Source organism: Coloeus monedula (assembly GCF_965178545.1).
Source record: "Coloeus monedula genome assembly, chromosome: 5".
Lineage (NCBI taxonomy): Eukaryota > Metazoa > Chordata > Aves > Passeriformes > Corvidae > Coloeus > Coloeus monedula.
This window is the reverse complement of record NC_138785.1, coordinates 35,332,731-35,621,088: the sequence shown is the minus strand read 5'-3', so window position 1 is coordinate 35,621,088 and position 288,358 is coordinate 35,332,731. Positions and strand designations below refer to the sequence as shown.

General features: G+C 38.3%; 5 protein-coding genes across 8 annotated transcripts; 1 reads left to right on the top strand and 4 right to left on the bottom strand.

Annotated features, from left to right (window-relative positions):
• Positions 1-88,957: 88,957 nt before the first annotated feature.
• On the bottom strand, positions 88,958-142,780 carry CPE (carboxypeptidase E; the record flags this gene model as incomplete). The annotated part of the gene is made up of 9 exons (XM_082281919.1): positions 88,958-89,056; positions 90,213-90,331; positions 92,672-92,771; positions 94,394-94,533; positions 100,778-100,956; positions 101,994-102,115; positions 103,053-103,220; positions 104,975-105,171; positions 142,498-142,780. The coding sequence occupies 9 exons, from the start codon at positions 142,778-142,780 to the stop codon at positions 88,958-88,960; spliced, it is 1,407 nt and encodes a 468-aa protein (XP_082138045.1).
• A 7,223-nt stretch (positions 142,781-150,003) lies between these two features.
• MSMO1 (methylsterol monooxygenase 1) lies at positions 150,004-158,585 on the bottom strand. The gene is made up of 6 exons (XM_082282433.1): positions 158,521-158,585; positions 156,571-156,880; positions 155,396-155,544; positions 154,347-154,473; positions 152,470-152,624; positions 150,004-150,954 (listed from the first exon to the last, which is right to left on the bottom strand). Exons 2-6 carry the CDS (start codon positions 156,823-156,825, stop codon positions 150,747-150,749), a joined length of 894 nt encoding a protein of 297 aa, XP_082138559.1. The 5' UTR covers positions 156,826-156,880; positions 158,521-158,585; the 3' UTR covers positions 150,004-150,746.
• Positions 158,586-159,542: 957 nt separating this feature from the next.
• Positions 159,543-216,542, bottom strand: KLHL2 (kelch like family member 2). Of its 4 annotated transcripts, XM_082282454.1 has the most exons (15): positions 216,376-216,542; positions 213,369-213,494; positions 209,097-209,203; positions 204,550-204,671; positions 180,482-180,644; positions 172,867-172,976; positions 171,486-171,602; positions 170,326-170,475; positions 168,678-168,795; positions 167,852-168,049; positions 167,004-167,105; positions 165,959-166,087; positions 161,526-161,666; positions 161,243-161,386; positions 159,543-160,588 (listed from the first exon to the last, which is right to left on the bottom strand). In XM_082282454.1, the coding sequence occupies exons 1-15, from the start codon at positions 216,396-216,398 to the stop codon at positions 160,560-160,562; spliced, it is 1,779 nt and encodes a 592-aa protein (XP_082138580.1). In that variant the 5' UTR covers positions 216,399-216,542; the 3' UTR covers positions 159,543-160,559. The 4 variants fall into 4 exon arrangements, with proteins under 4 accessions (XP_082138580.1, XP_082138582.1, XP_082138583.1 ...); XM_082282456.1 differs by lacking the exon at positions 165,959-166,087; XM_082282457.1 differs by lacking the exon at positions 167,852-168,049.
• Positions 216,543-228,265: 11,723 nt separating this feature from the next.
• TMEM192 (transmembrane protein 192) lies at positions 228,266-245,814 on the top strand. Its single transcript, XM_082281249.1, has 6 exons — positions 228,266-228,386; positions 231,560-231,706; positions 235,737-236,001; positions 237,950-238,084; positions 241,815-241,917; positions 244,193-245,814. Exons 1-6 carry the CDS (start codon positions 228,345-228,347, stop codon positions 244,314-244,316), a joined length of 816 nt encoding a protein of 271 aa, XP_082137375.1. The 5' UTR covers positions 228,266-228,344; the 3' UTR covers positions 244,317-245,814.
• Positions 245,815-253,485: 7,671 nt separating this feature from the next.
• Positions 253,486-254,065, bottom strand: APELA (apelin receptor early endogenous ligand; the record flags this gene model as incomplete). The annotated part of the gene is made up of 2 exons (XM_082281531.1): positions 253,486-253,574; positions 253,990-254,065. 2 exons carry the CDS (start codon positions 254,063-254,065, stop codon positions 253,486-253,488), a joined length of 165 nt encoding a protein of 54 aa, XP_082137657.1.
• Positions 254,066-288,358: the final 34,293 nt, after the last annotated feature.

Here is a 288,358-nt window from a genome sequence, read left to right as displayed (position 1 = left end):
GCATGTCTTTCCCTGTCTATTGCTGTATCTCCTCATTTGTTGAAGCTCACTAAACAAAAGGGAAATGAGACTGGAATAACTCCACCTCCAGTTATGAACTGTGATTCCTCTTTTTTGTGGTTACTGTGTGACTAGACAGATGAGCAGAAGAACTGCAGCTCTACAATAAAAAACATCATTTCCAGCTCGGCCAAGAAGTGACATTTGAATGAGCAGATGTGCAACCTTGCTAAAGCAAATTAAATCATAAGTATAGCTTGCCAATCAGAGTAGTCTTCAAAGACCTATGTTAGTCACTCCAGTTGTCTCACAGACATTACAAGTAACGGTCATGGCACAAATCACAGCATATTTTCTACTCTAGATCAACAGAAAATGACGTAGGCTCAAAAGTTTGAATTCAGTATGACTAAACAGTGAATGTATTGAGTTACTCAAACACAGTGAGCTAAATTATAAATGAGATAAAAGTTATCCTCTAGGTTCAACTGGGAAAAAAACCCCAGATACTGTGATTTATTCCAACAACCAAGCATAATCTCAAGTGGAAGTATCTGGTCTACTAAGCCACTTAGACATATTTATTTTTCCTGTTCCTGTAGTAAATCACCTTGACTTCAAAAGGGAGGGAAGGTGAGAGTGGCAGACAACAATGAGGGTCTTGCTGTCATACCATCTTTTCTGCAGATGTCATAGTCTTATCAACCAAAACAAAGGTAAAAACAACTGAGTTACTACTTTTCATTAAATGCACCCGAATTTATTTGCCAACATAAATTTTCTGCAAGTTCTGCAGAAATATAGGTGGCCCAAACCCCAGCTTTATGGTTCTTTCATGCAGTGTTCTATTGTACTTCTATGCAGTGTCAGCTGCCAGTGTGTAACGCTTACAGAACTGCGTTGTGAGGGGAGTTCACTCCTGGCAGGCTTGCTGGAAGCCTGTTAACCAAGCACATTTGGCATGAGTGTCTCTGCTTGACTCATTACTCAGAGCAAACAAGGGACATCTGAAATACAAGTTTGGGGTGAAACCCTGGATTCAGTGAATTCAAAGGTGAAATGCACATGGACTAGAGCGTTGCTATGATTCCTCTCTCCTAACATCTTTCTCCACTCCAATAACAGGAATGTCCCCTTTCTGAGGACAGATTTAGCACAGATCCTTTTTGCAACTATCAGTTAGAAGCATCAGATTCTTATCATTAGAGACATGACCACACAAGTTATGATGCAAAGTCAGAGCACATCTGCTACATGATGTTATCATCCCATATGCACATTTTTCACCATTAGTAAATGAAATAAAATAATTTATTCCTTGCTGGAAAATCAGCATTTTTTATTGACTCAGAGAGTATAAATGGGCTGTTATCTTAGCTCACTGATTTTCTACAACTATTACTACTGCATGGTAGTAAGAGAATGCATGTAGATTATTATTATAACGTATTTGATGTGATGCAAATTTATATTCTTACTAAATTGTAACATTTTCATTTGCTCAAAAATGCTGAATTCACATTATTTTGTAAGCCAATCCTATTTTATAAAATAATTGTATCTATGTAATTATAAACCTTTACTTAAAAAAAAAAAAAAGTTATTTTTGATTTGGAAATCTGTCGTTAACTGTTTCCAATTGTATTCTAGTGGAATTCTTGTTCACAAAAATAATTCCAATAATATTTTCAGTGATACTTTTCTGGTGAAAATGGAATACATTTACAACACAAAGAAAGCCCACTCTTACCACATAGCTAGTGGGATATGTCCAAAGGAATAACCTTAAACAAGACGGAAACTGAGAAACAAGACAAAGGAAACAGGTACTAGAATATTTCATTTAGCGACTATATGACAAGTCCATCATGGACCATTATTTATAGGTCACTTTCCTGTCAGCTGTAGGATTTCTGGCCCTAATCATGAGAGTCAACACAGACTTCCGAATAAAAACTTCCAACATGATAGAGATAATTCCGAGCAAGACAAAAGATACATATGGCCATGATTTGTTTCCTCTCTTACATTTAGAATGATATTTCTATAATAATTCCTTGTCATTAATACTACTGTTTTCTGTTGTCACAGACAACAGAAGAAAAAAACATTTCTTCAGCAAGATCTTGAGCCTTGCTGAAGCTGAAATTCAAGTCAGCAAGCAGCTTAAAGAAACTATGTGGTTAAATATATAATTTTGTTGTAATACCTTGTTTCTACTCTGTGCAAATTTGGAGGACTATTTACCTCTCCCTCAGTTTTTGCTCTTCAACACACACAAATTTCATTTGCCCTTCTTCTATCTTTGTTGGAATTAAAAGAGAAAAAATCTCTTTCTTTTGTTCCTGGTTTTGTTTGATGTGAAGATACTTGAAAAATAGCAGGCTGACTGGGAATATGGTCCAAGCAAACTGGCTCATGCTTCTGTTCTGGTATAGGGTTACACAAAGAGGGCTGGGCTGTGAGGCAGGTCTGGAAAGGACTTTGTTTTGGGCAGTGTTTGGGCAGAAAACTGAAAACATCCTAGGTCAGCCTGAAACAAACTAACAAACAAACAGAGAAATCCTTTTGTTCCCCAGACAGGCAAAAATTGTGTAAGATCCTAACAAAGGCAATCCAGAACCTCCCACCTACACTCACCAAAGGGGGCATTTTAAACTTATTTTTAAAAATAAAAGAAGAAATTTAAAGATGAAAACCAGATGCCTATAAACCAAATCAAGAAGCTGGCCAACCTCTCCCTACTCCAAATGAAAGCCAAGTTTTGCCACCTTCACTGGTTGGTCATACTGTACTCTGATTTTCAACCTTAAATGTCTTTTAAGTATCCGGTTTCCTGTATACCCAAGCAATACTGCAGGTCTGATACAGATTGCCTCTGAAATATGGTTTATCCAAATATTATGTTGCTCACTAAGAACAGTAAAAATTTTATTTCATTCTTTTCTCTGAGCTAGACAAATGTGAAGAAAGCAACCTTTCCTACCTCCAGTGTAAGCCCTAAAAGCCATGACACTATCTAAGGGGCAGCACGCCTGAATTAGTACATCTTTTTTTTATATGTACAAGCTCATTATAGTTAGACATCAGGGAGAAAGAGAGATAAAAAAGAGACAAAGTAGAAAAGTGCCATTCAGTTCTGACATTTCAAAAAAAGGAAACACAGCAAACTTGCATTAGGATTTCTTAATTATTTCTTTGTTCACTTGTTCCTTGTGGTCTGGCTTTAGATTTGGACTTGGGCAATGTGCCTTACAATATTATGTTTCCTCCTACTGTGACACCATCTCTAGGTCACTGGGGAAACTTATCCTCTGGCCATGCTCTGATGACTATTTTGCATGACTTCTGAAAAAACTCACTTCTAAGACCCTCTAATTACAAATGGAAAAACTCAGTGGACAATCTACAACTTCGACAGTCAATGATTTTTTTAAAAAATTCTAATTAATGGCTGAATGCAGAGATTCACAATGTTGTTATTTTAAAAGCACTTGAGAACTTGAGAATAAATTTACACAGTGAAATAAACCATACAGAAGTTTTTATACTAAGCTTTAGAGTAAAGACCTTTTACGTTTACTATCCCCTATAAATTCTGTAACAAGCATTCTGTAAAACAAAGCCAAATGCCCGTTTAAGGAAATGTACTGCTTCCATATGACAGTGTTATGTTGGTGCAACACCCAGATGTTCTCACACAACATCAAACAACTCTGCTAACTTCTCTTCTTAGTGCCCTGTAAACTCACTCTTGTAAGCTGGATAACTTCTGAAAACTTTTGCAGTATAAGGACCTAGCATGAAAGTGCTAATGTTCAGATCAATATTAATTTAATCCATTGGCTTTAAAAAAACAAAATCCACACAAAATCCTAAAAGTTACAGAAGTGTAAGATGTGTAAGAAACTACTTATAAGCCAGCACTTTATGTTTTAACCAAATAACTGGATAACAGTAAAATAAAAAATAAATTAATTAATTTCTTGAACGAAGACAGTTTGTCAGCTTTAGTGCTCACCACCATCTTCGTTATAAAGCAACTAAGCAGTATATCTGGAAAACTGCTGGTAGACCTATACCTTCTGACTAATAAATGTGATTAGAGTAACTAAAGAAACTGTCAGATATTAGAAAATAGTTAATTTTTGACAGTAGCAAAATAATGCAGTGTGAACTAATGTAAGCCCATGTTTAAGCTACCAATTTTTGCTCATAGACCTGGATTGCTCAGAGACAACAGGAGAAATGAACCTTAACTTAGCAGGTGCCTTTTAAAAACATTTATTCAGGCCCAGTTATGCTGACTGAATGTTGTGCCTTTACTACTGGGGCAGTTTCTTGCACTTGCAGAATGCGGCTTAACTCTACCCAAATGAAAGCATTCTTCAAAACACATTTATGTCCACAAGAGTTGTTATAACATGCATTCTTAGTAAATATTTGTTCGGAAAAAGAGATCTAACTCATGTGTGAAATGGCTCCATGATTAAAAATAAGACCCAAGAGTTGTTTTTAGTTTTTCATCAAAGATGGCCCTGCAGAGATCCAATGCTCATAATGCACATAAAAAAGTGACAGAAATTTAAACAAAGTTTATTCAGGAGAAGAGTTTGACCACACAAGAATTTGAATAAAAATAATATAAAATTTTCAAATAAACTTGTTTACTTGAAAAGATTAATTTCAAATGTTGGCTACAGTAATCATTAAAAGAAAAATCCCATTTAGCCATCAAAGGCCATAATGAAAAACAATCGTACAGAACATGGATGTTCTACATTTGGGTTCAGTTTCCTTTGGAAAATCACACTAGATATAAGATTTTTAAATAAAAGGATTTATCTATGTTGTCTCAAGGTTCTTTAATTCATTAAGTGATAATTTCAAATAAGACTTTTCCTCAAAAACTCTTATTAGAAGTTAGGAACAGGTGATTCAACAAGAACAAAAGAGACTCAATTTTGTTATCCAAGAAATACCACATACAATGTGTACTCTGTAAAATACCTACACCACTTACTAGCCCAAGCACTTACAAAGATGCACCAAGCATCATGGAATTATTCCTGGAAATGTTTCATCACATAAAATAATTATTTATGATGGCTGAATTATTTTCCAGTAGAGCTCTAGATGCTGAAAAACAATGTGCATTATTTACCAGCTTTCATAATAACAAGCTGCCTCTTGAAAGTGGGAGAAGGTCCAAGCTCATAAAATAGGGCATTCCTAATCATAGCCATCTCCAAGGCAAGGTGACAAGAATAAGTCCCTCAGGCAGGAGCAAGACAACGCCTTTCTGTTCCAATTGCCCTTCCATATCAATCTATCAGAAGAGAAAAACTTAGTATTTTCTGACCTACATTCTAAGGCCCTCAGTTTTACCTGGAAAATAACTTAAAATTATGGGTTTGCACTCAGGAATATGCTGTAATTTCATTAAAACTTCTCATTTATTATAGGAATTACTTGTTTATATTATATTAGATCAAACAAGAGCAAAACATCTAGAACATTAAGGCCCTTCAGACACAACCTCTCTGCAGCCAGATTTAAATCTCTCTCTCCTACCTAGCTGCTCTTTGGTTACAACACACAGACTCGGCTTCTATACTGAAACACAAAAATGTGAAAATCCCCACTAATAGTTTTGTAATGGGCACCTAATTGAACACTACTCACCAGCCTTGCCCATGACTGCTATTGAATACATCTGTGATCAATGTTGGTATTCTAGTGCAGAGTCCTCCAAATTTCAAGAGAAAAGTAGAGAAGGAAGAACAATAGTACCATCTTCCATAAGATAGACTGGATGTTTGATTGATGTTAACAAGGTGATAAAATAGAATCTCTTGCCTGCCCATCCTTCTAGTTAAGCTTCACGTGATAACAGGCTGAAAGAAATTTCCGAGGAAAAAGTTTCATTGGATAGGAACATGTGTGCAGACTCTTTGAGACCATCAGAAGAATGACAGGAGAGCACAATTGGGAGAAACTGCCCAGGGAAGCAAAGATGTTCTAAAAATATTAGGTGCTAACAGCATCCTGAAGAGTTTATAGAAAAAGGCAAAAAATGAGCTGCTATAGGCAAAGGATGGAGAAAAGAACAACCAATATATTCTGCAGGTAAAAGGCAAGTAACTAGTATTGAGAACACTCAAGGTATTCTATGCTTAATGGTTTGTTATTTCAGGGATTGTGGGGGATTTCCTGGTTTGGTTTGGGGGGTTTTTTTATCTAGTGAACTTCATTAGCCTGTTTTAGGGGCTTTGTTGCACTTGGCTCCGCAAGAAAGAAATTCCCTACTTTACGCCTTTTGTTTCTAGAGAATTTCTCCTTCTGATTCTTTCTGGTACAATTTATATTGAGGTCACTTTCTCAGAAGCACAATGTTGAGTTTCTAATGCTAAATAGAAAGTCTAATGACTTCATTAAATTATTTATAATGGCTTAATCCCCTTTTAAAGTTAGAAATATGTTTTTAAATCCTGAAAGTACTGATTGGTAGGCTAGTAGAAAATAAACCGCAGTCCTGTTGCAACAGGTATTTTGCAGGAGAACTGCTACTGATTTTATTCTATGTCCTAAATGCAAAAAAGCTTAGAGACAAAATAAACTATTTCCCATAAGTGTAATTTATAGGGAGTATCTCCATTGAGTAAGAGATAAAGAATATCTAAAAAAAACATCAGTTCAACAAGTTTTTCCAGACACATCTTATTTAAATTTAAATTTTAGACAGATTTAAAATAACAACTTGAGTGGAAAGCAAATGTTTTCATCTGGGCATCAGTGAAAATTTAATGGTCCCCTTGGGTTTGCTAATAATGACAGCAGCTTTTTGTTGTTGGTGATGGTGGTTTTTTTGACTGGATCAAAGCCAAGTTAAATTTTTTTCAGAAACTGTGGGGTTTTTTCTTGTTCTGTAACAAAAATTTTCCCCATCTGGGACAAAAAGCCCCAACAAATGTTGTATACATTACTGTCAAATTCAAGGGCAAATACACAAGATAAAAATTGTTAAAGTAATAATTATGTAAAACCATCAAAGCTAAACAGCAGTGAAGATAGCACACAAAGCCACTCCTCAAGTTTTCTTTTGCAATTCCAAATGCCTGTGCCACATTAACATATTCCCAGCAAGCTGCAAAGACAATTTCTAGTTATAAGGCAAAGATTCAAGATGCGATGTGTTCTCAGCTGCACTATAGGGGGAAATTTTTGTTCTGTTACCGTTCAAGAGTAAAACCCAGCTCTCAGCTTGAGTGGCTATCTCATGGGCTTCAGAAGGAATTGTACCTGTTAATGCCAAAGCTTCCTATGGCCAGGGACATTACAGACGTCAGAGAAGCAATTGTAACTATGAATCAAAAAACCCAGGGGAACCTCAGTTGAATGCACTGGGCAGGAAAGGACTCTGTTGGAAAGTTCTTAAACTGAAATATTACACCAGCTAAATCATAACATTTGCTACAGTCAGCAGTGGTAGCTAAGATAATAAAATAACTCCTTATTAAAATAACCAACCAACCTTTTTCTTGTGTCAATGTCCTTCCAGCCTTTAAAAAAATCATATTTGCTCGTGTGAGTATAATCACTTTTATGAAAGCAAATTATGTCTGATGTCCTATCCAAGAATTTGAAAAGATTCCTGTCTGAAGAAAAATGGCTTTCTGCTTTACAGTAGTTTTTTGCAAAAGAGCACATATCACGTTCAATTGGAAAAGGCATTACTACCTTCAGTTTTCCCATAGTCCAGCCCTACATGCAGATCATAGTCACATCCATGCTGGCAATGTTTCTGGTTACGGGTGAATTTCTGTCATAGGAGTCTGGCCATGCTCAGAAAAGTCTCCTGAACTTATATTTAATCCATATTCAGAATATCATTCCACAATATGATATCTCCAGCAAAGGAATTCCTGTAAGCATTTCCCAAGTTAAACCCATTAATACTCCTTCAGATACTAATTTTCTTCTGCCCTTCAACTTTCTACACCTTACCTGTGACGGAGCAGGGGCACATAACACCATATCTAAAACATGTGACTGACACAATACAGAAATGACAACTACGTGTGCCTGCAGCTGCAAGGTGCCTTGGAAGCATTCCAGAAGCATAACCAATCACAAATGCTACTTGGGCAAGCAGCAGTTTTCAAGCCACAAAACACAAAGCTCCACTATAGGTAAAAGGCTGGTGGCCATGGATCCATCAGCCATCACACTCCCAGGCTCCACACAGAGCCAGCCAAAGCTGTGGATGGCACACAGCTGCCTGCACTGCCTTACTATCCCCAGTGAACATTTACAGGCAAGGGAGAACAATCTCTTTAGGTTGCTTCTCTTCCATGACAGCCACCTTGACGTCTTCTGCCTATCAGCTCATGACACGCCTACTGTCCAATTTCATTCTTATAGTCACCATGAAAAGAGCTCTTCATAATCTTTTAATAACTGAATATAAATTACCAGCTTAGGCTTCTCAGTATAGTATCTTCACCTAAAACTTGTCATTTCTTTACCTCAGCAAAATACAGACAAATTTATCCGACAAAATTAGGTGAAGAGCTATTTCAGCTTTATTTCTGGCAACAAAGCATGAGCCATGAGGGATTACAGAGTACCTCTCAGTGGCTCCAAAAGACATGGCAGGCAGGCATGAAAAGGCATGAAACCTTTACAGTAGAAATAAAGTTTAGCAGTAGTTCTTCATGCTGAATAGAGGCTCAATAGCAAGAACATCCTTTTATTATAAAATATAGGAAGGTCAGGACCTAAGCACAAAATAGCAGGGATATTTCTGGCTGAAATGACTAGAAATGGAGAGGAGACTCCTGTGGCATGAATATATTTCTAAAGGTTTTTTTTATTTTATTTAGTAATGCAATAAACAGATTTAAAATTTTTTTCCTGACTGAAACACAACGAACAGAACCCGTGATCTTAGATCATATTTATTTCTCCTACAGGAGACTTCACTTCCAGCCTAACAACTCATGGAAGAAATTAATATAATTTGCGTAAAATGCTACCTCTAGAAAGGGTATTCACATGGGTTGAATCCAACAAAAGCATACTGCTGTCTGAGCAGTGATATATTTGAGCAGCTGTATAATGCATTGGGATACGTTTGATCACGGACTTTAAGGATGTTATGGCAAAGCTTCAATTAAATACAGTGACTTCATCTCAATCTTTGCCAATTTAGCACTTCCACAACTTTTATTAGGGGTTTGTGATCTGACATCTGCTAACTAGTTATGGTTCACTGGCCAATGGAAACCAATGTCTCAGTTCTGAAATGATGTAGGAAATTCTCCAGCTTCAGATCAAATAAATTAAACTCCCCCATTCCCCAGCCCTAAAATAGTCCTAGAACAGAATGGTAAGTTAATATGAAACTTATTGAAGGATGATCAAGTACAGAGAAGTTCATGAAACTGACCTATCCTACTCATCCCTCAACCACGTGGAGCAATAGCCCTCAATGGATGGGATAGATGTAACTGTCGCAGCGGGGATTACTGCAACAAGTATATTTCAAACCAGGAGTCCCGTGGAAACCGAAGTAGATATGGACAGATTCGTGGTAGATGTTTCAGAGATGTTTATTTCTCCAGCCGCATGGCCGGGGCTCAGCTCAGGAACTCTCCAGTCACGGGACCCGAGGGTCCTTGGTGTTATCAGGGAACACAAACCAACCAATGGGGAATGAGACCGACCAGGGGCAGGGAGACCCCGTGTCTCCTCCCCAGGGCCCATCTCGCAGGGCTACACGGCAGGGGAGGGACCCCAACATGTAACCATAAAATAAGTATGTTTTGTAGTTCTCAATAAAATTTCCTTAGAATAACTTGTCCTAAAAAAGAAATAGATACCCAGAATCTGGCACTGGACTAAAGGATAAACAAAATAATAGTCTAATAACTTACAAGGTTTGCAAAAAAAAAAAAAAACCCAACAAATATTGGTTTCTCTTGTGACTCTGTGAGCTCTTTTAGTGTATTTGAGAGTTAGTTATTGATTGGGAGACAGTGGGAGGGGAAACAAGATACTATTTTATTCTCTCCTCTCCCACAAGAGGTAAGCTTTAAAATTGTTTTAAAATGCAATTCTATTCCATAAATTTTTGATACCTGCAGCTTACTTCCAAATACAGAATAGGGATAAGTATCGACTATATTTTGCATTGATGATTCTTGATTTTACCACCTGCATCTAGAAATTTAATTCCTGCTTTTTTTTATTTGCCTTTTAAATGTTTTTCTGATTGTCTTGGTATGAATCTGCATTTAAGTTTCTTGTTAGCCAGACACATTTTTAAACTTGTAAGTTATAGTCATTGACATTAATTATTTCAGTTCATCAGAACACTTGTTTAGCTTTTTCTGCTATTTTGCAATACCGTTTTAACACTTCCTTACAACCAGACTATTTTCTGCCCAGCATAATTTCTTCATGTCTTTTTGCACTTCTTATGAGTTGTCTAACTGGACACCAGTTTCCATTAATATTTTCTCTTTTGAATTCATGATCCTTGTCACTTACAGCAACAAGGCATAAAATTTTGGGAAACTGTTCCTTTTAAAGTTCCAAATATATAAACTGATTTGCATGAAATGCAGTCACTAGTACCTGGGTGACTGTTACTTCTAAGTCAGCGATTAACTCTTTTCCATCTTCCTGAGTGAGGTCAAGCATTTGGTAACACCCTGGTGGATACCAATACACAGAATATCAATATTTAGAGAATATCAAAGGAAAATTGGCTTCTAGTCAATACAGGACCTAATACAACACCTATATTTAATTCACTACTCAGAGGAGTTAGCTGAAAATTTTCCCAGAGAAAAAAAATTGAGAAAATTTTTAAAAACCAACCAATGAACCAAAAAAAAAAAAAAAAAAACAAACCCCAACCAATCCTAAAAACCCCAACAACTTTCCAGGATTAAAGTGTTTTACTCTGAAGAATTAAGGCACAGTGGATACAGGACAGGGCTCAAGAAAACCATTGCTCAAGCTACTCTTGGGCTCTGACTCTTGAGCAGCCTAGACATTCCTTCTGGCCTGCTTTTCTTTGATTTTTTTACAGGTTATTTCACTTGAGGCTATCTGTTGCCAAGTTAAGATTCAGAATCTGAAAAGTCCAGGACTAGCTTGAAGCTCTGTATCTCTGGTGGGCAAGAATTTTTGCTTGACAGTGGACATGCCACAAATTCTCCTTGAACAAGATCACCCAGGACTTGAAGTGAAAGATTTCAGGACTTCCTACTGCCCATTGAAAAGTTCACAGAGATAAACCAGATGAGAATGCCAGTTTAATAGAACTATTACTGCAGATAGCTGGATAGCCAGAGTGTATAACAACTTTCCTTTAGGGAAGACCATGCATGCTAGATGTTTTCAAAACAAAGTTTTTTTGGAACTTCTGGCTAATTTCTAGAAGAAATCAGAAAAACCATGGCATCCATACAGTTCAATCTAAAACCACCTGAGCAAAATTTTAATGAAAATTAGAAGATTAGAAAATCTACCTTGCATCTCTCAACAAGACTGCAAGATCCAAGATGCTTGTTTGTCGCTTTTTTCCCCTAGACATTGATGGTAGGTCTTTCAGAATCAAATTTTCCTATTTTCTAGTGACCTTCTGTGTGCCCGTTCTTAAGCAGCCAAACTTGAGACATGTGCTTTAAATACCAACAGCCAATCGATCTCCATTTTTCCTGAAAAACAAAACTCTGAGTTATCAGGGTTACTTGTAGCCCTGAAGTCCAGAAGCTCTGCTGTTCATTGTTCAGTCAGAGGCAGATTTTAAGGCTAGGTGAAATATAACTGATGGAAAATCTTTTTCAATAACGTGGATACAGTTATCTTCCTATCACCTTTTAAGTCTTGGTTTTATACTTCATGACCTGGTCACATGTCAGACTGGCATGGTGGGGCATAACTGATAACAAAAAAAGGAATTTCCTAGGAGTTTTTAAAACTCCTTTCCTGTGGAGAGCAAGAATAACCCAGACATTTCTGAATGGGAAAGATGACCATCTATTTCATGCAAGATATAAATACTTGAGTTGCATTAAACATGAAAATTTAATGTAGAAGTGCCAGCAATTTATTGTTGAAATAATCACATACATGCTTATTACTAATAGAAAGTTAGTACAAAAATAGTTGTCTATTATTTCAAATAGGTAGGCACACTTTATCCTGAGACATCTGCAGTGACAAATGAATTCTTACATTTGTGTAGTGATTGTTGGATAGTGAACTGAGATTTAAGTGTTTGCTGAGATAAGCTGACATGTGAATCTGAGGCTGTACATGTGCAATTCATTTATGAGGCCTCAAATTTTCAAGGGAGAATTATTCAGGGAAAAACTGCCTGAAAAACATTCTTCAGACAATCATTTTAGTTCCTTGGGAATACATAAATGATACCATAATGTTCAGATATTATTGTTCAGATGGCCTAGAATTACTGATCCAGCATGTAAGGCTTTATAGTAAAAAGAAAGAGTTATGTCTGTCTGACCTAGAAGCAGAAGCTCCTTAAAACTGAATAGACTTGAAAAATTCTCTTTTACCAAGTTACACAAACACAGATGATTTGGCTTCTGTACAGCGAAGGACAGCCAAAGAATACTGTACTCAGGGACTTCTGAGTGGGGTGGAGTTAAATATACAGAATACTGCTTTTGCACTGTAGTGGAGCTAGCTTTGCATGGGAAGATGGCCCTGCTGAATTCTGCCGGAAGAGATAAGGCTTACTTGCATTGAAATTCTGGGAAAGATGTTGCCATTTTGCATGAGTTTTATGGCTGCTTTCAACTTTTGATCCATATGTCTTCAAAATCCAATGGAATGACCAAAAATGTCAGTAACATATTCATTTCTGAATGTCTTAAGGGAGACTTTTTTCTAGTCAAAACTAAGCACAATGTAAGTGGTCAATATTGGCCACTGCACATTCATTTGCTATTTAAGTTCCTAATAACATGCTACATTTCTAACATCCTACATTGCAATACCTAAATGTGGACAGAATTTTCTTAAGACTTAATGTATGAAGTAGCTTTAGAAACTAAACTAAAAAAAAATAATTCAGGCTAAATGAGCAAAAAAACTTCATGATAAACAAAACACAAGAGTCCCTGATTCCTCAGAGAAAATAATTTGCATTTTGTGAAACAAAGTAAGAGACTGAAAAAGCTTTCCTCATCCCAACTAAGCAGCTAACACCACTTCAAAAGCTGTATCAAGTGTCAGTACACCACATTAATAGGCTGCTTAAAAAGAGACATGGACAAGTTACACAGTTCCTTGTGGTCTTCTCTTGTCAGAAAAAAAAAGCGCGTCTTCAAAATTTTTGAGACTGTCTGGCAGAAATAAATTTCAGTTATTTATCTCTTTGTTGTGTCCTGCTATGAAGCCAAATAGAATTTATTTCATGGCGCATAAACCATTACTCAGCTAAGTTTTCCATGGGAATAATTAATTTCTTGGGTGTTCTATGTTACAACATATTTAATTTTACTGCGAGGTTCTCCAGTGGTAACAAGAATAAAACCTGTTCATAGCTGCTAGTGACAGGCACTAAATGTAGGTCAGATCAGCAGCTGGGGTAGATTTCTATAACTTAATTGATATAAATGGAGCTATTTTACTGAGTGGTCACTGCTGAGTACTTCCTGGTCTTTGAAGAATTGAACCTGACAACACTGACAAGGTGATCAAGTTAAGCTCATAGCTAATGATCTTAACATGGTTCCTGTTCATCTACAACTCGTTAAGTTTTTGCAAAACTATTTAGAAAATACTTGCAAATTTTAAAGCTAGGTACTCTTTTTCAAACAACAGTTTTCAAGAAATTCCAAAACACCGAAATCACAAATGTTTAAATATCAGACTTCTAAATTTGCATTGTACTCCCTTTGCTTTGATACTAGCTACAATAAAATGAATAATGTTCATATTTCCCCCTTCCCTTTGTATTTTCAAAATCTCTCCATACTTTCAGTACACAATGGCAAAGTTTCAAAAGCAGGATTTTTTCACTTTTTCCCATAATTATTTTTCTAAGCTTGGCAAAGTTTTCAAAAGTCAAAATAAAAGGCAACAAATACACAACAGTCCCAGATGACATAATTCCTTCTTTTTTCAATGAGGGAAGAAAGGGTAAACAAAATTTAAAACTGAAAACACAGGGCTTTAATGAAAAAATAAAATTCTATACATTCTACTGTAGTTTCCCATTAAAAAATAGAATGAAAAGTGGTATTTATCAAGGTATATCCAAAAAATATGCCTCTACTCTTCCATGAAAAAAATGCTGTTACTTTTTCAATTTGATGTAATTTAGCCTGAATTATTCCTTATCTACTCCTATCAGGAAAATATTCCTGAGTTGCTGTGAAAACCAACCACATGTACCAGAAAAACTGAAAATTAAGACTATATCAGTGTCAAAATGCAGTGGCAATCTGTGAACAAGATACTAGTCAGTCGGGTAGTTGATCAAATTGAGTGCTTGATCCCTTCATTGTTTGAATTTTAGTTCTCACTTGCTTAATTAATGATAAGATGAAAGGAGACCAAATAACATTTCCTTAACTCCAACAGAAATAAATGTTTTACTTCTAGTTGTACATAAAACATTCCCCATTTTAATTCTAAGGGCAGCATCTTTATGACTCTTCCTGAATTTTAGGCACTTGCCTCAGTTGCACTACTGGCAATTAAGAAAATACCCATTCTTTGGCTTGGAAATGGAACACGATCTGTCTGCCAGGCATTTCAATTTCCATTGCTGAAAGACACCATGCCTTTTTTACAGCAACCCAGTACAGAACTTCAGTTTGTGACCAGTCTACTCTGCAATGAAGGGTTTATACTGGGATTTATTCAGAAGAGAGCTCAAGGAATTTTGACACTTCATCTGCTGTGACACCACATACGGATGTGTCACCTGCATACCATTACAGATGCGTTATTTTCTGTTTGAACATCACAAGTACCCAATGTGTATACACAAAAATTATATATGTCCTACCCTAAAGACCTAGTAACACAGGTGATTTGTGGTGTTTGAAATACATTTCAGATTTGTCAAGGTACTAGTAAAGCTGTGTTGAGGAAAAAAGCAACATCTTTCATAGTCATCAAGTGAGCTGATAATAGAATTACCAAAAAAAGCACAAGACCATCCTTTCTTTCCAGTCTAGGCCCAAACTGAAGTAACACTACGTTATCTTTCTGTCCAGAATTCTGTTATTAAAAATGAGAACTGTATTAAAAGAGGACAGCACTTGCCCTCATTTGGACAGCAGATTTAAATTAAAAACCAGTTATTGTTATAGAGCATAGAGCCATCAGCATCTCTGGAACTATTTATACAGATTGGAAGAGGAACAGTAAGCTGCTATCCACCTCTTCTGCTCAAACATTTATCAAATGGTGAGCTAAATGCCTAACAACATGCTTGTCTTCCCTGTAGCAAATGTGGAGATTGTGTTTTCCAGATGCACGAGTGTGAGCTAGAGAGGAGACTCAGCTCTCAGGCTGTTGTAGAGGAGACTGAATCTTTTGTCTGGGGCAGTGCTTAACTCCTCTCTGCAAAGGAAAACAGTTACATTCTCTACACAGAAATGTTGAGACCTTCACCAGCCATTTCTAAGCACGGCAGCAAAAACCTGGTGATGCTAGCTCTACATTTTCTGACAGAATGTTGTTCTAAACAAAAATGCCAGTTCCTTGAAAATTAACTACCTCCCAGGAATATGTCTTTCCAACAAAATTCCTGTGAAAAACAGACAGGTCTGATCATAAATGTACCTGGTTTCCATCTAGATTACCTCCTCAAATGCTCTGGCAAATAACTCAAGACTCCAAAGTCTACAAACAAGTTTCTAGCTTTGGGGCTTCAGAACTGCTCAAAAAAAGGGCTCTCTAATATCAAAAGTGCTCCATAAGGAGACCATTGTTCAAACCCTTCCTGTACTGGTCCTGTTTTCCCAAAATCTTGTAAAAGCAGCTGAAAAAAAAGGTTTTGATTTCCTCAAAACAAAATCTTGGACCTTCTACTCCTGTTGAAATGTCACCACCTTATTCCACAGTTTGGTTTGAGAAGAATTTTTTGTGCATATGTGTATAATTCAGAAAACTATTATTCCAGTTCTGAATTAGCCTAGAATCCTAGACCATTCTTAAAATGACTGGGAGTGTTTAAAATATGTCTCGATAGAGTGAAAAAAAAAATCCCTAATTCATATGTTAAAAAATCTGAAATGTAACTTTCATAGAAATCCTGGGGCCTGGAAGACTTCAACTGCAGGCTCTCAGCATACTAAAGACCTCAGAGAAATATAAAAGTTGCCTTCAAAATTTGTTCATGCTTCAGTGAATTATAAATGCCTCTTGTTCCTCAAAATAACAATGCAGCAGAGGTTTTTAGGCATAAATCCAGACTGAAGCTGCAACAAAAAGTCAATGTTTGTATAATACTCTGTCAATTCTTGATAAGCACATTTCTTAGGGATTCTTGACAATGTGTAGGAACACAGAAATACGAGATTGGTTCAATGCACATTTTATTTTTAATCATTGTCCAACTATAAAGCTATTTTATATATGCCATATATCATAGCTCTTTTCTGTATAGATGATCCTGTCCCTTTTATTTCAGGAAAAGTTATATAGTGCACTCTGTAGGATACAAATTGAATGTGCAGCAAGACAAAAACAAAAGGATCAATATTGTCATTTCCCACAGATTTATAAGGATTTAAAAGTAATAGTTCTTTCAAAACTGGAACAGACTTTAATAGCTTAGAGCAAAATGCCTACATGTTATCTGAAACCTTGCTGGTTTGTGAATATTGATCCAATATAATTTTTGTATGTGCTTCTATGAATAATTTATAAACGCCTCAAGCAGTAGCTAGATGCTTCTGATGAAGAAAAATAAGACTGTGAAATATATTTTAAATTGATTGGATGCTGAAGTTCAAGGTTAGCTCCAAGTGTGTTCAAAGCTTGGGAATACACAAATAGAGTGTCACAGAATATTCATTTTATATGTGATATCATTAAAAATATGGTAGCAGAGAGTCTAAAGGCATTAAGATGCAAATGAGGGGTTTTGAAACCTCTTGCCTGTCTGTTTAGGAGTGCAAGGACAAAGCATTCCCAAGAGCAACCTTCAGTGATGTAGTGATGAGAACTGCATCTGTAGTGATGACAGCAAAACCTGCCTTCAATGAGCACACTTTATAGAATTAAATATTTCAATAAACCCCGAAAGGCTCACAGCCTTTTAAGCACTTCTGCACTGATCAAAACATAGAGGGACAAATTTACTAAACATAGGAAGTGGGACTGCCTTCCTTAGCCTAGATGCTCTATCTGCACTGTACAATGCTGTGTGATGGGAGACTCTCTCAGCTGTACTGGGAGTATATTCTGGTGTTCCTGCATGGCTCATACAACAGCCAGCTACCTCTGTCTGACTCCCCACCAGCATTACCAAACTGCTGTGCTATGCTGGGGGACCAAATGCTTACTGTCAGGCTAGTGTTGCTTTCTATGATATTTGTTCCAGTTTAAGGCAAAATGGCTGGTGAAAATCAGTTCAGGAACCTAATAACTATAAAATTTTCCTAAGCATCTGATGCAAAACAAAAAAAACTAGGCAGAATCCTACCAAGTGCTGACCTGAACCACTGTTCAGGTGCTGCCTGTGCCTACATTTGTTGAGACGCTGTAGTAGTTTTGAGCTGCATTTACACTGCCACAGTGGAGCATCACTTGTCCATCTCCACAGCCACCCAATGTATTTCTCTTCCTTTTTTGTCTAGACTCCACTCTGAGGGGAAATACAGAGGTAGCATGTTAAGGAAATGCAGGTGCTAACAAGAGGATAATACATGCTGGTGTCCTAAACATACAGAAGCTGTCAAGACAACCTGCTGCAATTTTTTTTTTCCAGCCTGCCCAAAATTAATATGCCAGTGTGTCTTAAAACTTGCTACATCCTTCATGTCCCAGTGCAACAGCATGTGACCACAAGACCTACCCGCCAGGTTCCTTCCCCTCACATGCACCGTGTATCATGACTTCCGGAGACCAGAATCCTGCCCAACAGCCCTACCTGCATCTATAGGTTTCCTTTTAGGAGCATTTCCAAGTGGCAAAATGAGAAGACAACAGCAAAGCTGACATACACAGGCTACTTCAACAATGCTGGTGCAAGTCTGAAGCTGAAAGACTCATGTTGGCAAGGGGTATCAGTCAGCAGTGGGGTGCAGCTCAAAATTTCCAAGAATTCCTGTGGTAGAGATGCAGCTTGTCATAATCTATGAGCATTTGTGTTGAGGCTAGAGGCCCACATGCCAACATCATGGCCTGGAAGACAGAGCTCTCTGGTTATTTCACCACTGAACCAGAAAATACATTTTTCCATTGGTAGAAAGCCACCTTCCTGTCATTCCAATCCGAAACAATTTACGAGCAAGCTGATGGCCAAAAGCACCAGAGCCAATGGGGCTGAATTCTGTGCTTATAAAATGAGGCTTTCAGAGACTCCCTGGGCTCTCCCACAGCCTTGTCAGTCTCTGCAGGGGGCAGGACCTGAGGGTACACACCTCCGACACATCCTTGAGCTCTCACTGTCGTGGTCAGCCCACCGAAGGCAAGAACTGCTCAGTCCTGGCGGAGCTGAGGTGCAGGTAAGGATCTCCACTGCTGCTGTGGCACCACAGGAAAAAGGGAAGGAAAGGGTATATTTCTTGCTTGTCATACAGAAGGATACTGATTTTCCCTGTGTGCTGTTGTCCCTTATGAGGGAAGGTACTACAACAAGAAAACTGTTCCTCTCATAACTTCCGTTTGACTAACACTTCTATGAGTGGCCTCCTCACAGAGTTGGAAACTAAATTTACTAAGGTTTCAAATTTTATCATAACAACTACTTTGAGTTGGGTTTTAAAGAGGAAGAAATAACACAGAATAGGAAAATAAATATTACTCCATTTTCCAGCTGGAGTGGGTTTTAGACAATCAAATTTCAATCAAAACCACAACTTGTATCTATAAGACTAAAAATATATATATATATATCAGACCTGTGTAGGTAAAAATACAATAATAGAGAATAAAGAAACATGGTATTTTGGATCCCAAATGACTTGGTTCTAATTGTAAATAACGCAAGAGTCATGCATGGCTCGGTGCAAATGGAATTATTACGGAGCAATTTTTAAAACCCTACCAGCAAAACTATGTGCAAAGGAAATGTTGACAGTATTTAGCTAGCCAATGAACTTTTTCTACACCCATCAGCCAGAATCCCTATTGGCCACACTCTGGTTGCCAAAATGATTATGTACTGGTGAAAGAATATGCCAATAATAATAGCTTGAGTAGGGCTAGAAACCATTACTATGCCCTGTCTGCTGCTGAATGCACAAATACCATGAAAAGACTAATCAACTTACAAAACAGTAAATATTCATCTTTTAAAGGTGCAATATCACACACATCTAACTGAAGTTTGAAATTCGCTTTCATTTCAGCAAATTTTCCACTAAAGAGACCATAGTTTGACAAGGTCAGGTGTTGTGAATGTGTATAGATTGCCACACATGCCTACTCTATTTGTTTCTCCTCATGAGCTCTATCTTTATCTACTCCAGAGACACACTTTCCTGTGATTTATTGCTTCTACTGTGTTCCAGAAACCTGCGCGTCTCCCAGGACACTAGGTTTCTAGATTCTAAACCTCAGAAAACAATATTTATCAAATATGGATATAGAACAAAGAATTCTGAATGTAGCATCAGCGGAGCTTAGCAGGTATTTCTCATTAGCAGCTTTAGAAGAGTGGAAAGGGAAATATGATTTGTGTTCAATATTTACTCTTATATAAGCACCTTCTAATATAGTTTCCTTCTACCATATATTTGTCTTGATAATCTCAGTAGAGAAAGGAGTGTGTTCAAAGATGATTGTTTTAATTCCTCATAAATTTAGGTGGGTTTTGATCTTCTTTTCCTCGATGTAAGCATGCAATTGAAGAGAAACGTAGGCTGGCAGGTCACTGGCCAGCTCATGTATTGATTGCATGTTTGAAAACAAGATTGAAAAGGGATTACTTTTAGACTCTCAGACAAGAGGTATTGTAATGGAGGGGTCATGTTTCAACTGCACTCTTGTTTACATCCCTCCAGAGAGATCCAACCACCACCTGTAATGCTCACTCGACCTCCAAGAACACAGGAATTTCTTATCAACAACAGCTGCTGCAGAGAAAGCCGAGAGACAGAGAAGGGATGTTTACTTCTGTGCTCTGCAAAACTACCTGTGAACTATTCACTGGCACTGGTGTCCGGGTAGCACTACCACTCCAGCTAGTTCCACAGCTGCACAGAGGCTGCTGAGAAATGTAGGGCAGGACACACTAAATGCTGGTCTTTGCTTAGTGCTTGAGGTAATTTCCTTCTGCCTTTGCAGAAGGGCTGGAGTGTTTCTATTAGCCAGCTTAATGTCCATGATAAGGAAATTTTAAAAGCCATATGCTGTCAAAGCTACCAAGGACAGTCTGCAATGACAGGCTGACCAGTGCCATTTATATTTAGGGGCTTTGAAGACATGGTGCTTCAGCCCCCATATTACCAACCATGACTATTTGCACAAGTGCTCTTAATAAAACTCTACCTACAAGTTCACAACAGCAGCTAATAAATTAATAACAAAACATCTGTGTTATTTTTGGGCCTTTTCTACAAAGCACTGTTCCTATAAACATGGTTGTAAGCCATTCTCACTAAGGCTAACATAAGAAAGAAAACAGGCACAAGTAATTATGGAGAGACATCTGAAAAAAGTGCCAAATGCTGTTGCAGCCCAGCATGCCTCTGTGGGAGAAGGTAACAGAGAGGGAAGTGCTGCTGAAGCCATTTTGCCTCAGTTAGGAAAGAACATGGAGTTACTGGTTGAAAAGTTGCACAGATGGGCTTCCATAATGGGAAAACCTGCACTGAACAGGGGGAACATTCAGGGACCAAAGTGCAGTGGACTTCTTCAGGGGGCAGGGAGAAAGAAGAAGAGTTCTAAAAAGGAAGTTCAGTGCAACATTTAGATTTTTTTTTTTTAATTAGAATACAGGAAATAATTGCACATCCTCCTTCTCTTTTAATCATGCAACACAACATTAAAGAAATTAGATTCAAAGTTGTACTAAGGGTTTTCTCACTTTTTCTTCCTTGTTTTTCATTGTGTCTTCAGTAAAAATATGATTTCAATCATACAGTAAGCTTTCCTCTCAGAAGTGCTATTAAATATGGTATGGTTAGGAAACATATCAGACACTGGTATTTCCACAGAAATAAATACATACTGAAGTAGTATCACAGAGCATTAGAAGGGATAAACTAATAGTTTAAGCAAGCTTCTGAATGTTTTTTGAGTTTGGGTCTCTTTTCCTCACCTAATCTGTGTCAATAATGTTAACTAAAAACAGATCTACAAATATTTACTATGTAAAGCAGAAACACATGCAAGACACTTCAGAAAGCTCTGTTCAGCAATCCAATATTTGTTTTATTCAGTTCAACACCGATACGCTGGGATCCGTGCCAAGGTTATGCATGTTGTTGAATGAATCCCAAAGTGTCCTTTTCCGCTATGTTTTGAATCCCCATTAGTATAGTTCACTGCAACAATAAACCTCACCCGCTTCTCACCCGTCTGGCTCCCTGTGGAGCAATACACACTTTGCTTAAGAACCTACATCTACACAGAAACACACTGATGATGCATCCCCAGCAGAAGACTGGCAATCATATCAGGCAAAAATTAATTAATGAAAGTCATTTCAGATGGAAACAAGATTGCAAACACATGCAGCAGATAGGTTCTCTCTTTCATAACACGAGCAAACCCATCATGTAGGCAGGACTGCTACCAAGAGGAGATTTTGTTGCAATTACTATAACCTTGGGGAAACCCAAGGCTGATCAGTTTTCCCAAGTTTCAGAAAATACAGGTGAAACCCATTTCATTAGCAGAATGGGATAGTTCTAGTAAGAATGATTTTACAGGCAGATTTCATCAGCACAGAGGCAAATCCTGCCTCTTTCACACAGAAATAAAAGCAGCAGAACTAGTAGAGCTCATCTTTTCAAGATGAGTATGTGTATATCACATAGTCTATCTCATGCTCTGCTATTTTCACCACAAAATACACAATCACTGATGAGTTGCCAAGCAGCCTGGGGGCAAGGATTACCCTCTCCCAGGTCAGGCCATCCAGAAGTCCTAAGGAATCTTGAATGTTACAAGTCCTACAATAGCAGAATAAGTTCATGCTTGCTCCACTCAAAAAATCTGCTCAGAGAGGTTTATTTGCCTGCTATAAATAAGAACACTTCATTCACCCAGTATGTTTCTGTCTTATCATCACTTGTATCAATACATGACACATAAAAAAAAACTTCACCTGTTGATAAAAAAATTAACTGTCATAAAACAAACACACTGCAAAATCTGCTTTCTTTATATTAAAGAGAAACTCCACCCTCACCCATCCCTAACTTGCAACTTTTTTGTTCTTTCATTTGAGAACATATGAGCTCCGGTACTCTCATGCCCTGTGTGAGTTCACCATCCAATTACCTATCATCACCCAGTAGTGATTCACACCCTGAAGTTAGATTTAGTAGCCTGAAAATTCATTTCCAGCAAAGTTCAAATGAAACAGGTCAAAGGGACACACCACTGGTAACTCTGAAAGCACAGATGTTTAGCAGAGACAAGTTTAAATTTCATTCTGGCAATAGTTTAGCCTTTGAACTCACAAAGACCGTAATCTGTTTAGCAAGAGAATATTTGGGACAATTTCATTTTCATACATTTGTTTGAGTCAGTAACACTTAAAACATGAGCACTGTGTTATTTTAAAAAAAACCCTGAGAAATTACTTTGTAAAAGTAATATAGGAAATTAGTATTTTAATCTGTGTGATGTGTTCTATTGAGCAAACCAGATAGGGTGAAAGAATTCAGTTATTTTTATCTTCAAAACATTAATACCAATACCCTTCCATACTTCTGTGTCAGAACAAGACTTAAGTACCTGCTCATGTTTCTCAGCAAACGAAATAAGTTAGAAACATGCCTTTGTCAGGAGACCAATAGGAAGTTGTAAATTAGAATGCAGAATAAAATATAAATATTAGTCACACTGAATAATTTTACTATGCTAATACCATAAGTCAAAGTGTTAAAGACACCCCTATAAAGCTACAGAAATTAAACCACACTATGACCTTCTGTGTTCTACAGACCCTAACACTAAAAGCATTATGACATCTACTCTCTTGTCTGTTCCTTGATCTGTGGCTAAGGAGCAGGGCTGGGTTTGAGAGACCCGCATCATATACCAGAAGATGACATACAATTCTTTGGGGATCATGCCAGGTCTCCTTTAACGTTCTTCTCACCCATTAATTGCAGCCCTCATTGAAATATTGCAGTGCTAAATCTCTTGTGAACCGCATTTAGTTCCTGTGGAGAAGTGTTATTATAAGTAAAAGATGCCCCTTCAAGGACTGATATTAATGAAACAGGAGAAGCCAAATTGAGGTAAAATTGTCCTTGCCAGAGGAGCATTTAGTCCACTTTATAAATAATGAACTCTTCAATAAGCTCAAATAAAAAGCAAAGGATCCTTCTGCTATTGTTCTGCATGTTTAAAAGGTCTGGTTTGCATAACACAGTGAGTTTGCTATTACCTTTTTTCTCCAATTAAAAACATATTATAATGTCATGTACATGAGATCAAAAATAATTCAACTTCATTTGAAAGTACTTATCTCATAGAAAATTGCAAAACATCTTCTTATACATGGTGGGAAAAGTAGATGACTTATAAGGAAAATATTGAGTGTATTTAGTGTATTTACAAAAGAGGTCCCAGATTGTCTGATCTTTCTATTTTGTTGTGAACATACAAAGAAATAGATTAGCATGATTCACTTCCCAAATAATTCAGGAGAGGATAAAGGGCAGGATAATGCTTTTTTTCCTCTAGAAACATAACCAGTGGAAAGGGTACAGCACTGATCATTAACTCAATTCAAACTCAGGTTTGAATTGAAGCAGTTAGAATATTAAATTGGAAGATATATTCTTAGAAAGTAAATTCAAATTTTAAATCATTAGAGGACTACTACTAATGGAAGAAACAGCTATGTCTTAGTACTCTAAAATCTGGAAATTGGAATGCCTTCCTCACTCACACACTTGTGTTCAGATATCTACTCTGGTATGTATACTGCCTAAGAATTTAAAGGATATAAACACATCTTATGCCTTATGCCTCACCTTGTGAATGGCACCTAAGTTCTTTTGTGATTTCAGGCAGAAAATTGAAACATCTGTTGGACAGAGCCAAATTAGTTTCAATATTTTCTATTTAATTTTGATTGTACTCCAAAACTCTCCTTCAATAACAGAAATATTTTATAACATCCTGGAAAAGCATTACTCTGGTTTAGGGGACGGGAAGAAGGGGAAGGAGAGAAGGCAGGTTTGGCAAACAAGGTTAGGTCAGTTTCTGGATAAAAATACTATGGGGACAAAACTTTAAGCAAGGACTGTTGAAATAGGTGAAGGGGCAATTATAAAATGAAGATGGGTTGCTTTAGACTAAATAAAAATAATACATTTTTCTACAGTGAGGGTGGTGGAATACTGGAATAGGTTGCCCAGAGAGGTAGTAGATGTGCATCCCTGGAAACATTTAAGCTGGGTCTTGCAGTGCTCTGAGCAACCTGATGTAGTTGAAGATGGCCCTGCTCCCTGTAGAGGGTTTGGACCTTTAAAGGTCCCTTCCAACCCAAACTATTCTATGATTTTGTGCTATGCTGTGAATGTAAATTTATAGCCAGTGACAAACAAGCTAATGGATAACTTAGTGTCCTCAGAGCAAAGTGACCAGGCACAAACATTCATATGGTGTCTCAGTCTTTGGATTTTTATCATAGGGTGCAGTGAGATTCCAGGAAGACATCCTATGAGCTGGACAGGAGGGTATTTGATTCAGTGCTTTTGAAGATGAAGTCTGCTTTCATGAGTAGCTTTTCTATGGGAGATTATTTCTATCTGCTATAAATTGCAGTAAAAGAAGTATTTCTCTTCAGTTCTTGTGTTGAAATGGCATGAGGTTGGCTGAAAGTGTTACAAATCCTGTGTTGGTAAGCAGAGGTGGAAGTTAGATATTTTCCTGAGTTTCACCATTTTAGTGGTTAAACATGAAGAAACACAGAGGCCCCATGGTAATAGTTAATTTCTGACCAGTACTAATTTAACATGTATCTTATTTCACAAGATGTTAATGTAAACCTGAGGGTGCAATTATACCCTTTAAAATGTTTTCCTTAAAATGAGATACTATTTAAACAAATGAATATTAACCATCAAAATTAGATTAAACTGAACTGTTAAAGGGTATTAAGAAAAAAATGCCAAAAAGCCAGCATAAATCTGATCCAGGGAAAAATGAAGTTCTATGGCCACCAACCAATAAAAACTCTTTGGACTGTATATTTTTTACGAGTATTCTGGATTTAGAAGAATAATTCTGTTTCTTCTCTGCAGCCCAGATACTAATTGGAGATCATTACCACTTTTTTCAACAGGAACACTACAATGCCTTCAAAATGAAAATCAAGCTCTTGAAAGTTTCACATTTCGTTGTCGCTTTGTAGTGTGGCTTCAAATCCCATTGCATGAAAGGCAAAACCATAAATATTAAAATGGAGCAATAAAATGTTTTCATATATTCCATTACAGTCCTGGGCGGCAATGAAAATGCTGGACTTTGCTGGTGTCAAGGAAATTTTACACCATACAGCACCTTGAAAGACCTGCTCCTTCCTTTCTATACAAGTGGTAATTAACTGCACAAATCTAGTAGCCAATGGAAAATAGCTGAACATATCAAATCTCATTAATATATATCATGATAAACAAGAAAAACAGTGAAACCAATAACTCTAAAAGAATACTTGTAGTTATGTGAATAAATTATCTGCTCATTGACCTAGTTTCAGTCTAGTAGGGAAATTCAGTCATATCCAAGGGGAAAAAAATTAAAATCAGGCCTTAAATATAGTCAGAACAATTTTTAGCTATGCGATCTTTCATCTCATGACTTCTTACCAACAGTAATCCTACACGTGAGTACTTATTCATTTTTCGATGGAAAAAATATATACAGGCACACTAAGAACAGTAAATACAGCTGCCAGTATCCAGGCCATGACTGAACTATTTCAAGCATGAATAAAATTTTCTCAGTTACAATGTGCTAGGAACTCATTCTTTGAAGTTTCTACCACTACCTCAGTGAATTGATTCCCCCTTTTCCGAGGGACTAGGAGACAGGATATACAGAGTCCTACAAAGTTGTCAGAGAAAACTGGAGAAAAAAATAATGTAAAGCCCTTAACTTTTCTTTATCTAATCAGAAGATCTACTTCTTAAAAAAAAAACCAAAACAAAACAAACAAAAACCGAACAACTCGAACAGATTTGGCTGAGGATGATATAAGAACATATTACAGAGGTTACACCAGTTACAGTGGTTTACAGTACACCATCTCTTAATCGCAGAACTATCCTTTTCTCATGAAGATGTTTTACCTCCTCAGAAAAATAAAATTAGAAAAAAGGCCCACAAAGTCAGAAAACTTTTGAATACAATGGGATTCTAGCACTTCAGAAGTGATCTGTGACTACCTATGTGAGTAACCTATAGAGGAGCAATACCTCTAACATGGTGCACAGCAAAGTACTCAGAAACCATCAACCTAACAGGTCTAACCTAATAAATAAAATCCCATACACAGTGAAAAATAGACCCCACAAGATTGAATTGAGTGCTATATTTCTGAATTTTGCAAATACAATTGATAAGAAGACTGATTTTAAATGCAAATATCTGGGTATAATATTCAACAATGCTGGCACTTCTACAAAATAGTGTCACCAGCTGAGAGCACTGATCAAAATGTAACTTGATTTCTTTTGAGGTACTTACTAGAGTGACAATTCCCTCTAAATGGGCATTAGTTTGGAAAACTGAAGTTTGAATTAAAAAAAATAATAAAACTCAGTCTGGGATCATTTTAAAATGATCCACTGTTGAAAAATCTCTTGTAGATTAGAAACAGAGAGGGAAGTCTGAGAGAATACCAAAGTGTTAGAGGCCAGTTGTTTAAGTTTAATCTATCACATAACAGATGAAAATTCAGATGTCAACATAATACATAAGAAAGAAAATGGGCTGATTAGATAAACAGATTAATAGATCATTTAGACTCAGATGAGATGAAAACATTTCAATTTATGTTCCTAAGAGAATTATTTATCTTGGCAAAGGGCTGACAAAAGTTTCTAGAGGAACAATATAGAAAACCTGACATAGCCCCAGTATCAAGAGAAAAAAATAAGACCAGATCTAGAGTCTGTTCAGTGGAAAGCAAAATTATTACTAAATGGCATCAGAACTTCATACCAAGGCCATAAAACATGAGGAAATGCCATTAACCAGAGCAGGCTATTCTGGCATGCCATTCACTTTCTGACAAGAGAACTCATTCCATCTAGTTAAAGCCCAAGCACTCCGAGCTGAGTGGGAGCTAATGTTGAAGATGAGAGCTTCAATACCACTTGAGGATTTGGTTTTAATGTTCAACTACCTGGCAGGCCCTGGAATCCACATCTCCTTGCCAGAAGCCCTGATCAGTAATACAAGACTGGTGAGGACAAGATGCTAAGGAAAACATGGTGTGTTAAATCCCACCAGTCCTCCAGACTGGAAGAAGTTGTAAGAGAATAACTCAGAAAAAAATCCTGCAACAGTATTTTTGTGGGAAAGTCAAGGGCTGAAAAAAGGGTGAATTTATATTAATTCAGGCCCTGAACTATAGAATACTATGTGGGAGACATGGTCAGACTGAAACCAAGGGAATATTTTTTGAAGTTTATTTTTAAAAAATAAAAAACCCCAGAATTTGTCTTCCATAACTTCAATATTATGTACAAAATTTAAATCCCATTTTTATTTACAATAATTAGTGTTCATTTTAAAAGTAAATTATACTTTCAAAACAAATACTTCAAAGACACTAAATCAGAAAAAGACAGAATAAAATACAAAGGCTTTACTGATATTGCATATTTTCTGTGGGATGTTGTTTTAATATTCTTATAAACTACCCGTAGAGTAACTACATCCTTTAGCACAGACTTTGTTACACGTGCTTTCCTATGACACTGTCATTTCAATATAATAGCACTTCAGAGGCATTTTTCACAACAATGTGTGGCAGAATACAAACTATAAATTAACGTAATCCAAGCCTTCACTGCTGACAGTAAATGACTCAGGTTTTTTCCCAAAGCAGAGTTTTTATCCTGAAAACAAAGATTAACTTCTGACCTTTATAATTAATCAGTCTTTAAAACTCTGGTAGTACTAGGCATCCTTAAGAAAATATATTTCTTTCATCTCTGTGTGCTGGTGTTACATAGTTTTTCCTGGACAAATTGGCAACTTCTGACTCACTCATATTTATGAGAAAGACTCTGAGTAGGCAACTTCTAGCACTGGTTCTCAGCATTATATTTCCTCCTCTATGAAAATAAGGAAGTATATTACGTAAGAAAACAACAAAAGGGGAATAACTTATTGCCCTTTTGGGTAGTCTGGGATATTTACAAATCTACATCCTTGCTGACGCAGTAAAAATACAAACTAGTAATCTTGAGAGACTTACTGTCCCCAGGGCAGCACTGTTTTTAATTCTTTTATTGTTATTTATCTAGTCATGGGAGAACCGCAGACTGGAAGGACTCACTTCAGTTAATTCATGTTCCATCCATAAATGAGCAGATAAAAGTTACAGTGAGACTTATGAAACATTTGCCTCACTTTTTGGAGGACTGTCAGCTGTTGCATATGCAACAGCGGTACCGAAAAGACACAGATGCCATTTTGTTTCCTGCAAGTTCTTCCATTTATTAAAAGGAATATTCCCCCTGTTTCTGTGCTGGAGGAGCACTTTCATTCCCAGCCAGAGAAGAGCTCTAGGTAGGGCTCAGCACCTTCTCTGGCTGCAGGGTCCTCACAGCCAAGGGTTTCCTCCCTCTGTTTGTTGCCATGTTGCAATAGTGATTAGTATTTTGCAAACATCTTCAGGAAGTGGGTATTTAAACCAGGAGATTTTATTAAAATCAAACAAAGCAAAAGCAGCCACTCCCCAACCCTTGCCCATCCTAGAACTCACAATTAAAAATCTAGAAACCATGAAACTGATAAAAAAACAGGAGACAGCAAGGATTCTATAATACTTTTACAGTAAAGCTCTTTGGTTTTTTAAGCAAGTTGGATTATTCTGAAGGCGCTGTGACATTCAAAATCAGAATCCATCTTTCTTGAAAAGTGACAGAAAGACACAAGTCCCACTGATGGTTCAAGCCCCTGTCTGTCTGGCCACTTCCACCACTATTCACTCAGATGCTATATTTGATTTTGTACATCTAAGTCACGATTATAACATATGTGTGAGATGAAAAGGTCAGTGTGAGTCATGAACGTTTTAAAGTGTGGTTAGAGTTTTATACAAAAATTGTTGCACAAGTCTTTATTTTAGAAACCCCAAAAGGGCAAAAGCTGCCATAATACTAGCAACAATTATTTCAGTTTTGCTCATTTCAGTGATAAGAGTTTTCATGTGTAGGACTGAATCGTGGATGTGTGCTAGCTTTTATAGACTTGAGATTAGAATTTAATTTTTAACTTTATAATTGTGTATTGAATAAAACACTTACTAACTTAATCCTATACTAAAATAATAATAATAATAATAATAAAGAGAATCCTGGATAAAAGAATACACACCCTTTCCCTTTAGAATTGGCCACACCTAACTATTTTTGAGCAAAACCAAATGCAGCGCAAAATGCTTTCCCAGACAACCGAATTTCCCTAACTCTGTACCAACGAAATTACAATGCCCTTTTCTATTTAGAGAGTAATAGCCTAGAACTATCTGAAATAAGCAGAATTGTTCATGATCATATCACAGATATGATGCTAAACTTTTGTTGCTTGTGCTCCAAATGCACACAAAGCAAATTCACAGCTTTTGCAAGCAGCAGCACAGCTCAACTCCTATCCTCCAGTCTCAGAAATGATGTAGGTGATTTCCATGCTATTATTAAGCACAACGAATTTAGCAAATCTGAATTTGCTGTTATGAAAAAGTACTGATAAACCAAAACTTCAAATTCTGATACTGTTTTTCATTTCCTTCAAAGTTTAAAGTATTCAAACCACTAAGGATACAATGGCTATTCACAAACTTGGCTCTAGAGGAAATATTTCTGCCTTTAACACTTAGAAATTTATTCGTATCTGAATAAGACAATCTGACATTTCAGAGACACCTCTGACAACACCTGTAGTTTTATAGCATTACTCTACATACCACAAATAAGAGCTGATCCAGTCAGTGAAGAAGAAAAAAATAAACAAACAACCCCAAAAAACTAAACCTGCTACTTACACCACTGGTAAATGAATGGGGGTGCCCTTTGACTGTTCTATATAAGCTCTGTTAAAAATCTTCACTCAGCAAAACTCTCATTAATCAAGCCACAATCTAAAAATAACAGATGATATACTTGAGAAATGTTGTGCTCTCAAGTTAATCCATATTCCCAGTAAGATATATTCAAACATAATTCAAACTCGCTAAGATATATCCAAACATATCCATAACCCACTTTTTATTGATACCTTTTAAAGGAAATGAAAATATTTTCCTTATACTCATGTTTATGCAACTACAGTACTTTTGATGTCCAGCTTAACTGGAAAAGGTGAACAGTGCCAGAACAAAAATATCTACAAAAACCTTCTATGATTTTGAAATGCCAGGTTAGAAATATAATTTCTGAGATTTTCTTGTCCAAATAGATTGGATATTAATACCTAGAAACGTTAACCTGTGGAACATACTGCTTGATATTAAATTTATGTACATTTTTTTTCACAAGCAAGAGAACAAAATTATATTAGTCCAAAAAAAGAACCCTTTGGCTTTTCATTTCCTTCATTTACTTTAACTGTCTTTTCAAAAATTGTTTCTATTCCCCCTTTATAGTAATAAGATTGGGATTTCCTGAATAAACAGTGAACTTACATATTTCCTTATTTATAGCTCAGGCATAATCAGCATAAGATCAAGGTGTCTGGCCCTTAAAATAGTTTTTATATAGTACTTTATTTTCCTAAGAGCAACTCCAAGTTATTCATATGTTTTCTTATCTTCGGAATGAATTAATTAATAAGACAGAAGTCTTGGAAATAATCAGATGATAAAATACTAAGAATTAATTAAATACGTGTAGAACTGATTTCACAGAAAGAGTGAGAATCAGCCATTATGACACATTCATCAACTTTTAAGCATTATATTTCATAATGATTCATTTTAGTACACCTACGATGTAAAATGGGTAGAAGATTTCAGGGTCAGAACTTGTTATATAGCCCATCAAGTCAAAAATACGTTGCGCAATCTTACCTCAAAAGTGTAAAAAGTCAAGAAGATTGACTTGTGAAATTATGACAATTAATAAATTGCCAAAATATACAAAGTATAACAGATTGATTTACTTAGGGCACATCCAGTAGTTCAAAGATGCTTGTAATGGCTGCATTTATCCATTTACCAAAACCTTTGAAAATATTGCCTTCTTCCCTTCAGGTTTTTTTCATTTCTTTAAGTTATGCCACTCTATTATTGCTAAGAAATATCACAACTCATTCATTTTCAGAGAATTAGGATGGTGAGGAAAACTCACAATGACCCTGATGATGAAAATGTCAATAGTATTACAGAGGAGAATATTCTCTCTTTTGCTATGGCATTCTTCTATACTAATCTTACTTTATCTGACACCTAGCTGTGTCTACAAATACCCTTAAGTTTGACCATTTCCTTTACTTCTTAAAGTATTTCTTCAGCATTCTTCTGCTTTCCTGGTGTTCAGAACCAAATGTGTTCATGTAGCTATTATCACATTTAATGATACAGAAATTAATATCATCATTGCAGCTAAATAAATCCTGTCCTACTTTTCACAGGTCAAAGTTCAGTTCTTATATGGGCACTAATCTCTACATTGTATCATAAATTTTTCTTTCACTAGAAAAGTTTATGTTGACTTGCATTTTCCCAGACTAACTCCACCACCTCTATACTACCAAGAAATTGTTACATTTCCCAGATCTCATTGTATAATTCCCTAGTGCTCCAGGTTTTTTGCCAGGAAAAGCATTTAATTTTCTTACTGCCTCAGTAAGAAAACTACTGCCCAGATCATTACTAGTTTCACTGACTGCACAGTAATAAATAAACTTTCATCAGCATTGTAGATTTGTAGGTTGCTTCAGCTTGTAGATGGCACTAATAAACATAGATTTCTCCTTTGTTAACCATTTTTCTCTCCCTGTTTTTTGTAACACTTGGAGAAGTATGTGATGGTGTCATGTACTGCTACACGCAGACAAGCGGCCATGCAATTGCAAGTCTTATATTCAAATTTGCACAATGAAAACATCCAGATTTTAAAATATGTGAGCTTGCTGAAAAGTGCTAGATGAAAGAATTATTTTAAAAAAATTTTGAAAAAAATAGAACCAAGAAAAAAAAAAAGGGAAACAACCAAATAATAAAAACCCCACAAACCTCAAAGCTTTTTTTTCTGATACCTGTCTGAATCCATTCTGAGTAAGATGGAAAAATTTGACTGATTGGAATGCAGCCACCTATAAAGCCTCTTCCAACCAACAAACAGTTCTAATGAGATGTTTATTCCACTTTTAACAGAGTCAATTTAGCAGAAACCCCTAGTAACCTGAAAAAGTTGCATTTAATCTGGATGAAGGTATGTTTTAATGTGGAGGTATTTTCTTTAGCTGGCAGCCATATAAAATTGCACGTTGCAAAGAAGATTTTTGTACAGTTAACTTAGACTTTCACTGACTGAAGAATAAAACTGGACCTTTCTTTCTGTGTAGATTAAATTTAGACAAATGAATAATAGTAGTTTAGCAAGAAGTAGAAGTAATTAAAATCCAAATCCTGATCCTTTCCTTTACCTCTCCTCCCCTCCCCATTCCCCCACTGAAAAACAAAAAAAATTCAGGCAGTTATGTTTCTACTTTCCAGATGCGAACAACTGGATTAAATTCTATGGAGAGCTTTTAAAAAATCATAACAAGTCAATGGGTCACGGTCTTCACAGCATAAAGGGAAAAACGCTAAGGCCTCATTGCTGAGATGAAGCAACATGGCTGCAGCAGCTGCAAGGTCACAGAGATTGAAACAGAACTATGGAACAGAAACCACAGCCACAAGAATGACAACAGAAATCACTTGTAATTTTTTTTTCCATCATAGGGACTGGAGAACTGCATTCCTTTCTACAGCAAAGCTGGCTCAATTGCTATACCAGCAAATTTTTTTCCCTGGTTTGGGAACGAAAAGGTTTTCCCCACTTCTGTGAAGAGTTTTTGCTATTTGAGTCAAGATCATTGAGAAGGTTCAACAGTACAAATAATGCTCTCTGAAACTTGTGAAGATTATTTATTGTGACAGTTAGTCATGTTGAAAATAAAAGTGCCTGGGATGAAAGAACAAGATAGACAACATAGGAGATGTTACCCAGAAATTTCAAAAGCAGTTTTCCCTCACCAGCTTGGATTCCTTCTGCAAGTTCTGTGAAAGGTAGCAAGATGAAAAAAGCCTATACTCTCAGCAGAAAAGTCTGATCCCTCTCCCCTCAACTCTTTTGAGAAGGCTAAATAAAGCTAAGGCATGAGCAGCAGCCTTAAGCTCCAGAGTAAAGCTGCATGAACACCACAAAAAGCTTTGTGTAAAGGAATTTGAAGAGGAAGCACAAACTCACTTAACATTTATGACTTGGGCTTTCTGTGAACAGTCTTAATAATAAAATTGCCAATTTTATCCATACAGACACTTTTGATAAACACTAAATTTCTTTACAAGATTAACTATATAAATAATGCAATGCTTTTTAAGTAAATCAGCATATACGATCAAATCTAAATGCAATTTTTTTCAAGTAGAAGTCAGCTGAATTGCTAAAACCTAAGTAGCAATATGTTCAATGGTTTTTATATATATAACTGTATAAACTTTTTATACAGTTTCTGAGAGTTAAAGACAAGAAAGACATTTCACAAGCCCTTTTATTGTTTTGTACTGAATAAAGTTAAGAAATACAGAATGCACCACTGAGTAACTGATTGTTTTTAAATCCTTTGGTTTCTTAAGGAACTTTGTATGCCTAAATTCATACAAAAGTATAAAGGTATAAAAAGTACCAAAGATGCACATTTCTTTATCTAGAATTGTATCTTTCTAATAAGATACTAAATTAAGTAGACTAACAAATCACACTGGCTTTGAGTAACATTTTGTTGTATATTAACTTTCATTCAGTGCACAAAGAAATAAATGCTTCCTGGATGTACTTTCTGTTTCTGCAATGAAATTCTGTGATTGCATACACCTAATATGTTTATTGTTATTAGCAATAAGAATTTTATGTAAAAAAATTACACTTCACATCAATTAACTGTTGGACTTGACCATGTTAGTGATCTTTTCCAATCTAAATTATTCTGTGGTCCTATAATAATTAATCCTGTTGAGAAGATATATATATCAGCAACACTATTTCATACTAAGCACTTCAATTTTTGAGCAGGCTGCAGGGAGAAATGGCTAAAACCATAATCACTCCCACACGTTCTTTCCATAAAGCTTTTCCTTTAGATGCCTGCTGTGTGCAGTACCTGAGTGCTTTGCCACCCCTGGCATGTCCACCCCGCAAGCACCGCAGAGGCCGTGATGGTCCCACATAAGCCCAGCACTGGTGCCTGTGGAGACAGACAGGTACAGTCACACATGAGCAGGGGGGGCCTGACAGCAGCACAACCACCCTTGGGAAAAGGACAAGGGATGGGTGTGGACGGGCTAGGCCAGCAAAGTGCAACTGGGGGCAGCTTGTGCTGAACCCTCAAGACTTGGGTAGAAAAAACAGGCCCAGGACCTTGCCAGGCTTTCTACTATAGCATGAGACTTCTTTTGGCTTTTAGTTATACCCATTTTTTTTTGTCAACACAGGGGTGTAGAGCAGACAAAACTGTCTGGCTTTACCAAACCAGAGAGAAATCACTGGGCTTTTCCCATTTGAGGAAAGAGTTCTTCTCTTACAGGTAGAAAATAGACAAGAAATTTTGTCCTTGGTGATTCTGCATTTAAAATGCTAGAGGCTTTCTCATGATTACAATAAGAAGGCTTTCTGATTATTTCTCTAGGAGACAGAAATCACCTACTGAGCTTTTAAATTCTTAAATTGTAATTCAAGTTTTAAGCTAGTTACCCACATCTAAGGCCATATCTGTACATAGGTCACAACTCACTGCCAGCAGCCAGACTCACTTGTATTTTACGCCTCTGTCCTGATCTAAGAATTCATCCTAATTTTTTTTAAATTGCATTTCTAAAATATAGTATGCCTAGTAATTTTGCTGTGCTCAACTCCATTAGCATGCTCATTCCTCAGAAATCTTTGATCATGTAAAACTGGCAACACCTGGTTTACAGAAGATCAGTACCAGTGGTACTAAATGAAAATAATTCACTGTCCATAACAGTCTTATTTTCAGAAGCATTTGCTTCTTGATTGACCAAAATATTCTTGCTATGCATCATTCATGCTTGGGCATTAAGATGTTCAAAGCTCTCCAGGATACAAGGTCAGGAAAAGTGACATGTGGCAATGTGATAGACTTGCTGAGCCTCAAGCAAGGGATAGAAATGAAGGGATACCTAAGATTTATTCACATTTTCATGGTAACAAATGTGAACTGCATGTATTTGCTGGCAAGTAATTGAAGCGGAGACAGATAGCTATGGGGCAAAGTAGAGCATCCTACTGCAGAATCACATACAGCTCTTCTGATATAGGAATTCAGTCTTTCCTCATCTGACTTAATCTGGCTTATCTTTTAAAAACTCGGCCAAGAAATATGATAATGAGATGCAACAGGAACTCATTTTTAATTGTAAAGGTTGTACTGTGTTACATTTTTTGGATTTACTACTTAAAATTAGAAGGAAACCTGAGTATGATCCAACAGCATCCATACAACCATAACAACTGTAAGTATTTAGCCCACTGTCCATTGAAGCTGGAGGATAAAGATACATAGCAAGTTTTTAACTCCTAACAGAAATTGAACTGTGATTTAGGGAAATAGAACCCCGATGCAGAGTCAGTCCCAAATAATATCAGGAGCTTGAGAAGAAACAATACTTTTCTGGCAGAAAGCTTGCTCATAACATGATCCGTACACAGTACATTGTTTAGAGATTTTTGAAAAATCAGCTTTGATTTAAAAATATGTGTAAATGTTGGTTCTGTGTGAGACACATAAGTTAGTGTTTTACCCTCTGGCAAGAATTTAAAGTCCTGTAAGACTAGAATTCCATCTGTAAAAGAAACATTTATTCAGTGTAAAGGTAACAGCCAGTCCTCCATCATCACCTTCATCATCCTTCAACTTCAGTAAGGTGTATTCTGAGAATAATTCAATCACACAGAAAATTATACTGGTCTGTTATTTTGATTTACTTTTTAAATTTGTGAATTACCTTTCAAATACTGTATTTTCAGGAGCACCCTTACAACTATTGTGACACTTAGGATTGAGTTCAGGTCTAGCACTAGCAAGCAAATACCACAGACATCAGTTCAAGCATAAGTTTAGAGTCAAATTTTAATTTGATATGGATGCTAATCTTTAAGTCAGCCTCATGCTAAGCCACTGGGAGAGCAGGCACGCTGCAAAAAACCAGTATTGCGCTGGCCTTGCTTCCGAATTAATACCTTTTTTCACTAATAATCTACTCTTGAATCCCATGCTAAAAATATTTTCTTTACATTTCGCTTCTCTCCCTTTTTGAATGAACTTTCCACCTGTTTTCTGCATATTACAGTAGTAGAGTTAAGCTAAAATGTTATTTCACTTTGGCAGTTTTATTAAGAGAGATGAAAATGTCATGTGAGATTGTGAACCCTTGTGGTTGGGCTCTGGCAGATGTTTTTAGATCTTAGACCAAAAAACTCATAAGAAGGTCGTTAACAGAACTAACGATTTTAAAGCAACTTGCTTCCATATGTCTGATGCAGGAAAACTTTATGACAATATTGGAAAGTTAATCTTTCTTGGCTCTCTTCATCTTCAGCAGAAGGTTCTGACTGCAGATCAATGAAGCTCAAACTTGCATTAAGCTGCCCAGCAGCACGGTATAGTTGAACCAGTAGCACAAAGAGAGGCTATTCTTACTTTCAGCTCTGTGAGGAATCAGCTGGAATCATTCCTTTGACTCTTGATTGCTCTGACATTTAAAGGATATTTACCACTTTCTTGACAAAGATCTTGACAAAAAGATTGACAATACGTACAGCAAGCGCTTAGGATCCAGAAATTCACTGACAGAACTAACACTGAACAAGTATGAAGTGACCCTTTAATTTTCTTTCCTACTTAAATAATTATTTTTACAGACTTTCTCACAACTCACAAGATACTTGTCAGTGTCTTGAGGTATTGAAGGTTTAGAGTTTTGTATCTAATAGTCTTGCTAGTCAGTGTTAAACTGAATTTCTGGTACCCTGAAGTTTGATCTTTCATGACAAGATCCTCCAGCTGAGTACAGATTAGATGACAGGATAGGAATCAAACTTCAGAATTATTTCAACAGCATTAATGTCAGATTTGTCTTTAAGGTGACATACAAATTACATAGAAGAGACTTGATTGTACACATCTTAAGCAGAAACTTTCTTTCCTGAAACAAAATGGTCTCTAACAGCCTGCTGGTAAAGGCAAGTATATGCCTTAAAGCGATGTCAAAAACGTCAAGAAAATTTTGAGTTCTTGCTAGAGTTAATTTGATTTTAGATGGTTGCCTTGGATTTAGTTATACACTAGCTACCACCAGTAGATGCATGAATGTCAAGTGGAATGAAAAGATCTTTTAATGAGAGTATTTTGGGTAAGTCCTTTTCTTCAGGCAGTTATTCTGCTCACTGTCAGCTTTCCAGCAAGAGAAAAATGTCCTTGCTTTAACTTTCGACGGTCAGCTATTTTCTCTGTATTCAACAGACAGCTGGATTGCAGTGCTGAAGAAAGGGAAGGAAGAGGTCCATTGGACACGACTATAATTTACCAGAACAGTGAGGACTCTCATTGGGGGAAATGGAAGGTAGCCATCAGCACCAAACTAAACAATATCAGCTAGATCTGCAACTTCACTTTAGCACCAAGTACAGAGGTTGTACTTCCTATCAACAGTTAGGCAGATAAAAAGAATGAGGGAAAATAGCAAGCATATGTCTTAACAAATACAGTGTGATCACATTTCTGCTAAGTATCTGGGTGGAAATGTGTAACTGAGAGAATTTCACAAGAATGTTCAGAGACTGCTTCTGTTCCAGCTTTTCCAGCTCTTTGCTTCCAGGTCTCCTTTTTCATTCTTCCATCTTTTCCTATTTTTCATTCATCACCACTTTTTTGTTGCTAGTCAAAAGTAGTTTGTTTTGTTTTGCTTGGGTTTTTTTCAACAAAATAATAAGAAAAAAAGGTTGAACAGAAATTTTCCTGAGTATTTCAAGAAATTATAAACAGCTCCAGTCATTTCCAGGCTGATAGTCAAATAGGTACAGCTGGTCTTCCCTCAGATATCAATCTTTTCAATTTCATGCAACCTTGCTGTAAACCACTAGCCCAAGTAAATAATAAATGAATGCATTTGCCACCAGGAAGAATAAGTGGTATAATCTTGAAGTATGGAAACTGTGGAATGGATAAGGAAAAAGCAACATCACAGAAATACTTTGTGTCCTTAGTATCATCACCTATAAGAAGATGCTAATTTTTGGAAATTTTAGAACGGAAGAAATTAGAAATGCTGTGGGAAAAAATGATATATTTTGCCATTGAGAAATAGCTAGCTTATTGAAGTAAACTTATGTCCTTCAGGAGAAAGTATGCAGATACAGTTGGTAGAAACAGAACTCTTAATAAATCCAAAGACTGGACAAAATTTAGTTCCAAACTTGAAAATCTCAAATATGGTAATTTTAAAATTGATTCATTGCAGAGTTAAAATCTTCTATTCTTCTGTTCTTCGGACCTCAATTTATCTCAGCTAGCAATCTTTTTCCCCTAACACTTGGATAATTAGAGCTTGCTGATTAGAGAAGCCACCTTTTCTGCATGCCAAAAGCACTGGGCACCTTGGGGCATCTGCTCTGTGTTCACAGTTATTAGAGTCACTAATCTACAAACAATAGACTCCAACTGCAACACAGACACAGAACCAAAGTGAGCTCTGCACTAATGTGATGACTCTATTTGTGTGATAATAACATATAACCATAGCAATGGGAACCTTAAAAAATACCTCTACATTATCTATTTCTGTTTTCTTCTACTAATGTCAGCTATCACAGTCATTCATTTCTAATTCAGTATTACTCCCAAAGTGGGGTTTCACAGGCAAGAAGGACCAAGTCAATCAAAAAACGCTCAAGGCTCAAGAAACTCCCTTTTACCAAAATACCAAAGAAACAAGGTTTTCATATTTGACATTAGGAAAATTATTGCCTTCTCTTGCTCTGAGGTCTCAGGTGTTCTAGTTACTTGCAATGTAGGAGCATGGCATATACTAGTGTATAATACCATATAGGGTAATATCTTTGAATTAAAATTGGTGGATACAAGGTATTCAATATTTCTGTGGAGGTTTGTGCAACAAACCAGAACTTCCTAAAATGAAGAAAAAAGCATCTGGGGAAAAAAGTATTATATTCACTGTAGATAAGGGGAAAGACAAAGAACATTGTCCTCATCTTCCTGGCTATACCCCAATTTCACTGTAAATTTATTGCAGTTTCCCATCCCTTCTTGGTACTAAAACACCACTGATGCTTTTTATTTCTCTGACTCTCTTCCTTTCTCATTGCCCTTTTAGCCTTGCTAATAGAGTGTAATTACTCAGGTGAGTTTTAATGTTGTAAAATATTACCATGGTCTAGTTGCAAACCAAAAGTAAAGCAACATTAGATAAGTGGAAATTAAATGTTTTCCATCCACTAACTGATAAAGAACAATAGCCCTGTGCTAATGGCAGTCAGTCATGTGATTTACAATCCCTACAAACAATCTCATTAGGGCATTTTTGTTGTGTGTCTGTTGGGGGTTTTGGTTTATTTCCTTCTCTTCTTTTGCACTCCCAATCTGTATACCAAGCTCTTGAGAGTAAATGGTAAAATCTGAGAGCAAACATCGCCAAAGAGAATGGCTTTTCTATACCTATCCTTCCTGCCAAGAGCACTTAAAACCACAAAACACAGTATCTACAAAAATCTTTTTCTTATTTAAAAAAGTATATAGAATGATATTAGCTGAAAATTGGCCAGAATAAGTACTTGATCCAGTGACTGTTTATTTTCCTTTCTAAACAGCCAAACTAAATACAATTTGGAAAATAATTGTTTTGTTGATAACATACAAATAATAAAATTCCTCTTCTGTTAAAAATTTATTGTACATTTGGTGGGAAAAGTTTCTGATCCTTAACAGTAACAATCCCTTTTTATAATTTTTAATATAACTATCAGGGTAGTTTCACTCTAAAAAGTTAGACTTAAGTAATTTCCATCTTGCTTCAGTGCAGACAGTACTACTAGCAAAAGCTTCAGGTGAATTCCTTTAGGCACACTCAGATGGACTCACCCCACCATCAGAAAAAAAGTACAAAAAGTAGGAAAAAATCTGCATGTTTAAAGAGTCACATAAGATGATAGTGGCACCCTTGTATGAGATCTACAGTATCTCTGACAGCCCCCCAGATTTTTCAATGCAATTCTGTAGCTTGGAATCACAATATCAAGGCTTGACTTCACATGGAATCTCAAGAAGTGTTTTGTAAGCACGGCAAGCATCTCAACTTTTTATAGGCAAAAGTTTAAAGACGTTATAAACAAGCAAACTCCAATTGTTTATACCCTGCATTCCTGTGCATTTAATAATATTTTTAAAGCATTTATGATCATCAGTAGACATGACCTTTTGAATTTTGACTGCTGTACAGACAGTTTTCTCCTAAATGGAAGAGGTCAAGCTGTCCCCATTTACATCACTAGTTATCCCACAGACTTTTCAGCTTCTCATCTGGAAGTAAGGCTGTGTTCATTTCTTAAAGCAGTGTTGTCCTCAGGCCTTATCTGAGATATGAAGCGCTGTCAGAAATATCATCTTAAGCACTGCCCTATGATAGCCCTGACCCTTTCCATGACTGCCCATTTTTTTCCACTGTTCTACAGCATTTAACTGCAGTTAACTGCAACTCCATTGTCCCAACCAGCCACGTTGAGCCTGCATGGTGAACCAGATGAGTAACCCCAGAACAGAATTTATTAAATAACACTTACTAAATTTTTTTCACCCTGAGGTCTTTCACTACACAACTGAACAAACAATTGTGTCAGCACTGCTGAAGAGGTAGCAATGCAGGAGGGTTGTGGACATTAATGAGGTAGTAGATATTGGCCAAGCTAGTATTGCATCTAATATCTCTGATCACCCAAATGTGTGTGGTGACCTGTCTGGAGAAGTAAATGGATAGTTAAGTACCAGAAGGGCAGAGGATGAGAAGTCAAATCTGTGAGGAGGAAGATAAAAAGGCAAGGACATTTGCGAAGAAGAAATAGAACAGGGAAGAAGAAACAAGACACGCAAGCTTAGATTTTTTCTCCTTTTATGGCAAAAGAACATCCCTTAGCACATGTGTGTGTCATGCTAATACCTGAGAAGTCATATCAGCATTTCTAGATTTACACTGTCAAAGTGAGACACTTGCTTAAGAACCCTGTTGAAACAAAGTCACAGCACGTATGTTTAGAAAATGGAACATAATGCTACACTGCTTTTTCTTCCTAAACTGGCTCCTAAGGAAATTACACAGGCATTTTACATTAATTTTTTTTATTTCTTAAAGGCTCAGTGTTCGAAGTTGAAATAGAAAATTCACAGTTCCTGCTTTGAGGAATAATTTTCTTAGAAAAAACAGGGGATACAATGTACCAGTTTTTCTGTAATAAAGGTAGTATCCCCCATTAGCCTGTAATGCTGTAATGTATTATTAAACACTTAAAGGTACTGTTGATGGAATGTACTACAATAATAGCATAGCTGGAAAAGACTTCTACTTCTTTTTCAGGATAATTTATTCCATATTGGGCCAACTGGAAAGCTTTTCAAAGACTGTCAGTACCATTAGCTCTTTTCTGTTGAGGCAAAAGCAAAAGTATTGGATGTGTATTGATTTGATGTTATTCTGAGACTGCACAAGATTTGGAAGCTGGACAGAACTAGATACGTGGGTGTACCAGGAAAAAAAATAAGAAAAACTAAAACACCCTTCATCCACACCAAAGCAATGCAGAAAGCTTATCCAGGCTCTGAATGCAATTTGATTGGGGATTTCTTATCAGCATATTGATTTAATTCTTTCTCTTATTTGTATATCTGGATGAAAGCTCCATTGATGCTCAAAAACAAACAGAAAAAACCCAAATGAATGAGAATCTAATATTATTTCTATTTTATTCATATTTATTTGATATGTTGTCTCTTGTATATTCAGAGGTCTTAGATTTACAGCACAGAGGTAATCACTGTTAGAATTTACTTGCAAAGAATATTTTCCAAGAATACTTTTTTTCTCCAACACAGATTTTAGCTGTGGTTGCCTCATACACATTATAGTCCAGCAGTGTTTAATTACTGATATGTTTCAGCTAAGTTAACAGCATGTTTTGGGTGCATACATTAATCTCATCTAGATGTGTATATAAAGTATTTTTTACAATTTATAGGCTTTCAGTTAAAGTTTCAGATGATGGAGACCCTTTGCACTGAACATACACACTTTATAAAGAAATTACGCCATTGAATAACAACACATTGAGGAGTTTACTCTTAAACTGAGCTATTTTGTGAATCTATTTTAGAACACATCCACACAAAAAGCTGTAACTACAACTGAGATGACAGCAAAGCAAAAGTTCTGTATGAATGATTCCAATAACCAACAAAAGCCTCTCACATCAGTTCTTCCTTGAAAGAGAAGATACCTGCAGACAGTGACAAGAAGATCAGGCCTTCCTTCCAGTCACAGTCACCTGCTAGCTAGCCAAATACATAGGACAAAGACAGGTCTGGAGACATGACTTTTACATACAAAGCAAAGACAGACTCCTAGTAATTTAATGGGAAATAGATCAAAATCTTCCACCAAAAATTCAGAGAGAAACAGGAAAGAAAATCTGGATTGGAATCCCTGGAAGGCTCCAAGAAAGAATTTGGCTATAAAAGCAAGCACATTTCACAGGGAGTTGGATACTTCCATGGAAGGCAGTCACAGAATAAGATAGAATTCCAACCCCAAGCAGCCAGAAAGCAGCTAGCAGAGAATTAGACCTCATGAGACATCAGTTTGGATTGATCTGTCACTAGGTAGATCATAACAGTGGGGTTTTCTTTCCCTTTGTTACCTATCTGAACAAAATTTTTGAACTATATTTTTAGTATATATGTAAGGTGATAATGTATTTTTACTGTATTTTATCTTACAGTAGATTACCATAATATCCAAGCAAGTGGTCAGTGTCAAGCTATTCTTCACCCAGAATGAAGTGAACCTACAAAGGTAGGCTTCCAAATAGCTTCCCTGTATATTTTTTTCTTCCACAATAGAAAGAGTACAGACCTGTTTGAGAGCAGTCTTTTCCAAGACAGGGAACAAAGAAAAATAGCAAGAGAGAGGCATGTCTAATTTCCCAAAATCTCAAGGGAGGTGAAAGTAGACTAGATTCTTCTTTAGAGAAATAACTCTGTTTCATGCAACTATTAATATTGCTTCAGAAAAGAAAACTTATTGTAATAAATATCCATCAGCATTTCGATCATAATTTTATCTTTGAAATGCCAGCATCATCACATGCTTTTTATTTTTATTTGATCAGCAGTGCAGAATCTGGCCCACGTTAGGAAGATCAAATTTTATTATTGACAGAAAAATGAGCTGTCAGGAAATTCTCAGTCCTATCAGGAATGACATCTTGATTTGTTCATTGTTAAACAAGAAGTTCAGAGGTTTGGTAGACGAAAGAAAGCATGTTCAGCACTTTACATTAAGGACCTAGCATGTAAGAAAGACATTAAAAATTAATCCTGAAATAGGAACATGAATTTCACTAGAGTATTTCTGGTACATTTTCCCAAAAATGCAGGGATATCAGATTTTGAAAACCAGGCAAAACTAGATGTTTATGACTGTTCAGTTTATTTAACTTTCAGGAGTTCTTACTAAATGTATCCTATAGAGTTGAATTTACTTCTTTACCTGCTTTATTCAAGAGTCAGCTTCCATTTCTAAATGAAATTTGACTTTTCTGTCCATGTTACAGTAAACAGCCTTGACTGCTGTCATGCAAATCAATAAAAAAAATTCATACACAGATTTTTTAAATGGGTTTCAAAACTGTCAGATACTATTTTGCAGCTTTACAGAATTTAAGCATTTTGCTGAAACACTTAGAAAGGAAAGCTCTGCATCTTTAATGCCACATCCATGAGGGTTTTAGAGACTTAAAGACCACATAAGTGAGAAATTGACAGCTGGTTGATAATCATGCACGGTGACATTTTTCTAACCTGATGGCCCACCAAATATATATTAATCTATTTTACGTATCTCAACCCCTATAGGCATAAGGCAGAGTGTGAGCCAAAGGTCACTGATCTCAACAGATGCATTTCATTCACTGAAATGGTTTTGGACATGACTCAAAATGAGCACTGGTTTGCTCTTTTGCTGATGTTGCAGTTTCAAATGTAGAAAGCCAAATTAGATTACCAATTTTGAAAAGAGGGTCCTGTAGATTATAGTTCTAATTTTTTTTTCAAATTGGTATTTTTTTATAAAATTTTATACTCTAAGCTGATTTTACACTCTAAATTTACGTTTCCATAATTAACAAGCATAGACCTATGTGCGATTACTGCCCATGTAATATCATACATACCCATGGGACCTGAAACAGAAATGTAAGGATAATGGGGTATGGATTTATTGACATCAAAGGGAACCATGTCATTAAAGTAACCAATATCACCATGGCTCCTACTTTTTAATCTAAAATTCGACCAGAAGCGTAACAAAATAATGAGTGAATGTCATTGGACAGCAATGGTAAGGAAACAGACCTACTACTGATTGGAGTAAGTTCCTGCAGAAAATAGTACTTAAATCTTACTGCAAGTCTACAGCTATTTCTATTAATTACTTAATTTGCAATCATGAATTGATAGCATTATTCTGTGATATCTCAATATTAAACACCATGTTCTAATGAACTAGACATTTTGAATATATAGTCCAGTTCTGTTGTTCATATAACTTATGGTTTGTAAACATGCTAAGGACTTTTTAATAGATTGCCTCAGAATTTAAACTACAGTCAGTCAATGGAATCTGTTTTTTAGGTTCAATAATATGTGGTTTGGGCCCCTGGCACTTTGGTAGAATTGCACTAGATCAGATATATCTTCTCCTTCAATAAAAAGAACACTTAGATAAATCTGAAACCAGAAGCCTGTGAGTACTTTGGTCTTCCAAATGGCTCCTCCCTAAAAGAACTGGACTTACACATATTTAATAAACTATTTGCTTTATCACGCTGCCAGGAATAGCATCTTCCCATGCACAGAAATAGACATTTGATAACGTACTTACATTATCAAATGTTACAACCTTTCATTCTAACCAAAGATGTATTGAAAAAGAAAGTGAAACTGTGATTTATTAAAATAGTATTGCTAAATTTTTAGATAAATCTGAAGGAAGAGTCAGGTAGATATTTGGTAGAACTAAATACCAGTGATAAATAGAAAGGAAACCGCCTATGAGTGGGAAACTGGATGGATGTCAATATCTGTGCATGAGCTGGCAAGCTATCTTGAAAAACAATGAATTTCAGTAGTTCCCCTGGTAGTCCTGTAAACAATTATACAATAATTAGCCATGCATACCTGAAAAAGAAAAACACTATATTTTTCAAAGCTAAAGGTCACATGGATAAGTTGATGGCTTTCTGACAGCAGATTACTAGCAACCAACAAAACTCATTTCTGATCTATGGTTAAACACGGTTTCATCATGTTTATTCATCATACAAACTTAAAAAAAAAACAGAGCATGAAATATTTTTTACATGGGGGATGGGCATTTATCTGACCCTTTATGAGCAGATGAATTCATTATGCAAATGCACAATCACATGTTTGGCACAAGGAATTTACTAATTTCCTTAGCTTCTCACATTGTGCAATTTGTTTTTCAATGCAGACTTCTGCTTACTATTAATAATAAATAAATCAAAAGTTCTGTTTTGTGAATGTCTCGCAGCTGGCCCTTCATAAATCTAAAATGCCAATAACTATCAAGTATTGCAGATACGCCTTAGTGGGAACATTCCAACTGTTTTGGTCATACTGTAATTTTTGTTTCAGAAATATGGTTTTAATAGGGTTTTACTAGGGAAAATGTGCACAGAAATGCTTGAACTTTTTTAAACTCAGACTTGAAATTACAAACCAAATGTGGGAAAATAGGTGGAATCTATGTTTGCTAAACATTCCCCATAAAGTTCACACTCTTGAGAATATTTATAGTACCACAAAAATATTCTCACAAGTGAAATAATATTTCTTTGTTGCATGTTAATCAAAAACCTCCAAGGGAGCAGTTTCTATAGATGAAGGGGGGGAAAAGATCTTTGTCAAACATCAGCCACTCCATAAATCAGAAAATACTATGGTATTATGGAGAAGAGTCACCCTAATTGGTAGCATATTAGAGAAAAAGAGACAGATGTCTTCTAAAGGTTGCATGGGCCCATCTTTAAATTTTCTTGGATCTTGTCAAACAACCTTCACATATGCCTACTTTCAAAATGTGATTTTCAGCTCTGCAAAACATTCTCCACTGACTGAAATATAAAGCTATCTTTTTGCTCCGGAATCTTTTTTCTTATCACAAAATCTCAAAACATAAAGCTGGAAGGGAAACCAAAAGGTCCTTCATTAAGCTCTTTACCTCCACCAAGCAGGATCAAACTGCATGTCAGAGGTCCCTGGCAGATAAGTACTTCTCTAACTTCACTGTTCAGGCCCTTAGTAGTGAAAGCCTTTTCCAAGAAGCTATCCCAATACTTACTTAGCCTTATGAGTAGCCATCACATTTTGCTAAAATCTAACAGAAACCTTTCATGGCACAGTTAATTAATTTCTTCTTGTTTTATCCAGCTTTAGTGGAAACATTTTATTTATGTGAAGACTTAACATGCTTCCTTCTTGTCTTCTCTAGACTCACCAATGTTTACCCAGTTTCACAGGTTCTGATAATTTCCGCTGCTCAGCCACTGACCGTCTCCAAGAGCCAGTCCCTGCAGAAAGAGTAGTGTCCCAAGGCTGACCCCACAAACCAGCTCCAAGGCTCTCCCACCTCTGAGTGGAAACTATTGCATTCCTTGTCACATCTCCAGCACTCTGCACTGACAGATCTCAGTGTGACATTAGCGTGAACCAGGCTCGTGTGTGGGCACTGCCTGCCAAGCTGACCTCTTGCGAAAGACAGTGGTTCTGTCCTGTGCCCGAGGCACAACGCCGTGATCCTCCCCACGCCAGCGCTTATCTCAAAGCCCAACCCCTGCCTCAAAGTGCTTGCTGAGTCTCCCAGGAGAATGCCACTTACAAAGATAATAAGAACACTCTCTAACCTACTATCCAGATAGCTAATTAAAGAATTGACACTGGACTGCACAGAACTGCTGAGTCTGAATTCATCCTCTAATGATTCATCTTGTGTCTAGGCTGTATCTCCTTTGCTTATGAAAACATCCACACCTCTAATGTAACAATGTTTAATACCTTTTCTCTACTGAAAAGGGGTATTAGCCAGTCCTGGTTGGAAATTAATTAGATTTAATGTATTTTTGACAGGTCTGTATTGGCTACAACTTACCTCCTTTTGTTACCCTCCTTTTTCAAAGTACTTACAAATACTTAGCTTAATTTTTAGTTCCAGTATTTTTCCATGCATTGAAGCAAAGCTGACTCATCCATAATAACTCTTTTTCAGTCCATTTCAAGGTAGACACTAGCTTTATCATTTTCATAGAATATGCTGGGTTGGAAGGGACACATCAGGATCATGGAGTCCAGCTCCCAGCCCTGCACAGCACCATCCCCGAGTCACACCATGTGCCTGAGAGCAGTGTCCAACAAACACTTCCTGAAACTCAGACAAGGCTTAGTGCTCTGATCACTTCCCTGGGGAACCTATTCCAGTGCCCAACCCTCCTCTGAACGAAAAGCTTCTCCTGCTATCCAGCCTAAACCTCCCCTGACTCAGCATCATGCCATTTCCTGGAGTCCTGTCACTGGTCGTGAGAGAGGAGAGATCCTTCTGGAGTAATATCCAATGTCCTGATAACAAGAAAAAACCTTTCCGTTTTTCTGGTAGGCAAATTGCAAGTAATGGCAAATCCTCTGCTTGAATCTCTTACAGTATGTCAGTTAACTCTTCCTGTTCTGTGAGATCATGTCAAAAATAACTTATTTAATTTTTCACTTAAATCAGAATTAGATATATGGGCATAATTATATATATTCTACGTAGCTACACATCAATTAATTATTTTAAAAGAGAGTTTAAAAGGTAAAATAATGATAATAGTTATGTTTTAGGAGTTCCCAGGTAAAATGAAACTAAGAAAAGAAATAATATTGGGAAAGAGGAATAAATTTGTAAGATAGAAGAGGAAAACAGAAAAAAAAACCCCAGCATAAAAAAAAAACAAAGAACACCTGAACAAATCCAAAACAAACAACAACAAAAAACCCAACCGAAGACAAAGACAGATGAGAGTAAATAGAACAAACAAACTGTTATTGAATCTGGATTTAAAGTGGCTCTTCAACTTAATCATATTCAAGATTTATTCTTTAGGGTAAAACTACTAAGAAAAATGTTCCAAAATGTATTAAAAATAATTTGAACAACTTCAAAAGTATTTCATTTCTGTTTTGCAGCTTTAGCTAGTACATTATTTATCATTTGGATCACAATAAGACAAATTCCCCAAATTAGCACAGCTTCACCAAAACAGAGAAGAAAAACAAAGAAATATTTAAAGATGCCAAGGTCACTCTTCCTTATGTTCCTTGGCCACACACTGCTTGTGAATCTCTTACACCAGCAGAGCTGATGGAAATATTCTGCTTAGCTTCTCATTAAGCAAAGGACAACTACTGGTTTACAAAACTTTTTCTACAGGAGAACCAAGCCCTATGTTCATTCTTACTTTTTTCTTTGCTGCAGCAATATTTTAAATAAAGGGAATTCTTATCTGAAATGAAGGAGGCAGTCCAGTTTACACTTAAAATATGACACGCAATAGAAACTTTACATACATATGTAAATATAATTGTGCATTAAAAACCCCAACTGTTTTTTGTATTTCAGGCATCACATACTGTGACATTGTCTTATGTTCTTTTTGTGGAAAGCTTCCCTATAGATCCACAAAACATTACTAATCCATTTATTTTATAACCCGCAATGTTTTTAGGGGTTGCGTGGGTGTGGGGCTTTTTTCACATCCCGCTTGTTTTGTGGAAATTTCCATTAGTCCTGAAATAGTGTTTTGTTTTGTACACTCCAACAGTCATTGCACTTGGCAGGTCTTTAATGACCTTGCTGTTGATACTTTGAAGACCATCCAATGGCTTTTGCAGAGTGTCTCTGTATCCCAGAGGGAATGGGATACAGCACCCTCTCTGTGGGGTACTCTGATAGTACTGCACCCTCCTCGCTCCTTGATACAGCAGCACCAAGCAGAGCAGAGTCTTATGCCAGATTCTCTTTCTCTTAGTTTTACTTATTCTATAAATAAACAAGACAAGACAGAATCCAGCTCTTTAAAAGACCAGTTAAGAAAACATAAAACAGTAATTGGAAGATAGAGGTTATGAAGTTAAACTGAAGTTCTCCTAGATCACATTTGCCAATCTGATAAACCGACATGGTTCCTCCCCTGCCACCAACGAATGTGAAAATAATGTCTGCAGAGCACAATTTTTCTTGCTGTGATGAGAAAACTGATCAGCAAGTGCCCAGTAAAATTAAGAACACAAGTGAGATTTTTCAAGAAATAAGTAAATAAAGCAATAGAGAGGATATGAAGCTGCTGACACTGAACTTTTTCATCCAGCACTCCTTTTGGTTGAGCCAAAAAGCTATTTGTGGAAAAATAATAAATGCATAAAGCCAAGTAATAAGTGTCATGTCATGATGCTGTTACATTGCTTTCTTGTGTGAAGCAAAATTCTTTGCAAATGTTAGCTATAGTTCAGGAATCCTTTACAAAAATTTTACTTTTAAACAAACTCTAGGGAGGGAAGAATACTATGACATGGAAGTAAAACAATAAAAGGTCAATCAGCAAGCCAGTGAAGTGTCTGGTCACCCAGTCAGTTCCCCTGGTCCTGAATTACACAGTGGTTTCCCCAAGATATCTCAGAGTGATATCAACAGGAGTATCAAAAAGGAAAAAAACTAAAAGTAGCCTCTCAGTCCTCATTTCTACCAAGCTTCTCCACTTTGGCATTCTGCAGAGGACTTTGGCAATGCTCATTTTAACAATTCTTACATATTCACATTCCCCCTTCTCTATTTTCCATCTGTACCACCTTGAACGTTCAGATTCAATACTGAGGACTCACAGAGGAGCTGGGAAAAAAATCTTCAGGGGTATTGCCAGCAGCTCTTCAGATGGATGTTAACACAGTACTTGGGAGACTGCTTGCAAAAATGAATGTAATGGAGATTAAAAAAAGATAGAAACGGTGAAATTAATTTAACGTATACTGAAAAATAAACCATTCACATTTTCCAACAGAACTTCATTTGTCCTACGACAGATTTGTGATTGGATGTTCTGAAAGTGGAATAGCTTGCTGCTAAAACAGGGGAGTTAGGACACCGGTCATCATGGCAGCAGTTTCCATGGCAGCAGTCACCGTGCCACTTAGCACAGAGCCAGCGCCGTCTGGGAGAGCATGCTGTGTGCTGCACGGCACTGGCTGGCTCAGAGCTTGACACCTCATTCTTCCATCCTTGCACAAAAGAAGTTGCTTTAAATGAATTAGGAGCTGTGCACCAGCCGGCCAGACTGAACCCACAGCCGTGACAGAGAACAGAAAACTGCACATGATATCTGCCCAGTTTTGTGACTACCTGATTCAGCCTGCACATGGGAGATCTGTACACTGGGCAGAGGACCTGCCATGGAGCTATGTGGGATGCTTATACTGGCCAGTCAACACAGTCTAGTTCATCTACTCCCAAATACAAACCAAAATGCAGTGGGAGGATTACCAGAAGATTCCCTTTGAGAGGATATGCTTGATCCAAACAAAAAATATAGTACAAGCACATCATCAGATCTAGAGAAGTTGGAGATTAAATTGCATTAAAATCGTATGAACTAGCATATTGGAAACATTGTGAAGAAATCCCAAAACTCTGTGATGGCAACATTTTACAATCAATTTAAGGTAATAAAAACTGTGGTGACTTTACAGCGTAAGCATAGTGAGGCAAACAAATGCTTTAAGGGCTGTCAGATGCACTTTATACTCTTTCCAGTTTCAGATTCTCCTGAGCTGGGTGCCTAAAGGAGACAAATAATTTTGCTGCTACAAACTTTTGATGAAACTTTGTCCCTGTACTCCAAATTAACTAACAAGATACACACCCTGTGATTACAAGTCTTCTTACTGGAATGACTCGCACCACAGTTCCTCCAAGCCTGTTACCCCCACAGTCTGTGACAAAGAGTCAGATAAAAATAGAACAACTTTTCTGTATTCCTTTACGTGTAATTTCGTGGGTTTTTTAGGGATCAGTGCAAACTTGGGTGTGTCTGAAAATTTAATTCTGGAGGAGGGAGGTCAAGATAGGAAGAGAGAAACAAATTTCTAGTGCACACATACTCTGGTATATACGATCTATGTCAGTGCCTTCACCAGAACCATTTGACTGCAGACAGACATTGCACAGCATTAAAAATTATGCTAGTGATGGAAAATCACTAGAAGCTAATCATCTTTTAGAGTAGGTGGAAACTCCTACATCTGAACTGCATTAAGTAGGATGAGATGGACCTCCACAATCTGCTCAAGTCTAGTCCTTGGGAACTCTCTTCTATCCCCTTTTATAGGAGCTGAAAATTGATGGGCCAATTTCCCAAGGGACACAAGCAGAAACAGTTCTCTACTTCCATTAAGATTTTAAAGAATGTCTGCTAGACTTTTTAAAACAAAAATAAAAAAACCCCACCAAAACCCACAAACCAATAACTAATCATCACATTTAGATTAGAAAACATTGAAATGAATGTTTATAGTTTATTAACTGCTACAAGGACATAGCTTGCTATTTATGACATACCAGGTTTGTACAAATACAGATTTGGCAGTTATGAGGAGCAATCATTTCCCTTTTCTTCCCAGTTCCGATCCTGACATGTTGAGGTGCTGAATGCTCAGGCATCTTGTGGAAAGCTTGAACTAACTTTCACAATTAGATTCTTCCAGGGTCAGACTGAATGAAAATTGCCAAGTAATCTTCCTATCTTACCCTCTTTACCCTCTGTAATTACTATGAAGCTGCAGGGCTGCTCCACAGAGCCTGTTTCACCTCAGCAGCCACACACCAGATCCCTCCTACCAAAACTTACAATGTAAGCTTGGGCTGGGTCAGTGCCACCTGCCTGCTACACTCTGCTGGTCTCGCAGCCCATGGATGAAGAACCCTTCTCAACAGCCAGACATCTCCACTCTTTTTCCTCTCTGGACAGGGGGAAGAAAAAGGCAGCACTGTCCCACTAGATACGTCAATAGACGTTGAGGTAGGGCTTCAGATCCCTCCCACTGCAGGTTATGGGAGTAGGTATTTAAATGGACATTAAATAAATAAGCAAATAGTCTCACTAAAGCACTGCAGAAAGCCTGCTGGTTATTTTTGCTTCTTTAAAGCTTACTTTTAAGTTAAGGGAGAGCGCTTCAGGCTTTATTATTCCCTGCCCCAGAACAACCAGTGTGGGGAAATCAGCTTTCCTGTCAGAAAGGAACAAAAAATCTTTAGGACAAAGAAGACAATGGGAAAATATACTACAAAGAAATATATGTGATGTTTCCTATAATCCCTCGGAAACCAAAAATGACAGTATCAAGTCAGATAGTGACTTCTCTTTGTGAAGTAGTACCCTTTAGCATCAAGGGGCAAAAGTGCCTGCTTTGAGTTGGGATTTAGAAAGGGAGGCAGAGTCTGTTGTGTGAGGGGAAAAGAATCATCCTGGCTTCTTTAAAGGCCATCCTTACTGAGCTTTTTATCAACAGGCTACATTCTAAAAATAATGCAGCACGTAGGATCGCTATTAGAGAAAGGTGGAAAATAACCCTGACATCCACATATCCTGCTCAGAAAGTCATTCCTAGATGCACTTAATTTATTGTGTCATTGGACACACTGAGGTCTTTTAATTAATCAGCAAAACACTGAGAATGTGATAGTAGTTATCAACAACCTGCATGACTTCAGTCCTGGGCTGTTTTGGTTTTGATTTTTTTTTTTTTTTTTTAATTATTTACATAGACATCTTTAAATAAAATCAAATCCAAAAGATGTGGAAAGATATGGCAAAGAGTGACTTTGCCTCTCAGGCACAGATATTTTCTTAGATACAACAAATTACTGATGACCTGAAATTTTTGGTTTAAAAGCTTCACAACTTCAGATTCCACCTGTTTCATTTGGAGTTTGCAATGCATACTTTTAAAAATCCAAAGTAGGCAGACAACTACAAAGATTTGCTTGTGAGAATGGGAGAAAAACCCAGACATATCAGCTACAAAAAATGTGGACTAAAACCAATTCCAGAACAGCTAGTCACAGACACCTCAAACACTGTCTTCACTGAAGTTTTACTTTGCTTTACAATATATATATGTATGTATTTATATTGAGTTGTAAATAGAAACCATTCTGGCAACATGCTGTGAAATGGATTCTTAGATTTCAGAAGATAAGGCTGATCATTCAGTTAAATTGTTTCGGAAATGCAGGGATATTGTACCAATTCTAGTTGAAAACCAAGATTAATGATAGATTAGATTCTCAAACTGGACATCCAGGTTGACTCTTAAGGGGGAGGTACTTATAGGATGTTTTCAAGCACAGTATTAAAATAATTTTCTGATTATACTTTTGTTAGGATCTATTTTTCTTTTTTATGTCTTCAAGATCAAACTCACAGTTGGTTGTTGGGGTATTTCTGTTTTTCTTTTTTTTTTTGCAAATAGGGCACAGTTTTAAATAATACAGCTTTATAGGTGAAAACCAGACCTGCAATATGCTTTAGGCTAAAATGTGGTTTGCTTTGCATTATTAAGTTCTAGTTATAACAAAGGTGGCTTTAAAGGGTTGCTTGCCCTGAATGTGGGAGGCTCTGCCAAAAGTTAATTTTTGTTGTAATACCCAGTTCCTGCTGTGAAGGATCTACAAAACACACTGTACAGAACTGACATAGATGAAATCTCTCTGAAAAAGCATTTGCTAGCTCAGCCAATGAGCCCTTCATGTTCCATGAGCTTCAAATATTCTAAATACAGAACTACTCTGGATCTCCAGAGCAATTTATCCAAGGAGACTGTAGCAGATGAGCTAAATCTTGAGAAGAGTCTCCTTTTTATCACTTCTCTCACTTTTAGAAGTCAGTTTGGGGGTTTTTTAATTTTTTTTTTTAATATACAGTCACAGAGAAACATTTGAATGCAAAAATAATTCCAATGCTGAATGGCAAATTGCCCATAAATGCAAGTGAAAAATAGACAAGGTCCTGCAAGTAGTTTCCATGGAATCAGTGACAACTACTGATGTAGAAAATAAAATTCAGTTCCAAAAAGTAAAGTCATTTTACCCAAGGGCATTGAAGACTTTGTTCATGCCAAAGAGCATCAGGAGGTGGTGACCACACCATTCTAGGAAGTCCTGAGTAAGGACACAGCATCAAGTGGTAAGACTGGGGGGGGTAAAAATGTTTGAGATTGTATTGGCTTTTATATCCCATGAATCACCAAGGAGCTGATTTGTTATCAGCAAAAACAGCCTCTGTCCCTAAGAGAGGGGAATGATACAGGAAGCATATGCTCCAGGCTATTTATGAGGATGTTGCCAGAAACGGGTGTAACGTTTCGAACATGATGACCTGCACTTTTAGATGATAATTGTATGTGAAGTCATAAACTAGGCAGAAGGGACATATAAGAGGGACATGGAAAGGAAATATAATTAAAACCATTAATATGTGATCGTTTCCAATCCATTATTTTCTGAGGAAAAGAATAAAACAGCATAGTGCAGAGCTCTTGGACTCCACCTTTTAGTTCCTTTAGTGAGGAACAACTATATTCAGCTCAAGATTCTGTTTTATCTGTGGTAATGACAAACATCTCCTCTAGCAGCAGAGTTATTTGCTCCTAGACATAGCTGTGTATCTCTGGCAATGATTAGGGAATGACTGGGATACTGCACTGGTGGGTTCTGTGTCAAAAAGGGCAGCCAATGCTTGCTTTCTGACACCTATGGACTGTACATCCATTTCTAGGATCACTCGGAACAAACTGTCAGTGAATTGGTGCCAATTTCTCCATAACTTAGAGAATGAGCGTCAATAACTTGAGAATGAGCAGATGTAAGGTGGCTGAAATGCAATACCATTTAAGACTCAGCTCACATTCTCCTCAGTTATATCAGACATACAAAAGTATTTCAGTACAATATTCATTACCAATTTCCTTTGTCTTTACTCTGATACATGCCAGATCTACTTCTACCACTGCCCCAGGGGTCACCAGAGCTCTGGGTATTCAACACCCATGACTGCAGTTTCTTAGAGGTTATTTTCTGTATTACCCTTCTATCTATATCCAAGTAATAGAACTGACTATTGTATTAGATAGAGTTTCTAATGACAGATGGGCTTCAACATCCAAATGCTAACATTTAGGTCCTTTCAGAAAACATTTTTTACTTGTCTTGCAGATCAGCAGTAAGCACAATGTAAAACAAAATAATAAAAAAAGTTGGACAGAAAAACCTGAAAGAGTCTAATCTATGAAAGAATGAGAAACATTTTAATAAACCAATAGAGATTTCTGGATGACTGTGTCACAATTAAAATGCTCATTAGAGAGACCTGAAATTCTCATTCATACAACTTTCCATATAAAACTCTTGATGTCCATATAAAATTGCCTTGATGTACCAGTAAAAAAATCCAAAAGCTGTTACACAGTAGAAATGGCTGTGTGTTTTTTAACCAGATTGGATGATCAGCTGTCACTGCTGTCTGATCATACAGACTTCTGCATAGGAAAGCAGTTTTTCTTTGCCCAAATACATTAAGGTAGAATTTCAGACATAAAACAACAAATAGCATTGATGTGGTGTTTAGCAAGGGGGAGTTCTTTGTTAACACCTTCATTCCTGTTACTTACTATGCAAGAAACAGATGGAATTCAATTTTATGTCCAACTGTTATGAATGATGAATATCTTTTCAGTCAGTGCTGAGGAAGTACAAGGGTGTGACAAAACAGTCTGAAGACCAAAATATAAAATATAATTCAACATGCAGGATAAATACAAATGTCTCCTGATTTGTTGACTCCCCCATGACTTCTTCACACATAGTAGGCCACCAGCTTGCAAAAACCTAGTTTTAGACCTTTACTGCTATAGGTGTTCTGGCCTAATAATTTCAATCCAATTAAAAGCCTGAATTCAAAGCCACTGAAATCAACCAGCACATCTCCTTTGATTTGAAAGATTTTATTTGCCCCAAGAAATCTGATCTTCAGGTCTTTGATTTTAACATCTCACAGATGGTCTTTTTAAACTTCAGTTTCCTTGCCCTTTATACTGTTTTGCCACAATCAGTTTTTCTTCCAAGCCTTTCCTCTAACTGAAGATACAAGCTTTCTTGTTTACTTCTAATGGTTGAAACTTGCCCCTCATAGTTAATATATATATTTTTTTTTTGGGGGGGGGTGGGTGGTGAGGTGGTATTGTAGCTTCTAGTATTGTCTAAGTAGTTGCAACACCACTGGATGCTTTTCATATTATCTGTGAAAACCATTTGCATTAAATGTGGTTTATGTTTTCAGTCATTTAAAAGGGGAGGTGGACAGAATAAGCTAAAAAATATGTTCATAGTCTGTTTTTCTCAATGCTGAATCTTTCTCTGAAGCCACTTGGAAGTTTGCCACTGATTTAAATAGGAGACTGATAGGGCTCTAAATTCACTTTTCAGAGATGTGCCCCCATTTTTTAAACATCACCCTGATTATTTTCCAACATTCTCTTCTTCCATTCTAGAATAGAACATAAATCAGAGAACTTTCTCTTTGTTGTTTGTCCCATGTTTTCCTGGAAAATTCATAATGGGGATTTAAAGGAAGAAGATCAGCAATACATGCAAGATGTGTATACACAATTTTCTTTTGAACTCGCATCTAAGGTGGTCTTCAGTGCTCTATGATTTTTCCTATTGTATGCAGAGTGACTCATTCGGACTTTGGCTCTGTTCAGTATTTTCCTGCTGTTTGAAATTAAAAAGAAGTGAGTGTGAAGAGGCTGATGCAGACTGGCTCCATCTGCACTTCCTCACTGGCTCCCAGGCTGTCAGAAAGTCAAGGGCGGCTATGGTCCCCTTGTTCCAGCACCACTTACCCTTAACAGGGCATTGTTCCTAAACACTATTATTGTTTCAGGTTGTCACTTAAAGGAGATGTTACATGTACAGTTACTTCAGAAATGATGGGCTGTTCTGCCCTCAGAAGCCATGTTTATAGCTTTACCCTTTGCAGAGGATGGCCGGCTGCCACTGCTGCTGGCTGCACTTTGGAGGATAGCTGCAAAAAGCTCTTCTTTGACCTAGTGGCTTTTAAAGTTTGTATTTCCCCTCATGCTCCATGCTAAGCTGTGAAGTTTGCACAGCCATCGCCACCACTATAAAGAGGAATGCTGAGTTCCTTTATAAATTAAAGGGTGTTTCATAGCTGAGGTTTAGAGGAGACAGGAGCGGAAATTTCTGTGAAGCTACAGCAGGGTTTCCATCAGGAGTAGACAATGAGAGCAAAAAGATTTTTGTCAAATTGCTGTATAAATCATTAGTTAATTATATGCCTTAATCATCTGCATATTGTAGGAAACAGTCGTGCTGCAAATCAGATCCACTCAGCCAGCTCACAGACTGGCACAGAACTGAGAACTAAATGTATGGGGAGTTCATAATCATAATAATCTCTTTAATCTGGTGGCATTGCTGCACATAATGATATTCTGAAAGCAAATCTGATGCAACTTTAAAAACACTAGGGAAAACAAAATACAGATGTTCCTAAAGTAAAGGAATTTACAAACAAATGTACAGAACATTAAAAAGTAAGATTAAAAAGAATTTACCATCTGCACTAACCTAAAAGAGTAATAAATCTGACAACCTGAGCCAAACATTTAGAATGCATTTGAATATTTTCAGAACTGCTGTGCTGTTATGAAAAACAAAAAATGTTGAACTATCGTATATTCATCAACCTCTCTCATTATTTAAGGCTCTCACCACACTTGGCTCACAGGTGCCAGACCACAACACAAGCCAGCAGTTGGAGTCCTTCACCCAAGGACTTTCAGCTGCTGTGGAGCACCCATTACAGCAAATTTAGTTTTCTGACACTTACATTCATCCTCAGAGTAAAAAAAAAATATGCAAATTCATCCTACATGAAAGATAAAATAATAAAAAAAGAATTAAATTCAGTTCCTATTCTGGGAGATTCAAAGAATGCTCAAGGTACAACTTTATAAAGAAGTTTCACGTACAAATGTCCTCATCCAACATGTTAGTGGGATCAGGGAGGATTCTTCCACTCAGGGACAGTCTTGTTCAGATTAAATCACTGCTGTGCAAATCTCATGCAGGTCATTAGCAGCCTTCTAACGATGCCATTTCTTTCCCTTTATTTTTGTTAAGCAAGTTGTTTCTACTCAGTAGGGCTGTGTAGCCTATTACACAATGGAGATATTAAATAAGGCTAAGAATTGTTTGCTCCCTACTGGAGGGGCTGTGTCACTACCAACTACAAAAGGGTAACAATAAATAAACACTATCTGTGCACCACATTCAGTGAAAAAATCCAGCAAACATTTAATTTGAATTAACTCATGTCCACAAAAAGTGGACCACTAAAAAGTGTGCAGCTGACCAACCCACCCATGCAACTGAGCAGTGCAAAGCTGTCAGTAAGACAAGAATAGGCAACAGATAATAACAAAATTTTTTCCTTAAGTAACTATGAAACAAGCTTCTGGAACTGGACTAGTGACAAAAAGATAGAAAGCCAGCCCAGCCAGCTGCTGGTAACATCCTGTGACAGCAGGGCTGTATGACAGCTACTGTCTTCATCATCACTGGGATGACTCCACTTGTCCTTGCAGCAGTCGCAGTGGGCCCTCTCAAACTTGTTCTGCATTTCTGTCGTCCTCCTGCAAAATAGTGTGCTCCAGAGCTAAGAGGGGAAAAGTGTATGAACACATTCACTATGGTGTTTTTCCTTGGACCAGGCTTCACAAGCTCAAAAAGAGATGGATTTTTGGTTCCAAAACTGTTAAGGCCCCCTCTGTTGAACTCAGATCCAATAAACAGAGGAAGACATGTTGTATAATATGAAGAAGATGGAACATTGGCTTTCCAGAAGTAGAAGTATTCTGCACTTGGAGCAATTTCCAGGACCCTGTAGCACTGCAAACATAGAGGTACTATGCCCAAAAGCCTTCTGTTCTCAGTTGCACTTGTCAGCCTGATCCAGGTGATACTCTGGTCTATGCAGAAGCTGTCAGTTTTCTTTACTGAACTACCCACTTCCATCTTTCTCCACTTTTACTGCGGCTCAAGAAGTTTCTTTGTGTTTCATGACTGCCATATCTGCTCATTTTTCATCATCTATTTAGATGCTTAATGTTTTATGGGAGGAAGCATCTGTTTGCTGTGAAGAATAGCTAAAGAAACAGGCATCCCATCACTAACAGACATCTGATTGTTACTATTATTTAGAAAGATGAAGTCTTGCTTTAAAAAAGCTGGCTTTAATTTTGGTTTGTGTTGCTTTTGTGTTTTATTTTAAAGATCTCTCATGAGAAAAACAGCTCACCTTTACAGAATGGTAGTAGAAAAGAAGCTTCTTTACCTTCTTCAAAAGCACATTTATATTCTTACACTGCTGGATATTACATATTTAAAATTCAGCAGGTGACAGGAATCCAAGATCAACACTGAAAATTGAACTGCTTTGTGAACCCTTCTTCTTGCTTAAATGTCTTTGCATCATGTCTTAGAATCAAGAAAGTCTGATGAATGCTTTCCAGTTGTGAAGAGGCACTATATTCCTGAGGAAGTCAGGGTTTCTTGTCTGAGTAAAGTAATTGGTAATGGGGAATAGGACAGATATCTGAATAGGAAGTGATTAGAAGACTAATAGCAAGAAGAAAAAAAAGAAAGGAAAATAGGAAATATGGGGCAGAGCGGGAAAGGAAATATGTATTCTGGTCCAAACAACATGTTCCTGCAAATTTACACAGTCTAGCTGATTCACTAGAATTAGATTAACACAACATTGCTCATTTCCAAGTGCAAAGTCTGCGTGCAGAAAATGCTTAATGACAATACTAAGAGGAAAGTTGCTGAAGCAGTAAGACACAGATGGCCAGAATAAAGTACTGAAACACCACAGGAGTCAAGTTGTGCTGGGGCTGAGATGAGATTTCCCTGTGCACTGATCTGCTCTGTAGAGGACAAAGAGTGACTGTGCCTACTCTGGATAAAAAAGGAAACATTAGAACAGCTATGTGCAGCAGATTTAGGGATGGAGACGTGCCAGAAGAAGTTTCAAAATTTGTTTCTCTTGCCAATAATGAGTAAGCAGATTGAACATTTTAACATATAGATAGCATCCAACATGTAGGTAAAAGAAGAATGTAAAAAAACCCTTAATCCCTGTATCAAAGACCCTGGGGACAAGGAACACATCAATAAGCTATCAGGTATTGCAGGATTTATACTGTCAAACCTTTGGGCATTCTCTGCAGATTAATAGGATGTCCCTGTCAAGATGCAAAGATTTCTTTTGTTCTCTCTTGATATGAACAGGATTTAGGGATTGTTTTAAAATAACGAATATTGTGAAGGAAGGGTGGGGTTAAGCATTAGGGAAATCAAAATCATCTTCTTGTCTTTACTAGAAAAAAATTTGGATTACATTGGGGCAAGTCATTCAGTTTCAGTGGATTGGTTCTTCATGCATTTAATAATGAGATTAGAATAATACTACTTTCTCCCTTCTGCTTTTGTGTGACTTGTATATTTCACTCCCTTGAAGACTGCATTTTCTGCTATACTGGCTTCTACCAGCATAAAAGATTCTTCATCTAAACTCAAGACTTTAGGAATCATAATTCTAACAAGAGGCATGTTTGTAAACCTATCATTTGCCAGTAGATTAGTTGTACAGCAGAAGGAAAATAGCTCAGAGTTGAGCATAATTATAACACACAGGGATTCATTTAACATTTTTATATGAACACTGCTATTTCCATACAGAACTATCTGCAATATCATTAAATAATGCCCTGCATGTAGATGTTACATGTTTATCCTTACAGAATGATGGATTGAGGCATTGTAGGTAATATAAAGCAAAAATGTTTTGGATTATAGACATTCATACTAAAGATTGAAATAGTTCCCTGAAATCGAGGTTGATGAGTAAGTTTGCCCTGCCATAAATCTTGAATACAAGGTACAACTACTGCCACTTCAGAGCAACAGGTATCACCCTTTAATGTCATTTTAGGATATTGGATGCCTTTTTTCAACTCTGATCAGCGAAATAAGGTCTGAAGCAGGCAGAGAAGAAACAGCACATTTACTCCGAAATGGAGAAGTAGAGACAAGACAAAGTGTTTGAGCAGCACTTTCTAAACAGCAGACTGTTACACCTGCCATCAGCACATTTTCAAAAGTGTTCCTGAGCAAGGGAAGATAGTACATTATGTCAGAAGCACCTTAATCAAGCCACTTTTAAACGAGTGGCATGTCAATGTTTAACTTTTTTATTTACTAAAGAGAGAGAGAAAACTACTTTGGTTCCACTCATGTAGACAGCAATATCCAAGAGACATTCTAGAAGTTTCAAATGAGACAAACTTTCTGAAGCTTTCTTGTCAGTTTGGTCAAGAAGTTATTCAGAAATACTTTAAAGTGTTACTCAAAATCCCATTAAAGTCACTGCTCTACTACATTCAAAAGACTTCTCCCAACACTAAATTAAAACCTATATTTACATACCTATTCTGGGTGATGTAGATTAATGATATTTCACCACAGGAACTTTCACAAATTCTACAGCCCTACAGATTTAAATTGGACACAGTTAAAATGAAACATGGAATTAAACTCATAATCCATACATGATTGGATTTTTCAGAATTGCAGAATTTTGCAACTCTTATTCATCATGCTGAGCTTTCCAGTGCTAGACCACAGAATATGCTGGGGACAGTCAGCTTTACAATCAAGCACCCAGACACACAATCCCAGACACTGACAATTCATATGTGTCTTTAAGATCTGTGATTTAGGTCTCATTCAAATCCCACCAAAATTCATAATCAGTCTTTTGTCAGTACTGGCATACACTCAGCTAGCTGAAGTCTCTGTCAGCATTAATGAGGTCAAGTGTTTAATAAATGTAACAGAGAAAAGTAGCATTTAAGGAGATTTAAAGATGGATGTATCTATCTAAATTATAGACCTTTGTAGCTCATATTGAGCTGGAAAAAGAGAAACGTTCTCAGAAATTAACATAATAAGTAAACACCAAATAAGGTTTTCAATAATGCAAAAATAATCATCTCTGTCAACAGATTTGTCCTTCAAGCTATTACTCTCCTCCAGTGCCCACTTTCTCACAAACTCAGTGCTCTGCTTGGCTACCAGCAGATCCTCCCATTCCCAGGGATCTTCATCTTCTTTGCAAATACAACTTCAGCAAGCTTCATGTGGATACTATCTCTGCCCTTTGGTTACATAAATACATGATCTCCCTATATGAAAATAGCCTATAAAATCTATACCTATTATGAAGCACTTTAAAAACATGAAGAATTTATGTGGATGGGCATTTAAAAGCCAGGGACAGAACAAGACAGAAGTGTATGTTATTAACACATTATAAACATGATGATAACTGGAGAATTTTGAGTTTCAATATCTAAGCCGAAAGGTAACAGTTTTTCAAATGCAGAGAACTAACTGGATAGTAATTATTATAATTAGACAAGCATATATAATCATTGATCCTGAACACATATTAATGCATAATATATGCACTTTTGTAATGATTAATAATGCAGTTTCCTTGCTCCTCAAGGTGGCTCAAGTCATTTTACTGCACTGCAAGTTCTAAGACAAAAAAATTAAATCATAGTTAACACTAAATAATCTCTACTGAAATTCTACTGAAAAGCCAAGGTTACCAAAGCTGCAACCTTCAAATTCTTTTTATGGTGTTTATACATGAACCTTTCAACTGTGGTGGACCTCAGCAGAACCTGCTGCTTACCACAGCTGCTGCAGCCACCAAGTCCCTCCCAGAACTGCCAGAAATGAGGATCTGCACTATGATCAGTCTCAGAGACAACATATCACATCTGGCAGTAGGGGTGGTGAGAGCCCACTCTACCAGACAGAGAGGATATGCCAGCTGCTGGCAGAGATAACAGATATTCTGCCTGATGCATGACCTGCAAACCAAGAACAGTCAAGAAAGCCCAGTTGCCATCTCTCTGATAAAGAAGAGGGAGGCCAGGGCTGCTGATACCATCCCAGACATCAGTGTTTGGCTGTGACAGCAACTGAGCTGCATAGGAAAGTTCTTCCCACATATATTCTGAAACAGGATTTATCTAATACTAGGAAAAACTAGTATTTATATAAACTAGGATTTATCTAGTTGGCATTCACCAACTGCTCTGATGAAGAGCAAAGCCAGGTGCCAGAGACAGAAAGTTGCTGCCTGCAATAACAGTTAGAAATTTCAGCTGTATTAGTCCCTCTCAATGTTTCATTCAGTAATGGTGCTGAATTCTCCCCTGCATACAAACATCCTGTAACTGACTTGGAACAAAAAGTTACTATGGCACAGATTATTTTTATTATAAGGCCCTTATTTTAAGTCCAAACTATTAGGTACAGTCCATAAAAATAACTCTGGGAACTGCTGCTCAGAATTAAAAATCCATTCAATAAAAAATTCTTGTTTCCTATGTCTAAGCACTTTTAAATATAATTATAAACAGTTCATAGTGCTGTGACTATGAACAATTGAATTTTAGAAGTAAACTAATCCAAGACCTTTTCTGGTTATGGATCACTGAATCCAGAATCATGAAATCTAATAAAGAAAATTGTATATACCACTGAATGTAACTATACCACATAATAACAAAGACCACACCACTTTCTCCACTATTCATAAAGCCTTCCTTTAAGTAGTCCCATATCTCAAGATAGCATCAAGCAACGTGTTTCATAACCTCTTAATCAGAACACTTTCTGTTTCCACTTTTTCTGTGATTCAGATTTTTCTACTGAAAAAAAATAGAGTGATAATTTCAGTACAGATCAGGTTGGCTTCTTTTTAACCTGTTTTTGAGATTTCCCCTCTTCTGCATAATGTGCATAGCTTATTTGCAGTCAGGTACTGTCAGACACAGCTCAGAGGCTAAAAATATCTTGAAGACATATTCACCAATATATTGCAAATTGAACAACTTAAGACATGCTCTCTGATGGCTTTGAACAGACCGAGAGAGCTGTGGTTTGAGCATGAAAACTGAAGTTATTCTCCTACTGAAATGATAACTTTCAAAATAGATATCACATAGTGAACCCCACCAGTCTTGTTTAGATGTCCTTAAGTCAATATTAAAAGACCATTTTTAGAGGAAAGAGAATTAACCAAATTTAAGGACACATAAATAGCCTGAAGAGACAAAATCAGAGTGTACATTTGTCTGATGACCTATTCTTCCCTAAGGAGGAATAAGAGACTACTGTCTTACGTTCATCGTTGCTAGAAGCATCTACACAGCATAACTCATAGTTTTCCTAAAGCATCACGGTCATCCAACAAATAACAGGCATGCTGTTCTGAGCCATGGTAGCTCACAAGAGTTAACACTTGGACATTTACTTAGGTAGATGCAGAGGACAGAACAGGAGTTCTTTAAAGCAGTTCTACCTTTGTTTGTAGTCGCATTCCGTTGGTCAGTAAGATAGAATAAGATTATTATTATTAATAAATCACTGTTTTCTGTTGGCTGGCTCCTGAAAAGTTTGCATTGTTCAGTGTTGCTGTTCTCCAATATTTTCATTACTATTTTGCCCCTCTACAATCTCTCTCTCTCTTTTTTTTTTTCTGGATACCCTGGGAAATGTCTGGATTCTGCATGATTAAAGTTAATGGGAGCTTTGCCATCAGCTTCACTAAATGCGAGATAATGCTCTGTGCCAAATTCCATAAACCTTCTAGTAAGCCACAACACCTGTTTTCCTTCTCCTCCCATGCCCCATTTCTCTTCATTGCACATTTTTTCTCTGCTCTGACACTTATTAATCCATGCACTCTATCCAATCAATCACATTCATCTTTCTTCACCAGTTATGTTGTTGTAGTTCTGTGGCTGAAATTAACAGGGCAGTGTGAACTCACTTATAAAAGTGCTACTTTTCATATTGCCAAAATAATGTCAGTGTATCACAGAACACCAGTCTAAAATGGTATGCAATACCTTTTCATGCATCTTGATCTGATTTTAACTTTCAGTCCCACTTGGAAAATCACCACCCTATACATTTATTTCTAAAATGTTCTTATACCCAAGTGTTAAATCTTTTCCATTGTTCAGCTTGTTGAATTCCAGTCTCCCCTTCGTAGCAAATGTAATGAACACACTTTATTATTTCTGCCAAAATGTTTCAACATTTAAACTTTAGCAGTTCTTCATTCTTTGTGCTAAAACCCTTCCTGGAATTTTTAGTTTAACTCCTCTTGAGCTTAATTAAAGACATATCTTCTAAAAACACCTATTGAGACAAGCAGAACAAGTGGAACTATCTTAGGAAAGCATAGAGCCTCAGCTTTAGAATAATAATGACCAAGCAGAGCGGAAGCAAAGACGATCATTTGGGAATGATCACTCGGGTCAACAGTCTCAAATGTGGATTAATCACGGGGGAAAGGGACAAAAAAAAAAAGCACTTTGGGAACAGTTGGTTTCTTACTGAAGCCAGACCTACTGCCCTGTCTCTTTAGCATATTCTCTCATTTGTTAAGACCTTTCATTAGCTGTGTGAATGTAATCCACTACTTCATCTCCAAAATGTGCAACAGACCAAGCAGCAGGTGAAGGGCATCCTTTATTCAGTTCTGTCTGACTTTGACTCTATTAGAATGATACATCATTCAGGATTCAAATTAATGTCTATCTCAAGAGACGTATTGTATGGCTTGATATTTACTCTAAGTGTTCTTTGAATTTGCTGTCTACAGAAGCAAAGTGCAATACCATTATCAGAAAATTTACTTTCTCCTACTAGAGACTGCTCTGTGAAAGCCAGGCTTCTACACCTGGTAGTTTATAAGATGTAATTGTTTTGCCCTCCCATATTTTTCTTGGGAAAAAATAAAGCCTGAGCAGAGCAAAATACTGTATGTTCATTCAAAATCTAGCTAAACACACATAGTTCAGAGTGCAACTGCTAAATGCCTACAGCTCACTCCCAGCTTTTACAAGAAGTTGTAACACTGCCCAAAGGGAGGTAACGACATAAAATATTTCACAGTAGCACCATTGGAGCTGATTTTTACATCTTTATCATTAATTCTCAAATACAGAATCAATCAACTTAATCCAATTCAACATCAGTCCCAGGTTGCTGGGGTGTCTGGGAAAGGAACCTGAACTGATGTGTCTCAGAGAAATCGCATTTCAACCTTGTTGCTTTCAGTGTAACATACTTAATTTTTAATCATTATTGCTGCTGCTTCTGAAGATAAGACTCAAGATTAAAAGAAGCAAAGTAGCTTTGAAACACTTGCATCAGAGCCCAAGGTTTAAACAGCAGTATCCATAGAAATAGAAAACCAGGTAGGGAGATTCTTTTCAATTTCCAGCAGGTAGATGTAAAAGCAAATTATGGAAGCACCTCCCTCAAATGCAGAAAAGAAAATTTCTGCCTGAGCAGCACAAGCACACTAGAGACAGAAAAGAGATATTAGTGCTTTCACAGCCATCCCCCTCACCATTCACTGTCTTCCAGAGCTGCTGCTCATTCCCTAATGTCCAGATCGGGGCAAAATTCACTGCAGATGCCCTGATGTAACTACATGTGTTATTCTGTGGGCTTTATTTTTTTTTTAATTTCCTTATTTTACTTCTATTAGCAATTCTTCTTTTCAGTCCTCTCTTAGGACTTTATTCTTTTCAGTACCTAATATGCTTAAAATTGAATAGTAGTTTAAACCCTTGGGAAATTTGAAAGTATGTAAGTATGTTAGTAGTATTGAAGTTCTTTTATGGGTACAGAGAGTAGGAACCATGTTTTTACTATATTGTTTCATCCAAATAATTCCTTTTTAGAAAAATAATATATTTTTAGGTACTTCTCACCCTATTTATAAGTTGGGGGGTGGGGGAAGTCAGTACTCCAAATGTTAAACAACTTTCTCAGCTTTTCCCCCCCGCCCCCTTTTTTTTTTTAAACAATTCAGAAAGATTCAGATTTAGATGGTTTTAAATCGTGGAATTACTTGCTTCAGAGTAGGTTTTAATCTGGGTCACCATGCTGCAAAATAGTACTTGGAATATTTCTTATCTAAGTTTCTTTCTATTTTGAAGGTTTGTTCTGTACAGCAATCAACATCAGTGTAATTGATATTCTGCCAACCCCTTAATCCACATTTGTGCACACACACACTATAAACCTGCGAGTTTATGGCAGTGCAATTTACTTCAGTGTCAACTGAATTGTATAAAACCCACTTGCACATCAATGGGATCACCCGTTGTGCATTGGTTTTGTGTAGACAGGGAGTAAATCACCTGATAATCTGATGGGGATGGATTGTGTAAATAGTGCCACAAAGAGCAAATGTGCATAGATAGGGCAATAAACTGGAATGATCGATGGGACAAGCACCATGGTAAGATCAAAGACAGGAGGCTGCAGCAAGCTTTTTAATCACTAGACCTTGCACTCCCATTAGCCACTTCCTGTAAATGCTCTCTCAGCACTCTGAATTGGAGGTTTTCCACTTTTTTTTGCCTTACACCATTCAAGTTCAGTAGGATACAGCCTCGAGCAGCACCAGAAACCAGTTGAAGTGCAAACAAGATCTCTGAAGATGCGTTTGCTTGAGTTAGGCAGCTCTGCACTTTGCCACCTGGGGGCTATGCCACCCTGGCTTCCTCCCGAGTTTGTCTGCTGCAGAGTCCTTCACAGAAGTTATTAGCTAAAATTGTGACTGCATTCTTGGGGGATAGGGGCACCAGGAGCTGACACCTCCCCATCCCCAAACCCTCGATGCTGTACCATGCTTTGTTTCACAAACCAGCAGAGCAGTTTTGCCAGAAGAGCTCAGCACGCAGAATGAGCACAGGCTGCTCCTTCCCCACCTCACAGTCTTATCTGAGCTGTGCTTATACTGCTGCCTCTACTCTTGAATTTGTTGTTGGTCTAAGTTTCCAAGTTCTCTCTCCCTCTTGAAAAGCTACTCTCCATCTTCCCTCCTCAGCTAGTACCTCCACCTCTGCTGTACCCTTCTCACATAATAATCCATTGACAATTTAAATCCATATTTTCAGGGTTTCTTTCCTCCTCCTTCAGTTTGCAATATCACTGCCTTATTACCCACCGCCTTATCTTCCTAAACCCAAGCTCCCTTCCCAGGTGCCCTCCATTATTTCATCTTCCCCAGATATTTGTTTCTTTTCTCAACAGTAGTTGGCTGGAATAGCAACTGCTTCTTTCTCATCTAATTATTGCAATGAATCTGTACAAGATACCAGAACAGAGCTCTGAAATGCAATGAGAAATGTTTGAGTACTCACTGCTCTTTTTTCACCAGATTGAAAGTAGTTTAATTACCTGGAGATTTACAAATACTCAAATTATCTCCTCTTGTTCTCAAATTTTTCATAATTCTACAGCTGTTTCAGCTACCAGCAGACACAAAATGTGGCTTTTTAGAGAGGCGAGAGAAAAAAAAAAACAAACAAGCAAGAAAAAATTGCTCTTTTCACCTAATTCATCCATATTACATCACAACTTGATCAACATTTAATATTTTATTGTTTATTTTTACCATCTCTAGTACTTTTTCTTTGCATTTTGATTTCCTTCCTTGAAAGAAAGGAAGCTTCACAGCATGCTGGCTGTGCCTCTTCAGAACAAGGCCAGTTTAGCTTTTGGTGCAGCATAAGTACAAACATTGCTTAGGATGAGGGAGAGGGAATTCAGCATGAAACTTAGGCATAATGTAATTTCAATAACCTTTTGTTTTTATGTATCAGTCTGGTACATATACAAAAACATTAAAGAAATTTTATACCTTAGAAAACAGCCACGTATTTGTATACTGAAGAAAAAGGAACGTATTTTCTCTGTGTTGGTGGGCAGTGGGGTTTTTTTTGTTTCATCCTCTTCCCTCCAGTGTTTAAGGCATGAAGATCAAAGATTGTCAATGAGACTTTTAAGATAATCCTGAATGCCTTTTTCACTTTGAGAGCATAACCATTACCATCGGCTCAACAAGGTGGGGTATTTTTAAGAACCGTTTTGGAAAAAGCTTCAAAAAACCCCATACTTCTTCACAACCCACGTGGTATCCTCAGGCACATTTAATGGAAGTCTGGCTTCCAGATACCATAGCTTTTGATGAGCTCATTCACAAAGCAGGCTCTCTGAATAAGCCAAGACGTCAAGGCAAATGCAAATGTTTAAAGAAACAATTGCTCAACAAAGGATTGCAAGATTTTTTCCAAAACACACAGGTCAAATAACTGGAAATGTGAACATGAAAATTATTACTACTTAGAGTTTTTGGACATGTCTTGTTTTCAAGGTAAAGTCATATGGCTTTTCTCTTCGGGAATTCCAGTCAGCTGCTGCGTTCACTCAACTTAAGACCTTTGCACAGCACCATAAGTACTGTGGGCATTTCTTGCTAAATTTATCAAGATTATTTTTTAACTCACTCCATAGTGAATGCATTTTAACCTAGAAAACAAAGTCATATAGCAAAGCTGTCCAGTCTGAACATTGTAACTAGACAAAAGATGCAGATTTGCAGTGAGAATTATCTCTACAACTGTTTTTGTCTTAGGAACTAGAACCTCATAATTAAATAAAAACCCTTACGGGGAAGGCTTTGAACTTAAAGGAAGGAAAATACATCACCAACCAACCCTAACACTTGAGGGGCCAGTGTAAATCCGGCCTAAACAGAAAACAAATACATGCCACTGCAATAATCACCACAGTCTGAGTATCTAACTTACAACAAAGAAAGAGACAATTCACATCAGATTCGTTTGTTTCACATAACAAACTTTAAATAGCAACAAAACGAAAACGGAATTTCCACTAGAAATTGCAAAGCACTAAATGGGCTGAGATTCTGTAAGTGCCCCAGAGACGAGCTGACATTCCTCTGCAAAACAGTTATTTTAGCATTTCATTCATCCATGACTTATTAGATGCTTCTTAATTTTGATTTATCTTGGGAATTTTTGATCAAAGAGGGACACATACAAGTTTTCATTTTTATCTCAATAACTCAGTAATTCTGGAATCAAATCAGTTTACCAGTGAAGCAATCTTCTTTCCCCCTCTTGCTTAAGAAAGCCACTTTGCAGAATAAGCTAGTAAGAACTGTGTAAATTACTTATATAGGAGACTTATGTCTTGAGGCTAAACCAATTACACAGACCTTTCACTCCTTACCTAATACACATTTTTTATATGTTAAAATAGAATAACATATGGAATGGCTTCTGCTCTTTTCCAACACCTGGAACTGTGCAGTAGCTTATAAAGCAAGGAAATTTATCTGATATAGAATATTCTGATGACATGAGATTATAGCTCCAAAATTATAGAGTGAAACAATCGGTTTATGCAGGTTGCCTTGCTTTTCCACACTCAAGTGAAGACTGCTGTTCACATGTGTGAAAAACTTAATTGTGTAAAATTAATTCCTTTAATATCTTCTGCTCTATATGCAGGTATGAAGACATCTTTTACCCAAGGCTGCTAACTTTATACCCCAAAGGAATCTCTCACTCAGAAAGCAAAAGGACAAACATCTTTGTGTCAAATCAAAATATAAATCAAATAACAGATGCTAAAATACATTCCCTAACCAGCTGTGGTCAAAGCAGAGATATTTTTAATATTTACATAATAGGCTTTAAAAATTAATATTTTTAGCTTGCTGACAATATGACAGTAACAAAATGTCTCCAACGAAAGATGTGCGACGGTAGGTGCAGCATTAGGAAGGGAGGAATTTATTCTACGGTCCCGTCAGCAATCAAAAACACCAAAAGGATTTCACAGAGAATTTTCAACTGACTTTTATCTAAGGCCATACTAGCAGGCTAGGGAAGGCATTTTCCATAAATTAATGAATTAATTCAGTTTTCACTTTCCCTTTATCTTTCACCTTAAAAGAAAGCCCTGAGGCAAGCAATGCTGCAGCACAACACTAACTCATGTTGCTTTGTAACAGAGGTCCCTGTTCAAGGATTGGTCCACTGTCAACCTCAACTGCAAGAGCAGGTTCTTGCTGGAAAAGAGGCTAAGGAAGGAAGCATAGCACAGGAGCTCTCATCACGTTAGACAACAAGAAGGAAGATACTCTATCCCTGTTCAAGGCCAGGCTGGATGTGACTTTAAGCAACCTGGTCCAGTGGAAGGTGTCTCTGTCCATGGCAGGAGGCTTGGAAGGAGATGTTTAAGGCCCTTTCCAACCCATTGCATGATGGTATGGCAGGTACAGTCAGGATAAATACAAGACAACAATTAGTCATGCATGAAATGCAGCATTGTACATTTCTGCATTTTAATGTGTGTGCTTACATTCATATGCTCTGTTGAGAAAACAGTCAACTGAACTTGTGACAGGGATAAAGCACAGATATAAAGAAATAGTAATACCAAACAAAGACATCCCAGGACTAAAAAAAATCTAAATATTTCTGTTAATTCCCTTTAAGCCAATATATATGTTCCTGTTCCCTGTATGTTCTATACAATGAGACAGGAGGAAGGAAAAGGTAGCTAAAAAAAGCAGATGTGTGGATGGAACAGAAAGAATAAGCTGAGAGAGAGAGGGGGACTGGTCTAGTGGGGGGAACACTAGAAGAATTAATTGGGAGATAGAAAATGGAAATCTGAAAAACAAATTTGAGCAGCTCTTTGGGATATAGACTGATATTCGACAGGGTGGATCCTTGAGGGACATGTGGGATTACTGATGGCTGCCTTCTCTTACTGCAGCTCTTCGTACACAGACACCAAACTGAAGAAAACCACCTGGAGTGTCCCACTAATATTTCATTGACTGAAAGCAACATCAAGAATTTCACTAACTAAGAAGCATTTAATTCTGATGACACAACAAAGCTAGATGCAAAGGGGATGAATTGAATCTAAATTTAAAGTTCAACATGTTATAATTGCAGTATTAACTTTTTCTGTTATCATTCAAAAGCTGCAACACAATTTCCCTGTTTGATTCTTAATGACAGCAGTGCAACAAAAGAATCAATCAGAATTTCTGCTATGAGCTCAGGAGAGCAGATCTCCCTTAAATTTTATTTAAATAGTATAAGAAACAAATAGATAGTAACAACTGAAAAAAAACAAAACAAAACAAATGAACAAACAAACAAAAAACCCCACAAAACAGTTGAGAAGAAGCTTCTCACTACAGTACAAAGCCTTACTGAGTATTCAGCACTGGTTCTAGATGAATGAGGCAATCACCTAAATATATGAAAAGCTAATGTACAGTACAGAACATGTTAAATCAAATATTATCATAGGTTTATCCATGCCTGGGCGAAATCCAGAAAGGCACAGCAAAGCCTGAGAAAGAGATGAACCTGAGATATACATGCAACAGGGCTTCCTTATGTCCCAGAAACATTACCAAGCTATTACACAGGCTTTTGTGCATTGGAGAAAAAAAAAGAAAAAAAAAAAAAAGAAAAAAAAAAAGGAGGAAATGAAAATGGAACATCTGCAGTGTCTAAAGTATTCTAAAGGGAATATACGGGAAGGATGTTTCAAAGCTATTTGAGCTAGGGTCAAACAGGGATAGGAGATGCAAAACCTAACAAAGGTCAAACTACATACTAACAGAGTTTATATTCTGAAATAATTATTAAGCTCTGTGACAAATAAATACACTGTTCTGAAAATTATTAAACAAACAAGAACAAGCAAGAATCAAATTCAGCAGTCCTCTACTGAGCGAAATTGCTCCTAGGTTTTACCCCGTGTTAGAATATTTGCTCACTGTAAAAGAGTTAAGGTAAAGCCATTACTTGGAAAGAGCTCGTAGTGCCTACCTGAAAGCACTTTTTGTTGCATTTGGGGGTAACCTCTTTATGCAGGTATTACATTGCCATCTAGTGTACGCAGTATATATTGTAATTCTGCTTCCTGGGCTTTACATCACATAAAGAAGCTGAATTTTCCCCTTAGTTGGCTTTCCTCAATGCATTTTATCTTGAAGCGTAACAGATTTCCTCCAGGCTACTCAATCCTAAGAATCGTGCAAGTGGTGTTACTGAGAGATTCAGCACCATAAAAAAGCACTATTCCAGAAGCAGCCATTTGCTGAATCTTTGGCAGGTACATCCACTGACTGTTGAAATTCCTAAAACTTTTCTCATGCAGCAACAGGTGCTTTGGATTCAATGGTCCTCCCCTGGAGATGATGTGGACTCTCATCCCTGACAGCAACACAACTACCCCACTCCGGAGAGGGGAACAATCCCAGTCCTTCTGATGCCACTTTCAGTAACTAATTAAACTGTTATCAAGACAAGGACAGTGGCTCAACTGCATGGCCAAGTCCTTGGATGGCAGGGAGGCAGAGTCCACTTTGTGCAGGTAAAAGACTGTTTCACTCCATAGTTGCAGGGTTGTTCCTACCATGCACCCCAAGCCATGAGTCACTGCTCCAGGCAGACACATGGGAGTTTCCCAATCCTGTTCCAAGAAAGTTTGGGAGACTGGTGTTTCCCACAGCTCACCACTCTGTGTGAACTGGTAGCAGCTACATATCCCACCTTTGAGCACTATCCTTCCCTGCATTACTTGGTAATAGTCTCTGAATTCCCCAGCTGTGAACACTGCTGGAGGCACAGCACACCCAAATTAAAACAGGAGACATTTAGGTGCTTGTAAAAGTGGAGCTTCGAATCTTGAAGTCTTGCAACAAATGAGCACTGCCCACCACTTTGAACATTCCAGCCTCACTCCTGTTTAAGAATCTGAGCTTTTAAACTCAGACCTCTGAAGCACATTTCCCCAATGTTTATGGTAAGATCTATCTATTCTGGAAGAGCTCTTTCAAGACACAAACTGACCCAGGTCCACAATGCAAAGGTTAACTTATAAGACAGTGAAAACTACAAAGGAAAACATAATTGCATAGTACATGAGAGGCCCTGGCCACCAGGTTCTCCAGGAAGTCACTCTCACCAAGCACTCCTACCTTCCACCCATTCCTTCCTTGGCTACAAGGTGCTGCAGTGAATGCTGAGTGCAAAAGGAAGAAAAATGGTTTCACACTCACCCCATCTGCCAGTGCACCTGAGAGAGAAACAGGCTCTTCACTGGAAAGAAAGAACAGTAAAAAATCCTTACTATTACCAGAAAAGGAAGTGGCCTCTGCTTTCAAAATCCAGCTTCTATATGATGGAACTGAGAAAGCTCCTTTAAGCCCCAATATCAGTTACAAATAGCAAGTTACACAAGAACTGGCTACAGCTGGTTTTTTTTCAGTGTCTTGACATCCTAACAATATAGCAAGGACCTAATTTTATGCATAAATAAAGATATTTTAATGCATAATATTTTATGCATAAATAAACCATATTTTACCTTCTTTTTTTGCTAGCTGTTGGGGCTTAAATTACTACTGGTTCTCCTTGTTAACACATTTGCTCACTTTACGACTCTTGTCATATGATATTTTGCACTGGGTGTAGTAACAAAAGATGCATTTAATAGACTGTAGCCTTTTTTTTGGCCACTGCTTTACCCACTTGTATTTGTTGTTACTATAATTAATATTCAAAATATATCCTTTATCAAATTCAGTTTTGTTTGTTATTGACCCACAGATATTACTTACACTGCGTTTCAGGATGTGAACACACATGGAGCCCATAAGCAGCTGGCCTAAGAGGTGGAGGTTGGCGAGCACCCTAATTAATTTCAGTCTAAAAGAGTCAAGTTAGCAAAACCCCACTGTTTAAGCTAACCAATGCCCTTTAAAATGAAACACTACACGGGCTCTGTCAGCAGATCAGTCCCTTCCAGCAGGGAGGGAGGTGAAGGACAATTAGGGCTGATAATGTCTCCTGTTAGTGCAGCTGTTGGGCATTAGGCCATGAGAAAAGGTAGCAAGTGTAAATAGACTTCCAGGGTGATAATAATTTCTTTTTCTCTCTAAATATGTTAAACACTAATTCAGCAAGATACTGATACTGTACAATCACCAACTGTGTAAATATTTCCATTCTCTTCAATAGGACAGCAACTCAGCTAAGTTTTTAATGTTAAAAGTCTGTAATAATCTATAGATACAGAAGTAGCAAAAGATTCTAATACATCTCTTCCATCCCTTCCTATGGAATGTTTTCCTCATTCTATAGCTATCCTTAAACTTATATCAGCCCTAAATTCACAACTTGTCACAGACAGGCACAGCATCATCCAAGTTACTTCAGACATATCCATAGCCTTTGGTTTGTAGTTAGTAAAAGCTGCCGTTGCTGTAACTGGAGTTAAGTTCTTCACCCATTTACCAGAAATAAAAGCACTTACAAATTATTACCTGATCACCAGCTTACTACATGATGAGTTAATAAAATTAATGGAGATTTCCTTCAGAGAGCAAGATATAAAAACAAAGTAATTATTTTTATAATAAGTTGTAGTATCTGCCTTATTTTTCAAAAGAGAAGTAAATTTTTGTTCACTGAAGAAAAAAATACTATAAATAGAATAGATTGTATATAAGTAGATCCTTGATCATTTTCTAATAAATTTTAATGAGTTGGTTGGGTTTTTTTATCCAAAGTGGAAATAGTGTGATGTTTAAAATTCAGAGGAGAAAGAACTCCTCTTGATAGAAGCCTAATAACACAGAGAATTCAATGGCATACAATTGATGAGCCTCAATTTGTTTGCTAGCTCTAACAAGGCTACTTGTTGGGACCCAGGGAAAAACGAAATTAGAGAAAATTAGCAGCTACTCAGCATTTAAGTTTGCAGCCAGCCTCTCATTTGCACTCTGCTGGAATGGTAAAAATGTTATTCTAAGCAAGCAGAGGAGAGTCAAGAAATTTCCGAAGACACTGTTCTACTAATTCCTAAGAACAGAGGTTGAAGCTTGTACTAAGAGCCTTTCAGTGTGCCAGTTTGATGTCAAACATCAGTAGGCTGAAGTCAAAAAACAGGTTTCTCAAGCTGTTCACACTATAACTTTACAAGAAAATGTTTGGTGATCATATGTCCACACACAAATTTTCACAGTAAAAGTATACAGAAAAACATTATTTCTATCCATCTACAGAACTGTTTCCCAAAGGCCATAACCTGTCACTGAGCATTCACCACTGTGGATGGCAAACTCTACCACTGAATTTAGCTGTGAGAGATGTATGTTCTCACCTGGAAGAAGAGAATTTTACATCCTTGTCCTGAAAATAACATTTTTCATTTAAGCTTCTGCAGTGTTTTTCATGGATACTATAAAATTTATTTATTAATAAATGAAGCAGTAAAATACTGGAGGCAAAATTTTAACATAGAGGGGAAAAACTTACTGGAATTTCCTATGGCAGTTGTGAGGGTTTTATTCACAGAAGGGGCAGCCATCTCGAATCTAATAACCAGATGTGTCCAGAACTCAGTGTTTCCAAATGTTTCAGGTATGTGAGGTCTCAGAACATGACATGTTGTGCCAAAAATGCACAGAGGAGAGGAAATGGGTAATTGGGAGGGAAATGTGCAGTAGTAGCACGTGCCAATCTATCCTTGCTCAACATGGGAAAGCTGGAAAAAGGAACTTTGTGGTGGAAAGAAAAGGGACACAAGGTCATTTTCTACTCCCGAGGATGACATTTATAATCCAGAGTGATTCCACTGAATTCAATGGTTTTAAAACCAGAGTGGATAATGGACTCTGGCAGTTATCTCTTTTTAATCACAGTGGGAAGCCGACAGTTAGTTCAGCACATATTTAGTCTCTCCTCCTCTCTAGGGACACCTAGGATAAGGGCCAAACAGGTGCTTAAATACCTGGATTTGATGACTTGCAAAACATTAGATTAGGGTGATACAGAAGATAATCATCTCATCATTCCAATTGTCCCATCTCTCCAGCACAGGATGCTGCCCAGCAGGAGGAGTGGTTTGAGACACAACATATTTCTCCCTTCACAGAATTTCAAGGTGGAAACATAATAGCATAGATATCCAGACTCTCTTTTAGTTTTGGTCTTCAAGTAATAATTAAAAGGTATTTAGGGATTTACAGAGTTCTTAATTTTATGATTAGATATTCCACATACTTATAATCCAAGTTCCAAGGGGTTTTTTAGCTTATTGTTTGTTTGGTTTTTAGTTATTCAAGGCTAAGTTTTCAAATATTAAAATCTTTAGGGGAAAAAAGAAGCTGTAACAGGAAATGCTTGCACAACTCGATTTTTATCTTTTGGTTATTTTGATCAGCAGCTTTCTAAAGGGAAAACATTCTTTGGAAAAGTATGACATGCAAATAATTGAGATACATTCCTTGAGCTTGAACACAGATGAGAGCTGCAAGATTGTACGGGTAAGGCCTGTCACCTCCACACAGCTATTTCCCATTTTGTCTCTTTGTGTTGCCTCTTTGTAATGTCATTGTGAACAAATCATTATGGGCATATACGTTACACAGAGGTAGAAATTATACTGTTGGTATAAGCAAAATGAATGTGAGCTATTGCCTCAAAATATTCCAGCAAGTTCCTGTTTGGCTGCACAGAACACAGATTCACAGCTGGTACATATCAGAAAATCTCTGCTACCCTCCCCACAGCAGTGCCACTGATGACCATTGTGGCCTTCAGCCTAATCTCAGTATCCCAAAGTTTCAATTCATAATCAGGTTTCAAGGTTTCAACATCATTTCTAAAAGAAATATTTGGAAAACATCAAATGAAAATATATGCTGGAGAATGGCAGAATCTAAGCAACCGAAGTTGTGACTGATATTAGAGGAAATATTGCTATGGAGTATTAGTTACTTAGCTGATGACAGAGAAGTGTAAAGAAGAGTAAATCAAACAGAATCCCCTCTTTAAGCTTCCCGTTCTCCCCACCAATAATCTAGTCAGGTGTGAAAATTCACAGTACAATTGTGCCCAGAGAAGGGACATAAAATGATGTAGCTTAAAGTATAAAGTGTGGTATGACTTGCTATTTTCCTTCCCTGTACATTCAGTGCTTCCAAAAACACACAGCCTTCCAGTTCTCAGCTCCAGCTGTAGGGAAGAAAGAGTTGCACTGGATGTGCTCCTGGATGTTTGTGTTCTTAGCTGCTCGCCTACAGTTAATGAAGCTGATCCTGATATTTCCTCTCATTACCAAGCATGGTTTTGATTCTAAGATTAAGACTATCCAGGTCGTAATCCAAGACTATAAAACAATAAAGCACCAGTTCCAACTATTTGGAAGAATAAGTTTATTAAGCATTGAATTGTTGTGGTGGGGATTAGGGTAGGTCAAGCAAAGTCATTACATGGGTCATCCTCCCTTGGAGGAAAAATATGCCTTGCAAGGCAAAATGAGAAATTGAATAAAACCATGAGAATCAACTACAATTGACTGTAATATGCCAAAAGTGCTGGGCCTTGCACCCCTCTAAAAGTCTTTGTTTCCCTTTTGTGAGTGCTTTTTCATGGTTTACACAGTATCCCCCTAAGCAGCCACTTGTCTAAAAGAAATTGTAAGGTGTCATGGAGTAGTTTGCTTTAATATAAGTGGAATATGAGGAATTGAACTGCATTCTATGATCACTCCTTTCTAGCCTCATCTTCAAGAAGAAAAATTCCTGAGTGAAAATCTGATAGAACATGAAGTGTAATGCCTACTCATTGCCTTCAAAAATTTCCATCTAAAAGCCCAGAATAACAATGTTATTCAACAAAAACAAGAGAGCAATGCATGCTCTGTGACTCTATGACTTTCTATTACCAGCAGCAGCTTAGTTTCACCTTTTAGGCAATAGATTTCATTGTATCATAATCTCTTTCACATTTACTGACTTGGAAACTAGCACCTTTTGCAGTACACAGGCCTTATCAGTGTTTTAGCATCCATCCTGAGGGGGCCTTAGAGTGAAAAAATGAGGGTATGGAGAAAGAAAAATTACAAACTATCGAAGTGGGGGAGATAAAATGTATGGCTTTGACATCTCATCCCTCCCCATGGAAGTAGATGTATTTCAGAGGAATGCAGACTTGCAATACAAAGTATTTTCTTGGATATTACAGGAGCAAGCCTGCTGACATTAAAAATATCATGCAAGCAAGCCAGTCTTTATTTATTAAATACTAGGAATAGTGTAATTCCAAGAAAACTGAGAAATATGTAAGACTGAAGGAGGAGAGAGAATGTTTTGATCAATCTGAAAATCAAAAACATTTCTACAACACTTCAGCAGGTTCTGTTGTGTCTGAAAATTCAGTTCAGAATCAAAGCTTAAAAATATCTAACTCAGCTTCATTCAGATCACAGATAGTGAGGGAAGTAACTCAAAAGCAAGCACGGAAAATCAATACTCAGATATTTTTAACGACATACAGATACTGCCCACAGAATCCAAGACTGAATTTTCAGAACCTTGTAATTAGTGAATCCAAAAATGCTCTTAGATTAATGAAGCAGAAGCGCAAAGGGATGTGTGATTATCTAAAGTCTCAGGAAACAATTAAACCAGGTGGGACAATCAACTGAAAGGGCGTACCCCATGAAGAATACAGTAGTTCAGCCAAGGAATACAAAAGCATTTAAACAGCTTTTTAAAAGGGCAACAGCCTTACTGTAAAAAAAATTAATGCAATGAAAAATCTACTGCACAGTTACATGAACTATCTCAAAGGTAAATTAGCCTCACTAAGAAAATACTGAACATTAGTTCTGCTTCTAAGTTTGCCTACTTTCAGCTCCCAACTATTTGATCTTGTTCAGTCTTTCTTTGCTAGACTGTGGTTTCAATTATACAGCTACATTAATAAAAACTATGAAACTAGTAAAAATGCTTTTAAGTGTAAACATTATACTATAAAATAGCAAAAATCTGAATTGTCATTTTTATAAATGAAAGAATCAAGTTGAAGCAAAATAGTATGGTTTTCAAAATTTTACTCTTTACCTTTCAATAACCCTTTTAAAAAATTATTTTTCAACCTACAGTTTTCAAAGGTACCTAAGGCATCTAGGAAGCTTTATCATAAATGAATCCTTTAGATACACAAATATTCATTGCAATATTTTTCTATTTTTAAAAAATTTGTATTTATTGTATTTTTATTTTGAAATTCAGTGTTTTCTATTTTTATCTTGGTTCCAATTTTCTTAAATTTTAAATAAGGGGTTTGAGATTAATTACTTTGGAAACAGTCTGTGAATACATCTCCATATTTAATTGCTTTGTTGAAAAATTTCACTGAATAAAAATTTCATTCTTCTCTGCCACTTGTTCAAGTGTATTATATATAATTACTATTTTTTTCCTTTGAACTTTGTTTTCCTGGCAACTATTTATCTGAGAATTCTTAACATATTGTGCCAGCAACTTATGTAAACCCACAACCAACATGACTACATATTTTTCATGTTAATTTGAATTTATCTTGGCATCTTATAATACCATCCAGTGCATTGGCAAACAAATATTGAATGACTTAACTTGGGGTGTCCTCCAAATTTTGTTTCTTTTCAGTGGAAATTCCCTGCAAGCTATGTCTAACTTTTCAGACATTACAAAAATGATCAGAAGATTTTGCAGATGTTTAACATCTTGCATGTTACCACATATGTCAACAAGCATCTGATGTTGAGTCCTGTCAGATGCATGTGGAAATAGAAAGATGAAGACAGAATCTGTATTTATTTGGAAGGGCATCTATCATGTCCTGGTATAACAAGAAGTTTCTTTTCATTTAGTCTTTCAGATTCCAGAAAAAGGCATAAGAAAGCAGTCCATTTAGAAGTTCTTTTGCAAAAGCCCTGCTAAAACAGCTAGTAAGATTTTTCAGTCAAAACGCAGTAAAAGATTCAGGTCTACAGGCTTCAGCACGGTGCATGACAGGCACCTGGTGCCTCAGAGGCAATGCAGGGCAGCCACACAGTTTGACACAGTCATAGCTACAGCAGAACTGTATGATACAAATTTTAAAACATTCTTGGAAGCACCAGCTGGATTCCAGGCTTCTGTAGCCCTTTTTTGAGGTGGCTGCCTGGCTCTCCCCAGTCAGGCGCACCTTGTTTGCCCTCTGAGGGCACCCAGCCCCCTAACACAAGGGTCAGCCTGGGGTTCACTTGCCTGCCACAGGCGCCTAATTTAGACATGATTCATAAAACCAGGAGTCTGCATTCCCTTTATGGGAAACAGAATAGGTGCCTTTAAGGATTTCTGGGCAGTTAAATGACTAAAATAGCCTAGGGAAGATGACGTACGTTCCTGCCCTGCTCCCTTGCTCCCACACACACTTATGTACGTATGCACGCAGTGAATCCAAAAGATAAACTTTGCAGCATTACTCTTCTTTGCAGTAAGATATTTCTGGGCCCTAAGTTTTTATGCATTAAATGTGTGCAGAAAAAGACCTCCAAAACTTTTATTTATGTCAATTGAAACCTAGCAGCACTGGGACTGGAGTGAATGCCCTCCTTTGCCACACATTAATAATAAATGCTGTGCAGCACAAGCCAGTCAGTTGTTTTTCAGTGTATTCCTGTTCCCAAAGCTGCTTCTGTATTTTATCCAAAACTTCTTTAAACTGAAAAGCATTCAGTTCCCCACAGGAAACACAAAGCAGATATGCTGATATTTGCATATACAGGGATAGATATGAATAACATGATAAACCTTCAAATACATTACCTGAATCCGAAGTGGAAAGCAGTTGGTATTACATTTGCTGACATTCCTTTTCAGATTTGAGTTTCTTCAGCCACTTCTCAGAAACCATGTCTCAATCATGTCTAACCTATGGGATCCAGGAGCACTTTCCAGCTTCCAAGTCTTAATGTGTGCCTCCCACACACCCGAGTCAGAGGCATACGCCAGCTCATCCCTCCTGTACCACCAGGGAAGTGTAGCAGCTGTGTTCTGCTGAAGGAAACCCAAGCATGCAGGCCAAAAGCAAGCTACAGGTGGGGTCCCTGTTCTGGAGACCTGAAGATTCACGATGCCAGGCCATGCCAGGGCACCTGACTGAACAGCAAGCTGCAGCACCCCAATAAATTCAGCTGTGCCAATTATGGCGTGGGCAGTGGACAGGAAGTTGTGAATGCCCCACCCCTGGAAGTGTTCAAAGCCAGGCTGGATGCGGCTTGGAGCAACCTGGCCTAGTGGAAGGTTCCCTGCCCATTGCAGAGGGGTTGGAACTAGATGATCTTTGAGGTTCTTCCAACCCAAACCATTCTGTGATTTTTGTGATACCAAGTGCAAACTTAGGGTCTTTACAGACACCAGAAAGCCCTGTAATCCAGTCCTGATGGGTCTTGGCACAAGTGATCCTTGAGCTGCTCAGGCTGGGCTAGTTTTTGACACACCCTGCAAGAGAACTGGAAGCAGCCAAGAAAAGCCTCATGAACGGATATTTAGTGAGCTGAAGGGAGGGAAGTCAGACTGTAATTTCATACTGTTCTTGGCAGCCAAGTCCTCTCTTGAGTGTTGTCCATAGTTTCTGAAATGTGTTTAATTTACCTTTTGTGCAAGGGGTGCTGGAATATGGGGGAAGGATGTTGGTTCTACACCCCTGGATACCAGCACATGCACCACAGCACACTGCAGAGCTGAGGCTCTGCTCAGCTCATGGACTGGACTCTCCCAATACTGGATCATCTTGTAACACTTTGGACTATTGCTGCCATGCTACTGGCAGGTGAGATGTTCATCTAGCTCTATATTTTGTCTCTAAATTAGGGCCCTGATCACATTCTTAGTGGGTGAACGTAACAAAAATGGCAACCAGATTTACCTTCCAGTCTTTCACTGAGCAGCAGTTCAAAGGCTTAAGTGTGCTGTAGGTTGCAACTCATCCAGCTCATCTCCATTATTTCTATTTTGTGTCTTGCAATGAGTTTCAAGTTCCATAACCAATTCTGCACATTGTGAAAGTGGATCTCATTTCTTGTTTATTATTTTGCGTCTTTCTCCTAGAAAAGACGACAAACAACTACTGCTAATGCAGAATGAGCAGTCCTGACAGCAGATAGTTCTGACTACTCAGATTCTAGGCTTGAGGGTCTGGTAATAACAGGGACCTTTCCAGAAAAACTTTACCTTAACAGTAAAGACACAGACATAGTGTACTCCTAGAATCCCACAGCCATATAACCCTATTCAGCCTTTACTAACGAACAATTAGAAAAAAGGGTCTGTAAAATCCACTTATTTCACAACACCAGACTGCTTCCAGTGCATTTCCAGATGTCGAATTCCCCCTACATTCCCAATGAAAGAGCCAAATTCTTCAGCTTCTCTCTTTGACAATTTCCACTGTGCACAGGGATGTGTGATTGCAAAAATCTGTAGTGGCTTAACTGAATATGAAAAGAGAACCAAGATAAAATAACATGGATTATTAACCATTAATTCAGGGAAAATGTAGCACAGTGATAAATGATACCTAATTTTGCACGTGTTTAAGTCATTGCTGAAATAGAGTGCCTGGGGCACAGAGAGGTAAAATAAGGAGGGATGAAGAAAGATCAGCATTGCAAGACCATTTAACTCAATTAATATAGTCCCATTATAACAGTTAATAAAAGCAAACAGCGGTTATTTCTAAGTATCTTATTTTTATACTGCTGATCCAATACTTGTTTTTACTGCTGAAAACTTTGGTCTCTGGATGCATAGGATTACATTAACTTCCCAGTTGTCATCCACTTCTCTCCCTAAAACAGGCTTTAAAAAGGAAAAACTTGAAGCAAGCTCAAGCAACCCTCAAAGCCAGGAGGCAAACAAACCCACTGTTTTGGGGCTTTTAATGCCATGAATTTCAGAAAATCTCCTGAGTGTTTTTGATTTCTGGATTTAATTATCTAAGTCAGAAATAATGGAAGGGAGGCTGTGTCAATGACCAAACCTATGAGCCAAATTAACAAGCAGTAAATTATTCATAACAGTCATAGATCTACACAAACAGAAATAACATACACAGGGAATAAAATACCTGCCAGGAGACTATCAGAACAAGTATTTTGCAAGATTCAGGAAGGAAGAAAGCAAGCACTACAGTGGCATTTCTCAGTCCTGCATTTCCAGAGCTAACTACAAGCAGGAAACAACGCACTCCTCCACTGAAGCAGGTTTACTGAGAAGTTGTAGAGAGCTGCTCTAACTCAGAGAAGCTATCATTAAACTGCTGATATTGTACAGGCTCCACAGGCCAGAGTCAAATTAAACTCAGATATGGGAGAAAATCAGGCTCCTTGGAACTGCATCTCTTAACTTTAAATTCAAGCTCCTCTAACCTTTCATCCTTCTCTGAAATCTCTTCCATTCCTCTAGTTATTAAGTGTTCCTAAGACACATGTTATATCTGTTAAAAAAACTCAGAGAAACTTGGTAGTAATTCTTTCTAACATACCATCTCAGTTTTAATTTACACTTTAATTATGTTATTAGCAGCTCAGGACTAGCCAAGACTATATGTGAATTCACATATATGGATGTGAACACCACAACCTAGCTGGGAAACAGTTCAGATGCAGTGATTTTATTTGACTGACTTCCTTTTTTCTATAATCCTGGCCACTGCAGTTAAAAGGAATGCTTATTAATAAGGAATGTGTAGTACCACAGATTTGCAAACACACTGCACCCTGTGCTTTCTAATCCTAAGGATCAATATGGAAAAAGATTTGTAAATACCGAAAGAGAGACATGCAAAAGTGTATGCCCTGTCCCCTCCAACCCTGCATGGAGGCAGGGCACCTCATTACTATCCCTTACTTGACTTGAAAGCCTCCATGGGAGAAGTGCTTAGAAAGACATACACTCCAAAAGGAGGATGTTCTGGCACAAAGTTAAGGGACTGTGGATGGCTCCCAATGGGATGTCAGCATTAATCCCGCTCTCCTTTCTCTGTTCAAACAGCAAATTAATCGCCCCATGCACCCACTCTGGATGTTTATGGCATCCTGTGCAGACATGCACAGCCAAAGAGGTCACATTTTGAACCTGCAAATTACTCACACATTTTACATTTTAAATAAAACTGTAGATTTATTGTACAATAGTACAGCATGTACCTTTTTAACCAAAAGCTCAGCATCACATAACACTTTAATCTTCCATTAAACATACACAGTCCTACAACACAGCTCAGCTCAGCTAGAAAAGCTACATAATGAAATTAATTTATCGAGAGTCCTGGCTACGCTGTTCTCAGGGATGTTTACCTAGACCAAGAACAGTGGCAGTGGTTCTGGTGTTGTAACATTTAATCACTTTAACCTGTTCCCAACACAGTAATAGCAAGCAGTCATTTAGAGCACAACAAAGATCACTTAAGGGACACCACATTTAATCGCAAAGGTATGAAACAGTAGATCAGAGATCTCACACACATCATACAGGTATGGATTAGAACCCTGTTATGAGATCACTTTGATGTAATGGCTGCAGTAACTGTGCCACAGGAAGACTGGATGAATGACCAGCATCGTACCATGAAGTGTCACTTGGACTGAAATTCTTCGGTTTGAAAGAGGCAGACCAGGGTGTTCTGTACAAATATACACTTGCCTAATTACATTAGTTTACACTCCTGTAGCCATTTGCCCACATGCCAGCAGCATCTTGTTATAACTCATTTTTATACCATTTGCTTAAATTTTACCTGGTTCAGTTAAAAACAAGATCATTACTTCCAGACACAGGATGTGTTCTGTGCTACATCTTGGCCTTTCAAATTGTCATAGACACCCAGGTTGGTGTAACCAGGCATCCTTTATGCACACTCTTGTGCACAGCTAGCCACAAGGTGTTTTTAAGACACATTGAGATAAGATTCTTTATTTGCCACTGGGGTTTCTCATTGCAATGCAGATTCAAAGATCGTCACTATATAATCACTTACAGTAAGCAAATTTCCTCTGAAATTTGGAATTAAACATCTACAACCCAAATGAGCTACAGGTTACATCACAAACTCTTGATCAGAGAGAGAAAGTTTATGCCTTTTTGTTGCTGTTCAGTTTACCAATGTGTGTCAAACCTTAAGCCTGTTCCATAAAATGATCAAGTGCTATTTTTATTAAAGAATCTTAAATTCTCAGAAAACAGTATTTGCAGGAAATTTTTAAATACCCAAAGGAGGTAAATTTGGATCCTACACCTGAATGTGTGATTTTTCACTTACGGCAGGAGCGTGATAGTGCACTCTTGATTGGTTCTGAACCAGCATCAGCTAAAGTAATACGCTAATCAAAACACAGACAGTGGTATTAAAGAAACAGAGGAAGGAAATCTATATCAAATATCTGACCTTGAATTAAAATAGACTAATAATATTTGTAAGCTTTCAAACAGACGAGATGCTTAGCTTATCTCAAGTAGCACACCAGGAGTCATTTCAGAAGAATTATACCAAACTTGCACCTCCTATGGTCCATGTGTAATCTCTGGCTCAGCAAATTTCACTCAGCCAAAATACAACAGTATGTTAATTAAAGTATAAAAAACCAAAAAGGGACCATGAAGGATTGTTTTAAATCAAAGCTATTTTTGTATAATTGTCGATAATTTTGTGAAAATTTCACCACACTGAAAAAAATTTCTCTTATCTGTCTTGTTTCTAGTTTTGATAAGACTAGCCAGAAGAAGAAACAGAGCTCAAAACAAATCCTTTCTTGACTTGCCAGACTAAAAACACAATCTCAGTAGACTTCCAGTTCATCGTCTAAACTGTAGTATTTTGATAGACTTCAGTGAACAGAAGAACTTTTGGCTGATTATCTAGACATCACTGATACAAGTAAAGATTGTTGAAAAGGTAATTATTTAATTAAAACAGATGTCACCTGAAATGATTTTTTTCCTTCCTGCAAAACAAACACAAGCAGCATATTAATGAGATGCACTAGCTCTTCTTCCACTCAGAATCTCTAATTTGCTTAACAAGTAACGAGAAGTAATTAAAACCTGATCTTCAAACATTATCAACTGTTTAGGAATACAGCTCTGTTATTTCCTGAATTCATTCTACACCATCTTTAATAACAGAGTTTACGCAGATTCTTTCTGCTTACTAAAATGAAGTCAGCTTATGTTTCTTATATATTTAAATAGCCCCAACACCAGAGACATACAAAGTGTTATACTGAATTTTAATCCTTGTAAAACATTATTACACCACACACTGTTATAATGAATCTTTTCAATAACATCCATTATAGAACTCAGTAAAGAGCACTGTCTACTACTACGCACTGTCAAATATTTCTGGCAGTATCGGTAATTGACTACAGCATATTTCTTTTTTAAAATCAAGTGTTAACCTACATATTCTGAACTTGCAAATAATACACAACAGATTTTACTGTCATACAGGCTGCATATTCAATTCATTTTTTCTGATTTTTATAGAAGAGTAAATTTTCTATAACAGTATGAAAGAAAATTAATAACTCATTTATCTACCTAGGAGGCTAGTAGTTATTTGTAATCATATTAATCAAAAGATGACTGGAAAAATTCAAAGTTAGTTATTGTGAAGTGCACAAAATCTAGAATATAGGGAGTTTCCACAGTACATTATACTAAGTCAACATATAATAGATTAAAAGCTGTAAAGCCAAAACCCTCATTTAAAAATTTAGTGTTTCTGACATCATCTTCCACCATTCCATCAACTCTTCTTTTTCCTCTTCTTTTCTTTCAGACAATGACTCCAGTTCAAAATCAACCTGATTAAGGGAAACAATCAAAAACACCAGTAAGACTTAGAGATAGAGAATAGTGTGCTTAACACAAACACAGGACTTAGGGAGGTACCTTCTGGTTTAGGCTGGGTTTATTCCAAAGTGTCTCAAAGATGATTTAAATATGAGCAATACTAGTATATCGTACTATAACTTATCTAAAAATACACAGAGGTGAGCAAAATTTCCTAAAGAACCAGATATCTGTCCAGTCTTTGTCTTGACTAAAAATTTCAAAAAGCATGGGCCAATGAAATTAAAATTCAGTAATAGCCAGCCACATAAATCATATAGCATATTATAAAAAGTATCATCAGCATATTGCTAACACAGATCACAGAATATCCTGAGCTGGAAGGGACCCACAAAGGTTATCAAGTCCATCTCTTATGAGCACTGTTCTCTAACCAACTGAGCTAATCTCAGGGTAACAACAACTGCAAAACCCCAGCATATCAAAACATGTATTCAGTTTTATGCCATCAAAAATATCCAGGGAGCTTTTCCTAACACATGGCTCATTAATGTAGATACAATGTGCTAGTTTAGTATATCTTAACATGTGAGCCACACTAGTGAAATAGCATTTATTTTCATTAAGAGACATCCACATCTGTATAGAATTAAAAATGCTTCTGAAACCTTAGATGCAGTCTAGGTCTTATTAACCACATATACTGGATATCTACACAAAGCAGTGGCCCATTGCTACCTTTCAGCATGGAGCTGAACGCTGGTTTTAACCTAAGCAGGTACTCATTTGACAAATTAAATTTAAAATATCTCTCAATCAAAACCTCAACATCTCTTACTTTTTACGTTTTGCTATTTAAAGATATTCTGTAATCTTCTGATTGGCTATTCAGACATGAACCAATAACATGTTTAAGTATCTCAATATTACCCTTCTCTCTGTCTTTTTATTTTAAATAAGACTGGAAAGAGATTAAATGAGTTTACAGTGAGATTACTCTCAGTGGCTGGTGCATCAAGTGCTAGAAGAGTGATTTCCAGACTTTCTAAATCAGCATATTCTGCAATATTCTGAAAAATCACCTCCTACTTACATGTATACCATGAGGGGAAAAAGGGACTTTTTAAATGTATAATAGATGATAAACCAACACATGTGAGCACTTACCACAACGGCAGGGCTGAAGGGCACAGCCACTTTTTTAGTTATTGCTAGATAGCCTGGTGCTGAGGCCGTAACTTTGTAATTTCCAGGCACAAGCAATCTCCAGTAATCACCATCCTTGGCTGTAGAGAAGAAGAAAAGAATCCCAGTAAATATATATAAGACTAATTATGCAGCTAAGAGGAAAGGCTCATATGTCAGTCTTTCATATTCCTGTCAGGGCTTTCCTTTTGACTGCCTGAAAGGATTCTTCCTTCTTTCTTCCTTCTTTTTTCTTTCAGTAAGAGCTGTATATATATCATATTTGCTTCCTTTCAGGTAATCAAAAAAAAGATTTAAACTTTGAAGTTGTGCTGTAGGCTCCATGAAAGATTTGCCTGCTGAGGCTGAAGATTCTCCATCACACAGAAGAAAACAACAATATGGGACATTATTCCACTTTAGAAGCACCCCCCGAGCAATGTAAAGCCCCTGTTAAGTGTCTGAGATTCAGTTTGCAGTGTGATATGGATTTTTAATGTTCCTCAGGATTCTGATAATCCAAGTGTAAATAAATTTTATTCTCATCAAATTTAAATAAATGGGACTACCATTCTCATCTTTCAGAAAAACCTATAAATCATAATTTCCTAGAATATTCCATGTGTATCACCCTTGAAGCATCATTACCTACATGTTTCAGCATCCAGGCATTGTCTAGGGCTTTTTTCTTTGGTTCAGATAAACAAACAAATAGAAGCTTGATCCACTCAGGTCAAAGAAAGCTTCCTACTGCACTGTTACTGCAGATTATCTTTTTCAGTCACAGAATCAAAATGCAGCATCATCTTCTCTATAAATGATCCTATCCCAGTTTCACAAAGGCTCAGATCTTCTCTGCACCAGCAGTGGGCAATTATCTAATTTGTCACAGGCTAATAATTTGAATTTCTCTACCTCCAGAAAAAATTGCAGGGCTGTTCTAAAGTTCAGCTAGCAGTGCCTTTAAAAGACTTGGCCATGCTCTATCTACTAGTCCCTTAAATGCTTTTTCACCACATCTGCAGCTACACAGTGTACAAAGGGAAATATAACTTAAATGTCTGCTATTTGCATGGTCAAAAAAAAGTCAGTAGTCAGTCCAGTTATTCCCACATTTTTCTCTTCACAAAACAGAACGGGAAAAAAAATACTGCTATATTTTACAGTAATTACAGCTGTATAATACAGTAATTATCTACTCTTCATGAATGAAGAAGCAGAAGAAAAGCCAAAGAACATTTCTTCTTCATTTTGACTGTGCTAATATTCAAGTACTTGTTTTCCTCACTGTTTTGACAATACATGACTTTGAGTCTTATATATCTTTCACAATGATGTGAAAGAATTTATGATTAGATGCAATTTTTGTATCATAGAAGCATGAGCTTCTCTCTCACATACCTCATGCTCTCGTACGTCAAAATTCCTCTTTGCGCAGTTTATTCCCTTTTTATTATGCCTGAAAATTTACATCCAGTCTCTATACATTTTGCCTTCTTGTTTACAGTGACATAAAATAACTAATGTTTTCACAGACTGTTCTCCTGCTTGGCAGAAGTGCTGGCAGACTCTTTGAGGGTGATGTGCAAACACAAATCAGAGGTGCTTGAAGATTCTACCAACCCTGTGTCATAGTATTCTGCATTTCTGTGACAGTATAGTGAGACATATCATTGAGAAAATGACCATAATGTAAGCTCATGCATAAAGCAACGACATTTACTTATTGCTTTTCTAACCAGTATCTTGTGCAAGTAACAAAAATGTCATTCAGGATAGGACAGCATAAGCGTACAGGAAAGGCTGAAAGCTGGCACACTGTGAGCTACCTTTTGAACTCGTTCCTAGAACAAAGCAAAACATCACTGAAGAGGTGACACGTCATTTTCTGTGAACACCAACCAACACAATGCTTTCATCTTTTAGAATCACTCTTCTGAAAAAACATCATATAATTGTAAACAGCAGAGAGAATTTATCTTTGCTGAAGGAAGTTCTGCAAATTGAAAACCTTTCAAGAATTTACATACCAAAAGGCATGATCGCGTTGTAAAAAATGTAACACTTCTGGACTAAAATTTAGCCTTCAAACTCAAAACAGCACTGTTGACAGGGCATCAAATCCCGGCAGAGCTGTGAAACACTATTTGTTCCACAAATCAGAAGACAGACTAGAGCATAAATAATCAAGAGCCACCAAAATCAATTTACACCAGAGACCCATGAAGTCACAAAAACCAGTCTCAGCTACTTTGAGAGCAAAATACAAGTGAAGGATTCATGAAATCCTGCAGGCAATAACCTTCTTAAGGCACAACGTTCCATCCTGGCTTCAAAATTTTGCTCCCTGAAAGCTTCAGTTAAAAAGATGTGAAATGGCTCCAGGTTGCTAAGCCAAGCAGAAGCAGTATATCCCAACCCTGCTGAGGCACCAGACTCACCTGATGTAACATCATGGCTTATTCCCTCCACAGAAATTGTGGCATTTGCTATTGGATTACCCTGAAGATCTTTAACAAACCCCTTCACTCCTCGATGAATCTAAAATAAATAAGGTCACCAACACATGGTAAGTAAAAAATTCTTAAGAAAAGATGGCATTTTTGGCAATGGCATACCTAGTGATATATCTAACAAAGCATGCCATGAACCCCACAGTCTACAGGCTGACCACTATCAATGATAAATACTGAATACCCTAGTGGACACAGAATGAAGAGGAAAAATAATTCAGCAGGCAGTTATAATAAGTTATCTGTGCAATGCAAGTAATTCTCAGAAATACACAGAAAATCATATAATACATGCGAACATAGACTTGAAAATCTTTGTCATGTTGGGGATTAATGAATGCACTGAAAAGCTTTCAAAGAACAGCCTACAGAATTTTTTTTTTTTTTTTAAGTTTCATCAACTGTAAGAATGTAGAGCTAAACAATGGACATAATTGCTTAAAAGTGAAGCATTAGCAAAGGAAATGCAGTGGACTTCAATGGGCAATCCCTCTGTGAGATGCTTGAGCTTTCTACTGCACACCCAAAACATCCAGTTCTGTGAGCTGGGACCACAGAGAGTCACAACACTCCCCTCATGGCCTGTGGGAGAAAGGCAGTGTTGGGTCATGTCCTTGTTCCTTCTTGCCTCGTAGGCAACACACTCCAGGTAACAGCCCCAGCAGTACCTCATCTCTCTGCTCCCACCATATGTGGAATTAAAGCAGTGATTTCATCGCAGTGTATCTTAAGCATTGTCTGAAAGCAAACTCCTCAGAAGCAAGAGACTGAGGATCAACTGCCTTTTCATGCCCAGAAACAGGGAACTCTCGGTGCTGGGGAAAAGGGGATGTTGGGAACCTGTGCACCTCATTGGGAGCCTGGATATAAAGCAGCAAAGTACTGTGAAGTTCAGGCTTCTCTCAGATCCCACGTCCTTTGAAAAGACTTGTGGATCTCACGTTTTATTTTGAGATACTGATGTTCCCCTTTATGAACCTATATGGTGTATTCAGCTGCTATAGTTCAGTTCCAATTCCTCTAATATACACTGTGGGAGAAGCCTTAGAAAAGCAGAAATTATGTATTTGTACTGTCCTCAGCACTCACAGGGCAGCTGGAGCACAGACCTGGTCATCTTATCCTGCAAGAAGATAAAAACTGATGCCAAACAGACCACCTGAAAAGCCAGTAGATCTGCAGGAGCAAAGGAAGTTGGCAAAATAGTATCTTATACATGAGCAATTTTGAAAATGCAGTGACAACGTAGTTCTCCATGAGTCAGAAAAAATTAACCCCTGTGCAAAGGAGCTGAACAATTTGAGATGGATCCCATAAAGAATGGGTAAAAACCTACAGGACAGGAACAACTTTTTCCTCCGCCTGCAGATAACATTTTAACAGAACAGTATAACACTTCAAATATTCAAGTATTTCAGATTTCTGGCTAACTAAAGCATTTCTGCATAAATAATCCTTAAAGAAATTAATGTATTAATTTATCAATTCTGCTAACAAAGTGTGTTTTTCATTTCACAGTCTCAGGTGTGTAACCACTAATGATATCAGATATATTTATTATTAATATTATTATTAATTAGATGTTCACAAAGCACAAAATTTAGAAGTTTTATGCACAATAACTAGTTTTGCCATCCTCTTCTGTATTACCTGCTCAATGTAATTTATAAGAGAGTTCTTGTTGTCCTCCCAGTAGCCCTTCAGAGTTTCTTCAGGTGGGAATTTTTCACAGCTAAGCTCCACTGTGATTTCAAAGCAGTTGCTGCTGAGGTAATTGAAATCCTGCATTCCTGCAATGCCAGAAGAGAGCATTAGTGATGCATTTTGCACTACTCTGAAGTAAATAAGGGGGAACACATGAAATACTGGGACTATTAAGAAAAGAACAGCTATCAATACAGTTGATGTAGCTCCATTTCATCTGCTTAATTTTGAATTTAGAAGCTTTAAATCAGACAAACCAATAAGTCAATTAATTCCAAAATACATTCTCTTCCCAGGGAAAGTTTAGAAAAGCCTTGATAAATAGCCTGTATACTTCTACTTGATGCTGTATGTGGCCTGTATACTTTTAGCTCTCACATTTTTGGATAGCTGAGATATAAATTACATTTCTTCTCCTTGGGAACAGAAAATTATTTCAGATTATGGCTAAAATATTTCCATGGAAAAAAAAACAACAAAAAAAGGAAGATCACTTTGTAAACCAAGAAGAATGACAATTAATTCTAAAGCAAATTAGACATAATAAAGTGACATTGAAAAAAGAGATTTATAAGATGGGTCAAAAAGGTGTTGGGTTTTTTTTCTAAAAACATAATGTCTCAAGTTATTAACATTTCACATGGAAAACGTCTTCTTGTCAAGATTTTCTGCATAGATTTCAAATATTCTCCACCAAAAAAACCGCACAAAATAAAACTTCCTATAAAATTAATTTACATGGAAATTTTTCTATGGATAGGTTTTCTCCAACTCAATGCCTCTGCAAAATCAAGACTGGATAGCCTTTGAAAGAGAAGAGAAACATCGCTATAAATGCAACTTTAATAACTGAAATTTGAAAACATAAGTAGCATAGTAGCATCATCACTAGGAAAAAAACTTGATGGGGAATATGCATTCTTTTACATTTTTGAGCCCGTCCTCTTACTACAGGGATATATTGGCTATATTCTTAAATTGGTCAACCAAAAGCCAAGGAGGTTTCCAGTTTCGTAACTGGATCAGCCAACTGCAGAGGGATAGTGGCCATCCCCAGGAGGGCCATAAATAAATGCTTTGCAGAAGCTGATGTAGAACTATCCCTCGCCTTCCCAGTCTGCCTAGCTGGCAGAGTCAGTGGATTCTCAAATGGAGGCCTGAAAAGAAAGCGGCCATCGAGCCTTTTGAGCCACTCCCATGGAGGTCCCTGAGGGATTTAGAAGTGCTTCTAAGACAGCTAATTCATTCAGCCCTGTGTTCCTCTATGCAAGCTACAGATGAGACCCGATGCAGTCTCTTCACTGCAGCATCAGGTTGATCACGGGTCCATAACTGCCCAGAGAGCTGATGTCATATCCCAAAGAAAACCCCGAGGGCAGTAAACAGACGGAGTCAGGTGGGATTCTGCCAACACACTAGGGTGAAGAGGCTCTTTTCTGCCAGCCAGGCAACAAGACTCCCAGCTACTGATAGGCACGGGGATTTTTCTGATTGCTAAAAGAACCTTTTTATTTCTAAACCTTTTTTTAGAAAAATGAGGACACAGAAGGCAAAGGCTCCTGAGAAGGATGGCTCTGATGTTCCAGCAGGCAGACCTCTTAGATGGACCATTCAGCAGCACACAGCAAGAGAGGAGTGGAGTCATGAGTAAAATCCTCACAGCAGTGCTGATTATCATGCATCTGTTCTGGACACTAGATAAAGCTGCTTTTGTTGATTTTTGTACTTCTTCTAACAGAAAGAAAGAAAGAATGCATGAAGAGGAGAACAGGGAGCCAAATGGCACCATGTAATTTTACCGTGGTGACAGCAATTCTTGACCATTACTGTTCCAATTCTCAGGAAATTTGTCCTTCCTTCCAAAGCATTACTCAGGGATGCCCTAGTTTCTCAAGAACAGAATAAAGAAGCAATATATTTTCCAGTTTTGTGCACAATATCCATATCCTACAGTTTGTTTCCCAGGTCCTGGCCTTGTCCAAAGTTCCTGTGTTGCTGAAAAAATTCAGCTTTTGTATCACTGAAGTGCAGGAGGTGATCTGAATCTCTGGGACAGAGAATGGGGTGAAGCTGGCCAAGATCTAAACTGTGGCCTACCATATACGTAATCTGGAGTGCATTGGACTGTGCACTCTTTACCTCCTTGTTCACTGTGGTGATTAGGTGCAATACCCAAGAAGCCAAAACATTTCTAAAGATTTATTCAATATTGCAGCAACTTTGCTGCCACTGGTCAAGTCCTCTAAGTGCCCTATCCCTTCTCCTCATGAACACGGCATGTATCACATGCATGCACATCACCACACCCCCAGAGCCTCTCACTGTGACAAAGTGTACCCCTTTCTTATATTTTAACAGGAGCCACTCTCTGAAGACCAGAAAGGCTTAGATACCGCAGACACAACTGAGATTCAGGGATGAATGCCCTTTATTGCTGACCATGGTGAGGACTTTGAGAACAAAAACTTCTCTGTTTCACTACTCCAGTGACCTGAGGGACTCTGTGTTAGCATTTACAAAAATAAGTTTAGAATAAGGGAAAAAAATTAATTTCTTCACATTTTAATAAAGGCACACCAAGCATCATAAATCAAGTGGAATGCAGCATGGGTCCCTGGCATCCAGGCCTCAGAATTACTTAAGACTTTGAATTACAAGCCACAGCACTAAGTTAGTTCAGCTTCTACACATAGAAAAGACAGTAACCTTGAGCTGGACAGGATGTACTTGAACAGGGACAACATGTGCCTCCTACATGTGATCAATGAAATCCTAAAAAAAAACCTAACGTTGCTTCCAAAACTGGTAATTCAAGTTAGGAATTAGTTGAGTGCCAAGAGTGATTTGAGAGAATCTGAAAATTAAAAAAAGACACTTAAACAATAGCCTAATAGTACATCAGTATAAGCTGCTTTGAAAAGCTATTTTTGTAATGACATGAATCTGATTAGACTCAGGTGACTCTGTAATGACAGAAAAATCAGAACAGGCATGTGGCTAGGTAGTAATTGATTACTATCTGTTCTTCTCATTTATGGTTCCAAATAGGTAGTCCAAACAAAAGGTACATTAAGAAATCATTAAGGAAGTTGAAAAGTTATACAGTCAACAGCTAAGGAAATGCCAAAATTAAAGCTGTTTGTGCAAATTTAATTTGGCTTTCTTGTGCATGAGTGAAATCATTAATTACATGTTGATAGGGACAAGGCCGCTGTTAAAAACAACGTGGTTTTTATGTACAAACTTGTTTCTCCCCAGAGTCTGATGGCCAAAAGAGCCATTCCTGAACACAGAAGAATGACCTCCTTGCCTTTGCTTGCTGCCTCTGAAAAACCTACACGGATCAACTAACTACAGAAGACAACTCCTACAAGTGTAAGAGACATCATGGCCTTAGACTTAGTGCAAAGATGCACTTGGGAGGAACTTTTCTCTGTACCCCTGCTCTACAGAAGGAAGTAACTAGTAAACAGTAATGTTCAGAAGAACCTCACAGAAAAGTGTATTAGGAGAGAGAATCAACAGTCAAATATTCCCCTACATCATCCACTCTCTCCAACCCAAAAGCCTGAAAGGGGAATTGCCATGTTGCACGAGGTTGGTGAGGAAATACTGAGGACAGACAAAAGGGAAGGAAAGAACATGAATGCAATGGAGGGCTCCTCTGCACTTCCAGTTAGACCCAAGGACTGTTACCAGATGTCTCTGCCACAGACATTCAGTCTTCTTATTGAAAGAATCCAGGTGTTCAGAAAGACATGAAAAGCAGCCCACAGTCACATGAGAACCATCCATATACTACCCCTGCAGAACCAGTGAAGATTGCTGCTGGCTCACCCTGCAGGGTTGTCTTTTACAGAAGGTACAAGTCCCTGAGGATCAATTATACAGGCAAAGAATTGATGTTGCACAAGTGGGGGCATCATAATAAGCTCTGTAGGGCAACAGCACCTACAGTAACTCATTAGAATGAGAAATCCTTTCCTAGGTCAGGGCTCTTGGTCTGATAAGGTCTTGTCAAAGGCAGAATCTATGAGATGATCAGGAATAGAGACAGAAAATGGGCAGGAGTGGATAATGGAGCTGTGTTTGGTGGAAAGAGGAATGTGTGGCTTTAGTACAAGAGTGAGAAAGGAAGGGAAAAGGGGAAAAGTGGGGGACAAAAGCCCAGAGGAACCTGAGGGTGCAAAGGCAGAGAAGCACCACCTCAGCTCCAAGAGGAGCAGATACAACGGAGACAAAGTCTTCAGAGTTTCTTTTGATAACTTCCTAACTCTGGTAAGGATGTACAGTGGAATACTTTTCCTAAAGCAACATAAATGGCTTTTCAACAGCTTATGCTGCTGCTAACTTTGAGTTCATTACCATATGGGTGGCAAAAGATCACTGATACCATCAACAACTTAATTGCCACATTTTGGTTTTCAGTAGGAGCTTTTCAGAATAAAACTTCCAAGGAAAGTTTCACTTGAACTGAGCAGTGTTTAGTTATTTTCCTTAGCACTAGACATAGAAAAAGCAGAACTGTTTTCACTGAATTATATTTGGTTTTTTAAGCCAGCAAACACTACCATGGAGGTTTTGTTCAAAAGTCACAGCTTGCCAGCTGATTTCTACACTTGGAAAAAAAAAGCCCCAAAACCAATAACAGATTTATTCTGTATGGTCCAAAGTATATTGTTGTGTCTCTCTTTTTTATTAGCTGCACCACATTAGGATGACAGATCCTGCTTAGCACTAGGATTCTTGCCTACTAATGTCTGTACAAATATGAGAAAAAGAAAGGCCTCACTTGGGGAATTAGCAATCTAACTTAAAATAAGATCCAAAAAGAGGAAATCAAACTTTCCAAAAAGTTTTTCCAATGGAAAAATGTGTCTTTGCCATGTGCAGTTTAATCAGAATCAAAGCATTTCATCAAAACAATGAAAGGACTGCTTTTCATAGCATTTTCTTAAAGAAAAATAAGCTGAAATTAAATACATCCACGTTTTTGTAGCTAATATTTAATATTTCATTAAGATAAATTTTAACTGAATTGAAACAAACTTTAACTATTAAACTTCTCAATATTTTGTTTATATTAATTTTTCTTCAGCTTTTGCAAAGTTCCATTTTCAAGGGTGTTTTAATGGTTCCAATTCAAAGTCTGGAAAGCCTTACACAAAGGGATATTTTGGGGTTTTAGCTATATCCAGAAATTTCAATATGGTACTTCACACTCAACCCCTGGTGATCACTGGCTATGTGAGCACTACCAGTCATTGTTCTGTTTCTAATTTCTTCACAGGAGCTTAAATATTTTCTTCTTTTCATACCACCTTTACTGTAAGAGAAGCAGAGTTAGGCTACCACTTAGGCTCTCTAATGTTTTTAAGAGATTCCTACTCACTTCAGGTAAAAATTTAAAATTCATTCAGAGACTGTAATTGGATATCAAGAGAAAAGCAAACAATAAAAGAGTTATGTGCGTTCAAAGTTATCCAGTATAAATCAACAAAGCCAAAGCACAGGCAAATCACTCCAACACAAGCTGGGTTGCTAGCTCAGAAACCTTCAGCACAGTTGTCACTCCAAGTTTAGCAGAGGCAGAACACTCTAAGATTTAGATATCCCAAGACCTGTTTGCCTCAGTTTACAAAGATACCCAAATTCTCAGTAGAAAGGAATGAAATGTCTCATTTGAATGACATGTCTCATTTCAGGCTACTCTTCTAGACTTCTGGAATATGAGTCTGGACATGCCCATAGTAGCTCTGCTGCTCCTCTTAGCACAGAAGGCTCTGCCAAAGTCTAGGGAAACAGCACCTGGGCAGGAATCAGGCACTAACCAAGCCACAAAGCATGGAGATGCAAGTATCCTCATGGCTGCTTTCTTTCCCATTAAAACCCAAGGCCAAACTCCCATTTTCTATAATACTGCAAAATCAGCCAACCAGGCTTCCCCACTTCTTTCAGCTTGGATGCCTTCGTTGTTGCGGTTTAAATGAACCATCAGCAGCCTGCTCTAATGAGGGTTTGTCTGGGGATTTTCACTCTTTTCTTAACCCCTCCCCCCCACCCCCAAAACTCCCTTAATATTTCATGATAGCAGAGCAATCACTCACCCACTGTAGAACTATTAAATTTGCAGAGACCTGAACCCTGAAGAAACACCGTAGAAAAAGCAATAAAAAGGAATATTTTAATAGTTATCACAGTGAGCTTTATGGGATTTTATAGATGTACTGTGGTGAGTAATCAGCCTTTGATTAAGCCTTAACCAGGCCAAAAGTTGTGGATAACATAACTCAAGCTCAGAGTAGCCAGTGACATGGACCCCGGGCTCACCTCCTGGGACACTGTACCATGCACCACCATTAGTTGTTCCATCCACAAAGCTGCTGTCATCATCATTTTTACGACACGGTGGTCTGTTTGGATCAGACATAGCAGGGTTAAAAGAAGAATAACTGCGAGCCAGGCTTTGAAAAATAGCATCATCTGGGCAGGAGCTGTACTCATGAGCACTGCCTGGGGAGGAAAAAGTTCCAGGAACAAGGATTACTGAAAGGGCAGTCATAGCATCTGGGCTCACAACTTAGATTATCAGCATTGCAGAGCAGAACTGTGCCTGAAAATTCCATGTACACAGGTAAGTGTCCTATAGCACCACAAGTTAATATAGCATTATCTTAATAATGTTAACATTTCCCCAATGCTTCATCAATTGTTGCCCTATCACTAAAGCGACTAATCACAACAGTCTCAATATTTATGAAAATACTGCTTTAAAAGTACACCACAAAACCTAAGGTATTCTAGGCTTTAGACATTGTTTTAGAAGAACACACAGTACAAAAACACAGGCATCTCCCAAAGAGTTTTATAGTAGGATATTAACAGGATTTGCAATTTAACTGTGATAAAGTCAACTGAAAGAATAGAATCACAAACAATATCATCATTTCATGAAACTTCAGTCGTGTGTTCATCCCATAGCAGCAAAAAACTCAAATATTGCTTTATACCATAAGATAACATCTCTGCCACAATGTGATCCTTCTTATAAGGGACCAATACTGAAATCAGAAACAGTGATAGTTGTTTCTGTCAGCACACTACTGCTTTCAGAAATTCATTTTTTACAGGTCCAAGAAACCTTAACCTAGACACATCTTTCTCATTTCATTTAAACTGGTACAAACATCTCCAGCTAATTTAAGAGCTAAGGTGCCTTGATTAATATATCTCAGGGACTATGATTCCCTCAGGTATTACATCATTTTTGTCATGTAAATCTACCTAAACAAACTATCATCTTCAAAACTAGAAAATATGCTCATACTGTGACTAGCTTTAAACACATGATTAATATGATAAAATAAATCATTATAATGGAATGACTATAAATAATGTTTATAAATGGTTTTTTGCAACGTTTGTATGTTTTTGGATTGTTTTTTGGTTTTGCCTGCAAGGCTTATAAAGTGGATCTTAGCTAGCAGTGAAATAAGCATAGAATGAAATTTCTATCTCCTACTGTTTCATGCTAACTTCTATTTACATACCACTCCGAGTCTCATCGTAAGGATAATTGGCAACAAGGTCTCCTCCATGAAGATTGGCAGAGAGCACAAAGGGAATATCCATAATCCAGTGAATGACACCTTTCGTTTCAGGAGCAAGCTACAACAAAATAGCATCACCAGCAGTTACAAATCGATAATCCAATGTAGAAACATTCCATTAAATACAGTGGGCTTAATTATTATCACATACACTGTGCAAGACAGTTAAATGAACAGCAGTTTCATTCTGGCTTCAGAGAAAATTAAATCAGTACTTTACATTAGATTTATAATTGTATTACGTGGATTAATACAAATCCAAAACTGGTGTCAGCTATCTCAGAATAAGACTACAAAAAAAGGCAATCTCAGTCTTTTACTTCTTCCCATTATGGATAAAAAAGCCTACCCAATTTTAAACAAAGGAAAATAAAATAATTAGAAATAACTGTTGGTAGGGTGCTGTCTTTTCTCTGCATAGAAAGTAAAATTACTTCATTAATATTTTGAATTTGATGACAGAACACAGCTATTAAGGCCACAGTCCTATGGGACTGCAGTTACAACACCATTTTCTAGAACGTCCTCTGGGGGTAAACACAAGAAGATAAAAATCCCTCCAGATATACAGCTGCATATTAAAGGCTTAAACCTAACAAAAATGCATCTGTTCTATGTGAGAATAGCTATCTAGCTAGCAATAAAATTAAGCACAATACACAAGTGGATTTCTGGCAATGGTAAAAATGCAGAATATTTGCAAAAATAGCTTAAAATCAAGAGAGAAGGCTACACAAGAAAAAAACCCCACATCTTTTGACTGAGGAATTGTCAATGGATTAAGCAAGATGGATCATAAGAGTTTACTACAGCAATCCATTTTGAGGAAAAATTCAAGAAGCATCAGATGGATAAATTTAACAAAATGAACAAAATATTCAGAATAACATGAATCATAAGGACCATACACACAGCTCTTAGAGGTCACTGCTGTTTGCTTACATAAAAGGGAAGAGGTGAGCATGTAAGTGACCCTACAGTCAGCCCCTATTTACCTTGGGATTCTGGTCCACAGCTTTTTTCATGTTCTTCAGAAGATGGTTGTTTGGGCCACCCTCCTTCTCATTAACGTAAACTATTCTATCAAGATCGGGAAAATTTCGGTTTAGATCTATCCCTTGGGCATTGCTTCGACCAACGAACCAGTCTTTAAGTTCACCAGGCTAAATGAGGAAAGGGAACAGAAAGAGAAGGGAGATGAGTAGATTCAGGAGATAACATACCAAGCTTTATATGGGTATGTTTACTTCTCGTGTGCCTGAGAATAAGACGGGATCATGCGTGAGTAAAAACTCCTGAGGTACCAAGAGCTGAGTCAATCACACCTATTCCTTCCTAGAGCTCTGCTGGGGAAAAATCAACCTCTATTTCACTGACGGGCTTGCAGAACAGGCTTACTCTCATATGGCACACTTGGATTAAGGATGAGTAAAATTAGCAGCAGTAGCAGATTTTTCAGTGCCAGCTGTGTCTTCCCCTAAGACTTGGCCTTTCCCCGTTGCCTCATGCCCTGACTGTGAATTACAGATCTCACTGTAATGAGACTCAGAACACCTGTAGATTTATCTTCCAGCCACAAGGAATGTTTGCACTTGTTTCAAAGTTCCTCTAAATAACTTCAGGCTAAAGAAGGACCTTAATATTTACTTGAATCTTTTATTTTTATTGTGTCTGTTAACCTTGTTCACTGAAATGGTAGCAATGAGAATTTTTGCAAAATTATTTCTTTAAAATGATTCTCTAAAATAAGTTCTGGGTTTCATTGAGAAAATGTCTTCAGAATGCATAGTTTTCCCTAGCTTCCCTCTGTAAGATTTCAGTACTCTTTAATGTAGGTTTAGTCAGGTTACTGGTTTTAATCTTGGGGTATATTGAATTTACTGTCACACTGTGTATGCAAGATCAAGATACTTCTAAATTAGAACAGCAGTACTAAATTGAATCTTATTATTTACATATTTAAATTGTAATGCAACCATATAAAAGCAGGGGTACTTTGGCTAAGGAGCAAAAGTTTCAAATAATATTACAGAACCTCTACAGAGAGAAATTTCAAAGTAGTAAAATGCTACACCAATCTGAGGACAGCTTCTGCTTCACTACCACGAGAGGGAGATGTATGACAGAATATAAACAGCCTGTGCGCTTTTTTTAAATACTTCATGAGAATCAGTTTAATAAAGATCTTAATAAGGTTTGACTTATTTAATCATATAGTCACATGAGAACTTTCAACATTTCAATATTAATTTTAAAAATAAATATATCTTATAAGCAAGGAAGTTCTTGTTTTTGTTTGTAATACACACCAGAATCTTTATAACAGGGTTACTATTTGACTTCCATTTGCTAACTATGCATTAATGAATATGTTTCTTGACTGAGTCATCACCCTAAAATGCATACTAAATTTTCTTGACTAATACCTTAATTAAAGTACCTCATGCATGAAATTCAGAGTCAAAGTTACTCGTATTAAAAAGATGGCTCACAAAGTTTGTTGCCTTGGGACCAAGCTCTGATGAGCGTGAATAATTTTTGAAAGTGTATTTGCATGGGAAGATCCTTAAAGAAAACAAACTTCCCTCTTCTAGCATTTTGAAACATCATGTTTTACTAGAAGTTACTTGTTTAGGAAGCAGTTCAGTCAGTGAACTTAGATAAAAATATGCATGAAACATAATCATTATCTTTTAACATCACAAGAAAGAAGGCTACTTGTTGAAAAGTCATGCATAAAATCCTCCTTGTTAAACATCACAAGCCTACTGTACTATTAGGAAACACTTTGGTTTTGTTGTTCCATTCAACAATCACCACCAAGAGTCCCTGTATCTGTAAAACTGTTAGTCCAAGTGCCGTTCTGATAAGGCTGACAGACACTGGTAACTGTTCTTACACACACAGCCTTACAAACCTGGGATGCTGCCTTCTCAAAGCCATCTGGGTTCAAAGATGGCATGATATGGATACGTGTGCTATGGATCAAGTTGATAATAGTGTCATTTCCTTTCTGGTATTCATTACACAAGTACTGCGCCAAGAAGATGAGTAACTCCCTTCCAACAGCTTCATTGCCATGCATATTCCCAACATATTTAAATTCTGGCTCTCCTGCAAGAGAAAGGAAGAACATGTATTAGAACAACATATAAGAATCACCTGTGGACTGGATCACACAGCACACCTGAGATGTGGGTATGACTATTACTACAAATGGGCATGATATTCCCAGGAAACTTCAAACCTCCTTCAGAAAAGTGGATTAAGGGCTTTTTTAAACTCTGGCTTAACAAATGCTAATTAATATTCAGCTCTTTGCCAAAGGCAGAGCAAGAAGAATAGAGGACAGCACAGTGTGCCAAAATAAAGGCTAAGCACCAACATTAACATTACTGCTGTTGAGATCTAATGCAGTTGATACATCAATACTACAGAAGTGTGTCTTGATTACATAGTTTTAAAATATATAAACTGACACTAACAGAGCTTCTTATCTTTAATGTTCTCTTCAAGATTAGGTTAAGTTTATTGCACTACACATGCATTAAACTGCAAGTTTTTCATGAAAGCAACACCAGTGAGCAGCTGTTGATCACAGCGATCCGAGAAATCTTACTCAGCAGGTGTTTTGGATATTCAGCTCAGACTTTATGAACCAAGTGCAGCAACCTAATTCATAAAATTAATAATTTCCATTTAACATTCTAATAAACAGAATTAAATGTATGCCTAACTATTCCATATATATAATCTATATTGAATGTTTATGTGTATATTTATTGTAAATTTTATACATATTACGTAGACACAAAATACACATATTAAATGTGTAACATATATTCAATATATAGTCTCTGTATAAAAAAAGCCATCCAGTATTCCCAACTGCAAAATAGTCTCATTCTCACAACCATGGACATTAAAACCACACAACATATGTCTTGTGGAGCAGTGAAGGATTGACCTTTTAAAAGAATGCATTTTGGGCCCTCATTCCAGAGAGGTTTTAGTGTACATGTAAATTAACTGAGTGAGATTAAGAGGGGTGCCCTGGAACTAAAGTGAGGAATATGCTGTTTTCTAGGCTGAAGCTCCTTTTCCCTTATGCTTTTCCTTTTAAAATGCAGTTCTGTTTCAACTGCTTTAATTAAACATTCAGCTAATTATAGGCTCTGAATAGTCTTCAACCACATTTTGTGATAGCCTTTTGCACTATTAGAGGGGCAAATTCAAGCCAGGCAAAGTGTTACACAAACAAGACCTAAGTAATTGCTAATCAAGCATGCAGCCATATCTACTTACAACCCTTCAGTCTGTGCTTGTTAACCTTAATCCGGTGATAAGATGCTAGCAGACACAGGGCTATTAATACCATGACTTCCTTTCCTTCCAGCTAAATTAGTTTTATAAATATGGATTCATCCCTGAAATGTTTTGCCGGACAGGTTTAAAAGTCTTCTAATTTGAATGAAACAGTTTCATTTTATCTGACAGACACAATGCCATTACTGTGACTAAGCCCTTCCATTTCCTCTTTTGGCACTGAGATCCTATTTACCATTTCTTCCTATCTGCTAATACTAGGGAATGCAAGAGGTTTAATCATCAAGAGTAATCAGACCATGCAATCAACCTGATCCCAGGAAAACAGATGGGTAGAATATAATGAAATATGCAGCACTGCACATCACATGTACTGAGAATACTCACACACATGTATATTGGCGTGTTACTTATGGGGAAAATGCTTCCCAAACTACAGGCAAAATGTTACTTCTGTAAATGTGAACTCGGCTGCATTTTGCACCTGTGCTTTTCCCTAGGACACACCTAAGGAAGCCTAAAGGAGACACATTTTCTCCTTATTCCCAGACCTGTGCATTAATCCCCCAGCTTTCTCACCCACTTGAATTTCACAGGCCTGGTGCAAATGGGTAAACAGAAACATAAGTTTCCCATAGGGTTTTACTTGGCTTTCCCCCCAAAGAATCGTTGTTCAGAAGGGTTCATGGAAACAGTCACACAGGGTCCACAGTGAGCCAAGAGTACAGCCTTGTGCCTTCAGTGGTAATGACCCGTCCCAAATGAGCCAGGAAGAGGTAACGAGTCACTGGAAGTATAGAAAGTGTTTCCTATGAAAAGTGATTGAAGAGGTCAGCCCCATTTTCCTTAGGTCAAATATACCAATCATCATGTCACAGAGGACTTGGGCAGGAGAACAGTACTTCCCAATACCACAAAGAGGAGAGTGATTTTCAGTGAAAGGGAACAAGACAGTTTCTGGAGCAATAAAGAAAAATTACATAACTCATAACACAAATTGTGAAACCAGTATTCAGAGAATCCTCTTAGCACTGAGGTGTCAGCACAACTCCCAAGTTTTGCTAGCAAATCAAGAGTTAAAGAAACTATCTAAAAGCAAATGCAAAAAGAACAAAAAGGGAAAGATAACAGAGAGCTGAATAACAACCCCACTTCAAAATGTAAATTCTATGATTATATTTTAGCTCCCTTGGGCATTTTCTTATCCCTGTCTCTGAAGCAAAGAAACCCATCTCCTATCCATCCTCTGGCTGCAGAGAACAAGGCTGCCTGGTCCACATCTGTCCACACCTCTGTCAGCTCTCAGCCCTACCCATTTTCTTAATTCTAGGCACAGCAACCAAAGAAATATTGCATTTCTGCTCAATATAAGCAAGTATTGGATTTCATACTGTATCCAAAAATCTTAAGAAAACACATCCATTTCATCAGTGTAACGCAGCCAGCATTCCACGCCCACTACTGCGCCAGAAAGAACCAGCTGCTGCTGCTGCTCCTCCTCTGCATGGGCTAACAGTTACCTCAAAAGCCAAGGATGCCAGCCATCAGGTCACTCAGCCTCAGCACTTTATGGGTTCCATGGTCTATTCATAGAGTATGTCCTGCCACACCATTTCTGCAAGTTTCAGCCTTCTCTGGAAAACAGCCCAGCCCATGGAGAGAACAGCCTCTGGGTCACCTGTTGCCAGCATGCTACTTAGCTAAAGGAAGAGCTCCTCTTCCCATGAATCCTTTATGAGCCATTTAATGCAGACCTTAATCACCCTTAATAAGGTTCTCTAACTGCAATTGACTCACAGAATTTTTAAAAATATTTTTTAATTAAAAGACTCTGTAAATATCAATTTGATGAAGAACTTTGAAGTGTCTTCAAACCAGTAGAAAAACTTCTGTTCCACTGCAGAACTGGAAATGGCTTTAAAGAAGAAGCTGCTTGAAGAAATAATAACTGCCTTTTCTCATTTGTTTGATCCCCACAGAAAAAAGTAAAATTGTTTTCATGGATTCCCAAGGTCTAAGCTAAAATAAACACAAAGGAACATTTATATTGTCTGAGTATTTAAAATTCTTCTTTAATGAATTATATTAATTTTCTGATGCTATATCTTGACAAATGATAGCCTGTCATCAGCAATAGCAAAAGTATGTCTTGCAAACAATGTAATGGCATTTATAAATGCTTACACCTAATTTCAGTTCAGATCCAGAGGTTCGTGATAAGGAATGAATGAGTGAATTCTAACATAAGAAATGAAATGCAGCAATCAAGTTCATAAATATCTTAGTATTTCTGGTGAAACCTAAGCCATCACATCATCACGGCTTTTAGAAGGCTTTTACTTCCCTCTTAGACAGACTATATGTGGTGCATTCATTACAACCTGATAAACGATTGAGGAAAAAAGTGTTTTAAAATGTCATGATTTTCTGGTGCCTGGCATACATTGTGAATGTCACCATTGGCTTCTGCAGTTACTGTCAGCAAAGATCTTCCACAGTTTCCTAGGAACAGCTTGTACATCATTAATGCTCGACAGGTCATCCAATTAACAGTGACTAACCATTGCCATTTTCAGGTCAGGCTGTATTTGTACAGTAAAGACAGTAATTTTCTAAAACACAGGGACAAAAAGTTTAGCACTTTCTAATTACATATGCTACGAGTCAAGGCAACGTCATGCCACTAGCCATGGTCTAATGTCAAGGAGTTAGCCTTAAAATGTACAGTATTCCACTCATGGAACTGAAAGCCATATGGGAGAAAAACAAGTCCTGGGAAGTTTAAGCACTTAAGGAACTCATTTGCAAACCAGCCTCAAATATCCTTAAAAATCGAGTCCTCCTGCTTTCCTGTATTTCTTATGGAAAAGCCAACAACATTCCTGAAATAACAGATTTAGTGTTTCTGATTACTTACAGTTGTTTGTCATTTTTAATATGGCAACCAGCAAACTTCTCTTGTAGATAAATGGCAGAAAAAAATCTCAGAACCCTTGCTGGCAAGAAATTAATTCATTAAATGTTATTGAAGACTTTCTTATGCTACAAATTTTTATTAGTATTTCAAAGAGAAAAAAAATTATCAGGAGATCAACTACATGGAAAACAAAAGATTATAAAATGGGTTTCTCCTTCAAATATGAAAATAAAGAGAAGAAAAGAAGAAAATAAATGAAGATGCAAGATAGAAAACTGAACGAATTAGAAAATTTAATTTCCAATACCCTGTAAACTAAATGTCTTGAACCTGCCTCAAAACTGCATTTCAATGGAAATGTTGATCTCCACACTTGTGCAAAAATGGCATTGAAAGCCAGAGCCACAATGCAGTATTTGTTTCCAAATCATTGGATAGGCCTTACGTAATTTTAGTACAACACTTACTAAGACTATTGGTCTAACCTTGCCGAAAGAGAAACTACTGGAATTTTCACAGGTGGCTTACATGAAAGCAGAAACAGGTCAAAAGTCAACACCAAGGATTTCAGAAAAAAGTAGTATTTCCCTTCCTTGCCATTAACTGCAAGAAAATACACTGGAAGAAAACAAAATGAAAACAAAATCAGTATCTTCTGGCAATCTCTTGCTTTAAAAAAAGCACATGCACTTTTCACAGCTGTGATTTAAAATCAGTTTCAAGCTCTTTCTGGAAATATTCATAATTACTTGAACACTACTGCTTAAAATCAAAGTTAACAATAAATTCCGTACAACACATTAAATTTGGAGTGAAAGTTCACGCTGGCCTTGGCATGTACAAATTAAGATGCAATCTCCATTCTACTGAGTACAAAGTGTGTCAGTTGGGCTTCAAACTAGGATCTTACGTGTCTTTGCATTGGAAATTAAATCCTCCAGACAGATTACCTCATGCCCAAGACAGCTATTTCCACCAGAAAAGTTCTGGATGACTCAGTGCTTTCTCCAGGTTTCCAACAGCCCACTCTCACCCTGGCAGCTACAGGACTTGGCACAGCCTCCCACAAAAAGTGGGCAAAGCATCTGCTCGTCTCCTGCAGTGCCCACCTACAGCTCTTTGCTGGCACATCCCTGTGATCTTTCCACAATATGCTGCACTTACACTGAAGTGTTGCACAATGTAGCACTGCATCTAGCATTCTGGGAAAAGCCCACCTGCTGTACCACAAAATACAACAATTTTTGCTTACTAGATTGGTGTTACTGCGCACAGACTGATGGTTCTATTCAATGCAGGTGGTGATGATTCTTTGAATCATAACAAATCACTTGTAAAGCAAAACAAGTTTAGTTATTTAATCAAACCCTTCTAACTTAATAAGAAACACTGAAATGTGATATGCACAAACCCCTCATTTTGTGCAAATGTGTTAAAAAAGCCTCTTTTAAATTTGAAGCAGATTTTAAAAATTGTCAGAAATTTAGAAGAAACAAAGAACATTTTATATATACACCTGGATTAACCAAATTAGTTTCACAACAGATTGGATTTTTCATGCCTTAAATAGGACTTTGTGTTTGCAGAATTCATTAGTGTTACGGCAGCGAGTATTGTTAGGTCGGCACTGAAGAGGAGGTTCCTAAGAAACCAAGCATGAAACTGGTTTTCACCCTTACCAGTCTGTGAACCACCCTTACCAGTCTGTGGCAGAGTATGAAACAGGGGTTTTTACCTACCAGTTTTTGCTCTCCCTGCTAGGAAAAACACAAACCAAAATGTACCCTGGCGTTCTTTGTAAATGACACCGGCACTACAGAGATGTCATGACTCTGTACTCTGTGATGCTGGCTGTGGGATTCATCTCTTCCACTGTGCTCAGTAGGAGAGGAGGATTTTCCATTTATAACAAGTGAATTTTCATTTCAAAAGCATTCGTATCCCTCAAGTTTTGGTTGGCAGATAGAGCAAAGATTTTTTTTATTTTCACTCCATCAATTTATCACTGAAATAGACCCAATTATGAGAAAGTTGATACATAATTTAGACATGTATTCATGATGGTTTCTCATCAAGTTCACTTCAACAAGCTTTCTCTCTTCATCAAACTCTAGAATCAGCTTTTTCATTTCAGTTACGAAGGTACTTGCCAGTTATCAGAGCACTTCAAAAGGACCAGGCTCAACTATCTCATTCCTTTTGCATGTAACAAATATATGGCAAATTTCAAAGCTAAACTAGTTCAAACGCTTGCTGCCAGCAGGAGACACATCTGGACTCTGCTTTTCCTCATTCTCATTTTGTGAAGAGAAGAAATAAAAAATCAGGGGAAAAAAAAAAAAATCTAGATTCCAGGTTCTAAAGGCAAAGAACTGGGCAGGAATGTTGGACAAATAATTGAAGAAATCACAGTGAGGTCTCCCTTATTACTGAAAACAAAGAAACAGTCAATGAAAACATGTGAATAGTTCTTTTTCAGTAAATTATACAGGCCCAATAAACATTGCTATGTAGATTTAGATTAGAAGAAGTTCTTTACTCTGAGGGTGGTGATGCACGGGAACAGGTTGCCCAGAGAAGCTGTGGATGCCCCATCCCTGGAAGTGTCCAGGGCCAGGTTGGATGGGGCTTTGAGCAACCTGTAAGGATCCCTGCCCACATCAGGGGAGCTGGAACTAGATAATCTTTAAGGTTCCTTCAAATCCAAACCGTTCTACAATTCCCCCCTGCCATATGGGTGGCCAAAAGCACAGAAGTACAGCCACGAGCTTGTGCAGTAGCAATTCCCAGGCTGGAAATGATGGACACTGTGATTTTCCCAGCAGTGCCCAGAGCATAAAGCAAATCTGAAAAGTGCTGAGGGAGTGAAGTCAGGACAGGGCTCCTCCTCTGTAGCATCATTCCCCAGAACTCAATGCAAGGCCATTTTCCAGGAGGAAAGCAAGCTTGGGCAGCATTCAGGGCTGTACTGCCTTGGGCCCTGGGCTGCACCAGCACGTGCCAGGGAAGCCCAGAGTTCATCTGCACCCAGCAAAACTCCTTCCATTGCTCTTGCCATAGAGCAGAGCTATTTCTGACTGAAAAGTATTACAATTTCTGTCACAAGGATGTTCTGGGTCCTTGGGAAATACACTTTCTCTGCTTAAGAGAAATAACTAGTGGTAAGCCTCCAGACTTGCTTCCTGGATTTCCAGGAGGCTTTCTGAGGCATCGCAGTGGCACTGTTACTCCACTACCTCCTGGTACTGGACGTTCCTTCTTGATTGGTAACAGGAACATTCTTTTATTCCACTGCTATTTTGTCACAATCTGACACTGTGTGAAAAAACCTGTGGGCTGCAGATCTGTGATTCAGGCAGATGATGCTGAAGTACACTGGTCATTGCTAACAGAGGGAAAGGGATAAAATTTCCTCATAAATGTACCCCGGTAACAAGTCCCTTGTGTAGACAGCATGGTACAGAATAAGAGTTCTTTTTGCACTGGCGTATTTATTCAGCTTCCCTTGCTTCTATGAGCCCTAATACTTACTGATCTTAGCTTCTGTGATTATTGGCCATGGAGTTTACAGAAGGTGTTATAAAGTGACCTTTTATAAAAATGACAGTAAGAAGGACAATGACAGTGCAAAAAATTAATTATGCTGTTAATTTGCTCCTATGTGGAGAAACTTATGAAAAATCAACATGTGATGACTAACAGGGGACACCATTTACATCAGAACACAACCAACCTGATTTATGTCAATATTCTCAGAAACCAACAAATTCCCAGATAGCTTCTTTTAGTCTTAAAAATTATTTTACTATCACCCTTTTGATAGAAATAATTTTTAACAACAGAGTTCTGTCATTTTAGATGCTACAGGGGTTGTTGGTTGCTTTTTGTGCTGTTTTGGGGTTTTTTTCCCAGAAAAAATACATCTGCTTGTAGGCTTCAAAGCCTGGCAAACTCTGTGAAGTCCTGATGGGAAAGTGCCTGCTTTTAGCAGCTAATACTCTCTCAAGTTTCTGCCTTTAAGGTATGAACTCTATGTGATAACCAGCAGTACATCTCAATTGTGCTTTAGTCAGCAATGGTTAAATCATGTCAGTATAAAGCAGAAGAAAATAAAGGTTAAATGGGTAGAGAGTGGTCAACATTGGTAAAGCAACACTACATATTCAAATGTTGCAACACTGGCTTCAGAAATTGTCAATGTTATGTAAAAATTTTAAATAAAAATTGGTATTGTACCTTAGTTATTTATTTATAGTCAGGTAGAAATGCAGACCTGTATGCTGAAGAAGGTCTGTCTCTTCACCCTCACATATGTTTGAAATACAGATACTCTTTAGAAAATGCCCCTCTTATCATCTTGCGTATCAAAAAGAAAAGAAAAGAAGTGACTACTATTCCTAGCAAGATAGCAGAATGGTTTAAGGAGAGGAGGCTAAACTGGTGCAGAGGCTAATAAAATCAAACTTCATGCGTAAGAGGAAGAAGTGAATCATACAACAGCTTTATGACTCAGTAATAATGATGGAGGTAACTGAACCAGACAAATCCTTTGTCTCCACAGCAGATGTGAGTGAATCCAGAAGGCTTTCAAGAGATGTTTTACCTTTAAATAAGGGAGCTCCAGACAAAAAAAATCGCATATGGACATTGACCCTGACTCTGCAAACCACAGCACAGCTGTCAAGCTGAAATGCAGAACAGCCTTCGTAACATAGAAATGGTTAAGAAAAAAACCTGTAATGGCTTTTAGGTCTGCTCAGAGCACACACTACAGTGTCCTAAAACCAGGTATTTTTCCTCACATAGGGAACAAACTTAATGCTTTTCATCTTCTCAGCTTTCCTCAGAGCTTCCACTGGGTTTTCCCTCCAAAAAGCAGTAAGACATTCCTGCATTTACAGAAAGGACCTGTGCATATGGTCTCAGTCAAGAACAGAAATTGCAATCCTGACCTTGAACAGCACCTTAAGTGCAGAAAGTCAACCAGCAGCTGAGCAACCACCTATTTTATAATGAGCCCTATGTAGGGCAATAGAGCTCTGTGCAATTTGGTATAAAATGAACCTACCTCGGGTTTATTCTAAGTGCACGCAGAAAGGCTGCTTCAAAGTAACAAGGCACGTTCCTCACAAAAGGGCAAATAGCCATGTTCTACCATTATACCCACTATGCCTCCAGTATGCCAAGGACATTAAAGGGCAATGACCAGCAGGGTCAGTAACCAAGGAGTAATTCCTAGCACCGTCTAATTACTGTTTCCTCTGAGCAATACAAAGCAGCTACAGAAAATCCATCTTTTGTGGTGCCTTTCATCTCACTTGAAACTTCCTTTCTCTTTTATGTTACTAGCAGTACATCAGACAAGCTCTTCTTGGACAATGCAGAGGAAACATCATGTTAGTGAAAAGGTACATCTTATCCAAGGACAAATTTGTTCACTAATAAAAGTCCAAAGGGCTTTTGTTACTTCTATCAGTGGTATCTGGCATCAGCCTGAGCATTTGCACCACAATTCCTGTGTAGTCATTTACATTTTTTAGTGAGTGTAATAAAACACCAGGAGATGAGATTTTGCCACACTTCTGAAATTCAGACCAGTATTAAAGCACTGAAACCAGGAGGAAAACAATGCCCTATCTTCCAGATTTATTGCATTTTATTTCAATTTTATGCAGGTGTAGAAGGCTGGCAAAGTATAACAAAGAGGTATAATAAAATCTGGCATGGTTTAAAGTCTGGATTTATACACTTTGTACCTTTATTCAAAATATTCTGGAATTTGTGAAATTACTTTTCTCATACATACTGCCATTATTCATGTCTAGAGAGCCCATGAAGTAGCTAACTAGTCAGCCCACAGAAGAGAGCATAAGACAGCCAGAAGGCATCTCCTGAAAAGCCCTAGAGCAGCATTTTCACTTGAGGCATTTGGGGCATTTTGAGAAGAAAAACTTCTCTAAACAAAGAAAAAAGGGAACCTAGGAAATAATAATGCAAATCAAATAGGAAGATGATGTGGTACCTGAATCAAAATGCATCTATCAAGCTCTTAATTCATGAACAGGAATTCAACAAACAGCAGAGGAGCAGTGCTGAGTAATGTGGATGCAAAATCTTTTCTAACTGTATACAAGCACTTCTCTACCACTGTGTTTGTATGTGGACACGTAGGCCTTATAAAAAGGCAGGAACATCCCTCACTGAGAGACTCAGGCAACAAGGAGGTCATTCCCAGGTCACGAAAATTATTTTTGTGTTTCTTTTCAGCAACATTGTCTTTGATCTAAAGCACACTTCTAATTTTAACTAAAGAAATTGCATTTGCAGATACTCAAAATCTTATGAAAAGACAGATTTGGCACAGTTCACAAACAAAATGAAAACCACATGATTACAAGGGAGACAGAGAAAAAACCTTTTGGGAAGTGACCCAGTATTCCCTGTTTTTATTAACCCTGTTACACCTTATGATTCAGTAGCCCATTCTTATTTAATTAAACAATCTGAAAGAAAATCCTTTTTATGAAATGATTATATTTTTGCATTGAAAGACAAAGCTGTTTGGATTGTTTCATGAAATATTAGGTATCCAGTCTTTGACACATTTTCTACTTCTTTTTTTTATATGTACTTCACTGTTTCTTTCAACCTGGTTTTAACTTTCATGATCATAGTGTGATGACTGCCAAAAGCAGACTTCAGGATATTTTTTCCAGCAGTCTGCTAAACCATAAAGAAAAAAAGAAATAGTTACAAAATGTAACTTATCTAAAAAAATGTGTTCAGATTTTAGGAACACAGAAACAGAAGGCAAAGGGACCGAAGATTACTACATTGACCATTAAAAACTGCACCTAATAAAAGGCAACAAATTTGGGAAACACCAGCCAACACATAAAACTCACCAAGACACAGTACTAACCCAACACAAAAGATCTGTACTTTTCTCCCCAAAACAACTCCGTGACATTTGACCTGGTTCTAACCACAGAAACATTCTTCTTCTGTATGTATACAACAAGGACATTTTCCCTTTCAGCTATAGCAAAAACTACCACTGAAATTGCACTGAGAGCTCAGTTTTATCTTGTTTTCCTTTATGTAGGACTCAAACCATTAAACATATATGCACCTTCAGCATATTAGCACCAGAGGGGTTAGGCTGGAATATCAAGTCAAGTACATACTCAGGAGTTTGACAGAACAAGGCATTACAGACTCAAGCAAAAGCCAACTTTGAGAAAAAATTTTCCACTGACTCCTCTAAATTCTCAATCAAGTTTTTATTTCTGAAATAGTTTCTTTCTGGATGCAATTTTTCTATCCACATTTAAAAATGTTTTTGTTTTTTTTTTTAAGGAGAAGCTTTTCACCTATTAATAAGTTATCTGGTGGTAAAAAAATATAGCCCCCGTTAAAAGTTCTTTTATTTTCAAATAAGTTTTCTTTGCATTTGTGTACCTAGAAAAATTAATTTTTCATATTAGAATTCTCCAGGTGGTTTGTTTTCACTGAGGCCTTCTCTTCAAACCAGGTATGAACCAAAAAATTTTACAAAGCTTGACAACACCATCTGGCAATATGAAATTTAGACTCCTGACACCATTTGAAAAGCTACTAGAAAAAGTGTGCATAAGGTATCGGTGTGGGGCACACAGGTGTAGTGGGGTGTCAATGCTTGACTGCCTGATTTTGCTTAAAAAGGATGACAGAAAGTAAAATCACATCTATGTTACACTACTGCTGTGCTAAGGCAACTATTTCAAACTCTCCCATGCTAGAGAATTACCCTTTTTTCACAGAAGGAAACCAAAGCAGCACTTAGCAGTAAGGCCATGCAGGGGCCAAATGCATTCCAGGATGCCAGGGTAAGCTTTATGTTCCCCACTGGACCTGGTAGTCTAGTACTGCAACCCCATGAAAGTGACAAACTCAAACCCAGGGTTTGCTCATAAAATATTTCACACTGGGAACAATGCTGTTATCACGTCTTAAACTATTCAGAAGGCCCCATTAGATCTAAATAATCTACTCAACATGTCAAAGGAAGCAGGATGTGAGGGAAAACCTAAGTAAAAAAAAAAAAAGAAAACACAAAGTCCAAGAGATAATTTCAGGAACTGGGAGTTTCCTGACTAGGAACAGCTTCCAGACTTCCATCTAGATGTTGTTCTGTCACGGCTGCATAACTTACAAACTACCAAGCTAAAAGATAACACTGTAATGTAGGAAACCAGCTTTATCAGGCTTTCTGAGCTATGTATTATACATGCCTGCTATGAGCATTTCATGCTTTGGCTTACAGCTTTTTCAAATAGGCAAAAATAGTCCAACCATGGTGTTTTTCCCCCAGAAAAAGAAAGGCTCCTATTTAAGATTGCTTGTCAATGGAAAGTGGCTTGAGTCCTATAAAGAAATATGAAAAATCACTTTACTGTACTGATCACTAAACAACAGACATTAAAAAAAACCAAATAAAAAACACCAAAAAAACCCAAAACCACACACCATAAAAACCAACACATCAGTGAGAGCTGATAGACCCTCCTTGCCAACCTGCACACAAGCACGATTACAAGAGATAGGCACAGCCATTCTGGGATTTTAACCAAGGTTTACTCGAGGCTGCCACTCCAGCAGTGCAAGACTTCCCATCCACTGATTCCACTGTCACAAAGCCTGGACCAGCCTCCAGGACAGGACAGACACCACTGTGCCATCGCTGAACAAAGGCTGTACCTGCTCTCAGAGTGTCTGCTATGTAAGCAAAAAAAGGAAAAAATAAAGGAGAATAGAACCATATGGCAAGCACAGGGCAGGCCATGATCTTACCACAGATCACATTAACCCCTTTTCCTCCCTTACCTTTAAGAACTGCTGTGAAAAAAGTAAATATTAAGGAGAGGTCTGAGGAAGGATACCAAGCATGGCCTCTGACAGTGCTGTGGGGAATTTATTTGCTACCAAAGAAGTCACAAGAGCAAGTGCAAGAAAGGCAGTTTGAAAATTTGCTCAGTAGACAACAGAAGCAATCATTAATAGATCAGAAGTACGAATTAATATTTTAATCTTACACTGAGGTTGTAACATTCACTAATATTTTGTCTGTTAATGTTTCAACAGGAACAAAATCAAGTACCAATCCTAAATGATGCTCCAAGCCTTTGGGCTCAAAGAAACCTCCAAAACATGCAGAATAAGCAATATTCAGCTCAAATAGACAATGATTATGAGTGTGTTTTTTTTAAGGAACAGTTCAAAATGAAGAAACAGACAGGATGGTGTAAGAAAAGCAAGACTGAGCAAAATGAAATCACTTCACTGAACAGTTAGAATAAAAGCAAGTGAATACTGGCAGAGAAAAAAATACATAGCACTCACTTCTCATTGCACTGAAATTTTTCTTGAGTATATTGCTAATATGGTTCCACTAAAAAAAAAAAAAAATAAAGAGCCTTATGATATATTTGAAAGTCTGGGCAGCTGTACTGCAGCACTCTTTCTTCATGGATTTTTACTGCAGAAATATCCTAAAAGATGTAGTTTTGGTATCACATCGATGCACACGAGGGAAAGCAGGATGACGTGTGATGTTCAGCTGCTATTTGCTTATCATTTAGCTTTATAGCTACATATTTCTATTTAAATGAGGGAAAGAAATGTCCTATCTTATGGTTTTATTTTAGAATTGCTGGATTGGGATTACAGTCACAGAAATACACCTACAAAGGAAAACACAAGTTTTGTGAAAACAATGTCACACCTTGTGAACATAACATTTTTCAGGTAAATTACACTAAATTAGAGAAGAAACTGCATTTTTATCATGCCCTTCCTGTGTAGTGTAGGCTCATTTAAATCTCATGAATGTTCTAAATCAACATACAAGAGTGAAAGACAGCTATTTCTTTAACCAGTTAAGTGAGGAAGCCAGAGAAGCTGACAATATCTGCATGGAAATTTTGTCTCCTCCCCCTGCCTGAAGATTTTGCTTTAACTAGACAAAGTTTCTTTTTCCCACAACTGAAAGATGGAAGAGACTGCAAGCATCCTGGAGAGCGAGCATCCAAGCACCTGTCACAGGCAATGGTCCATGCCACAATAATTTTATTTTTAAAGTGAATATGGCTGTTAAATTCATCAGTAGGAGAGCAGATGCTGATATTCAAATGTATTATGATAGTTCAGACTCACATCTTTATTGATATAGAGATTAGAGTGTTGTGGCTCCTCTTTGAGCATGCAAACTCAAAAAGCACTTCTGGCTTTTGTGAAGGGCTGAAAACATTAAGTCATGAAAAACCAAAATTCTACAGAATACGGAAATGCTTTAGAACTTCTGAGATTTGATAAAATAGTATCAAGCCACATTACTCCAAATCCTGGGCCAAATTGTCTACGAATTGCAACAGGATTATTGTCAGAAGTGATCAGACTACACTACAATACTACACTTAAATGTGTTGCTGATAGTGAGCAGAAAAGTAGCCTGAAGTTTGAAGGCTGGCACAAAGATCACCATACTGATTTACAGTGTGATTTACTTATCTGTGTATTTATTCTAACTTCAGTACCCACATTTTAATAAAAGGCAGGCCCAGATGTCTGAAAGTGCAAAACCTCCACACTTAAATGCATAAGGACGTACGAAAGAAACAAGTGTTAAGATCTGGACAAGTAACATTTTCTGGTTTTTATTGTTTCCTTTTTTTTCCCATTACACATGGTCCTAGCTATATTATTTCATACAGAAAGAGAACTTTGCTCTTTAAAATTATTCTGTGCTGGACTTTTTGTTATTGTTTAGTTTGGTGGGCTTACTTATTCAGTTCTGTAGTATGGGATTACTCTATTACTCCTAGATTCGACTGCAATTAGTTATAAAGGAATAACAGATGTAAAGAGATGGGCACAGCCAAGTATGGGTGGCAGCAATCCACAGCAGCAGCCCACTAACTGTTCTAATGAGCACCACGTAACACAGATGTGCATTCCACAAATAATGCACTCTGCAGATACACTGCTTTCAGTGACTCTGTGCCTTTCAGAGGTCTAAAGAGACACGAGAGATTCCCCTCAGAGCACATTTTCTGTTAGATGTACTTTTTCTGTCAAATATAGGAAATTGAGATTTCACTTTGGCATCAATATTATCTGCCTGGAGATACTGGATACTGAGCCTGACACATTCGGCTGGCAAAAATTCCTAGTGCTAGTTTTTTCTGATAGAAACTTTGATGTAGGTAATTTCAAAGAATTATTCTGGAAGCAGAATCCTGGGTAGCAGACCAAGTTAAACCCCACTTCTTTGTAAGTTCAAATCTCTCCACTGGATCTGTACATTGCAAAAATTATCCAAAAAGCAATGAAACAAGCTAAAAGCATCCAATCAGGGTTTACATAGCAGAGCTATAAATCCTATTTTACATCACAGTGCACAAAAACTTCATTTCCCATCATACAGGCTTGAAGAGGAGATAGAAAAACACACTTTTTCTCCTTCAAAATTTTTAAGGCTATGGCATTGTAATTATTTTCATCAACCTATATCCTATACGTAAGGTATAGCATTAAGACAAAGTTTCTTTTTTCCATGAACTTCCAAGAGCTTATCTTCATTCAGAAACCCTTGTGCATTTTTAATTTATCTTACCATTTACAGAACGTTAGAAATGGAAGACAGATAGGCATTTTTAAACTACTTACTCAGAAGAAAAGTTTATTTAAAAAAACGAAGAAAACACTTATACATGCGAAGATTTCCTCTGGAAATCACTGTGGAAATACAAATGATGCCATGCTCCTGTAGCCCTTACATGTCCTTCATTCAGGGGAACAGGAGGCCAGGATTTCCTGAGGTTAAAATACAATACAGAAGATAATCACTCTTGAGTTCTTCCACCGAATCAAAATATTTCAGAAGTTATTGTGGATTTTAGGGTGAGTTAAGAGCTAAGCTGCCTTAAGAGGTCAAATAATAAAGGCAATTATAGAGAAGAATACAAGACCAGTGTAAGCTACCCTAAGCAGACCATAAGATGAAATATGAAATAATATACCATGTCAGCCTCTGAAAGGAACAAGCTGCAAGGCTTGTAAGTGAACAAAGGCAGCAGTCTCACAGCATTGCAGCACTTTGAAATTCAGTTGCTTGCCCAGAAGGCTATTCCATGACTCAAGGTGATGTTTTTGAGAACAGCAGAGAAATGCTTTGAAGAAACTGGAGGTTCTCTAAAGTAAAGGGTGAAGGAGAAGGGATTTTTATTACATGGGACCCAGAAGGAGAGAGGACAACAGGCAAAAGGTGTAAACCTGGCAGCCTGAGCTCAAACAGTGTTCTCTGAAGCCTGAGAAACAGAGGTGCCAGATGCTGAGCCCCCCAGACCACAGCCCTCAGACAGGCAGTGCCTCAGTGCTGAGTGTTCCTGGAGATGGAACACGGCCAGTTGCCCCCAGGAGCTGTGCTCAGAGTCGGAGACAGGCAGCACTGGGCCACCACGTTAATGTTTCCCTGGCCTTGCTGTAAGGTAACAATCAGCTTTTCATCACCACTCACCCTGTGAGACCAAGAGCTCAGACCAACCACCCATTGCATCCAGCTGTTTTCACATCATCTAAAATTGCAAAGAGTTACCATGCAATAAGAAGGACAAAAAGGAGAGGAGGGGGGTTTCTCATGCCACAGACAACACCAACCACCACTGGACTAAGAACAAGGAGAGAATGAACACTTCTGGGGATTTGTTCATATTTTTTTCATAATTTAACTTTCTAGCTTCAATCCTACTAGATTTTTTTTCCTGCAGGCTTTTTTTACACTACTGCTTGCTTACTTCATGTCTTCACCTTTTTTCTTATAAACCAACTCCTCTCTACTAAGTTTACACAGTTAATTACTTTCTCTCTGATGGGGTATTCCACACCAAATAGTAGTTTCTACATGTGACCTCACCACTGCTTAATCCCTACCCTCTGCTTTCTGTCCATCCATCCTGCAAAATATTCAATTTGGCACAGTAACAGCACCAATGCACTGGAGACTTGTTGGACACCCAAGGCAGCAGCAGTAGTTATGTGTCGTGGGTTACTGCCAGATTAATATATTTGCATTTATACTCTTTATGGCCTTGAAAAGCACTGAAGTAAAACCAGTGCTCGGCCTCTCAGAGGACCATAACACTGGGGTTGTTTCTTCAAGTACTTGGAACTGATAGAACATCACATGCATTGGAACAGTGCTGGGATGTGCCCTTCCCAGTCTGTGTCAAAAGGTGACATTATTTTAGCTGCTGCCTCTACAGGCTCAGTGCTTTAAAACTTAGTGCTCCCTCTGAGTCACTTTTTAACCTTCCTCTCTTACATTTTTCCATTTTATCCATCATCACAGTATTCTTATCCCTGGAAAATATCTTGTAACCAGTTTCTACTTTCACTTAAATCAGTGAAAAGCAGTGCACTGCATAACTGTTCATACAAAACCCAGCTCATTTCTTCCACTGCTGTGTTGACTTTACTATCCAGGAACAAAGCAGTCATCTTTGTTGTAAGTGAAATAAATTTGAATTAAGTAAAAAGTATCCTGAACAGTGATGTTTTGGTCCATGATATGGACCAAAATTGCATTTCAATTATAGATTATTCTCAAAAGTCAAATTAATACAAAAATTCTATATACTGTGATTTCACTTTTACTAGAATTATGAAAAGTTTTGCCTAGTTCTTTCTCTTCTGATCATTCTAAAAATGGTAACACTTGATAATTGACTAAGAACACTTCTTAATTCATTGTTTGCATTCCACTTATCAGTGAAATTTAATTCCAGAGTCTATCTACAAACACTGCTTATGATTCATGGTTCCTGAGGAAATTTCTCAGAGACACAGGTCTGAAACCATAATTATAACATTATGACAACTTTATGAGTTGACATGTCAAATGCCATTCAGCATTTCCATGGGAAAAATGAAAAGGGCAGGAATTTCCCTCCAGAGTTGTGATTAAAAAAAAAAAAAAAAAAAAAAAACATAAAAACAATGCAAAGAAGAAAAGAACAGAGAAAGAACTTTGGAAATTAGTATAAAAATTATAATTTTAAAGTGTTCCTTGAAGAAACAAAGTATGTTTTATGAAGAAATCATAATAGCTATATTCAATTTGACTTCTTTAATAAATTATATTTATTTTATTAGGGAAACGTGAAAAAAAGTCCATTTCAAGAAGTCTAATAACACAGGGTATCAAAAAGAATTAGAACAATCAACTTCATTTTTGTGATATCAGCTAGAGACATCATTTCACACAAAAATATCAAGGAAAACCTAATAACAATAATGTCATCATCATTTCAACAAAGATTTCTTTCCCTGCCTCTTTTCACAGAACATCTGATATTACAACACCTCCTATCCCATTGGAAATTAATGTCTCACACTGTTGAAGATCATCTCCTTCTGACGCTGCCAACCTCCAGATTGCTAGGAAATAATAAATAATTCATATCTGATAATAAATTCATATCTGTCCTCACTAAAAATTCTATGACATTTCCTTTAATGAATGGATTGTTTATCCTGGTCCTTTCTTCAGCTTTCCATTTGAATAGCCCCCCCTGCACAAGAAAATCTTCTCAATGGAGGTGTGAAAGCAACATGGACAAGTTTAACCTACTTAAGTGGGTGACAACAGTGATGAAGATGCAGTTTTAAGCACAGGCTAGCACTACAAATAAGCACCCAAAAATCCCAGTTAAAACACCCTCTGGAAGAGTTCTTTTAATAGAGAGGGAAACCTCTGGTAACATAGTTCCTCTCTACCGCTGGATTCAGGCACTTGACTAAACAAAGTATACTTTCTGATACAACTGCAGTTTTAGTTATTTAGTGGACACCCTACAAAGGGATGGTTTTGTGCCTCTCTCTTCTGAATAAATTTGTCCTCCACACATATAATTAGCCATATATCAATAATTTAAAAGAATGAAACTGTCCTTGAATGTCTTCTTAACTATCGAGCAATTTTAGAGTCTGTTTGAGTCTTGGTAAATTGGCTTGCCATGATTTTTCAGAGTAAATGCAACTGAACAGATCTCAAAACAGACAGATCTTTTTAGCTGGCATCAAAACACTTCTTTCTCTTTTGATATAGCCTACAGAAAATCCTTCCTAGAATAATGGGCACTCAGTAAACATTTTCTGCTACCACACTATAATTGTTCACATAGCAACACATTAGCACTCTTGGGAGAATTCTGTTTCTTTTTATCTAAAGAACTTTCACAGACTTTAACATTAGCTAGACTCTTTCATGTCTTTTCTCTATTTGCAGAGAACTAAATAAAACAGTTATTCAGGATGCATCATACCCCTCTAACCTATCTGCTCTTACCCCTTCAATACATGAGAAAGTTTTAGAAAGTTACCTTTGGTACTTTTGTTCCCATTCTCTAAGACCACTTCCTTTTTAAAGTTATTTATGTTTTTCCCCTTTGAAATTATTGAATTGCAGACAAAGCAAGCTCTTGACTTGAACGTAGTTGAAGCGCAGCAGATCTTTGAAGCTTTAGAGCCTAATGTGAACATTTGAAACACTGTTTTCTGGGGTATCTTTCATTTGGCCACCTACCAATGGTATTCTGGCTTGCCTTGATCCTCTGGTGAGACAGGGTCATTGTGTCCACAGTGTTACAGATACTGACCTCACTCCTGCAAGTCAAGCAAACAGGCTGGCCTGAGAAACCGTCCCTGAGTCCGCTGTAACTTTTTACAGAGTTGATAAAAAGTTCAAAAGATCTTTTTCTATAACATGTAATAATGCTTCAAGTTTTGAAAAATGGGTCAACATATGCCAGGAAATCACCTGAAAAAAGACTTCATAAACAACTGGTGAATTTCAATGTACCATGTAAGAATGGCAAACTGAGACTTGAATTTCACCTGTACCTTCATGTTCCAAACAGATTCATAATTGGGTAATTTTATGAGTTTATTCATTTTTATTAAAACTTATATAATCAAGATATATAATCAAATATAATCAAATTATATTAGGGGAAAAAAAAAAAATCTTTGTTCAAGTGAAACATTGCCACTGAAGAATTATGACTGTTCCAGGAAAGACCACTCCACAGCATCTTGACTGAACCAGGAAATCAAGGAATACAAACACAAGGCAGCAGACTTTTGATTTTTGACACTTCATATTTCAAAAAAAATTTTTTTTTAAACATACAAGACTGTCATTTTTTTTAGGCAGATATTGTTCCTCTTTTCCTTTTGGGTAATTTGGTAATTTTTCACAGAACAATATCCAAAGAAATTTTGAGAATACATTTTTGCTTTTCAAAGCTTTAAAAATAAAAAGTGTTTTGGAAATGCTTTCCAAACTGCTTTTTATTTTTAAAGCTTTGAAAAGCGTTTCTCGTTTGGTTTTGGAGTTTGGTTTTCAGTTGTTGGGGTTTTTTTAACCCCCCCCAAGAGCTTAGCAAAAAAGCCTGGTCTTGGAAGTAGGCTGAAATTTCAACTATTATTAGGGATAGCCAAGCATATAGGAAAGAAAATAATCAGAGTATCAATTTTGCACATGAAAGCTTTGCTAATAACATCAGTAAAGGCAAAATGTCCCAATTTATTGTGTATGTCACAATGGTCACAACTGCCTGTGTGTGACTAGAAATGGGAAAAGCATGGGTTTCACATATTGTACCCATCATTAAACCTTTTACTGTGCACACTTAAAAATACAAAACATCTTACAACACAAGATCAGGTATAATGATGTGTTAATTTTGATCTGAACATTATATTCAGATGATCTGGGATTCATTTGTTTATCAAAGAGAAGTATTGACAAAATCTCACAGCTGTTGGTGCTGTGCTTCTTTTCAGATTTTCATAGCACTGCTTTATGAAAAGGTAATTGCAGCATGAATATGAAGGGCTGGAAAGTTTGCCAGGTATCTGTTTTAAGGTTGACTCCCATCCAAGATAAGGACTAGAGTAAGTCTTTCCAGTCTTTTAATTTTACTTTCTCTTACTGAGTATTCAGGAGCTTTAAAGATCAGCTCAGCAATTACCCCACGGATTGATGCACCTTCACTTCCACACTGATAAGCTTCTGCTACAGCTCCCAAGAAACAGATTCTCTACAACCAGTAGTTGAGAGATTTGATTTTCCCTTTCTATGAGGACCTTTTGGAAGATTTCTGGTATAAAATGTGCACAGACACATGAACGTGTACACACAATCACATAATTTTAATTTATAGTAAATTATTTCATATTATTATTATTAATGGCTTATGAAGACACCTATACCCCACCCTTGAGTCTTGCTTTCACAGTAGTTAATACTTTAAGGAATATATCAAACCCTGGTGTGGATACAAAAATGCTGCTAGCAAGGAGTTTCTTGCTATTTTCTAAGTCTGTGAGAGAATTTTCTCTCTCACAGAAGAGGTAGCAGGGAACGTAAACAACCAAACACCTGCAACCTTGGAAAGTCTTGTTTATGGTATAGTAGAAAAATATTTTGACAATGAATGTTTTAGGATTTTAGCCAATCACCCCAAGGGGTGGCTGATCCTTTGTCCAATTAGACTATGAAGAAAAGTCTATAAAAGAGTTTGTAAAATAATTAAATCAATCAATCTTGCTGCACAATTCCTGCCTGCTGGATCTTCTCTCCTCCCCCTCCCTATGGCTGCAGGACACGGTGATATACCGCAGGAACCAGGCCTGCAGTAATACTCTGGATCCCTTGGTGTCACTGGCAAAGCTTCAACTGATTTTATTGCATGCAGAACTGAATCCCATATGGATTTTCATGCTATTTAATTTTGACTTCTTTCCTAGAAGTTGCATTCATCATTGTACACCAGTTAATGGGAAAGCTGGAAGAAGCAACTCTTGACATACATTTCTTGAAAGGCACTTATGCATGTCCGATAAACTGCTTCAAAAATTAAACAAGGGCTACCCAATTTGCCAAGTAAACATGAAGAGAAATTATTCTGCATTAATATCAATGAATTTTTAAACAGCAAAGTAACAAGGGTAACCAAAGGGAAAGTAACAGAAAAGCAGGATGCCTGAATTTAAACAGACCTATCTCTAAAGTTAAGCAATCACAGGGAAGAGCTTGATCCCCACTCCTGTTGACTCTGCACATGGAAATCTCAACAAATAAACCAGTGTTTTTCTGTAGAAGGATTAATGATGAAATTATCACAATATTTTGTTTGCTTGCTTCCATTCCTAGACACTAGGTTGGACCCTGTACACTTACTATCTCTTGTAATCCCATTCTCTTTTGCTCAAAGGTTGCATTTAGACAATAACTGCAATGACAGATCCCAGTTCATAAGGGACTGCAGCAATCATCTCGCCATCTGCTGAACCACTGATGTCATCATTTGTGTATTCCTTTTATGTATCTGAATGTAAATGTGATTTCTATCTCTGTTCAAAGCTTTGAAAGGGACGTTTAATGACAGAGCTATAAATAGCAGAGGAGGATCCCTATCTGTGGTTTCTCTCTGGCCTTTTTAATGTACATTTCCTTTTACAGCTGCAGCTGCTTCCATTTTCCTGAGATTCTGCTGGAGAATCTTCTACAGAAAGGGTTTCTGCTCTAAACCACAACGTTATAAACAGATTGGTGACTAATGTGCCATGTTCTTGTTGTGCATTACAACTACAGCTTCCTTCTAGACAGTACAATCTTGATACACCCTATAATGAGGTCTTAAGGGCTGGAGAAAACAAAGTCTACAGAATCTGCAGCAAAGCCACATTTTTTTTTAGTCTTCTCTGTTTCCTCTCCTCTCTTTCACCCTTGCTGTATTTTGAGAGTCTGCTTTTAAAAGACAACTGCAGTGACTAAAAAAAAAAAAAGGGTTAAAAGGATAGAAATAACAGAAAAAAAAAGGAGGAAGAAAAAAAGAAAGAGAAAAACGTTTTAAATTAATCTTTGTATAAAAAAATATACACACCATTCACAGCTTCCTAGGGTATAATGAGTCTAAATTATAACTGAAAGCTTGCAGAGGTTTCAACCTACATTTTTTACATCAGCAATAGGGTAAGGTGTATCTAGCTCAATGATCATATATTTAATTTTAATACAAATGATCTGGGAAGTTCTCCCAGGTTACAGGCACTGGCAATAAGCAAATTTTAATTTGTTCAATTGTGGATGATCACTTGTCCTTTGCAAAATGCAGCTCTCTCCCTAACTCCGGTTAGTAGCATGATGCTCAATGTCCTTCCTCACACCAATCTATTTCATGATGGAGAAAAAAAGTTAAAACCGACATGAGATCTGTAATTTATATTTAAAGGTACTTAAAGTAAATTTTGATACCAAGTGAATAAGGAACTCATAGAGACACCATATTCTGTGCTAGCAAGTCTGTACAGAGTGGGTGACTATGAGCAGAAGACTATGCCACTACGTCATTGGAGAGGACACTAAGGAACTTTTTTTCTTGTTTAGATTATCCTCATCCTTTCAGTTCCTAGGAAAGCAAAAATGAAGAATGGGTTGGACTGCACTAGACAGTACCTCCAGTTTCTGTGGTGTCTGGCCAACTCAGATACCAAATGATTCCCTACCACAGGTTGCTAAAAGCTGTGCAAGCCCTACAGCCCCAGGGCTCCAGAGGGTGAGCTGCAGCTCAGGCACAACAAACACACTCTGCAGCTTCGAGGAGGAAGTCAGAGGTATACATGGGCACTAAATCTTTGTCTCATCTTCAGATCAAATAACTGAGCACTCCAGATTGACCTCATATTGTGATTCCACTGGGGTTACAGGAGCAGCACTGGAACGCTATCCAAAGATGCAATTTTCCTGGGACAAACCTTAGGAAGCATACTTCTAATAACAGCTCTGTTTATAGTTAAACAAAGTATTTTTGGACCCTTTTATTGATTCTTCTTACAGGACACATTTCACCTTCTGATGATTCAGCTGTTTTTAACTACAAGTTTCTGAAATTGCCCCCATCATATGAACTGATTTTTGTAATCCACTGAATATAGAAAATGTATAATGTATTGTTAAAATAAATCTATTGTATCTACAGAGCTATTGCAGTGGTATTTTGAGAACAACATGTTATTAGCCACCTATGGCTGGTTGTTTCAAAAGCACATTTCCATATCATTAGTTTTCAGGGCTACGGGTATCACAAAACTTATGATACATTCATCTGTGTTCATTCCACTCCACTTAATATTAAATTTAAAGAATTGTGTTGGACACTCCAGACAAGAAAGCCTCTTTGCAACTATTTCAATTTCAGATGGTCAAGTCACCAGACTTTGCAACTCAGCAGAATGTTATGTAGCACAACCAATGCTACTTCAGATGCTATCGTTTCTCAATCCTATCACCTTTTCTCACACTGAAATATTCAGTGAATAGCTTAATCAGCTGCAGTCAGCTCATTTAAATGTTATGGAATTGCAGCATTCTATCCCTGGAAATGAACGGAATGGAGAAAAAACACAAAAGTTCATTCCTAGACTATAAATATTGGTATGTCAAATGTCAGTGTCTGGAGAACTGAAACAAATGAAATAATGTGAAGGAATGAAGTAGCATCTGGCCAAAATCAGCAGCTTGAGAAATGAAGTTTTTAAACGCAAATAATAAAACTGAAAACCAACAATTATGCCTACACTGCCTAAGGGCGCCCAGAAGATCCCTGCACCAAGCAGTGTAGGTGGCTTACACCCTGGCTCCTTCCCCATGGATGGAGAAGGCTACTCCTGGTCCCACAGGGTCTTCAAGAAGTAATTACCTGTGAGTTTATCTAGGTCAACGGGCCCACAATGATGCAGGGGTAGTATCACAGCCTCTCAGGCTGATTTTAAGAGTTTTGCACACTTTGGAAGCGTGCAGCATACCCTGGATGTGCTGTGAGAGTAGGTAGATGAACGGAATGCTGCAAGACATGACAAGGTAATGCAGGAAGACTGCTCAGGGTAACAGCAGCAAACAGCTCTGTGGCAGTAACATCTGTATCACCACAAGCTGGGTCTTGGGGGGAGCTGGCACCCAAAACTGCACCCAAGCTTTGTTTCAGAGAGAACTGAATGACAGCGTTAAAAATGAGCAAACAAAACAGGGAGCAAACTGACTTGCAAACTAGGAACTGGGGGTTGGGAGCAGGCTGGGAAGACAAGTTCCTTGGCTTTCATCCTGTGGCCTATATTCATTTTGACAGAGTTAAAACAGAACTAAGCTGTAAAAACATTAAGCATCAAACGTAATCATTCTAAAGCTATTTGAAGGAGTGAGGACATCCACAGCTATGTATTTCTTGGGTCTTGCATTTGAAGCAAAATTATGTGAAGAATTTGTTTTGGCACCAAAGTCAGAGCTCCAGAATAAAAGCTTAAAACCTAAAGATTTGTGGAGCGGACCCCATGCCCTTGTTTAATTTTATTATTGTACTACACACCAGTATCAAAAAATATCAATCACATCAATATCTGGGGACAAGTGTTACACCCTTGCAGAACACCATTAGAAATGCTTTCCATCAGTAGTTTCAGAACATCAGTAAGCTGAACACGTAAAAATGCCTATCAAGCTTATTGATAATTACCGAGATTTGACTTCAAATTCCATCCAGTTTTAAGTCTATCCAGGAGAAAAAAGCATCCAGCAAGTTCTCCTTCTAGCCACTTTTCCTACCATGCTCAGCCTGATGCCTTAAGAGGCCTCCTAGACACAGAGACTAGACAGAAGTAAAGGAATAAAAGTAGGTATTTATCCGTCTTGGGGTCCATCTTGGCAATAGCCTCTGGCCCCCAGGGGGTACCTTTGAAGGCCTTTCAAATAAATACCTACTTTTATTCCCTTACTCCTGTCTAGTCTCTGTGTCTAGGAGGCCTCTTAAGGCATCAAGCCTACAGAAAGGTCTCCACACTGGAACTCATAAATTCAGACAGGAATATTTTCTGGCTCTTATTTGGTCACTCTTTAACCATTCATCTCTGTCTGGGGAAAAAGTCCTGAGAATAATTAAGTATCATGATGATAATAATAATCAGAGAACGAAATAGTGAAAATTTATAAGCATCTGAGCAATGTCAGCACTGTCATATAAGCTCCTTTGGAAGATAATTCCCACTCCAGAGCGGTATTAAGGAAAGCAGATGAAGACTGACTGATATAAATAGATCAAAGATAGGGTTTATCTTAGTCTCTACAACCTTTCTCATCAAATCCTTTGCTAAAAATACATTTTCAAAGGTATATAGTCAAACTAAAAGAAAATATTTTGTCTTGAAATCATGGACTATGAAGTAAACTAAAGGGACTCTGTTTAGTTAGACCTTAATTTCTTCATTTAACACTGCAACATTACAACATACTTTTCCTTAATACACAATATGATCTTGTGTTTGTTCAAGGTGGTGGAGCCGTAGTTCCCAAGCAGCTTTGCAGTGAAAAGGCTTATTTTTGAAAAAATGTGGCTGCCTTCACATACGCACCTGAAGAAACAGGCAAAAGTGCGTATTTGTGCAGAGAATATTTCAAATATGTGCTGACTGAGTATAAAGCAAACTTCTGAAATTCCTCGTGCTGCTTCCCAAAGCCCCACTTCATCTCTGTACGAGCTGTGATTTTTCAGAATATTTTTGTGCACAAGACAGCTTTTCAAAGACCCCATAACTCTTCCAGCTCGTCTTACAAACATAAATCAAACCATGTTGGCCAACTCTTTCCATAACAGAACTGCACCTTTAAATATCACTAACGCCAGATGGTCTCAGCATATAAAGCAGCATGAGACAACATATTAATGCTACTCAAACAAGCAACTTGTGCTAGCAGCAGACCAATGAAATCAGTCTCAGGCTGCTAATCCTATCTGTCTCCATGGCAACATCTATTTCAGACAACTCTTCAATTTTCAAGTCAGATGAGCGTCCTGGCCCCTAAACTTCCCTATTCAGGAAGTGTTCCACTGTCAGGTACTTTTTCATCTTGTATTGGCTACTGTTATAATACAGATTTCATTTTTATCAGCTGCCTCATGGAGTATCAAGGAACAGATGCTCCTCTGTTTCTGTTTATTTACATGATTTTCCACTAAAGATTTGTACTGAAAGATTTCCAGTGAAGGTTTGTACTATTTATTTCAACTATGGATTTGTTCCCCTAACTGCAACACATGGAAACCTTGCAAATATTGATGTGTCTGTTGTGACTCTCCCTATCAGCACCGGAAGAAAAGGAATTGGATCCTTCTTTATACTTATCTACTACCAAGGCAGATCTTTAAGCAAACAAAAAACTGTATCTGCAGCAGGCAAATAGGGAGAGAAACTCTTGCCAACTCCTCACCATATGTTCATCAGCATAGCTAAGTCAACACACATATTGGGGCTACTTGCTACTAGGAAAAATCTGACAAGAAGCAGGTAGGAACTGCCTTTTAAAGGCAGATCAAATGCTGAACTACATGCTATCTCTCAAGTACCTGTACACTGGGTCCATGGCACAGCCACACGTAAACCTAGCATGGAAGCTGAGAACCTAGGCATGGAGACAAAAACCTGAGACACAGGGAGAGGCTGTCCTTACCCAAAACCACAAAAAATTCCCAGCAGAGCCAGGAAAGCAGCCAGACATCTTTTACCACAAAACAGCTTTTCCTCTCTGTGAAACAAATTCTTACAATGGCAATGTTTAAAATTTAAGCATGTGAAAGCCCAACTCCTAACCCCATAGCTTTTTTTTTTCTCTCTATCCCTCTGTATACTGATGTCACCAAAGAGAAGTATGACATTTCATCCAGAAAGGTGTAAACTTGGACCATTTATTCCTTAAGTGTAGGCTATTACATAATCAAAATCAAATTTAGCTTTCTTTTTTTAGGGTACACACACAAGTTGGCTTAAATATTTAGGATTTATTATTATTAGGATTTATAAGCCTCCTGCTTAAATTCAGATGTACAGCTCCCACTGACTTCAGTTTGATTTGTGGATGCTCAGCAGCTGGGTGGGAGGAAAAATTTAAGCATTGTCTAGTCTTACCAGGTGAAGACCTGACATGGGGAGTCAGCTTACCATAATCATAAGGTTTCCTTTGAAATACCATTTTTCAGGTGTGTATAAAGTGTCTATTTATGTCTTAGACTCACCCCAGGTTTGCTTATATTTCGAGAATTTTGCTTTTATGCAATAAGCCAAGTGCTCCCAAAACTGCAAAATATTCAGTTTAGCACAGGAAAAAAGGCTCATTTTGAATGATCAGTGTGCAAGGAATGCACCACTCACAACACTGAAGGACAACGAAGTGTAACTGAAGGACAGTCACACTGAGGGCTCCCTTTACTTTTGAGGGACACAAAAATAAAAGGGCATTCAAATGAATGTTTTGCAGCCAGAAATGTCAGGGGATGAGCATGTGGTAAGTCACACGTGTTATCCAGTTATCTCTAATATGATGGTATAGGAAACACAACTATGCAGAAAGTTTTAACCTTTGAAATGTCTCACTGTCCTTTCACTTTTTGTATCTTTCAACTCCTAGTTATATTTCTCATAGCAAAGTACTGTATGATTTCTTTTTTGTTTGGAGGACTAGTATGACAAACATCAGGGCCACACTTTCTAGATACCTACCAGATCATTAGACTAAGAGGGATTTCTTTGCCAAGAGAACAGCTCAATAAACCTTGGCCAGTCTGATGTCTCCCCTGATCAAACAACTCATTTCATTTGTCTCTAAGGCAAATCCATACCTAAGCATAAGTATTCAAAATGTCATTCAGGTTGTTCTTGCTTTGGGCAGGCTCTGCAGCCAGAGCAGTATCTTTCTTCGATCATAAATCAGGCAGCTCCATGCAAAGAATGGCTGTCTCCACGTGACTTCATTTGCAAGCAAACAAGGATGTGAGGTTTTGCTCATAATTCAGTATGAAAAACTACCAGGAAGCAGCTACCAGCTTATGCAGTTATAAATGTCTCGCTTTGGAAATTAATTAAAAACAAATGTTTACTGCCTTTGAACTGCCAGCCACAGGTTTATGATTCAAGATTCTCTCTTGCCATCTTAGGTACAGACACATCTCTAACATATGGCTTCATATTGGCCCAAACCTCACAGTGCTTTGACAATACTGGCTGATGTGGCCAATGCCAATTCAGCTAGCACAACACTGGGACCCTGCAAGAAACCTCCATTTCAAAGGGAAGGGCACTGTGGACCAAGACCTCACCTATAGTCTACTGTCCTTGTCCCCAGCAGGGCCCCTGAAAGCAGCGAGAGAGGCAGCACTTCACTGCTAGGGGAAGCTACTGCACCTCGGCACATACAGTCATTTCCTCACAGTATGGCAGAACTTCTGTTCCAAAATCTGAAACCCCAGCACGTCAAGCTGGGACTAGCTCAGTTTCAGCGCTGTTGTTCTGCAGAGCTCCTAACCCGCTCCCAACACACCACCAGCTTTCACCCTTATCCTGAGATGATAGAAGCTGATGTGTGGCAGACAAAAGAGCTCCATTTCCCGTCACACAGCAAACCAAACCCGCCTACTCTGCTACTGTTTTACTGATAAGGATTTTTTTTTCCAGCCTTTTCACTACATAGACCCTTGATGTCTTTATTTAGCCCCAGTATACCAGAAAATAACCTTCATATATAACATCCTATTCCTACTGAATGCATTGAATCCTGGCTTTTGATGTGCACCTTACTCCAAAATGGAGTTTACACCCTTTACTCCGCTCCTTGTAACTCTAGCAATCATTTCAATTACCTTACCCAGAAGCCTTAAAGTACATACTGTGGTTTTCACTTTTTTTTGATTCCACAAAATTTTAAGAAAATTCAGTTACAAGTCTTCTTCACAGTTTAATTCCCAATTCAATTGGAGGGAAAAGAAAAAAAAGAAAACAAAACAGCAAGGCTCTATGGTAATACATGCATGAGACTTTAGTTTAAAAAGAAAATGCAGACCAAAAAAAGATGTGACACGATGTTTTGATTTTGGGGTTTTTTTTCTTTTGGAGGAACATGAATTAAAATAGATACAAGGACTTAAGAAAATTAATTAATCTGCTGAAAAAAGCTCAGACAGGGTCCATAAACTGTATGTTTTGCACAGACAGCACATAAAGCACAACACGGTACATTAGATGATGACACATGAAGGCTGGCATTCACCAGATCTTAACCATAAGCTCTTGTACACATCCCTAAGTCAGAAGCCTACCCAATGTTAGCTCCTCTTACAGTCAGTAGAGAAAATAGATGTATTCAGAGGGCACTGCAGCCTAGCCAAGAAGTGTTGCTGGTGACCAGGAAAAGGGAGATTACAGCATGAATATGCATGCCCAGTATGTAGGCTTCTAAATCACACGTCACCTTTGAAAACAAAAATCAGGTGTAATGAACACGGAACTAATTCCAAACAAGTTTTAATACTAAATGATCAGTTCAGTCTAGCAGCAACTCCACTGTTACAACCAAAAATTTGTGTTTATTCTGAAATCGGAGGACCTCTCTTGTGTTTTTCACCCTCCATGTAATTTAAAGGCTTGAGATATTCATTACTAAATTACAGAATAATAAACAGCTTCTCTGGAAAAAATTAAAAGTATTTTAATAATGAGGTCATTTTAGATAAATCACACAGCTACAACTTACTGGCTTTAACAAAACATGTCACAAAATCTTGGGAAATACCCATGCTTTATAGACTTCTCACTAATTCTCTGGAGTTCACATTAATGTCACCCTAATAAAACATCACTTTAAGCCAAAACAACAACAAAACGAGCCCCCCTTCTGTTTTCTTTGGGAACTGTTAAGGCATTCTGAAGGTGTGGGAGGTGAAGACAACTCTTCTCTTTGAAAGAAATTAAAGTAATTAACTCTTTCAAAAGAAGTGGGATTGTCAAAAGCAGTCTGGGTCAGATCAACAAACTCTGAATATTCTGCATACTCAGACTCATTTTAAGCCTGAAAAGTAAAACAACTGCCTTCTGTAGTCATGTTTATTCTTAATGACTGCAGACCTTTTTACCCCAGCTTGTTTACCGTTTGTGTTATTCCAGTAAATAAAAGATAAACCGCTGAGATGCAGTAGCTGGGATCCAGAGTGTTTTTGAAGGTTGCACACAGCCTCTATTAACCCTTTTTAAAATGTTCTAACAAAAAGGGAATTCTTTAAGTAGCTCAGTCAGTGAAGGCATTTGGAGTGAGAGCGTTGTATCTCTCGAGAACGCTGCAGACTGCCTAGCGCAGCTGCCTAACCACACTTACTGGGAATTTGCATTGACTTCAATGGGAACGTGAACGGCATCAACAACGAGCTGCGAATGGATCTGTAAACGTGTCTGCCTCTCCTGGATTTGCACCAGTTCTGTGAGACATTTTTCGCTTTGTATTCTACACCTCTGTTTTTAGCTGAACATGAAAACTGAGATAAGATGAAATCAGAACTCTTAAGAAAATACTATTTAAGGATGATAAAATTAAGGAAGAAAAATCTAAAAATCTAAAAAATTCACTCAACCCGTACATCCAGCCATCTTCCTGCAGCTACAGCCCTCCCAAGACCTGCACAAGCTCCACGGTCTGTGAAGGACACCGAACATCCCACTCTGAACGCAGGCAGCATTAAAATCATCCTGCCAGAGACTACCCCAGGCCAAATCCTGGCTGGGTGACTTCAAGGGGAACACCCTACCTAGCACAAAAACCCATAAGGGATTTTGCTGGAAAGGTAATTAAGCTTCTCAGCCTTCTGTAGAATGCAGGAGGTACAGCCCGCCCCAGATCTGCACTCCCAGCAGGCGAGTAAGTAGCATATCCCTGACAGTGTTTGATGAGAAAGCCAGAACATCCTCACAAGCTCAAAGAAAATCTGTTCCCTGATGCACAAAGCGAAGAAAAATTCCAGATGCAGAAGTAGCAAGTTCAACCACGTTTTACTCTGCATTTCCTATCGATCCCTGTAGAGACAGCAGCAGCTGCCCTGCTCCCACTCGTCTGGTGCTGCAGGTGCCCTTGTTAGCCTGCTGCCCAGACAGCAGCTCACCTTTAAAGGGGTTGCAAACCTAAGCCAGGGGAGCAGCTAAACCACAGCTGACAGAAAGGGTAAAAGCATAGAGCGGTCAGCATAGCATCTCCTGTATTCCTGATACAAAGTGTTCTGCTGACATGACCTATTTACAGCCCCTACCTTTATGCGGGGCTGCTGGATGAGCATGAGCTCAGTGCGTGCACATTTACCAGCCCTGTACCCTTCAACATCTCCCTTCAAAAAGGGAACACTGCATGAGGGGCCCTTGATAAAAACTGGTGTTTGCTTAAACCTCAAGCACACAAAAATTAGGCTTGCTCTCTAACATCTAGATTCAATAACAAGCTCTTGCCATACGCAATTTGTATTGAACATCAACAGGTCCAATCAAAGAGCTCACAAGATATTTATGTGCAGATTTGGAGCGCAAGGAAAAGAAGCTTTAGAAAATCAAGTGCAATTAACTGTAGATAATGAAACAGCTGTATCTGATGACATCACCATAACCAAGAGATGAGCTGTGTGCTTTCTGACATCACCAGTGATACAAGACTCTGCCACCAAACCCAGCACTGCACTTACCCATCTGAAGCAGGGCAGCCCAGAAGACCCACAGGTGGCAGCCAGTTGTCTCCCCACTCAGGCTGCCATGCTACAGCGGCACAGCTGATCCCTGCCCATGCTGGGCTGAAACCCCAGCAGCCTCCTACACGTTTGCTTGTTCTTCTTCCCGCTCTCTCTTTTGAAAAACAGCAGCACTGGCTCATGGTTCTCTTAAATGGCTGCAGAGTCATTTAGATTAAAATAAATCAAGAAATATTTTAAAACGGTTTTTGTGCAACAGTGACAAAGATATTATGAGAAACAATTTTTCTCCTTGTAAATTCATCAGCTTTACTTATTGCACCTTCTTACCACTGAAAGTACCAGCTCACATGGCTGATGCCACAGCTGAATACAGGAGCACTTCACTGATGGAATAAAAACCTGTCTGTATTAGCAGACAGATCTTGGATTTCTCCATTCATCAATATAGAGCCATATTTTCACTTCTCTCTTAGTCACCCTCTAATTATTTTTTTGCAGGAGGAAATGGTTCTAGCACTGCAGGGCTGGGATGTGAGAAAACGAGAGCCTCACGCCTGGGGGCTTTGGGGGGACTATTACAGGAGCTACCATTTCGGAAGCCTGGAAGCTTATTTAGGCTCAGTGCCAGCAGTGACCAACCCAACTCATTTCCTCACCCTCGCCAAGTGGAGTCTTTGATAAAGTGATGGGTCCAAGGATTATTGTAGCTGAGTTGCACCTCATAAAATTGACTGAGGTCACACCCACAGGGCCCTGCAAATGTTCCAAGTCACAACTGTACTGCTCAATTCACACATGGTGTGCTCCTGCCTCACCAGTTCATGATGCTATGTTGTTTGAAACTCCAAAACCCAAGGTATGTCATTTTCTAGAAAATCAGTCGTTTCACTCAAGTACCAAGTAACCATTTCCTTCTGTTTGAAGTATTTTAAAAGAAGCTTGTGGGGAAAAGGATGAGCAATAAAATCATTAACATTCTGTTCAACAGACCATCAGACATCCAAAGCAAAAGCCTATTTCCTCTCTCAGGAGTAGTCAGTATTTTCCTGCACCTGAACTGAGGCAAAGTGTTGCCCAGTTTATCCCTGAAAAAAACCCAAATCTGTGCTTTACCATGAAATGTCCTGTTTTCCCTTGGTCCACCATCAACTCCCCACAGCCTCTTTCTCCTCATTTTACCTGACCTTACCACCCACCGCCTTCTGTCAACTTTGCCGATCTTTGGTGAGCACAGGGACAAAACTGTATTTTCTCATGCAATCAAAGCTACTCCAAAACATTTTGATCACTTCCCGTCTACGTTCATTCAACACCTTCTACACGTAACCACTGACACAGTCTCATTCAAGTCTTCCTCCACCTGAGCTGCTTTGCCCTCAACAGCTCAAAGTGAGGTTTTCTGCCTTGGTATAAAACTTGGTAAAGTTCAAATGTCTTCATCTCCAATTTGTGCTTTTCCTTATTTAAGGGCTTCTTTTCCATCAGTGATTGTAGGCTCTAATCTCCCATACAAGTGCATGATCAGCCTAAAGAAATTGTTGCCACAAAAAAACCCCAAACAAACATTAAAAAAAAAAAAAACAACAGAAAAAAAACCACCACAAAATGCACAAAACTACAAATGTTAGCCCAAGCCCTGTTTGGCATGAAGCACAGTTGAAGCTCAGGTAGTGTAGTGTTCAAGTTTGCAGAGAAGACAGCACACTCTCTAAGTGTTTAATGTAGCATCAGAAACTTCCAGCAGTCTCACGCTTCTGGCATTTACCATGGCCCCAGGAAGAGCTCAGTGAAGGCTCAGCTCGCAGCGCCCGAGTTACTAATCTGGGTTTCCAAGATTTGCAAAGACACTTTGTATGATTATGCGAGAAACCAGACTGGCTCATGTGAAGTCATTCTGACTTCCAATGCAGTATCAGGACTTTAAGAAAATCCTCCTATAATGAATATTTACCCCAGGAAAAATGAGGCCTTTACAATTTGTTCCAGCTTCTTCATTCACTGAGGATTTTTTCCAGTTGCCTAGGAGGTCTAAAGCACATTTCTGAAGTTTTCATATTCTCTCAAGTATTTTTTTTTTCCAAGCATTGCGCATATATTACAAATTAATTTTCAAAATTAGCTGATACTCTAAAACTGAAGTTGATTTACATGCTTGTGTATGATGAAACACATTCACACAAGGCTACACAGCCATGCAATACAGGTGATTATGCAATGGTTGCATGTACATGCAGCATTTGATTTACTCAGTACAAAGCCTCTTTTCTCATTACAAAGAGTCTTTACTGATGCCCTGCTGACACTTTCCTGATCTATTTTGTCATCAACTTGCTCACTAAGAGAACACACACAATTTTTTTGTTTCACAGCTGTTCACTAGATGAGTCAGGTATCATCCCTGCATACTCACCAGCCTTCTAGAAGCATGAGCTCTCTACAGACTGTAAATCTATGAGCCACAGCATGTATTTTGTTCACACTTCCCTATATTTAAAAAATAAACCCTGTGACACACAGGTTATCTTGCAGGAATAGATTATGTTCAGAACTTAGGACTTCTTGGCTGTCTGGGATAAATGAAAAGTAACTCTATGTATGTATATACATGTGTCTGTAGTGCTGTCTATAATTTTTTTAATAATAACAGATGAAGATAAGTAAGATTCCGATCCTGCAGGCTTTACCACACAAAATATCCTTATTCTGGTTGTTGCCCTAGGAATCAAGCATGGATGCTCAGAGTGAGCAGGGTTCCCCCTTCAGGTATGAACAGAATCAGTCTCACATTTCCTGCCAAGGCTGGTACAAGGCTCCACTTCTTTTACTGCACAGCTTAAAAAGACTCCCATGGAAAAATAAACAGTGCTACCTTTTATTACACAGTAGAAGAAAGGGTGCATTTTTTAGAAGAAAACACCTCTAATGTAGCCATTGGCACAATATATAGGTGTTTAGGCTCTGTAACAAGGAAGCAGGGGTGGTATCAATGCTTTTACAGTTCTTCCTAAGGAGTGCAAGGATAACTAAGAATGAGGTCTGTCTTGCTGCCCTTCCCAAAAAGATGCCGAGTTTCTCCCATGTGCCACTGCAGAGAGTAGTAGCTCTCCAGTTTCTGAGAAATGTTCAGAACCTCACAGAATGAAAGTGAGGATTGAAATAAAACAATGAATTTGCTCTGGTTCAAACCCTGATTAATCCCCTTCAAAAACCAGCTTTTTCAGCATCCACCACTAAAGATTGCCAGGACTCATCACATTCCCTGACATGTGATTTGGGCATTGCAACATGTGGCATTTTTGTCTATAGGGCTCCCTTAGTAAGGGGCCGAGCACGTTCCAGGAAATGTTTGACACTGTCTGTAGCTTGTATGTGGATGCAATCCATAGAAATTTTTCTTTTTTGCAGTTTGTTATTCATATACTGCTGCATTCCATCTTGCTTGGGCTCAGTGACAAACCCTTTCTCACATCACTGACACCAAGAGAAGTGTGTCTCCAGGAAGAGCCATAGCCCCATCTCAGAAGGCACAGCGTGCTCTTTTTGTCCCTTTCACCTGGCTTGACACAACCGTCACATAAACGAGAGGTAGCGATTGTCCCCTGGCAGCAATGCAAAATCCCAGTAATAGCTCTCATCATTCTAGTGCACAAATTACACAGCGGCAATGGATTCATTCTTAGCTTCAGGATCCTCACCTCCTCTTATCAAGATGGCAACACACCACAAAGAAATTTTTCAAATTTCACTTCAATCCCTATGTTTTTCATTCCAAGACAATGCTTTACTACCGTGCATTCCTCTTACATCCTCCTTATGTCCAGTATCCTATAACACCCATCTGTAGCCCTAACATTAAGTCTCTTCAGGATATAAAGCAAGGTTATATTCAGGTCATAAAGCAGAATATTAAGCACTAATTGTATTGGCCAAATCCCCGGAGAGCCACAGAAGCCACACCTCCACCTAGAAGTCACTGACTTCCAGACCTGTGCTGTAACCGAGTGAGGGAAATGTGAGGACCTGGCTGCAGGAGGCTCACGGCTGGGCCAAAGGTACCAGGCAGCTTTCACGGATAAGCCCTTTCACATACAGACATTAGCGACACTATCGATTCTGAAATCGGAAACAATGAAATAGACACAGTCGTAGGTGTAAAACAAGTGCACGGCATCAATCACATTCCCTTCGATAAAAAATGTCCCAAACTCTTAAGTACAGGCAACCACGCATCCCGTGCCGCGGTGGGTGCCAGCCCCCGGGGACAGCCTGCCCGTGCCACGCCGCTCCCCCGGGCGCGCTCCTGCCTCACGCCGCTCCCCGAGCGCTGCGGTTCGTGCGGGGAAGGGCGGTCAGCGCCTGCCCCGCCTGCCAGCCCGCGCCGGGTGCCCGCTCCTCACATTTTATGGGGAATTCAGGCGTTTCTTGCCGCTACGGGCGCTAATTCCAGCGCTGGCAGCCGGTGCCGGTGCCGCAGCGAGTGTCGGGGGCAGCGCCCGCAGCAGCCGCGCCCGCGCCGCTCCCTGCGCACAGGTGCGCGCAGCCCAACCCCCTTACCGGGCTCGTGCTCGCCGGGGCGGTCCGAGATCTCGATGACCAGGAGCTCCCGGCCCTCGGCGCTGCGCCCCACCGTGTAGATCCGGCTGATGGCGGGGCACTGCAGCCACACGGCCACCAGCGCCTCCCGCAGCTCGGCGTAGCGGTGGTACTCGAAGGAGATGCCCTCCTCGGCGCTCAGCCGCCGCCGCCGGCTGGCGGCCCCCGGCTCTGCCGCCGCTGCCCGGCAGGCAGCGAGCACCGCGCACAGCGCCAGCAGCAGCACCCGCAGCCGCGCCGCCATCCCGCCCGCCTGCTGCTCCGCCAGCGCCGGCGGCACCCGGGCACGGAGCGAGGGAAGGAGGGAGCGGGAGGGAGCCCGGGGGCGGCGGGGCGGGGCGGGACCGGCCGCTCCGCCCCGATCCGCGTCCCGAGCGCTCCCGCGGAGGGCGGGGGCCGCGGCCGCACGATGCGGGCGAAAGCCGCTAAAGCTGTTGTCATCAACCAGATGCGAAAAAAAAACGCTGCGAGAATCCGGGTGCGCGTTTTCCGCACCGCCTCATCATTTTATGGGGTCCCAGCGGGTTAATCCACCGCCACAAACCTAAAGTAACAGAGTGCTCCATGAATGATTCAGTGCTATTGCAGGGCAACGCAAATGCATTTGATTGACAGGGAAAACTATAAACCGTCATCTGTAAGGTCGCTTTGCTCCTCGTTTTCAAGGCATCTTTGCTGCATCACAGAAGGGAAAGGATAAAGCAAGACGTAGTTGTGATACCGAGAGTACTTAGCATGCCCCAATCTGTTCAAAGCGAATGCTCGTGTGAAGAACCCTTCACCCTATATTAACAGACCATTTATTCTAGACCGCAGATACTACAGGACTTCTGAAGCCGTGTTTTTCAACTTGTCTTCATAGGCATAGCTGTTTAGATTATGTTCAAACAGCCTGTGAAGTTCGAGTGCTAAAAGCAAAAGGCTAAATGCTAAAGAGCAACTTCCGTATCAGGTTGTTGATTTGGGCTTTCGGGTTTTGGGGTTGTGGTTTTTTGTTTTTTTTTTTTTTTTTTTTGCTTGCTTGGTTTGGTTTGGTTTTGTTTTGTTTTTTTTTTTTAGGACACAAAGACTTGCTGGAAAATTTTGAGAGGTTCAAAATTTTGAAAAATACACATCCAATTCATCCTTCTAAAAAAAAAAAAATCTTGTCCTCAATAATTAAATGAATGTTTATTCTGATCTTCCAATTTAAAAGGGTGAGCCTGTATAATGCCCTCTTCAATCACCAACTAATACTGAATCAATTTTCAGGAAGATTTTTTAATAATCCTTGGTGATATTGTGGATATTTTCCTAAACTGTGGGTGTCTACTTCAAATAAGATTACAATGGACACAATCTCTTCTAGGAGAACATTTTCACTGACCTTTGGTGATGCACCAGCTCAGAAAGTGATCCAGCATCTGAAACAGATCTGAAAGTACAACTACTATAGATAATACTTATATAACTGTCTCCACCTATATTCCTTACCTTCCAGGGCCCTGAATTATTTGATGTGTTTCTTCATAGCAAGAACCAAAGTTCAGCCCTTCCACTTCTCAGCATCTTTCAAAGCCAACTGGGTTCAGAAGCTGCCCTGCCCACTTTAATTCCAGGCTTACAAGTAGGCAACCACATGCAAAGGCACCTTCAGAGCACTTTTTGGAGCCTTTAACTCTTCATTCTTACTGCTGGAAAACTTTGGGAGGTGCCTGTCATAGCACATCCCTTTAGCTCTGAGGTTATCACAATGCAAATTTGCTCTAAGTGTTTTGCAAGACTTGGATGCAGAGAGACTCCTTGATACGATGTTTTCTCTGACCAAGATCACTGTTTGAATTTAGGATCACAACAGGACTCTGTCTCTGACTTCTCTCCTTCCTAACAGCATTGATTGGACTACATAAAAAAATTTGTTTATGGCGTCACTGCTTTAGAATTATGTGCAACATATGCAGCCCTCTCCAAATGGAACTGTAAATAACAGTAGCTGACCACACATTCAAAAGATTCATGTTCTTTGGCAGTATTGGCTACATTCATCACAGGCTAAATATTCCTTGTTTTCTTCATCACTTTTCCTTGCACTCAATACACAAAGTAAACAAATCTGCTGATGCTGTGTTTTTAGACTTACAATATCATCTTCTAAGAGAACTTTCTGATTTAAAAAAATCCCTTTTATTCTTTGTAACAATTGTCATTGGCTTCCCTCCTAATTTATTTGACCGAAATACATCGCTAAAAGATACAAATAGGCTGGGAAATCATCTGTTTATTTCCATCTCCTCAAGCAGTGAATTATTATTCCACTACATAAAAGTAGTCTCACAAGTAGATGTGAATGGATTTTCTTTTGTTTCCATAATTACTTGCCCCCACCCTTAAAAAAATTAAGAGAATGTGTATTTATAAAAACACATGCATATCTTGTGTAAAGCAGGGTGGTTTATATACTATCAAATATTTAATTTTGAGCTCATGCATACTAATTTATTTTTAATAAGGGATTAAAAAACAATGTTTATATTCTGACACAGTTTAGGAGCACACGCAAAACTGAGTAGGAGGAATAAATTGATTCCTTTCTTTGTGTCTAATCCTTCCTCCTGTTTTCCATAGCTCAGGGATGACTATCTTCAAAGGCCAAATTTCTTTGTAATATGGAAAAAGTTTTGGCACTTGCCGTAGGATCAGAGGAATACTCCAACCCCAAGGGCATTCCCAGCCTATAAGCATAACCAGGCAGCTGGGTATGGCCTTGTGAGCTGACAACACTGAGAGCAGTGCATAGAGCACAAGTGCTCCAGGAAACCTACTGATCAGCAGATCTTCAATCTGGTTTACCTGTCTCTTATACCTGAGTCTGACAGCAAATAGTAAGTTATATTTCACCAACAGACACAGCCTAAATTACCTGGTAATTACAAAAAAAAATTCATTAACATTTCCAAAGGACTTACTTATAGACAAATCTACATATACACGAAAAATACATATAATACTCATAGATGTTTACAGATTACCTCATTCCTTTGGCCAAACAGAATTTGCTGATTCAAATTTTCCAATAGTTTTGACTTGCCTGAATCTTTTTCAGCAAATCATCATTCACCAGCAAGCATATAAATATATTTTCCAAAATAAACTCACACTCACAGAATTTTCCTTACAAGACTTGAGTCCTTGAACATTTTATTCGTGTGACAAGAGAAACAGGCTAAGGCAACTATTTTCTTTATTACTCAGAAAGATAACCCTAAATCTATGTCCATTACAAAAAACTCAGGTACATTAGGAACATCAGAAATCCTAAAAACACTCTATGATGGAGAGCAGATATTTACATTATTAATAACAAACTACTGCTAATACACCATGGAAGCACTAAACTTCTCTGGTTTATATTCAGAAAGAAGTTTTAATGCTAGGAATAAAATAACTACAATCAATTTAAAACAGAGGACAGTTGATCTCAGTGTTGACAAATTACCAGGCAAGGAGGTAGAGCTAACTGTAGCTGTTAGAGGATTTTACAAAACTTATCAGAATGCTGATTATATTCTCATACACTACACCTGACAGCTGTGGTCACTTGAAGCTCTGTCTTCAAGACAGAAGCATCTATTACCAACCTTCAAAATGTCTTGCACAACTCTGCGGCTCTTTTTCTTGGATAGACTTGCAAAACAGGGTTGAGATATAGGGAACTGAGGCTCTTCCCAGTACCCTGAGAAGGCGACTAATGTAAGGCAGGGCAAAAGAAACACCACCAACAACAAAAAAATTAAAAATACAAATGCAGACCAGTCACTTATGCAGGAGGTTACAGAAAGGGAGGGGGGGAAAAAACCCACCCACCTTCCAAATTATGTACTGCAAGACCAAATCTTATATTACCTCCAGGTGTTAGATGACTCACACATGTTACTGAAACCCAACCCTACCTGGTATTTAGAACTGTTCTCTTGTTGGGTGGTGACCATCCCATACATGTAACAATTCTGCATTGAGCCTCTATAGGCTCCAATTTAAATTTCATACAAAACTTATTTGACATTTGCACCTATTGCAGAAGTAGTAGCTGCTCCTGGGGTGATGCTAGGTCCTGGACATTGGACTGGAATGCTGTTTCTGAGAGATGCTATAGCCTGGTTATGGTGCCAAGCACTCACACAGAGAAACTGCCATGCAGGATCATTGTGAAGGCTCGAAAAACCGGCTGATAGGGCTTTTTAAAAGTGGTGAGTCTTGATCTTAGAGGAGCATTCTTCTGGTCTTCCATACGGACTGGTATTTCAAGTCCACGGGTTAATTTATTCAGTAACTACATAAATGTGAATCATAACTGATTAAAATGTGTGGATGACAAAGAATGGTGAATAAAAAGGATATAGCAGCTCTGGAATGTGATTTACTTGGTAAGTCAAGCACATTTAAATGCTTCAGAGCAGCAAATTGTGAATTACACTTTAAGAGCAAGAAATGTAAAACACACTCGTGACAGTCTGGCAAGCAGCATTGCCAGGAGCACTGAGAGATCACTACAGATGGGTAACGACTGCATTTTTCAGAGCAATGCTTAGACAGAAGGAGAATGCTTAAGTGGGAGAATGTGATTCTATCACAAGGTGGTCTTAGAGCAAACGACCTGGACACACAGTTCTGGCATGTGCAGCTGAAACAAGGCTGTGAAAATTCAGAGACAAGCCACAGGAGTGATTTGAGAAACAGAGGGAATGGCTTTCTCTGGAGGACGATACAATCTGGTGAGCTGGTGAAAAATAAATTGAAAAGTGATTTGACTGCTGTGTTTATTACCTTCACAGACAGAAAATTACAGCAACAACTAACGACACAAAGTTGCCTTCTCCCTGGACCTAGCAGTTAGAGGTTTCAATGAAAGATTTGCCAGAGGGCTGCAGCTGGCCAGAGCGAGAGAGGCAGCCATAATTGGATGGAGATTTGAAGGCAATGAACCACACACTGTGGTTAGCAATCACTATTAGTAGCCATAATGAAAGCTTCAAAAAATAATTTTTCAACAAAAATGAACATTGAAAATCTAGAAACATATCACAGTTTTTAAAAAAATTATCATAAAACATGCAGCGTAACTCTGTGAGGAAAATAAATGAAGTCATATAATCTTACAATCATTATATCCATCAATACTAATATTTTCTGGCAAGCTGTGCTGTAATGTAAAATAAACCACCTTATTTAGTATTTCACATCAGCTGCCAAAAGCAGTTGATTATATTGCAATCCTAATCTTCATAGTTTATAATACTTTTCAAGTTTCCATGGGTTTTTCTGACATTAACTCCAAGAAATTAATTCATGGCTTTCATAGGACTTAATTATTGTCATATCCTAAGGAATAGCACAAACTGTTATTTCCCACAAATGAGTTTTAATTAAACTAAACTGGACTTTCAGGAAAAAATGTAGTGGAAAATATTCCTCCCCTACTTACTCCCCTGTCCTACCATGTTTAAGAGTTAAATCTGTCTCCTTGTTGAAGAAGAGAAAGGACAACTGATCATGTACGGTTTTATTGTGTGTTGTGAAGACCCAAAACTGTTAACCCACATATTTATCTTTTTTTACTATTGCACAAAAACCTCTTTGTTTTCAGATCTACACATACTCTATAGTCTCTCTCACAAAATAGGGGGGAAAAAGTCAGTATAAGTCTTATTTAATAAAGGCCTAAAATCTAAAAAATATCATTTCCTAGTGCAATTCTTCATTTGCATAAAAGACACAAAGTAATGAGGTAGGTAATTTACTCGCCAGCATCATACTCAGTAATAAATACAGGGTTCTACATTTGAAAAGGTGGTGGAGTGGTAAAATGCTGGTCCATCTGGGTCCTGAAGAAAACAAGCCTGTGGTTTTCAAATGCAAGTTCCTGTGTTGAGAAGTCCAGCAGGAACACTTTTTCCCAGCCAAAAAAATTTATAAGGCACAGCTTTCATAATTCTCTAGGGATTTGTTAAAGAAAGAGGATCAAAAGCAATGATGTGATCACAATGTATACTAAGGATATACATAAAATAACCCAAAAAACTAAAATAGCAATGGGTGTCAGAAAAACATGGATTCAAGTAATTTTAAAAGGCCTGAAAAACCCCCATGCACACTTCCCCAATTGATAGCGTGCTAAAACTGCATTCTTTATTTTTAAACCTCTCGAAGACTGGAATATACATTACAACTTTGTAAGTCAATCCCACCATGTTTTTAGCACTCTGCTTCAGCTTTCCAATAGCTGAGGAGACACCAAGCTTTTACAAATACCTTTACTGGAATATTTAAGCAAGAGGCTCCCAGTTGTGCGTAACATTGCGGCAGTGCGGGTGGAGGCAGAAGCCAGCAGGCTGAGAACCAGTGAAGAGAATGATGTTCACAGGGAAAAGCTGAAGCTCTGAAAGCTCCTTGTGTTTTTAGGCTAATGCTTCAGTGAAATAAAGCAAAGTACAGCTGCAGCTGCAGGATGGGAGTGGGAATTGACAAAGCAGAGGATAATGGCCATCTTTGAAATCTGATTAAAGACGTTGCTTCCACTATGGGGAGTGCAGGCTGGCAGTGTACATATGGATTCAGCAAGGCTTAAGTATCAGTCCCTGCTAAAAATTGATCAATACAGGGATTTCAGCTTCTGTTCACCTGCCATAGTCAAATATCTATTTTTTTACTTATTTTTAGAGTGAAGGAGGAAAACACTGAATTACAACAGGGATACAGATAGAGAAGTAAATGCTTCTATAGAACACATACAGAAGAGGAATCTGAACTACTTCCACCTCTCAAGTAATATTTGAGTCATTCTGCATGTCACTAACACCTTGCTTTTTCTTGAAGCCTGATCTCATCTGCACTTTCACTGGATTGTCTGAGTATTATACTAGATTGCATGTGAAGCAGCACTAAAATTCAGGTGTGGTCTTGAGTAAGCAAAACACCATGAAGTTCTCTAAGGGACTTACCGACTAGATGAAGTGGTATTTGAAGTGTGAAGAGCAGTTGACATGACAGTACAAAGTGGAAGATCTTTTAAGGGTTTAAGCCCTTCTCAAATACTTCACTGTTATTTCCTGTGCAACAGACAAATACTTACAGTAGATTCAAAAATCATAGACTACTGCTTCTGTGACTAGTGCAACTCAAGTAGTAGACTTTGAGATTCTAGCTTGTGATCAAGCTGTAGCCTGAGAATGCACTCGGCCCAGAAGATGGATACATAACTGCTCAATGTAGCAACAAGTCCTTCAAAACAAAAGCCAGCAGAATTTACATGTTCTCCATTTCCATTTCTTACTGCTGCCTCTGTAAGTAGTTTAACAGATGGCACTGCTGCAAACCATCCTAACAGATACTGCTTCTTCATTAAAGAGATGAAGAGTAAGACACTATATCCCTACATGGTTTTCATCACAGCCTTGTATTTAAAAGCATATGAAAAATATAATACACGCATCAAACCAAACCACGTTTATTTCATCAGTCACAAGTGCAAATATAGCAACAAGTCAGATCAGCAAATTACAACACAGAGAAGAATGTCATGTAAATGCTAAGTACACTGACAGACCAACTTCAAAAGAGCAGCAAAAAACAGTGTCTTCAAATAAAAATTTCTATTCTTTTTACCTGTAATCTAAAATAATGTAATAAATCTAGATCAGGAATGTCTCCGATAACTCATGTTTAGCCAGGTATTCTGTTATTAGCAGTTCACATTATCCAGTGTGCAAAAGACCTGCCCAAGCTTCCTAGTAACAGACATTTTGGTTTTAAGCAACTTTCACTCAATATTTAAATAATACAGTGCTGATGCTAGTTAATAACTTCTGCTATTTGATATTATAAATTTAAGAATATATATTTAAAAAAAACTAAGACCAACTTCAGTATACATACATAATTCCACCTGGATCCAAAAATGGGCAACATTATAGATAAACCTGATTTTTTTCTTGTCAAAAAAAAAAAAGATAGACACAAGTCATCTCCCATTTTTTTCCATCATCTTTAAATCTGTAGTTAAAATATATGCAGTACTTATGTATAAAATAGAAAACATTCCCATTAGAAAGATACTGCTGTTCAATTAGCTGTTTCTCCCTACCTCGTAGTAGCCAGGGAACAAGATTTATGCTAAACACCCAATCACTATTTCGCTTTACAGAAAAGCAAAAGTTGACTTTTACACTGGAAATTTAGTCAGCCTTCTTCTTTGTTATGCACTGTTTCTTCTTCTCTTTTTCTTGATAGGCAATGAATTGCGAGTCTGTACCAAAGATTCTGTCCCACCACGTGAAGGTGGAAGCGTAGTTGCCGATAAAGTTCATGTGATGGAAATCATGAAAACGGGCCCCAGCATAGAAAGGCACCAGATGAAGAGGGTTCAGTGGGACATCGTAGCCACTACAGGGGAGGAAAAAAAGAAAACCAACTAGGGTAAGGATTTTTCTCAGACATAAACTACAAAATATTGACACTAACTTGTCATTTTTATAAAATAAAAATATTTTATAGTATTCCAAGGTCCTGAGGTAATCACTATGATATTGGCTTAATATGAAAACAAGTGCCCTCTACTCCTAGCCAAATCATTCTGTAAATTATCCCACAATGGCTTTGGCACTTGCTTTTCAGCTCAGTTTACTAGGCAATACAAAAAAAAATTTAAGCAGGTAACTTAAAAAAATCACTGCCAGCTTAGCAGTTTTAACTAAGAGTGACTTTAGGAAGGAGGAACAAGAATAAGTAACATTATCTTTAAGTGCAAGCTATGGACATCAGCACAGCAGCTCATCAGAGAGCATCTCAAATCAACAATTATTGTATGTCTACTCTTATTTTCAGCTTACTGCAAGTTCTTCAAATATTTAAAATTCAAATATATGATCAAAGTAAGATTAAAAGCAGAACAGTGTGCTCTAGAGGGATTCCAACTCTTTTGCTTAGTAGTACTGGAAAGCCTCTTACCACCACCTAGTGGGGAGAGTGCAAGGCAATTCACTATAAACCCTTCCTGTGGAGAACAACCTAAAATGATAATTATAACAGGAATTTCCTATTTTGCATCAGTGAGTTTATGGTGTGTCAAAACATATACTTTGGGAAGTCTACAAGCAAAATATGACTAAACTTGGTATGCTTTATGCCATGGGTTTACTGGTAGTTTATGTTCCACTAAAACACCTTACACTCAGCTTGCAATAAGCCACTATGTTCTTCATAATATATTGACAAAAACAAAGTCAAGTGTTAATACTGTCATTTCAAAAATGAACTCTCAATGTCCCCTTCCTCTTGAACACAGGAAAGAAAAGGTCATCCATTTGTAAATGAACTAAACTAAGCCTGCTGGGATTTGCCCTAGCATTTTGGAGCCAAATTTGAAACAAGTCGAGACTTGTACAGAGACAAGAAGTCTTGTCCTTTTTATTCACAAAAAATAAACAAACAAATAAACAAAATAAATGTATGTATTTGTTTTAAAGAGAGCCAGTGGTCACACAGCATAAAGCTTCTCTTGAGCAAGAGAACAGTCTGGCAAAATACTAAACAGAAAGAACTATTGGCTGGAATATCGCTTTTTGTAATTGATTTTTGGTGTTCCAATATGCGTAAGATCACTTGCACACCAAGTGTCAATAGCCAGACATCCTAATGAGGCGCCTAGCTTCTCTAACCCTCCTTGAGAGGCTCTAGCTGAGAGTCCACACTCTTTTAATCAGCAAGACCTGCTGTTAACACCACCTCAGAACAGGAAAGAGTGATAACTCTCCAGGTGGTTGTGCCATTCTTTGCAAGACACATAAAGGCATTTTAGTGCAAAATAAATAGTACATCTGAGGGACAGAGACAGGTGAGTTTGAGACGGATGTAGGGACAAGAGAAAAAACAATTATTAAGAAGCAACGAGCATCTCACCTGTGTACATCAATGGTTTCCATCAAGCGACAAATCACCCATGCCCACAGAAGAACCACATGGTTACAGAAAACGACGATTCCAATAAAAAAGCCAGTTCCAAGGATGAGTGTTTCCAGAGGATGAGCATATTCTGCTTGCATTCCAAACGGAGACTAGAAAGAGATGACAGACAGGGAACAGTCACCATTTTCAGTTTTATGTACTGCCAAATCAGAACCACCATTTTGCAATATTATCCCTTTCCCATCACCCCACAAGTCTACAACAGGACAAACGGAACAATGCTGGGGGCAAAGGGAATGGTATGACTGAGCAAGGGCCATAACACACATATTTAGCTCCTCTTTGGAAAAACAGTATTCCAAGGTCACAAGGATTATCACTCTAATAGTGATTCCAATCACCTCACTACTAGTTGAAAAGTTAAAAACTTTTATTTAGGCTTACCATCACCCCAGGTCAAAACATTATTTCAGGAATATTAAAAGTGTTTGGCAAGCTCCTATTAGCTTTGCTATACTTCCAGTCTTGGAAGAAAGAAGGAAGCCAAAATATTCTCAGAAGCAGGACTCACTTAGAAATTTATTATCAAAATAAAAATTAAAAATCTCTCATTTTTGACCATTTTTAAAAATAGATTTTTGCCACTCAAATGTTATTTTGAGATTGATATAAGACATTTTCTGTCATATACATATATATACACAAACACAGAGTCATTCCTACATTTCGTTTAGCAAAAAAAGACATTCCAGAGAGTTTTCAGTCATAGAACACCATGCACAGAGAATAGTTTAAAATATTTTAACCTAATGCTGAAGGTTATAAAATCATCAGAAAAAAATGAAGTCACTTTGTCTTAAGGGATACTTTAAAATAATTTCTTTTTACCATCAAGAAAAGTTTTTAGTGAAACAGCCATTAGGCTACAGATCACTTCTGTGAGAACTGCTAACCACTCTCAAGAATAATGGCCAAAAGCTGCTCCAGCTAGAGACCTGAGTGGCTGCCAAGAGCAAGAGGAAAAGAGCAGCTGCTGCTGCAGATGTCTGTACATATGCATGCATCAATCCATACCAAGCTCCTCTATTGCTGGCAGCATGCATAAACCATCCACGACCCAGCAGCCTGCAGTTTCCTTTTGGCACAGTCTAGGTTATACACAGCAGCACAGAAATGAATAGCACTGACTCCTGGGTTCCACAGACAGTGCCACCTAAACACAGCAATATCATCTACAAGGTGCAAGCACTGCTGGATCCTACCTGGCTGCAGTCACGTGTGGTTCCTTACCTGATACTCAATGCCAGCTCCAACACCCCTGAATGCAGAACCACCCAAAAAGTGTGCTGCACTGTGCTCTCAATGCAGTACTGCACAATGGGCTATACCGATTCCAGAGGCCCTCATCCAGAGCTGAAATCCCTTCCTTGAATCAAGTACATGACGCACACACCCTGGTTGTGCAAGAACTGCCTGTCTGATCACGTTCTGGGGATTCATATGCTCTGGGTAACAGCCCAGGTGGTGGGGAACTGATGAACAACCAAACCCAGACACCTACTGTTTCCCTTCCCCCAGCAATGAGACCCATATGGACATTTTTAAAAGTCTGCTTTACCTTGGTCACAGATACGATCAAACTATACCAAGAGTGCGAGCCTTCGTTCACGTGAAATGAAATGAAATAAAATGATGGGGTGCCTTCAGAAACAAAATGGATGACTGTTTTTGATAAAGAGCTCAAAAAAGACATCTATCCTGCTTTCAGAAGGACGCCATTTTCTTAGGTCTTTCAAGTAAGAGGTTTAAATAAGTTCTGTGACACACATACTAAAAACTATTATTAAAGAAAAAAATCGAGTAATACATACAACAAACTCATGGTGAACCTTATGGATATACTTGTATATTCTCTTGTGATGCAGCAATCTATGCAGGAAATAGTGCCAGGCATCCTCAATCACCGCACATCCAAAACACTGGGCAACCAGAACATACCTTTAAAAAGCAGAAGATCTATTACTTATACAAAATATTAGCAGACACATAACCCTGAAAGAGAATATAGTTTATATGGTAATAATGGTCAGCAATAGGTTTATACCTATTACTGAATAGCAGTGCACTACTTTTTTAACATGTTAAAAATATTAATTACCAGGTAAAAAGGCTATTGTGCTTATCAGCTCATCTGTTGATATGCTGAAGTGAGTTAGCACATGTTAACCCACTTCAGTTAACATTAGGTTAACTCACAGAGTTAGTGTAAGAAGCTGTCATTTCAGTATTACAAATGCAGTCTACAGAGAACAACCACAGACTGTGTGAGACCTTGATATAAAAACACAGAGTTGCATCAGCTATCTACACCAGAGAGCAAACAGCTCTCCAAGGAAGATGACGTTCTGTGATAAAAAACTACTGTTGGTGTTGGGGGTGGGGGAGAAGGGGGCACTTTTAGCTAACCCAGCTTTGTTTAAAAGTCTATCAGCTCAGTGCAAGACAAGAAGACTGTGAGGCAGGTGGTACACTCTCCCCTTTGAGGAACACACTACTGCTATGATATAAAACAAGGTTGAGGGTAGAGACACTTAGGAGAAATAAAAAAATGTGGGTAAATAAAACCCCCCGAAAGTCCAACATTTAAACCATCCCACCAGGAATCTTGCTTTGCTTCCATAAATTCCCTCCTAATCCCCCTTCTCTCCTGAGGATTAGAACATCTTGGGGCCATTTAAAAAAATTTAGAAAATTCTAATGAGCTCTTATAGCAGTTAAGCATCAACTGAAGGATGATTAACAAACACAGTTTACACTGCCAAAAAATTACTTCCTATTAGAGTTGATAACACTAACTGTTAAATATTCTGCCTCCAACTTTATGAAACTCAGCATCACCATATCAGAAAAATCTACGCACCATCTTGGCATCTCTTCCCACCCATATGGGATGTTAAAATACTCTGTGAAGTAATAGGTACCACAAATCAGGGGAAGCTGAATGAAGAAGTGATTGAAGAGGAGGGTTTTGAAACACTTCCACTGTTTTTCCCATGTTTCTGGTTTATCCTAAAATGAAGCAAAAAGAATCAATTGTATTACAGGTTTCTATTGCATTTAAGTGAAGTGCTGCAAAAACTCATTTGGAGTCAGTTTAGTTTCACCTTGGAAGACAGGTAACATGCCTTCCAATAACACAGATTAACTCAGGCAACACAAATAACATGGGATTGGATTCAGTTTCATCAAAGCCTCATTTTTCTAGGCTAGTGTTTTAAGGTAAGTTGTCTTGTCAGTCACCTCCAAACTACTTTTGTTTTTTCAGTGTTTACAGTTAGCAGGAACATTTGGTACTCAACAGTTTAACACAGTCCAAGTTTGCTTTTCTTCTTCACACCGCAGAATGTGGTTCCATTGCTAAAATAATACAAGGAGAGGCTGAAGATAGAAACTTGTAAAGAAATAATTGTCTTGAAAACATCCAGTTTTTGCAGGGAGACATTCTACCAACTACTGCAATAAATTCAGAAGCTGGTGTCATTAATTTCTGATTCAAATTATAATGATCTAGGGGAAAACAATAATCTTTAGATACTGCATGTGCTTTTGCCTCCAGTTAGGAGTGTGCAATCCATTCCAGGCTTTCTTCACTGTTAAAATATTTCAAAATCCTTTCAAGAGGATGTGCATAGAGGTACTTCAAAGAAGACAAGTGCTATTAAATAAGCACACCATGTAATTATTTTATACTATGAAGACATGCCTCTACCACCAGATGCCAGAATTCTATTCACCTTCCCCTGCTGATATAAAAACTATGTATATGAACCTTTACTAACAGTAAGATTGACATACCCTTTCCTCTCTATAGCACCATGGTGAAAAGCATAACCCTTCCTTAGGAAAAAACAACTCCTTTCCTTCACCAAAACTCACTTCTTTTCTTTCCTGATACACAGAGTAATTTTACTTTGTTGCTTCCAGGATGTCCAAGTGATAGATGAAATGGACCATATACACTAGGATACCACAGTTATATGATCTGCCTGATGTGCTCAAAGACAAGTCAGTGTACAGTGCACAACTTTCTCTTACCTGTTGAATTTTATACTTTTGCATGTATGGTATAAACTGAAAGATAAATCCTGGTACACAGAGCAAAAAGTATGAAACTTCATGAACTATAAGGGATCCCCAAGTTGCAATCTGGAACTTTGTGTAGTTATCCAGCATGTAATTCCAAGCATTTTTAAATGGTTGCTGCAGGGGATTGTCGGGTAAGAAAGAGTCTATATATTCCACTGCCAGATAAGCAGAGTTCAAGATATTAACGCTGTCGTTCATGGCCATGGTTCAATCACAAAACATCACAATTACAGTTCTTCTGCGGTTGTCTGTAAGTAACCTGCAAATTTTGAGAAAAAGTCAATAAACAAAAATTAATCTTCAGAGAAAAAAAAATTACATGATATAGTCATTACCTACTTTTACAGTAAAAACTGGGAAAGGAGGTGAAAGACAGATTCTCTTTGTACAGAACAGCCTAAAAGAACAAAGTTTTAGATTGGTTTTAGAGGCAATCAGCTCCTAGGTTTTGAGGTTATGTCAATGGAGCAAAAGCATAAAGAAGTATTAATTATTAGCCAAATTAATTTCAAGATTTTTGCAGGATAATTGTGTTCTGTAACAAAAGAGCAACAGAAAGGTTCAAACAAGATTTAAGAGATGAATTAACTGTGATCTCTTGATTATCCAGTCCCATTCTCCTCATGGCCGTGAACCAAAATCCCTGCAAATTACATCAACACTGCAGCTGGCTTGAGGCAATCCACCCTTTCCTGAGTAATGGGCTTTTCCTCACAGCTCCCAAAACCACAGAGGCTGCATTCCTGCAGGTGCCCTGAACTTGTGCCATTTCTACAGACTAGGCTCCTTGGTGGTTTGGCTTGGAATGGACCTTTAAGGGTTATTTACAGTCCACCCTCTTGGGATGGGGCAGGGACATTTTTCACTGTATCAGGTGGCTCAAAGCACCATCCCACCTGGCCTTCAAACACTTCCAGAGATAGGGCATCCACAGCTTTTCTGGGCAACTTGCTCCAGTGTCTCAGCACTCTCATTGTAAAAAATGTCATTCTTATGCCAAATCTAAACCTACCCACTTTAGTTTAGAAATTTTGCCCTGTGCTTTGTCACTACAAGCATTGGCAAAAAGCCCCCTTTATGTACCACAGGATGGTGACCCTTGAACCTTCTCCGGGCTGCACAACCCCAACTCTTCCAGCCTCTCCCCATTAGTGATGTGTCCTCTGAATATTTCCAGGGCCCTCCTCTGGACTCCTTCTAACAGGTCCATCTTCAACTCTCTAACAGGTTTGCAACTCATGGGCCAGAGGACACTCGTCCATCCCCAGCTGGTACACATATATTAGATCCCACATAAATCACAGAATCGCAGAATCAATTCAGTTGGAAAAGAGCTCTGAGATCATCAGTTCAAACCTATGACCCAACACCATCCTATCAACTAGACCACGGCACTGAGTGCCACATCCAGTCTTTCCTTAAGCACCTCCGGGGAGGGTGACTCCACCACCACCCTGGGCAGCCCATTCCAATCTGTAATTACCCTCGCATACTAAGCAGCATGCCAAGCCAGTACCCAACAACATTAGTTACATTTTTCTTTCTTAGCAACAGCACCACGATGCTGCCACTTCCTATTAACAGCAAAAACATCGTAGCAGACGCCAAGGCAGCTCACAGCCCGAGCTCCCGGGCCGGCGGACGCGCACGGAGACCCAACCACCGCCGCCACCCCCGAACGTGCCGCTGGGGAACCGAGGAGCCAGCGGCCGGGCTGCGCCGGGGTCAGGCTCCTCCGTCCCGCCCGGCCCTGCGAGGCAGCGGACACACACCGGCACACACCGCCCACGCGCAGGGAAGGCCGAGGAGAGACGAGCTCCCTCGCGGAGCCCTCACCCCGACACCCGCACCCCCGCACCCGCACCCGCACCCCGGGCCGCGCCGGCCCTCGCCCCTCACCTGACGGCAGCGAAGCGGCGGCTCCGTGTGTGCAACAACAAGCGCCGGGCCGCCCGCGCCACCGCGCACCGCCCATTGGCCGCGCGGCTCCTCCCGGCGCGACCCCATTGGCCGGCGGGCGGCAGCGGCAGCGGGTCAGGCGGGCGGGGGGCGGGGCCGCGGCGGCGGCTCCCGCGCCGCCATTGGCTGGAGGGGTGGAGTGAGGATAGTGAGACCGCGGCGCGCGGCCAATGGGGCGGGAGCACGGCCGGGTGACGCGCACGACGCCATGGGGCGGGGCCCGCCCGGGTGCGGCAGCGGCGCCGGGAGCGGCCGGGAGCGCGGCCAGGGGCCGGACCCGGAGCCGCTGCCAGGCCCGGTACCCGCGGCCAGGGGCCGGACCCGGAGCCGCTGCCAGGCCCGGTACCCGCGGCCAGGGACCGGACCCGCGGCCCGTCTCGCCTGCAGGAGCGGCACGGCTGCAGGCGGACACGTTGTCACCCGTGCAGGTGCCTGCGCCCGCTCCGGCGTTAATGAAAAGATTGAAGTGCAAAAGCGGCGGTGTTGTTATGGCAGCAGCGGCCCAGAGCCGCATTCACGGGGCTGGTGTCATGCGGGTGAAAGTGTACCGTTCAGATAAAAGGTTCCCATTGAAAGCCCCTGCCTCGCCCCACCGTGCGTCACACCGCCCATGGAATTCGGGCACCTACGTGACTCCCAGCCGTGTCACCAATGTCACCGCTCTGATGCTCTCACGGGAACTTAGCGGTGGCCATTCCTGCACTCATGGCCACCCGCAGCTGTCAGAAACGCACCTGCAGCAAAAACTCTCAATTCGTTGGCATTCAGACGTTTAGAACACCAACTTCTCCCCCTTCCCTCCACCCCCCTTTCCCCCCAGTTTATTTCACTGATGTCAAGATTATTTGGTTTGAGACTCGTATTGAGAAAAACAAGTTTTAAGCGACCTGTTGGCATTAGGAAACAATGTACAAACTTTTATTTGAAGAAAATGTCTCAAATATGACAGTAACTTTGGTCATGTTAAAAGGAGGCCATCCAAGAACAAATAAAAATGTGCTGCTTTGTAAGCATGGCCACATACAGTATATTCAGATATTGGCTAATAGAAGCTGAGGTTACACGCATAAATAGGCCTTTGTACCATGCAAGTTCAACGCAATTGCATACATTCACTATAAATTTTCAGTTATTGTCATGCCAAATCACCTTTTGGATAAAAAGGTAAAAAAGAAGTAACATCTAAATGTGACCAAAATTGAACAGGAAAAAAAACCCCCGTAAGTACAGACAACATTTTTATTAAAAAGATATTGAAATTACACCTGCTCAAGAAGTGTTATACCATCTCTGATCTCCTTCAGCGGGAATTAGTGTTAAGCATTGTTACATATCAAAAAATACATCTCTGTTTTACAACATAGTACTGACATATTCAAAGTACTGTGCCAAATTATAAATAGTAAAATCAGGTTTTGAAGAGTTTCAATAGAGAGCAACTTATGCTCACACAAACATATGCACGTAGTATAGTTATGTAACAAAAGTTTTATAAAAGGAAACAAATTTACCCCATGCCAGCTTGAATTACTGAGGTGGGATTCAATACCTACTATGAAGACTGACAGTTCATTTCCTTAAATATATTTATTAGTCTCTGGAAAAAATAAGACAAAAATTTACTTTCACCAGAATACACACCATTCTTCACTCACAATCCGTTTCTCAGTCATGACTGACAGAAGTCGGTCCTTATGAAAGTGTTGGGGTTTTTTCTGAAGACCTTGCAATAAAAAAAAATGGTCCACCAGACTTCAAGAGTTCAATCAGCTTCTGCTCAACTGCAGAATAATCCTACACATTGCTTCTACCTAGAGTAATCTTCATCATCTGTCATCTGTAATTGTAGACAGTCACATCTTCCACTGTGACTCAAGGTGCAGCTACAAGTAGAGAAGTGCTTAGATACTCAGTCACTTCAAATACACTTGTTGAAGACTGCTTCTAGTGCATAATCAAGTTGAAAATCCCTTTACTGATCATAATGGTTTGTCAATAACTGTAACACCTAGAGGGAGAGGAAAAAAAGGCATAAATATTTAGGCAGTATTTTTTTTTAATCAAGGAAAAAATACATAAAATTTTAATATGATACACTGCAATCAGCATTTAACTGTGCACCAGCATCAATGTACTTATTTTCCCCTAATTTCTCTTTGACACAAAGCTGTCTGAATCAGTGCAAAGTTCTGAAAGCTTCTGTGACTTGAAAAAACCTGCCACTAATCAAGTTTAATTTTGCCATCAGTGAAATATATACTTAACATTCACTAAACAGTCATTAAATAACTCATTTGAAAAACTGCAATTATTAAAGGAAAAGATTCCTGAAAACAGCTCATTTTCTAAATATCAAATCCCAAAGAATTTCAGAATTGGACACCTTAGACTGAGACACAAATTTCTTGTTAAGGAAACTGGTCATACCAGAATCATCTTTCTGACTCACCACTTATGTGCTAAATCACTCTTGAGTACACTTTAATCCCTTTTCTTTTTTCCTTGTAGTGAATAATTATTTGAAGTCATCATTCGAAATGTACCATCAGATTCTTCCTACCCATTTTATTATCTCAGGTTTTACCTATGAAAATACTCTGTTTGGACGCTTTGTCAAATGCTATATTTTAAAAAGTCTATTAGAAATATCTATATGCCTTACCTGCATAGCTCCTTCCTGTACTCATACAAGATGACACAACCGTCCATTTATCAGTTGTTGGATTATAATATTCCACTGTTGATAAATTACAGGAACCGTCATCTCCTCCAACTACATACAAGAGACCATTTACAGCACAAACACCTAAAAAAGTGCAGGAAACCAGTATGAAAATTAGACTTAGACACTGCCCAAAAGCATGTTTTTTATGAAAGCAGAAAAAATCCAGGTACATGCCATTCACAAATGACATTGGCACAGTTCTAGTCATTGTTGCACATACCTGCATTCCTTCTGCACATGTTCATGTCTGCAACCTGCTTCCAGGTACTGGCAATGGGGTCAAACACTTCAACACTTTTCCTTACCAAAGGACCATCATGACCACCTACTGCATACAATAAATTGTTTAACACACCAACACCTGCAAACATATGAAAATACTCAGAATTAACCATAGAATTATTTGAATGATGCAAAAGAGAAACAACAAATATGTCAGCTAACATAAATCCTTCATTAAGTCAATGTTGGAAACTATTTCAGAAAACATTTGGGTCAGGATGCATTAAAGCAAAGAGACAGTAACTACAGCAAGACACTGATAAAATGCCTTGAGTGCCCATCTACCATACTGCAGCATACAAAGACCAGAGCTGTTCTGCAACAGAAGATTTAGAAAATTTTGGATGAAAAATGACGTGCAGGAAAATGAGGCTTGTAGAAATTTAGGACTAATTAGAAGTGACAGTAAATGAGACAATGTGCTCAGCCAGCATAACAGAAATCTGACAAGATGATAAAGTGTAAGTGAATTTTTAGAAAGTAAAAACTGTGCAGTACACAGGATAAAAGCTGAATGGATAGACATTATACAATAGGGATATTTCCACTGAAGTGTTGGAATACCTTGTAAACAGATAGATGGAACAGAAGTAAACAGTTGAGAGCGAGTACCTTCTCTGGGATTTGAAGAACACCAAGTGTCTTTGAACCAAGCTTCAGTTATCAAAATATCCAAAAGGATATTAAAGGGTGTCCTTTAATCCTAAGGTCTCCTTTACTTTACAACAAAAGCTTATCAATTTGTGAGCTTGGAATGAAGGAGTGAGTAAAGCTACTTCTATCTATTTGCTATTTGGACTGCACATACTGGAAAGATGGAAATGGGGGAAGTGGAAAGAAAGGCCTTTTTATTTATTTCTCCCTTTATAATGCATTATTAGAACCCAAACAATGAATTTGAGAAACATGGGGGTTTTTTTGCATTAAAACTTCTGAGTGATGGACCATAAAGACAACTTAAAAAGCACTTCTATGAAAGTATACTGGGAAATCTAATAAATGCCACATTTAAGACTATGAAACTCAAAGCAGAGATACAGATTTGCAAATACAGCTCATAAAGGATTCCATGGAAAGGGAACCACTTAGAATCTTTTTTAAAGGGAAACAACAGATATGAATGCAAAAAATCAGGTAAGTCCCTCAAAGAAAAAAAAATATTGGAGGTTGAAAAAAAAAAGAAAAAAAAAAAGAAAAAAAGAGAACCCGAGACTTTAATAACCAGCTGAAATATCTTTGAAAACATAACACTAATTTTGTATTTAAGAGTCATTCCTATATGTGGAGAGAAATTACTCCTGCTGAAATGACTAAATTTTCTTATTAAAGAGACTGATTTTAATAATTAAAGGAAGAGAGGAAGGAAACATGGAAGCTAATTGGTACTGTAAATCTGAAAAATAGCTTCTTGATAGGACACTCTTATAAATCATGCTATTTAGTGCTTTATCAGTGATATTCACTATTAACATTTTCCCATATCCTTACCAGTTAATTTAATTCCTCTTTTATTGCTATTATTTCTAGCTATCATGCCATAGCACAGTATGACAACTTTTCTTTCTCCCACCCTGATCACACTTTATTAGACAGGATAGTAAAACATTCATCTTTTGTAGAATTAAACATTACAGAGCTAGAAGGAGGGCTATGATTTTCAGTTTAAATATGTGATGTGATGTGACATAAATCCCCCCACCCATGCTTTCAGTAGAGTTACTGGCCTTCCTATTCTGTGTGTAGAGTTTTCCCTCTGCCACATTGCCACTTTTTTCTTTCATAGCTCCTTATTTTTAATAATGTCCTCCATTCCTCCATGGTGCTTCATTTTCCCTTAATCCCACACCCAGTTTCCAGGTCCTACCTTATTTCTTGCTCCTTCCGTCTGTATCCTCTTGTTGCCGTCTTCTGAGTTCTCCTTTCTTTGTTATTTTTCTTCCCTGCCCATTTTTCAGGACCCTGTCTTATATCTCTCATCCCTCCCAAATGGCCTATATCTGGATCTGAAGTTCCTCCTCCCAATATGTTGCTGGAAACAGATCTGTCCCTGTATTGATCAACTGAGAAGCAGTGGGTACTAAAGAAGAGTAACTGAGGGTTAACCTCTGAAAAGTTGCTTTTGAGTGAAGCTGAAGCAGTAGGAAGAGATGAGCTTAAGTTCCTTGAGATGACCAGACATCCAAAAGTTTAATACAGGAATAAAATTCTCTTTAGTTGGCCCCCATAACACCACCAGGACTGATTGCCAGTCCAAGCAGTTCTGGTGGGTTTGGCTATTTGGCCTCTACAGCCAAGCTCAATCAACAGTCACAATTTTCACATTACCACCCACTCCTCTGCCATGCAAAAATATAATTTTTCATGTAAATACACTGAGTGGCACAGAACAATGCTGATGATTTTACTCAATTATATGAATCTGGAATAACTGTCTACATTTAGTTTTCCTCTCCATTTTTTTTATCAGTGGACAAGGTAAAATGCAGAACAGAGTTGAGTAAGCAAACACAGGGACAAGGGAAAAGAGGAGAGGGGCAGGAAGATCCCAATAGTTAGTATATTTAAGGAACTAAATTTCAGAGTTGTAGAAGAAATTCAACATTTAAAAAAAATCTGAAAACATCTACTGTATAAATAGGCTACAAGCACAACAACCATTTGCAAAAAAAGAGCATCAAAAAATAAACCCCAAACGCTGAAACAAAATGTGTATGCAGGCAGACTGCAAAATGAAACTTTGTTACAACCCACCAACACTATTTGTCTTTGTAATGATCCTTGTAACTTGCCCATTTTATATAAATATTTTTCTCAAAACTTGCCAATATTAGACAGGAATATTTTCCAGTACCCTTACTGCAACTCTGTCCAGTTTTTAATCCAGAATTTACTTCCAAGAAGCACAGACTGAGTTACCAGACGTTTCACAAGACAACTCTGTTTTCTTGAGGTACAGTGTATTGTGTTTCCTTCATTAATATCAATTTTAGTTTAGAAACACAATTGAAACATGACTTTTAGTAATAAGAGTTATCAGCTTGCTGATTTTGTAAGGATATGATGGAAGTGTAACAGACTATCTTAATTTTAGTAATGAATTTAGTACTTTGATAGATTTCTTTTGCAATTATTTTAACCTAATTTAAACATCATTATACAGGTAAAAACTGTTCAGAGTTAACAAAGAATAATGAAAGGTAAGATGAAAAATTGGGATAAGTACTAATCATATACTGAGCATACTAGAAGTCCATACAGATTTGTAGCAGTATCTCTTCCCATTATGAAGCATTAATGCAATCACCAGTAAATATTTGAAGGGTGTTGCTAAAAACCACCATTAAGTACTTGGCAAAAAAGTGACTTAACTACTAAAAAAATAAATGTAGTAAATAATATCATGGAATTTGACTTGAAAAAGTCCATGGGAACGCATCTAGAGAAATAAAACAACTTCTGCAAGTTGAAAAAACCTGAAATACCAAAAGACAAATAGAGGACAGTGAACAGTAAATGAGATTCAAGTCCATAATATAAATAGATAATGAAAATGCTAAAGTCAATTTGGAGCTGTGGAAGCATCATTTCATTAAACAAAAGTGGAATACCACAGGCACTTTTAAAGATGTCTTTAAAGAGAAATATACATACTCAGAATTGCAAGAAGGAAAAAAGAAATCCACAAAAATAAAAAGAAGGGATTTTTAAGATTATACAAAAATAAATGGATATACCTTGCCTAAATGAAAAGGAAGTAACATGTAGTAGACTGTACATGTACAGAGGATGTAAACACCAGGTGATGAGAAGAATTACTGAAGGTGAAATAAAGGGTACATAAGTAGAACTAATAGGATGAAACCAGTAATACAAACTCAAGAATGAACAAGGACAAAATTTCCTGCAGTGAATCAGAATGCAGAACAAGTCCTCCAAAGAGGTGGAAACCTAGTCAGAGTTCACAAGTAAAGTCAACCTGAAAATGCTGTTAGAATAATCAGCCCTCACTGGCAAAGAGATCTTTGTAGAAAAGACATTTTTTCATCCTTGCTGTATAGATTTTGATACTTCAGAATTGAGGTGATCGTGATTATTACAATCCATGAGTGTTAGTCTATGTTAAAAACCATCAGAAGTTGTGGGAAGAGGAGAAATACAAAAGTATGAAAAAACAAAGAGAGATATTTACTATGAACAGACCGAATCTTATTCTGTAGAACCGTTTTGTTTTTATAACCTACTGTGTATCAGCCATTTAGGACTAGCACATCCCATTAGATTCAGACTTTAGCTTACCTTTTATCTTTTTAGATACATTTTAAACCCATGCATTTTCATCTTTACAAGGACAGCTGCTCCTTGTGCACTCACCTGCCCCACTCCGCCTAGTGCTCATTTCTGCGACATAGCTCCACTCATTGGAATTGGCATCATAGCATTCTACTGAACTAAGGCACTGCCGTGACGCTCCGTCGTAGCCACCAACAGCATACAGCTTACCTGGGGGGGAACCAAAGGAGCCTGCCAGCTGCTCATGCACCCACAGGGACTGGCACACAGGCAAAGAGGAAGGCATCGCTCTCTGATTAGCTACTAATCAGCACCAGTCAATCACTTACTGAGTTTCTATAAAACTGTTTTAAGTTAGCATGCCACAAGCTCTTGTCATTTTTAGGATGTAAAGGCACCCAGTAACCAACAACAATGGGCGTCAAAATATTTTAAATTGCCTAGCTGAAATACAGAGGTAAGGTTTTTAATTAAGCATTGTTCAAAAGCAAGCTAATTCAAGTATGTTCAGTACTGGAAGCTCACAAATAGGCTTCCTAGAAATATCATAAATTTAGATGAAAATCACTGGTACAGTCTGTATTTTCAGATTACAAACAGCAGTGGTTCCTATGCAGTTAAAACACATACACACCTAAAACTGTTTTAAGACCCAGGAGCCAGGCCAGGCCTTCATTGTGCAAGTGACATCCAGGCTATTCACCACCAAGCTGACTGGAAAGTCAGCAGTTTTCCTGGCACTGCCCTTGGGATTGTCCCCAGCGTGCAGGCAGCAAAGTCAGCCACAGATAACAGAGCTGACAATACAGCAGTGCTACATCACTAAAGACCAAACGATAAGGTCATCACGTCAGCTCTCTGACTTTGCTGACATATGTAACGTAGAGCTTAGCGAGCTTTTCCTCAGCTGGCCTCAGGCACAGCTGAAGCTCTGAAAAAAAATTTAAAACTACTATGCTAAAAACTGGTGAAACTCAAGTAGAATGATTACATATTTTTCATACCATTTGAATTACAAGGTTGAGCAAAAACATAAATCTGAAGTATGTTTTCAAAAGTAAGAAAAACTAGTAGGGTAAATGATTGCATTTCCCACCATTCTTTTTAATATCATTTGTCAACTTACCTCCAACAACACCTACGCCAACACTACTTCTTCTTGTGTTCATTGGAGCTACATGAAACCACTCGTTAGTCTTCAAGTTGTAAACTTCGACTGATGACAAACCTATGATGACAATATAACATTTTCCCTATAAATCTGGGTGCAACGTACTGCCTAGCTTTCAGTGAACTCTTTATATCTGAAAATTCAAATTATTTCATTTTAAGGACTGTTAATTACTGAACAAAAAGCACAACTGATGTCCCAGAGATAAGTAATTACAGTCAAGCCATTCTTTGTGTCTGAAAATGGGAAAATTACTGAAAACTTTTGTGGAACTGTGAAAAATTCTTCCCTGGATTTTTTCCTTTCTTTTCAATTAAGTCACACACTTTCTCCTATATATGCTTCTATAATAGTTACTCAGCAAAAGGATCCCTTCTGCACAAATTGTTTAATGCATCTAAGTAGAGAATGAACAGTGTATGTCTAAAGCCTTCTCACAGGTCAGAAAAAGCTGTTTATAATCATATTTACACCTGAAAATGCAGAAATAAATTTTGTATGCAAACAGGACAAAACAGAGTAGATCATTTTTCTCTCGGATCTTCCCCAAGTTATGGACTCTGACTATAGAAGGAATACTGGAACAGAACTTGGCAGAAGTTCACTAGTCATTAAGCCTGAACTCTTAGGAGCAAACAGTGCGTTTTTCAGGAAGGGGGATGTGACCACTTAAGCACATTCCACATCACAAGATGCCAGGATACCCTCATGCTCGGTTTCGCCACAAGTACCAGCAAAAAGAGACATTAAAATTTGGTACAGTTATGTTAAAAACCATTCAGAAGTGCCTAATGCAAACATACCTGTACTCCCATCAAACCCTCCCACAGCGTAAAGAAGGCCATTTAATACAGCTGCTCCCAGGGTGCTCCTCCTGTCCTGCATGTTAGCAACACTTGTCCACTGGTCTTTCACTGGATCATAGGAATCGACAGTACGAACTCTCAAAGAGCCATTGAAACCACCAACAGCATAAACCATGCCTCCCATGTAAACCATTCCTAGAGCAGGGAAATGGGGAGGAAAGACGAGTGCTTCAGTCTCTCTGCCAATTCACTGTATTCTGTACTGTCCTAAGTATGCAGACACTTGACACAAATTACAGTACTCGCTACACTTGTCGTGCTTTTGACAGTCTCCTAGAACCACACTTCATTCAGATTAAGCCCTAGTATTTCTGACACTTTTTGTTTCCAACAGTGCACATTTCTAAATACCATGCTTGCTGAATTTCTTCTTGCTTAAATCGCTCAGCTGCTTTAAGATCAACATTTTCATGTTTTTAATAGTGGATGATCACTTCTTCACATTATTTCATTTAATAATACTAGGGTATTTTAATAGCAAAATTACAATGCATTAATATTTAAATTTATTTATCCCTTGTTTCTGTGGGAGGTAATAAAGCAGTTTATCCTACAGACTACAAACTGAAGCAGAAATTAAGCACAACTTATCAAAGTTGTATCATTCCACATTAGCAAGTAATTCATATGACCAGTGAAGGCAAGGTTTAGCCCTTCTCAGATAAATATCTCAAGTACTGTTCCAAAGAACATACAATGCTTTATACAGATGCCTAAATTCTGAAGTATTACCAACCACAACAAAAAAATTAGGCATCCTTACCTGCCCTACATCTTCTGGAAGGCAATTCAGCTACCTGATGCCAGCGTTCTTCTTTAAAATCATAGCATTCAACACTGCGAATTGCCTTTGGTGCCTGTCCCCCAACTACCATCATCAACTAACAGGGAGATAATAATAATTGTTAGTTATTTGCACATATGAGAGCACCTGAAAGTTCAAAGAAGTGTTAAAAAATAAAGCAAGCTTCTGTACAAGAAATTTAAAAGATGGCTCTCCTAAATTAGAAACTGGAGTCTTGTGAACCAGGCAAAATTAGTTGTTAGGTATTTTTTAAAATAAATTTAATTCCTAGTTATTTTGTCCAGAGGAAATACCATGGGTAGAAAAGCAGGTAGCAATTAGAATCTCAGTGTCTTGGGGTGACCTTATGATGTGTATCCCGTATCGCTGCCCTATGCCCAGAATTAATTCTTGTGCCTTTCTATGCCTCTAAACTGAGCCTGAGAGGGGGAAGGAAAAACTGAGCAAAACTTTTTCAAAGCATTTTGCAGCTTGTTCAAGGTCACACACAGATAGCAATTGGTTTTCCCAGCTGCGGCAGGGGAGGGAGGAAGCACCCGGCTTGCTGCTCCCCGAACAGTTTTTGGCCAGTGGTTCAGCTGCTTTTTCTCCAGAGAGAGACTGAGAGTTGAATTTTTTTTTTCCTTCCCTGAAATTTCGGATTTTCTCCCTTTTCTGCTGGACTGCTTCAGTATCAGAGCACATCAGGAGGACTTTCCACTGAGCACAGAGGGCCTGGCCCTGGGCCAAGCCCCAGCTCCAAAAGGGAGAACTCTAACACTTTCCCAGTTTTTTCCTCCACAGGGAAAGATTTTATTATTTAGCATTATTTTCCTTTCCTGTGTGTTTGTTAAATAAATAGCTTTTATCTCTTTCACTTTCCTTTGAGGAAAATTTATTTTTTCCCAAACCTGATGGGGGAGGGGTGGTTGTGCCTTCTCTCAGAGGATTTATCTCTAATTTTGGCCAAACTGGCACACTCAGTAAAGCTACCACAAAAGAGGGATCTGTATCTTCACATCCTACTGTGATCTTAGATGTAAGAATTCAATGTCTATGATGTGTAATGGAACTGTGACCATCCATCCCATAATAGTCTTATCTTGTTCTTCCAAGAAAAATGTGCTAAACCTGCTGAATTGAATCTCCTATTCCATTACTGCAGTTGTCACAACAGTACTATAAGAAAACTTCTTTACTTCATTGCAAAGAAGAAAGTATCTAATGTTTGTTTTTTGCTAAAATGAAGTAAAGATTGAATAAAAAGTCTCATTGCAGAAGCTTCAGTCATTCTGTGTTTTGGTTTGGGGTATTTTTGTTGGGTTTGTTGTTTTTTTTTCAACAGGCTTACTTCTCCATAATTGTATATTTCTCAAAAGCTGAAGCACTTATTAAAAAATGTTTTCTGGGAGGGCAGGTAGTGGTGATGCTCTGTGTAGGTGGGAAGCTAAAAAATCTATATCATAAGTAGTATGGAGTGTAAAGGTAATCACTTGTTACATTTTTATGATAAATAATTCTTGTACAAATCTTTTACAGGAATACCCCAAGAGACAGTCCTACTCTCATGAAAGCTTTTAAAATGAAGTTTGAAATTGTAAATACTTCGGAAAAATAAGGGTCTTACTTTTGGAAGGCTAGCAGGTGTTCTCAATTTTGTTCGCGTGCTTTTCATCAATGCTCGTTGCTCAGTTGGTAGCAAGTGATACTTCATAGCTTCAATGAGGTAATCTTTACAAGCACTGCTGTTCTTAACCAGTATTTCCTCTTCCACTCTCTATTTATAGAACAAGGTTTATTAATTTAAAAAGGTCTGAGCATGTTAAGGAAGTAAAACACAAATCACAATCCAAAGTGCAATAAAGCCTATGATCTATCACTCAAATGCAGAGTAATCTAACTTTTTAGACTATAATTTAACCAGTAGGACACGAATTTGTGTTGGAAATGTGCAGTTACTTAAAAAAAAAAAAAATCAGAAGATGCTGATTGTTAATTAGCAAGTGGAAGAAACCATGATAGGCAAGGTAAAACACTTTTCTTACAACTGGGCACGTTTCTTGATTTTTAAAATACAGACAGTACAGAACATTTCTAGTGGAGAGTAATTTAAACAACTAATAAGCCACTCCACAACAGTAAAAACCACAACAGAACACAATGGCAAAACAGGCCTAAATCATACCCAAAACAACCCACACAAAGTGGAGATTTGTATCACAAAACCAGAATTTTTAAAATAAACACCTACCAATGTACTATTATACCTACTAACCAATCTTAATACTGAACTCATATTGCCAATCTTAAATATTTGACCTGACACCAAAATATCCAAATGAGCTTCTAAAATTTGAAAAAATGTATTTTATCTGAACCAAGTAAAAGAATGGTTCCTTTGTCATTAATTCCTAATCAGCTTAAAAAACAGATACAATTCTGAAGTTGAAAATTCACTTATGAGAACAAATCCTTTATCAAAGATCGCATTACAAATGAAACCTAACCTGATCTCAGTGAATTACATTGTTCAGATTCCTAGGGTGGTATGACATGCAGTCAGCCAAATAGATAAATTAACTTATGTAAGTCATCCTCTGTGTGGCAATCCCTCACCTCACTGTGTGTATATGCACATGAGTATGTGGTAGTGGCTGTTTGTTTACGTTTCCTATCACTAACATACTACATTGGCACTGTTGTTTAAATTTAAAATTATCTATCTGGCATTAAAATAATGAACAGAAATGTTCACATGCAGAATAACTAGTACTCCTTTTTGCTTACCTGAACTAAATACTCCCGGGAAAGCAAAGGCAGCCGAACATGCTCCATCAGACGTGCCATTAACTCCTGCCTTACATCTTTGTCATGGTTTACCCAGGCTATCACTGCTTCAAATACCTTCCAGAAAACAAACAAATCAAGTTTCTTGACTTACAAATTCATAAGCATGAAAACATCACTGTGCCTCCAAAAATAGTTTTGCTTATACTAAAACTCCTAACGTTAAGAACAGATGACAGCAGTTACAGCTCCCAGTATTTCCATATTTATCAATTACAAAATTATGAAGGTGCATTATCTGGTCTCTTTTTGTATCTGCTCCTCTACTGGTGCTTCAAGGATACCTGTGCTACATTGACAAAATGCACACAGTGACTTCAGAGATACTGAAAACCAGGCAAACAAACAACACAGCAGCAGCACTATTAGTGTCTTCATACTTTTCTTCCTTTCTTGGAGAGTTGACCTGCCACATCACTGTTCAAATGACTTATCACTGAGTCTTACTAGGAGAAGTGATCCCAAGCCTGGTTTTGCCTCCATTGCACAGTAGCTCATCATTCACTAGAGCATTAAAGCCTTAATTATACTCCACAAAAGCAGCATCATGTGTATCTAAGTGATAGATCCAGACCTTCAGGGTATTACAGGAACAAAAGCATAGCTTTGCTAATTGCTGTATAAGCAGATAGCTCTTAGATTCAAAGTTTCAATAAGGCTCTAAAAAGCTTTTAAAAAGCTCAAAATGCATACATCCACAACCTGAAAACCATTAGAGGTTTACAGAGATACCCTGGGCTCACTGAAGAACACAGTATTTCAGAAACGGCTTTAAAAAATTGAGATCTAGGCTAAAGGTGAGCCAACACACATTAAACTCCAGTTAGGTAATACCAAGCTACCTAGCCATCTCTGCAACCCACACTTGTTCAGTTAGGCTAAACAGCTCGCATATACATACAGAGGTTTAATACCTTTGTGGGACTGCTGATGCTAAAGTTAGTAAATGGCATATAATTGCTCTTCAAACTTTGAGTTATTTATCCCTTGGTAAACCAAACTCCTGTGGATGTGACTCAGCATGTGTTCTGGCTGTTCTGCTTGAAGATGAGAAGGAATTTCCATTTAATGTGCTTTTGGTTCTTGTTTTTTTTTTTTTTTTTTCCCCAAAGGGTAATGTGATTTAATACAGTTGAGACTAATTTTCAACATCAGACTGACAAGCTTTTGGGAAAAGTCCTTTAAACTTGAGCACAATACCTGCCTAATTTTGCTACAGAAACACATAACACATCCAAAAAAAGTGTACAAGATCAGTATGAGCAAGCTCGCTCTTTCACATAATAGGATAAAAAGAATAATGGGATACAGATTGTCTTACCTTCTCCTCTGAGGCAATTGTGAGTTTGTCACTGGATATAAGACTGCACACCTGCTCTACGCCAAGATTGAGGTATTCTTCACTAAGTACAACATCGGAAAAGTGCTGTTCTGTTTGGAGGAAAAGAAATATGCTAACATAGAGTGTGACACATATCCAGGGGTATAACAAGCATTAAAGCAGCAGGGGAAAACAGAGGAAAAGGATTCAATATGCATGCTATTTTACCCTATCTAGAAGCAATACACTGACTTAAAACCTCTATAGGTTAAAGCTTGGTCTCACAAATAGCTTTTCTATTTAAAGATTCTTTAACTGAAATATTAAAACACATTATACTAAAACTACTGTAGCAATTTTCAGATGCTTGCTTCATCTCAGTACTTGTCCTTGAGAATTACCTGTGTCTCATTTTGCTAAATTCGTACACAAAAATACAGAAAAAAGACTCCAGAGTCTGTATACTCTGTATGTTGTTGACAAGCATGTTTTAAATTTGTAGTTTGACATGAACAGTGGTTGATTCTTTAGAGCCAACCAGCAATGTCAAACAAGTCCTATTGCATCTCTCAGAGCCTCTCCAAGGTCATAAAAATACTGCATATTGCAATCTCTACAACATGCAGAAGGTATGTAATTTTTCCTAATTTTTTTTAAACGTCAACTTAAATAAAACTGAAAAAATTTAATGTTTCCAAGTCGCCATTCAGTTATCCAGTTGCCCCCTCCCTTCCTTAAAATTGCTTTTTATGGCATTCTTTTGCTTAAAAAGCATTCAGTTAAATTATTTTTCCCCTTCTTCTGCTATTCGTAACAGAGGTTAGAAGGGACAACTGTTATTAAGAACTTAGGAGTTCTCTCAAAATTAGAATAAATTAAAAAGAGGCCAGCAAACGTACTCAAACCAAAGAACATTTTATAGCCTTTTCTATCACTCTGCTAGTACTACTATAACTAAGACTCCATACTTGAGAAACTTGTCTAAGCTGTTTAAAAAAAAAGAATGCTGAATGCCTAAGGTCAAGAAGTCTAATCTTTCAACTTTGCAGGGTACAACAGCTTTTTCAGATGCAATTATCATCAGTACAAGTCCCTCTAATTCTGCAGCACTCTCTTATCATGGACAGGTAGTATTTTCTGCAGTACTTCAGGCAATGGGAAAGAAAGGATGAGAGAAATACTATTGATTTTTATAACATCTCCATTACTTTTCCACTCTTTACAATTCTTTTTGTATCTGTTTGCTTTTCAGACAGGTATGCAGTTTCTCAAGCTAAGTATCTGATGAGTTTTATTGTTTGCAAATAGCAATTGAGAAAGGTAATTTGTATAGATTCGTTTTCCAATAAACTCCAATTTCAGGTGACACAAACCAGTATGCCTGAGCATACTGAGAAGCTGAGTTCAGAAGCAACCAAAAAGGGGAAGCAACACACATTCACATCTCAAAAAAATCTGAGGTTCTGCAGCATTGTTCATCTTTCCTTGAGAAATACGATGCAACAGTGGATCACATCCAACAGGATATATTTCACAAATTAGAAATACCTGGTTGATTTTATGGACTCATATATAACAGCCTTGCTTTTTAAAAGTTGATTTAGATCATGCACTAAGTAGGAAGAGATCCAGCCTCTAAACCAGGAGAGGTAAAAGTTGAGAATTTTCAAAGCAATACAATGAATGTGAGGCTGTCTCCTGTTTTCATGCTAGAAAGAAAACTATAAAAGAAAATCCAAAAAAATAAACAGTACTTGAACCAAAACTGTTTTACTGGATGCCAGCCTCTTAAAGCATAAAACAAGGCACATGGTCAAGAGGAGTGAAAAAAGGAGAAACACTAAACCAAACTACTCAGTCAATAGCTACAGATCCTCAGGTGAACGAATTACAGATAAAAGAGAAATAGAGGAGATTTCTGCATAAATTTTAGTCATCAAAAAAGAGGTAAGGTGAAATAGCTTGTCTTGTAAGAATCAGATCGCTTGTTGTCTTGGAGACCATGGTAACTGATAGATAGATAACATTTGGGAAGAAGCCAATTGCAATTACAGCTACATGGATTATTTACAATAATTAAAAACTGAAAAAGAACAAGGAAATATAAAATCAATTAAATCCACCAAAGGCAATTTATGTAATGCTGGTTCAAGTGTTGAAGACAGAATGCTTCATTTTATATAAAAATTATGCTTATGAAATTCAAACTTTTTGCATCCTTTTAGCAAGAAGGATATCAGCATCTTCGAAATAACATGATTCAGTACTAAAATTTCAAGAAATCACACTTAGATCCTCTTTTCCCAATAACGATGAAAAATAGTACTGGAGGTGTGTGGATTTTTTTGCCTTCTGGGTTAGGATTTGTATTATCTCATATTACTGCTCACATCCTGAAAGCTTTGATAATCTGGAGATACTAACATCAAACATATGATTAAATGTTTAAATATTTCATGCATCTGTCCCCTGTAAAATCTCAAATTATCTTGTTTTTTATTTATTGCATTGGGGAACATACTCCTTTCTTTATGAACATCTCTTAGAGAAGCAAAGAGAGAACTTCCCAGATGGAAGTTTCCATGAGAGAATAAAATAATTATTTTTTCCCAAATCAGAATTTTCCACACAGTATGCAACTTTGACAAATTTGTACTGGAATCCTGCCCCATTTCTTGCCTCTTTACCCAGAAATTGAAGCCAGCTGGCTCCAGAGTCTGGCAGCCTGGAAGCAAGCTGGCTTAGGAGCTGCAGAGGCTTGGCTTCTAAATTCCCGCTTCCTAAGCAAGTAGAGTCCTACTTCTTTATTATCAAGACTAAACTCTGTCTTAAAAAAAAAAAAAAAATCCATTTTAGGACATTTCTAAAATATCTGTTCCAATTGCATATGAAAAACAGATTTTCACATTTTTGCAACTGAGTCAGTTTCTATCTGAATAGCTAAAGAGCTGTCCTTGTGTGCCCTGTGCCAGTAGGATGGGATAAACTAAAAAGTCTTTAACAACACGAAAGGGGCTAGTAACAAAATGTCTGTAAGTACAATAAACAATGCCAGCATGGAGAGCATAGAAAGGAAATGGCAGCTGTAAATGTACCACTTTTTGGTATTTGTTGTTATGAGTCTGGAGCTATGTATATACATGCACAAGCAGCAAAAAGCACTTGACACCTCTTCTATCCAAAAGGCACACAGTCTGGCCAGACAGATATTAACATTAACTTTATATTTTTCAATTACGTAGGAAGGAAAACTACATCTGAAACCTGCACAGGACCTTTTATGCTTTAAACCTTTATGGATTAATTCACAAACACTTTTTCACTCATTTATGTATCTACAGTCAGAACACATCTTCCCAAAGCCACACTAAGGTGTATGGCAAAAAAACTGCCACAGCTTACCAGTGCCAGAATCTACAGCTGGAAAAAGGGAAAACCTGCTCATATTCCCTAGATCTTTTCGTGACAGTAATTGAACATACATTCATGTGTGAAACAAAATATCACAACCAAATATATCGAGTTTCATATCTTTTGTCGGTTTAGTCCAACAACTTGTATTCTACAAAACAAATGATGATCTTTTTTAAAACTAAATGGAGTACCTGCACCTTTCAAGGTGATAATGCTACAAAACCAGCTGCAGCATCCCAGCACTTTCTGTTTCCAGTTCTTTCTGAACTGATAACCTATTGTTTTAGAGCAATGCACAGCATGGGAGCTCTGAAAGATCCAAGCCTTATGGTCACTTAAAAAAAAAAAAGACAGTTTCTCAAGCAGATGAAACAGAAGTATTAGAAAGAATTAGGGTTTTGAAATCACTGCTTCAATTCACAATGTCACATTGTGATTTTTTTTTTTTGCTTGGGACAAAAGGCCTTTGCTAACAGCCTATTTTAAGGCACTATTTTAAGGTCAAACAGGAACCCCAGCTTTGTTGCAGAGGGATAGATGCAAGCTCTGCTAGTTGGAGAACTAGCAGAAGCTAAAACTGCAGAATCACATTTTTAAAAAAAAATCTGATTTATTTGTCAATTTTATGCTTAAATAACTGTTTTTTAGGACACCATGAAATTCACAACAGCCAAGGCAACAGCAGCATAGCAACAGACGTTGCTACTCAGAATAGAATCGTAGAAACGATTCTGACGATGACATCCTTTCCATGCCAGGCATACGGACGTACACAAGAACAGTCTACAGAAGACATGCATGCTTCCAAGTTCCAGGGCTCAAGTTTTAGACTAAGAGCTCCAGAATCAAGCATGCTGTTATCCCACAGTCCAATACAATGCAGCAATTCCTGTATCACAACACACACTAGGAGTCCCTAACAAAAGAATCTTCAATATCTCAGCACAATGCTGAAAGCCAAAAAGGTTCACTGTGCCAAGCCTCAAAGGACACCTCTGCCACAGGCCATCCAAAGTTTCCAAAGCCTGTACTGCCCTATGCAGTGAGTGAAATACATTTTTATTCTTTGGTTAAAACTAAGAAATGTGTCAGGACATACGCACTGAGCAAGGGTCTCTCTAGTCCAAGACAGCACACCCCTCTTCATTTAAAGTTTAAGATTTAAAAATGTATCTTCAGGTTGTACATAACATTACAACACCTATATAATGCACCACTTTCTCAGGAAAAATTGCTCTTTTGTGAACATCCTTTAATGTTCCATAAGACATATTCCAGACTAAAACTGAGGACAGACTAGCAGTGCTCATGCCACATACTCTTGCTGGGAATCCTCTTAAAAAAAGGATGAGAGGCCTCCTCTGTACAGTCTCTGACTGTGCAAGTATAACAAGACCCAGAGCAGGATTGCTTTCTGGAACATCACAAGAACAGGTGGCATCTCCAAGTTGATTTGCAACAGAAGCACATTCCAAGTAACCTGTATCAATTGTCCACTATTTTCAGATCTCTCCATAGGAGTCACAGGTGCATATAAACAACTCTCCTAGAAATCTTGCTCTCTGCTACAAAGGACCAACCTACCATAGGAATATGAAGCTCCAATTTTAATGGAAGTTGTGTTTTCATTCCCACTGGAAGGATGTTCCAGAGTTTCACTTTTCTAATAACTTCTGATCCATTTGCATCCACTTGTTTTTATATTATCATTGTCTATTAGCAGAACTATCTCCCTGCCTCTTTTTTCTAAATCTAAAATAGCAAGTGTAACAAAATGAAGACTGGGAGAAGTTAAAAATCAAAATACTTTTCGTTTTCTCTAGCAGGGAAATATTTTCACTGCTTTTTTCAATCTAATAATCCTTTTCTGTACTCATTCTAATTTCTGGAGCCTTAATCCCAAAATGTGTGCTCTGGGAGTTAAGATGCCTGTGATACAAAGCGAACTCTGAAATGGCACAGCCATGTATTTTTGGCTCAGACTTTTCAGAAAATTTTTTTCAGTTGTAAGAAAGCTGTGACAAAGTACAAAGAGCCATTTGAGATAAGAACGGGGGATAAAAAGAAGCTGTGATGGCTGAGATACAGGCAGCAAGTAGCCTGAAAATTCAAGAGGAAAAACATTGACCTGAAAAGGTACAGAACTGTATGAAAGAAAATCAGGGAGTCAGGAGACAGAAATTCAGCAAGACTGATCATCAGCCAGTTCCAAGGAGAAATGAGGGCCAACACTTCCTCTCTGCATCCTTTTATGAGGAGTACTGAGCATTCTGGTGCTCAGCCTAGCATCTTGTATGTCCCAACTAGGACCAACAAACAGCTTCCCTCCTCTTTTCAACTGCCTGTATTCTGCTTGCAGAGACTCTCTGAGCACAGCAAAGGATGCCTGAACAAAATGACCCAGGGAAGGAGAGTTAACAGGTGGACACAATTCTTGGGGTCTCAAAACCCATTTAACCAATACTGCACTCAAAGTCTTGCCAGGGTCTTAGAATTTATATTTCTAGAAACTAATCTATATAAATATTAGCTTCAGCTACTAAACTGAACAAAGATTGCTTAGAAGTAACTGAAGTAGTTGAGAAGTTTAGTTTAGAAGTGACTAAGGCCCAGTCAGGACAGAAGTTGGAAAAAATAACTTAAAACTCAAAATTAAGCAACAGCTGTATCAAAATGTGTTCCCTAGAACATTAAATATCTGAACATTAACTCCAGTTAATAAATGTGTATCTTGCTTCCTGTTGCACAAAAGGTCAAAAATATAATAGATTTTTGGATTTGATAGTGTATTACTCAAAGACAAAAGGATTTAATTAAAACTTTTGGCATAGATGTCTAAATAGAAATATCACAAAGTCATTCAGTCATGCACACATCACAACTTCTTGAGTAAGGCATGCATTACAAAAGCTAGTACTTTCGAAAACAATCTGAGCAGCTTTTGAATTTTTTTAATTGATATATCAATCATTCCTGATAGAAATACTATAATCTCCCGTGAGTTTAAAAGAAAATCTATACCAGAAAACAGAATTTCTAGGAATGAAGACACCTGAAAACATTCATCAAAGTCCATGCCTTTCTGAGTGCTAAATTTACTCAAGGCAATAAAAAACCTATTATTTGGACCTGAGTTGAAGCACTTAGCGCTCTACTTCAGGAAAATCTTCAATTTTAACTCTGTACTAATTGTTAATGACGCTAATTGGTCACTGTACATTTTAGGAAAGTTATGAAAAGCAATGCAGTCATATGTATTTTTTCCTACAACCTTATCCGAACATTTAATTTTTAATTCTCTTTTTTGTATTGCTCTTCTAAGCCTGAGAGTGCTAGGGATGAAGGAAGGCAGAGCAGAGAGTGGACCTGACTGTGCACCCTGACTATACACAGCATATTTATCTCAAGAGTAAGAACAGAGTGTGCATTGCTTAAAAATCCACTCCACAGATGAAGCAAATACACAGTAGGAGTTGAGCTGGCAGCTTGTCACACAGGCCGGCAGTACTCCAAGAATATGATGACAATACGGGAAGCTTTTGGGGGGAATTTTACAGAAATTGGAGGTGGTTTGGTTACAGAGGAAAGAGAAGGTTAGTACCAAGCATGAAAATAGTTCAGCTACAGAGACAGATGAAATACAAGATTCAAGTGAATGGGACTATAGGTACCCTTTATAGTAAGAAATTTAAAGTCTTGGGCTAGATGAGAAGGATTTTCAGAAGATAAGTTGATAACATAATACCCAACATTACATTTCTTGCTTCTTCCCTAGTATAGTGCAGGGGCTACCCTTCCTCCCAATGCCTTTTTCTTATTTCTTCCTCCATGTAATTCCTACATACTTTGACTTGTGGTAGTTGTCAGAATTTTAATTCTTCTCTCCTGATTTCCTACCCTAAGTGACAGTGCAAAATTTTAAACAGGAAGCTAGCTTCTTTCTGGATTAGAAATGGCTTGGACCCTGCAGAGTCAGAACAGTCTGCGAAGATGATGCTCCATTCAGCTTAAATATAACTGTGGAACAGCCAGCACATTTTATTTCTCTTGAAGACATTCATATCAAATGTAGTTTTCATCAGGAGATACATGTCTGCAATATCCTGGATAAAACTCGGGTTCCTCTGGGTGGGGTTGAGTGGAATGGAACCCATCCACACAGACAGATACCAAGCTGTGTGCTCTGCTAATGATAACTTGCCTGCATATGTGTTGGCCTTGCTCAAGAGATCTGAGCATGCATGCATGTCAGCAAAAGCACGAATTCCCAGGCAGTTGATAGGATGAAGCTGGGATTCCAAAAATTCACAGCAAGTCCTTTTGACATCCTGTAGTTGCAAGAGACCAGCTGCTGGGAGCAGTACCTGAAAGGAGAAACAACAGCTGGTTAATGCCCCAATGCCATTCTGAGCTTATACAAGAGTAACGTCAATATTAAGAAAATAAAATAAACCATTAAAAAAACAAGACTAAAACAGAGAGGAAGATTTCAGCATTATGCAACTGAAGAAGTGAAAACCCAACATGAGCATGATTTTACCTCCCTACAGATACCATTTAAAATAACAAGCAACATCTCTACCATTGTGTTCACTGGGGAAATAATCCCACAAACTATAGCTCTCGCACTTTATTAAACTCTTCCCAATATTCATTCACAAGTTCGCTTCTTACATTGCCCAGCATTTCATAGTTACATCTCATTTCCAAGCCTTCAATGTTAGATATTCTTTAAAAGAAAGCTTTCTAGACCATGATAGAATATGCAAATCTTGTTTGCATGCAAGCACTGGACACTGTACCATTTTTTTTGTTAGCATCAAAAATAAGCATCTTTATGCAAGTGATTCCAGTAAGGACAGAATTCAGCTTCCACAGAAGTCTGTGACCTTCTTGGAAGAATGATAATTCAGGCATGTCTGACAATCAATATAGGCAGGAAAAAATGAAGGAGCATACATTTAACAAGAGTTTGATTTGAATATCAACTGTTAATGAAAGAGACATGAAAAAAAGACACAAATGTGATTGCACTGAAATATACAAACTATTGCTAAGAAAAATACTTAAAAATTAGTTTAAATTTTAGATTATTCTTGAAAATATTAAGTAAGTCTAACTAAGTGGAGAAGTTCTGTATGCAATAAGCATAAAAGTCAGTGTCACAGAATTCAAAACAAATTTAGTAAGCTTAAAGGTTATTAATTACAAGGTTGAAACAGTACAGTGAACTCGTTTTATTTTAGCATATGTTTATGTAAATGTTAAGATAATATTACCAATACAATTTATATTACCAGAACTAGAGTATGATTAGTTATAACACTGAGTAGATAAATTCATTTGATAGTTAATTCTATGATAAGATATAATTATTAACTTACATAGCAAAAATCAATTCTAGAAATCTACTACAAGTATTTATTTACACAACTTGTCCCAATGAAGCAAACATTTCACATCTGCTCAAAAATTCAGTAACTAATTCAAGGACAGTCCTAGATAATTTTAGGCATGTTATCAGTATAGTTGAGCAAATAATTCTGAGAACAGTCCTTGACTGCATAAACAGATCTAGTAGAAAAATATGTAAAATCATCATCAAATCAGAATACAAAATGGAAAGGTGAAATGAGAATGGCATGGAGAAAATAATTTAATATTTGTATGCACAGTCACACTGGCATACTTAAATGAACAGTACAGAAATGTTACAGGAACCAGATCACTCTTCATTATGGGAAATTTATACCAGTTCTTAGATTACTGTAACTGAGCTTGCAAAGTTAGAGATTTCAATACATTTTAGTTATCAGAAAACAAAACATTTAAATCTAAATGTATTTTATACTCTGCTGCTAGAAAGGAAAAGGCAAAGTGCATCAAATTTATCTCATTGAATTACACATTGGGCTTTGGTTACTAGGCAACAAGAGCTGTGATAACATCTAGCTATTTTCATTTGTACCTATAGAACTGTTGGTCCGGAAGCCATAACAACCTCTGTTCAAAAATACAGTACCATCACAGTCAGATTCACTCTGCTGAAGCCAGGGACAGAACTAAAGGGGAAAAAATACCAAAACAACCCAAACTCCCCACAAATCCATAAGAAAAAAAAAAAAAACAAAGAAAAGAAAAAAAAAAGACTACATTAAAATTGCAGTACAGATTAAGTTTAACTGCTGCAGACTCGAAACTGGTCAGTTTTAGCTCAGATTTATTTCCAAAAATAGCCAGTAGAGGGTATCATAACTTTCCTTTAAAGATCAAAAATACTGTAATGCGCATACTGCTTTGTACTGCAAGAAATGCAGAGGTGGAAAAAAAATCTCTGATTGCTCGTTCTATGAAAATGTTTTCTTATCATGGCAATTATTTTTTTTTAAATCAAAGAACACTGAACAGATTATTATTACAGATGGCAAATAAGATATTACGTGTTCTCTTTCTTTGTGTCAAAATTGTGGTGATGAATCTCAGAATGACTGCTAGATTTCCCAGACCAAATGATTTAACCCTTACGAGCCTATGAAGCCTCTTCCCTGGTTATTTCCTTTTGGTTCTCCTTCCTGCAGTGACATGCCTATTCCCAAAGCTCTGTGCACTCACCACGCCAAATACATTTTTCTAACCCCACTGAAACACAAAGGACTGTGACCAAGTGCAAATATTTGTTTTAAAATCTACCTGCAAGGTCACCTGCATAGTCAGGACGGATCCACTTAAGGCCCGGAACTCGACTCCGTGTTTTTACTGGAGTAGAATCAAGCCCTTTTCAATAACTCAACTAGATCATCAACCTGTATCTGAGGCTGCTGGTCTCTCTTGTAGCCCTTCATGTACCTGCCAGGAGTATGTCAGGGCTGAGGGTACTCATGATGCCTGCAGGTTTTCTCCCTCTTTTTTTCCTGGCAGCATTATGACTCTATTCATTTTTGTTCAGCTAGACACATTCACCTCACATGTGCGAAACATTTGTTGAGCTCAGAGGTGAGGAGCAGCTGGTACAGGCAGGCACCTCTCCAGGTGCTCACAGGCCCATCAGCTCACAAGGAACACATTTACAACAGTCCCAAAGAGATCCAGCCTGCCTGACTGATGAACAAACCTCTACAAGGAAAGAAGGCTCAGAGGAGATGGGCAAGGGTAATGAACTCGGAGAAGAAAAACAAGAATGAGCATCTAGCTGTATAAAGAAAACCGAACTTATCTCCACAGGAGGGGGAATGGAGGGTGACTTTTGCTTTAGATATATGGCTGTATAGTAAGTCATCAGGTTATGCAAACAGCCTCTTCTAAAATAATTAGTAGCACATAAGGTCTTCCCCAGCTAGCCAGGCCAGTAGGGGGAGAAGTACGTACGTGACACGGCTCAGTCCCACAAAAGTGTAAAACTGAAAAACCAACAGAAGGAGCTCTCAAGAGAGCAATAGGCTCGAGAGGGCTTTAGCCCACACACTCCTTCCTGGTGAACTAGAGATGCCCACCATCCTGACAGTGGGCATATGAAGATCAGTAATGGGAATCACTTCTTCACAGTGATCTAAATGTGTATTTCAACTGCTATATCATGCTTGTGTTGTGATTTCAGCATATTGGAGTATGTCTCTACTAAATCAAAACATAACACTACATAGTACTAAGTATCTTCAAAACAGCAAATTTCATGGCAAACATTTTAAACCCCCCTCATGGACTATCCAGAAGAAGCTGGTCAGAGCAGCTGCCCTGGAGTACCTCCATACCAGGCAAGGGTGTTCATCCTGCCTGGGGGCTGCTAGATGACCTGACAGGCACAGCCCCTTGATTGGTAGCACTTCTTGAACACACAAGGTTTTAGTAACTCTCCTGCTAGTTGAGAAAGGGGGAACAAGTCCAGTGGAAGGAGCCACCAAGATGATCAGAAGGTTGGAGCATGTGATAATACAAGGAGAAGCTAAGAAAACTGAGTTTGTTCAGCCATGAAAGAAAAAAAGGGCGACTTTATAACAGTCCACAGCTACCTAATGTGAGCTTAGAGAAGAGTGAGCCAGACTGCTCTTGAAAATGAATAGCAGTAGGACAAGGAAAAGTAGGAACATAGGAAAATCTGACTGGAAGAAAAGGAGTTAGGTTGATTTTTCTTTTTTGTGTTGTGTTTTGCTGGGTATTTTTTAAATCATGAGGCTCGTTAAGCCCCAGAACAGGTTGCCCCACCCAGCTGCAGAATCTCCATTCCAGAAAGATATTAAAAATTCAGTGAACAGGCCTCTCAACCTGCTTTTAAAAAGCTCAGTGAAAAGTAGAATTTAAACTGATTAAAGCTTTCTGCCTGTTAATTTAAATAAATTTTATCCAGTAATTTTATATCTGTCCAAGCTGTCTTCTTTGTACTCCTTTTTGTACCATTAGGTTCTCCTAGACAGACCATATTGTGATACCTGACATATGAAGATGCTTAAGACAATATTTTCATCTCTACTACTTTTAAATTTCTTGTAACCTTCTTAAAATTTCTGCCAGGAATATTTGCTCAAATTCAAATTGATACCTACCAAAATCACATTAAGATCAGTATAATGTCAATAGGAAAGTAGTGAAAGATCGTATTTTTTGAAAATGTTTTGAAAACAAGATCCCACAACATAAACCCAAAAATTTCTCAGAACACTGAAGCACTTTTCAAGCAAATAAGCCAATAAAAATGAGAGCAGCATATGCCAAGAGAATTGAATAATGTGCTGTCTAAAATAGAAAAATTCCATTCTCTACTGCACAGAAAGAAAATAGATCTGTAACATTAGGAAAGACACTAATCTAGGAAAGCAGATGCATGAGAATCCAAACACGCTACAACATAGAAGCACACAGAACAGCAAGTTACATCCTTGCTAGTCACAGATACTGCATATTTTCAGATATGACATTAAAATGAAATAAATTTCAGAGAACAGCAGTTATGTTAATGCCTGTAATAAAAAAACTTGAGGAAATAGATTAACGTTTAACATTTATTTCTTCTAGATAACTATTTCAGCAAAATAAGCTCCTTAATTTGCTGTTTACATTATCATAGCATAGGGAAGAAGAAATTAACATAGTGGTTAAAGATAATCCAAATTATCTTATTTTTTTACTCTCATCTACATGCATCTGTGCTGTAATTAAAACGGTGGTTTGCAACTGAAGTGTAGTCTAAATTCTAGTGAAATCATTCAGCATGGCATTGAAATTATGCTATTTGGGAGTATGCATACAAAAACACTAAAATAGACACAAATATTTTAAGGCATCTGTGGGATAAAATATGGAAGTTTCAATTTTGGAAACGTCAACCCTGCCTGAATTTCTGTATGAACAACATGTGCATGCTAAGCGCAGTGTTCCAGTGTTAAAATACAAAACTAAGAGGGTGCACTGGAGTTAAAGATGTGCATGACCTGCAAGTTTAGAACATGATGACATGCACATTATGAAGGATACCTTCTGGATATCTTAACATCCTCAAGGCTATTGCACAATGAAGACAGGGATGTATTAATTTTTCCTTTAGCTTAATGAGCCCCATAAAAATAAAAATCAGGTGCAGATGGCAGTTTCGTAGTATCACAGGAAGGAATCAGCCTGCTAATCACGAAACAGTCCTATTACTTCACATTCCCTCTGTACTAGATACAAACTGGTAGAGCACCACTTCAGTAGAAAATAATAAAATAATCATGAAAATGCAGTATTTTAAATGATTGACATGATCTACAAAATACTAAGCAGCTCCCAACTTGGAAATCAGTGTGACAGATTAAAATGGAGTATAAAGAAAAAGTAACTGGTTTACATATCTGCTTTTTAACTTGCATCATAATCTTAAGTGTACTTAAGAGTCCACTTCACTTAGTGACATGCAATTGATAAGAAGTAACCAATATGCTCAAAAAGTAGCTTTTGAAGAGATACCACCTTGGAAGATTAGTCTGAATGAACTACAAATTGTTAATTAAAACATTAGGTACAGAGGTGGGTTTTCTGGATTTTTCTTGGGGTTTTTTTGAAGGGGATAGGTGTAGAAGTTTTGAGAGGGATTTGGGATGTAGTTAGTGATTGCTGATGTGCAGAAACAAGATTCATGAAGCAAATGAAATAACAGAAGAGCCATTTATTCAAGTATTACACCATAATGGGTGATGTCCATCTGGTCTATAAGGGAGAACCATGCAGTCTTGCTTGGCTTCAGGGTTCTCCTACATCTTCTCTACCAGAACAGTGCCTTAACCACCACATTAAAGTGCATTTTGGCATAAGCTTTCAAACAAGAGAGACAGATTGATTTCCTAGTCTGATGGTTATTTTTGTTAACAGTCAGAAGCTTAGCCTTTCAAATCCCTTTCTTCTCTTAGAAGATACTGGCAACAGAAATGAAACATTCTCTCACTTGGAGTAAAACATCTTGAACCTAAAATAATTTTAGTCAGAATTTTAGATTTTTCTTTCAGTGAAAAAAATTGTAGACATTTTGATTTGATAGGAACAAGGTTCTTGATTTGAAGTTTGGCCACTAAATTTAAGTATGTATATAGTAAGTAATCTAAAATGAAAGCTCAGAATCCTTCATCATACTTTAATTAATTCAGTGTTTAGAAGATTACACAGCTGCATAAAAACACCTTCATATTTTCTTAGGGACAGCATAATTTAAACAAGACTAACTCAAGTCTGAACAAAGCCACTTCTGATATTGTGTCATTCAGGAACTGGACAATTTGTTCTTTAATTATGGCAGCTGAAGTGCTACCCTGTCAAATAATATACATAGCTACCCTGCAAAAGGATTAGAAGAAGCTGAAAAGATGAAGTAGGCAGGATAACATAACTCGCACTACACGGTCTGCTCTCTTCCCGTAAAGGCTGACCCACATAAAGAATCGCTGCATCAGCTGACGCTCTGAGATTCCAGCGAGCTTCAGCCACAGGACTGAACTGCAGCATCTCACACCTCCAGCACCAGGCCACCCTCAGCCTCAGACCCCACTGACACACAGGGACTTAGGGTATACCAAAGGCTACTAGGATAGGAACATTTGTAAAAGATTGCCCAAAACTGAAGATGCAAAGGGCTGACGTAAGACTAAAAATGTTCGTTTCCTGTTTCCTAAAGTATACAAAAAACCTTTGAAGAGGCGGGGAGAGGGAGTGGGGAAGGAAAGAATTGTTGGTTTGCTGGGGTTTTTTGTACATTACAGACTGACTTCTAACAAACAAGGTTTGTTCTCCTAGCATAACTGAGCTTTTTCTGGCAATTTAAAAGAGAGGGCTTGAAATGCCATTTGCAAAATCCTAAACCTTGGCAGGAAACAAACAGCAGCATAACTGGGATAGCAGATTGTGAACCTCTGCTTGCTCTATTATTTCATTCTCTGGTACAGAAGATGCATCTATACTACCAAGTCTTAAAGTAATACAAAACCAAGACCTAAGGACAACAGAAATAGAATGAAGTAGAAATTATTTCTGTGCATGGTGCTTATCTTCAATACAAAAATTATGTCAAGATTAAAATCTAATATGCAGTAAATAGTCCTTCAGTGGACTCAAACCACATTTGATTACTTCAAGCTTTTACCATTATAATTATGTTTTTGTAGTTTATCAAGATAATCTTTTACTTATTATTCAGTTTCCTACAACAGACCATAATTATATTCTAGAAATGTCACAGAGGATTTCCTCAAAAAAAAAAAAAAAAGGCATTAGCCTCAGTGACAAATTTCATAAATACTTTAATCTAGATGTTGTGCTTAGAAAAATCAGGTATGTAGAGTCAAAATTCGCAAAGTAAATAGCATCTACAGCTTCCCATTTGATTTTTCTTGCAGATGAAGGTTTAGTACATACATTTCATGATTTAAAGTACAACCAATATCAAGAAAAGAGAAGCATTTTCAAGGAAGCCTTTATTCAGCTTCCAAAATTTCATCTTATGTGTCACAGCATACTCCTGAACCTACTTGCAAGTAAGAGAGGTCAACCGTGGAGTCTCTTTAAGGGACTTCATTTACTCATAATAAGCACCTGGAATTGCAGGGAGGTGGACAAGCATTCATTTCAGCAAATGAACACTGCACTTTAAGTTGGCAAGGGCTACTTCTCAGGTTTTGCCACAGGCAGCTTTATGGTCATACAGAGAAAGAGAGACGTGGATGCCTACGGTAAAGGTCGCACCTGAGACAAGAGTAGCTGCTTTCATCCAAATTGGCATGGAAGCATCTCTAGCACAGCCTAGCACTGTGATGATTTTAAAGACTCAGAAAAGTTGTACAAATGTTTGTACACACCTTACACACCTTAATTATTAATGTTTAGCTAAAGGGCAACCACATCCTAGCAAGGCAAGATGAAGGCATCAGGTTTTAGAATCAGAAAACTTGTGATGTCAGTCCTGATTACTTCTTATCTACCCAATGGTCATCAGATCTGATACCCTTTTTTTTCCTTTTTTTTTTAAAAACATGGAATGGCCTGGGTTGAAAGGGACCTTTAAGATCACCTAATTCCAACCCCCCTGCCACAGGAAGGGACACCTTCAATTAGACCCAGTTGCTCAGAGCCCCATTCAACCTCGCCTTGAACACCTCCAAGGATAGGGCAGCCACAAGTTCTCTGGACAAATAGTCTATTCAAGTCTGTAAACTCTTTTAGGCCACACCATACTTAAGAGCTTGTGGCTATAATACCTCTCAATGGAATCCCAATCCTAGCTGGCCCATAAAACAAAGAGTTAAAAGTATTTTCCAGGCTAGTCTAGAACTTCACAGTTTTCCAGAAAAATGTTCAAATAATAGGTAAAATCCAGGCCTTCTAAAAAGAAAAAACAACACATCTCCCTAGTCAACTACACAAGAAAAAAAGAAATCTCAGTTTCCTTCTGCAGAAGGAAATGGCAAAAAACTTGCCTTTGTTAGAACAGTTTTTGTCTAGCTCTGCTACAACCAGCTAGGGATCTCCTCCACAGTCTGAGTCACACTGGAAGCAATTTTGGCATATGGTTTAAGACAGAATCTGTTATGTCCTCCATTCTTCCCCAGTATGCGGCTAATCCCAGTATTTACTGAAATGAAGCTTCAGAGCAGTGCTCTGCTTCCACCAGCACCACCCCTTCCCCTGTCTTCCCCTTTTCCTCAGAAAAGGGGAAAAGGAAACCTAGGATGGAGAAAAGTAGAACAGGTGAATTCAACCCAGATCTGGGCCTCATATGGCCTCACCTAATTAGGGAGGTAAACCTTACGAGGTGCAAATACCTGCTTTGAAACACAGTCTGTCTAATGGTAACACAGGTAATCATTTCCAAACCAACCAGCACAGCTAGAAAGCAGCACAGCTCACCTTGGGCATCCTAGGCAGCTTGCACTCATGCATTTTGCAGCAATGTGTTCTACTCATTTAGGCACCCACCCTAAACAATAACAACTACATGGATGCACATACATGTTTTTGCACTTCTCTTTAGGTACTCTAAAGAAAAGTGTATTATCTTTCAGCATAAGTTAGTAACTCACCCTTTTTACCCTTTACAAGTGTATGTGGAGTCTTTGAAACAGACAGACACTGGAAGAAAAATAAGAGTCCTGTTTTAGTCAACTCTCAGTCAGCCTAGAGAAGGCCTGAATTCCCTTCCTCCCTCAAATGATAGCTTTTCCATGCCTTTAATGGCTTTAAGCCTTTCCCCAAAGCATGCTATTCCTGTCATATTTTAGACCATCCAACAGTGATAACAGGTGGTAATGTGGATTTATACAATGACATAGAGATACTGCTGTGCCATTTTTATGCTCCTTTTGAAAGACACTATTTTACAATAGCAGAAGTTTTTCTAAGGTGACTACAGTATGTTATTCTGTACTAGAAAAAGCTGTTAATGTAAAACATAGCCGTATGTAGGAGTAATTCAATTTTTTTTCTTTTCATGCATTACTTTACACTTTCCAACATTAATTTTGGTCCGTGATCATGCTAGCCTGACATCTAGCTTAGCTAGAAAGCAGTGAGATTTTCTATTTTTGTCCGATCTTGAAAAAAAATCCTTAAACCAGTTCATCACCTACATCTTTTGCTACCTACTTTTCAAAACTAAAGGAAATATGTCCTTTGGAAGCCTGTGACACATTACAATCACTTTGATACAGTGAAACCCAACTATTTATTCCTATTTGTTCCATTCCTCCCTAGGGACTTTTGATCTATTTATTGCTCATCATGTGACAATTAGGAGGGACTATAACCAACTTGACTTTGAAAAGCCTTTGATATGGTTATTTCTGGACCACTCAAAGAATTACAGGAGGATTTTAGTAGCTATGCACAACTCATAAATAGAATTCTGAAACATATGGGAGTTTGCACTTTCCTTATCTCACCTGCCACTAACAAAAACCAAATCCTTGATAGTCTCTGTAATGCTCAGGATCACTAATGACTTTGTGGTGATTTACTAAAACATGAGCTGAAATTCCAAGGAATAGCCTGCTAGAGAACATAACATTTTCATACGGTCTCAGCCACCTCACTTAAAAAGCTTTTTTTCTGTGGGTATGCAAGGATTATTTTTACAAATTTGTCTATAAAATCCTATTTGCTCTAGTGATTGGATGTTTTTATTCATTTGCTTTTGCGCTTCATCTTTTGACCCTTTCTCTAAGCCTATCCTTGATCTGTAAGAGGATGCACCTTGCACAGTCCCTTGGCGTAACTGGGACTTTCTACCTTAATTAGTTTTTGGCAACTTTCTCGTGCATGTCTCTGACAGCCCACACGCTCTCCTAAATCACTCATTAAAGAAACAATATGCAGGAAACGAACAGATGTTATATTTAGAGCTGCAGTGCTGAGTAAAAGTGTTTTATTCTTTTTATCATTTAAATTAAACATGCCTGTTTAAATCCCTCGGTGACTTCCCATTCAGCGCCCACAGTAATCAGAATCACATGCTTCTGAAGTGCAGGATTACAGATCAGTATCTCTTCTGTAATACACTCCTGCCTCAACCCCACTTCTCTCTCACCCCATCACCTCCTCCAAGAGTTTCTGATTCATTCCTTGGCTCTTGCTTAGACCATGCTGACATAGCCAAGCTCCAAGCCTCTTCACCGCCTTTGCCCACAAGTCTCTCTTCCAAATAAGCAGAAACAAGTGGTTTCATAAACCTCAGCCCACATTCCCCCTCCCACAAAAAAAACAGACCAAAACACGAAAACCAGAACACCCAAACATTTTCTGAAGGTACAAAGATTTTGAGACAGGGAGAATCTGTGATTCAGTCCACAAGACAACAGTCTCTCTCTGGAAGATGTATGACTCTCTGCCTCCTACACACGCTGGCACTTGATAGTCCAAGAGAGTCTTTTACAGCCTTGGGACAATTTTAATTCACTCCTCATACCTTTTGACCCACATTTTAGGTTAATTTTCTCTCTGGTGCTCATTCTCAGTTCTGTTTCTCCCTTATGTATTTCTCTTTGGCACCTACAAGCTAGTGTACAACAGCTCAAATGTCCATTCAGGTATCTTGTCATTCTTACAAGGCTCATACCCTTCTGACTACTCAATTTTCTTTATGAACAAAGTTCTGGGACCCCCATTCAGCCAGCCAAAAAAAAAAAAACCTTAAAAGCATAATCTGGAGGTCAGAGAGAAACAGCAGTAAGATATCTGCAGAAGGGAAAGAAAAAAAGGCAGTAACATAAAAATGTGAATACCTCAGGAGAGAGTATTTGCCATATCTGTGCAACATCTGCTTCTCCTGCCACCATTTTTCCCTCTATCTTAACCACAGCTCCAGCTTCTCAGACACAGCAGTTGCTTTCTCTGCAAGCTCCTTTTGCTACTTACCTCATGAATTTCACTGTCCTCTATAACCCAGGGGAGCACATAGGAAAGAATTTTATCCCTAAATGAAGTAGTATGAATTATATTTATTCAGTTTGGCTTAACAATACAAAAGATATTGAATAGACATGTCCAAGAGACTCTTTAGGAAGACAGCCCAGCCCAAGAGAGAATAGAGACATCAAGAGAGTGTTTCTGACTCCACTGATCTGTGGGGCTGGCAGTAGGGTTCTCAAGTGATTGTGCATGTACCTACTGCAAAAACATGCTCAGCCTCACTACCAGGCTGGAGCCTGGAGATATGGAGATGCAGCCACCTAGTTGTTATCAGGCTACCAGTTTCAGCAACCCTTAATGCTTTCCTCATGCTGAGCACACAGTGTGATTTCCTCCTGTCACATACCACCAAGCAAGCCAAACCAGAAACAGAAATCCTTTAAGAGAGCATCAAACATCTATCAAATAAGTGTGAGGCTTTGGAATACATCTTCAGCCACATGAAAACACCAGTTTTTCAGTTGAAAACAAACATAGAAAGGGGAATGACAATATAACAACCATAGCTGTTCTGCAGTGCACATAACAATATTGTGCTCCAAAAAAACAGGCAGTTCTACTTCGCACATATATAATAGCTAAAAGCACAAAAGATATCCTCTGAAAAAAATAGAGAAAAATACATTTTAAATGCATTTTAAAAGTGTCAGAGAACAAAACATTAAATTTCCCTACAAAGCTATTTGCTTAGTATTTTGGTCAGCAGCTCTTATGTGAAGCTTACTCATTTTAAGTGCAAATTAATAAAGCTTATATTTGTAATAAAATAAGCCTGTAAAAAGATTGCGTTCCTCTTTTCCCTTCCCTCCTACACTCTTTCTCCTGACAGGCAGGCACATATAAGCAAATGGAAGAATGCCTACTAAGATTATTTCACTGGAAAAATGAGATCATTTACTGTTGCCTGACATGTCTTACAATGCATATAAATTCAAGAAGTGTGCCACTGTCTCTCCTCCAGCTATGCCACATATTAGTTGTGCCCTCATATTATTAAAATCTTCAAAGCTGTTGTCATAAACACAAAAATAGGTCAAAAGGAGGTAACCAGATGGTTCCTTGCAGCCTTCAGTATAAAATATATACAATAGCAAAACACAGTGGTAGTCTTTCAGCACAGTCAAAGAACACACTATAAAGCTGTTTAGTCCAACACTAAGTTCTTGCCCAGTAAGACTTAAACACGTTTCTATGAATAGGGTTCATAATGAAACTCATGTCAGCTTGGATTTAAGTACTTCTCTGCAGTGTCAGCAAGCCCCTAATATTATTAGAACTGCGCTGTCATAAAAGTGAAAGTTTGGATTACCATGTAAAGAGTGGTTTCAACACACATCAGAATTTAAAAAACACGAGTTAATCCTGTTTTAATGATGAAGTCATTAGGATGAACCAGTTTTACAAAACATTTTAACTTGAATGACTCTGAATACAACTTCAGAATTTGCCAAAGCTTTCATAATCTATGTATCTATGCCACAGCAGCCATCATGGAGATGAGCAGACAGGCCAAAGGCTTGTTTATTTTTAAGGCTCTATAAGATGATCCAATAAAGAACTCCATCTCCTAACGCTTTAATAATATCGGCATCAGGGAAATAAGATCACCAACCACCAATAGTTTTTGAAAATCTAATAGCTCGACTTTTTGGAAAAGAAAATGCTTTCAAGAACTTGTGCAGTTGCCTGAAACCTATTAAGAAAGAAAAAAGTGAGTTTACGGACAGAACATTTTACGTTTTCATGAAGGCAAGGCAAAAGTGATGGTAAAATGAAATATGACGATGGAAATATGGTGGTTTCAAGATTAATCTGAGTCTAGAAAAAGCCAGGATATGGAAGATAAGGGAATCAAAGGCCATGACATATATTTTAATTATCTCAGAAACAAGCAGGATTGTAACCTGTCACCTCAGAGCTCAGTAACTAGCACCTTACTCATGATATATTGAAGGCAGGAAGCCAAATCTGTCCAAAATGTGAAGTTTATAGGAGATTATTTGGGAATCAGAATTCAGTATCAGCTCAGAAAAAAAAAACTATGTGAACAGCTTAAAAGACAGCTGTACAGTTCTATGAAGATTTGGCCTACCAGTCTGTCTAAAAGAACATGTGCTGCACTGGGATACTTTGCTGAGAGTTTCTGGCAAGTTAAGTCACAGGAAATATAAATTCACAGATTTCACCTCTAAAGATGCTATCAAAAAAGTTTACATTAACGTCAAAGCTATTTTCATTTTCTGAAAAAATCTACTGCTGCTATTGACAGGGAAATCAGTGCAATATTGCTCCACTTTTTTAGGGGCAGTAAGAGAAACAACATACACTTATTTATTTAAAAAAAAATCTCTAGAAAGAAAAAGAAAAACCATAACAAAATAAGTATCACTGTTATCTTCAATAGGATTGGTATTATCTGACCTAACTGCGTTGTTCTTTAGAAGCATGCAGACTTTAGCAATAAATCAGCTCAGAGGAATATTCACATGGTCCAATACTCTGTGTCTAGCACCAAACACATAAGCAGTCATGTACTGCAGGGAAGACTTTGGAAGCTAAACAAAGATGAAGTGACTGTCTAGGCATTGTGGAGATGCAAGAGGAAATCTGTACAAAGAACCAGTGGGGAGGGGGGAACAGGACAGGGACAGCCATAATGACCCACTGGCTTAAAACATACCTGTATTCAATTAATAAATAATATAGTGATGCTTTTTAAATGCTTTCATCAGGAAACTGTGGCTAGTAAATAGAGGCAAATGCAAGTAAATAAAAGGCCTTTATCAAGAACCAGTCAGCAAACTTCAGACATGCCAACATTAACCTGTGGTACAGCAGTAATAGTTTTATTAAGTTACTTGAATCTGCTAGAATGCTCTGACTGCTTCTAGCTATCATGACCCGTGCTGCCATCACCAAACTGCACTGTCTAGAACATCATCATATATTTGAAAACCATTCAGCAATTGCTGCTAATTTAGAATAAACTCTTCTTTAGGAGCCCTGCATTTCAGTAGAGTGCATGACTGAGGAGGTACTGGACCTATATTAAGTATCTGTTGGTCTCTTGGTGACATGTAGGGTGTTAATCATGACCAATAAGGATGTAATTGCCTAGATAACTCACTCTTCTCAAGATATACTTTTATTTAAGCTATTTCATTTTCCCTGACTACCAAAAGGTTTTTAAAAAAGAGGTGGCTAGGCACATCTAGCAATGTATCAATAACAGACTTATTCCCTTCCTGCCCCATTTAGGTTTCTAAGTGTGGCATTTTTTTCCACACATCTCTTTCTTAGGTTCTCTGAAGGAGAACAGCCAATTCCTGTAGAAGCAATTTCAGCACTACCTTCTCTCCAACCAGTTTCATATATGAAATATGTATTTTATATTTGAAACAGAACCTACTGCACTATAAGATTCAGTGAAAGCTTCACAGGATTCAGTTCAGTTGAATAAATATTTCTTTTATCTCTTCCACCCACTTACACAGCAGCAGGCACACTTCCAGGACACAGAATGCATGTCTCTGTTCAAGTACTGAATTCAACTCCCTCCTCTTACAATGCCCAATCACACATTTGTAAAGAACCTTTGTAAAGTCAGTCTTGGATTCTAAAAAGGAAAAATCTACCCCAATTAACACAAACCTTCCTATATTCGTAAAGAAAATATACTCCTTTGGATATACCCTTTTGAACGGAGAGGGACATTTTGTGATCCAATAAGGGAAAAGAGGAGTTCTGTAGTGTTCAAAGATGTACTTTATTGGCAGGCCTCACAAACTCTTGAAAAACACTCCAAATTAGATATGAAACTAGTTCCAAAACACATGCTTTATGCTCATCACACATCACAGTGTTGCTAACTCATATAAAGGCACTTGGTCACCTCTTCATATACACAAAACACTTGTTTTCAAGGATAAAGCTTCACAAGCATCACAATTATTCCTAGGAGTATTCTGATTCTCAGCTCAGATACAAAGTTAGTATGGCTCTGAAGATTACTGGACTGTAAGCTCTATTAATTTGACCATGTAAGTGCTCAAATACTGTGGCAAGTATTAAGTAAAGAGTCTTATAAACTGGCCTGTATTAAGTCATTCTGTATTTTCTTCAAGCTAAAAGCACACACACCTAGCTGCTGTTGTTCAGTTGATGTGCAATATTAAGTTGTTAAAATGGATATTCCATCAGGATCCTGAACTCCCTTTTTAACTGAAGTCCTGTAAACTGGTGTACCTGACCCTTAGTGGAAAGGGTACTGAAAGAGGGAATCTGACACTATCATGAGACAAGCATGAGGAAAAAAACAACTCCACTACTAAATCTGACATTCTGGTAATACAAGTTTCAGAACAAACTGGTAGTGCCTAAACAGGTTATTTCATATTTCCATCCACATAAAACTGCATGGGGTTCATCAAAAGCACACCAATTCCAAGTACAATACAACAATTTATTCTGAATATTTTTATCTGAGTTTATTCTAGTGCTTAGCAGAAGAACAAATAAGGAATGTTTCATGCTGCACAGAATTTTATTTTTGCCTTTAAATTAGTATCCAGTGAAGATTAGGCATGATAAATGCAGAACCTATGTTTACATGGACTTCATCTTATTGATCATACATAGTTTTATTACATTTTATTGAAAGTAGTATCTACTCCTTGTTGGTTTGTTGGAGGTTTTTGTCTTCCTCAACATACACAAGTCCGGACTGTTCATTATTTTGCATTCTATTTTGTGTAATGCTCTCTTCAATAGATAGTCTACATTTTTCTTTCAGTTTTAAAATGACATGTACACATCCTTCTTCTCTCCTGCCCTACCACCCCTAAATCAGATATAATTTTAAAGATTTTCAGTAGGCCATTTTTTTCTGTTATTGGTGAATTTTAAAATATAATTGAACATTTCTCCAAAACAAAAGTACTTAATTTATTTACCTTTTTTATTAAAACCAATTTTAACATGTGGTTGTACTCTGGAAACAGACCTGTAAATTGGCATCTCTTCCTAAAATTCCTGGTGTGAACTTGGAGTGTTGCCCACTAAACTTCCTGAAAGACACTCTACTATTAAATCAGATAATGACTTCCACTGGTTGCAGGTTTGGTTCATTAGAAGTATTATGCTAATAAGCATAAATACTTAAAGCAACAAATCCCTCAAAATGGCTTTTACCAAAACGAAGAGATGCCACAATTTCTTTCTCCCACTGTATGATGACTACTTCCACGTTGTCATTCTTACCCTCCCAACCAGCGTAAACATATAGTGACTACTAGAATCAGTGTTGTGTTACTGGAAAATCAATGACAAAGAATCAAACACTGTATTTTTTATTCACAAGATAATAGTTTCACTCTTGCCTGCAGTAAAAAGGCCTCGATGAACCAATTTTGGCCACTGCATATTAAATATGTAGATATAGGTAAAATGGAAAGAGTCTAGAAAAGCAGTAAGAATGGTAAAAGATTTAGAAACTACTGCCTCCAAAGTCTATGATGATTAGACTAAAGAAAAAAAATGTCAGTACATGAATAAGAACAGTCATTCAATACATAAGATTGTTACAGCAAAACCAGCAACAAGTTGCTCTACAAGATGACAGAAGGAAGTACCCTTAATTAGTCTAATATAAACCAGGAACATTTAAGTCAGATACTACCTACCTTTTGAACTAGAAAAACTATTAAAGCAACTGGAATAAACCACCTAAGGATTATAATAAAGTTTCCACTGTTAGATTAAATATGTTTAGCCACGTCTAGATACATTCAGTCACCGTTCCACTTTACAGAGTGCAGTAGCAATTATCTTTTATGCTATTCCCTATAACATCACATTCCTTCTTCTTTGTGCTCCTTTAACATACCCTCAGTCCAACTTATGGCATGACACAATGCTTGTGTATATATGTAATTCAGAAGCTGACCATCTTAAAAAGCACACATCTGTTTTCTTAAGCTGTGGGACTTCTCTGGGTTTTGGTGTGAAGTATCTGCTCATTTTCAACCAAGAGGATTTTTCAGGATCAAAAAACCTGCAAAGTTGATCAACCAGTAGACCTTAGAGGTGATGAGGTGTGGCATGAATAGTCAAAGCCTGTACTACCAAACATGGTACTGTAGAATGTCTACCTTACTAAATAGCTGGAACAACATGAGGATCTTTTTTGAGGATTTCTTGGGGAAATCAGCTGCTTTTTTGGACCTTGTTTTGACAGCACCTTAAATCAAATGTGCTGTCAACTCTTATGCCCACACCCCATGACACCATACAAATAGAAGCATCTCTGTTGTACTTTTTATGGCAATCTGAGTGAACAGTAAGAGTTACAAAGAAAAAATCCATACATATAACTGTTCATAATATGCTTATTACTATGCAAGCATTGCTCTTGAATAATTTCAGAAAATGAGCACAAAAAATGATACATCTTTGGAAACAACCCTATTCAGGATTCTGGAATTCATGTTTGTTGTACCTAACAAAATTCTTTAAAGGAAAAAATACGCTAGGACAGAGTTATACAATTGTCAAAATACAATTTTTTGTGATTTTCTCTTCTACTATCTCTCATGCACTCATCTTGTTCAAAAGCAAGATAGCAGTAGCAGCAAAGTGAAGCTACATGTAATGCTTTCCCCAGGCTGCAGGGAAACATCTACTCCCAACATAGGTGCATGTTCCTACACTTCAATACACTAACCCCAAGAATTGGGTGAAAACAACTGACAGGGCCATGATCCAAGTTAAGAATAACTCAAAAAAAACCCAAAAACCCATGCAGGGTGGAAGTGGAGATACTGAGTGTTATGCTGTTGGATGTTTTTTTTAAGTTCAGTGATCTGCTTTATAAAACAGTCCAGCAAATAGCTGCATCAGCACAATTAAAGGAACAGAGAACTGTAGCAGGGAATCAGAAAGGAACCCAATCAACTAATGTGTGTTTATTCAAATCACATTCCATTCAGCCTGTATCAGGCTGACCTCTAAAGCCCATAACAAATCCACGGCCCGCCAACAACTGCAGGAATTTCTCCTCCAATGTATTTGTGCTCAGGAGAGGCCCGAGGTGTACAGCTGACTAAAAAGGGGCTGCAACGCATACGCATAGCGTGGGAGAGTTACTCACGCATGAGCCTCTTATAGTAACCAACTCTCCCACATTGTGCACTGCATGTAGTTAATACCTATATGGATATCAAAAAGATTTGATATGCAAGAAAGCTGATTTGCCTTCTGAAAACATTAACTTGGGTGTTCCCTTCTTAAAATATGAAGAATGAGATATTGCATTAAGTCTGACATTTAATTTCATTCCTAACAAAAAAAAAAACAAAAACAAAAAAAAAAATTAAAAAAAAAGAAAAGGGAAGAGCAAAGACAAAAGAATGCAGAAAAATGTGACTTAAATGTAAATACAGCAGAAACACTGGCATGGCATTATGCAAAGTGAGTGCCACTAGAGATGAATTATAAAATAACTTGTTCTAAATGAAGGACAAGCACTAAAAGAATGTACACATTCATATACCAGCTGTCTTATTGTTGCAGGCTGGGAAGAACCTATTGAACCAAGAACTGAAGAAAAGAACAAATGTTCTTTTGTATTTAACTAATGTAGTGGTAACAGCCAGTGACAAGGGCCTCCCATGTTGATAGTTTAAGGGTTAATGAATGTGGTTTTCTCCTCAACCACTGACTTACACCTGATTTTTCTGCCTTCACACCTGCGCAAAAACATACATAAGTGAGAACAGGACAGTGGGAAGAAAAAGATGTACAGCTCTCACTGAGAAGCTAAAAAGGCACAGACAGGAAGCACTCTCCTGTCCACATCTAGATCAAGTAAGATTCTAGGAAAGAAGCTCAGCCTTAACCTGCCCCTTGAGAAAGACCCATGAGCTGGGCTAGGATTATGTATTCCTTTGTAATTAGTTTTCATAAATATACAATGCAGCTATTTTAATACCAAGAACTACTTAGGAATTCTACATTATTTAAACATGAAGCTTGCACATCCTCTTCAAACACTGTATCACTTATTAGAATCTAATTCAATACCTATTCTTACTATGTAAAACCTGAAGAGATGGAATGATACACTTGAAATTCCATAAAGGGTATCCGAATAAGAATCATAACCAGTTACCTAGAACCTGACACTCCAGTTCAGCACACTACTCCAAATATAAAATAATTAAAGACAAAATTACATGGCATCTTATCTTTTCATGGTTCTGTATTCCTACAAGATAAATTCCTAAACACTACCAAAATTTCAGAATACCTTCTAGGTCATACAGACAAGAAACAAAGCTAGAATTAATCTCAAGAGCATGCAACATGCTTATGGAGAGAACATATTTTTAACTAAGGCCTGACAATCTGCAGTGGGTTTCTAGGTTTCCAGAAAGTCACAGTTTTTGCATCTTGGCTTTCAAACTTAAGGAAAAGAAGTTGCATTAGCATATTTATTTTTATCCGTAGTGTTTATTTCTGCTGTAATGCCCATGAACACTACATAGCTAGTAATAATACTGCAAAAAGAATGAAAATGACAAAGTAGGAAAAAGTTCACACTTGTAGTGCGTTGAACCTGAGTTGATGGACAGTCTTTTAGACTAATGATGCTTTGTTGGTGTGACCCAGCCCACTGCGGGGCTGAGGCAGCGAGATGCCAATCAATCGCAGCCCATCCCCTGGATCCAGTTTCCCGAAGAGGCAGACTCAGAGGGCGGGTCGAGGGGTGGCTCAGAAGCCTAAGCTGCATCTCCCCTGGGCGGTGCCCGGGTCCAAGCCACCTCCCCCGGGTTGGGAAAATTCCCGGTTACTCGGTTGTTCACTGGTTCTCTGTTATAACTCCCACCTCCCAGTTTCCCCCAGTGGTTCTTGTTAAATTGTATCCGCCCCCTGGCTTGTAACTCATTGGCTGTTTTCCCCTTTCACCACGGTTTTCAAATTCCCTATAAAACTGAGGACAAGGCTCCGAGGAGCCATCCCATCACAATCCCATCGCATTCCATCCCATCACATCGGATTCCAGCTTGTTCAGGTTATGAAACTTCTAACAATAAACCTGTTAGGAGCCAGACCAGAACAGACTCTCTTCTCTCTTCCTTTGTCTCCAAGCTAACGTGAGCGGATCCCATCGGCTCCTGCCGTGTTCCCTCTGCCAAGAAGCCAGCTAGCTAGCCCAGCCAGCAACTCTTTTCCTGATGCCAAAGTCGCTTCTGTGACGGGCAGAAGTAACGCAGCTGGACTCCCTCTGACCTAGGGCACGCCAGAGTTGGTGCCTTGAGCACCAAACCCTGCATTAACACTTCTCACAATTTACATATTTGAACCACACGGAAAGGCGGGAATTGCCTTTTGTCCCAGCTTGCCTCCTGGAAGGTGGAGGGGGCCTTGGAGCCTCCGCCGCTGGGTGGGGGAACTATCCCAGAGCCGCAGGCAGCTAAAACCAAAGGCTGCCACACAGCTAAACCCATCCGGCGCAGCTCCCTGGGACCGGCGGGTCCCTCTCCTCTCCACGCGGAGCCAACGGGAGCCGGCAGAGCCTCCTGTCTGCAGCCAGCACACTTCGTGCTGAACTGAAGAAGACACCACGCAGCCAGCAGCACAGAGGGAGTGAGGCTTTCTCCACCGTAAAGCCTGAACAAGAACACCCTTCAACATGGCAGCTTCAGAGTCAGAGAGAAAGAGAAGTGAGTCCCGTGGGACGGAGCTGGAAATGGCGACGGGAGAAAAGAGGGCGGTGCCGCGATTCTGGCGCGCAGCTTAAAAGAAACCTTCTTGCATGGCTTGATAAGAAACTGTAATATCACAAACTGTTTGTCTCTTTAATCCATTTGGAGTACATGGGGGTATGGAGAATTCACGTGCGGCCCGTGAAAATTGTGAAGAGTGTCTATGCCAGGCTATATAGAAGCATTGAGAGGCTTTTAGAGATTTGTGGTGAAGAAAGCCTTTGTGTTCAGGCCAAAGTAACTCATCCTTAAAAAGATTAATAACCCATCTGATAGCCTATGTTTGGCAGTGTGAAGGAACTGTGAGATTTTTCATGGGGGAGATGTTTTACACCACAGGAGATTGTTTCTTTCAGGACGGTTCTGCTGTTGGTAGCAGTTTGGGAACCATGTGCAGCTGAAGAAGAAAACCCATTTTTCCTTAAGCATATGCAAGAGACTTATCAAGAACTGCAACACTGACTAAAATCCCATGTTCTGTTATCCTTTGTGCAAGTTGGGTAAAAGGAGGAAAGTGCTCGAAAGGGGGAGGGGGTTTGTTTTAATTTCTTGTTATTTCTCTTTACTTTTAGTTCTATTAGTAATAAAACTCTTTCTTTGTACTGCAACTGCTTAAGTTTTGTGCCTGCTTTGCTTTCTCCTAATTCTTATCTCACAGAGGGGAAATGAGTAAGTAATGGATATTTTGACCCAAAACCACAACACTTAATTGGTGTTTCCGCCCGGTTTACGAACTGAATCCACTACAACATTCAATACCAGTCATATTACAAGTATATTCACCATCAATATTAAATTGCAGCCACATTGGAAAAAAATCCAAACCCAACTTAGAAGCCCAACTTTCTTCTCAGTACTCAAGTAACCACAAACTTGTAATATCACTCACCAAGCCATATTATTTATACTAACATTCCCAACATCATCAGATATCTATTTTCAGACAGATAACCTGGAGCTATGAAAATTAAAGCCCTATCAGGCTCACGAGCGTTAAACCTGTGGATTTCTGGCCTTCAGCAACTCCTGTATGAGGAAGAAATGTAAGACTTTTCCTCCCCATTAACATTGAAGAGTCAGAATTGCCAAGGATGGGTGATAATGCTTCCTCCTAGGCAACACCTACAGCCAAAATACAGCAGGGCTGCCTGTTAAGTCCCTTCTGATGTTATGGATCAAATGTACAAGATTAGGGCCATTAAGCTCTGTCAGCAAGACAGAATATTCTACTTTAAGGACAAAAAGCCAGCATGATCGAGCAGCAAGAGGTCAGTTAGGGAATCTCTAACAGTTTTGGATTTGCTCAAGGTCTTCCACAGCAATACAGAGATTTGGGCAACCACCAAATTGGTAAAACACAACAGAATTTCAGTCATTTTTTTCACTCTGTACATTCATCATCAGACCAGAACAATTCTTTAAAAACGAGGATCCTTAAGAAACAAGTCCTTAAGAAAGACAAGAAATTAATCTTGTAGAATTAAATGACTTATGGTATGACCTAAAATATGGAAGGCTTAGTAGTAGGATATTTTGTTCCTAGATGGCAGTATTTCTCATTTTGAGAAATATTCAATCAAGCATGGCTAAAACAAGCAGTGTCCCATCAGATTCAGCAGCCAATAAAAAGCCATTAATTTCAGCCTAACGTCCAGTAAAGCAATTAATTTGACAATACATAATTGCAACAGAAGTTTTCAATGCCAAATACAGCAACATGGTTTTGGCACCCTGCTATAGCATCAAAATAACTGCTAATAAACAAGTTATTTGGCATTGGGCAAGAGTAGAAAGAGCATACAAGTATGAAGGAAAAACACGAGAAATAAATGTATCACCCTTTATGCGACTAGTTTTAAACTTACCAAACCTCTACAACAAATCTCAAAAGATACTGGAAGGAAAATCTACTCTGCCCATCTTAAGTCCATCTGGATTTAGAAAATATTAAATGCAGGAAGCTATGTTTTCGAAGCTTGTGTTTGTTTTATTCTAATTGAAGCTTCATCTAAAGGTACAGCCAGTTGGAAAAACTGATTAGCTCTGTGTGGGATGGACAAAACCTTCATGATAGATATTGGTTGATTTAATTAAAAAAAAAAAAGGCAGTAGCTAAAAATTTCTGCACAGTTGGTCACTGGCAAGTTACAGAGATTGAGCAGGAAAAAGTACTTTATTGTGTAGGCTAAAAGGAAAGAAAAAAAACAGGACAGCTTAATTGAACAACATGGTTTCACATTTAGGAATAAGTCTATGTTGTTTATGTAAATTGCACACAAGTATTAGAGAAGGGGTGGTACAGAGGTGGCTGACAGCATTAACTTTAGGCAGAATAGACCATCTATTTTATTGCATTACATAAGGTTTGGTTGCAAAACCCATTAAAGTCAACTAACTCTTCATTTATGTGAATTGTCTTTGAATTTGACCCAGAATTTAAACAGCATGACTACTTGCTTTGTAAGCACAAGGTCTGAAAAAATTCCGGTTTGCAGATGAGATTTCCCATGTTGGAGTTGAACCACAGTGACAAAATAAATGACTCTGCACATTGCATCTCATTTGTTGCAGAAAATATTCTTACTCTTACCTGCACATTTTCTTCTGTAACTTGAATTTCAGCAGTGTAAATATAATCAATAAGCATCCTTAGAGTCCAGCCATCAACTTCCTTTATTCGAACTTTTTTTGCTCGGCTTTCACTCATCTCACCTACAAATACAGTTTATTAGTCAAGTAAATAAGACAGAAATACAGCACAAATGTAGAAGTTTAATAGCAGCAGAAATTTTGTGTATGAACAGTTGTGACAGTAGAAAAGCTTCCATAATAATAATTTAATTTCTTTCTTTCCCTCCTTCTTCCAGTGAGAAAGGAAGATTTTGTTGTTACCATCATGCAAATGCTACCTCGGTTAATACTTTTAGTGCAGGTGACCTATTTTTTCCAGTGTACAGTATCAGGAAAATATTGTTACCAGACCTAAATAAGACACTTCAAATGTATACAAAAACATTTTTCTGGGAAAGCAAGCTATTAAAATACTCTAGCTTTATTAATTTCTGAATTGAAGGAGCATACCAAACATGGTCTGGAGTAAATTTATTTAAATAAGAAAAGTTATATCCCCACAGAAGAATTAACATACATATTTCTTTGCTTGCCTATTTATTATTCCCTTAGCAACTTCACCTCTTTTACAGATCCAATTTAACAGCTCAAACTCAAGCTAAGATAAAATGGTAAGCAAGGGAAAACTTGCTGGATCTCATTTTGTGGAGGCTGACATGTTGGCCATATGCCACAACCAATCTTCATAGAAAGGCCTGCAAAGTAACTTCCACCTTCCAAAATATAATGTTTCTCAAAGTGCAGTATCTTCTTTATGGCTGAAATAATTATCCAAATATATATTTTGAAGTAATGGCTATAATGTTCTTCATGACTTCCAGATCAGGTCATCCCAGATCTTTAAACCCTTCTGCACTGACCCACTGAGAAACAAAACATGAACTACAAAAGTTGTGTTGGAAGATATATAAAATTTGACTTTGGAAGAATATATCCCAATCTCTGAATACATTAGTTTCTTATTCTTCTATGTTGGATATTATTTCTTTCCCTTAGGCATAGGCATCAGTGATATAATAAATTTAATGTATACAACAAGAAAGACAAGATGGAGAAGTGAACAAGAACATGCTAACCACTGCTGGTATTTTCTTATGATGTCATACACATTTTCACTGTTTGTTACCCTCAGGTCTCTAGGGTTGGTGTCAAACAATGCATTTTACCCAGTGCTTTCAGCAAAGGGATCATCACTGAGGAAATCTGTTACCATGCCTTTATTCATGCCTTTTTTTCGAGCTGAAGGGTAAAGCATGGCATTGCAAATCAACCCTTTAAGTGACAGGAAGTTCAAAAGACCATCTAGCCACATAAAAACCAGCAAAATCCAGCCCCCACAGAACTTTCTTCTTTCACCTGCACTTCTGAGACATTCCCCTACACCTTTGAAGGATGACTGCAGTACATTCCCTGCAGAGCTCTGTATTCCAAGTTTCTGCTTCTAGTTTGACACGGATTAAACCTATTGATCTTCAGAGCATGTAAGCTGCTACTTATTTATTATGCAAGCTGCTGTGGAGGTGGTCCTTTGGGAAAACTGTGTGTGTGGGAAAGCAGATTTTGATATTCTGCAAGCACATTAGGTTTGTTTTCAGATTTTGTGTCAAGGCTTTTAGAGTCATGGATAGGCACCTTCTCTGTTTAAAAACCAAGCCCAGAATATAAAAATAAAAAACTCTAAACAAGAAAAAAAACCCAAAACAAAAAGCCCCACACCCAAACAACAACAACAAACCACCCACCAAAAGTAACACCAAAAATACTTGCTTCCAACTTTCACATGAAACAGACATGCAATCTTACACCACTCTAGATCAATTCATATCTGTTTGATAGATCATATAGAGGAAACCATAGATGCACTCAGTAGGCAGTCTCAGTCTACAATTCAACCTGCTGAAGAACTCAGTTTATGACTAGGAAGCAGCACCACCATGTCTCCACAGAGTTCTTAATGACAGGAAAGCATACTGTGAACAGAAAGAAAGCACTGAGCTGATCCAACCTCCCAAGCAGCAGCAAAGCATCAGCTGAGTTGAAGATACTAAAGGGGCTACCTAAAAAGCTTCTGTGGTTCCTCACAAAGTAATGAAAAGAAGGCTTTTTTCTTCTTTTTTTTTACCCAAGGATTTTACAAATGGAGAATGGAAGCGAGGAGAGCAGGTAAATCCCTAAGGATAACTGCCATTGCAGAAAAGAAAATTAAACTCAGGTCACCCATGTCTGAAGTCAGGCCTTATAGCCACTAAAGAGTCACTTCTCTGATGTTTTATAATCAATTCCCCTAAACATTTAAGTAGATTTAAACCATATTTCTAAATAATTCCACTGTATACGAAGAAATATTCCTAGTAACATAGATTAAACAGCAGGGACTTTCTTCCCCCCTCTCCCCATTAGGGCTACCATTACAAGTACAAATGGGGAAAAGGGAAAAAAAAACAGGCAGAGAGTTTGAACCCAGTTAATGCCATTTCCCAGCCTGCATTGCAGTAATACTTAATGACTCAGAGAATGATAGAATCAACCTGCAAATACATATCTAAATATAAGCTTCTAATTTCTAGTCAAGAAGTAACCCTAAAGCATAAGAGTGCAATTTTTTTACTGTCTTTTCAGTCCGTGTTTTATTCTGGATGGAGGAAGATACTTTTTCATTTGGTTGTGGCTGGTTAAGGGATGAAATTTGCTTATTTGAACTTGCAGATTACTGGATGAGAATAAAAATCCACCTAAGAAGTGTGAATTTCGGGCTTCACAGAGAGAACAGTTACAATGAACTTCAGGATTTTTTGTGTGGGGAATGGCTGAAACGCACCAATACCACAGCTAGGCTGTGCTGTAAGCAACCTATGAGCCTAGTATAAAATCTGTGGGTAATTCCTAAAGCCACAGCTGAATTCTATTTAAGCTCCCACCAATTTGGTTTACTAACTACACAAACCTTGCCACAGATATGTTACTTAAACACTTCACACCCATTACTCAAGTGAGCGTTCCCACTTCCTGCACCACTGGGGCTAAAGAACACCTACATTTAAGAACATATAAGAAGTTAAAAATTTTAAAAGGGACTGAAGCAAGGGAAGAGAATATTCCAGTAATTCTATCTGGAGAGCAGCTACAGACACTGCTGCCCTGGCACTCTGAATGGGTAATAAACTTCTCCACAGAAAGGGCAGTCAGGGCAAGCAGAAATGTCTTAATCACAGAAAGCATAATAAAAAGCTATACTCTAAGTAAAGACTATATTCAGTGTGATAGTCAACAACAGTCTTTAATACAGAACTAATATAAGAGGCTTGCATTTCTCTGCTACTAAGGTGATGAAAAGGAACTGTAGAAGCAGCTTTTTTCATTCTAATTTTGTAGACAGCAGTAAAAATTAAGAAGGAATTTATCAGTCACCCAGAATGTTTGTCTCAACCACAAATGCAAACTTAAAGAACTACTTGAGAAAGAGATACTTAATTTTACAAGCAACTTCAAAGCATTGTTGTGTGACTCCACTTCTAGCCTCGATTATGTCAAAATATAAAATCAAGAATTATCAGTTCCTTCCACAGAACACAACAGTATTTCAAATTTCATCCATCTTGTTGCATACAATTAAAATTATTAAAACACCAATCTGTTTGCATATGGGCAGGCCAAGAGTCACATTTCTACCTCCATCTGAGCTGGTGGTCAGAAGCAATTCATTACAGAGAAGTCTTTGAATTTCAACAGTTGACAATAACTACAAAGCTGGCACGAGATTTGAGGAGGAATACACAAAACCTCAGAAGTTAATTTTAACATGCATTTAGCAACATTCTTACTTTGACACTGAATTTCATATTATTTCAATGTGATTTGTAACCACGATGGAATTAAACCCACAGCACATGAATTTCAGCTGGAGGCTCCCATGAACCTATCTCAGCCTTGCAAGCCCTCAGCATTCCTGCTCTAGCAGTAAAGCAGTAACTTGGCCAGCATGGAGTGAGCAGAAGTAGAATCAAGCCTGTACAGAACAGCAGTGGCAGTGATGCAGAGTACATGTCATGGAGAATTACCCTAAAAATACTGAAACATGCACTCCAGCTACAGGCTGCCAAAGTCACAGAAAGCTTTCATATCTACTAACAGCCTAGAGCACTCACGGTCTGAAGAACGTAGCAGCAAGTAGTTGTTAAAGGACAAAATTTACTCCAAAATTCACATGAAAGTTATTTTAACCTTCTCACTGGAGGCTTAAAGGGTATATCAACTTGTCTATTCCTGGCTTAGTTAACATCTGTTAATTAAGGAGACTTTTTAAAGCATTCATCATGCTAACAAAGACTAAGTTGACAGTATGTCCCTAGACTGCAAAAAAAAAAAAAAAAATCATTAAGAACCCCAGATGTTCCTATTGGCTTATCTAAAAATCAAATTAGATCCTAAAAAGCAAAAGTCATGAAATTTTATACTTTATACAGTTAGACTGGATTACAACATATTAAGTATTGAAGCATTTGGTACCTGTAAACATGGCATGGAAGTAGGGGCTGCAGGCGGCTAACACAACTCTATGCGCTGCAATTTCCATGTCTTCAGCTACTATCGTCACATCACACAGCAAGTTTTGACTATTTAGAAATATCAGAGAAGGCAATTTCACGTAAGTGAACTACAACAGAAAAGTATATCATATCACACACTATTTCTTTTCCCATGCCATCAACAGAAGCAGGCAATGTTGATGAAGCATTGTTTTTAAATGTGTTACACAACCACATGGCTATTACTCAGTCAGATTACGGATGGTGCTTGGGTACACAAAATTATCTCAAAATCAAACAACTGAATTGTGATTCATTACACAGAAGTTTTCTGCATTGAATAACCATCATTTGTATCAGCCCAATTTATAAATATTTTCTCTGCAAGTCTGGGCCCCTTTGAACAACTATGATAGAAAAAAACCAGAATTTAATACACATAAGCACTAAAAAAAAATACATAAGAAATAAGGCTTTACAGACAACAAAGAATCCAAACTTCAACTGAGATGTCTGTGTCACATTACACTGGAAACTCATGCCTACTTAATTGTTCAAATCCGCTACTTGATCTTCTCTATATTTACTGTTTTCCAAGTATTTTTCATATTCAGCCCATGCACACAATAGCAATTATTTTTTTCCAGACTGAGCAGTTTAGAATTTATTATGGTTAACTTCATATCTTGCCTGACTTTGTATCTTCATTACATTCATTTGCATTCTTGTCCTTTGTGACTGTAATACATAATTCCTCCGTATTCAGTTGCAGTAAAGTAACATCTCATTTATAACCATTCCTAACACAGGTATTTCTAATGCAGTTTACAGCTATTGGCCATACCTCTTCCACTTAAGTACACACTTAAATAACATGTGTACTCTTTATAATCCAATTTTCTAGACTGAAAGAGGAGAGGGGGAGAAAAAAAAGAAAACACACCACAACATCAAAAGGCTGCAATTTCACAGCATCTAAATAGCCATAGTTACAGTTGCCTTTTATTTCCTGCTCATGCTAGCACTGTCCCTGCGGAGGTGGTATGCAATCCACAAAACTCAGAGCCACTGCAACAGAGGAAAGAGGGAAAAGTATGACGTAACAGAACATATTCCTTAGGGATGGAGCTAGAGCCATACACCAATCCAGTGATTTCTATTTTTACCTTTCCTGAATACATATTAAAGATTTTTAGATAGTTTGCAACTACAACACTGAGTTGTATCAAAGACAGGCAAGCAGTTGCGTTTTGCTTGGACAGAACTAGAGCTCTCAGGCAAACTGCTCAGATATTCACCTCAGTTCAAAAGAAAACTCTGTGATCTCTCAGTTCTGCAATCATTCAATTTTTAAGAGCCCAGACTCAAGTAAGGTGGCTTTGTGGAGGTCACACACCAACAATTTTGGTGGCTACAGCTAACCTTTGGGGTCATATTGCAATCCTGGCATAACATTATCTTTCTGCTTTCAACTTTTAATATCTACAGCAACTATCTAAATCGCCTAAGTTTAGCCTGCAATATCGTTATTATCAAAAAATATGCACAATATAAGGTAATGACCATACCAGATGAAACACACAGTTCACAGGACCTTGAAACAACCATTACATTTATTATAAAAAAAAGGAAACAGAAAGCTACACATAAAAGAGCATCGGATACCCAGCTTTATCACACACCTGCACCTATCCTGACAACAGGAACAAAAAGTTTTATACTTAGTTACACAGAAATACTAAAGATAACAATGAAGCCAGAAGCAACAGAATTACATCAATGCACGGCTAGGGTTAACTAATTATATTGCACATATGTAGACCTAGTAACATCTCTAGTCTGGAACTGCATGAATATGCTCTGCATTACTAAAAGCTGACAAGCTAAAGAAACTACTGAAGATAAGAGCTTATAAACTTAATCATGTACTCTGCTGCAAGCATCTTGTGGCTTCCACAGGAACTCAGCACCTTCATTTCATGAGGGAGCATCAATTTATTGTAGAAAAGGTTGTGTTCTGAAGTGGTATTGTACAAATTTGCTTGTATAGAGTGACTGAATGAGCAGAGCTGTGAGGGATACATCATCATGGTATAGAAAATGAGGAATAAGGGCAAGAAAGTATGCATTTAAGAATAACTGAGCAACTGTTTACCAGCTTGCAGGCTATTCTTCATTGGTTCATACAGAGAAAGTTCATTACCTCCATCTTCAAAAGGTTTTGGTAAAGTCTTGTTTGTAAGAATGAGAATTTTAACAAATATAGGTAACATCAAATTCCATTGTGATAAAAGCAAATTATAATAAAGTGAAAAGATAGGTATCAACGTGTAATTTTGTCATATGTCAAGAATTAATTAGCTACCCTAATGCATTCTCTACTCAATGTTGAGGTGATGGTGAGCAATGAAATGACAAAAAATACAAAGGACAAAATTGTCAAAATTTGAAGGCACATAAAAACTCCTTAACGAGCTACTAGAGCCAGGCAACTTGACAGCAGCCCAAAATTTAATATAAACACACAGAATTAAGCATTCAAAACCAAGTGTATTTAAATGCTTAAGCAAATTATTTTTTCACTAGCTATTCACTTCTTGGAGAGCCAAATACCTGTTTGTGCTACACTAACGAAAAGAACTGAGATTGGCTACATTTTTAAAGTTGTTTCTAAATCAAAAATATCATTTACTTAATTAATATTAGATCTCTGTTTAGAGCAATGAAGTCTGAAACATTTTAAAGATATTTCTGCTTATTATTTCAAACAAATGAATGCAACTAGAAATGTTTATAATTTTATCTAATTACCACTTAACATCTTAAAAGCTGTACTCATCTCAAATAGTAAACATTCTTGCATTGACCACCTTATTAAATGAGAACTAGTTAAGGTTATATGGCGCAGCTCCTGTTCAAACTTTAAGTATTTATACATGCAAGGCAAAATTACTCAAATTGCTTCTACAGCAATTTGAATTTAGGTAACCATGGAAACTAAAGTATATTCTGAAAATAATCCATGGGCTTCAAAAATGCACTCTGCTGGAAGATGGCAAATCTTTTACTTGCAACACAGCAAAATGCAGGTAAGGTTTCTGCCTTCCAAAACTATCGTAAGATTCATTCTGGGAAACTTTCTCCATGTAAACTCTTGCTCATCCTCAGGAATTCATTGCTACCGACTCTAGCCAGGCTTTGTTATGCTCCTTGAGACACCATATCTGCTTACTGGGACACTTGAAAAAGCCAAGGGCATAACTTAGGTGAAACAACAAGTGTCAGTCTATGCAGCACATAAAGGTTTACCTGTATAGAACAAAGAAGATCAAAGGCAGAGGCATACTTTAAAAAGGTATCAGTTGCTGTGTTTCTTTTTGGTGAAGCCTCTCCAATTTTTAATTTGATACAGGAAATAACAAAGAACTACAGGATTTTCACAGCCTCCGGTACTGTCTCTGCTAGAGAAGAATTTTTATTTAATTTCTCCATTGTTGCTGTTAGTTATAGCACTGAATTACTGTCAGTGATAGCTGTGAGTCCTGATTTCCAGAGCTCAGTTGTGAGCTCTAATTACCAGCTGTCACAGTTTCCAACATCACTTCACCTACTCATATGTAAAATATAAATCAATATGGATGCTAAGAACACCATCAGAACCAGCCGCTCAGTTTTGCTGAAACCAATGGTAGTATCCCTCAAGGCCTTAGAAAACTTTATTGAGAAAAGTTACTTTCAACATTTGATTTGGGAGTTCATCAATTTCTCCCAGGGGGCAGGTAAATGATAATTAAGAAAATGTACAGTCAGTTGGTTTATACTGTGACCTATGTCTCCAGACTAGAAAATTTTAGCATTTTTCTGGTTCACAGCCTACCAAGAAAATCAACAACATGCACACAAAGAGCCTAAGGCTCAACCAGAGTCACTTTTCATCTATCCAGGATCAACTACGTACAAGACAGGATCAGCAGCTGTAACTCCTTAAATACAATCTGTACGTATTTTTCAAGTCTCATAAAACTAGTTTTGACTAACTTATCAGGTGCAAAAATATACTGCATACATTACAGCTATCATCACATGGCTATCATTCAGCTATCACTTTATTGTATATTTAATCCTTCTCATCAGCTATACTTCTGAAATTGTATGTTCCTAATAAACAGACTACTATTATTAACTTCATAAGTGCAAATGAAAGTAAAAATGAACTATGGACTCCAGGCAGATGTATATGGTGAAGTAATACCTTCTTAATTCATTCATAACTTTAAAAGCTTTCTTCATGTGCCATGGATTTACTGTAATAGGACAGTGAATTTCAGTGTTATCATCTTTCAGATCCAAGGGCTTCTGATGGCAAAGTTTGGTACATCTGGAAAGAAAGAGTTAAAAAATAAAGTTAATACTTCTGTCTAATCTCCAGTGCTGACACTTCTTATTCAGTTCACCTTCATCTTGGGGAGAAGGAGAAGATTTGCACATGAAACTACATCTTTACTCCAAGCAATTTCGGTATCCCTATTACCAAAGGTGTAGAGGAATAGATAGAATTCCCGTGGAAGTAGTAAGTTGGTGACTAACACTAGTGACGTTCACGGAGGCTAACAATAATCTCCCCTAAAGAAAACATGAAGATGCTTTCCGGTTTTGTGAATATTGTTTTATTTAGTTGAGAAATACTCTAGAATATTTCCAACAAGCTCTGAAGAGAGGGCAGAATTAAAGTTTGGGGAACTTTTGACCTAGTGCCCACACAGATCAGTGGCAGAATGCAGCAACCATCACCCCAGTCTCTTAATGCCTTTGCTGCCTGTGTAATAAGAGCTTCTCTCTGCACTTCTACCAGGAACTCACTCACTGTTTCACACGGCTCCTAGTTCTCCTCTGACAGGAAGACCACACAATGACTACTGTAGTTATCCAGGCTTTCCCTAGTAGCAGCATAAGACATGGGTGACTGAGAAAATTTGGGTAGTTCTGTATATTCACTCAATGTTTTGATAAGCACGATGTACATAAGTGACCAGCCTCTTCATTGTTCTTACTCTCAAAGTCCCACTCCAAATAGCAAGAGAAGAACTAAGGAGTGTAAAAAATCCTTAACTCTAGCGACAATTAATGCTTTCTGTAAGACAGACCCAGGTTCTACGGATACTAACTTCTGTAGAAAAATTATTATATATGCTTCTCAGTCACTCAGACTGTCCAAACAGCAAGTGGGCTTTTCATGCCAAACCAAACCAATGAGTTTCCTGTTTACACTCACAATGTTGCTCTTACAAAGCAATCTGTGTTGTTGTGGCACTTAGAAAATGCTTAGCATCTTTATTTTACAGTACTGTAACTGATTCCTGAACCTGTATACTGGCAATAAGCAAAGGTACTTGATGGGGCCACAAACCCTGGTACATCAAAGATCTGATTTCAAATGAAAATTCAACCTTATTAGCATTAGGTAAGCACAGTCAAACTGAACATATTCGGTGACTCACATAACTGCAACCTCTCTTCTACTATACCTGAAACTTTTTAACTGGGCATGCCTAAAGAAGCTTAAAAGAAAAAATCCAACAAAAATGTAAGATTTTAACCTAGAACTCTATGTTCTGTGGACTACAATAGTGGAAAGCTAATGAGCTGGCTTTATTTTTCATTTTCCCAAAACTAGCTACAAAATCTTGGAGTAAAACAATACAAAATTGCATCAAATAACAAAGGAATGTAAAAAAGTCTCCGTAAAACATTCACTAACCAAGTAACATCCATCCACAGAACTCTAACTACTACCAGCTTAGCACAGTGTACCATGAAACTGGTATGAATTAAAAGTTTCATACTCAATTTTGAAAATTATACAATTCATTACTGAAAAGGGACAAATAACAGGCAGGAAGTCTGCATCAATCAAAAAAAAAGCCCCAAACAAGTTATTCAGCACATACATATGCTACATCACAGAGGTAAAATAAGAAAGACATTCTATCTAGCAAACTCCTTTCGACAGGACGTTACTTTTCTACATTATGTGACATATGCTGTAATCAGAATTCCAAAAATTTATAGACAGAAATCAGTGACTGCAGAAAACATTCAAAACACCAAAGACCAGAAGAGACCCAGCTTTTAATTATACCACCGATTTATCAAGTCCAAGATAGAACACTTTTCATTGCAACTTTCTACATCCCAAAGCAATGCATCTCTATTTATCTGCATACGTATACAAGCTGTGTACACATCAAATACAGCTATGCAAGGAAAAGAAAAGTGATCGCAGTTGTCCGTAAAGAGCTGCCAAGCAACTTGGATTAGATGGAGGAGTTCCCATGAAGTGTAAATTAATTTGCTGAAATTTCATTAGCTTGTCACAAAGGATGACTTTGTTTTAAGGTAATGAAGCCTACAAAACCGTCAGTCATACACCTTCTGTTTTGGGAAGTGCCAGTCCGCCTGGAGTCTCTCTTACCATTTCACCGGTTGGGTCAGAGCTCTCTGCAACTGGTTTCCTTCGGTTTGTTCTCAAGAACCTCACCCACAGCGTGCCTGAAATCTACCTCCCGAAGGCACAGGATGAAGTTGCACTGAACCGGAGCCTGTGAAAGGACTGAGCCCAGCTGAGGTGCAGCTGGAGATGGTCGCCTGGAGTGCATTGCCTGGGCACTGCCACTAAAAAAGATGCTTAACTAAATAACCAGAAAACCGGGAGTGAGATAAGCACGACTGCTGAGTCAAACAAGGAGTAATTTGGGACCACATATGGAGGAAGCAGAAGGAGGGAGGGGGAGGAGGGAGAAAAAGCCCGCCTGTCCGCACAAGCTGGAAGGCGCACGGGAAGGCGGCGGGGCGGGGGTGCCGGCAGCGCTGCCCGCCCGCGGGAGCGCCCGCTCCCCCCGCCGCACGGTGCCCGCGGCCGGCACCGCAGCGACACAACCGGGCATCTCCGAACCCCGGGCGGCCTCGCTGGCCCGCCGGGCACCGGTTCCGCCACCAGGTCGCCGACACGACCCTCCCGCCGGCGCTGCCCCGGGGCCGGTTCCGAGCGTCCCCCATCCGCGGACACCGCTTCCCCCCCGGCGACGAGGGGCCCGGCGGGGCCGACCGGGCTGCAGGGCGCCGTGGCACCTCCGCCCGCTGCTGCGCCGCCCCAGCCCACGGACCCCACAGCGCTTCGCTCCGCACAGCCGTCCCGGCGGGCTCCGGGCGCCCGCCTGCCTCCCCGCCCGCCCCGCCGCCGCCGCCGCCGCCGCACTCACACGGGCGGCAGCAGCATCTCCATCGCGGCTCCGCTCGGGCTTCCTCCGTGCAACGCGGGCGCGGCGAGCTGCCGCCAGCACCATGCCAGCTGCGCTGCCCCGCCGCAGGTGCGGGGAGCGGCTGAGCCCGCCCGGCCGAGCCCCGCCGCCGCCGGGAGCCGCCGGCGCTGCCGCTTCCGGGTGCCCGCCCGCGGGAGGGCGCGGCGGGGACGGGCCGCTGTGCGCAGGCGCGGCGGCAGCGGCCGGCCCGGCCCGGCCCGCGTGGTCTCTGCGGCGGCGGCGGCGGCGAGGGTTGCGGTGGCTGCGGTGGCTGCGGTGGCTGCGGTGCGCAGGGGCCGCCTCGCTGGAGCCTTCCGCCCTGGCCTCGGGATTTTAGAAGGAGGAGGCTGAGACGGCGCTGCCCTTGCCGAAAGAAGCGTGGCCTTCGAGTGGGATGAGCCAAGGTCTAGCGCCCAAGTGCGTGTCTCCTCCTTCTCAGGAAAGCCGTGGCTCAGGGCACGGCTGAAGAGCGACACATCCCGGGGAGCGCCCGGGTTAGGCTGTCCGCAGCACCAGGAAGGATGGCTTGGAGCGCTCGCGTGGGGACACACAGGTGCTCTGTCCCAGGGTAAAAAAAAAAAATAAATAAAGCGGTCCCAGGTCTCCTCAGTGAGAAAATCCACCAGCAGGTGCCTGCCATGAGGGTCACGGGCATCTTCTTCGCATGCCAGCCAAGGTCCCACACCAGCTCGAGCAGGGGCCGAACGGAAGAGCCAAAGTGCATCGGGACAGAGGAGATGAAAAGGCTGTAGTTCCTTGTGACCGGCTGGATCTCATCGGCTTTTATTTGATCAAGTCCAGCAGGAACCCTGCCACTCAAAACAGCTGGCCTCCTGTCTTTAGCAAACGTTGCTGACATTGATCATTAAGTACATGAGTTGTTTTTAGTGTTTGCTGAAGTAGCCTCTGTGATGCAAAATGGCAAAAAGAAAAATGAACAGGGATCTATCTCAAACGTGTCTTTGTAAACAGCACTAATTCAAGCAATGATCCAGAATACATTTAGCAACTTCTGAGTTGCGGCATTAGAGAAGAATTTACTGCATTTAAACCTCTGTAAATTACTTCCAAATCTTTGAAGACTGTGTAGTGGAAAATGGGTTTAGCAAGCTGAACACAATTCAGGTATTTAAGTAAAATTAAAATGCTTCTTCACTGAAGCAAGAGATTTTAAATTGGAATAGTATCTCTAAACTAATAAATCTACTAATAACTGACCAACACTATTTTTGTCAGAGTGAGAAGAGTTTGAGGACAGCATATTTCAAGTAGGAGGCAAAACAAAATGGCAAGTGTGTTTTGGGTGAAGAATATTATAGATGGATACTGAAAGCCTTCACCAGTGTTTCTAATAAAATCACTGGCTATTAAAACTTTATGTATTTTAATCTATAATTTTCATCTTTGCTACTCTCCAATAATACTTCTCACTTGGAAAATGCCATTTTAATTTTCTCAGTTTACCGATCGTCTTTCACTACAGTGATGTTTGATTTGGGAACACTTCAAAATTTTTCCAATGGGTTTCCACTGGAGGTTTTTCTAAATTAAATAAACATAGTTGGCAGTGCCTGTTTTTACGAAGTGTGTGCTTTGTAACTGCTGAATTTGTCTCTTCTCAAGAGACAACTAGATTTGCCTCTGGGTTGTATTGGAGAAGACAAGGTACTTGTTAAAGATTTAAATACACAACAAAACCTGCTTGCAGGGAAGTCTGCTCCAAAGGAGCCAGCCAGCAATAATGCTCTCTGAAATAGGGGGTTGAAATTCAGCTGGCTCCACGTAGCATAGCATCACCAAGGTCTGAGTTCCTAAGTAGATGTGGCCTGGTTAGATCTGAGAGTTGATGATGACTGTCACATCACACTTCCAGGTTTCTATAACTTAGACTAAACTCCTTGACATGTCACTTTGTAAGACAAGGATCCCAACTTCTACTGATCCATAAGACCTAAGTGAATTCTACTGTGTTATGTTTAAGGATCCACACGAGACCATTGTAAACTTGTGAGTTGGTCTGTAAGCTGAGGGGCTTTGTACACTATTTGCATATACATCCTGCAAGCAGGTAGGCACCTGCAGATTCTGCCCCATGCTAACACGGCAGAACTGTTTAGCAACCTTGTTGTGGTTTAACCCGAGCCAGCAGCCAAGCCCCAGGCAGCCACTCGCTCACTCCCCCAACAGTAGGATTGGGGACAAAATCTGGAGGGTAAAAGGTAGAGAATTTGTGGGTTGAGATTAAGGCAGTTTAACAGGGAAAGCAGAAGCTGCACACACAAGCAAATCAAATCAAGGAATTAATTCATTGCTTCCCATGGGCAGGCAGGTGTGGAGCCATCTCCAGGAGAGCAGGGCCCCGTCATGCATAATGATTACTTGGGAAGACAAACACCATCACTCCAAATATCCTCCCCTTCCTCCTTCTTCTCCCACTTTATATACTGACCATGATGTCATGTGGTGTGGGAATGTCCCTTTGGTCAATTGGGGTCACCTGTCCAGGCTGTGTCTCCTCCCAGCCTCCCATGCACCCCCAACTTCCTCACCAGTGTGGGAAAATGAAAAGCAAAAAAGGCTTTGGCTCTGTGTAAGCCCTGCTCAGAAATAACAAGAACATCTCTATGTTATCAACTCTGTTCAGCACAAATCCAAAACAAAGCCCCATGCCAGCCGCTGTGAAGAAAATTAACTCTACCCCTGCCAAAAACAGCACAAACATTTATTCTTAAATGAACATTAAGCATTTCCAACCTGTGACTTCACTCATTTTCTTGCAGTGTTGTTTTGGCTTCGGAGCCAAATGTTCAACATTAGTTCAGTTAAATTCTGTGATGCAGAGCATCAGAAAGAAACAAATAGGGCAAGGTTCTATTTTTTTTTTCCTGAAAATTATGTCTTTGTAATTCAATAATTTCAAAAGGAATCATAAAGAGTGGAAGCAAAAAACTACTTCATCCAAACTACATTATGTGGTTGTGGCAAAACAACTTGTATCTCTAACCATGAGAAAACCCATCCTTTAAATACAACGTCTGTATTTTTATGGGATTCTGCTTGATCCAATACCTCTTCTTAGAAAAGAACTTTCAGAGAGAAAACTTATTTATGTATGTCTGTGGGTGTATGTATGTAGTTTTGAAAGGAAATGGGCTATGTATCTTATCTATGATGAAACAGATGTCATTTTTGTTGATGCTGCAGCAATTCAAATTACTGCATTTACTGAGAAAATTCCCTGTCATGTTTCAGGCTGTGCCTATAATAACTCAGCGCTTTCCCACTTGTTTTAGTGAGTTACAAAGGAGTGTGGCCAACACTTACTTAGGATCACATGATTCTTCACATCTATTGACACTGGAAGTACTTTACTGATACAGAAACCTCGAGACTATCCATCAGTGAATTACATCCAGTGAAAATGAAGTTATGCTAGCAGAGCTCTGCTTGCTAGCAAGATAGTCCCACAAGTTACACAGTCCTACAAATAGAATAACTAATCCTGGTAAAAGTCAGTGTGACTGCAGATATACGTGGTGTTTTATTAGCGTCTTCAAGGGATCATGCATTATGCTGACGTGGTCACGTCAGAAGAAACCTGGTTTAGGTTTAGCCACAGAGGACACTGATATAAGTTCTTACTTATTTTTAATTGACAAACATAGGTTAGGAAGACATCTCCAAAAAAGACAAAAAATAAGGTGGTAAGAACATTTACTCTTGTTTAAGATATTAGAAGTCATAGCTTCTGAAGGATTTGGGTAGAATGCTTATGAGGACATGCTGCTGAGGCTGGGATTCTTTTCATGACCAGGGAAGAGGAAAGGAGGGGGGCTGGATTTGAATACTTAAGTACCTCTCTGTACTCCTATTGCTTCAAAAAGAAAAACAATGTGCTTCTTCACTTTGTTAGCTGTTAGGTTATCCATGTTTGTATCTTCCTGAATTGAGTTGTGAGTACGTTGTGTACAAAATCTATGCAAAAATAAGTATGCATTTATCAAAAATACATGAGGGCACACAGGCATTTTTTCTCCTGTGCATTTCACCCCCAGTAACATTACCATCCAGCAGCAGACCTTTATACAACCCAGGCCCCTGTATCTAAACAAATCCACAAGGACCTTTCTGGAATTCATGACAGGACTTAGGTTCAACACAGACATTAGCTACTACTACATTCTTTTGTCTACGACACTAGCACTAATATCAGCATTAATCCAGTGTTGCCTAATCTTAAAAGGCCTCACTCTAGTGGAAGAAACTCCTTTTTCTTGCTTCAGAAGCATGGAATATTTAACATTTCAGAGAACCATTGAGCTAAGGACATGAATGCAGTTGAGAAGAATTACACTGAAAAGTAATGTGAAAAGGAAATGCAAGAAAGTGCATGCAGCAGACTGAGAAAGGGACCAGATTGCAGAGGAATATGTACTGGAGAGTAGGCAGAGAGAGAAAAAATAAAACATGTAAATTGGGATTGTGAAATAAGGAATAGCAAAGCAGCTGCTATCAAAGAGAAATTGTACTGTGACCAAAATCACTTCAATACAATTATGCATGGATGAAAATATTTAGTCTTTTCTAGCATTTATTCTCCTGTGTGAGCAATTGCTGGAGCACTAAGAATGGCACATATTTACTGAAAATAGGTAAAGGGATAAGATTTAGTCTGTAAAATTCATGGACCTTATGATGATGATGATGAAAATTAGCAACTAAGAACTGGTTTTTCAGTGTTCAAAACCAGATATAGCATAATTTCCAAAAGGACTTGATATGACACACAGTCTAGTAAACAGACTTTAAGTACTCTAATCCTATTTCTGGAAAAGAAGGGCCACATAAAAAGCAAATAGTATGATGCTTTTGAATTCTACTTGATGGAGAAGCCAGGTCCCTGTGGTCAGTGCTGTGTTCCTGCTAGATTACAGCTTCCAAAAGGAAGTCCTAGCTCAAGTAAGAGTTACGAATGCAGGCAAATGTAGGTCATGGCTATGATTCATATTTGTATTGGAAATTACAAAGATGCAAAGTAGATGTCTTGATGAGCAGATCTAAGGCCCAGTGCTGCAAAGGTTTGGATTTCAAAGCTTTGGATATAGTGTATCCCTGAGATGACTGTGAAAGAGTCACTTTCTGGTATCTGCAGACTTGTGTTGCTTCCTGTACACTGGATAAGGCAGTCAGGTCTCTATACTGAGTGGGTTCCATTCACTGAACCAGAAGAAAGCCCATCAAAAATTATCAGATTTCACCTTGTAGCCATGTGATCACTTAGACATGATGCAAAGGTAGCGGCAGAAACCTGCAGCAAGGATGTCTTGGGAAAAGTCAGACCATCTCAATCAGCAACATGCAAAGCTGATGAGAAGTTTCACCCTCAACACAGAATTTATACACTACTAAAATAAGTTATGCTCTATTATTGTGTACAGTATACACCAGAAAACAAAAATGGACTTATTTGCAACATTTAGTTTTTAGCAAACAATATGTCATAAGCAGTCATTGGGGTTTTTTCCCGGATTATTTTACTTCATAAGAGTGTAGAAAATACTTTTTTTTATTGTTATGTTCTGTCATACTTGTTTAACTTGTCAAAACATTGTTTTCTTGAAAAATGAAGCAAAAGTCATTTTTTTCACAGATAATAACTCTAAAGTATAATACTATATCTATTAGATGCAAGCCCATCAAAGTCCATATACTTCTCCTCCGTCATATTCCCCACTCTAACAGCAATATTGCGAGATAGTCCTAACCAGGTCAATCAACCAACACGCCCCTTTCTCAGAAAAAACCGGCTACAGCTCATTAATTAAAATTGCATTTAAACAACTGATGTACTGCCATCTAGCGCTTCCTGAATGCACGGCAAGACAGAGAGATGGACTCGTTTCAGTAGTCGTGGATATCCAGGATTGGCCTATTGCAAACCAGCTGTTAAAATCATCAATTTCCTGTAGTCATGCTCATTGTGAGCTTACCTAAGAACAGTAATTGGGAGCAGTTTGCATTGTGAAAAGTGACATAGTATGCTGAAGGCATCAATCTGAATATTTACTGTTTCATATGCATATAAACAAGACAAGAGGAACAGTATTTGCAGTCTATATTGCTTGAGGGAACTTTCAGTGAAAATGAAAAATGCTGTAGACTGGGAAAAAGCAAGTGGGATATACCCCACACATTGTACAGATTCTTTTGTTGTACAAAGAGGCAATAAATTCAAAGACATTAAAATATTAACATTATATTCAGGGAGGCATAGCAATAACAATCACATAGGTCTAGTTACTGCACATAATTTTGCAGAGAGGTTGTTCATAGAAAGTGAAAAGCGTATCATGCTGCTGTTCCAGAAATTGAGTAAATCTTCATTTAGAATAACCCTTTCTGTGTGTGTAAGGAAGACTAGAAGTACTGCAAACTTGTTGTTTAATAAAATAGCTCAGGATCAGTACTTGTAACTAGAAAATCTATTAAAATTGGACTCACAGTAAACAGAAAAAAATGAAGGGAAAATTTAAATCAAAGGTAAAAGTATGAAAAGGTTTATTCCAATAATTCTGGTACAAGCAGGTGCTCATAGAATGAGTAGTTTATTATTGTGTTCCTGGAGTAGAATTTTTACTGGTATCAAGGACAGTCCTTTGTCAATATTTCTATGCAAAAGAATATTGGGATTCCTACTAATATACTGAGGTAAAAAAAAATAGGTAATTTCAGACCTTAAAATTTTCAAGAGAGTATTTGTTGGAATATTAATATTTAACCATACAGCCCAAAAATTTAGTTTACACAAACTAGTTCTTGACAAGTTCATTTTAAGATTTTCAGACAAACTAATCAGAAAACTAAGAAAAAAGTGGGGCGGGGTGGTGGGGGGAGGGGCAGGAAGCCACCTAATTTTTCCTTGAAATTTCATCGTCTGTCTTTACTTCAATTTTATCAGTAGTTTTCCTGAAGTAATTATCTTAAATATTCCCCTTTTTTTATATACTTCAAATAAATGCTTCTCATATTGTGACAGCCTTATAACAGAATGTAAACAGAACTGTGATTTTGAAAAATCAGAAGAAAGTGAAAAAAATTACTCTGCAGAGGGAGTACTCTTCACTCTGCAAATTAGGTATTTTCTTAAGTGTTAAACCATTTAAAACTCAAACTCATCTTTAGCACAAAGTAAGATACATTGTGATACTTAATTCTGAACTTTTATACCTCTAATGTGTATTTCTAAAAATAGATATGAAATTGAAAAGTTGTATCCTTTCTTTAACCTCCATTTATTTGCTTTTTACTATATCTGGGAAATCAGTAAAATTTTAAAAAGTAGACAAGAGTGTCCATTCTGTTTTTCACACTTTTTCTCTTTGCTATTATTTTGCTCTTTGTCTCATCTGCATAAAGCAGTCAAAAATCTCTCTCTACAGCTGTATTATCTACCTGTTTTCATCAGTCCTATCTCTAGACTTCGTTATGGACATGTAAGACGTTTTGCCAAATGATTTGTAGTAATAGATTAGCTGAAGTAACCCATGGCCACAGTTAAGCCTCCAGCATTCAAACTTGTACATTAATTGGTGAAAGGCTGAAAGAGTTTTTATCAATACCAGTGATGCATTCTTCTCTTTTCAATAGCTTGTGTTTAACGGCCACAGAATTCTTAATGGGCATTTAACTTACGAAGCAAAAGCTGCATAGCAAGTGGCAGTTTTTGATTACATGATTACCATGTATAAATAGCCCTGTGCTGCTCAACACAAAAAGTTTACACTTGCATGATGTGAAAATCTGAAACCATACATGGCGTGAAACGTTTCTTTGTATTAAACATATTCAGCAGTGAAATGATTTTTTTAATCTCCATGGGATTTAAAAAACTTACAGAAGCTTGAAATAAAATGAGTACTTCTGAAGTGACTGTAATGTTAGGCTGGAACACAGACTGCACTTACTGCAGTATGGCTTTCAGGACTATTACAACCAATTTGTGCAAATTTCTACTGTTATTTTTACCTTTTCACTTCCCATTTGTATTTTTAGTAATGCTGGGATCTGTCACAATCCCATATTCTCAGAGCAGAGACTGTATTCTTTACATAGAGTTAAATACAGTTTAAGCACTAATTGTAGTATGAAACAGAAACAGTAATAATAATTATATCTTATAGTTGAATGTGAAAAAGTTTGTGAGCCAAATCCTGTTTCCATTCATGCCAAATTTTAAGTGAAACTGAGGGGAAGAAAAGTAGATATTACGCCTCTTTGTGAGGATACAATTGTGACAGCTAGTCCCCAAATATTGTAATTATTACTGGTATGGCAAAGGTAATGCCTAAGTAGAGCATTTGCTCCTGTGTATCTAATGTCTAAGCAGAGCTTTCCCTAAGGGCAGCATAGCATTGTTGGGCCATACCACATCTTTTTATCTTACCCTTATCAGATACCTTCTGATTACTGGTGGACTTGCAGTGGAAATAATTTAAGAATAGACTTTTTTAGAGTATCCAGCATTAGAGCATCCTTCAGGAGCCAGACTTTCAAGTTTGTGTACACTAAAGTGACAGTGTCTGCAAAATCTGATGGAAGATGGAACAGGAATTGAGAAGAAGAGAATCTTACTTTATTAAAACCTATCTACAGCACTAAAAGCTCTCACTATAAAAAAATACTGTGAATCTAGTAATTAAAATGATGTATCAAAACCAAAAAAAAGGTTGGGTTATCTAGTAGAACAAGAGTGGACTACTACTGTAAGGATTACATACATGTTTTAGGTAAACCAGTTGAAACTGGCAGTCACATACTTCTAAATATGTTAACTGATGTTGTATACAGTAAGTATTTACACACTTAAAATATTTAAACTTGTAATTTTTTCCCTAACTGCGCTCTTCAGTAATCCATTGAGAACTCTTCATTTTCCATTCAGTAGAAACAAGGTTTACAATTATATATAAAATTATACCTATTTAAATGAGTGCTAATAAATGTAAACTTACTGTGACCTTAAGATTCTAAAATTCTAGTTAGCAGAATTTGTTCTTTTGATTTTATCTTAAACACTTGTGTAATGGCATGTCTCTCACACACTGCGTATATGTATTCAAGACATTGAATAGAGGTGTTTTGTAAGTATACTGCACTTTGTAGTAATGGATTATACAGTAGACCAAATTTCTAAATCTCCTAATAAACAGAGATTATTAGAAAATTATCTTTGAACAAGCACAGAGAAATAGCAACTACTTAGCAGCAATTGTGTTCACTTTTTAAATAGCACCGTGCTGATATAATGTATTACATATCTGAAGAAAAAGGCTAAAAGCAAGATTACAGCTAGCCTATAGTATTTTAGAGACAGGCAGCAGAAGGAGGAGTACTTCCACAACCTATATTATTATGCTGATGAAAAAAGGTAGTTACTTAAACTTATGTATCTGAGTGATGAATCAAATTCCTGACTTTAGCTTTCTTGGTTTGTAACACTGTGAACAACTATTCTAAATTGCTTCATTTTTTTTTCTTTAAATGTCCTTCTCCTCTACTGTTTCCCCTCAAATATCATCGTTGCCAAATTCAGAATCCATACTCCCCTGATTAAAGGACAAAAAGATGCCTGCATTCATGTAAGGAAGCCAACAAAATGTGAGGAAACGAGACATAAATGTGCTGTTGGTCATAAATGAAAACAATAGTAGCTAAGCAACATGAGGTGATATGTGAATTTTTGTGAAAGACTTCTTTTTATTTGTGGGGTTTTTTTGTTAATTCTTAAAAAAATTTAATGCTATTTAAATTATTTTTTTAATAAATGGGTATGAAATATTTTTAATCAATATAAATGTATTTATAGTAAAAAAAATATCCTAGCCATCGTCATTAGCTGGCACTGTTATTAGCTGCTTGGCTGTGGGACTAGGTACAACATACTACACACTAGCACTTCTGGTTATTCCAGAACAGACACAGTTGCTCCTTGCAAAACAAACAGAAGGTAAAGACTTCATACTTTTTAGGCTGAGGAAAAGCTCAGGCAAAGGCCCTGTGCAGGTAAGTTGTATAGTCATACAAAGGAACGGGAAGTTCTGGCAGTCACACAGCATCTTCGTAAAAATTTCACAATCAAGTCACAGACTGATCTATTGAACCACCCTGAATAACTGATGATTATTAGATCTGTGTAGGTGTCAAGCACACCTGCTAAGGTACCTACTTGGCAAGGCAGAACACCTTACAAAAGTAATGCTAATTACTTGAACAGCAACCAGCAAATTGTGGCCTCACTTCACTGTCACTGAAGACTTTTGTCCTCTGCTTGCTGATCAGTGGGATTTGTGTTCTTGTCAGAAATGAAAAAAAAAAAAGAGGAAGCACAATAAGGAGGAGGAAAAAGGAACATTTAGGTGGAGAAACTGGAATAGAGCATGCTCTTATCACAGGAGTTGGACTTTATCTTAGTCAAACCAGCAAGTTTAAGGCTTCTTTTTAATTTAAGACAGTTGTCTAGTTCATTAAATGTGCTTATCTGTATAAAACAAGAACAAATGAATGCAAGTGATGAATGTAAATGTTCTGGATGGGAGGTTTCAGTTGAGTATTTTTTCTAGAAAAAGATAGCCAAGAAAAGTCACAGAAACTAAGATAAAAAACTTGGAACTTCTTTGAAGCAGCTCATACCTCAAGAGCAGTTTTCACCCCTTGGCACTTCGACATGTTTTCAAGAGTGGTAGAGTCACTGCAGCTGTTCAGGGTGACAGTCCTGGCTTCTCCTAAATAATACACATAGAACAATTACAACCTGGAGAGGATACCATCTTGCTTGTCTTTCAGACCCCAGTTACAGCTTTGATCCTCTTCAGAGTCCTCACTAGCATTAGCTGAAGGTTAAGGGATGTTCATATAGAACAAACAGAAGGTTAAGAAACATCAGCAGATGAACAGAGCACACAACAGGTAATAAATATGATGCTTTGGAAATCCATACTTTGCACATGCTTGAGCACTGTGTCATTCTGATCCTTCCCCTTTCAGAAAGGTTATAGCTGAAAAATATCAGAGGCTAACAAAGATTGCCCAAGAATAACTAAGCACAACTAAGTGGTTGAGGAGTATCCAGAATACACACGGCTGTCAATGTCAGTAAGATAGAGAGATCCATAAAGTGAGTAGTCTGGACACTGTGAGTGGCCACACTCTGTCTCAGTGTGATCACAAAGGGTTAAAAAATTAAATTAGCAATGACACATTTTAAAGAAAACGTGTTTCTTCACAAAATATACAACTGGGCCAGAAATATCTTAGAAAACTTACGAAGTGCCTAATGCATGCTAGAACTTTTCGTGATTTGAAGGGGCAACCCGGTCCACTGGAAACAGTAACTAGCTGCATAGACTCCATCCTTTCTTCAAGAAGTCCCTGCAAGACCAATTGGGGATGGGAAAATACTCTGCACTGCAAGCTGACAGCAACACTACGCTGCCTTTACCCCCACACTTTGGCTAACCATCTGCTGCTGGGGTACTTTCGCCTCCCAGCGCTGCCTCCCGAGACACGGCCCCGCAAGGACACCAGCCCGGAGCCTGCTGTAAGTGGTCCTCGTTTTGAATTCAGTCGCGGGCTGCCGAGAGAGCAGCACCGAGCATGGCCACGGGACAGCGCAGCACCCGAGGGCGGGCTGGGGGCACGGAGCTGTGCCCGGGCGGCGGGCCGGGGGCGGGGGCTGAGGCGGAGGCGGAGGCTGAGGCCCCTCCGCCGGCAGGGCCGCGCCCCGGGGCGGTGCTGGCGCGGCGCGGGCCCAATGGCGGCCGGGGCGCTGCTGGCGGGGCGGGGTGGGGGCGCTGCCCGTGGCCAGCCGCCGTCAGGGCCGCGCCGGGAGCGCCCATTAAACGCCGCTCGGGCGGCCGAGGTGGGAGGCGGTGATGGCGCTGACGGCGGAGAGGCGGCGGCAGAACCTGGACAACGTGAGCGCGGCGGGCGGGAGCGGGGCCGCGGCCGCGGGGGCCCCGCCCGGGTGAGCGGCCGGGCTGCCGCTGAGGGTGGGCGCCGCCGGGGGAGCGCCTCGTGTTCCTTGCCGTCTCTTCCTTCCGCCTCCTCCTGGGTGTTTTACGTCCCGGGCGCCCGAGGCTTTATCTGTTTCTTCCGGGGGGAGCCGCCGGCCCAGGCGCCTCCCCAGTGGCCCTTTCGGAAGTGAGGAGGCCGCCGCGGCCCCTCGCTCTCCGCGCTGCCCTTCCCCAGCCGGGTTTGGAATAACCCCGAGGCATTTGGGCCTGGGATTGATTTTTTTTTTTTTTTTAGTCTCTAATCAAGGCTGCTCGTGTGTCTCCTTCAGGTTTTCTGGTTTATTTTTCCATAGGCGGGTCCTGTCAGTGCCATCTCTGGATTAGGTGCTGTTCGCTGGCATGACCACGGCGTTTTTGTGTTTGTTTGGATGTTTCTCCCCGCCCCAGCTGGAAGCCTGTGTGGGCAAGGCTTGCTGGCTGTGGCTTGTTCCTGCCTGCCCTCCTCCTTCTCCTGGTGCTGGGCTGCTGTGGAAGTTGTCACATGCAGGAAGTGGATCAGGGAGCCAAGTGGCTGAAGCTTTAACCTTGTCCTGAGCAGCAGTGCCAAACAAGTTCGTGTTTAAGGCGTTTTGGCTTTTGATAGCTGTGGTTTCAGCTCAGCTTAATGAAATGAAACCTGTGTTTCCTCTAGTTAGCATATTTACTAAATTGTTTTAATGTCTGCATGGGATCATCATATCCCATGCTTTAATTCCCCACCTCTCCATTTTGTCTATAATAATACCTATTTGAAGAGATTATGTTATCTGGTTCTTCCTAATATTGGCTGTATTTTAGGATGCAAAGATGGATTGTAGCCAGTCTTGTAGAGAAAGTAGCATGGTCAAAGCTCTGATAAAGCTGTGTCTGTGAAGGAGTGCCCTGATCTCTCATGTATTGCAGAAATGGTGAATCATTTGTTCCCATGAGACAAAGGATATTGTCCTAGGGAGAATCGCTGTGTTTGTGGGAGATGTGAGCTGTTAACCCTGCTATTGATTCTGTGATCGTAAAATGGTTTGGGTTGAAGGTTCTTTAAATATCTATTTCCAACCCCCCTGCCATGGGCAGGAGCACCTTCCACTAGACGAGGTTGATCAAAACCCCATCCAGCCTGGCCTTAAACACTTCCAGAAATGTGACATCCATAGCTTCACCAGAGAGCCTGTTCCAGTGTCTCTCCACCCTCATAGTAATGAATTTTTTACTGATGTGTAATCTAAAGAATAAGGCAAGATGCCTTGGCTGCTGGAGTGTTGGTCCTTGCTTTCAGAGCTTAAGATTGTACCTGGCCTGTGAAAACAGGCAAATGAGGGAGAGAGGTTATCTTTGCTCTCTTGCTTCTGGATTTTGTATCAGTGACATAGGAGGAGTGCCAATTCTAAACATTTAGGTGTGCAGTAAAAGGTCATCTTACCAGGCAGGTATTTCAGTAAGGGTCATTTACAGTCAAAAACTGGGCTAATTAAAAGGTATCAAATAGCTGAGGGTGGTCTGTTCACACTCCTCTGTGATAGGGCAGGTGTGTAGTATTCACAGTTCTAAAATAAAACTGGTTGTTGACTGAAATAACCCTTGATGACTACTTCCTTCACTGTAGACAGTTGTCTGCAGGTGAAATAACACTGGGGGAGACAGTCTACATTGTCCTCATTGACATGAAGTATAAACCTAGGTCTAATCCCTCTCTTTCTGTGCTAGTGTCTAGAAGGATGGTGTGCCTCACTTGTCTTGAGTCTTATGCTGCCTTCTCTCATGGCAAAGAGAAGTCCTCAGTTCATAAAACAGGAAATGGCCCAGAGGCCCCTTGTTACAGCGCAGATACTGTAACACGCATATATCAAACCAGGAGGCCCGTGGAAAAGAAATATCTATGGACAGATTCTTGCTAGCTGTTTCAGAGATGTTTATTTCTCCAGCCGCATGGCCGGGGCTCTGCCCAGGAACTGTTCCAGTCACGGCACCCGAGGGTCCTTCTGCCCGCGCAGGGAACACAAACCAACCCATGGGAACGAGGCTGAGCAGGGGCAGGGAAACCCCGTGCCTGTGCCCTCAGGGCCCCTCTGCCAGGGATACACGGCAGGGGAGGGACCCCGACAGCCCCTGGCATGTCTGAATAGTCAGAAGTCTGGAGTGGGGTGGGGTCTGCCCTTGTTGTTCTGGGCTGTGGTTGGTATCACTGAGAAGAGCTGTCAAAACTTGAGTGGAACTCTTCAGTTACTTTATCTTCTGAGGCAAGGGACGTGTAACAAGACGCTAAGAGAGAAACTGTAGCAATTTTGGCCATCCTGGTGCCTGTGTACATTTCACTTAATATGTATTGAATGACCTTGTCCTGGCCTGAAAGGAGCAGAGATGCACAGCTGTGGGGCAAGTTCCTTGTCCAAGGTTTTTCCCTCCACTCATAATTAGTTTTACCTTCTGCTTAGTAAAATATACTACATTTGAGCTGAATGTGAAGTCAAAGACCTAATACTTGGCTCCAACATGACAAGAGTGGGCTGCATTCTCTCTAGTGTAGGCAGAGAATGTCTTGCTCAGCACTTGGTAGCATCTTCTTCCCTCTGTGTACTGCTGCTTCTTTCTTGCCCAAGTTCAGTTCCAGTTTTGGTGTTTTGACATGTCAGTAGTATCAGAGGCTGAATCCCTCAGAACTGTTACAATGCAACTTTGTTGTTGCCTCCAACTGTAGTTGGACAGAAGTGAGAACAACAAAGAGTTTTGCAGTACCTGTATAAAGTGTGTGAGAGAGATTTTGTCACTTTTTCTACTTTTTCCCGTAAATATACTAATGCTTCTGACATCTCTCAGGGCTGAAGCTCAGATATTTGTAATACATTTTAAGGGCTAAAGTTCCTGAAGACTCAGTGTGATACTAGGAAGTAGATTAGTATTGGATTCCTAAGGGACTGAGTTCTCACATAAAGGTATGGTGAGAGTTTACCTAGAGTTTAAGAGCTTGTCTCAAGATATTAACCCAGTGGGTTTTTTTCCCCCCCTCAGGGCTTGATTTGCTAACAGAAAATTCCTAGACCTTTGTACTTTACTTTTAGAGCTTACCTGTTGCTATTGTTTGCTCTCTCCTTCTGTTCTAGGGTTCCTTGGAAATAACACAGAGTTTGGAAGATGATCCTCTACTGGATGCACCACTTATTTCGTCTCATACATTGCATTCCCAGCTGAGGCCAAAATTTCATGCTATCCCAGTAGTTCTTCTTGCCAATTTCCTGTTGCTAATACATGTAAGTTTAAGAAGCATGATTTCCCTAAGAAAACTTGCTATCTCTCTTCTGAGTCCTTACTGTTCCTGTGACAGAATTCTGATTATATGACAGGGAATTGCATACACTGTTCTTCCAAACCAGTGAGGTCCCCTTTGCCAATACATTTTGATAGTGTAGGTGTTATCAGATACTTGCTGCCTTCTCATTCTGGTTGTGACACATCTTGTTAGGAAGAAGAGCATTTTAAATAGTAGTTCTTCTATGCTGTTGGAAATTTACTTAAAAAATAATATTACTGCTGTAGAAGTGCTATACTGGTTGTAGAGGGCTGATAGTTTTGATGCCATGCCTTCTGGGAGCAAACGTAATTTCAGAGAGAAGGCAACTAAAAAAGTAAAGCTGGACTTGCTTAGGGGGTGTTGCATGGTAGTGGATGGAGAGAGAAATTAATCCAAATGTAACTTCCTGTTCTCACTTCTGGAGGTTAAGAGCAAAAAAGCACAAATACTGAACAGTATCTAGGCATTTGTGGGGGTTGATAGACAGAAGCAGAGAGAGTCCTGCCTAGTAATGAGTTTGTCCTTGATAAGCTGAAGAGGCTCCTCGTTGCTTGTGAGTGTGTGGCAACCAGGTACGAAGAAGGAAGGCTGAAGAGCTCCGAGCCTAAGATCTGACTGAAATAGCACTTTCATGCCTTTTAGGTGCATGGGTTAGCAGTGGACTTGGTAGTGTTAAGTAAATGGTGGACTTGGTGATCTTAAAGGGTCTTTTCCAGCCTAGATTCTATGATTCTGTAGTACCAGTGACACGAGCTATTTTAGAGCTTCATTTGATCTCAAACAAAAAATAGTGTGCCCAGTGCTCTTGAAAACATGCTCTCTGCCAGAACCATGTACCAGCCTCTAAGGTCTTTCTTTGGGCAGCTGCATAAAGCTGTTCAATGTGCTTTAGCCTTCTAATTTTAGGAGTAGATGTTTTGCGGGCCTTGTAGTAGTATCAAGAAATGCTTCTCTGGCTGTCAAGTAGACTTAAGAAAGACTTTTGCTGTTCTGCTGAATAGACTACCAAAATGCCCAGTGGAAACCATGTATCCAGCTTTATTCCCTTCCCCTACCAGAAGAACTCTGTGCCATCCCATTATAGAAGTCACTTGAAGTCTGCTATTGGTAATACAGCAGTGAATATTTTTCTGCCAAGCCTTGGGGCTTTACTATCTACTACCATAGCTAATGCAGCCAAATATCTGTCACCCAGATCCTAGGAAACTGCTGCCTGTTCTTCCCCCCACCTTTTCCTCGCTCCTGCAAATGGAGAGAAGCGTGGGTAGGTTAGATGGGAAAACTTCTGTGGCATCTGTCAACACACTTTTTCACAGGTTGTCTCATTGCTATTGCTGAACCTGCTTCAGTGACTAGTTGGTCCTTGGAGCAAAATGGAGAAGTATCCTTTTCTGTTGGCAAAATAGCATTATAATTGCTACCTGGAGTGGCACTGTCTCTCTCACTGAAAAGATGGATAGGGAAAACAAGCTTATTAGATTTCTATCCCCTATGCTTCTGCAAACATGCATTAATCTTGTGGAATGTGGAGAGAGGCCAGACTGACTTCTGATGCACAGCCTGCCAGAGGGGTAAATGTCCTGGAGAAGTTAAGCCATCACAGTATTATGCAGTAGAGCTGTAATGCATCTCTAAAGTAATTTGTATGTAACTTGGAGTATTTTTTCTTCATCTTCTGGTGCCAAGAAATGGAGCTAGGTAGCAAAATAGCTGCTGTGGTGCAGCTGCCTAGTTACATACAAATCTGGAAAGTATGGGTAGGATATGCTGGAGGGTGGTGGGACTGGATTTTTGAGTGCCTTTCCTTTTGCCAAGCCTTGCTTTTCTGAAGGCCTCCCATCAGGAGGCTGGAGAGCAATGTGAAGTGTACAGACTAGAAATAATTTCTTTATATTAATCCTGTCTTTCCTTAATCCTCTGTGTGTGTACGCATACACAAAATTGAACTTAAATACTACTCTTTGTAAGAATAACTTTTGTATGTAAAAATATGTGAGGGGTGAAACACCTGTTATTGAACTGCCCAACAATGCAAGCAAAATATGTTTAATAAATACCACTCTAAATGCCAGCTTCCTGTTTCCTCTTGTATACACTATTGTGGTAGTTTAGTCGAGATGCAGTGCTAGGTCATTCCTGCTTGCATCAGTTTAATATAGCTATTTTCTGTACTGAAATGCATTCCTAACTCCTGGAAGGAGTAGAACTAAATGTGTCACTATTGCAAAATGGCAAACCAAACAGTAAACAGATCAAATGAAATAGCTGAGTTATTCTTAGCTTTGTAAGAAAAGAAGGTGCTAAAATAATAGATTAAACAAATTATAAACCTTCCTCTTATTTAACTACTTAATCTAGCTACTTAAACTATCTCAGGATAATATGGTCTTATGGGTAATGTGGAGTACACTCCTATTTTGGTTTGGGTTTTTTTCCTTCCACCTTCTATCCTATCTGTCCTCTGTAATGTCTCTTTTAGGTATTGACGATTGTGTGAAAATGATTCCCCTTTTTTGCTTCCTCCCCAGTTGCCTAACTCTGGTCACAACCAGAGCAAGCTAAGGGCAGTTTGTCTCAAGAGTAATTAAGTCATTCTGAAAAGTTAATTTTTGTGAAGAATGTTGCTTGACGAAGTACAAAAATAGGAAATATAAGTTCAAGAGGGTGGAAAGGGGGTGGTGGGATCTTAAATATTCGTAGAACTACATATGGAAACAAAGGGAACAGATGAAAATTGGGTGCTTTCCTCCATCTTCAGTTCTGATGTGCTGTTTCTGTTAGTTATGACATGCAGAACATCTGACACCTTTTTTTAAACTAAGTGTATTAGAACTATTAGACATTTGCAGACTTGAGGCAAATAGATTTTTTTTGTTGTTGTTTTGTCTATAGAAGCTCTCAATTTACTTCTGTATTGGTGGGAGTTGTTTTTCTTTACAATTCTGTTCTAAAAATATTCCTGTTCTGTAGAATGAACCAGGATGAGAAAGTATAATATTATTCTTGCTCACTAAATGAACGCAGTAGAGGAAATATTTTCTGTGGCAAAACTCTATAAGTATTAAGAAAGCCCTGTGTGTATACATGTACCACAGGTAATATACATGTACCACAGGTAATATGCATCCACAACTTTGCCTCCTAATTGGCCGAAAGATTGCTGATGCCGAAAACTTGGAGAGGAGTCTAGAACACAGGAGAAGTTATGGTATAATGGCAATAGTCTGAAAGGATAAGTATACATACAATCTGACTATAAATGCAGTCTGACTGACAATCTATCTGGTCATTCTGACACAAGTAAAAAGGTAAAATGGAAAAATCTGATAGTAAATGCACTAAAGAATTATTACCAGTTGGCAAAGAGGCCTACTCAGGGTTAATAATTCACTTTAAGTTACTATGATGATTCACTTTTCTAATGTCAACCTGGAGACTATCTTCAATGGCTGTAGTAAAGGGTGGATTTTCACTTAGGAAATGTCAATTTAAGGAAACATAGACTGTACCAATAAGATAAGAGCCTGTCCCACAGAGCAGCATTAAGTGTAATTGAATGAGTCTAAAAAGATGTGATTTTCTTTTATAGGAGCATGTATCAAGTTCTCCTTGAAGTAAAAAAAGCATAGTAAGGAGGGTCCAGAAATGAAATAAATTCACTATGAAGAGTTGAGGAACAGTGAAATTGACTTAGTAGAAATTCTGGGAAGGGTGACAATTACCAGGTCTGTTCTGCTGGAGACTGGTTGTCCCTCCTGGAAGTCAGTCTTACTACTTAGCAATTTCAGTCATCTGTATGTTCCCAGAGTGGCATGTCGTGGTTGTAGCAAGTGTCTAATGTTTTATATGTTACCTCAACGGTAATAAAATCAATTCAGAAAGTAATGCATAATGAATAAACTACATGATCCTGGTTTTGTGTTACAGGTTTTTTTCATATATAGAGCTAGTTGACTTGAAAGATTTTTCTTTCTTCCTTTCTCTTCCAGGTTGCTTTTGTTGTTCTAGCATTTTTAGCGGCTATGTTTTGTTCTTACCCCAATCCAAACCAAGATAAGTGCCCTGGAAACTACACTCACCCACTTAAAGTGCAGACTGTCATAATAATTGCAAAAGTAGTTCTGTGGGTTCTGCATATCTTTTTCGAACGGTATGTCCAGCACCACCACAGCAGAGTCAGAAGAAGAGGTTACTTCTCCATATACCGATCAACAAGGCATCTAAAAAGGCTTCCACTGCTGATACACGCCACAGGTTAGGTGAACTTGGTTTTCTTTCTTTATAAAGTTTTAAACTGTGACACAATAGAAGACGGAACAGTTTATATGTAATTTGTATTATATATTATGAACTTCTGAAAACCTGCCTATGAGCAAATTGTATTTTAGTCAGATGAACCTCTGGAGTGATCTTTCCTGTCTGCCAGATACAGGTTGTAAGGAACTGTTTGTAGTGCAAAAATGCTCATGCGTCTAAGGTTGAGTAAAACATTTAGTCATTAGCATTTAGTCTTCAGCCATAAAATATTCAGTCAGCAAGGTCTGTGTTCGACTGCTAGTGATCTTGATTGCATATTCATTTTTTGGGTGAATATGTGGTAAGACTGCTAGTCCTTCCAGGAAGTGTGCTGCTCTTCTCTTTCAAGCTCAGCAATTCACATAGAAACAGATGAATTGCCTGTTGCTTAACTGAATTCAGTGAAAACAGCAGGTTTTCTGGTCTTCATTGGGCTCTGTGTAACATTCTGCTCTATTTCTGATTGGCTTTTTCAACTTTGTATGGACAAAAGGTGGCATATGGGAGTGATTTAACTCTATATTTTTAAGTTGCATCACTGGCAAGTTTAGCTGTAAAGTGTTGGTGAAACTAACTGGTGAAACTTTTCTACAAATCACTTCCAAATATGAAATCCATCTAACTTAAGGGGATTTTTCCCACAAATAGCAGTGGAAAAGGGCAGAGTGATGGCTTTTACAGTATTTTGCCTCTTATAATCCTGGAGTAGATTTTTTTTCACCAGAATTAATGAGTGAATTGGTCCTGTTCTATATAAAAACCTACCTTTTTTTCCACAGAGTCCCTAAAAGCGCTAGTCAGCTTGATAAATGCACAACACTTCAGGCTCTGGCCACTAGATAGAGCTCTGAAGATGTAGAAGTGTTTGGAATGCAGTGACAAAAGCAAGCTACAGGAGGCTTAAGGATGTAGAAGGACTATTTCTTCGTGTTGCAGTGTAATCTGCAATACTTAGACCTGCTTTCAGTCTTGGAGCCCAGTTCTCCCCTGCTAGACAAACTCTGGACATTTCTGAATGTTCAGGTGCAATCAGGTGTGTGCTGTAGGATTTTGATCATCTCTTGTTCTGAAGGTAGTTCTTCCATTACTGCAAGCTTCCTGCCATGGTAATGACTGCTGATACCACTTCTTTCACTTGACTGACACTGAAGGAAAGAGAACTGCACAGTTCTCTAGCTATATGAATAGTCTTTATAAATTTAGTACTTTACCCAGACACTGGTTATAACATTTTTACAGGAAGGAAGAGAACATTTCACACTCAGCGTCAGAAAAGAGAGTGTATAAAGAATTAAAAATGCTTTTTAGGTCTGTAACTCAGTATTTTTTCTCCTTGATTAATTGTACTCATTCCCATTAAACTTTCAGTAACGTTCAAGTATTAAGATAATAGCTGGGCAAGTGGAAGCCTATACAAATAGGCTTTGAAAGGAAGGTGTTTAGGTTTTTTTGCTCTTTTAGCCTAATTTAAATATATTTTAAATCCACTACTTGAAGGAAAATACTCCCTCATTTTCAGCTGACTGATGTGTTCTCTTAGGAATTGAAGGAATGGGTAAGATGGATGTCATCAGCAAAGCCAGAAACTGTTTAAACCCCTGTACCTGTTTTAGGTATTTCTAGTGTGTTTCTTCGACTCTTGTTTTTTAAGTCAGAAGAATCTATAAGAAAACTTATCACTGTCTACCATTACAGTCATATGCTGAATTTAAACTTTATTTTGCTACCAGCACATATAAACTTGCATGTTAAGGAAATTAGCTGTAGGGGCAAGTATGGTATGAAATGGAAAAGCATTACTGAAATGTTGCAGCATAATGCAGATACTGGGGATGAGAAAGTATTAATTTATTTTCAATAGTTAATAAGATTAGTAAGTCTATAAAATATAACATTTGTTTTCTAGGTAATACAGCCCTGCTCTTGATTCTGTCAGTGCAGCATTCCTTTCCTGATCACAGTAAGGTGTACCTGTATCTTATCCTGGGAGTCCTGAGCCTGGAGATGATTAGTTCCCTGACCTGCTTAGTGATTTACACAGGTGAGAGAGGCAAGCTTTGCCTTCTTGTGTGAGATTCATTATAGCTGGTACTCAACTGTTTTGTTTGCCCTCACTGTAGTTCACTTGGGGTGCCCCAAGGTATTTAACTGCCATTATAAATACAGAATGATTCTGTGCTTGTAGAAAGAGAACTAAGGCAAATCCAAAACAAATTGAGAAAGGTTGTCAAGCTTGATTTGGTTCCAAGGGCTGCTAAATGAAAGCTCCATGTTATCTCAAAGCTGTTAATCCAGAGAAGTGGCAATAAATGCCTAATTGTTTCCAAAAGTATGCTGTGAACAGGTTTGTCCGTTTATCAGTGTTTCTCAAATGCATGCACCACAAGCTGTGAAGCAGTAAGAGCTGGCTGGCTTAGTCAGAACTGCTTCTGGGATTTACATGTGGGGTTTGCATACCTGATTGTGTGATTGTGCCTTATCCAGCCTCGTCCTCTTTCCCTGGTCCCACCCCAAAGGCTTTGGTTTCTCTTTGACACTAGAATGGAAGATTTCTTCTAATATTTAAATGAGGCATAGGTTCTGGAAGCTGTGATTGTATCAAAACAAGATACTGCTTTATAAAACTGTGAGGCTTTGCTTTGTGCAATCACTGTTGGTTTGTAAGGTTGTCTGCTTTAGGTTTGGTGTAACTTAAGAAGACTTGATAAAACACTTGCCTTTAAACTTTTCAAAACTGTCTAAAATGTTGATAAATAAATGCTTAAAAGAAAACTTTGGTATGTTCATAGTAATGCAATGGCACACAGAGAAATACTGCCAAGTAGTTTGTTCATCTAGGAAATAAAATCTATTCTTGACTCTTCTGCAACAGCATGAAAAATGCACCAAAAAATAAGGTCCCAGCCCTAAACTATGTCCTTGTCTTACAAGTGTGCATAAGCCTGAATACTGCAGGCTTGTCAGGCTTTCCCCTGAATGGCCCTGCATGGCTCAAGTAGACTGACTGTCCTCTGGAAGAATAAAGGCAGTGATGAGGGAATGCAATCATGGCAGTCCTAGAAAACTATTCTAAGAATGCTGGAGATCATCCCTTCTTTGCATACGCATACTTACTTTCCTGGGAAACTTGGGAAATAAGAGATAAATTGTAAAACTTTAATAGAATGTCAGGAATTCCAGAGAAATGCTATTTCTAGCCCTGAGGCCTGCTGGAGCTCAAAGAACTATATTGTGTGTCTCTTACCTTGACCAAAAACGATAAGTGCAAGAAAGATGACCTTCATAGTAGTAAGATCTGAGCCTGTACTTCTGTAAGAACTCTCAAACTATTTTTCTGCTTATTTGTCACCAAAAGCATATTGTTTCCTGACTTGTACTGTGCCAATTCCTGTGACCTTCAAATTCATTAACCAGTGTATACAGGGAAGTTGTGGGGTGCAGTGTTGTGCTTTCCAGCTAAAAGAGGCTTGAAGAAGGGTCCAGTGAATCCTGAAACTAAAGGGAAGAGTTGCATTGCTAGGAAGGAGTAAGGCAGTGTCTTTTTAGCAACAGCTACCTTATCTCCTGAGCAGCAGCAAATCAATGTAAAATTCATTCTCTAAAGCTTGGTGTACAAAATTAGGGTTAATTTTCATGTGACTTTACACCTGCTGCAAGATGAGGAAGACCTCCAGTCACCCTAGGCTGCTTTTTCCAGTGGGTAGTGTAATTTATTTTCTTGTTTTCCATCCCAATGCTTGTTGAGGTAGGCTGGGAGACTCCTTGCAGGTCTGTCTTGTCTGTAGTGGTGGGTTTTAAAGTTTTTCAACATTTTAATACCAAATTAAGTCTGTACTGAGGCAAAGCAAATATGTTTGGCCAATTTGAAAATACCCTGATGATCTGTAATAATAATGACATTCAGATGGGTTTTTTTCTCTCAGAGCAGACTATGTGACTGGATGGAAGCATGAAGCTTCTTTAATGGGATAGTTTTAAGGGTAGCTCTCTGCTGAGGTTTAGAGTTCCCCTCTTCAAGGCAAGCATTTAGCAGATACTGCTAAGATAGTATCAGCTGAGCAACAATGGGGAGACTAAGGTAAATTTACACTAAAAACTACTAACCCACCCTTTTTTTGTATTGGCATGTTACTCCTAAATTTTGGAGAGAAGGCAGCATCAGTTCACACATTGTTTCTGCACAGTGAAATAATTATTTAACTATTAGAATGAGACATAAATGCTTATCTGTAGAAGGTTCATGTACCTGACTTACTTTCCATTAAATAATTCTGTCCCACAAATCTAGGACTACCTGATTGTAATTCTAGGTATTTCCTCTTGCTTGTTGGAGCTGTTTATGAATTGTATGGTAGTCAATGTCCTGTGAAGGACTACTGTCTTCCTTAAGATTATCTCCATGCAGGAGTGTGTGTATATAGCTGTAGGATGCAGAGGCAGAGATTCAGAAATCTACAAGGAATTGCTGTGATTGACCTATAATAGACTTGGCATCTATAAATCGTTCAAGTGAGGTAAAAGTGCATGGAATGAAGTATGATACAGGCAGCTCTAAATGTCAGCTTACTATTCTAAGTTTTTTACTGCTAGGATAGGGGAGTAAAGCTTTAAAAGACTTACTAAATATATGGATTTAATTACTTTCTCACATACTTCTAATATCACTTGAATAAAAGACCAACATTCCCACAAACAACACATGTTGAGAATTCCACATCCATTCCTTTGTGGTTTTATTTGTAGAGAAATACCATAATAGAAATAACTAACCTTTGAGCCTAACTTGCAGTTAACCTCTGGAGGGTCTTAGCATTGTTTTAGCAGGGTGGCCTGTAATAAACCCCATCATAGTACTGACTTGTAAGGACACTCCTCTGCTGCAGTAGTGTGGATTTCTCACAGAGCTGGACTGTAATGTTTTTCATGGCATTAGATGTATTGTTTCACAAGCAGCCCTAACTGCAGAGTTCTGAATGCATACTCTGGATATTTTGATATTTTCTCTGAATCAGGATCTGACATTGAATGACTTTAAATATTTTCAGCTTCCTTTTTGAAATAATGCAGAGGGTGCCTACAACTTTTCCCACCCATCCCCATTCTACATCTGTTAAATTTAGTCTTAAACTTTATTCACAGGTGCCCAGGAATGACTTCTGGGTTAGATAGCCAAGACTGCTAGGTTCACAATGGCTTTCTGTAGCAAGTCTGCCCTAGTCTGAGCAGGCAAACAAGCTGCTGCTTCATTGCAGCTAGTTTAGTTAAACTAGTATTTTTTGAAGAGCTTAAACTAGGAGTTCTGAACCAGCTACCAGTACACCACTTCTTACAAATTTTTTTATGGCATGTTGCTGAATTTATGGCCTGAATTTGGAGACTGAATCTTGGTACCCTCTAAAAGGCAGCTAAGGTTTCACCCTGTCTTAAGTGGCAGATTAAACTTTGCAGATGTTAAGCAGCATGTTCAAGGTTCCCCATTCAGGTCTTCTAAGCAGCAGGACTGAGGGGAGTAAAAGAAGCAAACCAATGAATCAATCAACTTGCCAAACTATCACTGACTTACAATCAAAGCAATTCCAGAAATGAGTAGAAATAGATTCTGCTTTTGCTTTCCCTCTTTCCCATTCTTCAGATTCCTTTACTGTCTTTCCATCTCCTATCCTAAGGTAATCTTAGGATCATCTGTTACAGATTTTAATAACCTAGACTTTGGTGTGAAAGCACTCTTTTTTTTCCTCACTTTCCAACTAATTTATAAAGCTTTCTTGCAGTGAAAATAAGCAACTTCAATCGTGCCAAGCCAAGACCTGACATAATTGAAGAAGAAAAGATGTATGCCTACCCTAGTCACATTACCTCAGAAGTTGGATTCAGGTAAGAATTTTGAATTCATTTTGTGCTGTGTTCAGCTATGGTATATAGGTAACACTAGTGTAATTGCATGATTTCCTGTAGACTTCCATGTAAATTGTAAACCTGTCAGCTAAACCAGAGGTGGGAATAACAGTTCTGAAGCAAACTATGTATAAGCCCCCCATTTTAGATGCACAGATGAGATGCAGCAGTCTTGTACTTTCTCCATAGTAAGTGACTGTGAATCTCTAATATAAATAACTGTGTTTAATCTGGTTTAGTTCATTTTATATGGGGTTTGAGGAAAGATACTGTTGTCTTACACTGTTACTTAAAGTAGGCCTACAGAAGCCTAGCTGCTTCAGCCAGTTTTTTCAGGGAAGGAAATATATTGTGGGCAGTTGATAGACAAAGAAGAAAACTTTGTAGCTCTGTTCTGTGCCAGCATTTGGACATGAGATTCTAGCAATGGATTTGGAATGCATTTTGAGTTTGGGAAGTAACTTTTAAGGTGTGGAGGGCACTTAAGGAGTAAGGAAGGTCTCAGTGGGGCATAAAAGCTGTCCAACAGTAACTGAAACTGTCCCGGGCACCAAGACTTATTTTTTGTTTGTTCTTTGTGTACCTTCCAACTGCTCAAACATTTCCCAGTTGCTGAAATCAGTCTGGTATGACTTGACAAAAACTAGTAATTGAAAGTAACATGGATTTCTGTATAAGAATTGAATAAGAGATGTTCTACTATACTAAGACTTGCTTCTATATGTGCTGCCTTCATGAAAGATTGACTAATGAGAGATGACTAATACTTTGGGACTTCCCCTGGTGTCGCAAATGCAGCATGCACATGCTTTTATGGAACTTGGAAGTAGATGTCCAGGATACAGGAAGGATTTAGAGTTGCCTTGAATTTTGATACCGTGTCTGACTTCCATTTTGATATAAAAACCATAGTGATTGCATGGTGGACCTCATTTCTTTCTCATTCATCTTCTCCCTTGAGAAATTCTCAAATGCCCAGGGAATGTGTCTGCAACAATGACCAGCTGAGGAAAAGACTCTGCTTATTTTTGATTAAAGAGTGCAAACTTCCTGTGAGAACTGATTGCAAAACCGTTATTTTAATTTAGCTCTATACAACTCTGACTCTCTTTCCCTTGAGAGTTAACATCTATTGAGAAGTGAATCCTGTCAGCCCTTCAGCTGACCTTGTTATAAGAATGTTTTTTTGAATATCATGACCTCTGCAACCTGAGCTACTGATCAGGAGCCTTAAGTTGGTAGTGCTCATTACTGGTTAAGGTTGCAAGTTTTCTGTTTACAAAACTTGTGCTCTTTACTTTTCCCAGTTTAGCTACAGTAGGTTTTTAATTGGACCTAAGCTTTCTTCCACTCAATATCCTTCTCAGCAGTTTCTAAGAACTATGAAACAGGCAGTGTTCCTCCACAAAATGCTGTAAGGCTGAAGAAAACTTTCTCAGCTCTAAGATGCTCACAAGTGCACTGAGAGGGCAGATCCCAAGTCAGCTGAGAAGAAATAATATGTAAGGAAAGAGTAGACTACACTCAGGCATTGGTACTTCATCTTGCTGTATTTTAAAAATTCCTAATTAGATTTGACAAAATTCTGTACTTTGACAGACTTTTGTTTTTCTCAGTTACCTGGGCTTTACTTAAATGTTGCAGTGTTACTATCAGAGTTAAAATGAGGAATATCTGAAAGTTGGATGTATTTTAAGGGGGTGGGTAGTTGTACATGATGTTGTAGATCTGAAATAGCACAATGTTTTGGTACTGATGCTGTCATGGTATGTAACAGATATTGCTGTATATAGTAGCATGTCATGTATGCTACTCCAGGTTAATCAAGAGATTTGTCTTAAACAGCTTATGATCTCCCACAGCTGAACAACAATACTATGCCTGCTCAAAAGCTTCCTAATATGTGTAGGAAAGATTCCATGGCTTTTGCTACAGTTCTAGCATGTATGTACCGTCTTGGTTTGTTAAACAGTAAGGTCCTCACTCTGTAAGTGTCTAGCAGGAAATATGTAACTCAGTTGTGTATACATGACATGAAGTTCAGTCAAACTTCTTCTTCCTGCCTTCTCATGCAAAATAGAGCAAAACCTAAAGGTGTTGGAGATTGCCTCTTCCCTCAAAAATAAGTTGATCCCAGAAAAAGTGAAATTAAAGGAAACAACTGTTTAAGTATGTGTTAATTAGCTCTGACATTTCACATATTAGAAGACTGCTGTCACTTACTGAAACCTGTATTTACTTTTGTTACTTCAAGGGAAAATTCCAGTTTAGAAGAGATAGTTGAGAAGCAAGGAGATGTAATAGAGTATCTTCAGCGACACAATGCACTGCTCAGCAAGAGACTGTTGGCATTAACTTCTCAGCAAATCAAAACTTAACAGCATTTGGAAAACTGCTGCTGGAGCTCTGGAGGGGAACATGAAGTGATGTAATATCCAGACTGAGTTATACAGATGTGACTCTTCTTCAATCATCTTCATGTTTTGAAATAGAAGTTAAGCTGGAACAATAAGCTCTGCATACACTATGAACCTATTACAACTGGACACTCTGGCTCTCTTCAAATCATCAGTTCTGGAAAAAAGTTCTGCAGCTTCAAGGATTTTTAATTCCTCATAAGTTGAAGTTGGACCTCACTTAATGGTTTAACTTTGCCCAGTTGTTGCTGTTATTTTATACTGCTGTGTAACCTTTAAGCTTCAGGCTACCAAAGTATTTTATATTTCTGGAGTACAAATTTGTTGTCTAGAAAAATCTGACTCACTAAGGGATGTATTTGCAGTTTCTATTGCTGAAGATGAGACTAGATGTGTTCTGTCACTGATTCCCTTTACTTCCAAGGAGAGAGGTGGTATACTTCAGTCATCCAATACGGATACTTGTTTTCTAGATGCATCTCCTTTTCTCCTTTGTCAAGAAAGTGGAAAAATTTGGCATCCAACTTAGGATTATAAAAAAGTGGTGGGTGCCCTAAAAGTGCAAATCTCACATATAAGTTTGTGGTACAAAACCATGCAATGATAAGCAATTGTTCCAAGTTCTGGCTTTAAAACTTTAAGAGGGATCCTCAGGGCTGATGACTATCCCATTACTAGGAGTTTGTGTTAGTAACAAGATTCCTACTCTGCCAACTGAACTAACAGTGCAAAAATACTTGAGCATAAGCACTTCCGTTGTTCTAGTAACTAAGTTGTGTTGAATGCTTTTAAAGGTGCTGTCAAAAATGCCTGTTACATACTTGCTCTTTACTTTGGAACTTCAAAAAATGTCAGCATCCTGATTCAAAAGCTGAAATGGTGTATGTGGGGAAGTGGAAAACAGCAGAAGACAGCAAGGTCTTTTAGAAGTTGAAGAAACAAGAATTCTTGGTTTTAATTTATGGTGAATTAAGGCTGGTGAAAGAAACACTTTGTTCTGGGTACTATTTTGTCTACCAGTGTAAACAAAGAATTATTTTAGAAGCCAATACCTCTGTGGGGATAGGGTAATCACTAATCAAAACTGGGAAGAAGACTCTCAAGAGGAGTGGTCTTGTAGCTGAATATAAGAAAGGAAAATTAATTCATCCTACTTTGGTGTTAGGGCACAACTTTAAAAGTAACTAGACTAGTGTGCAACAAATATGGGGGTTGTCTCATTCAAAGGAAAACAATAAGTATTGGAGGTTTTGCTGCTATCCAGCATTAGACTGTTCTCCTTAACTGTTGTTTTTTGAAAATGCAGCCAGAATTTTATAGCATACATGTAAGGAATAAAGTTATTTGTTTTTAGAACTTGGGTTTTGATGTGATTGTGTATGTCAATTTATATAATTTCTATGAAACGTGGTAAAATGTGACTGTGAAGTTCATGCACAATAAATGCAACCAAGGAAGAGTGTGAATTCTGTTACTTCTAAGCTTATGTACGTCTGGTTCCAACAGGCAATTTGTGCAGATTTTTCTGTTATGCTGAAGTTCTCACAGCAGTGTTGGCACTTAAAACTAGCAAAAACTAGCCAAACAAGGATAGCTGTGCACTTGTTTTGAAGCTTTAAGTTAGTTTTATTCCCCTTTTTGGGTAATGTTTTTTGCATCATGCTTCAGACTTCCCCTGCTACTTGTGTTTCTTTTCAGCACAGAGAAGTAGGCTGCATAGTTTAGCAGAAGAGGTTTCCTTTGTTTGGAAGTCATTGCTCAAACCTTCCTCCTCTCCTCTCTGACTTCTCAAGGTAAACCTTGGATTAACCAGTAGTGTTGACTTCTGTGGAACATGGTAGCTGGAAAGGAAAGCAAGTGTGGTTTGCTGTGTGCAAACATGTACATCTTTTGCCCTTTAAATGTTACCTTTCCTAAATATGCAAGTGATAACAAATGATAACTTTTAACAACCACCCACCCCTTGCACCAGTTTTATATCTTTATCATACTCTCAACTCTCTCTTGTTTTCTAAGTATCTTTAAGCTTTTTCTTTGGGCACGGTGGGGGCTTTTCACATTTGTATGGGCTCCAACCAGAAGCTGATAATCTTAACGACTCACCCTGAGCACTGGAACCTCTGGCCATGATAGAGCTACAGAGAACTGTCAAGTAGGAGCTGCTGCTGTGTGTGGCAGCCCCAAGCCCCTTGTCTGCACCAGATAGTCGAGGGCCAGCCGTGGCCCTGTTTGGAGGCAGGAACGCTCCCGAGCCCCCAGGTTCCCCTGTGCTGCCTGCCCCAGTGCATGGTGTGGCATTGCTGGGTGCTGTGGGCCTGGGTACCTGCCTCCCCCTGGCCACCACCTTGCCCATGGCTGAGCCCCCTGGTCTACAGAAGGTGACTGCAGAGCTGCTCAGGGAGGCTGTGTGCAATCAGCTACTTGAAATGCCAAGTGAAAGGGGTGAATGGCCGCTGCTGTGCAAGGAAGATGAAGCTTAGCTGTGACCTTGCTGTGTCTGATATGCCATAGTGCTAAATTGAACATTGAGTCCTAATTGTTCTGGTTCTACTGCATCCTGCTTAGCAGACACCTCTGCTGCTGCAAGGTTGGCTGCTGGGGGGGGCCAGTGGCATCCATCCCCAGTGCTGCAGCCTGGGAGTCTGTCCCTGCAGGGTCAGCGCCTGCTCAGGGGCTGGACTGTACGGCTTGACGTAAAATCCATGGAGTGCTGTGCACGCAGTAAGCACTGGAGCATTGGGTCCAAGTTTCAGGTGGGAAAAAAGTACTGGTTTGTGAGCACAGGGGTTTGCATGTGCTCTGCTGCAAATCAGTGCTTTGCTAACCACCAACGCAGCCCTGCTCGCGTGAGGTGTGGCAAACCTGTGACTCTGAACAGCTGAAGTGATGCTCTTTGTGTAACTATAGCTGCTGAAATTAATCGATATTTGCAGGTCTTGGTAAAATCTACTGGATTACAGCTGGGGCAGCAAGAAGATAATGAAAATGAAGGAATGTTTCCTAATATGTGCTACAACTATACCTTAAAATAAAAATTAAAATAAGGTATTCTGGTTTTTTATCCTCTTTTTTATGATTCAGTGCTACCACAATAATTTTTTTTTTCTGTAAAAAACAAATATATATGTTTTTTAGGTCTGAGAAAAGTATTTCATACCACCTAAGGAATATATTTGCGGTTACCTGAAAAATGTTCATATTGTGAAGTTTTAATAATTTTTAGATGAAGTGCTGAGCTGTGCTAGGTATATTCTGTACACATGAAAGAAAAGATGTGATGATCTCTTGAGAGTGTACATCTTACATGAGGGAAAACTCTCCATCAGTATTTCTGTTTTATCTTTCTGAATTGCTCATGGTGGATATTCTAAATAAAGACTTCAGTATTTCACTTCACAAGGGAAATCACTGATTGTAAAAGATTTTAACAGGATCTTCTTGCTTTAAGGTTCTACGCTAACATGGAGTTAAGCAGGCTTGCTCTACTGGAAGTCATTCTTAACCTAAAAAACAAGGTTGCAGCAAGGACCAGAGACTTGGGCAAACAGTCTGAACAGGTAACTCGAGACATGGAAAAGCACCTTCAGCCTTGGAATGAGTTAGGCTTTCAGGCATTCTTTCTAACTAAAAGCCGTGTTGCCCTCTTTGTGCCATTGGAGTGTTTCCCACTTTGCACAAATATTGTGCAGCTGGTCCCTAGCAAGAAAGAGAAAGGCCACTGGAGTAGTGAGAGATGAGTAGGCTAATTGTACTTGTCTGATGATAGACACTTGCAACTTACTTGCCATGCAGTGTTTCTCCTGATTGATGTCAATAAATATCTTATGTGACCCTTAGCAAAATCTGGCTTTGTGTAGACACTGAGATATTTATAGCATATGTATGTGGCGTAAGGGAAATATTTCCAGTCTTTATTCTCCTATAATTTCCTTTTTTCCATACTGGAAAGGGAAGAGGTGAATTGTTTATTATCCTTTGGGAACAGAATAAACTGCTGTTTCTCACCAAAGTGTTCCATTTACCTCCGTTTCCTGCTGACCTGCTGTTACAGGACTTAACAAAATGTACTTTAAATTTTCATTTTTGCCATGTTACAGCTATGTACAAGACAAGGAGTTAATTCAAAGTTCTAGAAACCCACGTTTTGCCTTTCAGAATTTGAAGTCTTAATCTGTTTTGGGGTCAGGTCTTGTTAAATTGCATCCATGCAAACATCAATTCTGACTTTGAGTAGACAGCAGTTTGTACTTGTGTAATTTGTACTTGTGTATCCTTTAAGCATACACTTGTTCATGCACAGGGAGAGCTCAGTCTGTTCAGCTGTTGTAGCACTGTGTCCAAATGCTTCATGTTTATAGATGTGATTGCACCGTTATCATGCAAAGCTGTTTCTACCACGAGTCTTATGCACATCAAATGAAAACAGTTTTAACAAAGTCAAATGCAAATCTGACTTTAATCAGAATTTTGCATTTTTAGACAGACAGAAAATGTCAGGAAAATTTTTCCATGATTAACTGTCATTTATTTGTGTCAGAAATTGAGTAAAAATTTTTTACACACTGATTCTATATGAACCCACAGGGAAAATAGGCAAGTTCTCAATTTCCTTTAGATGCTTTGCTTTTGACAGCTGAAGAATACAGACTTTGAGGAGTGTACAAGGTTTATTTCAAATGAGATATTATTTGAAATGTATACTATCTTTTTACAAAATATACAATCAATCATCTGGTTGATAAACATATCTATCAAAGTTCACAATCAATGCCTTTTTCAAAGCAGATTTTATGGTATCAGCATGCCTTTGAAGAACAGATATTTAGAATAATTTTGTAGACTGACAACGGGCTTCCTAGGGCGCTGCTTTATTTTTACTTCAGTGAAGGAACATGCATATATAGCTTTCTGATAGATACATTATGTTTTTCTTATGAATTTGTCGAAGTTAATTGAATAATTATGGTTATATAAAATATCCAGTGCCACAATAGATCCATTTACTCATTCATAAGATATAACTGTTAAATAGCTACTCTTCACTTTCCTTGGTTTCCCACACTCTTTACCTGTACTTCTAAACAGAGATAGCCAGGGATACATATCAAAGCCAAGTTAAATAAATAATTAAAAATACAGATATAAGTGGTAGAACTCCTCTTTGGAAAACTGCTTTTTTTTTTCAAGACTGCAAAGGTTTATCTGCAGGACTGTTTGTTGGTTTAGACAAGTTTGACCATCTTTTTATGATGGTTTTACACAACTCCAGGACTGTGTCTGATGTTATACTTAAATTTTTTTTCATGTAGAAAAATTTGTAACTCCTGTTACAAGTAAGGTTTCAAGTTCTTAGATATAAGGGGTTACATATAGACACAGATTAGAAAGTTTCAGCTATCCAGTTGCTGTTTCATTTATTAGAAACCATATGTTGCGAGAAAAAAATTGTGATACTGGATTTAAACCACGACATTTCTGATCTTTGATCATCTTTATATATTTTATAAAAAATGTTGACATTTCAAGTCTAGTGCAATGACTTAAAAATCTGCGTATGTTTTATTTTCAGGTTTGTTTTAGTTGTGCTAATGCAAGGGCTATCACGTTTTCCTTTATATGTAGGTATGTAATTTCTGCTGATATAAAAGGCAGATGTGAAGCATATATTTTTAAGAACAAAACTCAGACTAAAGTCAGATGTATTCTTGACCTCCAGTGCTGAAAAGAACAGCCTGTTTTCTGTTTGAAGTACTCATTCATTGTAGTGCCGTGTTCAAATATCCCATTCATTTAAATTACAGGAATAGAGTGCTATGCAACACTTGGGCTGACCAAACAAAGGTTTCTTTTCAATGGTCTATTTTTATGCTCTATTTATAATACTGTAGCGGGTATTTTAGGAAAACTACTATTAAGCAAATAGCTCTGTAGTACTGAATTTTCAAGTATGTTTTAACTGTCTGGTTTGGCAGCCCAGTTCAAGAAAACAAATGATAGGCTTTGCAATAACAGCTCCTTAGACAGGAGGATGGGCTTGACCTTAAGGCCTGGCTTGAGAAGTCTGAGTTATCAGTTTTGCATGACCCTTGGCTAATCTCTTATCTCTGTGTGCTTCAATTCTCTATCTATAGAATGAGGGATAACACTCTCTTTGCTTTCTTATATTGTAAACTCTTACTATGCTTAGTATACATGAAACCAGTAGGACCACTAGTGTGGTTCTGACTTTGATACTATTACAGTAATGCATTCTATGTTATTATTAAGAATTCCATAAAGATGTAATGTTAGATGTTAAAACATATATATGTATATATTATTAATATATAAAAATAGAAACAAAAAATGGACTTTTACCATTCCATGCTGTAGTCTGATACTAGTCCATCCTAAACATTGCTGCCTGAACTGAGTATTCAACAGTACTTCCAGTTTCACTTGGTCTGAACATTATATACCATCAAGAGTGTCCTTGGACAGATCCTTCCTTCTTACTACCACTGGAAATCCAGCTCAAGTACCTGATGTTTGATTTGATCTTTAACTTTCACTACTCATTGTGAGAGCCAAATAATTTACAGGGAATGATTCAAAGAGGTAAGTTCATGTACATCCCTCATCACCACCCTTTCACCATCACCACTTCCTAGGGTGTGAGACAGGGGCCTTTAGTCCAGGTCCAGTAGAATGTGACAGACAGGACTGCTGAAGATGGGATTGTGGTGGCTGTCAGGTCAGCTGTTGTTGATCTGGACTTTTGACAAACTTCTCTTACCAGTTAAACTGTTGCTCCTTTAAAACACTGAAAAGTCCAGTATGAAGTTGCTGGGGGAAAAAAAGAAGAAAAGGAGAGAAATATTAATGAGAGATATAGTAGTCTAAATTACTCTCATACAAAACAGAATACATTATTTATGAAACATGGATGAAATTTGGAGTAACGTTTCTTAATTTGGAAATTTCAGCTACAAAGTTTGAGGAAAAAAAAGACAAAAGCAAGAAGGCTGCTAATGTAAATTTTTCTGCCTTTCTTTTTGTCCCGTGTTTTGCATATGGAACTGATGAAAAATCAAATTCAATCTTCTCATTTCAAATGTTGTGAGAGGCTGCTATGCTCATTTTAGTTTCCAACCACTAGTTGAAATTCAGACTTAAGGGTGCATCCTGTTTGCATCTGCAAATAGCTTTATCCATATGTACAACTCCACTGAGATCAATAAGATTACTCATGTGAGTCAAGTTACCCAGGCATGTAAATATTTGCTGAATTTGGACTAAAACTGGAAGGGAATGTAAATGTAGGTGGTAAATCCTACTTAAGATAAAGGATAGCACCCACAATGACTGAAGTTAAGAGAGTTGGTTCAGGTGCCTGTCTCCCCTTACACCCTAGTCGAGGTTTACTGAGTTCTAAACAGCTTTATAAAGCAGAAGGATCTTTCGCTAAATGTCTACAAAACGTATTATGAATTAGTAAGTACACTGTTTTGTTTGGTCATTGACTTTTGTTACAAGAAATCAGCTCCCCAGGGAAAAGGAGATAACATTGAAAATACCTTTTATCTTGATATTCCGTGGGGAAAGGAATTCTAGTGTACATGTATAATGCAGCTACTACAGTCTCAAGCAAAATGCATTCATTATATGAGGCTTCAGAGCACATTACAGAAAATGTAGATGCTTTCTGCACAATCTCCAGATATGGATGCGGAATGGGAGGAAGGGGCTTTAAATTTACTCTTCTTAGGAACTGAAGCAAACCATTTAGAATTGATTCAAGAAGTCACTGAGCCTAAATTCCTCTGTCCCTCTGTCCATTTAGTCTCTGCCTGCTGAGTGAATCAATCCAATTGCTTATCTTTTTAGGTTTATGCTTAAACTGGTGATGGAATATCATTTAGTCTGTGTCTTGTTTAAATGTAGCAGTGACGAGACATGGCATTCAGTAGTAAAGCATCCTGCTGGCATGTCCTTCTTTCTACTTGCACCTCAATTCTGCCATTCAGTATGCAGCCCATCTGAGATTAAATTTGAGATATGGTAATGTTGTTTTTTTCAACCTCACAAACTTGCCAGTTTACCATCCCATATGCACATTCCATGTGTTTATAGGCCAGCACTATAGAGTGGAACGGTACCCTTTTGCATGGCTGTTTTGGGAGTGGTGTAGGCTCTTTTCAGCAAGGCAGTTTGTGCGTTGACAATATTCTTGGTACAGGGCTGTTAAAAGTTTGACTTTAGTCTCCTTTTCTCCTTTTGCAAATGAAAACATCTTGGCTCCACAGAGTGCAGATTCTGCCACCATTTATTTAGGATGCTGTCATGCCTGGGGCTACAACATTATTTTAATATATAATGAGTTTCAAAGATGCAAAACTACTGACTGCATGTTTTATTCATTCTTAAATTGCAAAGAGCGTCTGGTTTCCTTTTGATGCCTACCCTATTAGCATATGCTACCTGTGTGCTTCTGCAGTCACTTAGTATTTGAATGTATATGCCCTCATCAGCTATAAAGCATTAATGTTTTGCACTTGTATAGCCTTTCATCCAAGGAGCCGAAAGTCTTTTGCTGACAATGATTAAGAGTTACAGTCCCCTTTGAAGTGCGTGAATGCTACTACCTTCATGTTACTGACGGGCAGAGTGAGGTGACTTCGCCCTGTATTCCAACACGGTGGAAGTGTCAGCGCTTGCAGCCCCGGAGCATCCCCTGCAAGTGCCGCTTTGCCCAGCCCTTACAGTGATAACACTCCTTGCCCCGCAGCTTTGCCAGCGGCCTCGGAGGGCAGTGTTCGGCCCGTTTAGCGGGCTCAGTTGTTTCCCACCGCCCCACGACGGCATTTGGCGGGGGTGGGGGGTGGCCCGGGAGGGGGAGAAGGCGGCAGAGGCCGGCGGGACCCGCGCCCCAGCCCCGGGGCAGCGACCGCCCTGCCGTGCGCAGCTCCAAAGCCCCGTTTCCAAACCAAACGAGGGGAGCCCGGGTGCAGCCACGCCTCGCGCCCTGCTCCAAAGGCAGGTGTGAATTGCCACGGGTGCTCACTGCGGGCAGCGCGCTGCGCCCGGTCCGGAGCGGCCCCGCGGGCCCGGCCCACACGCGCGGAGTTACCTGGGCACGCTCCGCCGGGGCTCAGGGGAAGGGCACCCTGGAGTGGAGCGGCATGCAGCGCCGGTGGGAGCAGCCGTGCCGGTGGAGCTTCCTGCGCAGGGCCAGGTTGGCTGCGGAGAGAGAGAGGGAGGGAGGGAGGGAAGCGGGACGTGAGGGAGGCCGCCGGCAGTGCCTCTCCCCGGGACGGGCCGGCCCGGCCCCTGCGCTCCCCGGAGCTACCGGTGCCCGTGGCCCTCTCGTGCCGCCGGGGCTTCCCGGTAGCAAGACTGCAACAGTTGCCCACCTTGGGTCCCTATTTATCCCTGTCCCCCACCCGCCTCCCCGAAGTTGCCAGACTCCTGGGATAGGGGAAGCATCCTCTCCCGCTGCCGCTAGAAGTAGCGATGAAGCGCCAGGTCCAAACTCGCCCCGGAGGTCACAAACCGCGTGTTGGACGCGGTTAGACGAGCACGCCGGAGGTGCCCATGGCGGGCACGAACCCACGCTCCCGCCCCGGCACAAGCATCACGCTGAGGCATCGCCTACCTGGCCGCTGTCCGTAGGCTGGGAGGAGGCTCGCCAGGAGCACGACCATGATCCAAAGGAACAGCTGGAGTCTCATGTCTGCAGTCAGGGCAGAGGCGCGCTCTGGGGGTGTGTGTGTGTGTGTGTGTGTCGACGAGGAAATGCACGCAGAGCCAACCGCGGGGCCGTGAGGGGCCGGCAGCGCCCGCAGCCCCTGCCCGCTCACATGCCAGTGACAGGCCGGGGAGCCAGAGCCTGCCGCCTCCACCAGCGGGGTTAATGACCAGGCAGGGCCAAGGTTCCTGGGTTGCACTGCGGTCTGGGCCTCCCTCTCTTCCCTTCTCCCTTTCTCTCTCTCTCTCTCTCTTTTTCTGTCACTCCCCCTTATTTTCCATAAGCAAACAGCGCAGGAATGAAAAGCCCGTGTAAACAGCAGCTCCTGTCAATGCGTAGGGGCAAGGAGCCTCTCGAACAATGCGGCCACTTCACTTTAAATTCAACCCGGCCAGGAAAAAAACATATGTAAAACAAGCCTCGATGTTCCCTCCCCCATTTGCAACTGTTTAAACTTTGCATTGCCCATATTGGTCCCACATGCAGACACCAATGGCAGGGGCAGGAAGTGCCCCCCCGACCTTTGTCCCCCCCCCCCCGAAAGCGGGGGCAGGGAAGCCCCCCAAGCAAGGCCCTTGTCCCAGCTCAAATGCTTTCTCTCTTCCTAAACTAGCTGCGAAGTTGTGGCCATTCAAAGTGAAACTGGCAGTAGTTAAGGCTAATGGGTGTCTTTTGTACCGCCAACTATTTTTAAAGGATGAGAATATTCAGGAATTAATTTGTGAGCTTTTTTTGCCGTGTAGAGAAAAATAGATATATCTGTTCCAGCAGTGCGAGTTTGAGGGCAGCAGTTTTGGATGGGATATCCATTTGCATAACCTACCTGTACATTGCATTATATTTATACTTGATTATGATGAGAGCTCGCTTTAACAAACCGCGCTGAAAACAGCTGGTGCAGATCCTCAAGCCTGAAGAGAAGAAAGACAAAACCTGTGGAATGTGGGAGCAGCACTGATGGCTTTGAAATCCAGTGAATTACTGGCATCAGTTGAAATTCGACTGGTCCTTTTCTTTTTTCCAACCTGCTGATTTCTTGTGATGCAATAGCAAGCACCTAGTTACTTGGAAAAAAGCATTAAAATTTGTTCATTTTTGAGAAAAGCTTCTGTTCTAAAACATGCAGGAAACTACATTTCTATACAAGTATTACTATTATTACTAGGTAATTATTATTGAAAGTTGATTAAAGTTGTTATTTGCCTATTTCCTAGAAGAGTGGAATATACAGTTGTTGGTTGGTTGGGGGGTTTTGGTTTGGTTTTTTGTTTTAATTCAGTTGCCCCTGTGTTGTTTTCCCTTATTTTGGCCTTTCCCATTTTGTTTAAAACTCAATAGTGCACACTAATCCCTCCTCACAGAGTTATATATCATTACTGGGTTACTTAATTTGTCTAGGTAGAGTATGCCCACATCAATTAAAAGACAAATTGCAGCTTGAATACATGAAGGAAATAATTACTAAATGTTGTTTTAAAATGATACCAAGACTGCTGAGGAAGGTGTCTCAGACAAAACAGTAACAAAGGAAATCCTCTGCTGGCTGATCAGATTGGTCTGTCATAACCAGGAGACGTGTCTCACTGTTCTTCTTTACAGCTTGGTGGTCATTAAGTTTTCTCTTTGTGATTTCTGACCCTTAAAGTGAAATTTTGTTTAATATTATTGCTACTAGCTCAGCTGAAATCAGGGTCCCATGGTGCCAGTGATAGAATTTGCTTAAGGAGAATATAAATTCGAGTACAAATGTGGTGGAATAGGAGTGGAGTACTGTGGCCAGATCTCTCAACGAGTTTGTAACAGAGCCAGGGTTACATCCTCAATATCCTAAATATCATTCTGTCTCCACTAGGACAAATTTAGGGATGTGATCTCTCACTCACCATGAATGAGAACACACCGGCCACCTCATTCATACAGCCCTGCAAATGACGATCACTTTCATTCAGCAGGTAAGCTTCAGGCTCATAACCTTAAAGTGGAAACCAGTACAAACTTCAAAGTGATAGGGACTCTCCAAAAAGCTAAAAGGCAGAAAGAATGCATAGACTATTGCCAGTCCCTCGGGCTATCTAAGCCTCTTCTGCACCTGAATGTGGTGAAGTTTACAGACGTTCTCAGGAGACATTAAATTTAAGGGAACTAAGTAAGATGCAATAATTAAGTGCAATATTTATCTTTTTTTAAATTTTCTTTACTATGAGTTGTTAATTCCACTGTTTGTGCAAAAGTTTACAAATGTTTATTTGACTAATAAAATCCAAGTCACTGTAACCGAGCATCACAGATTTATTGTAATTTTCATCTAAGATACAGTAATAATTCTATGCTTCCCCACTGAAGAAATTTCTAGAATGTAATACAGCCCCACTCTAGAATTCGTAGTTCTTTTGCAATCAGGTTTCTCTCAGGTACTTACTTTCATGTGGCATAGTGCTGCTTGAAATTAGGCAAATAATGACTCGGTAGAATGTAGTGATGTAATAGTTCTGCCTTTTTCACAGTGTTTGCTGGTGGGTTTTGTGTTGGCTTAAGAGGAAAGGGAATGTAAAGTGTGTAGGAAAGCTGGAAGTCTGTAGATAATGCTTTATGAGCTAGAAGAATTGGTTATTTGAATCAAAAGCTCTCCTTCTCTTATAATCTGAAAGGAACATAATAGAGGAATGATGATTTCAGCATTTATTACCTATATCATTGCTACTTGTCCAACAGACATTCTCTTCCCTACTTCCTCCTTGATAGGATCAAATAGTCAGATTATCAGTTTACATCCAGAAAGTGACAAAAACAGCATATTGCAGAAATAATTTTGAAGTGTTGAAAAGGAATATTTAAGACTGCCTTTCCTGAATATCAAACATTAACTGTAAGTGACCCATGACATTATCTTTTGCTTAACACATTTCAGTAAGTATTATATCACTTCACTGGTTATGAATTGGTGGCATTTTCAGTCGAGTGACTGCTACAGTCTTCTTATTTGGAGAAAAAAAAATTGAAATCATTGTCCTATTTCTAATAATAAATTTGGAATAAATGAGGGAAAAGTGGCTGAGCGAATATCTAATTATTTTGTCACATATAGAAAAATAAATATTATCTTGATAAATGAGCGAGCGAGTCACTGGAAGAGCAAAAGATGAACTAAGGTGAGGAAGTAGTAAAACTCATAGTTTTAAGAAATAGAATAATCAGAGTTGGATGATAACAACAGGAGAGAAAGATAATTGGGTGCTTTCTAGTATGGAGTAAGAGATGAATTAGGATTCCCTATTAGGCTGCTAGTCAGAAATTGAATCCTACCTTTGGTTTGAAGGCCAACACATAACTATAAACTCTAGTGTTTATCATTAATATTTGAAAAAACTTTCAAATGCTATCAGTATAAAATGTTAATGAAGCTTCTAAATACAGGAATTAATTGTTGTATATGGCAATACTGGTTTCAATCCCTGTATCTCAGATACCCCCTTGAATAATAGCTGTTCCCCTCTTAGAAGCCTGTAAAAATACATGGATCATTGTGGATCCCTACTGTTTTATAAGATGTGCTCAGCAGTGATAGTAACCAATAATAAGTGAAAATTCTTGTTTATTTTGACTTGAAAGTGTCAGATAAGATATAATATCAGAGTTTCTAATCAGATTTTCTAACTTTGTTTTCCCCAAATTAACCCGTCCTTCTGATCCAGAGGAATTATTTCACTAACCAGACAAGATCTGGGATAAACACGTTTGTGTCAAAAGAATTTGGTGAAGCACGTCTTCGAGTCCACTTGCAAATGTCATTAGAGAAAGTTCTCGGCTTTTCCTTCTTCCTTTCTATTACGCTGCAAGATGGTAAGTGGGCTGTGCAACAAACAAAATTTAAAAAAATGCAAAAAGGCCATGTGAGTAACCGCTTGAAAGGAAGAAGTTGGCCAAGAAATGCTCAGAGGGATAAATTTTGAAATGTTGTTTAGGTGTCTGTGATTTTTTTTTTCACCACAAGTTTCACTGGGATTACTACCTCATGGTTTTATAGGGTCTATGTGCCTGCCACGAATATAAAGGATGTTTTTTCTTCAGCCCAGGGTACAGCACCAGATGCCAAATATAATGTTTGCCTTCTTCGTTGACTATAACCATGATGACTACTTTTTCTAGGCAAAACTCATTAGCTCAAAAATTATGATTTCAGGAGAAAATGATGCACTCTCTGTCCTGATTTTTATCTGTGCTTGGAAATGAAAACCTACTCAGAAACAAAACTCTGTTCCTCTTGTTTGCCATTTTATGCTTTTTCTGGAGGAAAAAAGATTTCACTTCCCTGTCTATTACTGCTCAGCTGCCTTTCCTGCCTGAGGGGAGACAGTGCTCCCGGAAGAAAATGGTAGTCAGCAAGCAGAAGGAATGTGCAGTGGTAACCTGACACTGGAGACAGATGTGCACTAGGAAAGGAAATGGGGACGGCTCAGACTAGGCTAAACCTTGTATAATTTTTTTTTTTTTTAATGTTTCCTATGTGTGTTGCAGACATGCATAACCTAGAAAGTACATTTTCTTTGATTTTAAGCTGAGAAGAAAGTATTCTGTGTTCATGTCATCCTTTCCAGGTTCTTATTGCAATACAAGTCATAATTATAATTACTAGAATAATAGAAAGGTAAATAATAGAGTAATAGAAAGGTAAAACATTCTCTGGTAGACTTAGTCTGTCTTACTTCTGTGACCTTACAATCTATAGGGTTGATTTTATTTAATACAGTGAAATACCAGCCCTGCACCTGAATAATCATAAATTATGAAGTCCCTGCTAGACAAAAGACAATTTCATCGGTTACCTACAGAACTGTATTGATGGATTTTCCTTTTTACTTAAGGAAAATCTGTTTACAAGGGCTTGAAGGTGCACTTATTTTTCTGTTCTCTTCCATCCCTTAGAAGTAAATTTGATTCTAAGATTCTTCTAGGAAATACATACCCATATTTCTTTCTAACAGGATAACAAAGAGGTCAACTCTGGAGCAGCAGTGCCTGTGATCCCCACCAGTGCGACCGCATGTTCCATTTCAGGGAACCCATTTGGGGTCAGATTCTTCTCTGGCACTGGTCATAATTTCAGAGCTTTTTTAATTTAAAGAGTCATTTGTGTTGTCTTGAATAAATGATGCTCAAGAAAAACCCCACAATTCTTGCAAAGCACAAGATTCTATAATTAATTTTTATTTGCTGGTTAACTTTCAAATATGTAACCTCCTAACATATCCAGTCCTTTCATGCCCTAGGTTTCAGCAGGGAAAGTATTTTTAGAAGTATATTTTTCATGTTATAAAGAAAACCCTCATCAGTTATCACGTAAATAAGGCAAATGTATTTGTACCTTTCTGCTGCAGCTTCAACATACACATTTAGGAAAGAGAAGTGCTTACAGCAGTATTTAACGTTGAAGTTACTCTTTATATTTACAAGGGAAATTTCACGAAAGACATACAGATATATTTTTGTCCTAAACTCCAAGTTTTAGAGCTTCGCATGCAGCTGGAAAATTATTGGTCTTACCTAAATCTATCCATTTACTTGTACAAATTTCTGTATGCTTTTCTGACAGAAAAAGTTAACTTCCTGGAGGTAATTTTCTACATAACTGATCTTCTGTTTTGGATTTGGGCAGCCACTAGCCACAGTAAAAATTTAATGCAGGGGGTGTTAGGACAGGCTTGGCAAATATCTGTAGAGTTTGGCTGAGTGATAACTTGAAAGAGAATTTCAAATTAACCTCCAGCTCTTTGCATATTTATACTTTTGACTTCAGGTAGTAAAATTGGGTTGCAGCTTCAGTAGATCCTTTTTCTATGTTACTTGCGTGTTACCATTAGGGATATGGTGTCTCATGAAGCGGCTCTGTAGCAAGAGTGAGCACAAATTCTCATCAGGGAGTCTAGTGTGATGTAATGTTTTAGTATTCCAAGTAGTTGTCACCATTAATGTTAACCCTCTGCGAGCCTGGCCACCATCTTGCAACCAGGTGAAATGTGTGCTGTATGTAAGGGTTTTCTTATGAGGGTTTGGACTTACTTAGTCCAGTCCTCTGAACTTTGTCTCCTGGCACAAAGACTGCAGTGCTGCCTTGCTCTTCATCAACGTCTGGGCTGTGATACTGCCTTTTCAACATTTCCTATCTGAATTATTTCTTTATCTGCTGTGATCAGAAAGGTCAGGTTTGCTGTGGCCAACACAGCTGGTGAGCGGTGCAGAAGCAGAGAAGGTATCTATGATTTGTCTACTTTTCTGACCATCAGACAAGCTGAACAGAAGGAATTGCAAGCATACATTCAAATTAAATATACGAACACAAGGAAGAGAATGGAGGCAAGAAAGTCAAGCTCATATTTAGGGAAATGGTGGATTTCTCATTGAATTCCAATGTTGTTTGTGTGGGAAAGGCTAATGTTTTCTGGTTTAATTATATATAGTTTTGTTTATTGGAAAAGTTTTGTGGTGTTTACTCTTAGTTAGGATAACAGCACCTACGTGATTACTAGCCTTTTTGCTAGCTTTTCTAGATGTTGCATGCTTCTAAATAATAACAGATTTTCAAGGTATAAGCTTTACATTGTGGGCTTATGAGAGCTTTCTGTGCCAGCACCTTTTTTTAATTACATATGCTGGATAATTGAGTAACGTGCTGTGGTAACAAAGTCTGACAAACTGAAGAGATTGCCTCGGAGAAGATCTCAGTGCTTTAACTGCTGCCCTTGCTGGGTGACTGCTGTGATCAGTGCTTGCTGTGGATCTCATACACTAATGATCTTACCATTTCTCCCCCTGTTGAAGCTGTGCTGATAGGAAAGGTGGGAAATTTTGAGGAAAAATCCTACTATAAGACAGAGCACTGTAATCTGTCACCCCCTTCTAATCCAGTAAGGTGATTACTGGCTGTACAACACTTACAGCTATACCACATAAAGTCCTGTCGTTTTTTGGTTGGTTTTGGGGTTTTTTTTTTGTATGGTTGGTTTTTTGTTTGTTTTTTTTTTTTTTTTTAGTAGAAAGTTCTTTATCAATGGAAAGACCAAAGACTAATTTAACAGGGATGATGTAGTGGAAATATTTTCAAAGCCTGACGGTAGGTACAGGATATGGTGAAGGAATATCCTGTAGAAGCTGAAGCAGTGAAGGACTAGTCTTGCTTCTGCAATATATATATTAAATAATAATCTTGTCTAACATGAATAAAAGGCACAAAGCAAAGCTCAAAAGTGAATTTTGTTGATCTCAGTGTTCACCACAAGAATTACTGTGTTAAACCCTCAAAGAAGATCTTGAGACTCCAGACTCATCAAAGTTTAGTAATGGATACCGTACTCCCTCAAAAATAGTTGAATCCAGGAAACAAAACAGCAGCCCAAACCATCAACCCTCAGACAAAATACATGCTTCATGGAAGAGAGGTTACGTTAGGTTATGTGCATAACTTAGCTGTTGTCAGGAAGTGCAGTTCATGAGATGCATTGCATCACCGCTTCAGAAACCCTCAGCTGAAACTGGCAGTGTTTTTATTTGCTTTTGAGGCTAGTAAGTATTTTCAGCTTGCAAATTTCTACAAAATATTAATAAATGTCTGTTACCAGAGATGCTGATGAACTTTCCTTTAGAAATGTGCTATTTAACAAAATATGTATTCCTGCTCTGTTCAACTTATTTCTCATGGCAGCATTTGAATCTGTTAAAAACACAAAGATGATGTTATTCTAGATGCAGAGGTGAAGATGCTAATGTATCAGGTGCAAAATTTTGTTCATTTTGAAGAGTTCTTCCATTAGGTAATAGTTGCTTCTGTGTGGTTGTGTATTCCAATCATAAACTGGTGTATTTCTTTAAACTGGATTACAGGGTGGTAAATCCTATTTTCTGTTCAGTTAAAACTTGCTTTTTATTAATGTGAGAAATTGGTATGCAGTTTTTCTCAATAACAGTGTAATGAAATTTATTCCAAAATTATAACCTCATATTGCAAAAATTTACACGCTCAGTGAACTTTCATGCATCAAATCAAATGAAGAACAAACTTTTTCAAAATGGAGACAAGAGAGTCCTCTCAATTTTTGGACCAGTGTTATTAACATGCCTACTCCATATTTGCATCATAGACAGCTAGGACCACTTGCATTAGATTTCAGATTGGATATAAGGAGTTATAAGAGTATAGTGGGATGAATGTATCCTAGAAAATTTGTTAGTCAACCAACTTAGGCTTTTGTCCTTCAAGCTGATACAATAAATAGGTGTAGGGCATCAAGGAATGCAATTACTAATTTCCTCAAATTTCTTAGCTATGTAACTTTAGATCATGCTTAATTTATTTTAGTTTTGTGGACTGGTATTGCACAGCTTAAATTCAAGTTGTGTTGCTAAGTCTTGATAAATTGCTAAAGATGATCATCTCATTTGTTTCCCATTTTTATACACATAATGTTTTCTCCCAAAAAATAAACTTGCCTGAAATGATGTTTCTAATGCTCATGAAAAAAGCTGTGTATTGTTTAACATTTTCAAGAAGAGCTTTTTGTTGAAAAGAAGTTGAACTTGAAAGTAATTGTAGAAGTACATTCCACTGGGGGTTGACTTCTGATGTACCTTCGAAAATTGGCCTTCATATTTGGACGTTATTGTGCATATGTATGCATACCACAACTACTTTTTTTCCCCTCTTTTTTTTTTTTTTTAAATTTGGTTTGATGGGAGTTTTGTTTGTTTGTTTTGGGGGTTTTGTAGGGGTTTTTTGTCATTATTTTGTTTGTTGGTTTTTGTTGTGGCTTTTTGTTTGTTTGGAGGGGTTTTTTGTTTGGTTGGGGTTTTTTTACTTTTTTTCTTTTTGTTTTTAATGAGCTGCTAAGGTGAGTAGTAGATTACTAGCACTAGGCTTACAGGATACACTTGGAGCCAAAGTGATTTGTACCTTTTTAGCGGAATTAATTGCCTTCATGGTTTTCCAGCATGATACATGCAGGACGGTAAAATCGCAGCATGAATGTCATGGTTCAAGTGTATATTGTGATGCTGATAGGTAGTAAACCACAGTTTTTCATTTCCACAAAGTATGGAGATCAGAAATCTTCCTTTGGCCAGTCCATAGTCCTTCCCAGCACAGTAGCATGTCCTGGCTGTCAGAGCTGCATGGCAGTGCTTTAGTGAAAGTGGCCACAAATGTGTTCTACCACTGTCCAGGCATCTAATGCAGCCTTTTCCTGGTTGTCTTCACTCTTGGGAAGGATCAGGATGGAGAATACCAGCTGAATGAATGGGTTTTGTGTCAGCAGTATCTTGCTTCTGCTTTCTTTTCTGAGAGGCGTTTTGTTTTTCCTTCTGTTTTATGGTGGTTATAGTTTTCACAAGGTGTGGAAAAGGTACAGTGGCCTGAAGATTGGCAGAAGCTGAGAACAGGCTACAAGATCCACAGTTTGTTCTGGCAGACAGAAAATGTCTTGTGGGCTGTAGCTTGGATAACTTGCAGATGGTATTTCAACTGGAAATCCCAATGAAGAATGGATTTATAGGATGAGCTTCTTCACAAGACTCTTATCACTGCAGGGGTTTACCCATAGCAGGTTTTGCTGTGCTAGTTCAGGTAACCATAGCAGTGTAACACTGAAATAACCATGCTCCTGAGTGTTTGCTCATGTCCTCTGATGAGTTTACAACTGTTCGTAGGGCCATGCTGCCATGGTGACAGGGGTAGCCTTCCTGAGTTAACTGATTTAAGGCCATCATTCAACTGGTACTAATTTCAGCCTGAAAACCCAAAATTAAATGCCATGTACTCAGAGAAATAAATAAATTTTGTAAGGAGTATCTGTATTAAGGTATTAGTATAAGTGCATTCGCTTGAAGGTCAGCAGCTACATCTGCTGCCCATCACTGGCATGTAGCAAAATAAATTACCAGGATCTACTCTTGTATGATACTTCATGGGTTTTTTATACCAGCAGCAGGGTTTTGTGGTTCTAAATACTTACAATACAGTGTTAGGCATGTGAAAACTGTTTCAGAATTCAAACAGAACTTGAATGCAGTCACCTTTGGAAGGCAACAACAAACTTGCTATTCCTTGTCCTGTTTTTCAAAGGATTAATGTGTATTTACTTGGACCTTTATCGTGGTATAATCCCAGATGGCCACTAAGCCCCACACCACAGCTCACTCACACTCCTGCAGTGGGATGGGGGAGAGGATCAGAAGAGTGAAAGTGAGAGAATTCATAGGTTGAGATTAAGACAGTTTAATAGGTAAAGCAAAAGCTGGGCATGCAAGCAAAACAAGAAATTCATTCACCACTTCCTGTGGACTGGCAGGTGTTCAGTCATTCCCAGGAAAGCTGAGTTCCATCACACATAGTGGTTACTTTGGTATACAAACACCATCACTTCAAATGTCCCCTCTGTCTTTCCCTTAGCTGTATATGCTGAGCATGATGCCATATGGTCTGGAATATCCCTTTGTTTAGTGAGGGTCAGCTGTCCTTAATGTGTCCCCTCCCAGCTCCTTGAGCACCCCAAACCTCCTCCCTGGTGGGGTGGGGTGAGGGGCAGAAAGGCCTTGGATCTGTGCAAGCCCTACTCAGGAGTAACAAAAGCATCCCTGAATTATCAACACTGTTTTCAGCACAAATCCAAAGAACAGCCCCACATCAGGTAGTGTGAAGAAAATTATCTCTAGCCTAGCCTAAACCAGTCCAATCTTTTATCTGCATCTCAACAGCAACAAATTTGGTTTACAGTTTTGTAGATAAAGAAAATACTGTATCATTTTCTCAGTGTGTGTCAGTAATAATCTCAGATAATGATAAAAAAAGGAAACCTTTATACTGCAGATATATTTTTTCCTGTTTGGTTTGTATGAGAAGACCTGAGAAAAACCCAAATAAAAATTCAAGGTTTATTAAACTCTAAATTAAATTTAAATGACTTATAGAGTAATATTTATAGAACTGTGACTACACTTTTTATATAGAATTTTTGTAGAGATTTTAAACTTCTTAGAGATTTACAGCTATGTTCTTGAAATACATTATTTTCAGCATTTGTTGCAGTTGTTACACATTAACTTAGATTGTTCTAACAGCTAAGTAAATGTTTGGCAACTGATTAGAAGCCCTAAATGACGTCATAACATATGGAGAGGTGCTGAGAGGTTACAATTCCTGTGTGTCTCAATTAATATTATAGCTAGTAAGCATTCTTTGCACCTCATAGGGTCTGATCCAAAAGTGTGCTGGAGTGGAAGTTTATATCTAAGCCAACAACGCAATAAGTAGATCTGTCAGCTTCACTGAGGATGCTCATATGCTTAGAAATGTGTTCAGGAATGAATACTTTGCTGGGTCAAGGTATCTTGGAATAAATAACTGTTTGTTGGGAAAGCTTCAGTACAACAAGCTGAAAGACTTGAAAAACATCTTTTTCCTGAATGCTAAGTTGCAGCTCATCAATGTGTGTTAGCAGCAATAGATTTCCTTTATGAAAAGTGTTGTTTTCTATCTGATCGCAGCTCATTTAAGCATAAACACATTTAATATATTCTTGCTTTATCCTTGCCTAGAAGTTATCATTGTAGCTGACATGATGAAAGCAGAACTGTAAAAGTAATGATTTTAGGCTAATAGGCATATTTCTTATGATGTTAAGCTTAATTGAAAGCCAGCTATTCAGCCCAGCATTTCAGACGGGTTAGTTTATGTTCCTTTCACATCATCTCTCATTGTTTTGATATTATTTGGATCAATGGATTGACTGATGTATTTCAGTGGCCACTAACTGGCATGATATGTAGAAATGCGCAAAAAATAAGCACCTTCATTTATTTTTCCTATGAAATACCTAGGTATTCTATAGGAAAATACTGTCTGAAGTATTTCATTTTAAGTAGAGAATATCTCTTTGCAATTTGCACTGGAAAGCTGGTGACGAATTCTTAAGATTGAGCAAACCTAAGAGAAATGAAAATGTGACTTATTTGGACATTTGTATGAGGTGCCTCTCTGAGCGTGTTGTAGAGACAACAAAAAATACTGTTAAAAACACAGAAAAGTATTTTCTTGAGTTTTTGCTGACATACTATCAGTTTATTCAGAGTTTCATTATCTCTTCTGTTATCAAACAGGAAATCCTTTCTTTGCTTTTACTGCCCCTGAAAGCTAGTCTTATCAACCAACTGTTCTTTGCATGTGGCTCCCCAAAGTTTCTTCCACTTCTAGTATCTCACAGAGCGATTAGCTCTGACAGAAGCATGCAGAGCCAGACTGTGTTTAGCACTTGTACACACCACTGGATATTTCATTTGTGTGAAGACAGAAAAGATTAGTCTTGACTCACTGAAGCTGATTAAGAGTGGCCTGGTTTTCAGTTTGTTCAGGATTCCACTTACTGAAGACAAAATCACTACTTAGAAGGGGCCTTGCATCAGAGAGGTCAGAACCATGTTTAATACTACCAGTTTTATCATAGTGAAGTACTAATGGTATTAGTAGGTATACAAAACCTACTTACCTGTAGTTACACATCTTGAACTGTAATGATTTTGGGAATGTGTTTCGGGTTTTGTTGGGTTATGAGTTTGATTTGGGGTTTTAATCTGGTGATGGTTGTTTTCTTGAGGTGGTGTCTTTTTGGTGAAGGAAAAAAAATTGTCTTAAATGTAGGGTACTTTTTGGGTCCCATTTTTCATAGATCTTACTACAATTGAGATTTTGTCTTTTCATGAAGGTCCAGAATATATTTTGAGGGTGGTTTTTTTTGTGTTGTTGGGCTTTTTTTAACCAAACTTAAGAAATTTTCCATTGACTTAATAGTGTTTTTTCCAACAAAATAATTTAAATGAAAATCCCAGTAACCTTTATTTATAACTAATTTCTCCCAGGATCAATACATAGATATAACCCCATACTAAATAGCAACCATGAGCAGTGCAGACTTGAAGGATCAATATGAAGCTAAATCCTCATAATAATTTCATCACGGGTTGTAATGGGTAATGCTCATACTTATTAGCTGTTTGTAGCTCCTTCGTTCACGTAGAAAGGCCAGCAGAAATACAAAATCAATCAAATGTGAGATAGATCTTACACTCATTGACTGCATTAAGACTGTCCCTTTACTTGAAGGAATCTGTGGAATTGTGATTTTTACCAATAAATACACATTTTACTTCACACTTGTAAATTGCAAAATATCTTAATTCTGTAATATGGCATAGTTGTGCACCCATTAACTTGGCATTTAAGAACTAGCTTTTTACAAATTTCAAACAAACAGCAAAGTTCTAATTCTTTTCTTGATTCCCCCCACTCTCCTTGGTGTTCTTGTCTAGCCATAAGCCCAGTGGGTATATTCAGATAGCATAACAACTTTGCTTCTGTTTTCAGTTTATCCTGTAGATGTTTCCAGGTGATGAAAGGAGACCTTTTGAAAATTGCATGTTGCTTTCTTTTTTGTTAAGTGATGAAAAGCACACCACGATGCTGACAGAGACTGCTTTTGTTTCGTTGACATGTACACATAATTTATACGGCCTTATAAATCTTGGCTTTATGGGACCATGTGTCTTATAAATGAGATGAGGAGTGTCCCTTTCAGAATGGATTTGTTAATGCTGAGAGAGAGAGTGATATTCTCTCCCTCTAACCTCTTGGCCACCCCTGGGTAAAATAGCATGGTTTAGAGTTAATGGACTAATTGCATGTATAGCAAACATCTTCATTTCCAAAGTCAGTGCGAGCTGACACCTGTATCGTCCTGATTAAAAATAGGGTGATGTTTCAGAGAAAAGAAATAGGGAGGAAAAAGTTGGTAGGGTAACTTATACAGGAAAGTATAATTTGTTTAACAGAGTAAACGTTGAAAGGCCTTGCCTGTGTTTATATCTGTTATGATAGTTATAGATGATTATGGGTGTAGTAGATATGAGACAATTATATCCCTTCTAAAATATTTAAGAACTCTTCAGAAAACTTTCCATTTCTTGATATATTTTTAGATTTTTATAAAGGGTAGCTTAGATCCCTAGTACTTTGGAACTGTTCTTTCCAAAACTAGCTACAGTATTTGAATTTTTATTTTATTCAGATCAATTTAGATCAATTTAAGAAGCATTCTGTATGGAGATAAAATCTGTCCAAATGACAATGCATTTTTTCCCTCTATTTTTGTGGAAAACTGAAAGAACTGGGGTATCCATTTGTTTTAGTATTTCACAGTCTTTTTTTCTTTTGCCAAATAATTATCTTTGACAAAAGTGGGGGATCTCAGCATCACATATTAAGCAGAGTGCCCCAATTAATCAAAGACAACTCTTTTCAATTCAAAACATATACATTTATTTTTTGTTAAAAGAGATTTAACATTAATATGTTAAATTCCCCTCTGAACACCTATGCATTAACAAACATAGTAAAAAATACTTCCAATACCCTTTACTAAGTCATCAAAAAACTGCTAGAGGTGAGCTACCTTCAAAAAAGTAAACATAAGTGAATATTTGATACCCTATATAAATAGAAGGTTAGAAAGAAACAAAAACATTAAACACAAGTCTTTTAATGAGAAAAAATACTCCAAACCTAATTAAGTAGTCAAATTCTAATTATATATTAAAAGTTAAGATTCATTGATTCCTTTTTCTCTATGACTTTTTTAAAATCAGTTTGCTACAGTACTGCTTCAGTTGGGTTTAATTGCTCACACAGACCTAGAGAATATGTTCATTTGCTGTGATTCTTGTTTATACGCAGCAATTGTGCTAATTTAATTCATTTAGATTCTGCTGTAAATTGTCACTGCTCCTTTTTATAACAATAACAGATGATTTAATGTTTTCTTATAACATCTAAATGCCAATTAGCTACTAATTTATGCAATTCCATGTGTTTCTCATTAGATTAGGCTTTGATTTTTTTTGTCACAGTTGTTGGTCCTTGGCTATACAAACCCAAAAGCTTTCAGCTTTAGGAGGTGCAAAAAATTCTGTAAGAACTCTGCCTCTTGACAGCATTGGTCCATCTAGTCCTATGTTCATCAGAAGTTTATCCTGCATCTGGAAGACCAGTAAGTAGGAAAGAAGTGATCAATGGAAAAGATGATGTCACGTTTTGTGTGTGTAAGAAGTACAGTGCCTGAATATATTCAGTGAGCATCAGGGGCACACTCGCTCGGGTGTACACACACCCCAGCAAAGACAGCTGAGGAGGTTTTTATACTGTGACAAAACCTCATTCAGAGGAAGAGCTCCCAGTAAGGTCAAAATTTCTGGTGATATTAGCAGTCTAATACCTCTTCAGCTTAATATTTTGGTTGGGTATTGAAATGTGGCTCCTAACTCCTCTAATGAGATGCAGTGCTCATCTATAAGTAAATGAGATTACAAAGAGGCAGTTGTAAGGACTAGTGTGGATGCATACAGCGAAGGAACACGAGTGGCTGCCTGGTTCTGTCCTTCATGCAGTTCATCTGGGGCTGCTTACACCTTGAGCCACAGAGATAGAAGTGCCCTCAGGGAAAGAGGTCTCTTCCTAATCTGTCCTCACTATCTCTAATTCATGTCTCTCCTGTTACAGATTTTTCACAAGGTACTCTTTGCTGCCTCCCTTGTTTTCCTTTTTTCTTGCTCTTTCTGAACTGCTTCACATAGCAGTAAGATAACAGTAAAATATAGGCATTGGTAAACTTTAGCAGTATCTGCTGAACAGCTTTTTAAACAGCTCCTGAAAGGTGGTTTCTAAATACTTGAGATATTAATAGGGGAAAAACTACTATGTAAAGCAGCTCTGCCAAACTTACCATCATGTGTGCCAATGTGTGAAATGATTTCTCCAAAATTATTTTTCAAGTAGGGTAGCAATTTGTGGCTGTGTCATGAATTTTCTATATGCATCTGATTAGATATTTTAGAATTTGGATTTTCTCTCTAATCATTATGTTTGATGGTGGCTGGAAGATAAGAAAAAAATCATTGTGAGAATGAACTGTATTTACAGTTTTCGAGACTTTTAGTTACCCGGACTAGAATGCAATAGTTCTGCATTTTGCCTTTTCTGTATTTTATCTGACTGGAGATCAGCCTGAAATGTTCTGGATGCTGTTATTCCTACTCCACAAAACTGATATGTGTTGGAGGGACAGATTAGTATAGAGATACATGAGTCTGTTGGTAAACACAAAATTGGGATGCAAGCTATTTTGCAACCTACTGAACTTTTTTTGGTTGATTGTGTTTGCTGGTTTGGTTTTTAGTTTTTTTTTAATGTTCAACATACAGAACCACTTCAGACAAAAGGACAGTAGCAGATGAAAGTCAATGACACTTCAAAAAGAGTCTAAAGGTGGGAAAACTATTTCAACCAAGAATGGTAACCACTGAAAATCTAAGACTTCTGGAAATCATCACTATAATTTCAGTTATAGAGGTGCAATATTGTCATTGTCTTAGGGAAATGTCCAGCTTGAGTGGAGCTATGGTTGCTCTCAGCCTCCTTTCAGTGAGCTGTCCTTGCTCAGTAAGCATCTATGGCATATAATCAAGGGCTTGCTGAAGAGAGATCAGTTTAAGCACTTGCTTAACAACTTTCCTGTATGAGGACTTTCAGTCTGAATCTGCATTTACTGATCTGGCTTCCTTCGCAGGGTTTTGGCCAGTCCTAGTTCCCTCCAGTGGCCAAGTTAAGAAGGCATTGTACTAACTTGTCAAAATCAAATAGGTGACACAAGTTCTTGGGGAAGACCTGCTAAAGTCCATGCACCTTTCAGGCGGTCACTCTCCTAGTCAGTAATGCTTTCAAGTAAGGGAGTAGGGTTCTGTGAAGAGTAATAGTGAGAAAGGAGCCTAAATTGGAGAAGCTGTATCACAGATTGCACGAGCCTTAACCCCTTTCCGAGGAGAGAGGACTGTTCAATATATTTGTTATCTACAGCTAATGCAGCTAAGCAATAAATACTAATGCTTTAGTGGGACCACCTGCCACCAAAACACCAAAAGCTACCTGCTTTTTAGATATCCACCTGAACAAAGCCAAATATTTTAAAAGCAAACCACACATGAATATGAATTGCTCACAGTGGGAGGCATGGACAGCTACTTTCCATACAACAAGGCATTGATAAAGACATATAATTTAAGAAAACTAGTTGAGAATTGCCATTCATATTCCCACTGCACTTTTTATGTCCTTTCCTACTTGCAAAGTCAGTGAAAGATATTTGGGAAGAGGAACCGTTGAGATGATATATAAATAAGAGATGTTTTGAATGATGATATTATAATTTTTTTTGATGATATTATAAATAAGAGATGTTTTGAATGCAAAACATAAAGAAATTGATGAAAGGAGATAACTGAACATAGGAGATAACACATAGGCAGTTTTTTACCAAAAGCAGGGGAAAATAATTAATTAAATAAATGGAAAATAGGAAAATAGGAAAGAATTGTGGAGAATTTGATGAGTATTAAGGAATGAGGGAATGTTGTACTTTCTTCAAGCACTGAACTTCCTGCACTATGAATGAGCAGCAGTGAATGCTGATGTCTACACCAGTTTTCTGGAGTATGCAGAATGTGTCCATTAATTGTTTTTCAAGAGGTATATCATATCTTTTTCTGTCTCAGTTTCTCTTTCTTTTTACAGTGATTTCTTTCCTCTGCTAGAATTTCTTCCTCCATGTTTTTTAGTACTGCTGAGTGTGTGTTCTGGGACTCATTTGGTTTTGTTCATGTGACAAAAAAAGAAGCTATTGTACTTGCCAGTTGTGCCTTCTGGCAGCGCTGGCAAGGAAATGTTATGCCTGGCTGAAACTAACTTATGAAAAGAAAACCAAAGTGGCACAAAATTTTTCCACTGCATGTATTTAAGGGCAACTGTTTAGTCAAGGATGGTAGTACAAAATATTTCACTGAATAACAAAAAAAGAACTCTAAGAACCTAGGAATACAGACTAAGAGCAAAGCTGTAAAGAAAAAATCTTAAATATACAAGAGTCATTTAAGTGATGCATTTTGAAGAAAGGTAGTTCTTTTACTAAACAATTAAAAGAACTTCAATATAATTGTTCCTTTTTTTAGTACAAGATCAGGAGTAACTACTGATTAAAGGGATACAATTGAGTAAAACCTGTTCAAAATCAATTTCTTTCTTGCTTTTCTGCTTTTTTCTTCATTGTGTCATTTTCTTCCTTCCCTAATCACTCTATCCATAATTCTTTTTATGTTTTTCATTTATTCTTGTCCTTCCTCTGTTTTCCTCATTTTGTGTCCCCAACTCTCATCCTCCTTCCAGACCCCATTCTTCTAGTCATGCCCTTGTTCTCTTGCCGTTTTCTGTAACCAGTTCAGATGTTCCAAGGCCACAGCAACTACCGTGATAGTAGCTTACGTCGTCTCCAGTAACTCAACTGCAGGACTTAAAAGGAGAAGTAAACCCAAATCTCCAACTTTGTGTCTGTTTTGGGCATGTGGCTATGCAGAGGTTTGTTCTTCATTTGGTGTTCATTTTTTAAGTTCAAGTGTTATCATTCAAGGATAAGCAGTGTTATATCTGTCAAGTAGGAGGGGAGCTTAAGGAATGTTCAGGAAGAGCCAACTTTTGGAGTTTTTGTTTTGAACTTAAGTCATCTTTGGCTATTTGTTTCAAATTTACAACCAAAAATTGTTCAAACACAAAAATGAGTTTAAATCAAATATATGCTGACTGAAAGCTTGTTCCTTAAATTTCAACAAATTTTCTTCTAAACCATAAATGAATCAGATGTAATTTATTACAATTTGAAACATCTTAATAAATACAGTAGTTGTAACAACTCTAAAACTTATGATTTTTTTCTTATACAAAAATACATAAATTTATTTGCTTTCACTACCAGTTTGGATCTTAAAAAGATACGATTGTATTACCCTTTACTATCATTCAAGCTATACAACTAGTGTTAACTCAGGGATCTGAATGCTTTTCTGAGGCAGGGGTAGAAAAAAAATGAAAAAGATGCTGTTGAAATAGGGAAGTGTTTTCCTGAGAATTCATTCCTGCAGAAAGTTAGAGATTCATAGGTGCTCACAGAGGCTGTGAGTGGGATTGAGATGGGTAACTGTGGCATCTATGACTACAAATGTATCTGACTGAAGACTTCAGGTCTGAAAAGGAATTAATGCATGTGCATGCATAAGTGGTTCAGCACATTACAATGTCAATAGAGGTGTTCTTAAACAGGTGGTAATGGGCAATTTTAAGAGGAGCTAGATGTTCTAGCATGGTAAATGTGTAGCATAGAAAACAATCATGAGTATTTGCTGTAGAGAAAGCTTTGTTTCAAATACCATATTTAAGCAGAACCACTAAGTCTCAGAATGATAAGTCTGGCATACAATAATTCAAAGAATGGCAAGAAAATCCACGCTTTTTACTTAAGGGTTCTAAAAAAATACCTTTGCAAGACTGGAGTAGTAATTAAAGGCTGATAAAATTATATAAAGTGTCATTTTGGCAAAATAAATATTTTATATTAAATATATAACAAAACAAAAAGCCACTGCAGTCTTTCAAATCAGCTCTGGGAAGAGTGAAAATTTTAATAAATTATAAATAAAATGCATTCTTGTTGATTGGAAGAGGAGGAAGAACAAAGAGTGTAGAGGAAGAGAAGGAGGAAGTAAGAGGAGAAGAATTAGTGGGTGCCCAAAAGCACCTATCCATATCATGACCCATAATACCTTTGTAAATATGTTTTTGTTACCTTCATGTTCCTTGCAAGCATGCTGTGCTGTGCTGTTAGTGCTGTACTTTCATCTCTGTGGGCCTGGAGCAACAACATCACAGAATTTATATCTGCATCATTGTCCTTCAGGTCTGCTAATCTTCCTCAGCAGGGTTGTAAATAACACCACTCAGATTCCCTTTCAAATAAAAAACTCAATGAAAAACAGAAAGGGAAGATCTGCAAATAACTCCTCCCAAGGCCATGACCTCCTCCATCTATCACAACCAGAGCAGGTAGATAAGGAGGTTTGATATGAAAGCAGCCATTCTGAGTGACTACGTGTTAAATCAACCTGTAGATGAAGCTTTGACAGGTGCTGATATGAAGGGCTGGCAGAGGCCACGTGAGAACTGTGTGCTATTTATCTATTATTTTCCTGCTTCCTGAGGGTATTTGGAGGAAGCAGAAAAGATGAAAGTTTTCCATCTCTGTAAGAGGTTCTTCACTCCTCTCTCACCAAAGTCTGTGCAGCTCTTCTGAAGCATTATATTGTTCTGAAGCCATATTTCACTCCAAACAATCCTTTGCTTGAGAAAAAAAGACACAGGGACATACAGCTAACATCTGAAGAGCTATGTTTTCATCAATTATAATTCCAGTCATTACTTTGGGCTCACATCCAAGTGTAAATTGCTAACATTTTATGCAGTTTCCACATTAACAGATAGCTAAACGTTACATCTAATAAATCAAAGATAAAATTATTAAATTCATAAGAGCGTTTCTTTGATGTACAGTTCAAAATTCTCTATGCTTTTTTTTGATGCTATATTGAACCAATATGACCTTTATGACAGTCATCGTCCCATTATAGAAATGAGCAAACATGGGTAGTAATAAAGAAAATTTCTTATCAACAAACCCTGCCACCCAGAAAAAATGTCAGGTTTTACATCTGTTTCACTCAGTTGAAGAGAACATACCTTTGAATTTGATATATTATGTCTTTGTAGAAAACTTTTATGAAGAAGGTTATGGGTAGATTTAAAAAAAAGAAAATATACATCAAAGAGTGATCTTAAAGTCTAAATCCGCAGTAGTAGCCCAAATGGAATATGCAAATTGGGTTTTAAGCTTCCAGCACGACTGCTTCCAAGACTAATTTGAATTCAATGCTTTAGAGCCAGAATATGTGAAGCAGAGTAAAATGTCAAATTTTAGGGCTGAGTACTTTGCATGAATTCTAACAAAGAAAGTAAGAATATTAAACTTCAAGTTTTTGTGCCACTACACTATTATGTACATTCATAAAATCACACCCTGTCCAGGTGCTTGCTCAATTTGGGATTTATATCAGGAGTGCACTTTTAAAGTGGATATCCCAGTCATTCCCAATTACTGTGCTTTACTTCGTGTCATGAAGCAGTATCAGAAATTGCTAACTGAATTCTTTTTGAACTAATTGTGAATTGAAGATGAGTACAACAGTTGCAGTCCAACTGTTAAGGGGCATTCTATCTGCAGAAGCTGATTATCAACCAGTCTGAGTAAACACCCCTGAAACACACGTAGTGTGGATGTTGCATTCCTGGTACCAACAGGTTTGCTCTACAAGTCTTCTCCCATGGGGCTGCGCTACTTGCTTGTGCAGATATAACTTCAGTCTTCTGAGTTAGAACTTTGTCTTTTTGCAGCCAGCCTGCTTGTTGGGATTTAAAGATAAAATTTGGCATACTGCCTTATAGTCCATGGCAGTGAGTCTTAAAGAAAATTAGAAAATAACAAGGAGCCCAAGTACATTATAGAATGAGATAAGAAAATCCCAGCCAGGATATATATATATATATATATTTTTTTTTTTTTTATTTATTTTTTTTTTTTTACACAATACTCATTTTGTGATTGGTCTGTCTTGAACAACCTCAAAAAATGGTACAGGTTGTAAAGTTCAAGCTAATGGCCCATATGTGCACTGCATGGCTTCAGTATTACTGTACTTTGAGTGTTATTAGGAAAGGATGAGAATACATCTTGAATTCTTTACCTTAAATATAGGTGAATGCTATTTTTAGCACTTTTATATGACCTTTTTTTAGAATATGTAAACATGTAGTCCCATGAATTTACATCTGTCAATTACCTTTTAATAAACACAAGATTTACATGTAATATCTAAAACAAAGAAAAAGGCTAAATCTTCCAAATAACTCATTCAGACTAACATACAAAGTTTGGTTCTTAGTTGAATTAGATATACAATTTATGTCTATCTTCTTTCTTCTTGTGTGGCTTTTTCTTCTGTGTTCAATTACAACAACATCATCTTTGAAGACATTATTGCTGGAATTAATTACTTTGCCATATACTAGAGCAGTGGCATCCTGAATTTGTTACATCAAAGGACATTGGCTGAGAAGACAAATAATTAAATGACCCGTAACACAGGTAAATGGTATTCCTGGGATCAAAGGGATCCCCTAGAAATACTGTGTGCTGCTCTGTTCAGCCAGTCGTGGAAAATGTCATTTGGTTGCAAGGGCTGTAGTGAGGTAGCTTTTGTCAGTCCTTCAAAGTAAGGGGTTTCCAAACAGGATCTTCCTGTTTGTTTCCCTTGTTTGCTAATTGTTCAGAAAATACTAAGATGAATGTAAGACTTGGTCAAATATCAATTCATATGACACGGGTACTTTAGTACTTGTGTGCCAGGCTTCTGAGCCACTTCCAGTGAAAGAGAAGACAGTCAACTGTGGTCTGTTATGGAAATGAGTTGCATGGCTTACTAAGAATTTTCTGGTGCAAAAGGTATTACCTTTAAATCTTAAATTAAGCCAAGACCATTATTTTTAGTCCTATAAGTCCTATACTGCTACAATGATAATCTGGTATGATTAATTCTTTACATAATTTCATGTAAAATAGTTGTTCACTTTTGTCTTTTTCTTTCTTAGTGTTTTTTTATTACCTCATTACCTCATTTTTATTACCTCTAAGATCATGCCTTAGATACACACTTTTGGCGAGGTACTTCCCATTGCTTTCTGAAATTAACTTCCTAAACTAATGGTACTCTTTTTTTTCTGCTTCTTACTGTTAATAACCTACTAAAACTTAATAAGGAGGACAACAATTAGAAGGAGCTAGACTTGTCAGTCAGTGCAGAAATAGTACACTTTATGAGTACAACTAAGGAACAGTAACCACTAAATCTCAGAACAGGAAAATACTTACTTCACCTCTATGGTGTCTCTTGGAAAGAACTGTTTCCCCTACAGGGAAGTCACTATTATGGGAATTTTTAATAAAATACTAATTTACTTCAGCCCTGAGGATGTGGCCATCAAGCTGAACAAGTCATTTCCAAAATTACAGGTCCTCTTCCCTAACTTGTGCCCTGAGCAGGAATGGGCTAGTAAGTCTAAGTTGTTCCCTAATTAGATTCAACTGTAAAAATTTTCTGACTTCTACAAAATCAGGTTTACACTATATGAAAGACTTGCCTAATTCCAGGATCTTTTCTTGGGTCCACTACAGCTGGAAAACTTTGCCATGTGTCACAGAAGTTATGGTTTTAATATGGCGGGAGAAGAAGGATAGTCAGGAAAGGCAGAAACTGCCTGCAGGGAGGTTTACAGCTTCAGTGTGGTAGATGATGTTATTATGTCCTCTTACAGAGCAAAATGAAGCATAATTAGAACAATATCTTGGAACTGTGCAAAAGACAGCACAGAATTTTAATCTGGTAAAGTATAACTGTCTGTTCCTAGTAAAACATCTGCCTCTTTACTGTGTGTGCATAGCTGCTTCCTGTTTCTTAATGTTAGACAAATAATTAGGTGAGGATTCTATGATACATTCAATGTTCCAATGTTTATACCTATAAATCATTAAAATTAGGTTTGTTGTTACTGGGCAATAATGCAAGAAGTGATTTTATTTCCATATTTGGGATTTGCTGATGTGTCTGTGAAAGACTCAGTCTTTGCCTGTATAAGAAGGCTAAGTTGATTTACTATGAAAAGTTTTTAAAGTAATACAACTCCTGTGTGGACATTCTTATTTCAAAGTAGTTTCTGCACAGTTCAGCTTAAATGGGTTTGCAATCAGATTTTTAACTAAGAAAGTGTATGATGATCTCTGTTCAGAGGATCTCCTCATGTGGAGAGAAATTTCCTTGTAGTATTTAATCCTAGTTTTTGTCTTAAGAGAGTCTCCAAGATGAAGCTGAAAATATCTCCACTTAATAGCAGCTTCTGTTCGCAATAGCAGTTTAGTAATAAGAAGAGCACAGTATTTTTTGCACACTTATAACTCTTTTCATTGTATCCATGTCCTATTATACTCTCCCCTTTCAAATGGGATTTTAAATCTTCTTAAAGCCATGACTCACTTAGCGTGTAAAATAGGAACACAGGCCACTGAAAACATGGATTGGGAGCATACACATAGATTTTTAAAATGTTAAAAAAAATATTATAATTTAATTAGTACACATGATGTTTTTAAATGCATTTACTGTGCTGGGAGGTTGATCCTCTAGATCTTCTATTAGTTAAAAGAAAGTTCACTTTAGTTTTGTCTAGAATTTATGCAAAAACTTGGACCATTATTCCCAAGAAGGACTGAACGTTTATGCTTCCAAGCCACGATTCTGTTAAGTGCCCTCTTAGCTTTGTGTTAACACTGAAGACTTTTTTTCCTGATTTATCTCCCTACAAACATGAGTCGTTTTGAATGAGAACACTGGATGAGAAAGAGTGGTTTCTTTTTAATAAAAATAAACGATTTGTAGATTAAATGTCATCGAAGCTGTAATTAAAAAAATCAATTAAACCCCAAAGAAACTAGGTTTACAAAGAAATACACTTTACAGTTGCTTTTAAATAAGAAGTGTTAGAATATGGATGTGTTAGGTTCGTTCGTCCTAGAATGACTTGTAAACAGCTCATGACAAATGCCTATTAGAGCACTTTCTCTTAGAAAGCTTTGTTTACATAGAGATCCCCCACTAAATATGTTTATGACACCTTTATGAAGATGAAAATTATTTGTTCTATGTCCCCTATTTACTGAAGTAGTATTGAGTTGAAGGACATTATTAAAACAGTGGGTCTTTAAAACATCATTCACCTGTTCCGTGGGTGGTTTATTGACTATGTTGTTTATGTTCTCTGAATATGTATTTGCAAAAATAATTTGATGTTTACACAAGGCAGATGGTATTTGCAGCAAACACTATTTCAATAATTTTTAAATTTTGTGACTTTTTAAACTTCATATTTTATTTTTTCACTAGTTCGACCATGTTTTCAGTACCAGTAACATTTAATGAGCTCTAGGAAGGTAAAAACAAGAAACGAACAAGTGAAATAATGAAGACAAACCTGAACTTGTCTTAATAATAGTGTGTACACTAGTAGAGACAGTTTCAGGGATTTTTGTTACCAAGACATTTAACACAGTGTGAAGCACTTTGTTTTTTTTAATTGAGAAAACTTGGCTAGAATAAAATGGTTTATTATTTAAACTGCTATTTAGGCTATGGAAAAAGTATTATAATACAAAACTCTATGAGCTGCTTCCCTTGAAAGACAATGACTCCCAGTGAGGTCCTGCACATACCACAGACACTTCCATGTGCAAGAGCAAACTGGACTCTTACTTCTTAATGGTGGTTTTCTTCCAGTTCAGGGTTAAAGAGGCACTGGCTGCTGAGATGTCTTTGCTTATTATAAAAAGAGAGGAATAATGTGTTTTACTGTGGGAGGCTTTGACAAGGGCTATGCTGGACAAGGATTCCTGGAATTGTCTACTATTATCAAAAAGCAATTGTAACTTAGATAGCAGTTTTCATAGTGATTTGATTAGTTTTGGGAAAAATTTTGTGCTAACACTGTATACACGTCAGACCTTGGCTGACCAATAATGTCGTAACAAAGTACACTCTTCTTCCAGCAAATGGCTCTAGCAGTTATTTGGTCATGGATTAATATGCGGATTGACTGTTTTTAAAATTAGTCATTAATATCAGAAGAAGGTGTACTCTTTGCTTTCCTGAAGAATACTGACAGTCTGAAAGCAGTGCATCATAATTAGACTGCTCAGCTACGGCCATCTGAAGTTTTGTGATACAACAGGGTCAATTTTGTGGTATTTTTATTCATGTCACTGCGGTGAGGAAAAAAATTACTTCTTTCCTGTGCATATTATACCTTGTAGTCCAGCCCAGAGCTCTTCCAGTCATCTCCTAGTATGCAAAAGGGAGTTTTCTAACAATTAGTCTGTGAGCTACTTTGTCCTTCCCTTTTCTTCTTTTTGCTTGTGGACAGAAGGAGCAGTGTGGGTTTAGCACTGGTTGAGACCTAGGGGAATGAATAGGATCCAAAAACTGGAAAACTGCAGAAGTACTTTGTGCATAAGGCAAGAAGGATCAGTTCCAACCTCATCCTTAGAAGTTCAGCAAATATTCTGGACTTCAGGGAGGAAGAGCTACCACTTCATTAGTTATATCTGCTCTGTGAAGAAGCTGAAGACTTCAGTACCAAGTCTAAGTGAAGCACTCTGCAAAAGCAGCAAATCAACCTGGTTTTCATAAAGCACACTATTCCTAAATACCTGAAATCAAAGGCAATACTTGGATATAGATGCCATTGTACTGGACAAACACCACATTTGCCCGGTACTTTTCAGTCAGTTTCAGCAGCTTATTAATGCTAGTGCAAACTAAATAACTATTACAATAATATTGTTTTGTTGTAAAAAAAAAATCTTCCAATTCTGACATTCTGTTGACTGAACAGATAGAAAAGTAAATACATTGCTGTTAAACATTCTTTATGCATGACTTAAAAGTGGTGAAGAAACAAAAAAATAACTTCTGAAGGCAAGGTTTCTCCTTTGGGAATTTAGAGCAGATGTGCTCTGTAAAATAAGCCCTGGTACTTTTACGGAGGCCATGAAGTGGGGCTGTAAAAAGGTGCTGAAGCTGCTTCATGGGTCGTGGTTCATTAACTCTAATTGTCACGTCTGGATTCCATCTGATGGATGACCAGGTCCTTCCTTTCTCACATCCGTTTTCTCACTGTCTTCAGTGGACTTGGGTAATATTCTAAACCACTTCAGTCATATTTGAATGCTTCTTTTTCTTGCTGGATCTACTCCTGTTCTTGTGTTCTTCCTGTGTGTAGCTTTCCTCTGGAGAGAATAAAGCCATCATTAACGAAAAACATTTTAGATTTTGAGGGATTATGTTACAGAAAAGTTTTCCTGATTGATGAGACTTATTTTTGAAGGTCACACAACATTTTTACATACATCAAAAACAGAAAATGTAAAAAGCCTTCTCAAGTAGCACGTGCCTTCTGATTTCAGGCTTGTAACAAGGGAGTGAAGAAGCAATGTTTTACATACCGCCCACGTAAGACAACCACATAATTTATAGTATGGGGCCATCTGTGTGTTTCCCAAGTTCTTGGTTTTTTATTAGAATTAGCTCTGAGCCAAAAGCAGAACATTAACTCTGAGGGAGAGGAAAAGATGTGGAATAAGTGAAGAATGTTCCTCCCTTTATTTCAGGCTATTTGTGACTGAAACTTGTGTCATGATTGTTTGGAAGAGGAAGGAAAATCAATTAATTGAACTAATGGAATTAATTAAAGTAATTAATGCTTTCAGACCAATGTTGAACAGCATTTCTCTTTTTAGCAGTGAATTTATTTAATAGGTACATAAAACTACCTGTTTTCTCCACTAAAAATAGTAAAAAAATTTCAGAACTTGGAACTTTTTTGGCAAGTCTAATTCCAAAGCATAACCAAATCCTCATGTCATGGTAACAGAAGGAATAATCTTTCATTTCTATGAGAGATTACAATATGATTGCTTTGCAGTGTGGCTTAATTACTGTTCTTTAAATTAAGTAAATAAATAATGATGTGGTTTTAAACAATAATTTCATTAGCATGATTGGTAATTGGGAATTTTCTGAAACTAAGAAAAATAACATCTGTAAATCTGAACACATTTTCTGTGTGTTCGAAGTCTAAAATTCCATAAGGTTGTACCTTCTTGGCTGTTAATATGGTCATAAGTATTCAAACCATCTTTAGTTTTATATCCCTGATATACTGTGCCAAAACAAAAAGTCAATAAGCTCTGTGTGAAACAGTTGCACCACTTCACATATTACTGGTTTTAAATGTATCAAATTGTTTATGCATGTAGCTAAAGTTTTGAAAAAAATTCTTACAAATCCATATCACAATTAATAGCATACCAATAACTTTCTAGAACTTGCCAATATTAAATACCTGTAAGTGTATTTATTGTTTCAATTTTTTTTCAAGCATATTCAATTTTTGTTAATGATTTTTTTTCCCCTCAGAATCCACCATCATAGGGTATGTCTATCAGAATTGTCTGATACTGATTTCTGAAAATCCTTTCAGCATTTATATTTCTTTAAAAGTATTTCCTGTATTTTAAAATAGGAAGAAATATCACAGATAAACGGAGTTTCTGACTTCCCACTTCTGTTAACTTGTTAAAAAGTTCGCTTTACTTATTGATCAATGCACTTGCATATAGCTCTCTATGTAACCTATCAGTGTTACCACAGTATTATTCACTCTTTGGGGGTCTATTACCTGAGCAGTGTTCTAATGCTTTCAGTTATAATCCTAAAAAAACACAATATGCCTAACAAAATAAAAACAGCGTCTCTTACCTCTGTTTCATTGTGTCTTGTGACTTTTATTTAAAGAACCTTCCTATTTTCTTTTGGTTCGACTCTGTAGTATAAAGTCACTACTCCATTCTGGGCTCTATATACTTATTTAATTATTTTACAGCCTCCACTTTTTCTTTATTTATTCCAAGTTGGGATCAAACTAATCCTGGTTTAGCCATGGCATGCTAAGCACATTAATTTTTAAGTCTGCAGTTTTCTACATGGTGTCCATGTGCCAGAGGGCATTAAACAGAGATGAAAGCTGGTGACTTATTCAACAGCATCTCTGTTCTTTATTCTCACCATAGTTTTGTATTTTTATTGCCTGAAATTGACTTTTTGTTCTTCTGTGTTTTGTCTATAGGTACGGAGCTCACTGACTATTTTCACACTGCTATATTTAAACTTCAGCCTGTTGTGGGCCTTTTGAATTTTCTTTAATAACAGAAGGGAATGAGAGGTGCTTAAATGTACTCATAAACCATTTTTATACAGAGCTCTCACTTCTTCAATCTCCAGTGTTAACTTATTTCTTTGGTTTCCACTTTTCCTTTGGGAAGCTCTACTACTTTGCTTCACTTTACCGTTTCATGTGCATCCCAGTCTATGTTTTCAGATGTTTGACCTTTATTAGCTGTATAAAATAGAATATAGTTTCTGCTTTGATAGCATTCAAATCCTGAAATTTATCATTAGGGAGTTACTCCATTTCCAGCTCTCTTCTTCTGGACCACCTCTAGTGGTTTTAAAATTGCTGTCTTGCATAAGCTTAACCTACTTTAACTCTGATATCTGATCTATACAATCTGCCATCAAAGAAAACAAGGCCGATATATATATTTGACCTGCTGCATAAATTTGCAGCTGGGAAAAATTACTGTATTTCCTGAGAAGACTGCCGGTGCCTTTAGATGTTGTGAAGTCTAGTTTGAATTTCTTTCTTTCCTTTTTTTTTTTCTATTCTCTCATCTCCATCTACTCCTCCATACTTTCTCTATAACTAACTGGTCCTGAAGTCCTTAGGCATCTCTGTTCATACCTTTAAAATATGCACTTTTGTTTTTGCAGCCTTCCAAATCACAGTTATTCAATACTTAAAATATTTGTCTAACCTGTTCTTTAATTATCTTCTCCTATATTTGAACTGTTACTAGATGGAGGTCTTTGCTCTGGCCTTGGTAACATACCTTTTTAGAATTGTTCTCTTTCTTTGGGCTCATGAGTCTCATTTGTCTCCTTTAGGCTGTGGCCTGAGTCAAACACAGCTGATTTATGTGAACAAAACAAGTTCCAGATGAGCCATCCTACCTGTTCATGTAGAAGGGGGGTGCTTGGGATTAGATAATTAGTACTAATTTCTAATGCCTTTGTTATTAATTCTCACAGTGTTTCCAGTTTTTATAAATATTTTTGATATGAAGAGATCACTGAAAAACAGCTGTGCTTTCACCTTAAATTCACCTGATTTTGCCTTTTTGCTTTTAATTCTGCCTCATTGAGGGCTAGTATTTTCCCTTTCTCCTTCACTTCCTGATCCATTAGGTTATCTTCCATTGAAATCACAGTAACAATCTCTTAATGTTTTGTTGGTTTGGGTTTTTTTAGAACTCTCTCAGCTTCCCTCAGGTTGAAAAGTTTTCTTGAGGTCCTAGAAGTCAGGAGCATCCTTTTACATGGAACGGAGAGTACAGAAATCTTTAACTTAGAGTTTAGTAAATTTCGCCCTGTATTTCAGCGAAAGTTGCCTGAAATTCAACCATAATGAGGAAATATATTGCTTTATAAGACCTCATATATTTAAAAATATGGTTTATAAGTAATTTTTTCTACTTAAGCTTAGGTATCAGTGTTAGTAGTGAAATTGTCTACAGAGAGGGAGATTTTATTTTTAAGCAATGCCACACACCAGTTTAAGGACCGATTCATTGCTTTTTTTTGCAAAAATCTTACCCGACCCTTTCTTCCCACTCCATCAGCCACAAACAAAATCTATATCATACTCAAGGCTGTATAGTGAGGAATACAGGAAACTAAAGAAAACAAATTTTATTTTGAGGTATGTTTGCAAGATTCCAGCCAGGTCAGGCAAAAACCTGCCTAAGGTCACTTATCTATGTTTCTACAGTTGCCTCTCCACTTCACAGGTGCAGTTAAGGGCTGGCCTGAGAGAGTTGCATGGGGTCTGTGGGGACAGAGGCAGAATGAGAGCTCAGGGGAATAGGGAACAGCACATGGGAGCCAAGCAGAAGCATGAACTAATTTCAAATTTCCCTCACATTTCAAATGTTTCTAACTACAAGATGCGTCTGAGTGCACACTCACACACATGTGGCTTTTCCATATTTTAAGAATGTTCTAGGGCACAAAGCCAGGAGACATCCCTGAGATTGGTCAGCCCTTTCTTTCTATGTTCTTTTAGATGTGAATTCTCCCACACACAGACAACTACTTGTAAAGCATAGTCTTCAAAAAGTCTTTTCTAGATGCCACTCACATAGATGGGGTGCAAGAGTATCATTTTTTTAAGGGGAAAATAGAATTAGTAGACAGAGAACAGGAGCTGGTGGAGTAATCTTATTTATTGCCTTCTTTGAACCCAAACCATTATTTTTTTTAGTTTGGGAAGGACTACTTAACCTCTCTGGCACTTACTTTGTTATATATGTATATATCAGCAACTTTTACCTCTCAGGGAAAGAAAAACTGTTGCATACTTCTGAGTTTACTAAGAGTGTCATCCAATCCACGAGTGTTACAAAACATTTTAAAAGCAATCCTACGACAGCAATAAGGACTGAATTTAGTCCTAAAATAATATATGCCAGTTCCTTAGGGATTCCTGGGAAAGTCTTAGTGTTCACTCTAACTCCCACATTATTAGTTTGAAAACACAGGGCTGTTTTTTCTTTCTTTTTTATCCTCCCATGTAGGGCTTTTCAAAGGTGACTTATTTTCCCTGAGTTTTGCCACTGAAGGGAGTTATTGAGCTTTAAAGTTTATATGTTGGGAGGCAAAGGAGTGACAGGAAAGAACCCTGGTAATGTTTTTGTATGTGGGAAGACTTGCTGTAGGCCTATTAGGTTTCTCTGAAAGTTTTCTCAAAAAAAAACCCCAAAAAAAAAAACCAAGAGAAGAAATAGAAACATCTCCCTGATCTCCCTGGTCCTTACATTGAGTGAACAGGAGGCAGGGAGGAAAAGCACTTGTTGTTACAGGGTTTTCTTCTTGCCAGCTGAATTACAGAATTTTCACTTTCATCTACCTCTTCTTTTTCTGGCCTCTAGACCATTAAGTACTTTCTCACTCCTATCAACTAAAATTTTTTATAAATTACATTCAGACAAAGGAGTCACTATAATTATTTCAGATTAAATATGCTCTTTTATTTTATTATTCAGCAATTAGCTGCAAGTTTTCACCTCTCAGACCATGCCTGTGTTGCCGTACAGATGGTTGTGCTTCACCAGTTCCTGTAGTTCCATCCAGCCAAGGTGTTACTGTCACTAAATCTCTACACTATGAGTGGCCTCATACAGATTTTTTTATCAGAGTAAAAAGCCCTACATTTTCATTATGGTGGTAGTCTGGTTTTAGTAGTACACCTGCAAATTCTGCTATAAGCTATATTCTTTCCCCCAAAGCTTCATGACTCTTAAGAGGAAATTCTGTATGTGCAAATACATATAGTACAGAAAAGAATATTAAATATAAAAATCCTCCCACAATAGCAGGTTTAATTCTCTACCATTTTTAAATACTTCATTTTAAGTAATGACATTTGGAACAGAATTATAATATAGTCTCCCACTTTCAGTGTCTTCAAATGGTTGAATATTTGGGTTACTTAAATTTTGAGAATGTCCTCTTTTTGCACTGATCTTCTATTATGTGTAACACTGGTCTTAAGTACACATTTGCTATTTTGGCTTTAGGGCTAAAAATTGTTTTTCTGAGCATAAATCACATACACTTCTATTACTGATTTGTGAATGGGAAATTCAGATCAACACAAGCTATCTCTCAACTTGAGAAATTGTAAAATGCATACCAAGCTTTTTAAAAATTACTTCAGAGGGAAATTTATAAGGAATCTTTAAATTATAAAGCAAGAAATGAGGAAATGCTGGAATGTACCTCCATCCTCTCATATATCTGAGGATGTCATAACCACTTCCTTGGTGTTCTGATAATATTCTTAGGTGACACATGCTGTGATTGCAGTCAGACATAAACATGGTTCTGAATGGATTCTTATTCTGAAGCCCAAGTGAGTCTTTACCCCCATAAACTTAGAAATTAAGTGCTGCAAGCAGTAAAAGGGACATATGGCACACACTGAGGGGTCTTAAATGTTGTTGTGATTTCATTCAATTTAAAAATCATTATTAAAATATCTGCTGTGACACCTAAGTAATACTTCTAAAATCCTTGATGTAGTGTAAAAAGCAGCAGAGTTTAAAGTTATTGAAAAATACCTTTCCTTTTTTTGCTACATTTTCAAACAAGGTGGTAAGGAACTCACATTCATGGTTGATTTTAAAACGAGGAATATAAATCCCAAATTTTCTTTCATCAAATTAACTGGAATTCTACTATAATCTCACTTAAGTAGGTAGGATACTCCTGAATAATTTATAATACAAGTATAGTTTTGAGTTCTTATTAGAGAGATACACAAAGTATTTTAAAGAGTTTTCACACAGGGCAAGATCAAGCACTAATGACAGAAAGAACACAGGTGCTAAAGAGAAGTGCTAATTGTAGCAAAGCTTACAAAATATTAATTACATTATTCTAAGCAGTGACACAATCTTTAATAAGATGTGAAAGCAGCCTGACAACAGTTAGGCAGCAGAGAAAAAAATCATTAAGTGACTGTGTAATCTCACAGTCTTTAATATTATTAACTCTGCCAACCCATGGGGTGCAAAAAAAGGCCCCAGACTAAAGAGCCTAAACCTGATCATTTTGCTGGTTTAGAGTTTGAAAATATTGACCTCTAGAGCAGAATGCATCAAGCATGTGAATTGTGCTATTGCCCCTTCTCATGGAATGAAACAGATACTAAACTATCAAACCAGTGCAGGTCACTAAGAACTGTCCCCAAGATGGTGAAGTGTCCCTTTGTGAGTAAGGGAAGGTTAAACATTAATTCTCCAGACTTCCTCCTGCAGATCTAACACTGTTGTTATGTGCTTTAATTTTCCCTAATAAGAACAGGTGCATAGCCAAGGCTCTTTATTCCTGAAATTGTACTTTGTAGGTAATGTACAGGTGAAGATTGATTCAGCTGGGATGAAAATGTGTAGAAAACTTTATCATTTCATGCAAAGCTTTTTATTCAAAATTATTCAGGAATTCCTAGTAATCAGTTACAAAAAATCGTGGTTTTGTAACATGATTACATATTTCCTTTTTTATGGTGTTTTGTTCTCCAGTGTGATCAGATTTATTGATTAGTAGGAAATAATGTTACTCTCTTTCTTGCAGTGCTCAGGACTTGGCCCATACCCATTTCATTCTGTGAAATAGTAGCTGATGTACAACATTCACTGTTCCCTTTGGTTTGATTTTGAAAGTTTCAGCAGATGTCATTTTTCTAGACATAATCTGTTTGTAAATGAGTGATCATTAAGTTTACTTGAGCCTTTGTTTTTATAAGAAAGAGAAATAGAAGGAGCTTTGTCTGCAGACTTGGGTGCTTGCAGTATTCCATATGACTCCACAGCCTCACAAGGCTTACCAGCAGTTTGTAATCAAAATAAATTTTCTTTGGAGAAATAATGGAAATATTAAACTTTCCTAATATACAACATATTAAAAATATTAGAAG

Coding starts and splice junctions, on each gene's coding strand:
- MSMO1 (XM_082282433.1), bottom strand. CDS start 156,825: ATGGCCATGAACGACAGCGTTAATATCTTGAACTCTGCTTATCTGGCA. Junction 155,545..156,570: donor AAAAGTATAAAATTCAACAG/GTAAGAGAAAGT, acceptor GCTTCATTTTAG/GATAAACCAGAAACATGGGA. Junction 150,955..152,469: donor GAAACCATTGATGTACACAG/GTGAGATGCTCG, acceptor CCTCCCCTGTAG/TGGCTACGATGTCCCACTGA.
- KLHL2 (XM_082282454.1), bottom strand. CDS start 216,398: ATGGAGATGCTGCTGCCGCCCGT. Junction 171,603..172,866: donor CAATTGCCTCAGAGGAGAAG/GTAAGACAATCT, acceptor GTTTTCTGGAAG/GTATTTGAAGCAGTGATAGC. Junction 167,106..167,851: donor AGGGTTTGATGGGAGTACAG/GTATGTTTGCAT, acceptor TTGTCATCATAG/GTTTGTCATCAGTCGAAGTT.
- TMEM192 (XM_082281249.1), top strand. CDS start 228,345: ATGGCGCTGACGGCGGAGAGGCGGCGGCAGAACCTGGACAAC. Junction 238,085..241,814: donor CTGCTTAGTGATTTACACAG/GTGAGAGAGGCA, acceptor GCTTTCTTGCAG/TGAAAATAAGCAACTTCAAT. Junction 241,918..244,192: donor ACCTCAGAAGTTGGATTCAG/GTAAGAATTTTG, acceptor TGTTACTTCAAG/GGAAAATTCCAGTTTAGAAG.